Genomic DNA, 266,120 nt, shown 5'->3' on the forward strand with positions numbered 1-266,120 from the left:
ATCTTAGCGTACTGTATTGTACCATGGGTAAAGGGGACTACTGAACATGCTAGCTATTGGTTTTACTTTCCTCGATGCTGCAGTTCTTTGGGAGCTTGAGGTTTCACCTGCAAAATGGGGATAATAGCAGTTTATCTACCTAATAGGTGAGGATTAAAAGAGATAATGTAGGGAGATAATGTATATTCAGGGCAACTTGAATCTATGTTCCTGGGCAAAAACATTATTTTTAATAAGACAGATAATGTATGCAAAATGCCGTCTTAGTCCATTTTCTGCCGCTATAACAGAATACCACAGACTGGGTAATTTATAAGGAAAAGACATGTATTTCTCAGTTCTGGAGGCCGGAAGTCCAATAGCAAGGTGCCAGCATCTGGTGAGGGGCTTCTTGCTGTGTTATCCCATGGTGAAAGGAGGAAGCACAAGCTAACATGAGAGACAGACAGCAAGAGAAAAGGGGGGTCCACTACTGCGATAAGGGTATTAATCCATTCACGAGGGCAGAGTTCTCATGACCTGATCATCTCTTAAAGTTCTCACCTTGCAACACTGTTGCAATGGCAATTAAATTTTAGCATGAGCTTTGGAGGGGACATTCAAACCACAGCAAATGCTTATCTCAGGTGTGGTGCTTAGCAGGCACACAATATACTCGTAGTGATGATTATCTGTTCACGCAAGCTTGTGTTGGAATAATTAAGGTATTTGACTTCTCCGTCCTCCAGAGGAGGTTCATAGTGACATACATGGTAACAAATATGTATCATAGGTGCTGTAACTACATAAAACAAAGGCACATGGGTCTGGGCAGCTAGGATAGATAATTCCAGCCTCATCTACATCTACTCTTCACGCAGAGGAGACATCCTGGCACCTCCATGCCTTTGTGCTGGTAGGATTTTCCTCGCTGTATTCATTTCCTAGGGCTGTCATGACGGAATGTTACACACTAGGTACCTTAAAATAACAGATGTTTATCATTTCACTGTTCTGAAGGCCACAAGTCCAAAATCAAGGTGTTGGCAGAGTTGATTCCTTCTGGAGGCTCTAGTAGAGAATCAGTTCTCTGCTGTCTCTCTTTTCAATTTCTTTTCTCATTTCTCTTATTTCTATATGCATTAAGACTCAATCTGGCTTAATGCCAAAGGGTATTTATGAACTCAAGTAACTGCAAAGTCCAGGAGATCGTGGTGGCTTCAGGTGCAGCTGGACCCAGGGGCTCAAATGATATTTTCAGGCATCTGCTCTCCCACCATCTCTTGGCTCTGCTCTTCCCTTATTGGCTTTATTATCAGGCAGGCTCTTCTATCACGGATGCACATATTATCAGTAGCCCAGCAGAAAGAGAGTGCCCCTTTCAGAATAGTTCCAGGCAAAGCCCTGCATGTCACTCCCTTGGTCTGGCTTGAGTCACAGGTCCAGAGTTGAACCAATCACTGTGCATTTGGTTGTCCAGGCTTGAGACCTTCACTCATTTATAACTGGGGGAAGGAGGTAGTGCCTTCAAAGGGAAATGGTTTGAAGTTTCTATACAAAGGGGGAAGGTATGATGAGCTTGCCAAAATACTGACTATTCTCCCCACTCTCCTTCCTTTCCTCTGATTCCACCTCAAATGCTGAGCTGGACTCATGATGTGTGCAGAGACCCTGAGTCCTGGGTGTTCTCCAAGAGCACATGCTAAGTGGTGGGTGGGGTGAGAAGAGACAAGCGTTTGAAAGGTGAGATGTCAGGGCAGAAGAAGACCACTCAGCACCAAGAGTTTCTTTTCAGGGAATAAAAATGTTGAGACTTGAGGCCATCATGTCCACTGCCTTAGTAGTATAAATGGAGAAACTGAGACCGAGGAGGTGAAGGGACTTGCTTGGGGTACCCTGTGAGTCAGTGGCAGAGCAAGAAGCAAAACATTCATCTCAGATTCCTGGGCTGGTCTTCATTCCCCCACACACTTGCATGGTCAGATGGGTGGTTGTTTTGTGGGATGTAGCTACCTGCTTGCAGGAGACTCTGGAGATGGTGCCCAAGAAGAGATGCCATTTTGGATGGACACTGAAGGATGAGTAAGCTTTTGCCAGGGTAGAAGGAATGGAACCCATACATCCAAATCCATACATCCTTCCATTCTCCCTCCTTCTCTTCCTTCCTTTCTCTCCCTCTCTCTTTCATTTGATTCTCCCTCCAGCCCTCCCTCTGGTGTGACTTCGGAGGGAGTGATCCTGGCTAGCACCTGGGAAGAGAGGGAAGAATTTGTTACAGCATCCAGGACTGAACCCATGAGAGCCTGAAATGGAGGGGTAGTGGTGAGACCAGAAGTCATAGCGTTCAAAAGCTTCCCAAGAAATGCAGGTGTCCAAGCATGGAGGGTGCAGCTTCCCATGAACAAAAACAAAACAAAACAACAGCCTCAAAACCAGGAACTGTACCTCCCTTGCCCAGAGTGGCCACTAAAAAAATTAATTTTATTGTGGTAATCATTTTGCAGTGTATTCATATGTCGAATAATCACATTGGACATCTTGAATATATGCCATTTTAACTTTTCAATTATACCTCAATAAAACTGGAAAATAAGTAAATAAAATAATGAAAGACAAAAATTCCAATTCACCAGTGAGTTCAGGCGCAGTTCCCTGGGGATAGCAAAGCTTGTGTGTTACAAATGCTTAAGGAACAAAAGGGAAACCTCGGAGTTGGAGAAAACCATTTAAAGCTACATGCCAGCCTCTACTTTCCCTCTGTCCAACCCCACACAATTTATAACCCCAGTCTCCCTGGCAATTAGCCCAGATCTCCCTCCACGGGGAGGGGTAGTTAGAGCTGGTCATGTGACCACGGGGTCACATGGCCCAGAGCTGGGCAGAAGCAGTCCAGGTCGTCAAAGTGCTCCATGTGCTTTGCTCTGTGGGGCTGATTTGTTGCCCCTTCTGTCCCAGCTTGGCCTGCTTGGAGGAACACCTGCGTATTGGGGTCTGCCTCTGCACTTCCCAGCCTGGTTTGCCTTCTCCTGTGCTAGAGGGGAATGACTGGGAGAAGAAGCTGGGGTGGTAGGCTTTGTGTCCTTGGCAAGTCCTTTATCCTAAAAATGGAGGCTCCTAAGTGAGCCTTAGTCCTCTCCTAAGTGAGCCTAAGTGAATTATCTCCTAAGTAAGCCTTAGTCATTTTCTAAGTGAGCTTCACCATGGCTTTCCTCAGCTGCAAACTCCAGGAGCTGCCCCTCTCAGGGACAGTAACAGCTGAAGTCCTCATGGAAGGGGGAACCTCTCCACCCTCATCCCCTCACCCCCTGCACCTCTGGGAGGTTCCTTTCCCACACCAAGCTCATTCCCTCCCCACTTTAGGTTTCTGCATTTGCTGTTCCCACTGCCTGGCACACCATTCCCCCAGCTCCTCCAGTGGCTAATTTCTTCTCATCCTTGAGGTCTCATTTTAATTGTCGCTGTCTCTTGTCATCCAATTACTGCCTACCCTCACCCCAGTTCCCATCATTGCCTCATCACCCCATTTCTCCGTCTTCACAGCACTCACCCTATCTGAAACTATTTGTTCATCTGTCTATTGCCCATCTCCCTTCTAGAATGCAAACTCCATGACGTGTGTCCCATCTTACTTGTCTTATTCACAGCTGAATCCCCATTCCTGATAACTGTGCTCAACACAGTAAGGACTCAATAAAGTTCATGAATGACTGACTGACTCATTTTGCAGATGAGGAAACTGAGGCTCAGGGAAAGTAAGTGATTATCTTAAAGTCCACCACAAACTATCTGCAGACTCTGAAGTCCTTATTCCTTTCTTTAGGTTATACTTTTCCCCTCATCTGTAAAATGGGGACAATGATGGCTCCTGACTCTAATGAGAAAGTTACAGGACCTAGAAATACCCCTTCCTCTAGGTGGGAACTCGAATTAGAACAACACAAGCCCAGGTTTCTTCTCCCTCTTCAGGTGGGAAGCCTTTCAAACCCACTGCTAGCAGTGCCCAGAGAAGGAAACCATAAAACCCGTGACAGCATGGTTTATTGCACCCATGCAAACACACCCCCAGGCCAAATCAAGTTTCTCCCAAATCACAAAACCCTAGAATGTCAGCGCTGGCAGAGAACTGGGGGACTGTGTAGCCTGGAGGCTCCCAGACCTCACTCAGCAATGGCCTTACTTGGGGAACAATTTTGAAACTCAGATTTCTAGGCTCTACCCTGAGCATCTATGCTAGTTGGAAGTGCAGAGGGTTTGCTGGGCTCTAACACCTGGAAAAAACAAAGGGAGGAAGCAGGATGGGGCATGGGGTCGGGTCAGACCACAGATGTGCAGATATGACACATTTCTGCCAGCCCAGTGGGGAGCTGCAGATCAAAGGTGGTTAGAGGAGTCCTCAGTTGGGCAGAAATGACCATGGCCCTGGTGCCACTGCCATGCTCACTGGCCAGGTGCCGCCCTAAGGAGATCATGCCCTCAATCTCCCAGGGCCTCGCTCAGCCACTGGCCAGGGGCAGCCCAGAAAAAGCATGACCTTGAAGGAAGCAAACACGGATGAGCTGGAAGTTATCTACAGAACACACCCCCGCAGCGGGGCAAGGAGGCTTTTCTTGAAGGGAAGGCAGTGCATCTCCATGCTGCTGCACTGCTCAAATCCATAAATCATAAAATCCCAAATCATAAAACCCTAGAATGTCCCCTGGAGGGACCTGAGATTTGGTATTTTAGTAAGTTCTCTGAGTGCCTTAAGCTCCTAAATGACTCCTTTTCCAGTGCTCTTTCCTTTGCTCAGGCTTCTCCAGGCCAGCACAGTCAAGATGAGCATCCATCCCATATCTGGTAGCCACATTTCAGGAGAGATGGAAAGAGGCAGGTGGCCCAGGCTTCAGGATCTGAGAGAGATGGTTTAGGGCCTTGGTTCTTAATCAAGGGTAATTGTGTCCCCAGGAGACATCTGGCAATGTCTGGAGACAGTCTGGTCATAACAACTGGGGCAGGAGGTGCTAGTGGCCTTTAGTGGGTGGAGGTCAACGATGGTGCTAACATCCTACAATGGATAGGAGAGTCCCCACCCCAAATAATTATCTGGCCCAAAATGTCAATAGAGCTGTGGTTAGTAAATCCTGGTCCACGACCTTCCTGAAATCAGGGATGGTATTTGGTGAGTACTAGGTGCATTTTCCTGATTTTGGCTTCCCCAGTTTGGGCTGTGACCCAGACTAGGTTAGGACCTTCTGTCCTCTGGGCTCTGGCTTGCCAGAGCCATCTGGTGCCTAAACCTGCCATCCTTGTGTTCCCTCCAGGCCTTTGCACTTGCTATTCCCCCTGCCAGAACAATCTCTCCTACCCACCCCCAGCCTTCTTCATCACCTGATGCCTTTATTCATCACTTACTCTGTGCCAGGAACTGTGCTCAGTACTTGCCTGGTTTTTCTCATTTAGTCCTCACAAGCACCACCCTCTGAAGGTGGTGTGATTGTTGTCCCCTATTTAGAGATGAGGGAACAGAGACATAAAAGGGTTAAGTGGCTTGCCCAAGGCCACACAGTCAGGGAGTGACAAAGCTGGAATCCCAGCTCAGGCAGGCTCCAGAGCCCAGAATCCTAACCACTGCACCACCCTGCCTCCAACAGTTGCCTTCCCACACTGTCTGTCCGTGCACTGGTCCGCAGCCTCCTCCAGGCTCTGGGCTTGGTGTGGGCAGGGACCTTGTGCCTGGCATGGTTCCTTTTACAGAAGGGGCCCTCTGGAAACATTTGGTGAGTGGATGAATTCATAGCATTCTGGTCTCCTTTCTCAAAGCTCTATGGCTACACTCAGGTCAGCATCAGAAGGCAAAGAGCCTGTGATCCACCGTTGAGTTAGAATTGAGCATTCGAGTTCCTGGTTCTCATTGGAGAGTGATGGAAGAAATGACCACTTGAGGAAGGCTTCTCTAGGTTTGGTGGAAGCCATAGACACCTATGTTCATTACTGTGACTCCATGTCCCTTCTGTGAATGGTCACAGGATAGAGCTTGCTTTTGAGGACATTGTGTCTAGGGAAACACTGGGCCCCTTCCTCACCTTGGTGTTTCCAGTGCTGGGTGTGGTGCCTGCTGAACAGTGGTGCATTAGATTCCAAGGGCAGCTGTAATAAATTGCTACAAACTATGTGGCTTAACACAACAGAAATTTATTCTCTCATGGTTCTGGGGGCCAGAAATCCAAAATCAAGGTGTCAGCAGGGCCATGCTCCCTCTGAAGTCTCCAGGGGAGGATCCTTCGTTGCCTCTTTCAGCTCCTGGTGGCTCCAGCCATTCCTTGGCTTGTGGCTTCTTCACTCCAGTCTCTGCCTCCATCTTCTTGTGGGTATGCATGTGGTCTTCTTCTCCTTTTCTGTATCTTATAAGGACATTTGTCATTGGATGTAAGACCCACCCTAAATCTAGGACGAGCTTATCTTGAGATCTTTAACTACATCTGCAAAGACTCTATTTCCAAATAAGGTCACATTCACAGGCATCAGGGGTTAGGAACTGGACATATATTTTTGATGCCGCTATTCAACCCATGATAGTGAAGTAGTTACAATAAAACAACAGTATTGGTATCAATGATACTGATATCCACGGTTAATTATTCAGTTCCAATCCTGAGTCCTTTCCATATGCCTTGGCCTTATTAAAGACTTTTTTTTTTTTTTCTCAGAGTCTTGCTCTGTCGCCCAGGCTGGAGTGCAGTGGTGTGATCTCGGCTCACTGCAACCTCCGCTTCCTGGGCTCAAGCGATTCTCCTGTCTCAGCCTCCTGAGTAGCTGGGACTACAGGCACCTGGCACCATGCCTGGCTAATTTTTTTGTATTTTTAATAGAGACAGTGTTTCATCATATTGGCCAGGCTGAACTCCTGACCTCATGATCCACCCGCCTTGGCCTCCCAAAGTGCTGGGATTACAGGCATGAGCCACTACGCCTGGCTGGCCCTAAAGACTTTACCTGCAGCGTCTTCTTTGATACTCACACCAACTCTCACTCCTCCCCAATTCACAGACAAGGAAGCTGAGACTCAGAGAGAGGCAATGTGACTCTCTTCCAAGGTCTTAAATTTCCAAACCTGGCTGTGCATCTGAATCACCTGGGGTGGGAGAGCTTGTCTTAAAAAAAATGCAGATTCTTATACCTTATCCACAGATGATTCTGACTTATGAAGGTCTAGGATGAATAAAAAAATCAGCATTTTTATCAAGAGGAAATTTCCTCCTAGTTAGGTTTGGGAATGTGTCCTGGTTACTGTTGCTGTGTAACAAATTACCCTGCTCCTTAATGGCTTAAAACACTCATTTTAATTTGTTCTGGGTTTTGTGGGCCAGGAACTTGGGAAAGGCTCAGCTGGGCGGTTCTCACTTGAGGGTCTCTCATGCGGTTGCAGTTCACATGTTGGTTGGGGCAGCAGTCAGTTGAAGGCTCAGCTGGGCTGGATGTCTGAGATGGCTCCCTTCTGGTGACTGGCAGGTGATGCTGGCTCTCTGTCAACAGGGGCTTCTCCAGGTGGCTTCTTCAGCATGGTGGGCTCAGGGGCACTGGACTTCTCAGAGAGAGGCTCACAGGCTCCAGGCATGAGGAGATCACACAGCATCACTTCTTCCATATTCTTGGTTATAAGTGAGTCACAAGCTCATCCAGATTCAAGTAGGGAGAGGAGGGGGACAGAGACCTCACCTCTCAGCAAGAAGACAGTCAAGGAATTTGTGTTCATTTAAAAAAAAAAGACTGTGACAGAGTGGCTGCACATTACCTAGCAATACCTTCCTTTTGTCTTTTGGCCGAATGTTCATTGAAGTAGGTTATTTTAAGATGAACATTATCCTGGAAAAAGGACGTCAAGCCAGGCTGGAAGACCTCACTCCTACCTACCCCATCCACCCGATTCCCACCCCAACCAGACTGGAGAAATGTTGTTTAGTCACCAAGTAGGGGGACAAAAAAGAGAATGGAAACTTCTATGTTGGCTCTGACACTTTCTCTCCCTCAATCCCATCCATACCATCTGCTGTGGTCTAATGTTTGTGTCCCCCCAAAATTCCTTGCCCTTAATGTGATGGTATTAGGAGGTGGGGCCTTTAGGGGGTGGTTAGGTCATGAGGGTGGAGCCCTCATGAATGGCATTAGTGCCCTTAGAAAAGAGACCCCTGAAAAATCCCTTACCTCTCCCACCACGTGAGGACACAGCTAGAAGGTGCCATCTATGAACAAGGAAACAAGTCCTCACCAGACACCTAATCTGCTGCCATCTTGATCTTGGACTTTCCAGCCTCCAGAACTAAGAGCAATAAATTTCTCTTGTTTATAAGCCAACCAGCCTATGGTATTTTTGCTACAGCAGCCCACATGGACTAAGACACCATCCCTCACCATGGGAGAGAGGAGGAAAGAAGGAGGTCTCTGTGTTTCAGTATGAACCAGTTCTAAAGGCAGCCACAGCCTTCTGGTTCCCGAAAACAAAAGTGGATTGGGGGTTGTCTGTCCCTTGCCCTCCCTTGACAAACACTTCTCCCTCTATCTTTCTGGGTGACCAGCTCCTATTCTCTTTGCCTCAGTTTCCCCTCTATATCTGGGCTGAAACACAGATTGCAAACTTGTTAACAGATTTCGTGTGTCCCTTTTAATGCTTTTAATCTGAATGTGCCGTCATTTTTAAAAATAAGAAAATTTCACCTTTAAGCAAAATCTGGTTTAAGCAAAATCAGCACAGCTGGCCTTTCTGAGCCCCTCTTCCTGCATGACAAAGACCGAATAGTGGCCACCCCCATACAGGGGCTGGGGCTCACATGTTGCCCATCCCTCAATGCCTTTCAAGTGTCTTCCCACCTGCCCAGCCCCTGCAGGCACTGGAAGCTGCAAGCCACGGTGTACATTGTACATTGTGAGTTAGATAGCTTGATGCCCACTCTGCAGATGAGGAAACCGAAGCACAGAGAGTTTAAGCGACTCCCCTGAGGCCAAATGCACAGGCGATTGCAGGGCCCAGATTCAGGACTCCTTCTCCCTTTTCTCCACAGGCACTGCCGCCTCTGAGTGGTCAGCACTGCCCCTCAGAGAGAGGCCTACCTGGTTCATTTCCCAGTGAAGCACCTGAATGATGCTCCTCCCTGTTTGTCTCTTCGAGGGGCTGGGCTATTTCAGGGCCAACTTCCTCACCATCTTCACCTGCAAGGCATTTCTCCTACAAGCTGGGAGAAGCCTGTTTCAGAGAAGATTCAAGAGACAGAGCAGATCCTGCTTAATGAGCAGTGGGCAGCAATGGAAGAATGAATGTCCAAGGAGTGGGGGAGGGGATGCTGTAAGGAGAACCGGTGAGGGCACCCAATGACTTCACGGAGCTGGCCACCCTCTCTCCTGTTGGTGCCTCAATCCACGGGGACTCCAGGTAAGAACTACCTGTGCCATGAGGGCCCTCTCAGCTCTCAGCTCCCATCAGGCTCCTCCTGTGCCCAGTGCCCCCAGAGAGCAAGGGGTCCAGGGGTTCCTGCCATTCATTCACTCATTTGCTCATTCATTTAACAGCACAAAGTGTATTTACTGAGCAACTACTATGTGCCAACACCAGGCACTGCCTTAGGACTGGGAACACAGCAGAGAATAGGTAGAAAAAGAATTCCTGTCCTGGTGGAGGTGACAGTCTGTTGGAGGTGGCAGATGGTAAATAAATACATTGACACACAAAATCATATATAGGAGGACATGCTATGCAGGAAGAGCAAAACAGAATAAAAGGCCAGACAAGAACGATAAGGGTCACTATTTTACATGCAAAAAAAGGAGAGGAGGGGAGAGGAGGGGAGAGAAGGGGAGGGGAGGGGAGGGGAGGGGGAGGGAAAAACCCCACCTCCCTGCAAAGGGACATTTGTAGAGACAGGGGTCTTGCTATGTTGCCCAGGATGGTCTTGAATTCCCGGCCTCAAGGTAATCTTTCCATCTCAGCCTCCCAAAGTGCTGGAATTAAAGGTGTGAGCCACCATGCCTGGCTGGGGCAAACGGACATTTGAGAAGCCGTTGGCATGAACTAAAGGAGTGAGCCATAGAGGTGGAATGTTCCAGGCCAGGAACAGCAGGTTGGAGTCCCTGAGTGGGCGGGTACCTGGGGCACCCAGGCCGGGGTGGTAGGGATCAGGGGAGATCAGAGAGATCACAGGCAGGATCTGGTAGGTGCTTGGTTTCAGCCTGCATGAGATAGGAGCCGTGGAAGGAGTGATAGGATCTGACTTAGGTTGTCAGAGGCTCACCCTGGCCACCAAGTGGGAAATGGATGTGGGGGGCAGTAAGGCCAGGATGGAAGCAGAGAGACCAGGGAGGAGGCTCTGGTGTCATCCAGGTAGAAGCAATGGGGGCTTGGACCCACGTAGGTGTAGAAGCGATGGGACAAAAAGGTCAGACTCATGGGGAAAGTGACAGATTTGGGCACCTCCACCCCAGCCAGCTGTCCCTCCTCCCTTTCCTGCATAGGTGGAAAAGGAGCAATAAGTGATAGGCCCATTTCCAGATTCCTGGATGGGTGAGGGAAGGGCTCCCAGCTCCTCAAAAAAGATGCCCTGCTGGGAATCCACTCAGCCTCCCAGGAGATGGGGCCTGGGAAGCCACATTGGGGTTAGCAGCAGAGCTGGTGAGTTCAGTGCTTGGGCAACGGTATCAAGTGAGACCCACATTTCCCCTCTAGTCAGCCTCTCTAGTGCTGGTCAGCCATCTCAAAATGCATGTCTTTTGCAAGAAGGGTCTATTGTGGCTCATGACATAAGGGCTAAGTCCCCACTCTGCCACTCACTAGCTGTTCGACCTTAGGCAAGTGGCTGCACCTCTGTGAGCTTTAGCGTTTCCATCTGTAAGTTGGGGACCTTTAAATAGTGCTTATCATCTCAAAGGGTTACTGTGAGGATGGAATGAGATAGCGTAATGAAAGCACTTAGCACAGTGCCCGAAACTGGCCCTGTCAGAAATGGCCATGATATCTAGGAGCTCCTCCTATCAGGAGGTAGAGTCTGTTTCCCCAGTCCTTGAACCTGACCTGGCTCTGTGTCTTGCTTTGTCTCCTAGAATGCAGGGGAAGTAATGTTGTGCCCATTTCAAGCCTCAGCCTTAAGTGGCCTTGTAGCTTCGGCTCTTGGAACCTGATGCCTACAAGCAAGGAAGCCTGCGCCAGCCTGTTGGATGATGAGAGACCCCTATCCCTGTGGACAGCCAGCCAGCCGCCAGACACGGGAGTGAGGCCTAGATCATTCAACCAATGTTCAACCTACCAGCTGCCTGCAGACACATGAGCAAGACTGGCCAAGACCAGCAGAGCCAGCCCACACCAAAAGTGTCACCCAGCCAACTCACAGAGTCACAGACAAAATCAATTGTTATTCTGAGTCCTAAATTTGGGGGTGGGCTGCTGTGTCATAAACACCAACTGACCCAAAGCCAACTCAGCTTGTGTGCCTTCCTGTTGTCTAGGCTTAGCACAGGTGCCACACTAAATAATGCCCCACCCCAAATGTCCACATCCTAATCTCCAGAACCTTTGACTATGTGACCTTCCATGGCAAAAGGGATTTTGTGGGCGCGATTCAGTTAAAGATCTTGAGCTGGGGAAATGATCCTGGATTATCTGGGTGAGTCCAATGTTGCCACAGGGATCTTTATAAGAGGGAGGCAGAGTCAGAGAAGGAGATGTGATAATGGACGCAGAGAGAGAGAGACTGGAAGATGCTACACAGCTGACCTTGAAGAAGGAAGAAGGAGCTACAGGCCAAGGAATGCCGGTGGCCTCTACAAGCTGGAAAAGGCAGAGAAACAGGCTCCTAGAGCCTCCAGGAGGAATGTAGCCCTACCGATGCCTTGATTTGGGGACTTTTTTTTTTTTTTTAGAGATAGGGTCTTAAAAAAAAAACCCTATCAAAACTCAGAACAATGATTGATTTTGTTTGTGACTCTGTGAGTTGGCTGGGTGAGTCTTTTGGTGTGGATCTGACCCTTGGCTATATTGCCGAGGCTAGCCTCAAACTCCTGGATTCAAGCGATCCTCCTGCCTCAGCCTCCCAAGTAACTGGGACCACAGGCATGCACCACTATGCCCAGTCTCAGGACTTCTGACCCTCAAAACTGTAAGAGAATAAATGTTTGCTATTGTAAGCCACCAGGTTCGTGGTAATTTGTGACAGCAGTAACGGGAGGCGAACACAGCATACTAGGTCTCTGTGCCCACTGCACTTCCTGCCTTCTGATTAAAAGCAAGCTGGGAACCCGTTTTCCTTGAGACAGATGACCCTGACTATTGACAGGTATAAGGAATCAGAGTAAAAACAGCAATCATAATAACAGTTACTATTAATTCTTGAACCCTTATCACATGCCAAGCACATTAGGCTAATGGCTTTGTATATGTTATTTCATTTAATCTTCACCTAAGTCATTTGAGGAAGTACTATTTCCAGCCCCATTTTACAGATGGGAAAACCGAGGCTCAGAGAGTTTCTAAAACATACCCAAGGCCACACCACTAGAAAGTGGCAGGAGAGAGTCACATCCGGGTCTGTATGATCCCTGACGATCAGACACTCAAACCTTCCCTGGGCTCAGCTCATGCAGGAGGAACCCTCTTCTCCCTCCCATCTCTGTTTTGCCTCTTCCCCAGGTCGGGCAGGGGGGCTTCCGATACATTTCCCTTACTCTCAGCCCCTTTTTCTTTCTCCCTAAGCCTCAACAAAAGGCTCTTTCACTCTTCACATGCCATTTTATCCGGCACAGACAGCCTGGCATTTTTGAGAGGAACTTTATTTTCTTTTGGCTTTCTCTCTGCTTTGTAGCAAAGAAAATAGAAATTGCAAAATTATAGACAAGTTCTCAGACTGTAGATTTCTGATCCCAAGAATTCCCTGCAGCCAGGACCGGTTGGCACTGATGACTGGCACAACGCCTAGCTTCCCCTCCTCCCAGCTCCAGGCCTCCACCTGCTGGGCGGCATCTTGTCTCCCATCCTTGCGAGAGATTTACCTAAAATTAACAGTACACGATGATCTCACTTGTAGAGGACGTCTGTGACTCGTACTTGACTCCTTGTTATGTGAGAAGCACTCCAGTTCTTTTAGGGGAACCGCAGCTTGCTCCCTCTCAGGCCAGGTGGCCTTGATGTAGCTGACTCCACCCCCAACTTGTGGGAGAGGCAGGTGACCCAAGGCCAACGACAGTGCCACATCCCCTCTCCCATAGTGACTGGTCCAGGCACGGGCATGTGCCCCAAGATGAGCCAATCAGAACTGAGGAACAAGGATTCCTGTGTCTTTCCTGGCACTATCGGGTAAAAGTCACTCTCATTTTTGTTGTGGTCAATGGCTGAGCAGCTGGCGACCATCGTTGCCAATGTATGGGGAGAGGGTGCCTGAGGCTGAAGCCAACACAGAGGAAAGTACAAGTGAGATTTCAAAAAAGACAAACTCTTGAGGCCATTGTTTGAGGACCTGGATCCAGCTGTGCCTGAAGTCCTAGATATAACCATTAACTTTTCAGTCAATGAGAACATAAATTGCTTTTTGCTTAAGCCACTTTGTGCCAGGTGTCTATCACATCCAGCTTGACCAATGTAATAGCCAACGTTTATGAAGACCTGTTTATTTTATTTTATGTTTTTGAGACAGAGTTCCACTCCGTCACCCAGACTGGAGTGCAGTGGTGTGGTCTCGGCTCACTGCAACTTCTGCCTCCCAGGTTCAAGTGATTCTCCTGCCTCAGTCTCCTTAGCTGAGATTACAGGCGCCCACCACCATGCCCAGCTTTTTTGTCTTTTTAGTAGAGATGGGGTTTCACCATATTGGCCAGGCTGGTCTTGAACTCCTAACCTCAAGTGATCCACCCACCTTGGCTTCCCAAAGTGTTGGGACTACAGGTGTGAGCCACTGCACCTGGCCAGAACTGTTTTAGTTTGGGTTCTCCTGAAAGCAGAGCTTGAGACAAGGACTTGGGTGCAGATAACTTATTTGACCAGTGATCTCTGGAAGCAGGAGTGAGGGATGAGGGAGAGTAAGTCAGGGAAGGAGGAACGTCAATGTAAAAGTGCCATTACAGATAACAAAGACTCAATCTCTCTGGAACCTGTTGAGGGGTGTAGAGAATGCTTTCCAGAATTGTCTACTGAAGACCAGAAGACTGCAACAGCATCCACTGTCCTTCACTGTCACGAGGGGCTGACCCCAGGGGCGATGTGGTAGGCAGAATGATGACCTCTAAAGCTACCCATTTCCTAATCTCCAGAGCATGTGAAATGTTCGGTTACATGGCAAAGGGTATTAAGGGAGCAGATGAAATGAAGGTTGCTAACCAGCGGACCTTAAAACAGGAAGACCATGCTGGGCTATCTGGTGGGCCCCGTGTAACCACAAGAGCTCTGATAAGTGGAAGGGAGGGGATGACAGAGGGACAAGCAGAGATGGCAATGAGAGAAAGACTCAGCCCAAAACACTGCTTGCTTTGAAGATAAAGGAAGGGACCATGAGCCAAGGATTAAGGGCAGCTTCTAGAAGCTGGAAAAGGCAAGGAAACAATTCTCCCCTAAGCCTCTAAGGGTGCAGTTCTTGATTTTTAGCACAGCGAATCCCATGTCAGGCTTTTGACCTCCAGAACTGTAAGATAGTGAAGGGGTATTGCTTCAAGCCACCCAGTGTGTGGCAATTTGATACAGTCGCTATAGGAAAGTAATACAAGTCATAACCCTCCATGTCCAGGCTGCATTGTGTATGGTTGAGTGGACTCCCATCACATCCAACAGGGCCTAAGACCAAAAGAGGAAAGACACACAGCTCATGCTGGAGGCTGTGTGCTGTCACCATGGTGAATCTCAGTTTGCTTGCACAGAATGGCCCACTGCAGCTGCAACTTAATTAGAGTTGGGCCAAAGGAACACCATGACATGGGTAACCAGAGGCAGCTGCCACAAGCAGTTCCTTTGTGCCAAGCACTGTGCAACTGAGTAACTCCATCCCTGCCCATGGCAGACATCACTAATCAATTACAGCATTCTTGCTCCATAAGTCCAGACATGGCTGCAACATCATTCCTCACATAGTGCTCCAGGCAGGCATTACCGGTGTGATTGGAGTTGGAAGGGTCAAGAGGTTCCATGGCCATTATCGGTTGAAGATGAAGGAAGGGGCCATGAGCCAAGGATTAAGGGCAGCTTCTAGAAGCTGGAAAAGGCAAGGAAACAATTCTCCCCTAAGCCTCTAAGGGTGCAGTTCTTGATTTTTAGCACAGCGAGTCCCATGTCAGGCTTTTGACCTCCAGAACTGTAAGATAGTGACGGTGGAGGATGAATCCACCATCCTCCTCAATAGCAAAGCTTCAAAATCCTAAAATTGAGAAAGGAAAATACTCTTGGGAACACAGCTCTGCCTAAGAGAAATGTTACTAAAGGGATTCCAAATTCTTCCCTATCTCCACCCTATGTCCACATCACCCCAAGATTTGCCTCTTCCCTTGGGTCTTCTTATTACTTATATGACTACCACATGCTAGTAGATTACTAGTGTCTACAACCATGAAAATTGCTTCTACTTATTGAGCACCTGTTCCATGCCAGACACTGTTATAGACCTGTTGCCTAAATTTTAGAACATTCTCAGAATGAAGGTATTAGCCCTACTTTGAAGGTGAAGAAATTGAAGTTCAGAGACATTAAGTGCCTCTTACTAGCCTAGGGTCATATCATTGCCACTCCTAGTAAGGGAAGTGCTCCCTTAAATGAACAAAACATAAAAGCAAGCTGCTTGCATTTAATGATACAGCATGAGGGGCCGGGCGCAGTAGCTCACGTCTGTAATCCCGGCACTTTGGGGAGGCGGAGGCGAGAGGCTCCCTTGAGCTCAGGAGTTTGAGACCAGCCTGGGCAACATGATGAGACCCCACCTTTACAAAAAATAAAATAAAAAATTAGCCAGGCGTGGTGGTGCACGTCTGTAGTCCCAGCTACTCAGGAGGTTGAGGTGGAAGGATTGCTTGAGCCTGGGAGGCCGAGGCTGCAGTGAGCCATAATCACGCCACTGCACTGCAGCCTGGGCAACAAAGCGAGACCTTGTCTTAATAATAATAATAACAATAATAATAAAGTATGAGGACGGGGCTCGGATAGCTTTAAAATACTCAGAGCAAAAATGGGAGAAGTATGTGAAAAGGGGACTCATTCCCTCATTTATTCATCCAGAGTTTCCTAAGCAGCTACTATATGCTGGGTGCTGGGGCTACGGCACTGACTCTGCCAGATATAGTTTCTATCCTCATGGAGTTCACAGTCTCCTCGGGGAGGAGAGACCACACACAGGCCAATACACAAACAACAAACTTCCAGGTTGTGACAAGTGTCCTGGTGGGCATGAGGAAGGTGCCAAGATAGAGAACTTCAAGATGGCCTCTTTGAAAGCAGCTCTTTTCCTCCTTACAAACTCCCTCCCATCTGCTTTCTGGGCTTCTCCCAAGCAGGTCACTTTTATCCTCAGTGCCCAGTGGTACAAGTCCATTTTCTCAAAAAGCTACCCATTTCCCATCATGGTTCTCATTTCAGTCTCCCTAATCATTTTGGCTCATCTTCCTGTATTAATTAATTAATTAAACATTTATTGAGCTCTGACAGTGTGTATGAGGATGGCCATATAGTTCGCTCTGACTCTGTGATTACCCCCATGAACTCTATTATCCTGGGCACCCAAAACCATGGTGACTGAGGTATGAGGTCTACAATCCATATGTTAATAGATTGCTAGAGCCATAAGGATCCTGGAGTTTATTTGCAGAGTTTGAAAGTTCACCAGCACTTTGGAAGGCTGAGGCAGGAGGATCACTTAAGCCCAGGAGTTGGAGACTGGCTTGGGCAACATGCTGACACCCCATCTCTACAAAAAATACAAAAATTAGTCGGGTGTGATGGTACATTCCTATAGTTCCAGATACTCAGGAGGCTGAGGTGGGAGGATCACTTAAGCCCAGGAGGGAGGTCGAGGCTGCAGTGAGCTATGATTACGCCACCATACTCCAGCCTGTGTGACAAAGTGGGACTCTGTCTCCAAAAAACAAACAAACAAAAACCCACAAATTCCTACAGAGGGCAGGCAGTCACCATGAAGGTGTGAAAAGTAGCTGGGTGTAAGACAATAGGGAATGGTGGAAACTGTGGTAAACTGGAGCCCTCATACTCTGCTTAAACATGGGGACTACTCCTCCTTTCCAGCACATGGCTGCCATGTGGAAATACAGGCCCAGCATGCATAGATTTTCCTATTTTTTTGAGAACCCAGAAATTAAACATTTTTTGCAAACGCTCCCAACTTTTAAATGCTGGCAATTAATGCAACTAAAAATAAAAACTGAATGGGGAACGGGGGCTCATTGCCCATAGGCTGATCTGACTCTCCATCTATAACACTTTTTGTGTTACAGATGGGGAAACTGAGGCTCAGAACAGAGAGGTGGTTTGTCTAAGATTTTACATGGCAGCTCAGTAAAATTGGCCCATTTTCCTTAGGACCAGAAGCCCATGGTGCCTCTTTTCCAGGGTCACTAACCCTTCCCCAGGAACTCCAGGGCCAAGGAATCTCCCTGTGGATGGGGACCAAAGTGGGAGGTGGAGGCAGAGTTTTTCTAAGTTCAGGACTCAGCATGGGCACCCACATTCCTGATGCATTTTTCAGAGGCTGGAAAATGATTCCGGGTGTGTGGACACAAGAGTCCATGTTTTCACTCCAGGTCTCCCCCTTTGTGTCTCTCAGTCTCTCTCTGTCTCTGTACCGTCTATCTGTGTCTCTCAGTCCATTTCCTGGTCTCTCTTCTTTCCGTCTCTCTCATCGTTTCTGCCCGTCTGTGTCTGTCTCTCTTCCTCTCCTTTCCCTCTCCTTCTCTCTCTTCCTGCTTCTCTCTCCCGCTTGTGTCTCTCTGCTCTGTCCGTTCCTCTCTGTCTCTCCGCATCTCTCCCTTCAGCTCTGCTGCTCTCCCTTACTCCCTTCCCACACCCCCATCCCCCCCAGGTCTCTCCTCTCCTGCCCTCTGAGTCCCTCTGGCCACCATGGAAAGGTTACTGTAAACGGAAATGAAGCTGAGGGCAAAAGTAATCAACCCCCTGGCTGACCTCCGATCCCGCTCCCCACGCCCATGCTGGCTCCAGCGGTGCCCCCTCCCCCGCCACAACCCCGGCCCCCCTCCCTCCCCACCCCCAGGTCCCCTTGCTGACAAAAGGCCTATCTTCTCTCTGCCTAAATGATTTAAATTCTAATCAAACATCATTTATAGTACATCTCGGAGCCGTCTCCTGGGAGCTGCTCCCACATGAGACGTTGCCATGGCAACCGGGGGGTCTTGTTTCAGAAATGTCAGATTGCATTATTGTCTTCACACTTCTCTGATAACCTGGTGTCTCTCCCTCTCTCTCTCCCGCTCCCTCACTCACACCACCATCCCCAGGATTTTATTCCTCCTCTTTCTCTCCCCCTCTCGCTGCCTTTCTAACCTCCATTCAACCCCCTAGACTCTTCCCAGGACCCCCCAGCCTTCCTCCAGCCCCAGGACAAAATGGCCTGATCGATTTCATCCTCCAGCCTCTCGCCAGGCCCAAGGTCCCCTCCTGTGCCTCTGGCCCCGGGGCCTCCTCCCTTTGGGAAAGGTGTCTTCCCCGCCACCACCCCTCATCTTCGGCAGACACGCTCCCCCCTCTAGGGGTTTGCTGGAGTGCTCTGCTGTCATTTTATTTTGCTAGATATGAAAATGAGACATAGATTTTTTCCAGCGATGCGTATGTGAAGTTCTAATCTGGCTTTTCAGATTTTTTTTCTTTTTGGGGAGGAGGTAGTGGTGGGAGAAATCAGGCACCAGGCTCTTAACAGGATCCACATGGAGAAGCAGAGCATGGGGCAAAAGATGTGATGAGGTGTATGCCCTTGTGCATGTGTGCATGTGTGTGTGTCTTCACGTCCGTGTGTGTGCACGTGTGTGTGCATGTCCGTGTGTGTGCATGTCTGTGTGTGTGCATGTGCCTGAGTATATGCATGCAAGAGCATGTATGTGTGTATATGTGCTCATGTGAATGTGCACTCATGCCCGTGTATGCATGTGTGCCCATGCATGTGTATGCATGTATGTGTGTGCGCAGGCCAGTGCCCATGCATGCATTCATATGCATGCATGAGTGTGCCCATGCCCTATGTGCATTGTGTACATGCGTGTGTGTTCATGTGTGTCCATACCCATGTGTGCATGTGTGCATACATGCATGTGTTTTTTGTGTGCATGTGCCTATGACCATGTGTGTGCATGCATGTGTGTGATATAGGAGATGTCTTTCCCAACCTGGCTGTTGGCACCTAACAGACAGCTCTCAGGAGCCATGCGCTTGCCCTGGTTGTCGCACAGTCCTTCCTGTGCATAAATGGGCACATTTCAATGATATTTTCACATTTAGGTTAAATTCTTCACCCTGTCTGCTGCGGAGATGCATTATCCCTGCAATAGCCCAGAGAGATTTCTCTAAACCCAATGATCCCCTCATTCCACAGATGGGTAAGCTGAGGCCCCAGGAGGGGCAGTGGCATGTTCCAGGTCCAAGGTCACAGGAGGGCCAGAGGTGGCACTGGAGCAGAAGTTTCCCTCTGCCAGGCCACTCAGGAGACTGGCCGGGTCTCAGGGCTGGAACTGATGGAGCCCCACTGCCCCTCAGAGATGGCACCTTGGAGGCACAGGCTGGCAGCATTTGTGCAGCCCCTGCAGGCTTTTATAGGGCTGGCAATGATGCTCACTGCGTGCCACACACTGCTAAGCCATTACAAGAATTATGTCATTGAATCCTCAGAACAACTAGGAGGAGGGTCTATCATTATTCCCATTTTGCAGCTGGAGAAACTGAGGCTCTGAGTGGTGATGTGAGGCAGCCTAAGTTTGCAGAACCAGTAAATGGCAAAGGTGGGATTGTCTGTGGTTCTACAGTGCACCTTTTCCATTCACCACACTGCTTCCTGCAGTGAGGGACAGAGAAAGCCCTGCCCCCTTGAGTACTCAGAAGACTGGGAAGTGCATTTGGCTTTGTCCCTGACACCCCGAGAGTCACATCAGCGAGTTCAGGGATCAATTGCAGTGGTCAGGAGCAGCAGTGTGGGGTGGAGGGCCTGGGATGGAGCAACCATAAAACGTGATTCAAAATGTCCCCAAAAATCTTATTCCCCTATTTCACAGATGAGGAAACTGAGGCTCAGGTAGGGTCAGGAACTTGTAAACGGCAAGGATGGTGCCCAGCTGGGTCTGAGCAACTCTGGTGATTTCTACTGTGTGATGAGGAGCAGACAGCCTGGGTCTGCCCCTCCCTGGTTGAGTGACCCTAGGATCACTCCCTGCTTGTCTGGAACCTCAGTTTTCCCATCTGTAAAATGCGGATCAAAAGCGTACGACCTATGTAGGATGGAAGTGAGGATGACGTAAGTTAACACTGGCCAGCACTGGTGCCTGGTGCAGGGAAGCCCTGGATAAAGCTCTGCGTGTGATGCGTGTTTTGCAGCCGGGAGCGCCTCTGCTTGGATCTAGGCCTCTTCTGTGGCTGTTTTCTTTCTGCCCCTGTCCCTGCAGCTGAGTGAGGTCAAATCCTTAATACATGCCAGATTCCCCCCTTTCCCTGTTTTTCTTTTTGCCCATCTCTCCAGTGAATGGGGCCTGGAAGAGCAGCGCGTGGGCTCTTATGGGCCTTCCACCCCTCTAACCCCATGCCTGGTACCTCTGCAGCCCCACCCCAGCACACATAGTAAGAGAGAGAGGCTGCCAGGGCCCAGAGTGTGCCACCTGTGCAGCCACGCACAGGAAATTCTTATTAATTTTTTAACATTTTAATTTCTCGTTGGATTTTAAGAAGTATGGACCTGGTCTCAACCTAGACACAGCCAGACACGGAGAAACACGACCCGCTGTCTCTCACTGACTCTCTGGTTTCTCACTGTCTCTGTCTCCCTGGGAGTGTCTCTAGATCTCTCTGTGTCTCTCACTGTCTCTGTGTCTCTCTCTGGTGTCTTCCTGTCTCTGTCTCGCTGGGTCTCTCACTGTCTTTCTGGGTCTCTCAGTCTCTGTTTCTCTGTATCTCTCACTTTCTGTGTCTTTCTTTGTGTCTCTCACTGTCTCTGTGTCTCTCTCTGGGTGTCTCCCTGTCTCTGTCTCTCTGAGTCTCTGTCTCTGTGTCTCACTGGGAGTGTCTCTAGATCTCTCTGTGTCTCTCACTGTCTCTGTGTCTCTCTCTGGGTGTCTCTCTATCTCTGTCTCGCTGGGTCTCTCAGTGTCTCTTTGGATCTCTCAGTCTCTGTCTCTGTCTCTCACTGTCGATGTCTCTCTCTGTGTCTCTCACTGTCTCTGTGTCTCTCTCTGGGTGTCTCCCTGTCTCTGTCTCTCTGGGTCTCTCACTGTCTTTCTGTATCTCTTGGTGTCTCTCACTATCTCTCTAGGTCTCTTACTGTCTTTGGGTCTCTCTCTGGGTCTCTCACTATCTCTCTGTATCTACCTCTGGGCCTCTCTCAGGGTCTCATTGTCTCTCTGGATCTCTCACTGGCTCTCTGTATCTCTCTCTCTCTCTCTGGGTCTCACTGTCTCTCTGTCTCTTTCTGGGTCTCTCACTGTCTCTGGGTCTCTCGCTATCTCTCTCTGGGCCTCTCTATATCTCTCTCTGGGTCTCACTGTCTCTCTGTCTCTGACTCCAGGCCTACGACTCAGCCCCAGGGACAGCATGTGGAAGCGAGAGACAGGGAGAGAGACAAGGCGTCCCCGAGTCGCTGAGTCCCAGCCGGAGAGTGAGGAGGCGCCCTCGGGCCCCGCCGCCCCACCCGGCCCCCGCGGCCGCCCCCAGCATGTTTGTCCAGGGCAGGCCGCATTGATCCGCCGCGGCCGTGCCACCGTCTGGTAAATCCCGGCCGCGGTAATGAACCTCCCCGCACACCGCTCACAAAGCACACACTAGCCCTGGCCCCAGCGGTTAATATTTAACTGAATAAGGGCCATAAATATGGAAAATGGGACTTTTAATTAAATAAGCAGCTTTTAAAAGGGCCCTTGGGCGGGAGAGGCTTTTGTTTAAATATGATTGATTTGACATGTCCTTTAGCTCTCACACTCTCTCGAGCTCCCTTCCGACGTTAACTCTTGGCCCCCGGCCCCGGTAGCAAGTTGGCTAGGCCAGACCCTGTTCTGCTGGAGGGAGGGGGCTCCCTGCTGGAGGAAGCGGGGTACGGTGGGAAGGAGGTGCCCTGGGAACTGGGATTGAAAATCCGGCTGCCCGGGCCTCTCGCATTTGGCTTCACCCCCATTACAAGCTGCCTCCATTTCGCAGAATGCGTATTTCACCCTAAAAGAAGGGGCTAGTGGGCTAAGATGTCTCCAGATCCGGGGGCACAGGTTCCCTTTTAAAAGCCATGCCACCAGCTGCCTGTCCTTTGGCGGCTCAGCTGGTGGTCCCTCCCTCTGTGCCTCAGTTTCCCCATCTGTAATATGAGGATAACAATAGCACCTACTCCACAGGGCTGTGTTCGGATTAAGCACATCCCAGACCATGGGAGGGCCCACAGTGTTTGCCAGGATTCCAGCTGAAGGCTCTGTGACTGCTGCGAGGCGCGAGGCCACAGAAGCAGCTTGATGGGCACATTCTCGTATTTAGCGCCGACCTCTCATTTGCATTTTGCACTGAGCCCCACAAAGGAAGTATCTAATTCTACTCATACTCACCCAGAGGCTCACAATCTTGGTGGCTTATGACTCATCTGAGGAGCTTGGAATGCTCCAATTTCAGGCCGGCAGGAATTCAGCAGTCAGGGAGGTCTGTCTTCTGCCTCCAAGCTAATGGCCTTTACCTTTCAAAACTTTTCAAAAAAAGAAAGAAATCACATCCTATTCTAAATTTAATATTTATGAAGCACCTTCCATACACCAGATTCTGCACATGCCTGACCTCAGAGCCCTGTCATCTGCCCTACTTCCTGGGTGAGGAGGGATCTGATGCCCAGAGAAGCCAAGTAACCAGTTCAGAGTTGCCCAGCTAAGGAGCAGCTGGGATTTGAACCCAGGCTGCTTTGCCACCAGTGCCTTAAGCCCCCTGTGGGCCTAGCCTGGTGCAGGCCCATGCCCTGGGACTCATGTCTGATCTGGTCCTGGCTTCTCTGAGCTGACGTAGAAGTCACCTTCCTGGATAATTCTGACATTCTCCATTACCTAAGGAGGGGGATGATGGTGGTCACACAGCCTCCTAGTTTATCAAGACTCTACCCCTTATGCCCAACCACCATTTCTTGCTCTCCCCAAGTCAGATAACTTAGTTTTTGCTTATTCCCACTCATAGGCTGCCTCTTCCAGGAAGTCTTCCCAGATGCACTCTGCTTGTTATGGTGGATACCTTTTCTAACTCTTCCAGTATTGGTGAGTATAGTGAGCATAGTGAGTATTTAACTACATTCTACTGTATTGTCATTTCCTGCAACCACCCATTCACATAGTCGATTACCATTTATTAATGACCTATGATTTTATTTCTCCAGCTTTAAGATGAACTTTTTTTCTTTTTAACATTTTGAAACTGGGATCTAGTACATATATAATGCCCATTTTCATTTGCTCCGGCACTTTGGAAGGCTGAGGCAGGCAAATCACTTGAGGTCAGGAGTTCGAGACCAACCTGGCCAACATGGCAAAACCCTGTCTCTACTAATAATATAAAAATTAGCCAGGCATGGTGCTGCGTGCCTATAGTCTCAGCTACCCAAGAGGCCAAGGCACAAGAATCGCTTGAACTTGGGAGGTGGAAGTTGCAGTGAGCTGAAATCACACCACTGCACTCCAGCCTGGGTGGCAGAGCGAGACTCCATCTTAAAAAAGAAAAAGAAAGAGAAATACTCTAATTAAATGGATGCTGCCTCTTATAACGGATGGCATTTTCAGACTGTGGAAATAAAACTTTGTGCCTAGCCCTGTGTCAGGTGTTGGAAGGATTGGGGAAAATCAGACAGACTTTTACTTTGCTTTCTGCTCCCTGAAAACTTACTGTCTAGTGCAGAGTATATTAAGAAAGCACCCTTCAGCTGGGCATAGTGGCTCACGCCTGTAATCCCAGCACTTTGGGAGGCTGAGGCGGGCGGATGGTCTGAGGTCAGGAGTTTGAGACCAGCCTGGCCAACATGGTGGAACCCCGTCTTTACTAAAAATACAAAAAATTAGCCGGGCGTGGTGGCAGGCGCCTGTAATCTCAACTACTTGAGAGGCTGAGGCAGGAGAATCGCTTTAACCTGGGAGGCGGAGGTTGCAGTGAGCCAAGATGGCGCCATCGCACTCCAGCCTGGGCAACAAGAGCGAAACTCTGTCTCAAAAAAAAGAAAGAAAAAAAGAAAGCACCCTTCTTTCTAATTCCCAAAACTCTCAATTCTCACTTGTTCACTCTTTTACACTTTTACTTAACCCTGTGAATTCTCATGGCCAAAAATGTGTTCCTCTCTTCCTAGGAATGGGGTGATTTTAGTGAAGGGAAGAGGTTATGGACATTAAGTGTTTATATTCTGCCAGGCCCTGTCCTAAGATTTATCATGTATTATCTCATTTAATCCTCACCACAACCTAATAAGGTGAGTGCTACTGTAATCACTACCAGTTTGCAGATGATGAAAGGAGGCTCAGAGACATTAAGTAACTGGCCCAAGGCCACACAGCCAGTGAGTGACAGAGCCGGAGTCAAATTCAGGCAGGTCTGGCTCCAGAGGCCTCACCCCTAACCTCAGTTCTTTCGACCCTTCCTTCATCCTCCCCCACCGCACCTGTGAGCTCCACGCCCATCACAGAAAGGAGGCTTAGAAGCTCATCTTCCATCAACAGTGCAGGGGGGAGACAGCCCCGAGGAGAAAATGAAAGCAGACGGTCTTCCAGAGGGGCTGTAATCAAAGGTGTCATGTAGAGAAAGCTGGAAGAGCCAGAGAGCTCCAACAGGAGGTTGGCCTGGAGCTCTGTGTCTAGTGACTAGTCTGTAGGAGACCTCTCCTTTGGAGGGATGTCCAGTGCCAAGTCCCCAGGGCCAGCTGCAAGGACAGTTTATGGTTCATGCACCCCTCTATAGGGGTGGCCAGCGGGCTGGGGATGGTCAGCAAAACTCCCTGTCTGTGCCGGCACATCTGTTGCCATGGTAACTCCTCTCAGGCATCACCCGGTTCTGGGTCTGTTTCCCGGGCTCAGTGTTGGGGTAGGTAGGGCTGAGGCTGGTTTTGGGGTCGAGGCACAGGGCTGGTGCTGGTGTTGGGGAAGAGGCACAAGGGCCATTTCTCATGCAGACCACCCACGGCGGTGGCAGGGGGTCGGGGAGCACTGAGCGAGGCATCTGTATTCCTTCCTTGTAAGCCCAGAGCAACAGGGGACAAAACCCTGTGTTGAGTACATTTGAGAAGAGACCTCCTCCCTAGAGAATCTCCTCCCTACACCCCTCAGGCTAATGGTTGGGGCCCTGTACATTCCACTTTCCCGGTGACTTTCCTGCCGGCTCCGTTTCTCGCCAACACACTCAGATGCACTCACTACCATCTCCTTGTAGACTGTTGTCCTCCTAATGGGGCTCCCTGTCTGGCAATCTGTCCCCACGGATACATCCTCTACAGGTGAGCTTGATTTATCTGTTTATATAGAAACAAAGTCTCACTCTGCCGCCCAGGCTGGAGTGCAGTGGTGCCATCATAGCTCACTGTAACCTTGAATTCCTGGACTCAGTGATCCTCCCACCTCAGCCTCCCAAGTAGCTAGGACTATAGGTTTGTGCCACCACACTTGGCTAATTATTTTATTTTTGTAGAAATTGGGGTCTTGCTCGTTGCCCAGGCTGGTCTTGAACTCTTGGCCTCAAGCCATCCTCCTACCTTTCACTTTTGAGTAGCTGGAACTATAGTTGTGCACTGCCATGCCAAGCTAATTAATTTTTTTTGTTTTTTTTTTTTTTGAGAGACAGGATTTTGCTGCATTGCCCTGGCTAATCTTGAACTGGCCTCAAGGGAACCTCCCCCCAAGGCCTCCCAAAGTGCTGGGATTAAAGGCATGAGCCACTGCACCCGGTCGCAGGTGTGTTTTCTTGAGCCAAAGGCCTCCACTTGCCCTGTCCCTCCCTACTCCTTCCCCAAGCACTGGTCCATCCAGGCCTCCCTCCGCTCCCTCCAGGCCACATCCATGCTGTGGGCAATGTGACGCCCATCAGGCCCAGTAAACACCGGAAATCAGTGAAGCAGGGAGCAAAGGTCGGGGTGAGGCCAACTCTTTTTGGTGTCAAAGGAGATTACGAGTCCGGCTCTCAAAGTTGAGGGCTGGGGCCAAAATCAGCCTGTGATCCCAAGTGGGATGAGTTCAGAGGTCGCCAGCTGGTTCCTTTGTGTGTCAATATTAACATGAGAGTCACCTAATTGGGGTGGGTCAGCCAGTGGCCAGAGCCAGGACACACATCAGGAGAAGAGAAAGGGCCCGATCATGCCCCAGGCAGTGTTGGGTGCTTGGCATAAGCCAGCTCATTCATTATATTAATATTACTACTAATAATACTAATATAGGAGTAGTAGAAGAATATCAGTGGCCACATACATTGAGTATCTATTAAGTTCAGGCTTGGTGGCTGGCACTTAATTCATTAACTGGCCTCATCGTTCCAACCTCTCTAAGAATTAGATTCTGTTGCTCCCTCATCCTACAGTCAAGGAAACTGAGGCTCTAAATGGTAAACCAGTGAGCCGTGTTCACACAACGCGAATGGAGGAGCAGAGACTTGGACCCAGCCGTCTGTCTCCTCGCAACACAGGGATGACATCTCCGTTTTATTGACGAGGAAAGCAAGTCTTCCAGATGGATCAAGGCTGTCCAAAGCCACACAGCTAGTCAGTGACAGGGCTGAGTTACAAACCCAGGTAGGTCTTCTCCAGAGCCCACAATATCCTTATTTTATTTTATTCTTTTCCTGTCTCAAGAAAAGAATAAAAGGCTGGAGTGCCTTTCATATCTCAAATGCTCAGTAGCCTCATGAATAAAATGGGGATATTAATATTCCCCCTCAGTGCAGATGCAACATGAAAATATGTGTTAAACCTTTGCACATGCTGTTCCTTCTGCACAGAATGCTTTTCCTTGTTAAAATTAGCATCTTCTTTGTTAACCTAGTATATAACCTGGACTCTAGGCTGGAGTACAGTGGCATGATCATGGCTTACTGCAGTCTTGAACTCCTGGGCCTCAGCCTCCTGAGTAGCTATGACGACAGATGTAAGCTAATTAACCAGTCCTGGCTAGTTTTTAATTTTTTTTTTTTTATAGAGACAGGGGTCTCACTATGTTACCCAGGCTGGTCTCAAACTCCCGGCCTCAAACAATCCTCCTGTCTAGGCCTCCTGAGTCACTGGGATTACAAGTATGACCCACCACACCCAGCCTTCATCTCATTCCTTTTAAGCTCATCTCTTCTATGGGTTCTTTGAAGGCCAGTTGTCCTTCTGTGTGCCACTGTTCCTGCCTTCCTGGACCTAAGGGAACAGTGACTGTCCATTGGCTGATGGATGAAGACCTGCCATCTGCATGGCTCAGGCTAGTCATATAGAGACCAATGCTCATCTCCATTGGTTTTGGGTCGAATGAACCCACGTGGACACTTGCTGGAATCATAGCATCCTAGTAATTTCAGATGCTCACTTCTATGTAGGCTGAGTCCAAAGAAACACTACTTACCTAAAACTTTTTTTTTTCAATTTTTAGTTTTTATCTTTGGAGACAAGGTCTTGCTCTGTCACCCAGGCTGGAGTGCAGTGACAGGATCCTAGCTCACTGCAGCCTCTAACTCCTGGGCTCTAGCCATCTTCCTACCTCAGCTTCTCAAGTAGCTAGGACTACAGGGACGCACCACCACACCCAGCTAATTTTAAAAAATTTTTTTGTAGAGATGGGGGCCTCGCTATGTTGCCCAGGTTGGTCTCACCCTCCTGGGCCCAAGCAATCCTGCCATGGCCTCCCAAATCACTGGGATTACAGGCCTGAGCACCCAACCTCCTAAAACTTCTGATTAGAGTCTAGTGCAATAGCAGTTAATGCATTGACCATTTCTCAAAGGTCTGTTCTGTGCAGGGTACTGGAGACATAGTGGTGAGCAGAAACTGACACTTCCCTGTCCCCCTGGAACTTACATTCTAGTGGGGGAGGTGGACATTAATCACATAGTCATGCCTAGAATGACACATTGATTCTTTAATGAAAGCTCCAGAGGATGGGACAATTTCACAGAACAACGGGCCTTGGCCAACGAGGTTAGGGAGATAGCTCTGACAAAATGACTCTTGAGCTGAGACTCTGAAGATGAATAGATGCTAAGTCAGCAAAGAAGAGAAGGAAGAGCATTCTGTGCAGAAGGAACAGCATGTGAAAAGGTTTAACAAACATTTTCCTGTTTCATCTGCACTGTGAGGGGAGATATTAATATCCCCAATTTACAGATGAGGCTACTGAGACTTTGAGAGATGAAAGGCCTCGCCCAAGGGCGTCAGGTCTGGAGGGAGCAGCAGGAATTTGATCCAAATCTGCCTGCCTCGGCCCCAGCAGTCTGATGCCACATTTTGACACTCTATTCCACACTGGTGCTTAGAAATAGCATCACATGGCCGGGTGCAGTGGCTCACACCTGTAATCCCAGCACTTTGAGAGGCGGAGGCAGGTGGATCACTTGAACTCAGGAGTTCGAGACCAGCCTGGCCAACATGGTGAAACCTTGTCTCTACCAAAAATACAAAAATTAGCTGGGCGTGGTAGCGCATGCCTGAAGTCTCAGCTACTTGGGAGGCTGAGGCATGAGAATCGCTTGAACCCGGGAGGCAGAGGTTACAGTGAGCCCAGATTGTGCCACTGCACTCCAGCCTGGGCGACAAAGCTAGACCATGCCACAAAAAAAAAAAAAAAAAAAAATGGCATCACATGATGATGGGAGGAAAGCTGCTTTTGGGAAAAAAAAAATAATGCAAACAGGCCAGACATTTGTGTCTGACGGAGCTTTTTAAGTTGCTGTAGTAGAAACCCAACTCACACTGACTTAAGCAAAAAAAAGGAAATTTATTGTCCCATGTAACAAGAATCCAGGATGGAAGACTTTGGGCTCAGCTGGACCCAGAGGCTGAAACAAGATAATCAGGGCTTTGTGTGTGTGTTTCCCTTCCCCTGATCCTGCTTCCTGGGTGTTAGCTTCCTTCTCAAGTCCCACGAGATGGCCCCCGGAAGTCTCTTACTTACCCCCTCCTCGCTGTTAGCAGTTGCTGAATTTCGAGAGACTCCTCTTTCCCAGCCGCTCCAGGAAAATGTCCCTGGGTTGGCTCCGATTGGACCAACTTGGTCATGTGCCCATCCCAAAGCCAATCAGTGTAGTTAGAGAGCTGAAATGTTCTAATTGACCAAACCTTGGTCACCTGCCTATCCTGGAACCAATCAATGAGGCCAGGGGCTGGACTCCTTTGGTGGGTGCTGGGTCATGTGATCACCCTTGTATCGGAAGATGGTTCAGCCTCACCCAAGCTCTATGGACTGAGCATGTAGGAAAATGGGAACAAGGAACAGGGAATGCTGGAAAGGAAAAAAAAAATGGCTGGACCCCCAAAAAACTCAAAATAGAAAAGTCAGCCAGGCGTGGTGGCTCACGCCTGCAATCCCAGCACTTTGGGAGGCTGAGGCAGGTGGATCACTTGAGGTTAGGAGTTCGAGACCAGCCTGGCCAACATGGTGGAACCATGTCTCTACTAAAAATATAAAAACTAGCTGGGCGTGGTAGCACATGCCTGTAATCCCAGCTACTCGGGAGGCTGAGGCATGAGAATCGCTTGAACCCGGGAGACAGAGGTTGCAGTGAGCCAAGATCATGCCATTGCACTCCAGCCTGGGTGACAGGGAAAGACTCTGTCTTAAAAAAAAAAAAAAAGGAAAAGAAAAGAAAGCTTGGGTTTTATTGAACACAGGGATGCTTATGAAGATAATTTAACTTGCCCTGCCCTCATGAGGGCTCTGTCCAGCAAGCATCCCAGAGAGTCATAGCATCATTTAATTTCCCAAACTTTTATGGTTGAATCTCCCATTTTTATCTCATACCCCGGGTTTATCCCAGTTTCTGCTAGAAATTAAGATGCTCCCTACTTCTGAAACTGCCAGTTCTCTCTCTGGATGGTTTCTCTACCTCATCTGGAAAATGGAGATCATTCTAATACCAACCTCACACACTTCAGGGGTCGTGTAAATAAATAAATTTAGCCCAATACATAGGCACATAGCATTATGTCAGTGTTAGTGTTAGAGCTTTATCACGCCCATTTTGCAGACACATAGCCTGAGGCTGAGAAAGAAAACACAGCTTGCTTTGGGCTACGTAATGGTTGGTGGAATCAGACGCAGCCAGATGTGGGTCTTCAAAGCCTGAGCTTTGTCATCTCACCTCTGGAAGGGTAAATCTATGTTGTTTGTTGTCGTTTTTCCTTTAGCTGCTTGGGCCAATTCATAGAATGGATGCATTTATGCACACCTCATTTTAATCACAATTCTGATTAGAAGATCCCTTAGACATGGATTCATCCACACATGGGTAAGCCGAGGGAATGTATCCATCACTAGAAATTAATGCTGTGTTCTACTGTGCCCTACATGAGAATCAGAATCATCAGGTCTAGCAGGTAACTGGGATGGGAGCACAAGGCAGGGATGCGAAGGAGACATCCCATGTAAGGCACTTTCAGAAAACTGCTCTAAGTGCTTTTAAAGGCCATTACAGTGGCTACTCTTTCTTGAGTACCTACTATGTGCAAAGTACATTAACACAGTCTCATCAAATCTTCCAACAGCCATATGAGGGAAGTATTATCATGCACATTTTAGAGTGAGGAAACAGGTTCAGAGAAGTGAGGTGACTTGTGCAAAGTTGCAGTTACATGGTGGAGCCAAGATTGGAACTAAGGTCTGTCTCCAACTGCCCCAGGAATCAATGTCATAACTCTGACCTTCCTTCTTCTCTTAGGATGTCCTATGGTTTACATAGCTGGTTCTTGATTGATTGATGCTTAAACGGGTTCTGGTTTTTCAGCAGGGCTGGGCATTTGCGCGACTCCAAGAATGGACCCTTCCTTAAAGTTTGGGCCTTCGGCACCTCTCTTGCCTCACCTGGTTCCACTCTTGTTTTGTTTTTTGTTTTTTTTTGTTTGTTTGTTTTTGTTTGTTTTTTTGAATAACAGGCAACATGTTGATTCAACAAGCATTTACTGAACACCTGCAATCTTAAATTAGACTCCCTTTCTAGAAAGAGCCTTAGAGCTTTAGGATTCACATGAAGTCTTTTATGGAGGCTGTGTTTGCAGGAGAAACCCACGAGAGGTTAGGGAAGCAGGGCTGAGCAGGAGAAGAATCTGGGCAGACATGATTGTAACTAGAGTCCAGCCTCAGTCAGATCCCATAGGGAACTGTGGGGTGTTACTGGTCACACAGAGTTGCCCCCATCCCTGAGGCCAAGGGCTGGCTTTTTGTACCCCTGTATCAAACAGCATTGGCTGTGGGCCGCCTTAGGGGCTGCACGTGGCAAAACTTCCTACTCAATGGCAGCTCCCATTAGCAGAGCTCTGGTTCCTTCTCTGGGCAGCCTAGAGGAACAGTGAGGGACAGGTCCATGAGTAAAGAGATCTGAGTGGGATACCAGCAGCATCTACTATACCTACTATGTCTTGGGCACTGTTTGCCCTTGTGGTATTACCTACATCATCCAGAAGGGCTATCATTTGCCTAACATTTTAGACATGTGGTCAAACTGAATTCTCCCTACAATCCTATGAGGCAGATACAGCCCATTTAACAGATGAGAAAGATAAGACTCAAGGAGATGTTGGTACCAGAGCTGAGAAAAACACAAAGCCCATCTTCTGTCTCTGAGTCCGGTCCGCAGGTCTGGGCAGCTCCCTGCTGTGCTGTCTGTCCTCTGCCTTTGAGAAGGTCAGCAGGGAGGTGGAGACCCAGCCAGCAGCAGGCAATAGCTGTAGCCGGGGATGGCTTTAATGGCCCTGGCATTGGCTGACATTTGGGTTTCACTCTCTGTGGGAAGTGCACTAATTACTCCTGTTCACTCAGAAGTCCAACTTAACTACTGCTTGGGTTTTATGGAGTGCTTTGGGGTTGCCATTTCTTCAGACCACGATGGTGACAGGGAGACTTGCCTCTTCCCGAGTCTCCAGTGGTGGCTCGCATGTGGACCATTTACAAGCCAGATGCTGGGGGAGCCTCCTTGATCTGTTCTCTCTGTGCCAGGCACATCATACACAGCTCTGTCACCCTCCCAACCATCCTAGGAGGTAGGTTCAACAAATCCACCCCATTTGGCAGATGAAAAGACTGAGGTCCAGGGAGGGTAAATGGTTGCCCCAGCTCCCTGAGCTAGGAAGTCTGACGTCGGAGCCTGGATGGTCTCGACATCATGGTCTCAGCCTTTCTGACGGCCCTCAGCTCCCACAGGGAGAACTCTTCTCATTACCTGTGCTAGGTCTGCAAGGAAGATACTGAGAGCCCCACTTGGTAGGTGGGAAACTGAGTCAAGAAGCCATAGAGCAAAGAGGTGAAAAGCACAGGCCACGATGAAGTTAGACTATCTGGTTGGTAGCCTAGCCTCCTTACACACCAGCTGTGTAATGTTGTGCACCTCTCTGGACCTCTGTTTTTCATCTGTTGGGAGAATGAACTGTAAGGACAACAAACGGAGAATGGAAAGTTCTTGGCACATGCTGGCGATTGCTAGGGTAATGAGTCCAGGGTGAGTTTGGGGCACTACTTTATTTATTTATTTATTTATTTATTTATTTATTTTTTTGAGACGGAGTCTCGCTCTGTCGCCCAGGTCGGACTGCGGACTGCAGTGGCGCAATCTCGGCTCACTGCAAGCTCCGCTTCCCGGGTTCACGCCATTCTCCTGCCTCAGCCTCCCGAGTAGCTGGGACTACAGGCGCCCGCCACCGCGCCCGGCTAATTTTTTGTATTTTTAGTAGAGACGGGGTTTCACCTTGTTAGCCAGGATGGTCTCGATCTCCTGACCTCATGATCCACCCGCCTCGGCCTCCCAAAGTGCTGGGATTACAGGCGTGAGCCACCGCGCCCGGCCTGGGGCACTACTTTATGTCCCCACCTCTCCCGCTCTATGCTCTACCTGACCCCCACCTTAGTTCCTGGGTCTTTGCCCCAAAAAGCAACTGCTCTTAAGAAACTCTCTCACTTCAACAAGTGTCCTGAGTTCCTGTGACTGGGGACTGCCAAGATTTCTGCCTTTGGGGAAAAATATCATGCAGGGAACAGATACAGGAGTTGCTTCCAGGGAAAAGGGGGAGGGGTTTCTCAGTCTCGTGTTAGAGACATGCTAGTTTCTCATCACATGTTAGACAAGAAGGAATTGCTTTATCCAATGGTCCCCTCCCCATGCCCCATTTTATAGGTGGGGAAACTGAAATGGCATCAACAAATATTCACTGATGAATGAATGAATGAATGATTGAATGAATGAATGAATTAGTCACACATGAAAACAGGAGGCAACACCTGCCAAGCCCTAGGCCAAAGGCTGGGATCTGGCAGTGAGCAGAGCTGCCTGGTAAGGTGACTCAGCCTGTGTTCTGCAGACCTTTGTGGATGCTGGTCACTGGTCACAAGGTGGCAGGTGCCTCCAGAGTGGCCCTAGGTCTAGGACACAGTCTTTGCTCCCAAGGAGTCCATGAATGGCTAGTAGAGACAAAAGACGACCATTCCACGTGATAAATGAAATACAGTTGGCTCTCCATATATCCATGGTTTCACATCTGTGGATTCACCCAACCTTGGATAAAGAATATTTAAAAAAAATAACAAATGCCAATATACAATTTTAAAAATGCAAAAAATATGGTATAACAAGCATTTACAGAGTGTTTACATTGCATCAGGTATTATATGTAATCTAGAGACAATTTAAAGTATGAGGAGGATGTGTGTAAGTTACATGAAAATACTATTCCATATAGTATATGCCTTATATCAAGGACTTGAGCATTCATGGATTTTGATATCTCTGTGTGTGGTGGGAGAGGGGTGGGTGTCCTTGAATGAATTCCCCATGGATACTGAGGGACAATTACAATAACGGTAGGAGGAAGCACCCATTACATGCAGGGCACCACTCTAGGTATCAGTTGCATCTTCTCAGTAACTCTCAAAGACGGTGTTACCATTCCCATTGCATAGATGAGGAAATGGAGGCTCAGAGATGTTAGGTAATATGCCCGAAGTCACACAGGACACAGTTGATATGGAATCCAAACCCAATCTCTTTAGGTCCAGAACTGCGTGGCTGGGACTGGGGACTGCCCACCTCTTCCCTCTGCCCTTGAGGGGAAATAAGTCTCTGAAGAGGCAGGAATGTGAGCCAGCTGAGGTTTCAGCTCTGGAATGTGGTACCCGGATGGGCAGCAGTCAAAGCAAAGCCCATCCAAGCCAGAAGCTTCTTAGCAAACTCCCTCCTCCTCCCCATCTCCTCCTGGGACGGGATTCAAACTGAGCTTAGCCCCTTTGTGTTCCGTCTGGAAAGCAGATATCCTGCCCCCATGGGGGCTCCGGCTTCCATCCCACCCCCTACCTTTCCCCAGATTCCAGTGGCTTTCAGTGCCCCACCAGGCCTTCTAGACAACTGACAGTTTACACCGCCCCACGCTTTCCCCTGTGGTCAGCGCCAGGCAGCGGTAACAGGATTAACAACCCCATGGAGGCAGGTCACTTAATTAAACTTTGGGAGGAAGAAGGCCGTCTCCTCATCACAGCTCTAGGGGAAGGGGAGGGGGCTTCTAATGGGCCAAGTTGAGGGGTTGTGTCCCCCTGCAGTTAATACTGGCTCAACCAGTGGCCGAGAACATCCACCCATTATCTTCTACCTGTACATCTGTCCAACAGTCACTGAGAGCCTCACCTGTGCCCTGGCATGTGTTATCACTAGGGATAAATCAGTGGTGGACCCAACTGGCTTTCCTCTATCAACTCTTCCCACCTTTTGCCACCCCGTAGTTCATTCCTCACACAGCAGCCAGAGAGATCTGTATGAACCGTAGTGGGTGGTGTATCTGCCCTGCTTAAAACCTTCCATGCCTTCTGTGGCTCCAGCTCTCCCCCATCTCCATGTTCTCCCCTTGACATGTGACTTACACTCCACTTTTTGATGGGAGGAGGAGGTGGGGCAGTTTCCCCACCCCTTGAACCTGGGCTGGACTTGGTTTGACAAATAGAATTTTGCAGAAGTGACATTGTGACAATCCCAAGACCTTGTGGCTTCCATGCTCTCTTACTAGTAGCCCTGCTTCCACTTTGAGAATAAGCCTAGGCTGGAGGATGAGTGATCACATGGGTGAGAGCCAAGTCCACCCAGCAGTGCCATTCTAAACCCACTGCCAGGAAGCTGACCCTCAAACAAGTGGGAAAGGCCAGCCTAGATCAGCAGAGCCACCTATGTGACCCCTAGCTGACCACAGAAGCATGACAGGGCCCAGACAAAGCCAGAAGGACTATGACACCTAGACTCATGAACTAATACTTAATGCTTATTGTTTTAAGCCACGGAATGTTGGGGTAATTTGTTTTGCAGCATTATTGTAGCACTCACTGACTGAGACAGTCTCCCTTTACTTTTTGTATTAAAGCCAACCTCCCCCTTGATCTCAGCTCTTCCCACTCCTCCCCTCTCTCACTCTCGCCCCCTCACTCACTTTGCCCAGTCACAGTTTTTTTTGCATTCATTTTCTTATAAGAATCTCCCTTTTTCCTGCTTCCTGGTCTCCCTGACCATCCATTCTGGCACATGATAGGTCCTCAATAAATATTTGTTGAGTGAATGAATGAATGAATGAATGAGTTGATAAATGAACAGACACCATTACTCATTGTTCTCATGGGGTTTATCACCCAGTGGAGGAGATGATGTTACCAGATCACAAACAACCTGGCACGAAGGAGTGTGTCTAAGGAGGGAAAAGTCAGGCTATAGAGAAAGGCTTCCCCAGGAAAGGACATCAGAGCTGGGATCTGAAGGATGAGTAAACACCAATTAGGTAAAATGGGCAGGGAAGGGTATTTCAAGAAAAGAGAACAGCAGGTGCCAAGGCCCTAAGACAGGAGGGGGTGTAACAAAGTCAAAGAAATGAAGAGAAGCGGCCAGGTGTGGTGGCTCATGCCTGTAATCCCAGCACTTTGGGAGGCCCAGGTGGGCGCATCACGAGGTCAGGAATTCGAGACCAGCCTGGCCAGTATGGTGAAACTGCATCTCTACTAAAAATATAAAAATTAGCCGGGCGTGGTGGCGCGCACCTGTAGTCACAGCTACTGGGGAGGCTGAGGCAGGAGAATCACCGGAACCCAGGAGGCAGAGGTTGCAGTGAGCAGAGATCATGCCACTGCATTCCAGCCTGGGTGACAGAGTGAGACTCCTTCTCAAAAATAAAATAAAATAAAATAAAATAAAATAAAATAAAATAAAGAGAAAAGGAAAAGAAAAAAAGAATGAAGAGAAGCTGGAGAAGGGGATTTTGATTTTTTTTTTAAAGCAAAAGGAGCCTTTAAAGCCCCAAAGGATGGTCACCCCTTCCTTCCCCTGCATATGCACCCCCACCTTGGGAAGTTTGGGGCTATTTCATTAGTATTTTCCCACTCTTTCTCTTATGAGAAATAGGGGACCTGAATTACTAGAAAGCAGAAGATCCTAGGGTTTAGCTAACTACCCTCAAAACTTCTCCCAGGATTTGCTAGACCCAATTTCTTCCATTTGGGCTCAAATCTTCCAGACAAGGCCATCAGAAGCCCAAGTTGGAGCCAGTAACCTCGGAAGCTCCCATTTATGGGACTCATAGCAACTCCCATTTATGGGGCTCATAGTATTGTGGTAAGGATTTTACAAACACTTTTATCTCAGACTTCAGGACTTTCCTGGTCATAAAATAAACTAACACTAAAGCAGCTATTTTCTTTCTTCTTATGGGGCCTGAATGGCAATTAGCTTTTATCACAAAAGCAACTCTATTTGATTTAATGGCCACCTAAGGTGGGAAAGATTGTCTTGATTGATTAGTAATGTCTGCCTTGGTACCGGAAGGGAACTTGCATAACGTGTGCTCCGCATTTGCCATTTTGCTTTAGGTAGCGCCCTAGTAGTTCCTCAAAATCTCAGCTTGGTATGTGAGCCAACTCTTGAAGGTCAACTCTGCACTGACCAGCCAGGGAAAGAGTAAAGTCATTCCCACCAGGGAAAACTTCAAGGAACAAGTTTTCGGAGGGCCACAGGGCAGGACGGTGGGGCAGCAGGGAGTGACAGGAGGCATGCACTTGGAAGGGCAAGTCCAGGACAGGTCAGGGAGGGAGGACATCCAGGGCTGGCTTAAGGAAATGGCTGGGAAACTGATTCAGCTTTTGGAATTGCTTGTGTTTTCCTGCAATCCTGATGCTCATACACACAACTGAGGTAATTTCAGCTTGACAGAGTGCTGATCTGGGTGGGTTTCTCATGCTATGGTTTTGTTCCATTAGACCAGGGGTCAACAAACTGTGACCCATGGGCCAATCTGGCCTGTGGCTTGTTTTTGTAAATATGTGTTATGGGAACACAGTCACACCATTTGTTTACGTACCGTTTATGGCTGCTTTACTCAACTCTGCTACAATGACAGAGTTGAGTCATTGCAGCAAAGACCATCTGGCCTGCAAAACGGAAAATACTATCTAGCCCTTTATCGAAAGAGTTTGGAGAACCTCCAGTCATCACTATACTAGGCAGGTCACACACAGTATTGCTAATCCTCCCAGCAACCCTGTGAGATATTACAACCTGCTCTTTGCAGATGGGGAAACTGAGGCCCAACGAAGTAAAGTGACTTGCCAAGGGTCACACCATGGGTGATAGATCTAGGACTCTAACCAGATTTTTTGATGATAAATTCTGCTTCTTTTTTTTTTTTTTTCAACCTCTCACTTTAAAAGCTCTTAAGAGCTTTTTATACACATGAGAAATGGCAACTCCAAGGCATTACCCACTGTCAATTTGGGGCAGCGAGAATATGGGTGGCGGTTGGTAGTTCCTTTGTCATTTTCTGTTATTTCTCTTATTACTACTATTGAGTGATTACAAGGTGCCAGACACTTTATCTATCATTCTCAGTTTGTCCTCACAATAGTGCTATGAGATATGGTGCATTATTGTCCCCAGATTACAAATGGGGAAACTGAGGCACAGACAGGGGTTGCAATTTTCCCAGGTCCTCTTAGGACGGCACTGGGATTTGAACCCTGGCTTGTTCTGGTCTTTGCCTGCAGGCTTCGTCTGTCTTTGGAGAACATCGATCCTGTTCCTCCCATACTTTTGTTTTCATGGTCCAGATTCTCCGAAATGTTCCCATATGTTATCTCCTATGTGTGTTGTGCGGGAAGGGGTGCAGGTGGTGAGTGCAGGAGGGCTTTATTATCCCTGTTTTCTTAATGGGGAAACTGAGGCCCAGAGGGGGGAAGTGGGCCTGAGTAGCTGGGACAGGAGGGCAGGGCTCCATGTGTGGCTCGGTCCTTCCTCCCGCCCTTCGATCAGAGCTAAGCGCCATCCTCTCCCCTCCCTCCCGCGGCCCCCCTCCTCCAGACTCATCCCCCACAGGGAGAGCCGAGGAGGACAGTGATGGATTTGGGCCAGCCTTCATTTTCATTCTCGATCCCTGCATCTCGCGCTCGCTCTCCCTCCCTCTCCACTTCTCCTCCTGCAGACGGATGACAAGTGAGAATGTCTGTGACCCAGAGAAATTATCTTCCCTTCTCTTTCACCGCATAATTTTCTGCCCTCTCGTCTGGACAAGCCTGGGTGATTTTTAGCTACAAAAAAGGGGGAAAATTATCATTCAGGAAAAAAAAAATAGAAGGAGGCTCCTAGCCATCCAACAGACAGGCTGTCTTCTGGGTGAAAATGAGAATCTCCTGTCTTGTGAACTCGGTGGGGGACTTTGCAGGGGGTGTTCACACCGCAGGATGACTGTGAGCACCCCGGAGGGCCAGGCCCATGCCCCAGCACATTCTAGAGGCTTGAGGCCCCTGCAGATTTTTCTGGGAGTACCCCAATGTCTACCACATGTGGGTGTACACCTGGAGGATTTCATGGGGGAGGCAGCACAGTCATGAGGCCCCTGTGATTCCCTTGCATCACCTCACTCTCCAGCCCTGTGCCTAGGACCTGGCAACTTTTCCCCAGCCTGTGGCTTTCTGGAAGTTTCTTTCTCCCTCCCCACCAATCACATACACCTGCATGCCCAGACACTACGCTACATGCTCGGGGCCTGCTCCACAGGTCAACATACTAAGTCTTATTATTTCTAAAAAAAAAATCTCTATTTTATTTTTCTGATTTAAAATTTCAAACATTACAAGAAAAGGTTTAGCAAGTAAAGGTCCATCTTTTTTCTCAACCCTTTTAGGATAACCACTGCTAATGGGTTGGTATCTGTTTTGCCAGACTTTCCCATGCAAACATCATGATTATAAAAAGGTACACACACATGCATATGCACACGCACGTGCACACACACACACACACACACGATTCACTGAGTTCCTCACTCAGCACTGCCATTTTCTGTGTGACCTTACGCAGGTTGCTGAACCTCTCTGAATCTGCTTCCTCATCTGTAAAACAGAAACAGTTATAGATTGTAGGTTGTAGGGAAAACTGAATAAATTAACACGTGTAATGTGCTTAGAACAGTGCTGAGTACATAGAAAGGATAGAGGAAGAGCACTGGAATACACTCTTCCCAGACCCAGCACTTTAATCAGCCTAGCCTCTCTTTGTTTTACATATTGTGAATTGTTTAGGAAAATAGGTTTTCCTGCTTAACACAGCACACACACACACACATACACACACATTAGTTGTAAAGCTGCTAGCACTGGGGCTGAGCAAGGCTGTGGTTAGCAGACTAAGCTGGTGTACTCCCACTGTGTGACCTTGGATGAGTGACTTTACCTATCTGGGTCCCAGTTTTGCCATCTATAAAATGGGAATAATAATAGCATGGAGGGCTCTTGTGAGGAGTAACTTAGGTAAAGTGTGTAAAATAGACAGCAGTGCCTGACATACCATAAAGATTGCCCCCAAATAGTAGCTGTTGTTGTTATGAATTAGCTATGAACATGACTTTGCATTGAATGGATTAGAGGGGGTGTGTACTTATTCAGGGCCTAGAAGCAACTATGACCTCCCTCTTTCCCAACCCCTACTGTCACTTTGGGGTCAGAGATGGGCCTCATAGGGTTAGTGAAACCTCTGGAATTATGCGCATGCACACCGCTTTTGCATCCACTAAAAACCGTTTTCTTCTCAGGCAAAGATCTTTCTCTTTCATCAGATACTCAAAGTGGTCATTAACCCAAGAGAGTTAAGAACCCCTGAGGCTTAACACAGGCTCTCTGCTTCCTGCAAAGATCTGCTTTTCTGCTAAGGAGAAGCCAGAGTTTGAATCTCTAAGCAGTGTTCTGAGGACTCTTGATGGTCCCAGAAATCCTTCCAGGGAACCTGGGGGCCTCTCCCTTTCCCACCTCATATTTTTGTACAACTAGATTTTCTTCATATGCCTCAAGCAAAACAACAGGTCGCAAAAGTGGGTTTAAGAATCCAGGTGTTTCTGGGAGCGGTGGCTCATGCCTGTAACCTGAACACTTCGGGAGGCCGAGACAGGTGGATCACTTCAGCTCAGGAGTTCAAGACCAGCCTGGGCAACACGGTAAGAACTTGTCTCTACTAAAAATACAAAAAATTAGCCAGGTGTGGTGGCGTGTGCCTGTGGTCCCAGCTACTCAGAAGGCTGTAGTGGGAGGATCACTTGAGCCTGGGGGCGGAGGTTGCAGTGAGTAAGCTGAGATCATGCCACTGCACTCCAACCTGGGTGACAGAGTGAGATCCTGTCTCCAAAAAAAAAAAAAAGAAAGAAAAAGAAAAAGAAGAAAAAGAACCCAGGTGTTTTCTATTAAGTCAGACATTTGCAAAAATGTAGAACAATGCCACTCTGCAACCTCCGCCTCCTGGGTTCAAGCAATTCTCCTGCCTCAGCCTCCTGAGTAGCTGAGATTATAGGTGCGCACCACCACGTCTGGCTAATTTTTTGTATTTTTAGTAGAGATGGGGTTTCACCACGTTGGCCAGGATGGTCTCAAACTCCTAACCTCAGGTAATCTGCCCACCTCGGCCTCCCAAAGTGCTGGGATTACAGGTGTGAGCCACCGTGCCTGGCCCTCCTCATTAAATTTTTATTTTTAGAAAATTATTTGCTTTCTATAAATATGTTATATGTTAGTATATAATGACTTTATAATTATTATTTTAAAAATTAAGCCTTTTAAATGTCTCAGTTTTAATTTCTAAAACAGTAAATATGGATACACATAGCTTACATAAATAAAAGCTCTTTGAGATCCTCAATATTTTATGAGTGTAAAAGTGTCCTGAAACCCCAAAAGTTTGAGAACTGCTGTTCTTTGGAAACCTACCTGGTTGTGATAGAAGGAGCTGTGACACATCCAGCTCTAACCCAGGGCTTTGGCTATGGGGCATTCTGGGAGATGTGGTAGGCAAGGCAGGCTAGTGGCAGAAAAAGGGGTGGATTAAGGATCAGGCCAGCTGAACAGTAGCCAGAAACAGCCACCCGTAAGGGTCATAAAATCAGCAATGGATGTGTAATAATATGGAGAAAATAGTGTTTTGTCCAATTCCTCTCAGGAGAGTCTTGTATGAGGCTGTTACAGGGATAAGTAGTGAGATCCCCAAGAGGCTTTCTCAAGTAACAGTGATGATTGCTAAACTGCCCTGTAAGGACTGTGTACCTAGTAACTAACTGCAAGGCCATTCTTTGCTGAAGAGGTTATGCAAGTTTGGGTCCAGAACGGAATTGCTGCAGTTCCTGGAGGAGAGGCTGAACTTTGCCACCAGAGGACACTCTTTCTCGCCATCTCCCCTAGAAGCTCTCTGCTACCCCTTAAAACAGTGCAGAGCAAATACCTTTACTGGCTTTTACTTGAAGGGGCAGCAAGTTATTGGTTATACTGGGCAGAAAATGTGGGCTGATTGTAAAGAAGGAGCAAATGGAGAAGCAGGTGAAATCAGCAAAGAGGCAAATCAGGACTCCTGGGCAGGAAAGGGCTCCCTTATTCATCAAGAGTGAGTTTGTGGATCACTCTGTAAGACTCAAGACCCAAGGTGAAAACATGAACTCTCCCGTTAGGAAATGATGCTTGCTGAGAAATATCCTCAGGGGCCACAAGTAAGGTGAAAATCCCAAATCTGCTCGGAAAGGAGGCTGGAGATAGGAAAGGAGTTTCCTTGACCAACTAGCATGGATCATTTAATATGGAATGCTTTATCTTTAAGAAATAGATTCAAAAAATTCAAACCCAAGGCTGACTCACACAGAACCTGGCTGTCTTTGCAGGTTGGAGGTGAATAATCAAGATACCTGTCTGCCTTGTTAAAGAGGCTAAAATTCTTCTCCTTCCCTTCTGTCCCTAGTTTTCCCTGAACAAGCAGTGCAGTTACTGCCCACCTGAGGAAGTTCTGAATGCTCTTAAAAATGTTCTGGAATGCAGCTGTGAAGCCAGAGGTATTTCTTTCACAGATAAGCTCCGGGGCAGTTAGCCACAAGAGGGGCAAGTCATGCCAGGCTCTGCCAATGGGAAGGGCACAGGTTTTGGGATTGGGGGAGCTGTGGATGACTCCCAACTCTCAAATCTTACTTCTAGAACATCCCAGAACATTCCTGTGGTATGTTCTTGGTTCTGTCACTGAATCTCCATCAGCCAGGGTTCTGGGAGGGATGAAATGCTAATTGAGGGGGAGTTAAAGGAACAAATGTGTGGATGAGGTTAAGAGACATCAGAAAGGGGAGTGAAGCTACTTGGGACTGGCAGCAGTGAGGAGCCATTACACCTTGTTCCTATAAGGCAAGGTGAAGCAGAAGCTACTAGTGGTCCCCAGGGAGCTCATGATTTATTAATAGGGTCAATTTCACCCCGAAAAGGGGCAAAAATTGATTATTGGGAGGTGAAACAAATCTTACTCTGTATGTAGAAAGCAGAAATATACATACAGCACATAAACAGCAACACAGTATATCTGCAGTATTGTAATTTCATGGGGAGGATGAGTGATTAGAAAAAAGTCTAGAAAGTCTTCTTAGAGGGATGATCATTTTTAAAAAGCTTGGCTGAGTGTAGTGGCTCACACTTGTAATCCCAGCACTTTGGGAGACTGAGGCAGGCAGATTGCTTGAGCCCAGGAGTTTGAGACCAGCTGGGAAACAGGGAAACCCCCATCTCTGCAAAAAATAGAAAAATTAGCTGGGTGTGATGTCGCATGCCTGTGGTCTCAGCTACTCAGGAGGCTGAGGTGGGAGGATCACCGGAGCCCAGGAGGTCAAGGCTGCAGTGAGCTGTGATTGTGCCACTGTACTCCAGCCTGGGCAACAGAGTGAGACCCTGTGAAAGAAAGAAAGAAAGAAAGGAAAAGAAAGAAAGAAAGAGAAGGAAAGAAAGAAAGGAAGAGAGAGAAAGAGAAAGAAAGGAGAGAGAAAGAAGGAGAGAAAGAAATACAGAAAGAGAAAGAAAGAAGAAAGAAAGAAAGAGAGAGAAAGGAAGGAAGGAATGGGAAAGAAAGGAAGGAAGGAGGGAGAAAGAAGGAAAGAAAGAGAAAGAAAAAAGAGAAAAAAGAGAAAGAGGAGAAAGAAGGAAAGAAATACAGAAAGAGAAAGAAAGAAGAGAGAAAGGAGAAAGAAAGAAGAAAGAAAGAAAGAGAAAGAAAGGAAGGAAGGGGAAAGAAAGAAAGAGAGAAAGAAAGAAGAAAGAGAGAAATAAGGAAAGAAAGAAATACAGAAAGAGAAAGAAAGAAACAAAAAGAAAAAGAAAAGGAAAGAAAGGAAGGAAGGAAAGGAAAGGAAGGAAGGAAAGAAGGCCAGCCTCAGCCTCCCAAAGTGCTGGGATTACACGTGTGAGTCACCACGCCAGGCAAGGCATGGATGTTTTCCAAAAACTCCCTAGGGGATCTTGATATTTATCTAGGTCCGGTCTGAATCATATGATATGCTTTATAACTATTATCTACCCATACATGTGTACATTTCTATCCTTCCTATGTTTTTTAAACTGAGGTATAAATTAGATAATGTACACATGTTGATGAATTTTGATCTAGGTATACACTGTGTACCTATCACCCAGATTAAAATATAGAACGTTTCTCTTCCCCAAAGGTCATTGCTATCCTGTTACCACCTTCAGTTTTGCACGTTCTTGAACTTCAGGCCAGTGCTGCTGTGGATGCCAGTGGTTTCTTTTTCACTGCTGAGCTGTATTCTGTTGTGTGGATATACCACAATTTTATTATCCATCCTCTGTTGACAGGGTTGTTTCCAGTCTTTCACTACTGCAAATAATGCTGCTATGGACATTTGTATATAGATCCTTTGTCTATATTCTTATTTTAATGACATTTTATTCCTTTCTCCTTTCATGTTATACTCCATGTCCAATTTTCTTTTTTTTTTCACATCTGCAACATATTTATTTTTCAAAGGAATGGATTTTGAGAGAAAATAACATGGGGCAGAGATATGGAACAGAAAATAAATACAAGGCCCGGTGTGGTGCTCATGCCTGTAATCCCAGCACTCTGGGAGCCCAAGGCAGGCAGATCACTTGAGGCCAGGAGTTCGAGACCAGCCTGGGCAACATGGGGAAACCCCGTCTCCACTAAAAATACAAAAATTAGGTGGATGTGGTGGTGCACGCCTGTAATCCCAGCTACTCGAGAGGCTGAGGTAGGAGAATCACTTGAACCCAGGAGGCAGAGATTGTAGTGAGCCGAGATCATGCCACTGCACACTCCAGCCTGGGTAACAGAGTGGAACTCTGTCTAAAAAAAAAAAAAGAAAGAAAAGGAAAGAAATACAAATGTAGGCGGTTTTGCTAACTGTTTTATAACCATAACAAACTAGTTCAGTGACTGTCCTGTATAAAACACAATGAAGCTTCCAAGATCAAGGCTAAAAATTTCAGTCTCTGGTTTTTGGGACTCAGGGTGCAGTCCTTGATTTCGGATGGATCACTGGGTGCGTGGTACAGTCCATGCTTTTAACCAGATTTGAACAGAAGAGTGGCCACTTGGCCCAGGTAGAAACAGATGAAGCATTTGGTTTCATGTGTCACATAACTCCTGAAGTTCCTCCCCATGATGCAAGCCGCATGGGACTGGACTTCTTGTCAAATTCCTTCTTGATATGAGCTGGAATGTCCTTCTCTATATTCTATTTCTCTAGCGCCTGAGTAGTGCACTCCACCAAGTCCTGTTGCATCTCTTCCAAGATGTCAGCATTTTTTATTATGGCCTTTAGGTTGCACATGGTTACCTAGGGAGCAAGCAACCCTCCCACCTTGGCCTCCCAAAGTGCTGTGATTACAGGCATGAGCCACCATGCTCAGCTATGTCTGGAGTTTTCTAGCTGCAGAACGACCATGTCCTGGTTAAAATGCAGCTGGAAGCACATTCCCTAGAGGCAAATGTGGCATGTAGAATATCCTATATTATTTCTGGGACAGCTACCTTGACATCCATCTTTTATGATAATCCTTTGGTCTTAGATGATTCCAGCACATGAGGCAGTATGTGCACAGTAGGTAGATATTTCTTCAACAAATGTTTGTTGGTGTATTAGTCCATTCTCACACTGCTAATAAAGACATACCTGAGACTGGGTAATTTACAAAGGAAAGGGGTTTAATTGATTCACAGTTCAGTATGGCTGGGGAGGCCTCAGCAAACTCACAATCATGGAGGAAGGAGAAGCAAACATGTCCTTCTTCACATGGCAGTGGAGAGAAGAAGAATGAGTGCCTAGTGAAGAGGGAAACCCCTTATAAAACCATCAGATCTTGTGAGAACTAACTCAATATCATGAGAACAGATGGGGGAAATGGCCCCCATGATTTAAGTATCTCCACCTGGTCCCTCCCACAACACATGGGGGAACTAAAATTCAAGATGAAATTTGGGTGGGGACAAAGCCAAACTATATCAGTTGATTACAAGTCAATATGCCACACACTTAGGCAGAGAGCTGCGTATTTAGCATTTACACTATAGGGTGGATGCCTTCTCCTTGGGCATGATGGTTTCTCTTGGCCCAATTGGACCTTAACACTTGCTGGCATTAGATTAAGTGGACAGGATGGGGACTGCCCTGATGCCGGATTCTTGGAACCAAGGCTCACAGTTTCATCTCATCCCATGTCATTTGTTCTCTCAGCCTTCCATGATTTTGAGACCTTAACTCTGCTATCTAGAACCTGTGGCCATCCGTATGATTTACATTTCATTGCAGACTTTTACTTTACAAGAATTTACATGGGACTTGAGGGAACACAAAAAGCAAATAAACGTTCTTTTTTGTGTGTTTGTTTGTTTTCTAACACTGTATAATGAATCTGCACATCCCATAACTTTTCTTTCATATTCCACAAAAAGTTTATTGTCACAATATGCCTCAAATCCTGGAAGCCCAGGGGATAGCAGAGCTCATGTGGAAAGATGTTCTACTTTCCACTGTTGTTCACTTTCCATCATCTCCAGCCCTTCCCCATCCAGGCTCAATGGATACACAAATTAAACCCCAGCAAGCAGTCTTTCTGCAATGGTGCTGTCTGTCCACCAAACTTGCTTTTGGGTGAAATAAGGATCACATATAAAATGAGGATTCTTGGAACCAAGGTTCACAGTTTCATCTCATCCCATGTCATTTGTGCTCTTAGCCTTCCATGATTTTGAGACCTTAACTCTGTGCTATCTAGAACCTGTGGCCATCCGTATGATTTATATTTCATTGCAGACTTTTACTTTTCATGCCTATCTTGATTCATTTCATCTTAGCCCTTCCCCCAAAATATGGAACTTGAAGTGGAGATATTTAAGTAAGCAATAGATTCATTTTACCATCAGAGATGGCTCTTTCAAGCATGGTATCCATCTTAGAGTCTTAAGGCTGCTGCTTTTGAATTCAGACTCACCCATATTGTTATTCCCCCATCCACAGCCCCAAACCCTTACTCCACAGATCAACTCAAGAATGCATTTGAGAGCAAGCAACAGAAAAGCCAACTATGGCTTAAACAGATGGGAGCCGTTCTTCTTATATAATGAAGAGTCTGGAGGGAGGTGACTGGTGTGGATTAAATAGCTTGTTTGTCTTTGTGATTCTTTTTTTTGTTTGTTTTTTGAGACAGAGTCTCGCTCTGTTGCCCAGGCTGGAGTGTAGTGGTGCCATCTTGGCTCACTGCAACCTCTGCCTCCCAGGTTCAAGCGATTCTCATGCCTCAGCCTCCCGAGTAGCTGGGATTACAGATGTGTACCACCACGCCCTGCTAATTTTTGTATTTTTAGTAGAGATGAGGCTTCACCATGGTGGACAGGCTGGTCTCAAACTCCTGACCTTAAGTGATCCACCCATCTTGGCCTCCGAAAGTGCTGGGATTGCAGGCATGAGCCACCGAGCCCAGCTTCTGTCTTTATGATTCTATTGGCCTTTGCCTCAAGGTTGGGAAATAGCTGTCATGGCTCCAGACATCACATCTGCCTCTGTTAAAGAAAGACAGAAAGAAGGCAGGAAGGGAGAGGGCCTACAGTTTCACTATCATTTTAATTAGGAAAACAAAAACTTTTCTGGAAAGCTCCTAGCAGATTTCTGTTTTTGTTTTTTTTTTTTTTTTTTTTTTTTTTTTTTTTTTGATGGAGTCTTGCTCTGCTACCTACGCTGGAGTGCAGGAGTGCAGTGGCACGATCTCAGCTCACTGCAACCTCTGCCTTCCGGGTTCAAACGATTCTCCTGCCTCAGCCTGCCAAGTAGCTGAGATTACAGGCACCTGCCACTACTCCCAGGTAACTTTTTGTATTTTGAGTAGAGATGAGGTTTCACCATGTTGGCAGGCTGGTCTTGAACTCCTGACCAGCGATCCACCTACCTTGGCCTCCCAAAGTGCTGGGATTACAGGCGTGAGCAACGGCACCCAGCCAAATTTCTGTTTATGTCTGATTGGCTAGAACTCTGTCTTGGACACCCCCTAGCTGCCATCAGGGCTGAGAAATCAAGTGGAAGGCAGCACTGGTGAAGGGGATTAGAAATAACTGGTTATCCCACAGTGTCTGCCGTGTCCTGTTTTCACCCCATCTCCTGCAACTCTCTGTTGCGTCATTGAACCTTCCAGTTTCAATGAATGGCAAGCTCTCAACAGTTGCTTCTACGAGGCTAAATATCTCTCCAGTTCATTCCGCACATGGATTGTGTTCCAGAAACCTGGGCCAACTTTACATCCTCAAACACAAAGTCTCCCCGCTTCTGGACCTTTGAACTTTCTTTTCCCTCCACCCAACATACTGCTGGCCCCAGCTCCATTCTCAGCAAACATGGGTGGTATCTTCTTAACCTTCAAGTCTTGGCTGAAATGTCACCTCCTCAGGGTGACCTTCCTGGGCCACTGCAACCTAAAATCAGCCCTTTCTTTACCCCTCATCCCTATCTGAAATAAATGTTTTTGTTCCTGGCTTATTATCTGTTTTTGCAGGAGACCTCAGAAGAACTTTCTCTCCTACTATAGTATGCCCACGTGCAAAAAACAGTGTAAAGATATTGATAAATGTTTGTTGAATGAATGTGTGAATACGTGAAAGGGAGGAGGGAAAAATCCCAATAGTCTCCGAACTGTTGGTATATATTGTCAAGTGCGGACCATGGTCCAAATAAGTACAGAACTTTAAATGGTTACCACAGCACTTGTTAGGAGTAAAATGCATGTACATGCAAACACGCACACACACACACACACGCCAAAATAAGATAATAAGAAAAAAGCAGAGGAATATTGAAGTAAGGGAAAGAAGTAGAGGCAAATTTTGTTGCCAGCATTTTTGCTTCATTATTCCATCTTAAGGAGTACGAGGCTGAAGGCAGGCGGCCTCACAGAACAGATAACAGAATTTGTCATTTGCAGTGGCCGTGTTATTTTTAGATCCAAATGCATTTCTTTCAACGTGGACTCCATATTGCTGGCTGCCAGCTCATGCAAATCGGGCCTCCATATGGAGGGACCAGGCTCTATTTTACACGTAATGCACACGTGCATCTTTGTTTGAAATAGGTTAGCTTGAAAACAGCCCTGCTCCACCCAGCTACAGGGGTCTCAGTGCATGTGTGAAGTTGGTGTTTCATCACTGTGGCAACTTCCCACCTGGATGCCCCCTTTCTAAGGGTCATCTGCATGCAAAGGTCATTCCCAGTACACTTCAGCCCTCCAAGACCAGGGACTGTGTCTCTTATGTTTGCCACTCTTGTGCTGAGCAACTAGTGGTGTTTATTAAATGCTCATAGCATTAATATCTGAACCCCACCTTGTTTTGCTCTTTCAGAAGCCTCTGCACCTCTCACATGGAGTTCATTCAATTCGTTCTTGTCTTCTGAACCCCACATGCCATTTTAAGCTCTTTCACCACAGGGTCTGCAGCTCTGCCCCTCAGCGCCAAGCCCCGTGCCTGGTCAATCACAGATCTCTGCAAACAGCGATTCCAGAGTTGATGCCCAGCTTTCAAAATGCTCACAGCAATTTCCCTGCCTCTGTGAACTCTGAACAAAGAGAGGTGTTGCTTTTTGGCAAAGGAGGTTGTCAAGAAGCTTGGGGAAAGAAGCCTCCCTCTGGCCCCTAACCTCCCTGAACCTTCCTTTGCCCCATCTTCTGCTTCTGGAATATTCTGGATTTGGAGAACATCAGTTACACATGAAGGGAGACATGAGGGAACCAAGTGGGTGGAGAGACAAGCAGAAATCTGTCTCTGCAAAGGCACCGTCTAGAGTCTCCTCGAACCCTTGGGGCAAACCCCATAGACCTTCCTTTATCTTCATCCTTCCTGGACAATCTCAGCAGCCGAGACCTCCTCCTCTCCATGCACAGTGCCCAGCCCCTCCTTCTCCCATTGCTGGACTCCATCCAGCTAGCCATGTTTGCTTCTGTGGAAATTTCCCCCACCCAAATTCTTCTCTGGCCCCAACTATCCTGGCCACGAAGGGAGAGTGAACTCTGTGTAGAACCAACTGAGCCTGCTGTGCAGAAGACAGACCTTGCCTACTTAGCAGGAGGGCAGAACCAACCTCCTCGCAGGCCCGGGTAGCCTCAGGTGCCCATTGCCAGGGAGCAAATGGTCAGGACCTCGGTGGCATTCTCCCTCTCTCTCAAGGACAGGAGGGTGACCATCTGGGCCTTGGCCAGAGTTCCATGGAGGAAGCCCCAGCCTTTTCTCTCCAGCAATGATGCCGTTATCAAAACCAGGAGTGGGAATTTGAATAAAAAGGAGAGGGGAGAGTCACCACCCCCCCCCTCCCCACTGTGGTTTCCAGGCGACACGTCGTCTGTTGCGGTCGCTGTCATACAATCCCTTTCCCCGTAAGACGGCGGGTCCCACAGGGAGAAGGGGTGAAGAGGAATATTTTATCAGCCGTGTACATATGTAACCAGAAACGGGGCTGAAAAGCAAAACCTCGTTTCCCTGAATAGGGGGAAGGAGGGAGGGGGTGGGGATGCTGGTGGAGGTGGCAGAAGGGACTTATCTCTAGGAGGTCAACAGTGGGAACATGCGGTGACTGATTTCCACCCTCCGTCTTGTCAACGCGGGGAGCGTCTGCACAAACGGCTGTTTGGGGCACAAAGTTTAAAAGGCATCTTGTTTTTGTATTTAGATATAAGAACCCAATATACATATCATAGGTGAAAGAAAAAAGAATAATAAATATTCTAAAACCATGCCAGAATGGGGTGGTTGAGTCTTTAGAGAATGGGACGCGAATTTCTCATTCATGGGCTACTTCTCACTCATGGTTTGAAGATTACTTTGCTCCTTTGGGGAAGAAACCCTAAGCACTGGGAAGCCTGCCTTCCTCTGTATTGAAGTCTCATGTTCATTCTACAACACGGGGCAGTGCGGCACTGGGCTGGAGAAAGTCCAGCTTCCCCGTCCAGGTCTGAGAAGCCTGGAGGCCTGGTCAGCATTAAATGTCCAAGCATGCAGGGCAGAAGAGATGATTTCATCTCTGCTCCAGAAAAGGCAGCCATCTCGCCCCTTCCCCACTGAGCACCATTCTCAGAGGACCTTAGCAATGAGTTAAAAGAAAACAATTGTGATGACACGCTAGCTTTGCCCAAGAGTTTAGTGCGAATGCAACTAACCTTGCAGACAGTCACCAGCCCGCTTGCCTGGGGGAAGTGACCACTCACAAGGTACTTCGCGAAGGAGGCTGGTTTATTTATGCCGCTTTGTTTATTGTGCTGGTTGGGGAAGTCTAGCGGGAGAAGGTGAACCCGTGCATTCTCTGGGAGGCATTTTTCTGGTGACTGGTCTGTAAGCCCATTTCCAAAGAACACTGCATGAAAATGATCAGATGTGAAGACAGCCATCCTGCAACCACTCTACCCAAATGCTCGGGTGGGGCTCCTGTTACTACTGGCTCATTCAAAAGTTTGGGACGTTAGGAAATAAAAAAGTTAAGCAAAGAGGAATGGAGACAGAATGAGAGGGAGAGAAGAGGAGAAAGAGAGAGAGAGAGAGGTGAGAAACGCAAGAACCCATCTGGACCATGCATCACATTGAAATTGCCCCGCATTAAAAATTCACCAGCCAGTGAATTTTCAAGGGATTTGTAGTAATTAGATGACAAAATGCTGGCAAATCTCAGGCTTGCCAAAGATGTTACTCAGGGGTCAAAGACTCGACACTTTCGGCTGGGTAATTTGTAAGTGTCAATCACTCGCAGCCATCAGAGAGGATGCAGCGATCTAACGGCTGCATTCTAACTAAGTCAGGCGAGCCCGCAGCCGGCCGGCTGCCAGCAAGCCCCCAGACCCCGCGGCCTGCTGCTGTCTGCCCCGCTCCCGGCTCGGGCACAGACAGCGGCTGCGGCCTCGCCAGGGACTTGGAGCCAGGAGGGCCGACCCGAGTTTCCAACTTCTAGTTTGATTTGATCCCCCTTTATTCTTTTTTGAAAGCTGCGGAGGCTTGCCAGGAGTTGAACTTCCCACCTTCGTGGAGGACAAAGTTCCCTGTTGTGCTGGTGCCATCAAAGGGTGACATGGGGCTCTCTGCATTTGTGCAGGGTGGCCATTTCAGTGTCAAGGAGACTAGGTTATCCTGCTTCGAGCTTCGTGATACTCAGCCCCTGGGACCTCAGTCTTCTGATCTGTGAAGTGGGGATAAGATGACTTACCTTGAAGGGTGGTGATGACTAAGGAGGGAGCCCGCGGCGCTCTCTGCCTACAAACTCTCGTTCACTCCATATCCATGTGCCTTTGTCCAGGAGTCATTCTGGGCACTGGGGACTCAACAGAGACCAAGATAACACACCCCGCCCTCATGGAACATTCTAGTTGGGGAGGGAGGAGAAGCAATAAACAAATAAATATAAAGTATGTCAGAGGATGTTAAGTGCTAGGAAGAAAATCAAAGGAGCTGGGGACAGAGCGTGTTGGGGGTGGTATTTTACACAGGATGGAAGGGAAGGCCTCTCTGATGAGGCCACATCTGAGCAGAGACCTGGAGAAAAGAAGGGGACAGAGAGCATAAGGGACTGCAAGGTGGCCCTAGTGGCTGAAGTGGAGCAGACAATTCTAATCACAATGAGAATTGTTACCATGAGGCTGGAGACCACTGGGCAAAGGCAGCAGGGATACGGTGGGGGCTCGGCTCCAGAAGCCTTTGACACTTTGAAGCTTCAAGAAGCTGGACTCGTGTTGCCCAGCCTGATGACCCTGATAACCCCGATTCCAGAGCCCTATGAGGGCAGAGAAAGCACCCCGAGATGCCCACGTGTGGTGCCTGACCCTGTCTATGGGCCAGGGCTGACACTGGCGGGAGGGTCTCATTCCAGTTGCTGGCACTGATTGAAAGCGAGCTGCAAAAGGGACCAGTGAGCCTGAGGGGAAATTGATGCTGTCACAGCTGCAGCCGGCTGGGACTTCCTGGACCCCAGACCGGAAGCTGTTTGTAAGATGATGGCCCCGTTTTCTCCCTCCCTGCTCCGGCCCATCCGGGTATCTTTTGGAACTAACACTGACTTCAGAGTCAGATGGACAGGGGTGGGGAGTGGGGGTGGATGGGCCTGAAGCCTGAGGCCTGAGTCTGTGGTTTCTGAGCTGTATGACCCTGGGCAAGTCACCACACCTCTCTGAGCCTCAATTGCTGCACCTGAAAAATGGGCATAAGAGCCTCCCTCACATGGTTATGGGCCAGTATTGTTAATGAGCATCTGGGGGAGGGCAGATTCTCAAAAGTAGCACTTCCAACCCCCCTATAACTAAAGATGATCACACCCCTGGCTATCACAATCAAAGCAAGAATTCTGCAGCTGAACCACACATTAGGGAAATGGACCAGGGGGCAAATTGCTGCTCTAAAAGATAAGGAGCTGCAATAGGATGTCTTTGTGCGGTTTGCTGTTCAGTTTGCAAAATAAATGTCCCAAAGTGGGATCTCTGTGCGGTGTCTTTTTTCGTATTTGGGGAATGCTTGTCTTGGAGCCAGGGCCAGTGTTTGTAAATCACTTTCTCCTTTGAGTTCTTCCTGGCCATTTCATATTTTTGTGTGTGTGGTGGGGGCAGGGCACAGTGTGGGGTATATTTGCTTCCCCTCACCCGCCTCCTTCCTGGGCCGGGGTCTCCATCCCAGCCAGCCTTTGCTGCAGGTTTAACTGGGCTGTGAAACTACTCAAGGGGAAAATGAGAAACTACCCAGTGTTTCACGGGAGGCAACGGGCTGGGCCTTCCGAGCTCTGATGGCAAACCCTCTCCAGCCGCCAGCCATGGATGCAGAGAGCCCCTGGATTCCCTCCGACCAGGGGGCACGTGTTCCCTGCCCCCACTGAATCCTCGTGGTGCTTCCCCACATCAGGAAGGCGACAAGGCCCACTTGAGATGCAAATAAAAATTAGCAGCGGTGGCAAGCTGGCCCATCTATTCCCCATGGCCCCTCATGAATATCGCTCGTCTTTGCAGTTTAGATGGGGAAATTTCGAGCTGACCTAGCATCTGCTTAAGAATCGATGGGACCAAGAATAGGAATGTAAATAATAAGAACAGGCACCACGCCAGTGGTGGCTGTTTATTGAGCACTTACTATGTGTAGGCCCTGTGTTGAGGGGCCCCGGACAAGCTTCCTCCCGGTCATCCTCAGGGCAGCTGTAGCATGACTGTCACCTCATCAGCGAGGCCGTGCCTGGGTCCCGAGTGAGGGCGCTCCCTGACTGATGCGGTGCCTGCCCCTTGCTCTGACGACATTGCAGCACCCTCTGCCTGACATTACGTTCTGACTTGCGGAATGTCTGTCTCTGGGAGTGAGATGTGAGCTTCAGGGGGGCGGGGCTTTCTGTCTGTTCTCTTCACCGCGGTATCCCCAGTGCCTAGAACAGGGCTTGGCACTTAGGTGCCTTTCAATACACACTTACCAAATAAGTGGATCCCCACTTTATAGAGACGGAACGAGGGCCACGAGGATCCCAGGGGTAGGTGGGCAGGGCTGGATCTCGGCCACAGTGCAGGGCCATGGGCCACCTTCTGCCCACCCACTCCTGGACATGTCCTTTAGCATTTAACATTTGATCAGGAGAGGGGGCACTCACCCAACCTACACCCTGTTTCCTCACAATTCAAACCTTTCCCTTCTGGCTGACTCACACCTTCCAGCAAAGGGCCGGGTGACCGCACAAGCTGGGAGAAGATGCTCAGAGTATGCTTTTGAAGCTCATCTCTCACTCTCTTTTTTTTTTTTTTTTTTTTGAGATAGAGTCTTGCTCTGTCACCCAGGCTGGAGTGCAGTGGCAGGATCTCGGCTCACTGCAAACTCCACCTCCCGGGTTCAGGCCATTCTCCTGCCTCAGTAGCTACTGAGTAGCTACTGAGCGCCAAGTAGCTGGGACTACAGGCACCCGCCACCACGCCCAGCTAATTTTTTGTATTTTTAGTAGAGACGGCATTTCACCATGTTAGTCTGGATGGTCTCACTCTCCTGACCTCGTGATCCACCCGCCTCGGCCTCCCAAAATGCTGGGATTACAGGTGTGAGCCACTGCGCCCGGCTGAAGCTCATCTCTTGATGGGCTCTGACTTCCATAGGCTGAGTGGTGCAGACAGAGGCCCCGCCCGCCGGGAGCCCCCTGCCAGGAGCACATGCAGGCGTGGAAGGGACCATCCCAAAGTTATGGTGTGCTGTGGTCAAGGGTGTAGGCCCTGGAGCCAGATTCCCTGACTTCTAAGCCTAGTCCTGCCACTTAGAAGCTGTGTGGTCTTGGGCACTCCACGACACCTCTCTGTGCCTTGTTTCCTTGTCTGGAAAAAGAGGAGAACGCTAGTATCTGTTTCAAAGGCTGAAAGAGTTCATTCACCTAGAAGACTTAGAACAGGGTCAGTGCTCATGGAATTCATGATCCAGAAGAACTGGATCCTCACACATGCCAGAGTGAAATGGAACATGGTGTGCCTGGGGTGTTTTTTTCTTTTTCTTTTTTTTTTGAGATGGAGTTTCACTCTTGTTGCCCAGGCTGGAGTGCAATGGCGCGATCTCGGCTCACCACAACCTCCGCCTCCCGGGTTCAAGAGATTCTCCTGCCTCAGCCTCCCAAGTAGCCAGGCGCCCGCCACCACGCCCGGCTAATTTTTGTATTCTTAGCAGATTCTCCATGTTGGTCAGGATGGTCTCGAACTCCCGACCTCAGGTGATCCGCCCTCCCCGGCCTTCCAAAGTGCTGGGATTACAGGCGCTGGGGTGTTTTTTTCAGGTGGGAGAAATGCCGCTTGTGTATTAGGGAAGGGAAACTGAGACTGATCAGTCCTGAGCTGCCCCCAGCCTGACCGTGTGCCGAAAACACTGCTCCGTCAGAGTCCCAGTGGTGCTGTCTCATTTTCCTGGGGCCACTCCAGGTCTAACACCCAGCCCGCTGTCAGCAGTGGCCTTGGGAAAGCCCTGATGCCTTGTCTCCCTGGGCCCCTCTGCACAAGACTTGACGTCATGTTCAAGATGTCCTGGCTGGAGGCGTCGACACCAACGCAGCTTGTCTATGATGAAGGCAGACAACCTGCTCACCTGCCTCCCTGGGTTACAAAGCCTGCTGGTTTTGGCTGGGCACGGTGGCTCACGCCTGTAATCCCAGCACTTTGGGAGGCCAAGGCAGGCGGATCACTTGAGGTTAGGAGTTCAAGACCAGCCTGACCAACGTGGTGAGACGCCGTCTCTACTAAAAATACAACAACAAAAAAATTAGCCGGGCATGGTGGTGCACTCCCAGCTGCTTTGGAGGCTGAGGCACAACAATTGCTTGAACCCGGGAGGTGGAGGTTGCAGTGAGCTGAGATCAAAACACTGCACTCCGGCCTAGGCAACAGAGTGAGACTCTGTCTCAGAAACAAAAAACAAAACAAACCCCCAATCTGCTGGTTTTAAAACTACCTTTTATGTCATCCCACATCAGAAAAACAGGCAGTGTGGCTGGGGAGGGGGCCTAGAGGGCACTGAATCCATGTCCTGGCTACTGTTTGGATGAGTAAAGGCAGTGCCTGGTGCTTTCTGAAGGCCAAGGCTAAGCTCGGGATGACCACGGAACAGTATGTCTGTGGCTTGCTGTCCCCTTCCACATGCGGGTGCACACACAAACACACACGTCCAACAGGGCCCCAGGTATGCCCCGACCTTGGCATTCTCAATCCTCCATAATCTTTGGAACCGTCTGCTCCCCCCACTAGCCTGTGGCTCCCCCTGTGACCAGGGGCTGTGTCCACCCTCTTCCCCATGGAAGCTAAGGCCAGGCCCAGCAGGGAAATGTGCTAGTCAATGTCTGTTCTGACGAATGAACAAATGCACTAGGCTCTCTGTCACCGGCCTTCAGCTGGGGGTCCAGTCTTGGGGCTGGAAGCCAGAGACACCCGGCAGGAATGCCACGCCAGCTTATTCCAAGCCGTTTGGCACTGAGAAGCCCCCGGAGCAGCCTTGCGCCTCAGTTTCCTCAACTGTAAAATGAGGGAGACAGCAGTACCCATGGGGCTGTGGGGAGGATTCCATAAAGGAGTGATGGATTCAATTTATCATTGAATCCCCAGGACCTCGAATTTAGCTCTCAAAGAAGGCTGGTTACCATCTTTAAGATGCAATCCCCAGCCCGAGAACCTGTCCAAGATGTGCCTGGATGGATGCAGCGTCTTCTGATTTGAGCCCCACGTTTCTCCCGTCCCTACTCTGGGTTGACCATTGTCCCCAATGGAAGGGAATCTTTTGAAGGCGGAGAAGCTGTCCTCTCCTGGAGCTGGGCTGCAGCAGACACCATGAGTGGGAGCATGCAGCTGCTTCTGGGAACCGATCGCGTCTTAACAGCTAGGGACACCAAGACGGCACCAGGAAAATAAAGGATTCGGTATGATTGATTCTCTGCAAATCCCCCCATCAGCTCCTGCTAAAAACCCAACGCTCCTTCCGGTGCGGGAGGGAGGGGAAGTTCTCTCAGCCACCAGCAGCCTGCAGCTGGGGGCTGGAGGGAGAGGTCCAGTTTCCAGAGCCTTCCATTGCTTTCTCCAATGGGCAGGAGCACATGTCTGTATTTAAGACATCAGGTAAAGACTGACCCAGCCGGCTGAGGGGTACAGCGCCAGGTGGAGAGCACAGACCCCAGAATCAGGCCGCCTGGTTGTAACCCTGGCTCAACCATGAGCTGTGTGGTCTTGAGCAAGTGATGGGCCCTCTCTGGGCTCCTGCTTCCTCATGGGAGATAAGGATGGCAATAATGGTACCCATCTTGTGCGATGGCGTGAGGGTTGAATGAGTTAACCCATGGCTAGCACAATGATGACAATCACATGTCAGAGTAGTGGATGAACCAAGACTTCAATGGGGGAGGTGGAGGGAAGGAGGAAAGCGACCCTCATCCAATGCCCACGGTGTGCAGGGGCCTTTCTACCTCCCATTTCAGTCTCCTGGCCTCACCCTACAGATGGGGACGTGGCTCAGGGAGGTACAGTGCTTGCCTGAGTCACACAGCCGGGAGGCGACACGCCCGGGTGCGCTCAGTTAATCCTCGGAGATGAGTGTTCCTCTCATGCCCGTTTTACAGAGGAGGAAACTGAGGCACAGAACAACCCTGAGGTAACCGCCCTGAGGTCACAGAGCTTGTAAGCAGTAGAGGCAGATTTTCACCCAGCACTCTGGCTGGTTCCCATGAAACCGTACACAATTCAGACTTGCAGCTGGTTCTGCTGAGATTGAGCCTATTGCTCACAGGAAGTGCTCAGAACAGGGCTGGGTGCCACCCTCGACTCTCAGGGCCCCGAGCTCTCAGGGTGCTTTCTCTCCTGGACCATGGCCCCAGGAGTCTCACCCCTCCTGGAGCACTCTGCCCAGAGAACTCATCTCTCCTGGGATCCCCAGTCGGACCCCACAACTGCAGAGAGAGGCACTGGCTCTCAGCCGGGATGGAGAAGAGACCCGCAGGGCTCTCACGTTCCTGATGCCAACCAAAACACTAGGGTGGGCATCAGACATCCCTGAAAGCCTGCAGCCCTTTCCTCAGCCCTGCCTGGGACCGACAGCTGCCTCCTTCTACCCTGAGCAAGCCCATCAGCCCCTGGCCCCTCGTCACACTGCAGGGGTTTTTGAACCATTCCCTTGGGCTACACATGCTCTGTGCCAGGGCTTAGAGCCTGCTGCCGGTGAGGGGACCCCCGCTCCCCAGGCTGTTTGGCAGCCCCTCCAGTGAGTGAGCAGGCGACCACGGCCACCTTGTTGCCTGTGGCTCTGCTGTCGGGTTTTCTAATTCTGGTCACATCATGCCCACACCTGCCCGCCGCCCGCCGCTGCCACTCTCCTTCCCCAGACCCAGTTTGGGGTGAAAGCCTTGCTTATTAGTCAATCTGGATCTCACTTACTGTGAATTACCAGGCCTCATTGATATTCATGAGTCGTCACATCTGAAACCTCAGTCAGCTGCCACGTGACTCCCTGCCTCGGGGAGGAGGCCGGTCTGAGGACAGGGGCACCTGTGCAGCCCTGACCCAAGACGTCGGCCCCCAGATGGGGACAGTTCAGTGTCCTGGGAGCAGCCCCCGGCTGATAGTGTTCCATCCTGGGACTGGAGGCGCCAGCAGGGCTTTCCAGCAGGGCAGGTAATGGAGAAGAGGGGCTGGGGGCTGGGGTTGGAGGGCAGCTGGCAGCCACGCACTCAGTTCTCACTGCTGCACCTTTGCACAGGCCGCTCCTCCCTCCTGAACCTCCTCTTCCCTTTGCTCAGCTGCCTCCTACTCTCCCTTGACTGGAAAATCACTTCTTAGAGAAACCTGCTCATTGTCCCTCTGAAGGAGGCCCCCCAGCATCCTTCTCTCATGGCACCCTGCACTGTCCCTGCACACACATTACACAGGCGCCACTGGCTGTCATTTTAAGTCTGGATGTGTGGGGATGACTCCCATGGGGACCTGGATGTGGATCCTTGGCTTACCAACCAGTGCCTGGCACTGGGCAGCATTAAGCAAAACTTGGTGGAATGAATGGTTTATGTGTTTCCTGCAAACAAGGCACTCTGCGGTGGCTCAACACTCATCTCTTGGGTCTTCCTAACACCTCTGTGAAGGAATGGACACGTTATCCCTGTTTTCTGATGAGGAAGCAGATGCAGAGATGTGGGAATTGGGAAGGAGAATCCTGGCTGGGGTGATTTTCTAGCCTGTGCTTCCAGATTAAAGGGAGAAGTTTGACCTGTCACTCCTAAGGGACTGGGTTTTTCTTTTTTCTTTTCCTTTTTTTTTTTTGAGACAAGAGTCTCACTGTGTTGCCCAGGCTGGAGTGCAGTGGTACGATCTCAGTCACTGCAACCTCTGCCTCCTGGATTCAAGTGATTCTCCTGCCTCAGCCTCCCAAGTAGCTGAGACTATAGGCACCCACCACCATGGCCGGCTAATTTTTGTATTTTTAGTAGAGACAGGGTTTCACCATGTTAACCAGGCTGGTCTTGAACTCCCGACCTCAGGTGATCCACCCGCCTCAGCCTCTCAAAGTGCTAGGGTTACAGGCGTGAGCCACCATGCCTGGCCAGGGCCTGGGTTTCTTGGAAGCACTGGAATCTCATCTTGAGGGGCCAACGGCTTCTGCTCCAGAAGCCAGGACTCTCAGGCAAGATGCAATCAAAGTAAAAACAGCAATCAACTCAGAAAATACAAACGTTGACTGCACCCCTTCCCAGCCACCATCCCGCCTCGTTTTGAAAACTGCTTTACTGAGTTGGTTGGGTGGGCGAGGGGAGAGTTATGAATACACTATTCTTCTAAGTAGATCACCTACCTAACCAGAGAGAAGAGAGACTGAAGAATGGGGACTGCTTTTAAGACACCAGGAAGTTAAAAATCTGGGCTTCTCTGGGCAGGAACAAGGACGAGTTGGTTTTTCATCTCCCCCCAGAAATGAGGCCGCCCCAGCTGGGTGGCAAGGCAGGGTGGGGCAGCTTGCCCCTGATTCAGGGCTCCACAGCGAGGGCAGGGAGGCCTAGGGAATTGGAGAGGAAGCAGAATGCAGAGAAATGAGGCTAAATCCAAAACTCAGATTTCTAAATTCAAAGGTTTCCCAGGGAAAATGGGGTTTGAAATGACTGAGTCTTGGGAACCAGAATGAACTAGATCCGGCTGTTGAAGAGCCCTGGGGGCACATTTTAAACCGGGGATGGGCACCATTTCCAATCCACACGGCGGCCAATCTGAGCAGGCCGGCAGAGCGAATGAACGTGTGGGCACGTGCAGGGTCTGCTACGGAGGAGGTGGGTGGGGGGAAGGAGGGGGGCCCGGTTTGCCATCTGCCCTGGCAGGGAAGGAGGGATTGGCCTTGAGCTGGCTGGGCTGGCTTCCCTTCCTTAAAGATGATTGGGACTGGAGGCTGCCTGGTCCGAGGGAACCTGTCAGTGACCTCTGGGTGGTCCTGGGATCCACCTGGCTGTGATGATCAAGCTGGTTGGACCACAGTGAGGGAGAAAGACAAAGAGCACAGACCCTTTTGGCAGGAGGGAATTAATTCACTGGCCCACTCACACCCGGGGCGTGGGGAGCGCCATCTGGGTCCCTTGGCAGCACAAATACCCCTGAAGTCGGAAGACAACCATGGGTGAGGCTGAGCTCACCTGCTGGCCAGAACTTTCCTGGTTTTGGCAATGACAAGTCTCTGAATGCTCCGTTTCTCAAGGGGACAGTCTAGGGACTACCTGCACGCTAGCAAACACTTAGTGGGTGCCTCTCGCTTGTGGACGCTACTGTGAATAAGGCATGGTTTCTGTCTTCAAATTGCTGGCAGCAGGGTGACAGAGCACACAGACTCTACAGTGCAGTGAGGGAAGTACCCTACGGCAGTGACAAGCCCTACAGAGGACCAGAGGGAGAGCACCTGTCTTGGGTGGTCAGTGGACTGCTCAGAGGGAGTGATGTCTAGACCTCAAGGATGAGCAGGTGGTAACTAGGGAAGTGGGGTGAGGGAAAGGGGAGAGGGAGGCTGTCCCACTAATCTAGGCAGCACATGGGGGCTGGCACAAAGATGGTGCCCAAGGAAAATGATGGATACAAGATATATTTAAGAGGTATGTGCGAGAGAGACTGTATTCATGGTCCCAGTTTTTTGTCCCTTTCCAGCCCAAAACCATGCCTTCTGATAGACCCCTCCCTTGCTGACTTGAAGCTCCACCATGAGACTTGCTTTGACCAATGGGGCAAGTAGCAAACTTGGCACAAGAGGCTTTGAATAAACTCTTCCTCTCTGGCTCCTCTGCCTCACCCATGAAAAGATGCCTAGCCTGGCCATTTGGAGGATGAGAGAGCACTGAGTCAGTTCAGCCTGAAGCCAGGCCAGACAAGGAGACAGCTCTGAGATACAGAAGAGTCCAGCCAAGATCTGCAAAGCCACCTCATTAACCTGCAGCTGAGGGCAGAGGCGTGAATGAGCAACCTGGACAAAGACTGCCCACCTCACCTACAGACTCCTGAGCTAAATAAGCATGTAATGTTTTAAGCCACTGAGTCTTGTGATTGTTCATTAAGCAGCAACAGATAACTAATACAAGATGGAACTGGCAGAGCTTGTGTATGTAACAGGTATTTAAGTCTACGACTTTTCCTCTAGGCATAGCTTTAGCTGTCATCAGAACCATGAATGTTTCTATTACTGCTGTTTTTAGTAGATATTATGCAATTTCAGTGTATTTTTTGACTCAAGTTCTTTGAGAGTTTTAATTTATAAGAGCTTTTCTTTCCCCTGTTTTGATACAAATTTCTACTTTTATTGCATGTAGTCAAAGGATGTAATCAATATTATTTCCTCTTTCTGGAATGTATTGAGGTTTTCTTTGGTAGCCTTATAGATGGTGCTCTTTTATACATGTTCCCATGATTGTTTGAAAGGAGGTACATTACATTCTATGTTTACAGCAAAGAATCTGATTCCTGAAGGCAGAAAATATACATGTACACTTCACAATGGTGGATCCCAAACTGGGATACAGACAAATGGCAGGGGTGGGTTATATTTGCATTCTCACACTGATATAAAGAAATACCTGAGACTGGGTAATTCATAAAGAAAAGAGGTTTTAATTGGTTCATGGTTCCATGGGCTATACAGGAAGCATAGCAGCTTCTGCTCCTGGGGAGGCCTCAAGAAACTTACAATCATGGCAGAAGGTGAAGGGGAGGCAGGCACATCTTACGTGGCCAGAGCAGGAGGAAGAGAGAGAGGGGGAAGGTGTTACATGCTTTTTTCTCTTTCTTTTTTTTTTTTTCTGAGATGGAGTCTCACTCGGTCGCCCAGGTCAGAGGGCAGTGGTGTGATCTTGGCTCACTGCAACCTCCTCCTCCCGGGTTCAAGCAATTCTCCTGCCTCAGCCTCCCGAGAAGCTGGGACTACAGGCATGAGCCACCACGCCCAGTTAATTTTTGTATTTTTAGTAGAGACGGGGTTTCACCTTGTTGGCCAGGATGGTCTTGATCTCTTGACCTCGTGATCTGCCCACCTCGGCCTCCAAAAGTGCTGGGATTACAGGCAAGAGCCACCACGCACTTTTAAACAACCAGATCTCATGAGAACTCACTCAGTATCATGAGAACGGCACCCAGGGAGACGGTGTTAAAGCATTCATGAGAAACCGCTCCCATGATTCAATCACCTCCTACCAGGCCCCACACTGGGGATTATTATTTGACATGAGACTTGGGGGACACAAATCCAAACCATATCATGGGGGTAGGGGAGAAGGTGCCTGGTTCAATACAGAGTCTTAAGACTCCACCTCATTAGTATTAATTCATTTGGTACAAGGAGGGCCTGGTAATTGGGATTTTACCCCCTTCCATCCCAACCATAGCCAGGTTCCTATGAACCAAAGAAAGTCACTGACTGTTCTTTGAATAACATTATGCTTTATCTTTGATTGTTTATTGCTTTCGTAGACAGAGAAAGGGCCCTTAAAGTCTCTTGACTCCTCCCACTAATAGCCTTGTGAATTTGGGCAAGGCATGCCATCTCTCTGCACCGGTTTCACTTGTCAAATGGGGACAACAACCCCATCAATTCTGGCTGTCGTGAGAACTCCCTGGCTTATAGTGCCTGGCCCAGAGTAAGGCTCAGTAATTGTGACCACTGCTGCTATGATGGCCTTGGATTCCCGTGTTTGTTCGTTAGGTTCCGATGCCGGAACTGGCTTTCAGGCCTCTGCTTAAAAGACAATGACCTTCTGTCTCTTGCAATGAGTTAGCATTTACAGTTGAAATGGGGCTCAGCACCCACCCACGTAGTCAGTCTTCAGCAAACCAGACATGTTTCTAGATTTTATATACATATGATGTAAGCTCACTCATTAAGCAAATATTCTTTAGCTCAGACTATGTGTCCTGTGCTGTGCGGCTGCAAGTCATGGTCCCGCCTGAAGGTAGCCTTGCCCTCAGCTGAACCCTGTCCCCGAGATGCCTTCTCTACCTATTCCCATTCCCTGCAACTCACTCCAGGCCCCCTGGAGTGGTACCTGCCCCACTCTCAGGAACATGCTTTGAAGTTATGCTTTCATAGTTCCAGAGTCCACAAGTCTGAAATCCAGGTGTGAGCACGGCTATGCTCCCCTGGAGGCTCTAGAGGATACTTCCTCGGCCCTTCCAGCTTCTGGTGGCTCCTGGCGTTCCTGGCCTTGGCTGCCTCGCTCTGGCCTCTGCCTTCTCTACCCATCATCAGAACCTACCCACTCTGCTACAACCACGGCTTCAAAGTCAGCCAGGGAGAGAACAGGTCGGGCTTCGTGGGGTGAGGGTGTTGTTTCTGCAGAGGTGGTGGAGGGCCGGCCACAAGGTTATCTATAAAAGTAACCAGAAGGTCCGCTAGAGGAATGCTTTTCCTGGGAGTGTGGGCTGCGGGGGCGTGTCCCTGAGTGTCAGGGTGTGGAGGGAGAGGAGGTGGCAGCTTCACAGGCAGCTGGGCATGGCTGCTCTCCTGCTCTTGGACCTTCAGGGGCTCTCTGCTGCCCTCAGGGTAAGTCCACCTCTCAGGGTAACCCCTACTCACCTCCTGGGACACAGTTTAGAAGCCACGTCTTTTGGGAAGCCCTCCCCACCCTTCCTTTGGACACCTGCCCCACTTCTCCTTTGGCACCATGACCACCTGTTACTTAGCCATCTCCCAACAGACTGTGAACTTTCACAGCAGCAGTGAGCCTACTGTGTTGTATGTTTGTTTGTTTTTGAGGCAGAGTCTCGCTCTGTCGCCCAGGCTGGAGTGCAGTGGTGCCATCTCAGCTCATTGCAACCTCCACCTCCCGGGCTCAAGTGATTCTCGTGCCTCCTGAGTAGCTGGGACTACAGGCGCCCGCCTCATACAAAAAATGCCCAGCTCATTTTTTGTATTTTTAGTAGAGACGGGGTTTTGCCATGTTGGCTAGACTGGTCTTGAACTCCTGACCTCAAGTGATCCACCCGCCTCAACCTCCCAAACTGCTGGGATTACAGGCGTGAGCCACAGCACCCAGCTAAGTTATGTATTTTAGTAGAGATGGGGTTTCACCATGTTGGCCAAGCTGGTCTCAAACTCCTGACCTCAAGTGATCTGCCCGCCTCAGCCTCTCAAAGTGCTGGGATTATAGGCATGAGTCACCGGGCCTGGCTGATCCTGTTGTGTTGATTGCTGGATCCCTGGCCGCCAGTTCAGGGCTGGCCAATAGGAGGTGCTCATTAAATGCTTGTAGAGCAAGGAAAGGGGACTCAGATGGTCTGCAGAGGGTTGAATGGTGACCTCCCCCAAAATATACGTCCACCTGGAACCTGTAAATATGACCTTATTTGGGAAAAAAGGGTCTTTGTACATATAACTAACGATCTTGAGATGAGATTATAGGTGCCAACTGTCCTCAGAAAAGAAAGGCAGGCTGGGCGTGGTGGCTCAGGCCTGTAATCCCAACACTTTGGGAAGCTGAGGCGGGTGGATCACCTGAGGCCAGGAGTTCAAGATCAGCCTGGCCAATGGTGAAACCTTGTCTCTACTAAAAATACAAAAATTAGTTGGGCGTGGTGGCGGGCACCTGTAATCTCAGCTACTCGGGAGGCAGAGGTTTCAGCGAGCCGAGATCGTGCCATTGCACTCCAGCGTGGGTGAGGGAGCAAGACTGTCTCAAAAATAAGTTGAGCAAGGATCCTCCCCTAGAGCCTTCGGAGGGAGCACGGCCCTGCCCACACCTGGATTTCAGACCTGTGGACTCCGGAACTGTGAGAGCACAACTTTCTGTTGCTTTAAGCCCCCCAGTTTGAGGTATTTTGTTACAGCAATCACAGGAATTAACATACTGCCCTATCAGAGAAAGCCTTTCTGAAGATCTGCGGAAAAGAAGGACGTTAGGGAAAAGCCAGCCTCTGTGTAGGTAACACTCCGAGGGTGCACTTGGTCAGACACGAGTGAATCTACACATGGGGCAAACTTGATGCCTTATTCCCCCAGCCCCCAAAATTGGCATTTTGTCTTAATGTGTAAGCAACAAGATCCACATGTTACTTTGGAGTTTTTCACTGACAACCAGCACTAGTGTCTAACACAGTGGGTTAAGAAAAGTGGGTTAACTTTTCTTGGTTTAAGAATGTGATGAGGCCAGGCATAGTGGCTCACACCTGTAATGCCAGAACTTTGGGAAGCCACGGCAGGAGGACTGCTTGAGCCCAGGAGTTTGAGGCCAGCCTGGGCAACATAGGGAGACCCCTTCCCTAAAAAAAATTAAAAAATTAGCCGAGCATGGTGGTGCATGCCTGTAGTCCCAGCTACTCAGAAGGCTGAGGCAAGAGGATGACTTGAGCCTGGGAGGTTGAGGCTGCAGTAAGCCATGATCACACTACTGCACTCCGGCCTGGGTGACACAGCAAGACCCTGTCTCAAAAAAAAAAAAAAAAGAAAAAAGAAAAAAAAAAACCCCAAAAATCTGATGAACACATTAGATTCATGAGTCTTTTTCTTTTTTCTTTAAAATACTTTAAGTTCTGGGATACATATGCAGAAAGTGCAGGTTTGTCACATAGGCATACATGTGCCATGGTGGTTTGCTGCACCCATCAACCCACCATCTACATTAGGTATTTCTCCTAATGCTATCCCTCCCTTAGCCCTCCACCCCCAACAGGTCCCGGTGTGTGATGTTCCCTTCCCTGTGTCCATGTGTCCTCATTGGTCAACTCCCACTTATGAGTGAGAACATGTGGTGTTTGGTTTTCTGTTCCTGTGTTATTTGGCTGAGAATGCTGGTTTCCAGCTTCATCCATGTCCCTGCAAAGGACATGAACTCATTCTTTTTTACGGCTGTGATACATGAGTCTTTAAACAATGCTTATGTGGGGTTAGGTTCTAACGTCAGCTCAAAAGGTGGAAATCAAGGACAGTCAAATTGACCTTGAAAATGCCCTGGGAAGACCCCAGGCAGCACCCAACGATCAGTGGCTGAGGCTGCTGGCTGCCCCCAGCATTTGTTTTCCCGCTTCCTGTAGAAGGAGGGGCTGTATGTTTTGGGGAGCATATGGCTGCCCAAGAGAAAGACCATTTCCCAGCATCTCTTGCAGCTAGGCTCAACCAGGTGACCATATTCTGGTCAAAGTGACATGAGAATGCACAGGCTGTGTCCTTGAAGGGCAGGGCAAGCCCTCTTTTTCCTCCCCACTCCCAGTGACTGGGTGATGGCAGCACAGCGGGGTGCTGTCTGGGCCATGGAGGCGTGTCAGAGTGACAGTTCAGAGGGGCTGGGCCCCTGCTGCTGTCAGACCAGGCCTGTTCACCTTCCAACTGTCATGTGACAGAAATCCACCTCCATCTCATTTAAGCCCACTAATGTCTGGGTCTGTCACAGGAACCAACACATTCCCTGACCTATATACACTGTTGCTCTGGGAGGCGAACACAGCAGGCTGTCCCCCAGCACTGGGGCAGCTGCTGTTCTTTGGTTGAGCATTGGGTGAAGTTGTTGACTTGTGTTCAGGGTTCACAAAATACCTCGCAGCTCACAAAGACTGCAGTGAGATGCTTACACTATGAGGGTTGGGCAATTGAGCCTAGGAATATAAAATCCTGGGAGGTGGAGGGGTTAAGGGTGCCGGACTCCTCAGCCCCACATCTCAGCATCTCTGGGGAATGCAGTCTGAGAATCGTTCATGGGACGCAGTGTTTCCTGCTATCCCTTGCACGGACTGCCACATATCCAGCTTCCTGTCCTCTTCCACAAAGCCAGAGGGGAAGGAGAGGAGGGTCTTTGACTGTGGAGCCACAGCCTGGGAAAAGGGACTGCCTTCTTTCTGGAACATCGGCCACGGGCTGCTCCCCTCCTTTCCTGGAGCCTCAGTTTCCTCATCTGTGCCATGGCAGTGACAGCCCCTGCCTAGTGACTCAGCTCCCACCTGCGAAAGTGCTTTGTAAACTGCAGGTGTACAAGGTGGCAGCGATGTTATCGCCTGGAATCTTTTTGGGGACCAGGAGAAGGGAGGGCTCCTGACAGTTTCCAGGAAAGGCAGGAGCAGCTGCTATCCAGAAATCTGCACAACAAAATGTCTGCTATTGGCCTAAGCCCAAGGATGGGACATGGTGGCCCCAGTGGACCGCTTCCATGAAATCTGCAATTATGGGGAAGTGGGGCTTATTAAGGAAGCTGGAGGGGAATGCGGCCCTGGCTTCTAGCAATGCTATAATTAGATTGCAGGGCCCCTTTTACTTTGCTGACGATCCAGAAGGCCTTGGCCCGGGGCTTGTGCTGAAATACCCTGGCCTCCTGGGCAGCGGGTGATGGCCCAAGCCTGTCGGGGTGCAGAAGGACACTGCCTTTATGTTGGGGGGATGGGGTAACAACAGCTGAGGCTTGTGTAGTGCTCATGTGGGGCCGGCGCCATTCTCAGCCTTCACTTCATCCTGGCATCTGCAGGAGTCTGTCCTGTTCTCGGTTCACAGGTGAGAACACAGGCACAGAGAGGTCAAGGAGGTTGCTCAAGGTCACATTGTGGCTAAGTGGCAAAGTAGTAAAGAAGGGGTATGAATGATTGAAATCAGGGGTCGCCAAACCACAGCTCGTTTTTCTTTTTCCTGCTACTGTTGCCTGGTCTTGTCAATAAAGTTTTACTCAGCACATGTGCCGAGGCAGCATAGCAGAGGTGAAAGAGCCGGAACGGGGAATTCTGCCACAGTGTGACCTTGTAGAAGACACTCTGGGCTTTCTAATCTGTAAAATGATGGGGGTTTGCTTTAGATCGGGGTCACTGCACTTGATGCAAAGGGCCAGATGGTAAATATTTTAGGCTTTGCAGGTCATAAGGTCTCTGTTGCTACTCAACTCTGTTACATGCAGCAACTATTGACAATATGTAAACTAATGGGCATGGCTGTATTCCAATAAAACTTTATTCACAAAACCAGGCAACAGCAGCACAAAAAAAAAAAAAAAAAAAGAGGGCCATGGTTTGCCAACCCCTGATTTTGATCATTCACGTCGCTTCTTTACTACTTTGCCTCACGAAATTCATGTTTTTAATACTTTTCTTTATACGAATTCACCGGTATTCCTTAGAGCTTAGCAACACCATAGGTTTGATGACCTAAACAAATACAGGTTTGTATTTGTGGCATACATGTGAAAATAAACTTGTGAGTTAAAAATTAAAAAGAAAAGTGTGTGGGCCACCTAAACCATCTCCTGAAGCACAGAGGTCCGTGCTCTGTGCTTTGGGAGACATTTTTTAGTTCAATATATTTTTTTTCGAGATGGAGTCTCACTCTGTTGTCCAGGCTGGAGAGCAGTGGCACGATCTCGGCTCACTGCAACCTCTACCTCCCGGGTTCAAGTGATTCTCCTGCCTCAGCCTCCCGAGTAGCTGGGACTACAGGCACGTGCCACCATGCCCGGCTAATTTTTTATATTTTTAGTAGAGATGGGGTTTCACCATGTTAGCCAGGATGGTCTCCATCTCCTGACTTTGCGATGACCCACCTTGGCCTCCCAAAGTGCTGGGATTACAGGCGTAAGCCACCGCGCCAGGCCTAGGTCAGTGTTTTTCAAATCACTGAGGTGTTGAGGGGGAAGAGGAGTCTGGGTGGGGGAGGTCAGGCCTGTACCCTGACTTGGAACAAAGCAGTTTTGCTTAATCTGTTTAAGACATTTGTTTGGGAAACGGGTTCTGGGGCCAAAGGAGTTTGGAACCATCTAGAAGTGGCTTCAAAATGAACTTGAGGCCTGTGCAGTGGCTCATGCCTGTAATCCCAGCACTTTGGGAGGACGAGGCAGGAGGATTATCTGAGGTCAGGAGTTCATGACCAGTCTGGCCAACATGGCAAAACCTCACCTCTACTAAAGATACAAAACTTAGCCAGGCATAGTGGTGCATGCCTGTAATCTCAGCTACTTGGGAGGATGAAGTGGGAGGACTGCTTGAACCCAGAGAGGCAGGGGCTGCAGTGAGCCAAGATCGCGCCACTGCACTCCAGGCTGGGCGACAGAGTGAGACTCCATCTCAAAAAAAAAAAAAATAAAATAAAAAAATTAACTTGAAGCATTGAAGCTATGAGATTTCCCAGGTCTGTCTACACGGGGCTGTTAGTTCCCATGCTGACTCTTAGATTTCTTTTTTTTTCCCTTTTTTTTTGGGAGACAGCATCTCACTCCATTGCCCAGGCTGGAGTGCGATGGTGTGATCATGGCTCACTGCAGCCTCGACCTCCTGGGCTCAAGTGATCCTCCCACCTCAGCCTCCTGAGTAGCTGGGACCACAGGCCCACACTACCACAGCCGGCTAATGTTAAAAATTATTTGTAGAGATGGGGTCTCCCTATGTTGCCCAGGCTGGTCTCGAACTCCTGGCCTCAAAGCGATCCTCCCACCTCAGCCTCCCAAAGTGCCGGGATTACAGGAGTGAAGCACCGAGGCTGGCCCCTTTTAGATTTCTTAACCAAAGAAGGATAATTTCCTGTTATACCTCGGTCCAACCCTCTCTCCTCAACCTGAGACACGTATCCTCCGGTGTGTTCTCCACCTCTTAGCAGTCAACAGCTTACCGAGTTTAAAGCCAGTTCCTGCTTCCCTCCAAGCCAGCTCTTCCTGCAATGGTCTCAGCGCACACTAGCTTCCTTCTTCCCACTGCTTGGGCTGGAGCCAGGGCGCTAGCCTTGGTTGTGCACACCCCACAGCCAAACCTTTAGGCCACTGGCTGCATTTTCAGTCTGTCTACAGGCTTGGGCCACCTCACCCCTCCACTGCCACCTCCCTGCTCTGAGTCACCACCTCCCTGCTCTCCTGGCCACTGCAATGGCTTCTGAACACCTGTCCCTGCTTCAGTCCTTGACCTTCTGCTATTGATCCTTAACATGGTGGCAGACTGGGCCGGCTCTGCTCCCCTCCACAGGCCCAGACTTGACACCCAAGCCTGAGCCGGGTTGGCAGGCCCCTGCCCACTCTCCCTGGCTTTTTCTGGGGCCCGGGCTGTCCCCCTCACTCTCCCTTGAGCACACAGAGCTGTCCCCTTCCTCCCAGCTCTGCTCACATGCCACCTCCTCAGGGAGCCCTTCCTTGACCCTGCCAGACATCCCCAGAGAGAATGGAGCCTCAGCAGTGCCAGGGAAGCAATCCTCCACCCACTCATGTCTGGGTCTCCCCACATTTGACTACCAGCTCCTCGAGGCCAGGGAGTCTTATCTGCTGTGTCAACTCCTGCATTCCCAGCATCATGGCCATGCCTGGTGCACATAAGCTCAACACACATTTGCTGGGTGTTTCAGGTTTGAACCTCTCCCTTGCGCTCCTGGTCTGTATGAGCCCTGGAGGATGAAGCCAAGGACTCAGTCCTTGGAAGCCAACTGTCCTGAAGGTGGTCTCAGGGCTGCCCCCATCATCCCACTCTACCCTGAAAACCTATGATGCCTGGTCAATGCCTGGCACTGTCTGTCCACAGCCATAATGAGCTGCCACGCATGCCCACTGGTCCGGCACTGATGGCATTTGATATTTAAAAACAAAACAAAAAACACACTAGGGGTTCCATGGCAAGCAGGAGCTGAATAGGAGAATCTCACTGGGGGTGAGGAGAGAGAGCCCTTCACCCACACCGCCTTGAGGACAGGGCTCGAGTCGGCACACATTGGGCCTGCTCTTGCTGCCTTGAGGATAAGGCTCGAGCTGGCACACATTGGGCCTGCCCTCGCTGTAAAGAGGAGACAGCAGTTCAGGCCCTGCAGCAGGAGCGAGAGCACAGGGTGTGCCTCTGAAACCCAGCATAGGGCCGGGCCCCCTGCATGTGGGAACTGCCCTCACTGCTCTGGGGAGGTAGGGGCTTGGGCTTGTGCCAGAGCGAGCTGAGTGTGAGCCTGGTGGCAGCCCTCTGTGCAGCGCCATCTTGGGAATGTCACCCACCTCTCCATTTCTACATCTCCCATCAACTTACCTCTCACAGTTGCTAAAAGGACAAAGTGGGGCCACTGATTCCTTCCTCGAGTATTTACTAAGCATCTACTCCACGATGCAGCACGCACAAAATGGGCACAGACCTTGCTCTCCTGGGACTTCCGGTCCAGAGAGAGAGGTCAGACATGAAATAAAAACACAGAAACTGTTCACAGCTGTAAGGAGCTAGGGAGGTGTTCGGTGTGACGAGTGAATCTAACGAGGGGCCGGGGCTTGTCTAGGATGGGGCTTGGGAAAGTCATCTAGGCAAGGTGACTATTTCAATGGCCTAGGCGGCATGGGTGAATAAATTATTATTATGCAAGCATTCTATTAATCTTTTATTATTAAGACGGCTGAAAAAAATGATTACATATTATTAGTGAAGCTCAGTGGAAGAGAAGTGGGTGGAAAAGCTCTAACCCGAGAGGCCGCTTTCACAGGATGGGAGGATGGGTTACATTTTGCAAGGTGTACCAAAGGGTTAAAGTCATTTTCATTAAAATTTAAATTTCAGCATGCGCTCACTCTCCCTTCCCCGTCCTTTGAACGTTTGACTGGCAACCATTTCATATTTCAATCTCGGCAGAACAAATTGAATTAGATGTTGAAACCAAGCTCGGCTCTGTTCACCAAAGCCTGCGTGCTCTGCTCACACTAATCCTTTCCTAGACGCTGCGGAGCACAGACGGGCGCTGCGAGAGACGGCCCTGCACAAAAGACAAAAAAGACCAAGGCGGCAGGAAAAGGAGAGGAGGAAAAACAAGCGGGCAGAGGCTGCTGGAAATTGTCTTCCACCTGATGCATGGGGCTTAAAGCCTAGGAGACAGAGCCTGCGTCCACGCAGCAGGGAAGGCCAGTGTGGAGGCACACAGAGCGACCCGAGTTTCTGTCTTGTGTCTGGGGCACCCAGCACAGTGTCTCGCACACAGCAGATGCCCAGCAGGTGTCTGATGGATGAATGAATGAATGAATGAATGAATGAGGGAGAGGACTCACTCTATCAGCCCGTGCCTCTAGCCTGTGCCTGTTCCTCCCCTCTGCAGAGTGGGCCCGGCTATTCTCCTCACCCTCACAACTTCCTGAGAAGTGATAGCATGCTGCGCTCAGTGGCCTGGTGGCTCTCCAGTCCCCGTGCCCAGTGCAAACCAGCGGAGGATGCCAGCTCAAGTTTCTGGGGACGAAACAGGCAGACCTCCGGGCCTGGCTTGGGATCCCAGTGGCACCCCAGGATCACCCCATGTTCGCTGGCTCTTTCTTTAAACTGTGTAAGTCTGTGGAATGACCTAGAGGTGCTGACCCAGGGGCCCCGGAGTCTGGTTTTCAGAAGAGACAGTTCTGCTGCCGTGGCCATGGAGTCCTCACCCACTTGAGACCCCCCAGTTGAAAGGGTTAGGAACAGGCTGGGCATGGTGGCTCACACCTGTAATCTCAGCACTTTGGGAGAACAAGGTGGGTGGATCACTTGAGGTTGGGAGTTCAAGACCAGCCTGGCCCACATGGTGAAACCCTGTCTACTAAAAATACAAAAAATTAGCCGGGCGTGGTGGCTCACACCCGTAATCCCCACACTTTGGGAGGCCGAGGTAGGTGGATCACTTGAGGTCAGGAATTCGAGACCAGCCTGGTCTACATGGTGAAACCCAGTCTCTATGAAAAATACAAAATTAGCCGGGCGTGGTGGTGCATACCTGTAATCCCAGCCTTGGGAGGCTGAGGCGGGACAATCGCTTGAACCAGGGAGGTGAGCCCAGATCACGCCACTGCACTCCAGCCTGGGGAACAGAGCGAGACTTTGTCTCAAAAAAAAAAAAAAAAAAAAAAAAGAAAGGGTTAGGAACAGACACACAGACACAGCAATAGACAGGCAGCTGCTCCTGTGGGGGTGCTCACCTGTTTCCCCACAACCATTGGCCCATTTGGGCTTGAACTTTGGTTCTGTGCAGGAAGAGCCAGGTGCTGGTTTGCCTACTGGGGCCAGTGGGCAGGGGGGCACCTCCTACAGGCTCCTTCCTGGATCATAGGCTCCTCCCCAACATGGCGCAGCGCCCTGTGAGTCCCTATCCCGCCCCAGCCTCTGGACGTGGGCCCAGCTGGCCTGACATCTGCTGGGTGCAGCCCCACAAGCTTGCCTTGTTTTGAAGTTATGTTCACAATAATGATGGCAACTACCATTACTAAGTACTCACTAGGCATGACACAGTCTGCTAACTACTTTCCATTCATGACCTTCTGTTTCTGTCTTAACCAATCCAATGAGGCAGGAATTCCTGCACCCATTTGAAAGACATGGAACGCAAGGCCTGGAGACACTGAGAGCCTAGAGATTCTAACGCAGGCCTTTGGAGTCAGGGCCTGTGCATTCCGCTCTCCTCCTCCCGTCCCCACTGTCTCTCACTCCTGTCCCTCCTCCAGGCCCCACTGTCCCTCACCCCTGTCTGTTCTCCAGGACCTGTCTGACCACCCATCTCCCTCCTGCAGTCTGACTGTGTGTATCCTATAGTAGAGATGCCAGGGCCCTCCTCACCCATCCAGGGGTGGACCCTTGGTGGAGACGCCACGTGGGACAGAGGGAGAGGGCGGGATGCCTGGAGTTTCTCTTCTACCAGCCTTCCAGGCGCCCGCTAGTGCCCACTGCTGGCCAAACTGAACACAAGCCTCTTGATAAGGGAGTTTCAGAGACACAGCTCAAGGGGCCAGGCCCCTGAGACCCACAGCGGGTGGGAGACGGACGTGAGGACAGCAGATGCGGTTCCAGCCAGCCCTCCACTCTGGAAACAGCCTGTCCCCGTTCCTCCCAGCTAACTGAGCCACACTCTGAACACCGGGTCACAGGCCTCATCCAGATGTGTGCCTCTGGCTTTTCTGAGGCACGTGTCCTACTGACCTCCCACCTCCCTGTGTCCCTTTGGCCCCTCTGGCCTCTTGGTGTCACCTCTCCTTTCCTACGCAAGTGCTCTGGTCCAGCCTGTTATGGTTCTCTTTCCCGGCTCTCTGGTGACCATATCGGCAGGGAAGGGTCACAGCCCCCTGAGATGTGGCTGAGGCAGTTTCCTGCCCCCTGCAGCAGTCAGTCCTGAGCCGGGTCAGGAGGCTCACCGCCCTGGAGGAGTGCTCCCTCCTCAGTGCCACCTCTGTGGGTTATTTCTGGAGTTTCTCTCCCAGATCTTCTGGGTGTCTGTGTCTACCAACGTCCCATCATTGCTTCAAAAACAACCGAAGCCGCCTTTCAGAAAGCTCCCGTGTCCCCCTCCCAGTGACAGCGGTGACTCAGTCCCTTGCTGCCTTGGCTCAAAGGCTTAGAGTCTCCCAGTTCAACCCCCACATGCTGGATGGAGGAATTTCTCGTAAGACGCTTTCACCAGTCCCTCTTCTCCAAAGGAAGAAGAGATGAAGCCCCTCCTCTGGGCCAGGCAAATGACTTTTCCCGAGCTCCGCTTTATGGCTACCTGGCTGTACTTTACTGCATTCTAGAACAATGATGATGATTGTAACAAAAATCTTAATTGCTTTCCTAGTTCCCGTTTAAAACAGTTATTTTTGACAGGGTAAAAGGCTCTGGGTCACTGAGATCTTGCTCACACTCCAGGTTGTCCCCTGTACTGAGTGCTGTGACTGAGAGGGACAGGGGATGGGGGATAGGGGGTTGGGGCTGGGTGTAAAGAGGAGCTGGGTGTGGTTACTGCAGACGAACTGATCAGGAGTCTGTCTCCCTCAGTGAGGAAGCAGAAGTTAAACCGGGGCATCCAAACTTTTGGCTTCCCTGGGTCACCCTGGAAGAACTGTCTTGGACCACACATAAAATACAATAACACTAGTGATAACTGATGAACTAAAAAAAAAAAAAAAAATTGCAAATTTAAGGAAGTTTACAAATTTGTGTTGGGCTGCATTCAAAGCCCAAGCTTGGGTTGGACAAGCGTGATTTAAGATCTCAAAGGAAAATAAAAAGGCGCCACGCAGGAAGAATGTGAGGGAAGGGCATCCCAGGCAGAGGGAAGAGGCAGCTCGAGGGCCCTGGGGTGGGAGCCTGCAGGGAGGAAGGCCGGGACAGCGAGTGCAGGGTCAGGTGAGGTGGGGCCTCGGTGCTGGGGTGAGCAGCGGGACTCGACTTTCCATGCGTCAGGGAGGCCCTAGAGGGTTTGAAGCTGCAGACTGACATGATCCAGCTCACGGATCAGTCAGGCCACACTGGCTGCACGAGGACAGCTGAGCCGGAAGAGAGGAGATGAGGGTGCAGTCTGGTGGGCGCGGCATGAAGGGGCACCCTGAGATCTCTGTGGGAGTGGACTCCACTACTCCTGTGTGCTCACAGATCTGCCCCTTCCAAACAGTGCGTGCCTGGGGCAGGGGTGCAGGGGCCAGGCTCAGTATATGGCCTCTAGGCTGCCTCACTCCCCACTGCCAATTCCAGGCCAGGCCTGGCGAGTGGCTGGAAGCTCTCCCTCCTCTTGCTACCTTTCACTCTCCTGCAGTTCCTGAACCTTCCCCAGCTCACCAGCTTTCTTTTGGCCACAGGGAAGGCAGTGACGCAGGAAGGGTTGGACAGCCCTGATTCCCATCATTTCACTGTGTGAGCCCTGGCAGGGGCCTGCAGCTGCCTGGGCCTGATAACGCTTTTGTGACGGAGATGCTACTTGCATCACTCCATTTTAAAGATGAGGAGACTGAGGACTCAGCAGGTTAAGTCACTTGCCGAGGCTCACGAGGCTGGAGAGTGGTGGACTGTTACGGAGCCCAGGCAGATCCGAATACAGAGCCCATGTCTGCTCACCCCGCACCAAGCCCTGGATGATGCTGAATCCTGCTCTGGGGGGAGGTTCTAGAAGCATCCTCTGGGCCAGTTAAGTCAGTGCCAAAAGATGCCTGCCTCTGCACCAGGCCCGTGGGTCTACACCTGAGTTTTGGTGATCAGCCAGCCATCCCTGCTGGCTCTGGTGGTGTGGAAATGTGAGTACAAATTGTATAGACCAGAAGGTTCAGCCAGAAGGAGCCATGTGCCGCCGAACAGGACACGATCCAGCTCACAGATCTGAGCAGTGGGAAGGCATGGGGTAGGTCTCCAGCCCTGTCATTCCGCATGACCTACGGCAACTTGGGACCCTGGTCACCTGAGGGTCGGCCTGGGTGTGGTTTAACAGAGACACTGTTCAGCCCCCACATCCAGAAGGCTGTGGTTGATGTGACTCTGTGAGCCACCCCACTATAAAAGCTGGAGAATGTGGCTGGGCGTGATGGCTCACACCTGTAATTCCAGAGCTTTGGGAGGCTAAGGTGGGAGGACCACTTGAGGCTGCAGTGAGCTATGATCATGCCACTGCACCCTGTCTCTAAAAAAATTAAAAATAAACGGCTGGGGAACGAGCCATTCTGTGTCTTTTGTTTCCACGAATTCTCAGGGATGAGCTTGGATGGCTAAGGGGGTGCCTGCCCTAGAGGACACGAGGCGCATGCTTGGTCGTGCAGGCTGCCAGCTCTGTGTTGCCTTGCCTGGGCTCTGGGCCACTCCGAAAACTGGATGAAGACTGGAACCTCATCCCCACCAAAATGCACAGACCATGTTTTATGCACAGAGTCTGAAGATTCCCAAACTCTCACTTGGAGGCCCACCCAGTGACTCTAAATGAAGAAGAAAACAAAAGTGCTGATGAGAATCTTCTCTGGGCTTTACTTGGCTTGACTCACTTAATTCTGGCACTGTCTATCTGAGGTAGGCACAATTATCACCCCCATTTCCTAGAGAGAAAAACAGAGGCTCAGCCAGGATGTCATTAGTCTGAGGTCGCACCTCGGGGAATGGCGATGTCTAGATTCAGACTGCAGTGAGATGCAGTGCAGTTCTTGCTCTGCCCTCTCCGTCTTGCCCTCTGCCTGGTGCTGGCACAGGCCCTTCCAGGCGGGAGGCTGCGTCTCAGGCTGGAGAAAATGTGAACACGGGCGCCTGAGAGAAGCCTGGGGATGCTGCTGGCCAGCGGAGAGGACCTTGATGCATTTCACAGGGCTCTGGGCCCGTGAGCAGAACGCGTCCACCATGAGTGACATCATTCAGCTCAGCCAGGGAGCTTGGCATCTGGGCTTGGAGCTCGATGCTTCATGAGCCGCTGGGAGGCTTCCCTGGGTGACTGAACCAGGGCTCGTGGTCCCAAGTGACGAGGATGGGGCAGGACAGAGACCAAGTCCCAAGCCGTGAACAGTCCCTTGGAAAGACATAGGTGGGAATTCTAGCTCAGCAGCCCTGGAGGGAGAGCAGGAACAGGGCTCAGCACCATGCCCGGCACTCTTCATGCATTACTGCGTTTATTTCTCTCTAAAACCTTATGAAGTAAGAACTAGCTAGCAAGGGGAAGGCTGGGCCCAAGGAGATAAGGAAACTGGGCCAGGGTCTCCCAGCTTGAGCTTGGAGACGGGGTTTCATGTCCAAGCAGCCTGATGCCAGAGAGCTGGCCCTCGTCCCCTTACTCTCCTGGGGTGGGGACAGGGGGAGCAGGGGTTCTAGCTCCCTGTGTAGCTGTTCCCAAGTCTCTCTTCCTAACGTGGCTGCTCCCTTGGACTCTTCCGTGTCTGCTACAGAGCAGGTGCGCAGTCAGTGTCTGCTAGAACGCGTCACTGGTGAAACCCAGGATGCCTGGGCCGCTGGGCAGTGGCCTGAGGCCTTCCTCATCCCCTGTCTCCTCCGACCTTGGACCAGTGCAGGGTGGGGCCGCCTGCCGCTCCCCGCCCCGCCCCCCAGCCCACATGGTGGTGAGTGCAGAAGCTGGAGCGGCTGTCCCGGTCCCCAGGGCCCCGGAGCCACACACCCTCTCGGTGCCAGCTCACAGCTGAAGGGTCTGCTCCTCGCTGTCGCTGTCACTGCCTTCCAGCTGCTCCAGGATCTCGTCCAACACCACAGACCGCTTTTTCTTCGGGGGCTCTGTGGGAGCCCAGATGGCAAGAGAGGAGAAAAGAACAGCCGAGAGGGTTGGGAGGCAGGAAGAGAGAAATGACAGAGGAAGGAGGGAGAGGGGAGAGATGAGCAGAACAAGGGTGCGGGGAGACAGAACAGAAGCGAGAGAATGCAAGAGAGGGAAGTTGGGGAGAGCGGAGGGAGAGAAGATACAGAGGGAGGTGGAGAGAGGATGGGGCAATGAAGAAAGATAAGGAGTAGGGGAGAGAATCAAAGGGGAAATGAGGAGGAGAGAGAAACACTAGAGTTAGTCTCAGCATCACCATGGCGGGGCTGCCTCCCTCGCACCCCCAGAAACTCTCCTGCTTCCCTGGCCATCCCCTCCCCATCTTCTACCCGCAGGGGAAAGGATTCCCTTGAGAAAAAAGAGAGAAAGGGTCTCCTGTGCTGCTTCCTCACAGCAGGTCAGAGCTTGGCTTGGAGGAAGCTGAAACCCTTCAGAGAGGCTGGACCAAGCAGTGGACAACGGCTGGGGAGACAAGTAGAAGTTGTTTCTGTTTTCTTGGAGGCCAGGCTAATGGTGCAGTACATGGCTGGCATACAACAGGTGCTCGATAAGTGGTGGGTGAATAGAACAGATGCAAAGCTCAAGGATTCCAGAGGAGGCGTGGAGGGAATGACAATTAGAGGTGGCTTTGAAGAGGAGGACTATTTGACTTGGGCTTTGAAGAATGCAGAGGAGTTTTCTGTGAGGAGAGGGGATTCAGGGTCATGAAGAAAAGCACGGAGGTAGGAAAGGGCATGGTGGGCTTAGCCCCACAAGCACCTCCTGATTAGGTACCATCATGAACCATGGCTCCACTCCTGTCAGCAACCCCACAGGCAGGTGGTATGCTGCCTCTTGTAGGAGACGGAACTGAGGCACGGACAGGCAGGTCTGAAGTCACTCAGCTAAGAAGCGGTGGAGCCAGGATTCGAACCCCAGTCACACCTAAGCCCACAGTCTTTCTGCTTTTTATGAAAGTCTCGGGTTCTAGGCAGAGAACTCCAAGGGGATCAATGGTGGCAGGAGAGGACGTGTGGGGCCCCTTGGCCCTCCAGGAAAAGAGCGAGGTTGGAATCCAGGCTGGCTTCCTCTGTCAGTCCCTCTGCTAGTCTAACCACTTGTCGATGAGCAGCCTTGCTCACAGATAAGGCTTGATTTGTACAGAGGCAGTGTAAAGAGGCTGTCCAAATCCCCTCCCTTTCCATGGCTCAAACACCTCCCCAAATAAACCACCCTGAGGCCCTTTACCTCCATTTATCCGCAGGCTGTGAGCTCCCTGGAGCTCACAGCAGCGGCCTAGCCTTTTCTACTGAGACCTCCCCAGGGCTAGCACAGTGCCTGGCCCAGAGATGAAGACTTGGTTTCCCTCTGCGTGTTCCTGGGTGAGCGATTTCACCTCTCTGAGCCTGTTTCTTCAATCTCGTCCCTCCCAAATCAATTCAAACATTGAACCCGTTTCTCATCATCTCCACGGCTGCACCCCAATCCAAGTACCTCTCAGCCCCTCACTAGAGACCCCCCTCCCACCAAGGGATCCCTCTAAAACATGTGCGTCAGATCCACCACTCCCTAAGAAAGCCCCAAGTTCCTCTGGAGGCATCACTGGAGCTGGCCCACCTCCCCCTGCTCAAGACCTTTGCACCGGCAGCACCCAGATCTCCCTCTCCCTCTACCTCTGAGCTCCAATGCCACCCCACCCCCTGGCACTTTTTATTACCCACACTGCCGCAGGCCTTTCTTTGTGTGGGATGTTGTCTCACTCACTGCTGTGTCCCTGGCCTTAGCACACTGCCTGGTGCCTAGCAAGTGCTTGTGAAATATCCCAGAAAGGGGAATGAGCGGACGGAGCAAGGGTGAGAGAGAGACGGCAGAGCCTGCCCCATGGTGAGCGTGCAGAAGGTGCGGGAGGTGCCCACCTGCCTGCCACCTGAGAGCCTCAAGGCCTTGCAGCTCTACCCATCATTGTTAATCATGAAAAGGGAGAGGGGGACAGGGTGGGCTGGGGTGGTGGGGGCTGGCGGCCCGGGGCTCGGACTCCGGCTTCCTCTCCTTCCTTGTGACCTCCTAGACACTCTTGGTTTCCTTATAATCGCCAGCCCTGGAGGTGCACAATGGCCTCTGGAAATTGAATTTGTGGGCAGGTAATAGGAACTGGAAAATAGAACGCAACAAAACAGGGCCCACAGGCGATCACTGACGCCCCTCCCATCTGCTAATATGAGTTGGGGATGGCAGCTCACTCCTGGGGCAGGGTCCCTGCCTTCCTGGGCCAGGCCTGGCCTGGGGTCTAAGGGATGGCCAGCGGTGGCGGCATGGGACTTTTTCTTCTCTCCCACATCCTGACAACTTGGAGGGACTGGCGAGGGGCGAGTTCTAGCCCCATCCATTGTGTCGGCTCAACCTGTAAGATAGAGCTGGACTTGGGGTGCTTCTTCCCCATGCTCCTGCACCCCTGGGCCGTGCCACCATTGCCTCTGGCTTCCTCTGCCCTCCTCCCAGGAGTCTGGTCTCAAACGGCAGCCAGAGGGAGCTTGTTAAATCCTCCATCACGGCATGCTGTTCCTTTGCTCAAGCCTCCAGGGGCACCATCTCACCTGGGGAAAAGCTAAAGCTGTCACGTCGGCTGCCAGGGCTACTGAGCAGGCCCTGCCACCTCTCTGCTTCCCTCCCACTCTGCTCAGGCACTCGGGCCCCTTGCTGGCTCCTGGCTTCCAGCACTCCCACCTCAGGGCCTTGCACCTGCTGTTCCTTTGGTCTGGAATGCTCTTCCTCCACGGAGCCACTCAGGGGCCTTACCTTTTCAGTGAAGCTTCCCTCCTTATTTAAAATTCCAAGTCCTCCAGAGTGCCCTGATGTACACTTCCTAATCCCTTTCCTGTCCACTTCCCCCACAGCATGTCTCCCGGTCTCACTGTGTGTCATGTTTCCACTTTATTATCTGTCTTCCTGGCTGGAACATCTGCTCTAGGAGGGCAGGGGTTTCTGCCTGTTTTGTCCACTGTTCCATTCCCAATGCCCAGAACTGTGCCTGGCACATAGTAGATGCTCAATAAATGTGTGCTGAGCGACTGAGGGAGTGAATGACAGGGAAAATTGAGGGTCAAGTAGTGTAGGTTGCTGAAGGACAAACAGCAGCTGAGACGAGGCCAAGAGCAGTTGTTCAGAGCCTTCATCCATGCTCTCATCCCCTCACATGACGGAGACACCTGCAGCACCTGCTCTGGGTCGGGCATGGTGGGGAACAAGCCTGGCTTGGCCCCACCTAAGGCTTTCTGGTCTGGCAGGGGGAGATGGAGAAAGAACCAGATAGTTGTGCCTCAATTTCTAACCTGTAAAATGGAAATACTAGGGGTTGTGGTGAGGCTGAAATGAGTAAAAAGGGCAATGCCCAGCCCCTGGCTCAGTCGATGGTGCTGAGACCAACACCTGTGTTACTATTATTGATAGGAAAGGTGTTGACTTCGTGTCTCTCTTGGTCTTTGGGGCAGTGAGCACTCATGGGGCGGGGGCTCTTACGCGGAGCCTGGCTTTGTGGCCTTGATGAACCAAAACATCTCATTCCTTTACCTGCCAACTATGTACTCATGTATCATAAGCCAGCCTCCGTGCTCCTGGGCCTGGCATATCTGCCAGGGTTCAGGCTGGGCCCCCAACTGCCCCCTGGAGGACATGTCAGGCCCCGAGTTCCCACCGAATGACACCCCGCACCTCCCGCTGGCCCTGCTTCCTTGAGGAGCACCCTGTTTGCAGCGAACAGCTGCTGAAATCCCACTTCCCCGACATCAAAAGCCTCAGTGGGTTTTCACCAAACAAACATAATGCAGAACCGGAGAAAGGTGTAAAATAAATAAACGAAACAAGCTGTGCATTTTCTTTCAGTATTACAGCTGCACCCGAAGATAAACAACAAGTGAATGTCACCAAACATCAATACCCGAGAAATTAACTTGACAAAAAGCTCAGCCATCCCCCGACAACCCCCCAGTCCTGCCCCCCTCCCCACCAACCTCCAACCACCATTTTTGCATTTCTGGAGTTCCCACCTAATGATTTTATTTTTCAATTAATTCCTTGACAGAATGCCAGCCTGTGTCTCTCCCTTCCCTGGCTGGCGCTGTCGGCCCTGCATGGGAGGCGCAGGCAGGCAGGGAGAAAGGCGCAGGCAGGGAGAAAGGGCGGGGGGGCGGGGGGGTGCGTCGGGAGGACAAGAGAAAGCGCTTCTTGGGGTTTTGTTCTGGAAGCAGACGTTGAGGAAAGGCAAGCCGGGGGAGAAGAGCGTGGCTGATAAGGGGAGAAGGGAGTTCTGAAAGGAACCCTGGGATGAGGCAGGCGTGAACAGTCCGGGGAGGGGAAAAGCACTGGGCCAGGAAGCCCAGGGCTGGATTCTGAGTGGAGAGGCCTGAGGTACAGGGTGGAGGGTGCTAGATGCAGGGTGCTGGGTGGGTGAGCTGCCAGGATCAAACCCTGCTGCTCCTGGCTGGGCAACCTTGGGTAAGTTGCTTCACCTCTCTGGGCTCCTCTCAGTTTCTGCAGTTACTGAATGGTGATGAAATCTACACGCCTAGGGTGTGTGAGGGTATTAAAAGAATGAATATATGTATGTAAGGCCCTCACAATAGTGCCTAGCACACGGCAAGCTGTCAATATAGGTTGGTCATTCTTACTGCTGTTGATGGAATCTGTTACTGAGAGCACGAGGGTGGGCTGCTCCCCTCCTCTATAACACGATGATAGCAACAGCAGCTCTCGACTCTGTCTCAAAAAAAAAAAAAAAAAAAAAAGTGACCAATGGGATGGAGCAGGGCCTCCCACTGTGGGCCCACAGAAGAGTGTCTGGATTTGCTGACATGATTTGCCATGAATACAGAAATCAGTGACTAATGTTCAAAAACAGGGAGATGCTACATAAGAATCTGCACCTCTCGTTTCTCTTGAACCTGGAATGGCTAACCTGTGAGTGTGGCAGACCTGTCCCCTCCCTGCCTACAGGTAACTGATGAGGCTGTGCACTAGCTGCCCCTGGAGACACGCAGCCTCACTTATGGGGGCTTTTCTTCCTGTTCCTGGAGGCTCCTGAGTTGCTACTTCCCGAGACACAGGATAGGCAAGGCTTCCACAAACTCCGCTAAGTCGGAGACAGAACTGATTCCAAGAGGCCGGGGTGAAGGGCAGGGGGCGGGGGCACAGGTGGGCGAGGGGAGGAAGGAGGTTGGGGCAGAGTGTGGAGGCCAGAATGAGGCTCCACAATCTTCAGACTCAGTGGTGTGCAGTCCTAGGCTGCTGGGGGACACCAGCCACCTGTAGCTCCCACCCTTGGGGAGTATGAGGGTGCCATGATGTGGGTACCGCAGGGGGGCTGGGCACCCGGGGGCTGGCCTGGCTTGGGAGGCTGCCTGCTCTGGAAGGCTGGCTGAACCAGACCCCCACCCTCAGCTGCTGGTGCCTCTGCATGGGTCTCTCCCTGTCCTCCCTGGCTTCATATCTTGCAGCCCCCACGGGCAGAGCTCTCCTACCCAGATAGGTCTGCATCTCAGGGCTCTGTGTACAGCAGGCACACATCAGGTACGCACAGAATAAAGGGTACTCTTCAGGAGACTGGCCTGGCTCCTAAGACCAAGCCAATGTCCCTTTATTGATACAGGAGGCTGTTTTAGGGCTGTGCCTTTTTTTTTTTTTAAATAGACAGAATCACACTGTCACCCAGGTGAGTGCAGTGGAGCGATCTCGGCTCACTGCAACCTCTGCTTTCCGGGTTTGAGTGATTCTTGTGCCTCAGCCTCCCAAGTAGCTGGGATTACAGGCGTACACCACCAGGCCCAACTAATTTTTGTATTTTTAGTAGAAATGAGATTTCACCATGTTGGACATGAGCTCAAGTGATCCACCCGCCTTGGCCTCCTAACGTGCTGGGATTATAGGCATGAGCCACTACGTCCAGCCAGTTGTGCCTTTTTAAAACACAGCGAGTCCTTCTAAGAACTAGGTATGATCTGAGAGGGTCCTTGTGCAGAGCGGGTGGGCAGGAGCCTGGGCCGCAGACTGGCCTCTGCCACTGTGGGACTCCCAGGAGCTGCTAAGCTCCTTACCTCAGTGTTCCCACCTGTTAAACGGGGACGGTGCCTGCTCTGCTTATCTCATGGGGACCGTAAGGATTCCTGCCTTCAGTCACTCTTAGCAAGCATGACCCAGCATATTCTATGTGCCAGGAATGATGCTGGGGATATGGCAGTGAACAAAACTCCACAGGATAAACTAAACCACCAGCCATGGGGGCCACACTGGGGCTCAGGGTGGACAGGACGAGGTGGGACCTGAGTGCTGCCACTTGGTGGTCCCAGCCTTCTCTGAGTTACCAAAGTTACTCTTCTGCAGACAGGACACAGTAGTAGCACCCACCACAGGGGATTTGATGAGATAAAGCATGAGAGCACTTAGCCCAGGGCCCGGCCCGTTGAGGTGCCAGGCAAACATGAAAGCTAACAATCAAAGGGTCCTGTGAGGCCACCCCAGAGGACAGGCAGTGCCCAGCAAAGGGGAAATCCAGCTGCCCAAGATAAGGCCAAGGGGCGAGCTGCAGGGACCACTCCTCAGGCGCCTGCTGGCTCTAAGCAGCAGGCTGGCTCTGGACTTTCCTACAGAAATTCCACCAGCTAGGCAACATCATTGTCCCACTTTTCAGATGAGGAAGCAGCCGCACTAGGACTCTGAAGAGTCAAGTGGTCACACTTTCCAAGCAGGACCTTGAGCTCAGATAGGGTTGGCTCCAGCCTTACTGGCACAGCATAGCAAAGCCTGCCCCGCAGAGGGGGACACTAGCCCAGCCTCCCTAGGATGGGGGTCTCAACAGGAAAAGCATGAACAGACCCAGGCTATGTAGCAGCAATTTCCTTTTCAAAGGCCATTGGTTCTCAATCCAGCTGTCTGGTAGCATCAGCTAGGAACCCACTGATGCCTGGATCCTACCTCCAGAGGTTCTGATGCAAATGGCCTGGGGTGAGCACGGGATATGATGACTGCTATGATGACTGATGTTATTAATCTTGGTGCTGAGGACCTGGGCTCCCTGAGTGGCTGGAGAGTGGGTCGGTGGGTGGAGTAACTTCCCTCTGTGCTCTGGGTGTCTTGTGTGTGTGCAGAATTCTATGACTGGCCACGCACAACCCCATACACAGGGGCTGGTGAAGGTGCTGCAGCCCTGATACCCATGGAGTTACCCTGAGCTAGGGCTGCGGGGCGGGGGGGGGGGGGGTGGGCTATGCCTGGGGGCTTCTAGACTTGGTCCCACATGTTTGTATTAGTTACAGATACTGGCAGACCTGTGCGGCTGGGAAGCAAGGGGAGTGTCCCGGTGAGGGTGACTCACTGCAGAGGGAAAAGGGAAAAAGAACCAGGAAAGGTGGGAAGGCATCCCCTACTCCTCTGCCTCAGGTCTGGAGGAATCCCCCAAGTCTTAGGGTTTGGTCCACATTAGTTACTGATCTCTTTTCTTTTGGCATAGGCCCTGGGTTGGAAAGCAGAGGCTGAAAGGGAGCAGCTGGTAACATCTCATAGGGCCAAGGTATAGTGGTGTCTGTACCAGGCTGTGTAAGTGCAAAGGCTCGAGGGTCCAGATAGGAATATGATGGCATCAAACAGTCCAGGGGGTCGGGGGAGACTACAGGGAGGGCTATGCATTGTGCGTAAGGGGAAGCCCAGCCTTCGTATAAACGTGCAGCCATTCCTTGGGCCTGGTGCCCTGTGGGAATGTGGAACCAGGCTGGCCAAATCTGATTTTTCAGAAGAGGTCAGAATCTTGATTTTCAGGTCAAATCTTCCAGTAGGAAAATAGTGATGATTCATTCAAAACCATTGTTTTCATAACTGGTAGGCAAAATAAAGATCTAATTTCAGCCGACAACTTGCCAGTGTGGTCTCTGCTCTTTTCTCTCTCTCCTCTCTGTCTACAAAACCCCACTACTTTCATTTGTGGTCATGAAGCAGTAATAAAAACCTTGTCTGTGTGTTTTCCTTGGGTTTCTCCAGGCTGGGCCAGCCTACAGTTCAGAAATAAAACTGGCCACCCCCTACCACCAGCTACAACCCTGGAGGGAAACCCACCCTTCCTCCTGTCCCTGTTTCTAGCACTGTGGTCCCCAAGTCCCCAAACCCTCGTCCAATCCCGGCCCAGCCCCTGCCCCTCCCAAGTCGCTCTGAAATTCTCCTTCTGTCAGTTTAATTCCGTGATCGATGAGGAAGAGCACGAGAAATGGCCCGGCACAGCTGGCTTCCCCGTTAGCCCTAGCAGGGATTCCTGGCCTTGCTGGCGACGGCTGAGTGAAATGTTTGCGGAACACAGAGAACACAAGTCAATAACAATTTAGCTGGATTGGGAGCAAGTACCTTCCCCACACGGACAGCCGCTCCCGGGGGAAGGGGAAGAGAGTGTGCGGGATATTGCCGAAGCACTTGGAATTATTTCCAAAACACCGCCCAGCGAGGCTCAGGCGTGGGGAGTGGAAGGAAGTAGGAGGGGGTGACTGGGCGATACCTGCTCCAGCTGGCCTCCAGGACCCCCAGCCTCCCTGCACTGCTGCAGGGAGAAGGATCTTGCTCTCTGATCATGGCTCCCTGCATGGCCAGCCATGTGCACCACTTGGGCGCACACTTGGGAACTGCCTTGACCGAAAGAATTCCCTCTCCTTGATTTTTCTCCTCTGGATTCAGCCTCCAGCAGCTGAGATAGCCAGGGGTGTGAGAAAGAGTGGGTTTCCCAGGCAACCTCAACCTCTCCTGGAACCACTTCCCAACATGACCAGGAGCTGGAGATAGGTTAAAACACACTACCCTGAACACAAAAAGTTATCATTTCTTTTTTCTTTTTTTTTTTTTAGACTAAGTCTCACTCTGTTGCCCAGGCTGGAGTGCAGTGGTGTGATCTCGGCTCACTGCAACTTCTGTCTCCCTGGTTCAAGTGATTCTCCTGCCTCAGCCTCCTGAGTAGCTAGGATTACGGGCGCACGCCACCACACCTGGCTAATTTTTGTATTTTTAGAAGAGACAGGGCTTCGCTGTGTTGGCCAGGCTGCTCTCGAACTCCTGGGCTCAAGTGATCCACCCACCTTGGCCTCCCAAAGTGCTGGGATTACAGGCATGAGCCGCCACTTTTGGCTGTAAAGTGATCATTTCAAAGAGGTCAGGGATAAATCACCCACATATTCCCACACCCCACCCAGTCTCGGCCTTTCCTGTCAGGACCCGCTATGGCAATCCGGGACAGTTTCCCTCTTTGCCCGCCTCCTGCTGAGGCCTTCAACACCTCTGGAGGAAGGGCTGCTACAGTCAAGTCTTCAGGAGAAAGCAAGAAGGACCCAGGTGAAGGAATGAAAATGGGAAGCTTACAGAAAACCTCTGTCTCCAGGTGGATGGAAGGAACCACGACCAAAGGATATTTTGAATAACAAATTCTGTGGCTTCACATCTTTGCTTGAACTTTCCTGACTGTGAGTTTTAAAGCCCGATGATTATGTTTTCATGGGCAAGATCAAGGTGGCCTATTCGCAAAGGCTGACGTGGGGATAACGGGCTCTCTTGGTCTCCAGTCTTTTGAAAATGTACTGTCCTGTGAATGATTAAGTTATGGAAGTGGGGAGGGGGGGTTAACTCTTGCAGGCTTTAAATATCATCTGTCTGCTGATGACTTCCAAATTTATATCTCAGCCCAGACTTCGCCCCTGAGCTCCCAACTCATAGATCTATCTGCCTGACATCGAGGGGAGTCCTAATAGGTGTCTCAACTTCAACACGTTCAGAACACCCCCGCCCAGCCACCTGTCCTTCCCAGCTTCCTGGGCCTCTGCTCACCATGCAGCACCACCATCCCGTGAGTGGCTTGGAGCAAAAACCTATGCACCAGTTTTGATTTTTCTCCTGCCTTCCAGAAGCAAGTCTGGCTGGCTCTACCTTTACCCAAAATGCTCAATCCACCTGCTTCCCCACCTCCACAGCCTCTGCTCCATGGCCCTTATTGGCCTGGATGGGACCTCTGCCCTCCATTCTTGCCCCTCTACAATGCAGGGGATGAGGTCTGACAGTGTGAATTGGGTCTTGAGACTCTTCTCTTCAAATCTTCTGGGAGCTTCCCACTGCACCTTGAATACAAGCTGGGCTTCCTGCCAGGCCAGACAAGGCCCCAGGAGGAAACCCTGCTGGCTTCTCTGCCTGCTTTGAACACACTCTGACCCCAGGACCTTGGCACCCATGGCTTCTGCTACCTGGGATGGTTCTCCCCAGATCCTTGGCTAGTTGGTCCCTTTGAATCACACAGAAATGCTGACTTGGCAGAAAGACTTTCCAACCATCATATTTGGAATCGCTCCTTCCCCTCTCTGGTGGTCCTGAAGAGCTCATTAGGCTATCCTTTCTTTTCTTTTCGTTTTTAAAAAGAGATAGGGTCTTGCTCTGTTGCCCAGGCTGGAGTGCAGTGGCGTAATCATGGCTTGCTGCAGCCTCGAACTCCTGGGCTCAAGTGATCCTCCCACCTCAGCCTCCCGAGTAGCTGGGACTACAGGTGTGTGCCACCATGCCTGGCTAATTTTTAAAGTTTTTTTTTAGAGACGGGGTCTCGCTATGTGGCTCAGGCTGGTCTCAAACTCCTAGGCTCAAGTGATCCTCCTGCCTCGGCGTCTCAAAGCACTGGGATTACAGGTGTGAGCCACTGTATCAACCATATTTTACCCTTTCTAATTTCCACCGCAGGACTTGGTATCATTAGAACTTTGTTGCTATTTATTTATTTTTTTGGTAGGGCAGGGGAGGGGGGCAATCATCTGTCTCCCTCACTCAAATCAGCTCCATGAGGGAGGACTTTCTCTTTTGTACACTGCTTTGCCCTCAGTGCCTAGAGCACGGCTTGCTAATAAGGTCATCAGTGAAGAACTGTTGAATGAATGAATGAATGAATGAATGGGGCCTCCTATCCAGGGAAGCTGGAGATCTAAGCACAGGACTCCAGGTGCAGGGCACTGGGGGTGCAGTTATGAGGCCTCTAGAGTTATATGCTCTGAGAAAGTGGGGAGTCACCATGGGAGGAACTAGCCACCCCTGGCTTTTGGATAAAATAAGGGCAGCCACTTCAGAAGCCCTAGGGGCTGCAAGGCCTTTCTTTGAAGAGCCAGAAAGTAAATACTTTAGGCTTGGTGGGCCATAGGGTCTCTGTCACAACCGCTCAGCTTTGTCCTTGCAGGGGAAGAAAGTAGCCCTAGACGATATATGAACAAATGGGCATGCCTGTGTTCCAATACAACTTTATTTATAAAAACAGATTGTAGGCTGTGGTTTGCAACTGCTGCTGTAGCTGGATCAGGAGCCCAGATCCAATAAAGAGAGGGCAATTTGGGATTTAGGAGGTGCTGAGGATACAGGGTACGATGGAACACCCAGGTATAGACATTAACTACAGTTCTGCAGTGTCCAGACCGGTATGCCTTCAGACCGGGAACTAACTGCTCTGGGTCTTGGTTTGTGCTTCAGTAAAATGGAAGCAACACTGTTCTTAAGGGAGCTGTGAGCCTGAAATGAGACTGAGTTACGTAAAACCACCTGATATCACTCTCTGCACATGGTAGGTCCATGACAAAGCTTTCTTGCCCTCTTTCTTTCCTTTCCCTCTGATTTGATCTTTATAAGAACTTACATGATTGCCTTTTCAGACCAGCGGTGCTTCGAAGCACCCAGTCAGGAATATCTGGCTTCGACCACACAGGGCTCCAGTGCCGACCGCACACCTGGCTAAGTGTGGGGCTTGGAGCACATTAGCCAGCTTTTCTGAGCCCGGCTTCCTTCCTTGTGGGGTGACTGTGAAGATGAACTGAGTTAACGCTCACACAGTGTCCAGCACCTGTTAGATGCTCAATTAAATTCTAATCATCATTCTGATGATTAGGTTCTTATGTATGTTCATTTTTTCACCCCACAAATGGTCACTGAGTGCCTCCTCTCTGTTAGATGTGGGGCCCAGGCAGGTTGGTCAAAGGGCCTTGTACCCCCGCAAAGGATAAAGTGTCACACGGAGAAGGATCTTAATTGCACACGTGAGCACCTGACGGCAGGCTGTGGTACTCGAGGAGGACCAGGGGAGGGGCATGACAAGGGAATCACGAAAAGGAGAGGTGTGGGGGAAAAGCTGCATCTTTGACACTCTGGCTGGGAGGCAGTGGGGGCCGGGGTCAGTGGGGGCTGCCGGGACCAGGGCTCTAGCAAGCAGGCTCCTTCCCTGCTCCTCGCGAGGCTGGGAGGGTGACTGTTTGCTGGAGGCCGGCGACCCATGGGGACAGCCACCCGTCTGTGCCGGAAGAGCACTTCTCCGGGCACTCTGCTCATAGATCTCCCGCCCCAGCCCAACCTGGCTTGGGCAGGCGGGGGAAGGCCCCACTGCCAGCCACTCGCCATGCTGGTCATGTCTGCGCTCCCAGCTCTGGAGGTGAAAGGTAGAGACGCTAACCACAGCCCATCAGTCCTCCCCAGCTGGAATAAGACAACATGGGAAGCAGAGCCACGCTCCCAGCCAAATAAAAGCCTGTTTGCCCAGCCTCCCTGGCTGTGAGTGCTGTAAAACACAGGGTTCTGCGCACGGATTTCTTCCATACCATTATATTCTCTCGGCTGCGCTCGCAGGTACTGTGGCCTGCCGCGGCCCTGAAAGCTTCTCGATGCCGTGACCCTGCTGGTTTGTAACACGCTCAGGAAGAAAAGGACACAGCCAGCGGCGGACTTTCCTCTTTCTTCCCTCCTTGCTCTCTCTTTTCAAACTCCCACATGCAAGGCAGTGAAGAATAGCACTTCACCTACCACGGGGCTGCTGCGCTGGAGATGAGAAACCTGATTCTTGGCCAGCAAGGAAGGGAGGGAGGTGCGGGGCAGTGGGCAGGGGCAGGAAGAGGACAGGGGAGATGGGGAGGGCAGTTTGGTGGAAAACGTCTGTCTTGCTATTCCCTTTTGAAAGCATCTCTGTCTGGTGTCAAGGTCTTTGCCTACTCAGGCCAACTTTTACAATGACTTTCAAAGCCCTGTCCTTCGCTGTTCAATTTGACAGGTGTTTTGCAAGCATCAACTTGCAAGGAAAAATATAATGCCCTGCCATTATACAGGGACAATGGATAAAATGAAGGCTTCCGCTTGGTGGGGAGGGGCTGGGGGGTTTACAACAAGTTTCTTTTGTCTGCCAGTAAGGAACCTGGATAAGCAGAGAGCTCGAGTCTGGGCGTGGAGCATAATGAGTTACTGTAACTGACTTGGAAGGCAGGACATTACGGTTGCTGCTTGAGCAGTGAGTCCTCCTCCTTCTCCTCATGGCACCTGGGCACTAATAAGCTCCTATTAGGTGCCAGGCTCTGTGCTATGCCATGGAGACAAGGGAGAACAGGTGGCATCTGTGGCCAGATATAAACATCCTATCCCAAGCAATGCTTATGTGTCAGGCATACCTGTCCTCCTACTTACTACATACATACACACACACACACACACGTGTCCCAAGCAATGCTTATGTGTCAGGCATACCTGTCCTCCTACTTACTACATACACACCCCCCCCCCCCCCACATACACACACACACACACACACGTGTCCCAAGCAATGCTTATGTGTCAGGCATACCTGTCCTCCTACTTACTACATACACACACACACACACACACACACACACACACACACACGTCCCAAGCAATGCTTATGTGTCAGGCATACCTATCCCCCTACTTACTACATACATACATACATACATACATACATACACACACACGTCCCAAGCAATGCTTCTGTGTCAGGTATACCCATCCTCCTACTTAATATACACACACAGACACACACACAGACACACACACACACTCTCACGTGCTACTGCCCAGGCTTATAACCCATCCTCCTAATACACACACACACACACACACACACACACACACGTGTGCTACTGCCCAGGCTTATAAACACCAGGGCTCATCTCTGTGTCTTGGTCCTTTGCCCAGAGAGCATCCTCCCTTAGCCTGGCCTGACTGGAATGCAAAGAAAGTGGGAGTATTTTTGGCAACTCAGAAAAGGAAGAGTGAGTGCCCCGAAGGACCATGAGGCCCCTCAACAATCCTATTTGTTGACTGCACGTGATGTGCCAGGAGCTGTGCGCCATCTCCTTTACAGGCATCCTTCCCTTGGAGCCCCACCGTTTCCCTAACGAGGTGGGCGCTGTGGCCCCATCGTACCAATGACGGAGCTGAGGCAGAGCGACTTGCCTGAGGTCACAGAACGGGTATGAGGACACATTCAGGTAAAATGCAAGGGGCAGCCGCTCAGATCAGCTGATACAAATACTCGGTACAGCAGGATGGTGGAAAACACAGGTTTGAATCCTGGCTCTGTGGTCAGTAGCTGGGTGCCCTTGGGCAAGTTACTTGCCCTCTCTGTGCCTTAGTTTTCTCATATTTAAAACAGAGGATTGCGACAGTACAGTAAATTGACAGGTTCATAGATTCTTGGAAATCTCACAACTTTTAGTGAAAAGATGTATAACAAACTCAATGTTACCACAGGCATTAGCCTTGGATGTAAACAAGAGCTAAACTCCTACACACTAATGTATTTCTAGTAACAAAAACATCACCAAACTTCTGAATAAAGACACCAAAACGTCTAAATATTAAACACTGAAATAAATGTGAGCTATATATACATTTAAGACAGATCAGTAAAAACAAGGAAGATAATGATTTACCCAACGATTCCAGTTCAGGGCTGCAGGGGGCCAGAGCCTCTCCTGGCAGCTCAGGACACTGGGAGGGAACCCACCCCGGGTAGGGCACCGATCACACACATAACTGCACTCACCCACTCTGGGACCACTGAGACTTGCCAATTCACCCAGCGTGCATGGCTTTGGGATGTGGGAGGAAACCAGAGGACCTGGAGAAAACCCACATGGGGTGAACACACAAACCCCACAGGGTGAGCATGCAAACTCCACGGGGAGAATACGTAAACTCCATGGGGAGAGCATGCAAACTCCACAGGATGAGCATGCAAACTCCATGGGGAGAACACACAAACTCCACGGGGAGAACATGCAAACTCCACGGGGAGAACATGCAAACAACATGGGGAGAGCATGCATACTCCACAGGGTGAGCACACAAACACCACAGGGAGAGCACACAAACTGCACACAGACAGTGGCCCTGGATGGGAAGCTATTTTTTTCTTATCAATTATGATAAAATGATGTTATCTGAGGACCTGTATTTACCTCCCAGGATTCTGCAGGACTCGTTCCCATGAAAGCTTGCAGATAGTACCTGGCCGCCAAGTAAGGCTTGACCCATGAAGATTGCTAGTTACAGTAACGATAATAATAATTGGTATTATTTAGCTTGAACTACAAATTGAATGTTCTACTATGACCTAGGTGCTCAGGGACCCAGGGAAGATGAGGCCAGTCCTGGGAGCTGGGAAGCTGAGCCCAGGGGCAGGGGCACTCAAGGGTAATTCACGCTGGTGGGGCACGGACCACATCAAGGGCTTCGGCTGGTGCCAAAGCTCCACTCTATCTGCTCTGGCCACTTCCCACTGTCCCTGAGTGCGGCTCACAGGCTACGGTGTCACCGGCATCTTCCTGCCAGGCCCTGCCGAATGGTTAAGATGCCTGCCTGCCTTTCATTCTGTGGCCCACATTCTGCAGAGAGCTCTTTGTTGTGGCCTCAGAGCTCGGCAGTCTCCACCTGAGATCTGAGTGCCTTCCTGGCAGAGTTCAGGGCCGAGGCCAGAGCCAGGGGAGGGAACTGGGCATGGACACCACCTGCTCTTAGGGTCTGCCAGGGCCCCAGGAGCTCTGAACAATGCGGATTTTCACACAAATGAACTGAGTTATTTTTCTCCATGGGAAAAGGGCACAGGGTGGGGAGAAGGGTCTGGCCAGGAGGGCAGGAGGCCAGCAGGCCTATTCTGAACATTTGAGGCTGCTGTGGGCACCTCCTGTGTCCCAGAGACATCAATCGGACAATAGGTGTTTCAGTGGGTGAGAGAGACTGACATCTCTAGCACGCCTGCTCTGTGCTGGACACACTCCAGGCATCACCTCACTTTCCCAATCCAGTGTCACACTCCCAGGGGAGGACGGATAGAGAGGTAAACCTGACTATCGTTTCAAGTTCAACCATTCACTACCTGTGTGACCTTGGGCAAGGTGCTTCATCTCTGCGTGCCTCAGTTCCCCTATCTGCAGAATGGGGAGATGAACAGCACCTCACTCACAGCGGTGGTGTGTGAATGACATGAGACCCCTCACTGCAAGGGATTTAGAAGAGTTCCTGGTCCCCAGTAAGGAAAGCTGCTACTATGGCTTTTGTTACTTCCCTGATCACTGTCAAATCAATGCCAGAAGGGGTACCCCTGTTAACATCTTTCAAATGAGAAAACAGAAGCTCACAGGGAGGAACGACTTGCCCCAGGACAACAGCCAGAATGCGGAATCCAGGTCTTGCCCTGGAACACACAGCCAGAATGCAGAATCTGGGTCTTGCTGACTCCAAAGTTGATGCTCTTTTTCCTAAGCTGGTGGTTCCTAAACCTTTTGGGGCCCATGACCTCCTAGAAATCTGATGAAAACAAAAGATCCTCTTGCCACACACGCAGACACAAACGCAATTACCAGGCATTCCCAGTCCCTCTGAGGCCAGCCATACGGGGACCCAGGTAATGCAATTACCAGGCGTTCCCAGTTCCTCTGAGGCCAGCCATACTGGAAGACAAAGTTTCATGGATTCTTAGTTAAAAAACAATCCCCATCTTACATCTTGCTGTATTCTACAGAGGGTGTTCTTTTGTTTTCAAGGGATTATCATGTTTCTTTGGAAAAGAGTGCTGAAAAATGCAATGAGGAATTCAGACTCTTTGGCTCCAAACTCTCAGGCCACCTTCTTGCCCCCTCTTCCTGGTCCACACAGGTGAGGCCAGCAGGGAGGTCTGACACTCTGCTGTGCTTGGCCCTGATGCCTGTGGATGGGTCACATCCAGGGCCATATCAGCATCCTCTCCAACCTGGGCATCGTTTCTCAGGGCTGCTCCTGCCCCCGGGAAAACATAACCCCTACCTCTGGCAACATGCCCTGACATGTACGTAGGTTACCATACACACTGGACATTCTCTGTCTGGTCCCTCCACATCCATCCTCTGTCCTGCTCCATCCCCGGAAGGCTGAACCCTACTGAACGTGTCACAGGGACAATTTGGGCCTGTGGCCGACAGGTGGGATGGCCTGATGGGAGGCCGTGGCCGGAGAGCAGACGGCTGCAGGAGAGAGAGCTGCAGCTGTTCTGTCCCCAGCCCCTTCTTCCTGCTTTGCTGCTGCCCTCTGGCAGGGGCTGTGTCCCTCCACACTGCAGTGCCCACTGGTAGCTGCTCCTAGGCTCCTGTCCTCACTGGACCCCAGGAATATCACTTCCTCCCCCTGCCCTTTCAGCCCCTGGGGTGGTTAAGAGCTCTGACACTACTCCGCTCTGGGAGCCCCAGCAACCTGTTGCTCCATGGGCACTGCCTATACCCCCGTAAGCTGCCATTGCATGACAGGGTCTTTCTATGAGGCTCCTGTGCGAATTCTGCTCCCCCCTGGGGCCTTGGCCCATCTCCCGTGGCACTGGGGAAGGGTTCGTTAGTGCTCATCTTTGACATACTCGGGGAGCCCAGAGCTGATGTCCCCTTCCAGAACCTGGGAGGGCAGTGCTCTTTCAGAGGGACTCAGAGGGGTGGAAACACATGGCTCTGACACTCAAGCCCGCCCTGAGGGGCCTTATCTCACCTATGCATGTCAGCTTCCTCATCTGTACAATGGGGACAATGAAACATGCACATAACAGGGCCTTCTATGAGCACATGCTGTGCCAATTCTGAAGGGCCAGCAGTGTTTGTCATTATGATTTGTTATTCATTCTCTCAGTTTCTGAAGGAACCCTGCAGATCTTGGGTTCATGGTCCCGATGAGTTAGAAGGGCCAAAGCCATGAAGTCAGTGAACACTCACATACCCCAGGTTTAGTGACGGCCTGGGACTTTCTTTTTCTTTTCTTTTTTTTTTTTTTTTTTTGAGATGGAGTCTCGCTCTGTCACCCAGGCTGGAGTGCAGTGGTGTGATCCTGGCTCACTGCAACCTCCGCGTCCCGGGTTCAAGTGCTTCTCCTGCCTCAGCCTCCCAAGTAGCTGGGACTATAGGCATGCGCCACCAAGCCTGGCTATTTTTTTGTATTTTTAGTAGAGACGGGGTTTCACCATGTTGGCCAGGCTGGTCTCAAATTCCTGACCTCAAGTGATCCACCCACCTCGGCCTCACAAAGTGCTGGGATTACAGGCCTGAGCCACTGCGCCTGGCCAGGAGTTTTTTCTTGAGTGACGTTTGCTAGTATAACATAGTTGGGGCCAGTGGGTGGGGTGGGAGGCTCTACAGCCGGTCTGGAGATCAAGTCTGAGCTCTGCCACTTCCTTGCTGAGTAGACATAGCACTGCCTACAGCTGCTACAGTTGCTGTGAGCACTGAGATGATGCCGGTGTGAGGATGGCCCCCTGATGCACAGTAAGTGCTTAATAAACAGTAGTCGTCATAAATTACTGCAGTGCTTGGCAGGCCTCAGTTCTCTCATCTGTGAAATGGGGCTAATAGTGTCCATCTCATAGAGCTGCTAGGGAGTGAATGGGAAGATGTAGGCAAATGAAGAACTGTCTTTGTTACTGTTATCATTCTATCTGCCCCTGTCTGGGCCTTGGCCTGGCTGGTAAGTGGCTGTGGAGACAGTCAATCCCACAGAAATGCTGCCAGCTAAGTCTTTCCACTGTGGCGAGGCAATAGTGCTGTCTTTGGAACTCAATTTATTGAAGGGGGCTTCTCTCTAAGGCAGGGCAGAACCGCTGAGCCTGCACTCCTCGGCTGGCCCCGGGGTTGGGGGATGGGGGTGGCGGGGCAGATGGGCCCCCGTCTCCACTCCAGGGAGAGTCCCTTACACAAACATTTGCCGACGGGCGCATTTGGGCTTGTCAATGGTTGTCGATAAGGACAGGCTCTCTTTCTGCACATCAGGATTTGGGGTCTTATTGAGTTGTGAGCTTGCAACTGTGTATTTAGCCTTCATTTCTCTGGTTCCACATTTGCCTCAGCTCGAATATTCCCCAGTCTGAGACTGGGAGCCTGGCATGTGCCAGGTACTATGCTGGGCACGGGGGACCCAGGGAAGAACTGATCACTAAGAGAGATGAGCACGACACAGCCCCCATGTGGGGAAGGCACGGGTCCAGAGAGGATAACAAATCGTAAAGAAATAAGTTACAACGTGGCAAGAAGGCACGGTGACAGAAGAGGAGAGTAGAGGATGGAGAAATTACTGATACCTGTGGAGGGGGAGGGAAAGCGAAGGCTTCCTGGAGGAGGTGTCATTCTATCTGGGTTTTGAAGGCATTTATCAGGTTAAAAAAAAAAAGTGAGGGGCAAGGCATTCTAAGCAGAGGGAACAGCATGTGCAAAGGCACAGAATCCTGTCTGGAGTCTGGGGAACAATGAACTCTGTGGGAGGTGTGGTGGGAGGAAGGAGGAGTCTGGGAAGACCACAGTGTGGGCAGGAGGCAGTGTTCTGAAGCGTGTGGCAGCTGGGCTAGAATCAAGGGGCTTCCCTGCTATCTCTGGAGTTCCAAGTCCACTTGTGGGGGATGCAGTCCTGCTGCATTGCTGAGACGCTGCTTCTCAGAAGCCCAGTCGTTTCGCCCTAAGCAAGACCAGTGGCCCCACTGGAAGGCTCCTATCTCCATAAGAGAAACTGTTCCCAAGGTGCTGCCTGGTTTGGCAACAGAGCTGCACCGGTCAGGCGAGGGAATAATCACTCCTGGCTCCAGGTTCCATGTCTACGCAGAGAAGTGGGGTTGGGGGATGCTGGCAGCAAACACCCCTAGTCTGTACCCAGGTGACACCCGAGGCCCTGAGCTGCCCCACAGAGAAGGGATGGATGAGGGCACAATGGTGGCTCCATCCAGGAAAGGTCCTGAGACCTGGGACCCAGGCGACAATGAGGTGGGGAGGAATGCGGTGGCGTGCCAGGAAGACCTCAGAGCACCATGGGTGGCACCACAGACAGGACTGTTCCCCATCACGGAGCCTGGCTTTTCTGGGCATGCAAAAGGCAGAGAAGCTCCCCAGCTGGGTGAACCATCGCCAAGTAAGCGGGATCCAAAGTGGGTGGAAAGCCAGCAGCTGCCCTTTTGCTGCCGGGCCCAGGCCACAGTGGAAGCACTTCTGTGATGGGAGGCGGAGGTGTGGAGATGGGGATCAAGGTCAAGTACCCCTTGATATCCCAAGTTTGGAGGGTGTGTACCTGACAGCAAGGGGCACCTGCCATACTTTCCATGTGTCCAGGGTGGAGCGATTCTTGGGGCTGTCTCACCCTCTCCTCACCTGACTGAACACAACCTCTTGGAGAAGACGAGGCCCTGCTGACCTCATCTGCTCCCTCTCTCCTCCCCTCACCTCCAGCCATGCTGTCCTCCCTGTTTCTCACACATACCGAGCTTGCTCCAACCTGGGGGTCTCCCCTGCCCCTGGCCTCCTGCTTAGGCAGCCCTTTGTTGGGTACAGATGTCACCTCTGCAGTGAAGCCTCTCTAGCCCACCTGATGAGGAATGTGTCCCAGCCTCTTCCACCTGAGCCTAGGGCCCTGCTTGGTTACTGTCATGTGGGTGCATGAGGTCACAGCGGGCGCTCAGTATTTTCTGGCCACCACCTGAATAGTCACTGAGGCCACATGACACCACCAAGGTGGGTAAGAGGTGAGTGAGACCTGTGGGCATCAGCCCTCCGGCAGGAAGTGGACCGGGTCATGGAGGAAAGTGATCAGCAAGAGTGTGGTCCCCAGGGCTGGCCACCAGGAAGGCCGTGAGCATCCCTGCCCTGCGGACACCGGAATCTGAACACAGAGCACTGTGAGGACAGAGCCAACGGCCACGAGCTGTGACCTGGCAACCTGGCAGGCAGGGAGGGATAAACACTCTGACCTCTGTCTCTTCCTGCCAAGGCCCCCAGTGACCTAACCCGACTGCAACCCAAAGGGGCACAGAACCCAGATGCTTCCATGTAGGCCAGCCTCCCGGCAGGGAGTGCCCAAGGAAGGTGGACAGCAGGTCTGGAGGGGCTGTGGGAGGATGCCCAGCAGGAGGTGCTTGGCAGCCCTTGTGCCCATAGCCTGCTGGGTCGAGGGCAGTTCTCTCAGATGTCCCACCCACCTCTTGTGTTCCCCAGGGGGCCCATGAGTCAGCCCAAAAGACCGTCCCGCTCCTACCGTGAAAGTGAGCGGCCGTCTTCCGCCGCAGGGCCTGCAGGGTCACCTCGGAGTCGGCCCACTCCAGCACCAGCCTCCGCCCGTACAAGTGGGTGCTGTGACACAGGGCGTTGAAGGCTCTCTGCAGAGGGACAAGAAACGAAACTGCACATCAGCTGGATCAGTGCGGCAGACACTCCACTCTGCCTGCCAGCTGCCTGCCTGCGTCTCAGATGCCAAAGCCCAGGTTCTGGCCCCGTGACATCTGATCTCCAGCGAGGGTTTGGGGAGCGGTTGGGCACATCTATTTAATTAGTGGGTTGCATTCCCAGGGAGAAAGCTGCAAGTGACTGAGCAGTCAATATATCTGCCGTCTGGGCTGTAATTGGTGCCTGGGCTGAGGCAGCCGTCTATTTGCCGTGTGTCATCCGATCTGTGGAGGGCGACCCCATTAGTGGGCTCGCCTCCCACCCGGCTGTCTGCATGGCGGCCACTTGAGAAAGCCGAGCCCTGGCCGGCTGCTGGATGACAAGCGTGCAGGCCTCTGGGTGTCACTGGGTGTCGCTCTCCTTCACTGCCCTGGTGACTCTGTCCCCCACGCTGCTCTTGAAGGGGCCCCTTCTGTCTCTGCTGCCAGTGCCCTTCGCTTCCTCGCTGGTTCCCCCAGCCCTGCGCTCCCAACTCCCGCTCCCAGCTCCCACCCCCAGCTCAGCAGCCTGGGTCCTGGCACAGGCTGTTCCCGCTTACTCTTTGCTGTTCCCGACTCCCACATGCTGCCTGGTTCCCTCTTTCTGCTTTTTAACAGCTATACTGAGACAGAATTCACATACTATATACACTGCTTGTCTGAAGACAATTCAATGCGTTTTAGTATAATCGCAGAGCTGTGCAAAATGTCATCAAATCAATTTTAGAACATTTTCATCACCCCCAAAGGAAACCCCACACCCCTTAGCTAGCAGTCCCCCAGCCCCTGGCAACCACCAGTCTGCTTTCTGTCTCTATGGATTTGCATATTCTGGACATTTCATAGGAACGGAATCATACGGTAGTGATCAGTACCGTCTTAAACATCGCTAGGTCTCAAGTTCAATGGCACTGCACAGGGACGCCCTAACTTGATGGGCTCATCCCCAAACACTCCCACGGCACAGAGAGGCCGTGAGCTTAGTGGCCAAAAGCTTGGAGTCTGAGGTCACCCTGACCAGGAAGGACAGACCCCGCAGGTCCTAACTTGAAGATCTTGGGCAAGTTAAAGAAATCTTCCTGGACTCTGTTTCCTTATCCATAAAACGGGTATGTTCATATATGCCAATCTCAAGGGTTCTAGGGACAAAAATGAGTTAACAGCGTCTAGAACAGTATGGGCACACCATAATTACTCAATAGATGCTACTTCTCGTTGCTGTTGTTTTGTTACCGTAGACATCACATTTGCAGCTGCTTTCTCTCAGCAGACAGCTTTCGGGCAGGCATTAGTTTAAAGAGCAGTAGGCTCCAGGTGCTTGAGCATTGGCAGTGGAGAGCAACGGTGGCTAAGAAGGCCCTTTGCTTTGCTTCTGGGTTGCAGAGAGCACCAGTGGGTACAAGAAGAGGAGGGGTTTGCTGCTCTTGTTTCTTTTATGCTGTGAAGAATCATATAACTGGAAGGGTCTGGATGGGAACCCATCCAACTGTGCTCCTTATCTACACTGTAGCTCCTATGGTCAGACCCTGTCCCGCAAGAGGGGCCATGTTGAGTCCTAACCCCCTGTGCTTCAGTATGTGACCTTATTTGGAAATAGGTAGCTGCAGATGTAATCAGTCAAGACGAGGTCATACTGGAGAACAGCAGGCCCTGAGCCAATGACTAGTGTCATTGGATGGCCATGTGAAGACAGAGACACATGGCAAATGCCGTGGGGAGATGGAGGCAGAGACTGGGTGATGAGTCTACAAACCAAGGATGCCAACTGTCCCCAGCAGCCAGGGGAGAGGCACCAAACAGGATTTCCCTCGGAAGGAACCAATCCTGCCAGCACCTTGATTTTGGACTTCTGGCCTCCAGAACTGTGAGACACATTTCTGGATTTTTAAAATGTGTTTTGAGGCAAGGTCTCGCTGTCACCCAGGCTAGAGTGCAGTGGTGTGATCATGGCTCACTGCATCCTCGAACCCCTGGGCTCAAGCAATCCTCCCACCTTGGCCTACCGAGTAACTGGGACCACAGGCACATGCTGCAATGCCTCGCTAAGTTTTTAATTTTTTGTAGAGACGGGGTCTCCCTACATTGCCCAGGCTGGTCTTGAACTCCTGAACTCTAGTGATCCTCCTGCCTCAGCTTCCCAAAGTGCTGGGATTACAGGCCTGAGCCACTGTACCCAGCCCATTTCTGTGGTTTGAAGCCATCCGGTCTGTGGCGTTTTGTTATAGTAGCCCTAGGGAAAGGACGCAATGCCCTTGGGTAATCAACTGCCACATCTTGAGCCTCCGTTTCCTCATCCCTATTGGGGCTGGCTGTGAGATTTACACAAAACGAGCACAGAGGGCAGCACATAATACACATTCAATAAACAAATGAATCCGAAGAGACAAAAGGGAGGTGACTAGAACATGCATCTTTTTAAAACTAGACATGCAGCCAAATTAAAGAAACGCTTTGTTCTCTTCTGTGCTGTTCTGTGAAGGACCAGGTGCAGAAAATTTTTTCTTTCCTTTTTTTTTTAACTTTAATTTAAAAAACTCTTTCTGACTGCCAGCAGAGCCTCTGCATTTTTTTCCATGTGGATATAAAAATGCATCTGGACTCTGAGCCGAAATGGCCCATTCAGAGCTTTAAAACACACGCGTTCTCAGCTGGCGAGGCAGAGAAATGGCTTGACTGGGGGAGCTGGGGTTTTAAGATGGGGGAGAGGAATTGGTGGGGAGTCTGGTGTGGCGGATGTTCCATCCTCGTGCCAGGGTCCCTGAGGAGCTGTGGTCCCGGGGACACGGTGGGGTGGGGGTGGCCAAGGGGATGCATCTGGTGAATGCTAGGCTGGAACTCTCAAGAACGGAATAAGATCCCAGGAGGTAGGTCCGGGTGAGAGGCCCCAACCCCAGCCTCTCTGTTTCCCACTGTCAGATTTCAATGTTTCTTTCTCTCCCTTGGAAGCCAGTTCTCTATTCCCGTACCACAGAAAGCCCAGGAGATCTCTATTCATTGCAGGAGTCACTAAAAATTCCCTCTTTTGGCTTCTTTGCGACATCACCTCTCACAAATCTTTCTCTCTTCCCTCTGCACTCCTCTGACACGTTATTGGCCTCTCTCTGGAAGAGCTCTTCATGGTAAGAGGGGTGGTGGCATGGCAGTTTAGAGGGTGGGCTCTGCTGCTGGCCTGCCTTGGTTCAAATCCCTGCTCCAGTGCTTATGAGCTGTGTGATCTCAGGCAAGCTGCTGAACCTCTCTGAGCCCGAGCTTCCTCATATGTAAAAGGAGGGCAGCAGCAAAGAGTAGTGAGAATTCAGAGAACTGTTAAGTCTGACACTTAGAACACTGGCACATAACATGTGTCACTTAAGATTGGCTGTTATTATGATGATGTATGCCTCCACTTTTCATTATCAGGCTAAAGAGTGGGGAGAAGGGAAGGTAAGACACAAAAGCTCTTTTGTATTTGAAGTTAGAGCACAATACGTGGTTCTCCAAAAATAGCAGAATTACCCTGCTGAGTTCTAGTCCCTGCAGGTTAATATGAAATCAGGTTGCATTCCCAAGTGCCCACTGCCTGGGTGGCTGGAATGTGGTGGCCTCAAACTGTCGCAGGCAGTGTGAGGACAGTGATTTGAGGCTAAAATAGGCCTTGGATAATCCAGAGTAATTGTGTTTCATTAAAAGAGCATAACGAGAGCTTGTTATATTTGACACATTCTAGGGGCAAGGCAGGTGGGGAGGAGGAGGAAGATGCAGGCCCGGGTCTCAAGGGGCTTTTGGGTTGGCACAGAAAAGACTGTGAGGAGCTTGGAAGGTTCCAGCCATCACAGAGGGAAAAGCACAAGCCAGAGAGGTCCACTAGCAGCTCCCTCCCTGGTGTCTACCTACACTTGACCCCACTGAAACTTGACCTCCACCTTCTCCCAAGCGTTTTTCTAAACCTCAGCTGCGGGCAAGATGCTCCTCTGCCAAAACAGCCCCTGGGCTTGTTCATCTCAGGAGACTGAGGAGTTACTGCACCTTTGTTCCTCTCCAAGTCTGGCTCCTGCTGTCTGATTTTCCTTTTGTGGCATCGAAGGCCTTCTTAGCATGGATGATCCTATCTCCTAGCTCCACGGCACTCCAAGCATATGACCTCAGCCTACTCCTGAGAACAGACATTATTCTCCTATTTCAATGAATGGGAAACTGAGGCACTGGCCAAGGTTTGTATGCAGGTCAACTTCCTTCTCCTTCTTCCTTTTGGCCTCTACACGTTGTCTCTGGCCCCTTACACAGACGGCCCAGGGAGGGTTCTGCTCCTCCTGCACAGGCAACAGCCAGGCACCCTCCCTGTGCCCTGGACACCTGGCCTCCGTTTCCAGAACCTGCTCCCTGCCCCATAATGCCTTCTGTGTGCCAGTCTTCCTGACTCAATCTTGAACCCTGGAGGGAAGGCGCTCCATGCTTAAGATCCTCAGCCTGGTGCTGGGGCAGAGGCCACTCAGTCAATGTTCACAAAGCACACTGTGGCGTCTCCTTCACTGGGTGTCTTGAGAACACGTCTCCAGACTGGGGTAGATGGTTAGGCTGGTCCTAGCTGGGGACGCAGGGCTGGCTTAGACGTCCTGCCACAGTTCCCTTCAAACCCCTGCACTTTATAGACTACAAACGCAACGGGGATAGGAGTATGTCCCGTTCTGAGAGAGCAGGCAGTGCCTGACCATCCAGACGAGTGGGACATTTGGCCTTTTGAAACGATACACAAATAATCTTGGGTCTGGCTCTGCTCCCAACATGCCTGGCTTGGGGCTTTGCAGGATGGGAACAGTAACCTGCACCACTATGGCTCGAGAGATCGCATGTCAGACCCCCAGATGGTCTGCTGGAGAGGCCTGAAGATCCAGCACAGAACCCCGAGGATGCAGGAGTCCAGCAAAACGAACGTCACAGAAGAGAAGCCACCTCTGCTCTTGGGAGCACTTCCTGCCATCATTGATGGCCAGGGCTGATTATTCCTGGTCCCTCCTCCCCCATCCTCTACGCTTTAGGAGCCAACTCTGCACAGTGTGACCAGGGCTCCCTTGGCCTCTGGTTTCTACTGAGGTGAAGCAAATGGGTGGCACTTCTGGGAGACTGGAGGAAAGAGGGGAAGAGGGAGGAGAGAGGTTGGTGCTGCGTACCTCCCCCTCCCTGCAGGGCTATAGCTCCTGCTCAAGGCCTCTCCTCAGCAGCTCCAGCCCTGGCTTTCCTTCCAACCCTCCTCTTGGCCTAAGGGAGATGACAGTTCTGGGGGCTTCGCCATCCCTGGGGAATCCCTTAGCCCTACCTATGCCTCCATAAATACCTCTTCATTCACACCACCTGGGGGTGGGGATAGATTCTGTTTCTTGCCAGATCCCTGGCAGGATCTGGAGTCCCTTTGCCTTGACCGGGGGACAGGTGGATTTCCTACTTCAGATGGGGTGTCTCGCATGCCTTGGCCCTACTCAGAATTTGAGGCCTACCCAGGAAAGCTCTGAGCAGGTCTAGCCAGACTCCAGGGCTGCCCTCATGATCCAGCTCTCTGGCTCTGCTGTCCTGAAATCACAGCTCTTTGAGCTCCTCTGACTCAAGCCATGGACTCCAGGCATCAAGAGGCCTGGCCTCCTGCCGCCTTTTCTGAATTCCCTTAGAAGGCAATCTGCTAAGGTGGTGTGGGGTTGACAGCTGCAGGCTAGACTGTGGCCCAGCCTGGTGGCCTCTTTCAAGAACTGGGAAGGCATTGGAAGGCTGCCATTGCAGCACTGGGCCTGACCTTTCTGCAGCTTCCCTGGAGACAGACCTCCTCTCAGCAACAAAAGGCATTGCATGCCCTTGGCAGGACTTCCATCCCAAGGGGCTGCGAAGAACTGCCCAGGGCCACGGCTTCTGGGCAGAGCTGAGGACAGTATTCCTGTCTTTAGAACTCTAAGGCATTCTCCTGGCCCCTTCTGCTCCTCAGGGAGCTGTCCCTGGCAAAGCCAGAGGGCTGCATCTCTCAGCAGACGATAAATCTGTCCTAACAAGGACGACATCAACCCCTCCGAAACCTGCTGTGCCCCCAACACCTAGAGTAAGTGGCTGGCACTGTTGGGGGCTCTCTGCAGAGGTGGTCAAAAAATTGAGGCCAAGGACTTCTGGGAGGAGGGTCTGCCTCCCTGGGGTGTTTTAACGCCATCACCCTGAGAGAGAGATAGATCCTTTCCTTCGGTCCCAAGGCTCCCACTGTCCTGTGAGTAAGCTCTCAGCAAACCTCACTAGCTGCTTCCATCCTCACAGGGTAGCTGTCTGCTAGGCAGGAGTTTGCCCAGAATAAGTTAAGCTCCCTGCACAATCTTGGGTGACTCCCATCCCGGTCCCTTCCCAGAAATGACACCATGGAGCTGAGGGTGAACTTCTAGGAGAGACATCCAGGGTCAGCTTCTGGGTGATGCTGTCTGAACTCTTCAGACAAAGAGGCACCTCTCCCTCTCATTCATTCATTCCCTAGCTCGCTCAGCTCAGTGCGATTCGGCTCAAAGTCTCTGGGGAGCTGATTGTGAGGCAAACATGAGACGAGGAGACAAAAGTGGGACACACTTTGGACCTCTGCAAGTTTATAGCACCCCTGGGAGAGGAAAGAGAGCCACTAGGGAGAGAGGGCCAATGCCAGGGACCCAAGGGCACCAAGCCACAAGGCCACGGGCAGCACGGACAGCTGAGGCTCTGGGCTCCCCTCAGGCACAGGCCTGGGCCTGCTGCTTTCAATAAACTTCTCTGAGTTTTCAATTTTTCAACTGCAAAATGGGGGTGCTTCAGCCTCTCAGAGCTGCTGGGAAGCATAAATAAGACAGCAACTCTTCCTTTAGCCCAACGCCTGGCATAATGGGAAGGGCCTAATTCCTGGTACCTGTTGCTGGTGCCATTTGTGGTAAAGTTTTTTTTTTTTTTTTTAATTTAAATTATTTTAGGCTGGGTGCGGTGGCTCACGCCTGTAATCCCAGCACTTTGGGAAGCCGAGGCGGTGGGAATCACTTGAGGCCAGGAGTTCGAGACTAGCCTGACCAACATGGAGAAACCCCGTCTCTACTAAAAATACAAAAATTAGCCGGGTGTGGAGGCGCACGTCTGTGATCCTAGCTACTTGGGAGGCTGAGGCAGGAGAATCGCTTGAACCGAGGAGGTGGAGGTTGCAGGGAGCAGAGAACATGCCACTGCACTCCAGCCTGAGCGACAGAACGAGATTGTCTCAAAAAAAAAAAAATTATTTTAATGCTGTTAAAAGGGAGGAAGGCTGTCAAACTTGGCTGGGAGTTTTACCTTTCCTTGATGACTAGTACGGCCTGCCTGATAAATCTGAAATGAGGACGTCTGAACCTGAGTCCTTCTCACTCTGATCTCTGTAGGACTGTGCAGTCCTCAGTCCGCACAGAAGCTCCAGGGACACAATTAGCAGGGGGGTCCGTCCTGGCACTGAGTCTTGGCCACAAGGGCTGCTCACCTGCCCATCTGAGGAGGGCAGCCTGTCCTGATCCCAGGTCTCAGCCCATATACATGTGTGCTGGCTGAGCCTGCCTTGAAATGCAAGCTCGGGATTCAAACACATTTTCAATTCCTCCAGGGCTCTGCTGAAGAAAACTTGGCAAAAAGCCCACAATTACAAAACAGTCATGAGCGCACACACGTCACATGCACACCTGAACAGAAAAGTGGGGACAAAACTCCAATTCCTGAATTTGCTTTCGGTTAACATTTTGGGACACACAGGACAATGGACACCTAGGTTTCAGGCTGCAGCACCTCTGATCCCTGGGGGCCCAGAGGAACACTCAGCCACCCTCACTTCTTTGGTGTCACGTGCCACAGCCTGTGTTAAATGCTTTGCATGCAACATTCTGCTTCATCTTCACAAACGCCTCAAGGGCAGCCTTATTATTGCCTGTGTGGGGACAAGTCACTTGGGCTAAAGGGATCTGAAGTCCCTTGTCCATGTTCGCACAGCTGCAAAGAGGCCGCTTGATGTCACAGGCCACACTAACCAGCGTGCAGCACGTTCCTCCTCTGCACTCAGTTTAAACAAACGTGTTGAACGCACGCCACTGACAATCTAATAGCGATGGTTTACTGTGCACACAACACGGCTCAGCACTGTGCTGGGTGCGCTGGGCACCCGGCGAGGAGGAAGGCTGTCCCGGCCTTAATGAGCTTTGTCCGGCTCGCTCATCATTGGTCCCTTCCACTACAGGTCCTGTTTGGCTAGAATCTGCCAGGTGAAGACAGTAGGCTCACAGAACACTCCTCGAGAGGCCCAGTGCGAGCTTCTGCCAAAACACTGGCATCCCCCAGGCTGGGGAGGGCCTGGGCCACATGTCCACATCCCTTCCTCTGCCCCAACCCTTGGCAGAGTGGAAAAGTGAGAAATGAGGAAGGAGACATTAACTGGTGCGACCCTACAATGAAAGCTGTGGTTGTTTACCACAGTGAGAACAGCTCTGCCTGCCAACGCCAACCACCATCGCGTCTCCCTACTGCTGGCTCCCCCCAAGTGTTTATTTAAGCCAACACATTGCTCTGCTAATTGGATAGCATTCCATGTGAAAATAGACCTTTTAAAACAACAGCAGCGGTGGCAAATAAAAACAGCTGCAACTGCAAAAGTACAAAGGCACGGCAGGCCTGGGGAAGGGAAAAATTAAAGGCACATTGCATGGGAAAAAATTAATATTCTGGCTTCTGGGCTGCAAGTCTATTCTTTGTGGTCTTCCCCTTCCGTGTTGCCCTTCCTTTCTTCCTTCAGGACCAGCCCGGTCTGGGTAAAGAGAGAGGAGGTGGCAGCTTCTAACTGGAATCCCAATGGCTATTGGTGGCCACTCAGCCAATGGGGATGAGTGTACCTGGTAGGGAGTCCCCATTATAGCTGCCCAGGTGAAAGGCTGCTGCCTCCTCAGTGAGGCTACTCCTGGGGATTGGCAGGGTTGGAAGGCAGCACGGTAGAGTGTGCTAGTGGGGGCAGCTGACTGAATGCCCACTCCTCCTCTGGGGGCTGGGGGGAGTTGATTTCATTCTGGACTTGTTCCCAAGAGACGTTTTAAGGGACAACCTCTTGGCCTTCCTCCAAAGTGTCCCTCTAATTGGAGAGTCCTTCTCCTTGGTGAGGTGTCAGGGCTGGGTGAGAGGTGGTGGGCATGGTAGGGAGAAGGGGAGCTACCCAGAGCCTGGCGTGGAGATACACAGAATTTAAGTGAATCAGTGAATGAAGGGAGGAGGAATCCCTGAATGCAAGCTTTGGAATTAGATTTTTCCCAGCTCTGCCAAGTGCCACTATAAGATCTTCAGCAAGCAACTTTGTCCCTTTGAGCCTTGGTTTCCCAGCTGTCAAATGGCCTCCTACCACCTATCTCCTAGAGTCCCATGAGGATTAAAACTTATATATGCAAATATCCTACACCATCCCTGCCAAAGACGGGCTTCCAGAAGTTGACAGTTTTTATCAACTCAAAGATATTGCCCTTTTAGAAACTTCCAGGTCGTGTGGTCCCCTGGTTGCATGGCGTTGATGACACAACTGACAGCCGTGCACACGGTGTAGACCCAGGCCACCCAGGAGACCGCTGCATTCAGGATGCAGTCCTGCTTGAGTCCTTGACTTCCTACACCACCCCCATTCTCCTTCCCCCATCAACCTCTGTCCCCTGCTTCCCTCCACATGTGGGGAAGGCTCTTTAAGAAATGCCGGATCATCACACCTGGAGGTTTAGATAACACCAGCATTTTCAGAGGGACTGACATTTACTGCCCGGGACATCAGGGGCTGATAGAATGTCCTAGAGTGGGAGAATATGCCAGCTCATCGATCCTGCTTCCTCTGAGCAGGCCTCTGGTCACCAGGGCCCGTGATGAGGGCAGATGGTCAGGACCCACCCCCGGTTCACTGGAGCAGCTCAGTAACAGACCGGGGTCTGGGCTTCCCATCAATTCATAGGGCTCCACGGTGGCTTCAGTGCTGGAGTTTAGCAAATGCTCAGCGAGACTGGGGAGGGAGACTGGATGCAAATCTCCCACCCGATGCTGGAGCTGCCACAGGTTGGGGTGGGGCAGTGCGAGTGTGGTGAATGTCACATACAAAGCCAGCGCGCTCGCGGGAGCCTCTTGCTATTATCATCAGTTGCCTGGTTACTCTGAGCTCTGCCACAACAGCCTTTGAGGAGCCTCTGGCTAGGATTCTCTTTCCAGTTTGGGGGTATGTGTGCTGAATCCAAAAAGGGCTTGATAGATATCACAGAGCCCTCGAGGATATGCACAGTGGGACGTGGGTCTCATGGAGAAGGGTCAGACAACTCAGAACCCCTCAGTTCGGGGACGGTGGAGACGGCATGTGCTCAGGGCCACAGCAGGGACTGTGGTGTTGAGGGGATGCCTTAACTCTTCTATCCTCTGTCAGCAGGCAAACGGACTGGTGGATGATGGGGAAAGAACACTGTTCTGGGAGTTGAGATACCGGGGAGCAAGCCGCGGCACTGGCCCCTCCCAGAAACCATTCATTTCTCCATTCCTGTTCCAGCCTCAACTTCTACAATGAGCTTAGCTGCCCCCTCCTTTCAGCCTATCCTGGTCCCTTCTTTCCTCCCATCTGACGATTGCTGGGGCAGACCTCCTGGCTTAAGAGGTGGCCGATGCCAACACAGGGGGCGACTATTTATCTTCATCGAGGGTGCCATGACAGGAAATGGGATCAATGCCCTTGGCGGGGGATCTGAGTGGGTCAGGGTTGAACTGAGCCCTGGGAAGGGTTTTTGAAGGAAATCTCCTTCCCTAAGAGCTTCAACAGGGGGAGGATGCACAGGAGCCGGCCCTGAGAGGCTGGGATCATGGAGGATCCTCTACCAGCCCTGGGTTCTCACTAATTCCTTCTGCTGAGATAAAAAAGATCACCAGTGCTTTTGACTCCATGTCTCTGGCAGTATTGCTCTCCCTCTTCAAACTCACGCCCACCCTCAAGAGCTAACTAGATATTTACAATATTCAGAATCCTATTCACTAATATGCAGTGTGGACGATTCTACGGGTCAGTGGAGAGTGCTAAATGTTCCACTCAGAAGACAATAAAGTTCTCCAGACAGACCTGGAGCTGGGGAGGGAGAAAGCAATGGCAGCTTCCCTAGGAAACAAAAAGAGCAAAGGGATCCTTGCAGGAAAGATGTGCTTGTGATGGGCTCCTCCTTCCTGGAAGACGAGTGCGTTCCATGGCACAAGCCCCAGTGTGGGAGAGGGAAGTCACTACAGGGATGGAGGGGCCAGAAATAGCCACCTGATGGGGAGAAGGGCCAGTCCCGGAGAGGCTGTGAGTTGAGCCTGTACTGTCCTCGGCTGCCCTTTCTCCTCCCAGAGCCCGGAGTAAAGGCAGGGAAGGGATGGAGGGGGAGGAGCTGCCACCTCCATAAATCACTAGAGGGCTGTGCTGGGCTTCAGAAGGAACATCCACAGCCGGGCCTGGGTGTGCCAAGTGCGAGCCACCTGGGCACTTGGTGAACTTCCTCAATGGCACTCACTGCCTTGATTACCTGGGAGTCCACCTTCTGTCCTAATAAAGCTGAAGAGCAAAACTTAGCCAACGGTGACATGTCAAAGGGCTCATGGCTGGGGCCCAGCCCTGGTTGGACCCTCCATGTCCCAAGGGCTGTGTCAACTCGGCATCAACCTCTTGGTGCTGAAAGAGGGCTTCCAGTGAAGGGGCTCCAACGCCTTTGCTCTCTGCTCTCATCAATGGCTGGGATCCCCTCCACCTCTGACAAGCCATTCAGAACAGCAGTGAGCGTTTCCTGGAGGTGCACCCATTGGGCTTTAAATTTAAGGTTGACATCACAAGAGGCCCAGTGGGTGGGTGAGAAAAGAGGCCCAGTGGGTGGCCAAATAAGAAGGGGAACACCCTTTCTTATTTCAGACCATCACCACTGTCACCACCAATGCCTTCCGCCTCCTCATCACAGCCAATAGCCCGTATGTAGGGGCCAGGCCCTGTTCTAAATTATCACCCCATCCAAACCTCACAATGACTCTATGAAAATATGGAAAACCCTGTGACCATTTTACGAGGGGAGGAAACTGAGGCACACAGAAAGGATGTCACTTGCCCAAGGTCACACGGGAGATTTGTGGCAGCTCTGGGGTTCAAACTCAGGCAGTCTGGCTTTGAAGTTTGTATTGTAACAACAAGCTCTTGCATTGTTCTTTGTAAGAGACATTTCTTAGGAGCAGAGAGTGAATCCCTCATTTCTCCCCCAAGCACAGCCTCCTATAGGAACTCTGATATAAGACAGATGACAACACTTCTACACCATCACTGCCCAATCCCCTTGGATACCCAGAGCTCAGTGGAATGCAGTGGAGAAAAGACGCTGCCCTGTACTCTCTTCTATCCACAGAGCATCACATGTGTGCACGAATCCATAGACCAAGGGTGGCTCTGAAGGGAACCAGGCTGGTGGCAATGAGAAGGAAACGGTGTACTGGTATCGAGTACCCACCACATGCCAGGACCGAGTCAGTGTCTCCCATGCATCACCTGCCCTAACCCTGGGAGGGGGGCGCAGCCATCATTCCCGTTTCACAGATCAGAAAACTGTGGCACAGGGAAGGCCAGTGTGGGTTGAACTGCCGTGGGTGGGAGCTCTGAAAGGCAGCCCTCCGCTGCTGCCCTGAGCCAACACAGGGCACCACGTGCCTGCCCCGCTGTGAGGGTGAGGGCCGTGACCTGCTGCATGCAAGGTGTGTCCCCTGCTGTCTCTGATGAGAGGCGAGGGAAAGGCTGCCAGCCAGGAGGAGAGAGGAGCAGATGTCCAGACAAATATGGCCATGTGTCAACAAAACAGGCACTTGAGCTCAAGACTCGGAGACAAAGGTGGCTGGCGAGGCTCTCCGAGGGTCCCCATGCGCCTTCTCTGCCTGTGCATGTTCCCAGGGCCCACAAAGGCCACAGCTGTGTCCTGGAGCTGCCACCTTTGGCTCTGCACAGCTGACCCACCCCCTGGGCCTCTTGTGATGCCAGCCTGCTAAAGCCCAATGGCTGTGACTCCAGGAAATGTTCACTGTTCTTCTGAGGAGCAGCTCGTCAGAGGTGAAGGGGATCCCAGCCATTAATGAGACCTCCCTGTCACTTTATTTTAGCCTTGAGGAATAGTGAGGCTGAGAGAGGGGACAGGCCACCTGTGGGCAGAGCTCACGGAAGGCAGCCCACTGTGACAGCTCTGCAGCCACATTCCTTCTGGATTCTGACCTGGAGCTCAATGCCACGAGGGCAGTGGCTTTGGGTACAGCCAGGCTCTTGTTCACACAGCCTCTGCCCCACATTGGAGGCTGGGCCCAGCACCCACTGCAGGAGCAAAGCCTGGCTGTGCTGTACTGAACCAATTTGGAGATGCCGCCTTGCTTCAAAAATAAAAGGTTCTCAAGGAGCCTGGAGGGATTTCGGTATGCACGCTTGCATGCAGCTGCACCTGCAGGGGCTGCCCTCACAGATAACCAGCACAAAACAGAAGCCCTGGCCATGAGCGGAAAAAAGGAAGGGGAAGACGCATTCCCGTGGCTGCTTCTTGGGTGTCTCCTACTCTCCAAGCGCCCTGCCCTCTCTGCACTGTTCTGCGTGGCATTTCCCATACTGCCTACCCCAGGGGGCCACCTGAACTGAGGAATTTTCTTGATGACGTGGAGAGGCCTGGGAAACCCATTTGCTTCCCATCCCCAGTTTATGTCCCAGGTTCCTGCATATGTGAAACTAGGGGAGGGAAGGGGACACAGAAACTGCCCCTTCCTCCAAATACAAACCCCCCAGGATCTTCTCCAAGGATGTTGTACACATTAAGCAGAAACAAAGGCAAAAAAAGAACACCTGCATGGGGAGGTGACTCTGTGTGTGTTAGAGGCCTGGCTGTCTCTCCTACAATGGGTACTGGAAAGGGGAGGCCTGGACAGGTGGGGAAGGGATTCACGGTCTCACCTTCGCATCCTGCTTGGTGAGGAAGTCCACAAAGCCGAAGCCTCTGTGTGTGCCTGTCCCAGTCATCTTCTTTGGCAGGCGGACCGTCTTCAACTCCCCAAAGGTGCTAGAAACAAAAGGCAAGACATAGGGGTTTAAGAATAGAGGCCCGCAAGGGAGGTCGGGAAGGCAGGACTGATTCTCACATGTAAATCCCTTTGGGTTATAAAAGACAAGTGCATGCAGGCACACACACGCTCACACATGTCAGCTCAGGGGCATGAGCAGCCTTCTCCTCCCAGGCCCGGGCCATCAGGCAGGGCAGGGAGGGAACAATCAGGCTGGAGATGTGAATGGAGAATTTTTAGTTCCTCTGCAACCAGCTAGAGACTCCCTGCCCCCATGGGGCCCCACTTCCCTGTGGGGTAACTATGCACTGGGGAGGACCCTGCCTAGTACACAAGCAGCCAGGCTCCGGTTGAGGGGCCTGGCCAGGGCAAGGGGCTGCCCATGTGTGCTAGTAGGGGCTCTGGACATGTGATCAGCAGGGTTGCCTGACCTTTCCAAACTGCCTGTATGTCTGAGCTGAGCACATGGCGACCCCAGGCTGAGCAAATGGGATGGGGCCCTTTCTCCTGGACCTGGGACCTGGGACATGTATTTCTTCAGCGCTCAAATGATACGCAGCTACTCCCTTTAAACCCTGCTTCCCCTCCCTGTGAGCTTTCATTTCGATATCTTCTAAGCCAAAGTCAGGCAAAGCTCTGGAGAAGAAAATGGCTTGGCTCCTCCTGATAGGGATCAAACTGGTAACCACGGCCTTGGACCATCCCCCCCGGTTCCCTTCTCTCCTCTCCTCCAGGTTAAACCTTTGAGAAATTGTAGGACAAAGGGATAGGGCTTTCTCAGGCCTCCCTTGCCTCCCTGTCTCACTTCCCACCTCCCAATCCCTTTCTAATGTCCATTTATCAAATATATATGCACAAATTGCTACCGATAAATATTTAATGTGCACGGCATCTGAAGAGAGGTATTATTTTATTTGAAAATCTACACACACTTGCGGCTGCCTGGGCACACACACATATGCACGATGGTCTAGGATGCTTCGGGGCCAAAGACTGATTGGGTAAAAAACACAGTAAAGGCCGTAAGCTCTCGTGAAATGATATAAGCTAAATCCGAAGTGTTAACCCACAGCCCTGCCAGCATGACCAGGCATCTGCCAGCCCAATTTCTGAAGGCAGGACAGTGTGTAAATGCGGCATTATGAATCCTCAAAATGAATCTGCACGTCTCCTCGGAGCTCTCCCCAGCAGCTCTGCTCCCCCCTCCTGGTGCCTCCTCTGTGCAGGCAACGAGAAACGGCAGAGAGGCACTGGTGACAAGGCCAGCCTCCCGGGGAGGGGAAGGAGCCAGGAACGTGGGGAGTGGAGCCCGGTCAGGTTTCCCTGCTGGAGGGGGGCCAGGGCTGGGGACCAGAGGCTGGGCAGGTGGGGACAAGGTGAGGTTGGAGAGCTGAGGAGTCAAGCCCACAAACCCTACTTCATTCTGCCACCTAAAGGCGGATGCATCCCATGACAGACACAGTCTCTCTTCCCTCCACCAAAGCCCCTCTGCCATGCTGGCTTTGAACAGGGAGGGAAGGGCGTGGACAAATTTTCTTGTAAGCTCGTTCAGATGAATGGTTCTTTGGGTCCAAGTCTTCAGAAGCCCACTGGGACTACAGGGATGGCACATCCGGCAGCTAAGGGGCTGGAGCCTGAGAGCGTTCAGAGCTGGTATGAGGCAACTGAGAGGCACATGGAAGACCAGGCTGGGTGCTTTCTCAACACGGCCATAGACAGCCACTGGGTGAGCTGGTTCCTCTGTCCGTGCCTTGGCCTCACCTAACTGCACTAGCCCCGAGATGTCTTTCCTGACCCCTGGAGGCTGGGGTGACTGCCCCCATCCACAGTGTCACCGCTCACTGTGCCCCCTGACCAGGGCTCTGTGGGGTGCATGCCTTCCCTGGCCAGGGCTAGGGCTCAGCTCCGCAAGAGTCCAGGCCCCATCTATCTTGCTCATCACTGGACCTGTGTCAGTGAGCCCAGGAGTCGGGCTCAGGGTAGAAGCCTGAAGGTGTTTTGGAACGAATAAACAAGCAAATGGTAGCCCTGGAAGGTAGACATTACCACGGGTAAATTACACCTACCCTCAGAGGGCGGTGATGAGGGTGAAATGAAATACACATAGCACAAATGTGAACTATTGTTAGCCTTATCATTCCCATGTTACAGATGAAGAAACCAAGGCTCTGGGAGCCAGGGATCCTTCCTCACAGGCAACAGGGTTAGAATGTGAATCCAGGCATGTCTGACGTTAAGCCCAAGCTCTCTTTCTGCTGCACAATGACTCAACCCGCTTGCATCATCTGGACGGGGACTGGCCACTTGCAAGAGCTGGGGCCTCTTTCTTCCCGAGTCTCGGCCAGGTCTGAGGTGAAGCAGGAAGGCCCCATACGGGGTGGCTAGGAATGCCCTGTGTGGACTCCCAGGGGTCCAGTGACTTCCCTAAGACCACCAGGCAAGGTGGGGGTAGACCGAGTCCCAGTTCCTTCTGCCCACACTGTGTGCAAACCCTCTACTTCTGCCCACAAGGGCTATAATCTCCTATCCCTTGATGGTCTCAATGACCTCTGCCCAGATTTCTGGTAAGCCAGACTCTGTGTGTGTGTGTGTGTGTGTGTGTGTGTGTGTGTGTGTGAAGGAGAGAAGGGGTCGGGGGGTGGTGGTGTGAGAGAGAAAGAGAGAAGGAGAGAAAGAGAGAGAGAGAGAAAGAGACTGTTGGGGTTAATTCCTCCCTCTCTGCAGCACACTGCAAGCTGTGGATGCTCTGTGCATGGTAAGCAGCTAAGGGTCCGGAGAAAGGCGAGAAAAATAATTAAAAGGTAGAGAAAAACGCTGTTGAGGAGAGGCTACAGAAGACATGCTTTTGTGGCCTGCAAAAGTGGCATTTGAGAGTTCAGCAGGGAAAGCTGGGACAGAAGGGCACCCTGGATCTACCAGGGATCGTAGGCAGGGATCAGGGAGCTGGGGATCCCATCCCAGGCAGCTGAAGGGCCTTGGGGGAGGTCACAGCTGTGGTTGGGGGTTTCCAGGCAGACATCAGCATGACAAATGAAACGCCACCCACAAAGACTCTAGAAGCTTCAGAAATCCTATTATTCTTCAGAGTCAGAGAAATGGCTACAGTGAGCAGGTTTCTTTCCTCCTTCTAAGAACAGGACATGAGAGAACTGAAGCTTAAGGAGGAGCTGAAAGATCAGGGTTAGATCTTAGAAGGAACTTCCCGATGTCTGTGGACACTTCCTGAAATGCATGGATGAGGCTTCAAGACACCATCATTGCTGCCATCATTTCCGCTACCAATGAGTGCCTGCAATATGCAGTCTTTTAAATACATCATATCCATGCCTCTGTTTTACAGATGGGAAAACCAAGGGACGGAGAAGAAAAGCGACTTGCCCATGTCTCATGGCCCCAGGAACTCAAAATCGAGGCGAGATCTTTCTCATCCGGGCTGCTTCTCCCAGCCCAAGAACAAAGCTGGACAGTGAGTGGCTTGGTTGCTTGTATAACGGTGTGGGATCATATAAGGCCAATACTAATGATCTCAGAGAGCTATCGAAAGAGAATTAAAAAGAAAAAAAAAGGTTGGGGGAGAAGAAATCGATGAAGTACCTTTAGCTCCTTGGAGATAAGCGATATATAAATACCAGCCATTATTAAGGTTCTTATCTGACAGCAAGGTCTACGAAGCTGTTTTTAAGAGCAGCTTTTGAAGGAAGTTGTGCATGAACCTTTGTCTCCTGGGAGCTGAGGCCAGTGTTGGGGCGAAGCTGCGCAGGGCCACCAGGGACTGGGGAGGAAGAAAATCACAGGGCACCCAGGAACTCCTCCCTGAGCCCAACTCTGCCGCTCGGGGGGAAGGAGATGCACACCACACTCCCCACTGTGCAGATAATAGAAACCACAAAGTAGCAATTACTGTATCAGAAGCTGTGAATAAAGAGGACATACCGGGCTTTTAAACACAGCCCTCCTTCCCTCCCCCACCAGGCTCACACTTCGGTAACAAACTCACACCTCACTTTTCCAATTATTTCATTCACCCTGGGTTCACCAATTACTCCCCCACCCTGCAGCCCCACCCCCTCTGCCATGCCAGGAACATGATTGGTGGTGGGTTTGTGGGTTTTCCACAACTAGAGTTTGTTGTCACGTTTCTAATTTCTTTTGAGGTGTGTGGTGGGGGGAGAGAAGGGAGGAGGGGGGAGGAGGTGGGATGGGGCTCCGAGGTGTTGCATGAGGCAAGCCAATTATGCCCAGCACTCATAAACAAGTCGGGGGATGGAAATCGTGTTTGCACACAGGCCTGAAGGCAGACACAATACGTGTGTCTGTGTGTGTGTGTGTGTGTGTGTGTGGGGCCAGCGTATGGGTGGGTGGGGATTTCCTCTCTCCGTGCAAATTGCGTGCCCCCTGACTGGTCTTGCCCCAGCCCTGGCCAGCAGCTGCTACCGAAAAGGGATGAATCATCTTGGGTCTCTCTCTCCCTCCCTGACTGAAGCGACAGGCTCAGGGGGAAAGAAGTGAGAGGAAGGCTGGAGCAGAGGAAGCGAGAACCCTCCAGAGATGCGGAGCTGGACAGTTTTGCAGCTGTGCTGGTACCTGGAGCCTGGGCAGGCTGGGAGTCCTGCTTAACCCCACAGCCTGCATGCTGGCACCAAGTGGGGGTCAAACCTAGGGCCTTCTGCTCCCAGGACATAAGTCCCCCTCACTATTCGGATCTGCTGGAAGAACCAGAATCCCAGCAGAAGTGCTGAGTCATGTGGGGGAGTTTGCTGGCATAACTTCTCCCCACCTGCACCCAAGGCATTGTTGAGAAAAGAAAGTCTGCTGCCACCTAAGAGACCCAGAATCAGAACAACGGTGTGATCTGAACAAGATGAAGGGGTGGTTTCATGATAAGAATAAACTACAAGCTTCTTCTGCTCCTTCTAGAGGTAAGAAAAAATAGCTCAATCTCTTGGCATTAAAAAGCCTTTCAAATATGCCACCCCTACCAATTTTCTAACACACATGATGCACATACACGCACATCTGTCCATTCACTGGGTACTTCCTCAGCGCTTACGTGCCCTGCAGCATGTTAGCACCTGCTGGACATGAACTCACAAGGCCCATGTGAGCTGAGCAATGTCAATCCCATTTCCTAGATGGAGAAAACTGAGGCTCAAAGAAGGAACATGATTTCTCCAAGGTCTCGGTGAGCCCTTACCTACCACAACAGGCGAAGTGACTTGCCCAAGGTTCCATGGGCAGCATCAGGCTTAGCTAGGCTCAAAGTAGGCGGTGTGCCCCACAGGTCTATGCTTTGCTAAGAGCTCACACGATTGGTCCACCTATCTACAAGCAGCCAAAGATGATGCAGAGTGCAGGGAGGGAGTCACCAGCAGGTCAAGTATTAACCTTGCCCTCACCTTGATTGGGGGCAGCTGCATGGGAAGCCTCTTAGCTGGGAAGCAGCCAGTGAGCTCCCTCCCCTCTTCCTCAGATGCTCAAGAAGACTATGGGATAAAGCCACTTATCTCAACTGATAAAGGTATAGAGCTGAGGATGCCTGATCTTTGCTTACTGCTCCCCTGGCCCCATCCTAAAGAAGGGCCCCACCAGTGAACTTATGGACCCATGGAACCATTCCCACTGAGCAAGAAATATGGTAAGATGGCAGCTGCCTTGCATGGTGTCCTGTCTCACATTCCTCTTCCCTTACAGAGTTCCCATGTGGCCAAGGGCCCCAGTTGTGGCAAGTTGGAGAGATAGACCAACTGCACAGCTAGGAACAAACCTATCCCTTCATCTATAATGGGCAATTTCTGTAGTGGAGGGAGGCTTGGGAACAGAACTATCATCTAAAATTCTCACTTTTCCTGAGATACATACAAACTAAAGCCTTTGGTGAGGGCTTGTCTCAAGCCTGTCTCATCCAACTCTCTAACAGAGGCTAATCCAATCAGTCTGGTGGGTTTCAATGGGTACTAGTGCCCCAAGTTTCACAAATATGTGCTAGTCATCGCCACTCCCACAGTGGGTTTCAATGGCTACTACTGTCCCCAGTTTCATGAATATCTGTCAGTCATCACCATTCCCACAGTGGGTTTCAATGGCCACTACTGCCTGGAGTTCTGTGTGTATGTGCCAGTCATCATCTCTTCCAAATTGCTTAACTCTCTAATGGTTTTTGCATCCTTAGAATAATTTCTGAGCTCCTTACTTGGGAATCAAGGCTGTGCCTGATCAGACATACTTTTCTTGCTCTCCAATCTTATCTCATGCCCTGCACCCCCTCATTTACTATGAAGAATCCACACTGGCTTTCCCCATTCCCTGAACCCACCAAACGTATGCTTACCTCAGGGCCTTTGCACTTGCTTTTTGTATCACCTGGAACCCTGCTTGCCTAGATGTTTTCACAATTGACTCTTTCTTGCCATTCAATTCTCAGCTGAAATGCCACCTCCTCAAAGAGGCCTTCTGTGACCATCCTATCTAACGTTGCCTCCTTTGCACACCCACCCCTGCCTGTCACATCTGAGCACTGTCTGAAATGGCTTGTTTACTTATTTATCTTTCCTCTCATTTTGCTAGAGACTGAAAGTGGACTCCAAGATGTCATGGCTCTTATACTCTGTTGTGTCTACAGAACCTGAGACTGTGTCTAGCACTCAGAAAACACTGTATCCATTCATTTAATCATGAATTCATCATCTATTGACATCTCCCCGAGTGCCAGGTCCCTATACTTCTCATGCATTATCTCATATAACTGTATGTTCTTGTGGAAGCATAGTCACACTTGGGGGCAACATATTCAGTCTTTCTGTCCCATAGGATGATGCTCTTTTATGCAGTGCAACCATATGCTATTACAAGGAGCATTTGGTCCTCAAGAATCAACACTCTTTCCAAAGTATCCATGTTTATTCCTTCCAGGCAATGAATCATCACAGCAAGAAAAAAAAAAAGGGGGCAGGGGGGCCAGCTAGATCATTTACCAAGGGAATACTGTCTGGATAATGATGTTCAAATCATGTGCTGCTTGGTGGGAACGAGAAGACACTGGCTCCTTCACAGGCAACCCTGGCCAAGATGCAGACACAAATAAGGAGTTTCAGCATGGTTTGCCCTGCACTGAGATGTTTTCTCTCCCGCAGAAGGTTATGTTGATGAGTGTGTACAAAGTGCAGGGTCAAGCCTGCTCTGACAAGAGGCAATGGCTTTGGAAGCCATTTAATGGAGGCATATTTAGGAGTGGAGTTTCTTCCTCTTCTGTTCTTGCTCTCCCTTCTTAGAGTGCCTTTTAGACTGAACTTCTCCAGCTACTGCTCATCATGGTGAGAGCCAGGTGTAGAAAGGTTACCTTATCACCATCAACGCAATATTCCCTTTCATTTTTGCCTCCTGGAGGCTGAAAAATGGCCTAGATTCCAAGAAAGTGAAAAAAAGAGGTGTGGAGGAGGGCCTTTAGCTTTTCTCAATAGCGTTTCCTTGGGGTCCTTTCCAGGCAAGCATGACCCTCTCTCATTTTCTAGATGAGAAATCCCAGGGATGAGCACTTAAATGGTATTTCTAAATCAGAGTCAGGGCCTGCGTTTCAGATGGAACCCACAGACTCTCCTGAGAGGCTCTGGATGGGGCGGATTTGGCATGCAAAAAGTAGGCTCCTGGCCTGGCTCTGCCCTCACCAACTGGGTGAACCTGGGCAAATCATTTCCAGCCTGGACTGATACCTGGACTGGTAGCATCAGCATCACCAGGGAGCTTGTCAAAAATGCAATGTTCTGCCCTCCTCTTGTCTTTCTGGATCAGCTCAGGGGCTGCACCAAGCCCTCTAGGTGAGTGTGGGCCTGCTCAGGGTTGAGGTCCACTGCCCCACTGGAAGGGACAGGGGCCACTCAGCCCCAAGCTAGATAGCCAGGTGGACATCTGGGCCCAGGACTAGCAGATCTTCCCCTTCTTCCAAAGAAGCTAGTGGTCCAGATTATTTTAAGAAATGAGATTTTAAAATATTGGTAACAAAGTCAAGACACCGTGTTGCCAAAAACAACAGAAGGAGTCTGTGGGCTGCCTTGGGTACCACGTCCTACATTTGGGCTCCATTCTGATTTTGGTTTCAAGAGATCATAAGAGCTGGTCTATATCCCTAAATAAGGAATCCTCTTACCTCCTTATGACCTGGGGTTAGGTCTTGGGACAAGCAACAGGGTCTTTCTGACCTCTCCTTTGGCCCCTGCAGCCTACCAGCCCTCTCAGTTGTGTTCACATCATGTAGCCTCTGCAGGATTCTAAGCTCCTTGGGGACAGAGAGGGTCTTGCCATGGCAATTTGCTGCACAGCATCTACCTCAGATGTGAACACATTTGTGGCTACACTTAATGAATGAATTGAATCATCCCTCGCCAATCTCCAGCACCGAAATCACAATTTGAAGCTTGGTAGGAATTTTCATGGGACTCATCATTCAGATACTATGGATCCTGCAATCATCACCAGGCAAATATTTCCCAAGCATATCCTCTGTGCAGGCACCAAGCTCTGGGCTGGGAAAGAAATGTGGACCTGATGTGCTCCGGCCTCCAGGGGGCGTGGATTTTAAGCCGGTGGTTTTCAATCCCCTCCAACCCAGGGTTGGTGCACACTCTCAGCAAAATAGTTTTCAGCATGCATCTCCAATATATGTACAGTTTAAAACTGATAAATAATATGCATATGTACTGCTATTTCATTCTCTTTGTAAATCTTTAAATAAAAATTAGGAAATTTAAGGCCAGCTACGGTGGCTCACACCTGTAATCCTAGCACTCTGGGAGCCCAAGGTGGGTGAATAACTTGGGGTTAGGAGTACTAGACTGCCCTGGCCAACATGGTGAAGCCCCATTTCTACTAAAAACACAAAACAAAAATTAGCCAGGCATGGTGGCGTACACCTGTAAACAGCCCAGCTAGTGGGGAGGCTGAGGCAGGAGAACTGCTTGAACCCGGAAGGTGGAGATTACAGAGAGCCGAGATTGCACCACTGCACTCTAGCCTGGTTGAGAGTGAGACTCTTGTCTGAATAAATAAATAAATAAATAAATAGGAAATGTAGAAGGATGAAATAAAACCTAAGTAGAAATGGACATTCTAGTATTTTTTCTCCTGTTCCATCGCAGGCACCTTCGGTAGTCACACCCTTTATTTAAGAGCACACAGCAGGCCAGGCATTGTGCTAAATATAGTCCATGTATTACTCTTATGCGTCCTCAGTAACTCTGTGGGGCAGCTGTGTGGCCATTTTACATACAGGAAAAATGAGTCTCTGGCTGCTTAAGGTATTTACCAAAATGTACAAAGCTATTAAATGGTGAGACAGGTCTCACACCAAAGCCTGATGAAACCCCAAAGCCTATGCTCTCCTTACCTGTTGCCTCACAGTAGACGGGGTAGATCTGTGCGTACAGTTTAGAAGCAACTGAAGGGGGAACCCTGTCTGCTGAACCTGAATAGAGTCCTCGGGCAGAGAATTTCATAAAAATAGAGTTTTAAAAATCAGAGATAACTTTTTTAAAACAGTGTTTCTTGAACTTGTCCTGAAAGATATTGATAGATATTCTATGTTTAAAGTCTTCTGGGATTTGGTAAGTTTGGGAGACATCTATTTAAACAGAGTTCAGCAAGCTTTTCTGCTGCAGACCTTGACAGTGCCTTTAAGATGTTAGGTGCATGGAGGATTTCTCTGGGAAAGGAAAAGACATAGTGTTTCTCAAACTCCCAAACAAGGAAAGCTATTAGCATCTCTCAGGACACTGGTATTCCATGGAATACAGCTGGGAGGTACGATATGGGAGAGGAGAAGAAGGCAGTCACTTCAGAAGGGCCGAACATACACATTAAGGCACAAGGCCTTGGTCTTTAACTAACATTCAGGTAACACTTCTAACTCACCAGGGACTGTATACAGCAGGGAGCTTCTGCAGAGGAAGTCTAGCTCTGACAGTGAGGGGCTGAATCACAGCATCACCAAAAGAACCTAAGTGCGGAGCCAGACTTTGGTTCAGATCCCAGCCCGGCACCTGCCACCACCTTTCTGAGGCTCAGTTTTGTCACCTATAAAATGGGCTCCAACCAACGTCCCCCAGCCCACACAATGTCGTTGAATCCAGGTTCCTGGCATGTATCAGGAACTGAAGAAATGGGAACTGTTGTGAGTAATGTGCTTATCTGTGAAAAGGATCTATATTGGTGCCAAGCAGGTGACCCCTCCTAAGCCCTTATGGTATTTTGGGTCAAAGCGAGGAACTGGCTGAGAGTCCGACCCCTCCTAGTGAACATCAGGAGTTCCCAGAAAAGACCTGAGATGGCAAAGGGGCCTAAGCAAAAGAGGCCAGATGTGATTCTGTGATTCGTGGAACTCTGAAGAAGCAGTGGATCTCCCTCTTATCCACATGGATAATTGGAAGAAATTGTCCCCAAGGAGGCATCTCTCAGCCAGACCCAGGCACCTCTGCCATCCCTTGGGCAGGGCAAGCCCTTGGGATAGCTGTGCATGCTCCTCCTCTCAGGAGAGGATGGAGGCACGATTTCTGGCCTGGGGTACTGCATTCTGGTCAGTTCCACCCCTCTGCCTGAGTGAGTTAATGAAACACACAGTGGATGCTCTCCCCCACTTTCTCCCCCTCTAGTCTTCAGCTGCCTCAAGTACAGCTAATCCCATTACAAGAAAATAAAGTGGATAATTCAGGCTAATGAAATCGTTACTAAAATGTGGCCAGCCAGAGGTGGACATTCAGAACCAATTTAACACCCTTTGGTGTCGTTATCCTCAGTACACGAAATGTGAAAAGAGGAAGGACAAAAATTAAAGAGGAAAAAAAAAACCCAGCCGTTTGCTTGTTATCTTAAAAATGGTTCAAGAATTAATCAGCCGCATATCTTGCTTTTTGCTATTATCTCCATCAGGCCTGATATCTCCAAGGTAACTCCAGAAACTCCAAGAGGAGATGAAGAGAATCCAGGAAGTCACCAGCTGTGGTGAACATTGTGCCTAACTTGACACCCTTTGTTTTGCCCATTTCTGCTGCCACTCTAAGAAAAGCCACTATGGGGTGAACTCCTGGGCTCCCAGGGCTGCTCCACGTCAACACCAAATCTAGAAACCTCTGGTACTGGATTTAACTACCCCTGGGGTTGCCATGAAGATGAAGTTCCAGGATCCTGGAAGGCTGAGGGTGGAAACCAAGTTAGTGATGAGGCAGGAGGAGAAGATGGGGTGAGCTCTCTTGTAAAACAGAGCAGGGAGCTGGATCTACTGTTTCAGAGTGAGCAGGCGATGGCAAGCAGGAAGACACACTGTGTCGCCGGCTCACACCCACTCCTGCTGCCTGCTGCCTGCTGATGGCCACGCCTCCTGAAAAGGCTGGATTCAGGGTGGCCGCTCAACTTCGCAGCACCTGCTATCTCCACTCTGTGCCCACTCCTTCGCCTGCCACGTCTCCTACAGACACTGAAAGGGCCCTATCAATTTATTTGGTTAAGATCCATTTCAATGCTCAGAACCCTAATGTGGTCTGCAGAGCATGAATCCAGATGGCCTCGGGTTGCCTTGCACCAGTCCTGTACTGTGCTGCTCTCCCAGTCTGTTTTGACTCCTCAACCTAAGGCAGGAATCTTCCAAAGACCTGGATCCTCCTACTTAGAGAACAAGGAGGGCAGGTGATGAGAATAAGGGGGCTATCAATGGAAAAGCAGAGCAACAAGATCTTACAAATACAGGGAGAATGTCCACTGAGGTTGCAGGGTTTTGCAGGGTTTTGCAGGGATCAAGGGAGGGGCACAGGTGGGTAGGTAGAAAGTTCCAGTCCCTAGGAAATTAGAAAACTCTCCATGTATCGTCTCCGCACTAACAGCACCAAGCAGCAGCCCATAGCCACCAACACCGGCTTCTGCTTACTGGTCAAGAGGAAGACATCCCAGGGAGATTTGAGATTCGTGACATAGCAGTTTGTGACTATCAGGGTGCTGACCTCTCTGAGAAGCACAAGGTGACACACCTCAACATCCAGACACATCTACATGGTTTCCAGAGGGCATCTCTATGACAGGGGCCCTCCAATGGCAGCAGGAGGCCCCTGCATATGGTTCAGTGAACCAGATTCCTCTTGCAGGGCACAAATGGAATGTGAGGCAATGCCACCATTTAGGGGCCAGCACAGAGACTCAGGGAACAAGAAGCTTAGAGCAAAGCAAGTCACATGATGTTAAGGCTATGTGACTACTACAGCCTGCACAAGGAGATGTTGTCACGCACTCCTCAAGACTCCAGAGAAGCCAAAATAAAGAAAAGAGCCCCTGGCAAACAAAATGATGCCTGAAACCCACATACTAAGCTTCTGCCTGTCACCTATGGGAAAGCCCTTGGCCCTGCCCCGTGGCCCAGCCACTGAAAGCCTATTTACTTTTATTTTAGAAACAAACTCGTTTATTTAATTTCTCATCCCAGAGGAGTTGAAAAGGGCACTGGGATTAATAGTGGCAGGTTCCTAAAAGACTTCCAGAAGTGACAACTAGCAGCCACGAATTAGACCAGGGATGCACACATTTTTTCTATAAAGGGTCAGACAGTCAATAATTTTAGCTTTGCGACTACTCTACTCTGCTCTGTAGCGTGAAAGCGGCCCCTGATGATATGTAAATGAGTGGGTATGGCTAGGTGCCAGTGAAACTTTATTTACCAAAACGGACGACGGGGACGTAGGCTTTAGTTTTTTGATCCCTTGATTACACAAAAAGTATCAAAACATGATATTAAAACCACTGGAAAAGCACAGCAGTCTGGGGCTATTTAGGACAGGGGCAAACAGCAGACACACCTCAACAGATCTGACCAGTGTCCCCAGACTGTGGCCTGGGCTCAGGATTCCTTGCACTGGTTAGAAAAGGCACTGTGTCTCAGTCTTTGCCGCCGCGCCGGCGAGCGCCGCCCGGGAGGCAGCGGCTGGAGGAGCGGACGGGCCCCGCGGGGCCGGAGGGCAAGGAGCAGCCGCCTGCCTTGGCCTCCCAAAGTGCCGAGATTGCAGCCTCTGCCCGGCTGCCACCCCGTCTGGGAAGTGAGGAGTGTCTCTGCCTGGCCGCCCATCGTCTGGGATGTGAGGAGCCCCTCTGCCTGGCTGCCCAGTCTGGAAAGTGAGGAGCGTCTCCGCCCAGCCGCCATCCCATCTAGGAAGTGAGGAGCGCCTCTTCCCAGCCGCCATCACATCTAGGAAGTGAGGAGCGTCTCTGCCCGGCCGCCCATCGTCTGAGATGTGGGGAGCGCCTCTGCCCTGCCGCCCCATCTGGGATGTGAGGAGCGCCTCTGCCCGGCCGAGACCCTGTCTGGGAGGTGAGGAGCGTCTCTGCCTGGCCGCCCCGTCTGAGAAGTGAGGAGACCCTCTGCCTGGCAACCACCCCGTCTGAGAAGTGAGGAGCCCCTCCGCCCGGCAGCCGCCCCGTCTGAGAAGTGAGGAGCCTCTCTGCCCGGCAGCCACCCCGTCCGGGAGGGAGGTGGGGGGGTCAGCCCTCCGCCCGGCCAGCCGCCCCGTCTGGGAGGTGAGGGGCGCCTCTGCTCGGCCGCCCCTACTGGGAGGTGGGGAGCCCCTCTGCCCGGCCAGCCGCCCCATCCGGGAGGGAGGTGGGGGTGTCGGCCCCCCGCCCGGCCAGCCGCCCCGTCCGGGAGGGAGGTGGGGGGGGGTCAGCCCCCCTGCCCGGCCAGCCGCCCCGTCCGGGAGGTGAAGGGCGCCTCTGCCCGGCCGCCCCTACTGGGAAGTGAGGAGCCCCTCTGCCCGGCCAGCCGCCCCGTCCGGGAGGGAGGTGGGGGGTCAGCCCCCCGCCCGGCCAGCCGCCCCGTCCGGGAGGGAGGTGGGGGGGGGTCAGCCCCCCCGCCCGGCCAGCCGCCCCGTCCGGGAGGTGAGGGGCGCCTCTGCCCGGCCGCCCCTACTGGGAAGTGAGGAGCCCCTCTGCCCGGCCAGCCGCCCCGTCCGGGAGGGAGGTGGGGGGGTCAGCCCCCCGCCCGGCCAGCCGCCCCGTCCGGGAGGGAGGTGGGGGGGGTCAGCCCCCCCGCCCGGCCAGCCGCCCCGTCCGGGAGGTGAGGGGCGCCTCTGCCCGGCCGCCCCTACTGGGAAGTGAGGAGCCCCTCTGCCCGGCCAGCCGCCCCGTCCGGGAGGGAGGTTGGGGGGTCAGCCCCCCGCCCGGCCAGCCGCCCCGTCCGGGAGGTGAGGGGCGCCTCTGCCCGGCCGCCCCTACTGGGAAGTGAGGAGCCCCTCTGCCCGGCCACCACCCCGTCTGGGAGGTGTACCCAACAGCTCATTGAGAACGGGCCAGGATGACAATGGCGGCTTTGTGGAATAGAAAGGCGGGAAAGGTGGGGAAAAGATTGAGAAATCGGATGGTTGCCGTGTCTGTGTAGAAAGAAGTAGACATGGGAGACTTTTCATTTTGTTCTGCACTAAGAAAAATTCCTCTGCCTTGGGATCCTGTTGATCTGTGACCTTACCCCCAACCCTGTGCTCTCTGAAACATGTGCTGTGTCCACTCAGGGTTAAATGGATTAAGGGCGGTGCAAGATGTGCTTTGTTAAACAGATGCTTGAAGGCAGCATGCTCGTTAAGAGTCATCACCAATCCCTAATCTCAAGTAATCAGGGACACAAACACTGCGGAAGGCCGCAGGGTCCTCTGCCTAGGAAAACCAGAGACCTTTGTTCACTTGTTTATCTGCTGACCTTCCCTCCACTATTGTCCCATGACCCTGCCAAATCCCCCTCTGTGAGAAACACCCAAGAATTATCAATAAAAAAATAAATTAAAAAAAAAAAAAAAAAAGAAAAGGCACTGTGTATTTTAGGAAGATTTCCACTGAATGGTCAACATTTTCAGAGGGCTGATACTTAAAGGTATAAGGTGGCAAAGTCACTTACTGGGGAAACCCCTCATTGTTCAGTGATGGGAGAAATGAGACGCATGGTGCGGGTGATGAGCTGAGTTACACGTGTCTGGACCAAGTGGGGAGTGCTGTGCCCCAGAGGGCCAAGAGCCAGATATCTCGCCATCACCCTGGAGACCTGCTTAGCACAGAGACAAACAGATGAACCTAGAAACCCAGTCACCGCCCTGCTAAATGGAAACAGAGAACAGCAGCAAGGTGGAGGGTGCCACCTCAAAGGTGCTCCGACCCAGGCTGCTTGTCTGCACACGACTAGCATTTGCTGTCACCCTGCTTCATTTGTCACCTCGATGTTATGGGACTTTGCATTCTATTGCACATTTTTTCCCCTCTATTTGTTTATGGTTGGTCTTCCTTGCTAACTACTGAATGGCCGGCACCCAGAACAGTTCCAACAGCACCTGGCACACAGTAGGTGCCCACTAAAAAGTGTCTGTGGAGTGCTGATGAATGGAGTTATTAATGGATGCTTGTCTTTTCCTGGATTTTCTGATTTCTGGCCCCTCTCATGATCGGGCTCTCAATACCTGAAATAAGAAACGGGGAGTGGGAGGAAGCGGCACTTGCTGAGCACCTGCCCTGGCCATGCCAAATGCTCTACACGCGCTGCCTCCCTTTAGGCCCAGAGCAGACCCACTGGGCGGCAGGCCTCCCAGGACGCATGTGAGACCTCGAGGGGAGGTCTTATCTGAGGTCACAGGACTTGCGTGTGGGTCTGTCTGACTGTGGATTTTGCTTTGGCACACTGTGCCCCACCCTGGGGACAGTAACCAGCTTCAGCCCTTGAACTCAGTCCTTATGTTCTAGCTGGAGCCCGCCAGCCACTGGGAAATGATGGCAGAAGTGGAAAAAGAGGCTGAGGAGATGATGATGGATAGGGAAGGCGGCTTCTGAAGAGCTAGCATTCTAGAGGTTTCTGACACCTGCCATGAGGAGGAACACTCCAGAACCCCCATGATGTTGGAAAGCCCAGTTCAGATGCTCCCCATCCTCTTGGCAAAAGGCCAAAGCATCCAAATGGCCCTACACAACGGCTGAAAAGAGGGAGCGGGCATGGTCACTGAGTCTCCCTGGGAAGTCCCAGACCAAGAGGTCACAGCCATGAGGGGACCACTTTTCCAGACCAGTGGGGTACAGATTGGGGTGTACTTCAGGTAATTGAGTAGCTTCAACATCTGAGCTTCTCAAGAAAGCCAGGCCTACTGTCAACCAGGAGATGACAGCCAAGACACCTCTGCAGAAGATGCAAGCGGCGAAGCCACGGTGCGGACCGTTCGACAGAAAGCGTTGGAGGCCTCCCAGGGACATGTCAGGGGACAGGGAGCACGGGAGCGAGTGATTCATGCCGCAGAGCCTGCCAGTGCTCATGGGGAGGAGAACGAATCACCCTGCTGGGACAAATATTATTTTTAAAAGTCTGGGAAAGAAAACAACAATAAAACAAGCCGAGCTCAGGATGACTGGTGAGTTTTAAGATGCAGGGAAGGGTTGAAATGAATCTGCGAGTTGGACCATTTGTTTGAGGCCAAATAAACCAACAAAGAACTCGATTCAATTACAAAAGTTTAGAATTGGATGGTGAGTCAGAAGCTGAGAGCCCAAGAGGTCTAATCGGGTCTGTGCGTGGCCTGGAGTCCAGGACCGAGAGGAATGGACTCTGGAAGGCTGGTTCCTGGTGGTGATAGGAAAAGGCAGAACATGTGAGTCAGAGCACGCAAATGTGACAGCCCAAGTCGGGACAGCCCTTGGACATCTTGGTGTATGTAGGTGGGAGTCTCTTTTCTTAATAAGAAACCCAGTTAGGACCAGATAGGATTTGGGGTGTAGCAAAACCAAGGAGCCTGAGGCAGAAGTGAAGAGAAAGACGAGAAAAATCAATGGTCAGGAGGCCCCTTGCAACAGCCACTGTTTATCTCACAAGTGCGTTAAAGAGCGTCATTTGCAAAGTTCACGCAGAGGGAAAAGTCAATGATCGTGTCTCTGGCGACGCACAAAGCCCAGGATGTGCTTCATCTCCCAGCTGCCTCTCTGTGCACACACAGGAGAGGGGCCGTTTGTGTGAATCTCGGCCACACCTCCCCTGTCCTCACTTCCTCCTCCTCCATTCCATTTGGAAGATGGGGAAGTGTGGTCACAGCTTTTTCTGAGGCACAGTGACTATTCCAGCAGGCCTGTGGTGACGTGTGCCTTGGGGTGGGTGTGGGGTGGGGAATTTATTGTTAGAGGAAAAATAATCAAAGGTTTTCACACCCTCATGGGGCAAGGTGGGAAATAATTAAAACCAGACTAGGATTCTCTGACTGGATTCAAGTCCCGCATTAAACAGAAATTCTGTCTGGATCAGATGTTGTGTTTCCTATATCTGGGTGGGGGGCTGCTCCCGCAACTGCAGGGCAGAATCTGCAACCTATGCTGGGAGTGGCTGCCACCCACACTGGGAAGAAGGTAAGTCTAGAGGCATAGCTGGGAGGTGGGGGTCATGAGTGTGAACCTGGGAGTCCAGCTGCCTCCAGTGCTTATAAGCCTCTCTCCTCCACTTGGCCTCGGCTTGCCCATCTGTGAAATGGGGACAATGGTCTCCATGCTCAACAGTTGTGTTAAGGCTTAAAACAGATAATAAATCTATGGCAATGAACACAGAGCTGGGCCCATAGTGAGTATTCAAGAAGAAGTAAAATGGGGTTGAGCATGGTGGCTTATGCTTGTAATCCCAGCACTTTGGGAGGCTGAGGTGGGAGGATCATTTGAGCTCAGGAGTTTGTGACCAGCCTGGGCAACATGGTGAAACCCCGTCTGTACCAAAAATACAAAAATAAGCTGGGTGTGGTGGTGTGTGCCTGTGTTCCCAGATACCGTAGGGGCTGAGGTAGGAGGAATGCTTGAGCCCAGGAGGTTAGAGCTACAGTGAGCTGAGATCGTGCCACTGCACTACAGCCTAGGTGACAGTGAGACCCTGTCTCCAAAAAAAAATAGTAATAATACAATAAAAAATGTAAGAAAAAAGAAGTAAAATGGACAAATTAAATGAGTGAATGACAGGATGAACTTTGGGATTACATGTGGGGCAGTTTAAGAATAACCCTCCCTCCAGAGTGTTCTGACACCTGTGTCCTCGGAGCCAGTGAAGGGCCAGGACTGAAATCCCACTTTACACATGAGGAAAGGGAAGGTGCTTGCCCCTGCCTAGGTGCAAAATATCAAGCCACAGAGATGGCACTTGGAGCCCACCAAGGTCCCATGCCCCCACTGGGCTGCCCCTGCAGCCACAAGGATGCGTGGCTTGTCTCACTCTCTGCAAATCAAGACAGGGAAGCTTCTCTAGGGTGTGGAGGTGATTTTACTTGAAACAAGGTTTCCGTCAGGGAGAGGACCTCCTCTGATACACCAGTGACCACTGATGACCGTGAACCACAAAGACCCACAGGTTGGAACTGTGCTGTCCCAGGAACTTTTACTGACAGTACATTGCGGGGGGGTCCCGTTACCACAGAAGAAGCATTACCTGCTTGCCAAGTATCTATGGCCCCCACTACCCCTCCCAGACCCTACAGGGAGGTGGAGTTAGGGGGAGCCCTGTGGCCAGATCTGGCCCATGAGGTGTGAGCAGAGGCCTGAGTGTGGGGCTGCAGCTGTCTTCTCCCCGGCCATGGTGAAACCTGGGGGCCTGAGTGACTATGTGGAGCAGAGCCTCCTGGATGCGTCCATACACTGTAGCTAAGGTAAGCTACTGAAGTTTGAGGCTAAGTTGTTACTGCAATGCATCTAGTCCCTCCTGACTAAAACAGGCCTCAAAAAGGAAGTGCTGAAGGGAAGATCAGGATGGGTATGAGCAGGCAGCAACGAAAGCAAGAGAAATGCAAAAGGACAGTAGCTGCAAGAACAGCAGCCCCAGGATGAGAGCTCATGTAGACTGGTCTTCAGAATCCAAGTTGGGTTTGGTTCTCTACTCAGTTACAAATCACCTACTATGTGCAGGCACCTACTATGTTCAGAACGGATGGGCGAGTGAGGCCCAGCTCCTGCTCTCTAATGTCCACTGGGACAGCAATTACCATTTTAAATGATACAGAGGAAAAAAGGAAAAAAATGACTGGTTCTTTTCGACAAGGGCTCAATAAACCATGGCCTACCGGCAGAATCTGGCCTACTAAATATTTGGGGTAAATACAATTTTACTAGAACACGGCTACTCTTATTCTCTTATGTCTCGTCTACGGCTGCTTTCAAGTTACAGCAGAGCTGAAGATCTGAGACAGAAATCACATGGCCCATGAAGCTAGGGTATTTACTCTCTGGCCCTTTACAGAAACATCGACGACCCTTGTTCTCAACTCATCTCCTCCCCATCCAAACCCCACTCCATCCTTAGGCATCACATCACCACTGTATCCCCAGCCCAGGGCCCCTCTCTGCCACTGTGTCCTCATCATGTCACCCTAAACACCCGGTGTCTTGACCTCCTCACTCCCTATTTGTTTTCCTTAATCAGGTACTTACAGGGGGCACTTATTAGAAGCCGTGAGAAGATCAAGTCAATTGGTAATTAGGGAGGTTAGCACAAAGCCTCATTAGGCCTCTCCACCTCTGCCTCCCAATGTGTCATTTACCTGAGGGGGCCTTAATGATGGATAAGTTTCCAGGGATCCTGCCACTGCAGACAGCTGAACCTGGCATCGGCCATCGCAGGCCCCAAGCGGGTTCTTTTCTGCAAGTGACCAGGAGAAGGGACAAGCCACCTTACCACCCTGCCCTGAGAGTGGCAAGACATGGGGCCCAGAAGAAAGAGGTACATCCATTCTCCCTGACACACACACACACACACACACACACACACACACACACACCCTCACTCAGCAAACGTCCCATAGCACGGGGATGGCAGGAAAGCCGCCCAAGGTCACCTATGCGGAGGCCCATTAGAAAACTGTTCCCTAAACTGGACCATAGCCAAGGCATGCAACTGAGTGAAAAGAAAAAAAGCCAGGTGCCAAAGAATTGAAAAAAAAAAAAAAAAAGGGGGGGGTGGTGAGAGGGTGAGATTGGGGGAGGAGATGTACGTATGTGTCTATGTATGTGTATCTGTTGTGTGTCACACACGCGAGTGAGTGGCACACAGAGAATTAGTTCTGGAGTGACAGCAGGGGCTGCCTGTAGGAGGCAGAACTAAGAACTAGACCGTGTGTCCCATCCCCGCCGTCTTGCAGTGTGGCTGCAGCTGTGGTGGATGGTCCTGTGAGCACTTGGCTTCCCCGTCCCCGCCAGCGTTCTGCCCCTCCTGGCCACCCATCCTGCCCTGGGAGCTTGCTCAATCCATGGGGAAGGAAAGTGAAAGCCTGGGGCAGTCCTCTGTGGGGTCCACCAGGGCACAGGACACCAGTGGGCAATTCTGGACCACATTCTGTACATTTCTTGCATGTTATGTTCATTGCAGTGGCTGCAATGACACACCTATATATGGACCTGTCCCTTCCCTGTCTGTCCTGCTGTCCCAGCTCCCTGGGGTCATCTGTACCTAAGGTCTTCTGGTTTGGAGAGAACAAATTAAGATAGACATTTAGCATTTTTCCATACTCTTTTCTGTAAAAATGATCATACATACATTTTATATATATATATATATATGGACTTTTCTTTTTTTAAGGGGAAAAAGAAAACCCACTGACACTTCAAACACTAGCCCCTCCCACCAGGGCTGGATGACTTGCCCATTCCTTCCTCCTAGGCCCCATGGCTGGATGGCTTGTCCATTCCTTCCTCCTACGCCCCGCTTCCACCATGGCTGGATGGCTCACCCATTCCTTCCTCCTAAGAGCTTAGTGCATACAAAACACTGTTCTGCCTTGATCCCTGTATCCATAATGCCCAGGAGAATCACTTGCTTCCCTTCCTCCCTAGGCTGCTGGGGAGCTCGGGCTACATCCAGCATTCCATTGCAGGAACCCTCCTTAGCCTAAGTCTCCTGGCACAAATAGCACCCTCCTCCACCCCAGCTTGTACATGGCTCCATTTGTCCTTTTCCCAGATGCCCAATGGAGGGCAGTACTGTGACTCCTGGTGGGCAGGCAGAGGGTGAGCAGAGAGGGGCTGAGGCATTTCTTCCTGGTGCCTTCTTGCTTAGAAGCCCCTTCTCTGGCAGCAGCTCTGCCCTACAAAATGACAGCTCCCCGGGCAGCCCCTCCTCTGTGCTCAGTGGTGGTTCTGACTGTCTCCCCAAAGCCCGTCACTCTGGTCCCGGGGGTGGTGATGAAGGCCACTAGATAAAATGAAGAAGGCCCACTTAAGTATAAATTCCAGAAAAAGAACAAATAGGTATTGCATGTACATCCAAGTACTGTATGGGACATACTTATGCCCAAAAAAACAAAACAAAACAAAACAAAAAAACCACTTAAAAAATTTTATCTAAAATTCAAATTAAATGGGGAATCCTGTCGTTTTATTTGCTCTGATACCCCCTGAAGTGACAGATTCTGTTTGCTGTGGTTGGTCTCTGGGCATGCTGAGTACCTCCCCTACCCTCACTGGTTCCTCGTGGGTTCCATGATCCTGCCTACATCTGTAAAGATCCATTCGGTAAGTAATGAACACAGCGACATGAATTCTGTTTCTAGCTGAGATCCTGACAGGTACGACAGCTCTTGTTCTGTGAGCCTTGTCGTAAACATTTTTCTGCATGAGGGTCATATTTCAAGTGGCTTCGGTCTCAGGGGAAGCAGAGTGATGTCACAGCTGCGAACGGCGAGACTCTGGGCTACAGCCCTACTTACTCAGGGCTGGGGCACCTGACACTCCCCCTGCCTTGGTCTCTGCTAGCCTCCCGTCAGAGACACCTTTCCAGGGAAACCTTCCCTGCCCACTGAGCTACACTCCCAGGCTCCCTCAACCCCATCGCCCCATAACAAGCCTGCGTCACGTGACCACTCTCTGATGCCCCCTAATTTACTGTTCCGTTTTCCCACCTGTACCTTAGCTCTGTGACTGCAGGGGCCTTACTGGTCTTGGCCAAAAACACATCCCCCATGACCCTCTCATGTGCTCAATAACTCAAGAAATGAATAAATGAGGGCAAACATCAGGAACGTAGACAGAAAGAGGCTCTCTCTGCCTTGCCCCCTTCCTAAAAACACTGCTGTCATCAAATGTCCCTTAGTCTGCAAACGCGGGTGAGTTTTGGGCTGTGAACATCAGTACCCACATCACATCCTGAACACCATCATCCCCTCAATTTGCTTCCTTACACACGCAAGGCTTGCCTGAACTGGGGCGCTGCTCTAATGGGTCTGAGGAGGCAGGAGGGAGTTCTGGAACACGCACTGTCTTGGATTCCCCACCCAGCCCCGATAATGGCTTTTCTCGAGCGAGTTTCTCGGTAGCTGCAGCTGCAGAAGCACAGACAGGTACAGTTGCCATGATACGGCCGTTGTGGTAATTTAGCCTCAGAGCTCTGGCTCCCCTGGAATAATTTAACGATCTGTCGTGGGAAGGGAGGAAGGAGGACAAGTGTGGTGTGGCTTGGTGTCTCCACCTCCAAAAAATAATCTAAGTTTCCGTAGCCAGAGGAGGCCCACGGCTGGGGAGATGGAAGAGTGAGAACAGTTTTTCCAGGACCCAGGTGGGAATGCCTGACTTCTCTACTTTTGGGGGAGGAAACAAGTGAATTAAAAAAATGGCAGGGACATCTACACCAAACGTTGTCTTCCTCTGGCCACTAGTTACCTCCCTTTTGCATCCAGAGCCTGGAGTGTCTTTCTTTAAAGTGACAGCTTATATTAATAAAAACCCTGACGTGGCAGCCTCTCTCTTTCCCTCAAGGGCCCATTTCATGGAAGACGAAACTACGGCCAGACAGGAAGGCAAAACGCTGCCATCTCTGCTAACAAACACTTTGGAGGATGGGTGTGAACAACTGTCCTGGCTCCCTGACTTAAGAGGAGGTCTCTTTCACAGGCTGGACAAAATCCTTCCTTGTGAAAACCACATGTTGCTTCCTTGCAACACCAACTCTTGGAAAGAACTGAGGCCTGGTAGTGTCTCTTCCGGAGGCCCAGTTATTCTGTGGGGTAGAAGCAAAGCCTTCCTGCAGAGACGACCCACATGCCCTCCACCCATGGGGGTGCACACGCACCCTGACCGTCACTAATTGTGCTGCTGGCCACTCGGTACAGCTGGGTCCTCTTATAACGGAGCTTCTGTCCTCAAATCCTCCAGGCCCCCATGGGCAAGTCACAGAGTCCTGGTGGCCCCTGTTCTCTGGGAGTTCTGTCAGCTCATGTGCTCTCCCCTCTAAGGGGAGAAGGGCTCTGGCAGCTGGGCTGAGGACACAGTGAAGGGCAGGTGTGTAGGAGAGATAGGTGCTGGGACCTCATGGCTTGGGGTGAAAAGAAAGAGAACCCCATTCCTCTTGCATAGGACAGGCACCAGGTGTCTTAAGGAGGACATGGTTCTCTCTGTCTCAACTGGCCATTGAGAGTTGTCCCAAACCTGGCCTGTGGGGCTCAGTGACCTTGAGCAAATCACTCACACCCTGTGTGAAGTGGAGGAATGGCCTAGCCACCTCCATGGGAGTTCAAGGCTCTGTAAACCTTAAAGCATGATCCTAAATCACCAGAATTCTGTGTTCTAGAAAACTCTTCCTCCTCCAAGGTAAAGAATCAGCATATTTTATTTGAAAGGAGCTCTAGGCTCATAGTAAAAGGAATCTCAAGATGAACGACTGGCACAGCCTGCTCAGTACTGAAAAGAGCCAGAGAAGGCCCTGGAGCTGAGTGGATTCTAAATGAGAGCTGGAGGCACGGGGGGAGGGAGAAGACTGAGAATTATGGGAAGCGGGGCCCATGCCGAGCCCAGGGGTGGCTCCAAGGAGCGGCTTGGGGTATCTTAACCCTCTGGACTCCCATTAGCCCCTCCCCAGCCACCCAAAATCTACATAAAAGCATGTGCTTACTGGGCAAATGGAGCTCCCTGGCAGGTACCCTCAGATGACCCACAGCATTGGAGAAATTCTGGAGCCACTAAGAGTCCAGAGATACAAGAGTTCAAGCCCCAGCTTTTATGCTGAGTCTGCAAGCCCTGTGTGGTCACGTTGTCAATAATAAAGCAGCCCTCTTTTTCCCAGGAGAGGCAGTTGCTGGCAACATGAAGCCCTTGGGATGCCTTGAAAAAATTGCCAAGCCTAAACATTTTTGGGAAAAGGCAAAAGGAGAGAAAGAGAGACAGAGAGAGAGAGAGAGGGAAGGAGAGAGAGACAGACAGAGAGAGGTTGTAGGGAACGAGGGAGAAAAAACAGAGAGATAACTTTGAGGAACAGGACATGCAAAAGGCAGGTCATCGCCTCTAAAGAAAACTCCTGCCCAGAAATTTCAAGAAGTCACCTGTGGCTACCAGAGTGACAGTGACAGTAGGAAATGGTGAACAGACTGATTGCAGGTGGTGTTCTGGACAACGCAGCCTGGGCTGGGGGTGGCCAGTTCTGGCAAGAAAGCAAGAAAGCAAGAGAGGCTGCTGTCTAGTGCAGACAGAACCCTCTTTGATGCCACATGTGGGTCAGGGTGTCTGCTGGAATTAACTGGCTGAGCTATCAGTCAAGGAAGAGGGAAAAGAAGGGGCTTATCAAATACTGAGAAAGACCCTCTTGTAGTCCATCTTCTCTTTTCTTCTGGAAGGTAGTAGCAGAACACTGCACACTAATAGGGCAGACTGACTGACTCCAAATTCTCAATCACAAAGACAGCTATTATCTTCTATAACCAGTGATTCCACAATAGTGCCTACAGATATTTTTCCCATTTTACAGATGAGGAAATCAGGCAGGTTAGGTAACCTGGCCAAGGCCATGAGACTGATCAGCGTTGAGCTGGGATTTGGACCCAGGTCTGTCTGGTTTCTGAGTCTCTGCTCTTTCCCATGATGCCATCCTGCTGTAGATGGGGCCACTGTGGGAACTCAATTGCCTGTCCACCAGCCCTGGATAACAGGAGGAGGTTTCTCACTGCCTGAGAAGACAGCTATAAACATGAATAGGGGGAAGTAGAGAATGAACCCTGTAATATAACCCTGGATAGGAACTGGAGGTATCAGTGTGAACTCATGATTTTAATACAGATACAGAAATAGAAATAGAGATAGAAGCATATGCATCTGTGTGTGTATTTAAAAATATATACATGTTGGGCACAGTGGCTTACGCCTGTAATCTCAGCACTTTGGGAGGCTGAAGTGAGAGGACAGCTTGAACCCAGGAGTTCAAGACCAGCCCAGGCAACATAGGGATACTCCATCTCTACCAAAAAAAAAAAAAAACAAAAAACTCGCCAGGCATGGTGATGCAAGATTGTGGACCCAGCTACTCAGGAGGCTGAGGTGGGAGGATCGCTTGAGCTAGGAGTTTGTAGCTGCAGTAGTCCATTATAGCACCACTGCACTCCAGCCTAGGTGACAGACCAAGACAATATCTCAAAAAAAAAAAAGTATACACACACACACACACACACACACACACACACACACGTACTTTTTGCTAAGACAGGTTGGTTCTCAATCAGGCAATTTTGCCCCTGTCCCCACCTCTATTCCTGCAGGACATCTGGCAATGTCTGGAGGCATTTTTAGTTGTCATTTTTTGGGTGCTACTGGCCTCTCTAGTGGGTAGAGGCCAGGGATGCTGCTGACCATCCCATAATGCACAGAACGGCCTCCCACCACAAATAATTATTCAGCCCAAGATGTGCCAAGGTTGGGAAACTCCGTACTGGAGGCAAGGAGACCCTGTAGCCATGAGCACACCTGGCACCCAGATCTTGGCTTCTAAGTACCATCACCCACTGCAGAGAACTAGGGCTCCCTGGAGAAATGGCTGATTCCAGGTTGGCACTGAGAAAGTACAAGATGAATCTGAAATATCTCCATAGAAAACACTTAAGAAAGAATAACTTAAGGGTCGAAAAAAAAAGATGGGGACACATTGAAAGGACACAATCTACCTTGAAGGGGTTCCCACTGGTCAAATTGGGGACAATTTGCAAAACAAAATAAATAATGATAATAATGGTTTGTAACTCATTAAATAAAATAACCACTGACCCCACACTGATAAAAAAATAAGAAAATAAATAACTATGAGGAAACGGAATGTGGAGAAAAGCCCTTCCCGGGGGAGAATACCCACTAATAAATGTCATGTGGGAGGAATGATGGAATTACACAATCATCAGTTGGCCACCAGCACAGTGATGCATAATTCAGGTAAGGATCTTCAGTGGAAGCTAAAACTAGTAAAGTGAGTCCACACACAGGATATTTTCAGGGTCCTGAACTATCTTCCAACATATTTCTTAATTACAAAGGGACAAATAGTAAGTTAGTGGAGAAAACCTGGCTGAAACTACTTTAACCAAATGATCAAAGATAACATCACCAGCAATGGGACAAATCTTCGGTATTTCTATGTGAGAATCCTAACCAATCCAATCAGGACGAATCATCCCACAAACCCAATCGGGGAACTTCTACAAGGCAACTGGCTTGTACTTTTCAAAACTGTCAGGGTCGTGAAAAAGAAAGCAATACAGGGTAACATTTCCAAAATTAAAGAAAACTAAAGAGACATGAAAATGGAATGTAACGTGTGGTTCTGGATGGGGTTCTGAATCAGTTGTTTCCGGTTCTATGGAGGACATTATTAGAATAAGTGGTAGCATTTGGAATAAGATCTATAGATAAGATAACATTGTCTCTAGGTTAATTTCCTGGTTTTGATAACTGTACTATAACGTATAAAAAGGATCTTGTTTTTTTTAAACAATATACTTTTAGATATTTACTGGTGAAGTAGGGTCATCTATGAAACTTACTTTCAAATGGTTCAGAAAAACCAGTATGGGAATATAGAGAGAATGATAAACATTAACTTTGGGGAATATGAGTGAAGGGTATCTGGAACTCTTTATAATATTCTTGCAACTTTTCTATATGTTTGAATTTTTTTTAAGTTAAAATAAGTTTAACATCATATGCTTTTATATTGCTCCTCTCAGCTTTGCCTTTTTTTTTTTTTTTTTTTGAGATGGGGTCTCTCTCTGTCGCCCAGGCTGGAGTGCAGTGGTGCAATCTTGGCTCACTGCAAGCTCTGCCTCCCGGGTTCATGCAATTCTCCTGCCTCAGCCTCCCAAGTAGCTGGGACTACAGGCTCCCCGCCACCATGCCCAGCTAATTTTTTTTGTATTTTTAATAGAGACAGGGTTTCACCATGTTAGCCAGGATGGTCTCTATCTCTTGACCTTGTGGTCCGCCTGCCTCAGCCTCCCAAAGTGCTGGGATTACAGGCGTGAGCCACCGCCATTCTGTTGCCCAGGCTAGAATGCAGTGGCGTAACCACAGCTCACTGCAACCTCTGCCTCATAGGCTCAAGTGATTCTCCCACCTCAGCCTCCAGAGTAGTTGGGACTACAGGCATGCACCACCATGCCCGGCTAATTTTTAAATTTTTTATAGAGATGGAGTTTCACTATGTTGTCCATGCTAGTCTCAAACTCTTGGGCTCAAGTGATGCACCCGCCTCTGCCTCCCGAAGTGCTGAGATTAGAGGTGTAAGCCACCGCGACTGGCCAGCTTTGCCATTTTAACCAGTGACAGACCCAGGCCCGTTAAGATAGATGCAGACTCCTCTAAAGCTTTTTTGAATAAGTAATCACATAAAGTAATGCATGAACAGCTGCAATGGAGTCTTACTCCTGTGCTAGATAAAGGCTCAGCTCTGCATAGTCCACCATGGACCTTGCAACTGTGGTGTGGCCTTTCTCAGTAGTTTGGACCTAACAGGCACTTTTCACAATGCGGTTTTGTTTTGTTTTTGCTTTTGTTTTTGTTTTTGTTTTTGTTTTAACCCAAAGATTTGCTCTTGTCTTGCATGAGGAAAAAACACTCATTTTCTTTGGATGGAGATCCTATGGGTCCACCTCCAAGAGAATCCATTAGTTCCAACTTTAACACGAGTTTCTCAAACAGTAAACATCACACAGGCCACGCAGCCCAAGGACAGACGGGTCTGGGTGTGCAAGCGCAGAGGACTTTAGAGATGAACACCTGTTTCTCAGAGGAATGCAGAAAGCCTGCGCTGAGAGGGAATTCCGTGTTCATCTACACCAGGGTTTGGCAAACTGTACCGCCTGTTTTGTACAGCCATCGAAGCAAGGGTGGTTTTTACATTTTTAAAATATTTTGGGGGAAAAAAATCACAAGAATAACATTTTGTGACACAAGAAAATCATATGAAATTCCAATTTCATCGTCTATGATACAGATTTACTGGAAGAGCCACACCTACTTGTTGACTTCTTGTCTTTGCTTTTTGAGCTGTAGGCAGAGTTGGGTAATCCTGATGGAGAGCTGGGGGCCCACAAAGCTAAAACTCTTCACTGTCTGGCCCTTTATGGATAAATTTGACAATCTCTGATCTAGAGGAGCCTTTCTCACCCATGGCTGCCTATCTGAATCACCTGACAGGGAGTGTTTTAAAAAATGCCAACACTGGCTGGGCGCAGTGGCTCATGCCTGTAAATCCCAGCACTTTGGGAGGCCGAGGTGGGCACATCACGAGGTCAGGAGATCGAGACCATCCTGGCTAACACAGTGAAACCCCGTCTCTGCTAAAAATACAAAAAATTAGCCAGGCGTGGTGGCATGCACTTGTGGTCGCAGCTACTCGGGAGGCTGAGGCAGGAGAATCGCTTAAACCCGGGAGTGAGGTTGCAGTGAGCCGAGATCGCACCACTGCACTCCAGCCTGAGCAACAGAGCAAGACTCCATCTCAAAAAAAAAAAAAAAAAGAAAAAAGAAAAAAGAAAAAGCCAACATCTAGTAGATCTGATTTCACTGATCTTGGGTGGGCCTCAGGCACCCAACCTTTTTGTGTGTGACAGGGTCTTGCTCTGTCACCCAGGCTGGAGTGCAAATGGTGCGATCTCAGCTCACTGCAACCTCTACCTCCTGGGTTCGGGTGATCCTCTTACCTCAGCCCCCTGAGTACCTGGGACTACAAGAGTGCACCAACATGCTCAGCTAGTTTTTAAAATTTTCTGTAGAGGTGAGGTCTCACTACATTGCCCAGGCTGTTGTTGAACTCGTGGGCTCAACTGATCCTCCTGGCTTGGGCTCCCAAAGTGTTGAGATTACAGGTGTGAGCCACTGTGCCTGGCTCATCCCAACTTTTTACAAGTCCCTGAGGCCACCTGGATGCATAGCCAGACCTGTGGTTAGCTCCCTGGACTTGCTCCTCCCACTCCCTGGCCAACCATCAGAAAGCTGGAGAAAGACAGCGAGAGAACAGAATGCTGCTCTATTAAGAATCTGAGTCAGGGGCCTCTGCCAGCATGTGCACTGCTTTTAGTGAAAAAAAACTCAATGCTTTACAAACATTCCCTTTGAAATGACATTATATAACCAATCTGTTTAATGACATAACAAATAACAGAATCCCGTGGAAGCTGACATCACATCCGTCAAAGACTATTTGGTTCTGCTTTGCAACCACTTTGTAGATTTCAGCCCAAATCTCGACTGGCTTTAAACCTTGACCTTCTAAGTCCACATTCCAGTGGCCACTGTCTCATCTGTCAATGTGGGGCCCATAAAGAACACTCTTCACTGTCCACATGATTTTAGGTTCTTCCCAGGAACAGTATGACAATTTCCGTATATTGTATATGATTTTTTTCAAAGCCCCTTTATGTACATTCTCTTAAGATTCTTAAGAGAAACATGTGAGAGGACAGGCATCAGTTCCCCCATTCAACAGATGAGGAAACTGAGGTTCCCAGAAGAGCAGTGCTCAGCAGAGCAGTTACAAGCAGAGACTGGCCTCTGCCAGGGCTGGACTTTCAACCTGTCTTCCCTGCATTTTAGCTGTAGGCAGGGACACTGCCTCTGTAAGCTGTAATTCCCGTCTTCATCTCTCAAATGGAGGTAAAAACTTCAACCTCATGGGACTATTGTGAGGACCAAAGGGATATTAGAGAACTTAGCTTGGCGTTTGGCATGTGGTCAGCACTAGAAAAATAAAATATAGATAGAAATAAAGGCAGTGGTTCTTAACGGGTGGTACTGCCCCCCTGAAAGCCTTTGGGGGGCTCTTCTGGACGTCGCAATGACTGTGATCATGGCTGGTATTTAGTGGGTGGTGGCCATGCATGTGAAATGCCCACAGGCAGAGGACAGCCCTCTCCCCGCATGCCAACAGAAACACTGGGATGCTCCCGGCTCCTCTGCTGTTTCCTCCACACATTTCCCTCTGGTCCTTTCCCTACAGGCCACAGTCTCTCGGCCCCATCTGTCCTGTGCACTGTAGGGTGTTGAGAAGCACCCCTGGCTTCCATCCACTAGATGCCAGCAGCACCCTTCAGGTTGCAACAACCAAAAGTGACTCTAGACATTTCCAAATGTCCCCTGGCAGGCAAAGTGCCCTGGTGGATCAGCACTGCTATGGGGAAAGGCACATCCCGAGCTGCAGTTCCCTTCAGCTCTCAGGAACCCACAGGCAAGGAGAACCCACAGGAATGTGGGAGCTGCACTCTGTAAAACCCAACTCAGCTCAGCCCCAAACCTGGGCAAAGCAGCTGAAGCCTGAGTCAATCTGGGGAAATTTTGGGGGTAGCAAACAAAAATGACACATGGTCTCCCTCATCTGGAACACAAAGATGGCATTCTCCTGCAGTCACTCTGCCTTTAAGACCAGCCCCACGGGTCCTCAGTTGAAAGCAAAAGTGTGCCTGCTTCCTGATCACCACACATCTGCTTTCTAGTGTCGCTGACATTTGTTTTTCATACTAAAAAAACAAAAACAAACAAACAACAAAAAAAAAAACAAAAAGACCCCAAAACCCAAACAAACAACGAATTTTAAACTGCTTAGGTGAAAGGAAGAGAATATAAAGCATTATTTATTCCTTTGCCTGGATGCACGGCTCTTGGAAAGAAACACATGTGGAACGATTTATTTTATGGCTAGAGGAGTCTTCGAGGAAGAAGGGAAAATACATGCATTCCATTGCATTTCAATCAAGCTGAGGGGGAAAAAAAAAAACAAAGAAAAGGCGTAATCGATCAGAGAGCCTCAGCGCTCAGATCCGCACCCTCCTTCTCCAGCTCCCCAGCTCCCTGCTCCAAGGCTGCAGCTACCTCCGGCTTTCCGGGCTGGAGCCCAGGCAGCTGGGAGCCTGGGAGTGGTAACCTCGCTAATTCAATAAATGAACTCTGACAAGCCTAAATGGTTGTTTGGATGGATCCTCTCTCATTCCCCCCTCCCTCGCTGCCCAAAACCTCAAATAAAATAAATTAAATAAAACACTAGACACAATCTGAGTCTTTTACGGCCGCCTTCTCTAGTGGGAGTCAGAAAAATGCTAATGATTCTGGGGCTGCCGGAGCTGAGCCAGGCTGGCTCTGGGCCGTGAGTGGCCGGGGTGTTTTCCCTTCCTCTGCTCTGCTGTTTTCTTTTCCTCCCCTGGCACCCCCTTTCCTCCCTGCCTTGCTCTCTGGTGGGGGCAGGGGTGGGCTGGAATATTATTCAGCATCCTGCCATAGGTGTCTGCAGCCAATCGGAGGCGATGGCAGCCGCTTGCACCTTGCTGACAGTTGCTGTCAAAATACTCTCACAACCGGCAGCTCGATAATAACTCGAAAATGAGATACAAATGAGTGACTCTTCATGAGTGGAACACGCTGCCGATCACCCCCACCCCACTGGCTTCCGAGTGTATCGGGGAATGTTCAGGGATGGCAGAGAGAAGCTCTGGCCACGGTGGAGAGACTGGTTGAAAAACAAAAACCAACCAGCTAGAAGTGCTGGCTTCTCCCCATTCCATGTCCCTAGGGCAAGGCAGGGGTGTCCCACAGAACTTCAGAACAGTTCCGAGATCCTTCTCCCAAGGGATGCTGTGTGCTCCCCAATGCAAATGGATGTGCCTGTGGAATATATATAATTTTTGAGACAGGGTGTTGCAGTGTTGCCTGGCTGGAGAGCAGTGGCGCGATCACAGCTCACTGTAGCCTCAAACTCTCAGGCTCAAGCCATGCTCCCACCTCAGCCTTCCGAGTAGCTGGGACTATAGACTACAGGTGCATACCACTATGCCTGGCTAATATTTCAATTTTTTTTTTTTTTGTAGAGACAGGGTCTTGCTATGTTGGCCAGGCTGGTCTCAAACTCCTGGCCTTAAGGGATCCTCCTGCCTCAGCCTACCAAGGTGTTGGGATTACAGGCATGAGCCACCAGGCCTGGCCTTGATGGAATATTTAGGTGGAAACAACCCATGGGGCTATTTCCTAGCCACCAATTTAGGAAGGGCTGCATCAGGATCCCCAGCAAGAGAAAAGAACCTTCTTCCCAGGAAACATCCCGCCATCTCCTGCCCTGTCCTGTTGTCCACAGGTGGGACGCTGGTTGCTTTTATTCATCCAGCCAACTCTCTCTTGCTCAAACTTGGGCTGTTCCTCCCATGGGGAAGTCAACATTAGCACAACTTGTTTAGAAAAGCACCAATAAGCCCCAGGGAGTACAAAGAGTGTGGTCAGCACTTTTCCACATTTCTCCAGCAGGGAGGGGGCTGACAGCAGGAGAGGGCAGAGACTCAGGCAGATCTTAAACTTCTTTCCCATTTGCCAGGGTTGGTTTGGACCTGGCATCACTCTCTGCTTCTCAAGGCAGAGCTGGAATCGTCCAGGTGGACAGGGAGGAAGGGGCTGTCATGTTCACTTACTTGAGGATATAGTAAGTCTCTGAAAATTGCAGAGCGCACACCACATCCATCCAGGAGGCTTAGAGGCCCTTAAAAAAAATTCACTGACTTTTTCTTTTTAATAATAGACCATTTTGGGTTGCAGCTACTGCTCTGCTATATTAACAGAAGCCAAGGTGATGGTTCAGGCTGGGATGAAAAAAGATAAAACTTTTGCGAACACGCCTCTGTTAAAGGGACTTGATTTAAATTTCAGGTAGGCAGAGTATAATTGCCCCACGAAGTGTAATCACACTGCCTGGATTCAAACCTCTCCAATGTGATTCCCTCTGTCTTCCCGCTCATTTCCCTGTAGAAAGCCTTTGTTCCTCCGTCGTGTGTCGGGTAAACACTGAGATCATTCTGCTTGTATGTGACAACGCACATCCTGAATAACCCTGTCTGTGTCACCCGTGTCTACTTTAAATAGTAAACTCCTGTAAAGAAAGGATCAGCCCGGTGTAACTTACTCTGTGAGCTGAGCCATTATAGAAGGCTTTTAAGCACTGCACTTGGAAGGATAAGAGGCTCTCAGCATCCTATGAATAGGTGAGATGCCTATTTGGGGGTTACATCAAGCCTCACCTACAAAGCCAGGCAAAGAACACAGACTAGAACTCAGGCTCGGGCCTCGGTTCTGCCACTTAACCAGCCACGAGACCTCAGGTGAGTCACTTAACCTCTCTGACCTGCTATCTCCTCATCTGTGCGGTGGTGATATTAATACCAGCCCTGCCTCCAGAGGCATAGGAAAAAATGATGGGGCAAGGCAGACAGAAACAGGATTGCTATTGTTGCCCAGTGGGGACTGGGGTGGTTTTCTTTGGCATTTGCTCAATTTCCCAAACTCTCAGGAATGAGATTCGTTTTATAATCAGGAGAAAGAATTTTGAAAGAGTAAAACTTTGACTTGCTAATAGGGTAAGATTCAAAAGAGTTTTGTGTATGAAAGAGTTTTGAAATGATATAAAGTGCTGGGCAAAAAGACAGCAGAGCAGTATTGTCCTGGCTTCGTTTAATGCGATTAGGTTTTTAAAAGGGTCAGCTTTGGAGTTAAAGAGGAATGCTGAACAGAGACGGGGAAGAGAGAATGCAGACAGCCACTCAAAAGGTTTATTAAAAGTGAAATGGGTCTTGAGTTTGAACCTGAGTATCTCATGAAACACCCTCCTCGCCCTCCCCTGACAACTGTGATAGAGCAATGAACAGCTGTCTTATTTTGAAGAAATATTTTTTCTTCTGATTCTAAAGTGGTATCCGTGTTCGGTGCAGGTAATTTGCCAAATGCACAGTAATATGGGGGAGGAAATAAAAAGTGCCTAAAAACTCACCAATAATGATCTTTATTTTGGGTGCATTTCCTTCCAGTCTTTTTTTCTATGCATATATGTCTATGCGGGTCTACTCAATGACCACACTGTAACTATTGATTTTTTTTTTTTTTTTAATAAGAGAGATGGGGTCTTGCTCTGTCACACAGGCTGGAGTGCAGTGGTGCAATCATGGCTCACAGCAGCCTCCAACTCCTGGGCTCAAGCCATCCTCCCACCTCAGTCTCCTGAGTAACTGGCACTACAGACACATGCCACCATACCTGTCTAATTTTTAATTTTTTGTAGAGACACACTGGTCTTGAATTTCTGGGTTCAAGCAATCCGCCTGCCTCAGCCTCCCAAAGTTCTGGGATTACAGGTGTGAGCCACCACACCTGGCCACCTAATTTTTAACTTTTTTGTAGTGACATGCTGTTCTTGAACTTCTGGGCTCAAGCAATCCGCCCGCCTTGCCCTCCCAAAAGTGCTGGGATTACAGGTGTGAGCCACCGCGGCTGGCCTACTGTTTTGATTCTTGCTTTCTTCCCTTGATTGCTGGATGGAAAAGCATTTCTCCTCGCAGTAACATTCTTGATAAACACTGCGGATGTCTTTTCCTTCCATCATTTAGCCCGCCCTGTCTCACTGCTGAACACTGGTAGTGTTTCTAATTTTTTGCTATCATAAGCAACCCACCATTGAAGATCCTCCCATTTAAAAACTTTGTCCACATTTCCAATTATTTCTTTAGAATAGAGCTCTAGGAGAAGAATCATTAGATCAAAAGGTATCAGCGTTTTAAAGAATCTAGATCCGTGCTGCCCAATATGGCAGCCTCTGCCATATGTGACTAAAATGAGAAAAATACAGGTTTTTGGCTCTTTCAATTGACATTGAGTAAAGTGAAAATTCAATTCCTCAGTCACACTTGCCAGATTTCAAGTGCTCAGGAGCGACACAGGGCCAGCAGCTACTGTACTGGACAGCGTAGATGGAGAGTATCTTTATTGCGGCAGAAAGTTCTAATGGATGGTGTTGTCTCGGCACACACAACAGTCAGAGCGCAGGCGAGCAAGGTGGGACAAGCTTGGCACTGAAGATCAGCACTGAGCACTCCACCTTTTCCTGGTCTGCACCACCTTCTCTCTTTCATAGCTCCCTTTTCTACCTCTTTCTCTCCACTTATGAGTTAGGCCAAGATGTCTCAAGACTTTCCGGCAACACATCTTTCCCCTTCCCCTGAATGGTAGGTGAGAGGAGCACACACTTCAGAGGCTCAGGGGGTGTGAGTCAAAGTCATCTTGTGCTTATTTTAACCCTGCATGCCAACTTTGCATCCTGTTCCACAACAGGGCAGTATGTGTGCAGTAACATTCAAAAAATAAGTTTGTGCTATATTACTGAGTAAAACTGATGCTGCAAGAGGCTAAGCCTTGTTAATCTTGAAGTTTTAGGTACCAAAATACAAACAGAACATGCCCTCTCCAGCCTGAGAAATAACAGGCTTAATCTAGGCTGTCAGAACCCCTGGCACCCTCTGAGGGAGGGGCATCTCTTTAGAGGGCTGGGTGGCAGAGTAAGAGTTAGCAGGCACAGTGCCTCTCCCCTTTCTTGCTTTGGTTGCTAGGGAGCTCTGATTGAAGTTTTGTGCCCCTTTATAAACATACTCCTCAGACTGGGGGTTGCAATGTAATTTTCTTTCAACTGACATTTTTCTCAAATTCTGCAGGGATGAATTAAGGTCTTAATTATTCTGGAAGTAGATGAGGAATCTACCTGCTTACAGAGCTGCATTTTCCTGAAAAGGGAATAATAAGCTACAAATCTACTTCTCCAAATGAAGGTCTGGGCTAGGACTCAAAGCCTGTGCTATCTGAGAGCAGAGTCCAAGCACTGGCTGAAGTGCTTTGCAGACAGTCAAGTGGGACACACCCTTGTGCGACGACACTAAGGCCACGACTGGGACAGCCACATGCCTGACCATTTTGATATTGGACAGGGGCTGTCCTTCACCTGAGCAAAGCACTTCCCCAAGCCTGCTCTTCTGGCCAGAGGACAAGGCCCATCGCAGGGGACGTGGCACACAATGAGAACCACTTAGGCCAGCAGCCAGGGAACTTCACTCATCAAGGCTTCTGTGCAGCATGCACAGTGATAGTTGATATTTGCAAGGATGAAACAGGGCCCAGCAGGTCCTGAATCACCTTCTGGATCATCAAAGATTTCAATTACACTCCATCGAGTTCCCATGTTAAGTATATTTTATTATATTTGAATTCCCTGGAAAGTGGCCATCTATGGTATTGATGGTAACTCTCCATTAACCTGCAAGGTGGCCTGCCAGGAAGACCAATGCCTCATCTTGGTTGGGCGGGAGAGAGTGTGTGTCAGTCCACGAGGGATGATGGGGCAGGGAAGGTGAGCTGCTGGGAGGGAAACAGTCAGGACCACCTCTCAACCATACAACATGCCCGGCTCCAAACCCACTTTCCTTATCTGTGAAATGGGCTGCCTGGCCTCCTGAGAGTGAAGGATACGTACGGCATTATGAAAGATGAGGAGAGTTACATGGGTGAAATAGGCAAGATTGCCAGACACATGTCAGAGAGGGGAAGACGCCTAACAATACAGAAAACACGACATCATTTTCTCTAAATGGACACAACACTATCACATCCGTCGCCTACAGGTTCACATATGTACAAAATGCAAAGACAAAGATCTAGAAGGAGATTCGCAAATGAGTGGCATGAATTTCTCCAGGGAGGAGGGTGGCACAAGACTTGGGTGGCAGTGGATGAAAGGATATCTTGGCCTTAAATTTTACTTTCAGCAAGGAAAACATATTCATGTTTTAATTGTGCAACTACATTTTTTAAAAAAGAAAAAATCTTATATATAGGATATATACTATATATCTATTGGATTATATATAGAATATATACTATAGCTATATATAGGATTACATATAGGATATATTTTATATATGTGTATATATAAAAATCCAATATATACATTTCGTTCTCTCTCAAATATACATGTACATATCTATGTATCTCTCTATACACATATCTATAGATATATATGTAGAGAGGAGAAAGGGAGAGAGAGCTCATGTGTGCTGGGTGCATGGTAGGGGTACAATAAAGGATGAACGATTATAATTAGGCTGTTTTTGAATGTCAAAGATGACCACATATTAGCATTTTTCTGTAATTTAACCTGTCAACTGTCAGCTAAAGGGCACCCCAATCCATGAGGTCGCTGGAGGTAGCTAGAATGAGGATGGAAGTGAAAACAAAACAAAGCAAACCAAAGAGAAACATCCTGGGCCCTGGGTCCACCTATCTTCCCTGTAATGTGCTTTGTTCGCTTGCCCCAGAGCAGGGAAAACCAGGCAAATTCTCCGGAATGCAGCGGCCCCATCACGTGAGGTGCTTAGAGCTCCAGGGAATTTCTGGGCTCGGGGGCATGTCCGCCTTAAAGGTTCAGGCCCAGGCTGTCCCCACAGGCTCCGCCCCCCATGGGAGGGGAGCCACACCCTGGCTCCAACCTGGAGGACCAGCTCTTGCCAGGAACACTGGGAGGCACAGACATTACAGTGAAGAAAATTAATTTTCTTCTGAGACTTTTATGTTTTGGATGCTCTTGTGACACCCCATTGAGATGGCTGCAGGCAGGCTGGGTTTTTTCCCGAAATCTGGGCTGAGAAATCCATGTTCTGAAATGCATTTTACAAGAGAACAGAGGTGAGGAGAGGGAAGGCGGGAGGAATGGTGAATAACCCTGGATACCAATCCCAGCGCCTCCAAGACGATGGTGAAATGTACGAAGAGTCGAAACAAAATGGAATCTTGAGGCCAGCACAGCCTTTCTGGCTCTATTACAACAAAAGAACCTCTCCTATTTATTGAGTGCTGATTTTGCACCAAACACTAGGCTGCAGGATCTTTTCATGGCACTCCTAGGCCGAAAGAAATACCTAACAGTTTGTTTATTAAGTAGTTAGGGCTAAACAACTTGACAGTAGCAGTTTACACCATCTCTGACAGATGTGGCTGTTTTTCCTCAGAAATCTGAAATAGCCCACAGGAAAGGTGTCAGTTCACTGTGGCACCCTGAGGTGCCTTGGTACACAGTTTGGGAACCATGGCTTTGGGCCAATGGCTTTACTTGTTACTTTACTGAGCCCTCCCAATAGACCCGGCAAGTATTTATTATGATCTCCATTTTATAGATGCAGATACTGACAGTCAGTGTTTATTTTTTTATTTTTTGAGATAGAGTCTCGCTCTGTCGCCCAGGCTGGAGTGCACTGGTGTGATCTCAGCTCACTGCAACCTTTGCTTCCTGGGTTCAAGCGATTCTCCTGCCTCAGCCTCCCAAGCTGGGATTACAGGCGCCCACCACCATACCCAGCTAAGTTTTGTATTTTTAGTAGAGATGGGGTTTTACCCCGTTGGCCAGGCTGGTCTCAAGCTCCTAACCTCAAGTAATCCATCTACTTTGGCCTCCCAAAGCACTGGGATTACAGGTGTGAGTCATGGCACCCGGCCCAGAGTGTTTAAATGACTTGTCCAAGTGTGACAGCTGAAGGAGGTAAGATTCAAACACCAATCTAGCCAGGTGTGGTGGCTCGCACCTACAATCCCGGCTACTCGGGAGGCTGAGGTGGGAGGATCACTTGAGGCCAGGAGTTCAAGACTGGCCTGGGCAATATAGCAACACTCTGTCTCTTAAAAGCAAACAGAAACACCAATCTGATAGACTCTCAGGGCGGCCATGTTTGGTCGTGCAGGTTGAATACTGCACAATCCTAGAGGCCACCACTCCTGCAGATTACAGTACTGACCATCTGAATCACTACGCTACCAGCTGAGGCTTGACTGTGCACAAAGCCTCCAGCTGTAGTAGCCCTTCCCTCTTCACTGAGCAACCTCTTGCTTTGACTTCTATGATTACCTGAGCAGAGCCTCTGGCCACATCCCATTCCCAGGTAAACAGACTCACAGGACATGCCAAGGAGCACCAGAAGCTTCATTTAACCTTGGTGGCCAAGTAGCAAAATGACTAACTCCAATAGGTAAATTGCATCAAAACCAGCAGCATTTCAACCACAGGTGGGCTTGGCTGGGAAAAAGATCTACAGGTCTAAGTGAACCTGACAGGTATCCTGGAACCTGAAATTTGGACTAAAGTAAGAGTCCATTTAATGGAACAGTTTCTCTAATTAGGGTCTGCTGCCTCTCGGATACATTTGGGCATATATACCTGTGCATGTGTGTTGAGGGTGGGGTGGGGGTGGAGAGGATTTGCTCTTTTTGTAGGACAATTTCAGGTTTTTCTGTTTTTATTTAGACAGTCTAATTTTTAATACGTGTACATACATGTGTATCATGATAGAACCGTGAAGAGATTTCAGTGCCTGTACTGGACTTCAGGGACAGGCAAGTGACATCCTACAGACACAGACATGATGCCTTTGGACACTAGAGTGTTCAGATCATGTCTCTGCACCTAACCAACTGGCAACAAGAGATCAATTCACTGGGATGAACAATGAAACATTTTTCTGTTCCCAATTCCAAGAGTAATTGGTTATCCATTCATTCATAATTTCAATAACACTACAATGCTAACTTTTATTTTTAAGTGATCAGGATAGAACCAATAAGCACCGCTGCATGAAAACGGGTGTTTGATGACCGGCAAGACTCAGAGAAGCAAGAGGTCTAATCGTGCTGAACCAGCAAATGAAGCCTTCAATTTGGTATTCTCATCCTGCACAAGCACTTACTTATGCAAACAGGCATTCTCTGCATTAGTATTACTGACGTAAAAGAACCGAAACAGATTATAGATCTGGACCTGAGGCTACATCTTTCTAATATTAAAAACCCACATTCTGAATTTAGTTTCTGCAAAACGACATCATCCATCACGCTAAAATAATGTTGTTAATTTGAATTTTATTGAGTTTAAATTTTGTTTGTATTTAACGTGAAATTGTGTTTTGGTTTTATAGTCCTAAAAGAACCATAAGCATGAGTTGTCAGTTTATTCTGAGTTTTATATTTGTACATAGTTAAATAACATAATAATAAAAATATTTACATTATCACCATGGGAAAGGACTGTGAAATTGTATTTTACTTTAAAAGGGCTCTTTATACCTTGCTCAAGTTTGAGAAACACTGTGATGGCCCAAGATTGCATGCAATGTTACTTTAGGAATGAAACTCAGAGACCATCACGTCGTTGGGAATTCCCTTACTTCAGTTTCCTCAGGGAGGATCAGAAAGGTTAGGTGACTTTCCTAAGAGCACACAGCTAGTTAGCAGCAGGGCTGGGAGTCACAGCCTAGTCTCCTGGCTCCTTACGCAGCCCGAGTGTATTACTGAAGTCCGAGGCAGGAGCCACAATAGAGATGACAGCAACCCTAAGCCAGGAGTGATACCAGGTGCTTTACCAGCCTCACTGACCTTGTATCTTACAGCAAACCAGACACAGCTGTTAATCCTGCCATTTTACAGAGACAGACACTGAGTCCCAGAGAACTCATCAGACCAAGTTACTAAGTCAAGACAAAACAGCATGCACAATCCGGGCTTCTACCCTGAGGGTTTTAATGGGGTAAGCCTTGTATCCACCTCCCTCTAAGCCAAAACGGTTCCTTCCCTTTCTGGAGTTCATGGTTGTTTCTGTAACCTAGCACCTGGCGCAGTCCCTGCTTCATTAGTGATGCTTAGTAAATATTTGCTAAACCGACAAGTTATTTCTTAACTAAAAAGCAGTGTTTGAGACCTCCCTTTTCCGTGGAAAACTCTGCGATGCGTGAGGGGAGAGAAGCTGTTCCTAAAGAGGAATCCCCCAAGCTGTCTGGGGCTCCCTGCTGCCTTTCACCACCCAGAATGCTGGAAGACATGGCGCGCAATTATCAGCTCCAACAATGAGCCAACGGCGGCCCTCCGAGCAAGCCCAGACAAAGCACAGAGACCTTGCAGCTGAAAAGGCTCTGAATGCAGACAGGGGAGGTGTGAAAGCAAGGTTAGAGTGAGCTGCCGCGGCTGCTTGGGGCAGGAGGGGAGGAATGAGGGCGCACAATGCCACCCTTCCCCCGGTACAGGCACGCTCTCCCTGGGGCACCCTGTTCCACTGTCTGAGCTTTTGTCGCCCACTCTGGAACCAGTCTAGGCGTGCAGTGAGGGAAAACGCCAGCTGCAGCGGAAGCCCGAGCCTGCGAAATCTCAAAGGAAGGACGAAAACAACGGCAAGAAAACCCTTCTCAGTGCTCAGGGTTAATTATTTATTTTTTTAAGGAGGCAAACTAAGGAGGCTTCCACGTGGCCGTGGTTTGGGATTGCTCGACCAGTTAGTCTGGCAGATGGAAACAGCCTCATGGCAGATAAATGACATACTCTTAGTCAAGTACGTGCAGCTGTTGACTTATCAAAGACGCTGGCCCCACATCTGTGGCAGACATCACTAATCAATTTCGGTGCCATTTTCCACGGAGCCCAAACAGTCTCAATCCTCCCGCACAGGGTTCCAGGCAGCCATGACCAATGGGTTTGTGTTGGCTTGGAAATGGCAGGCCTATCCCAAACCCTTCATGGAATCATTCAACAAATGAGGCCCCGAGAGGTCATGTAATCGCCGGAGGTCAAGCAGCAGGGCCCAGGCCAGAATTCAGGTCTCCTGACTCCCTGGCTAGTGTTTTTTTTCCACGTGGAAAATCACACTGGCGCCTTTCCAAGCTGACAGCCAACTCCTGATGAAGGAGGAGGAAGGACAGCATGAAGACAAGAACTCAGCTAACCCGAGTATGTCCTCTGAGCAAGTGGCACTTCTCTTGGCTTGAGCAGCAGTAACTTTTACAGCCTCTGATCATCCTCTGGACATATTGGTAGGATGATCAAAAAGGAGAAGAGTCTGCAAAGCCAGCTTCTCCAGTGAAGAAGGTATCACTCAGTAAACATCCCTCCCAAACTCCTTGGGGCTGCATTCCCAGAGATCTTAAATAGGGCAGGGCATGTTCTGAGAAACATGGCTTTGTGCCCATCCTGCAATATGGAGAATCTGGAGAGACACAGATAGACAGAAGCCTAAGAAAGTTCCGCACTGGTTTCTTTGCTTTCTGAAAAGGGTCTAGAAAGATCCCCAAACAGTGTTTCCTCACACTGCAAACTGAAGGTTAATATTTTCTACATTCTTTATAGTACAAGGTTCATGTATGAACCTACTAAATAAAAATAGATCCTAGATAAAATGTACTTACTAGGTCAGCCTTTTGATTTCCCTAGGTACAGTTAGCCTAGATTTAAGTAATAAACTGTATAAATTGTCTATATGGAGTATAAAAGTTGGGATAATTTCTCTTCCCCCACTTATCCCCCCATCTGTTGACTCTGTGGCAGCTGAATATTAGTTTCCTTCTGACCAAGGAACCACCACCTGCAGGTGACCCTAAAGCCTAGAGGATTCTACCTTCTTTGACCCCATAAAAGGCTACTGCTGGCATACTTTGGGGAGGAAGTTTCACATAGAGAGTAAGCCTGGCCTCTCACTCCATCAGGAATTCCTTCTTTTATTCATTCATTCATTCATTCATTCATTCGAGACAGAGTCTTGCTCTGTCACCCAGGCTGGAGTGCAGTGGTGTAATCTTGGCTTACTGCAACCTCCACCTCCTGGGTTCAAGTGATTCTCCCACCTTAGCCTCCCGAGTAGCTGGGACGACAGGCGCCTGCCACCACGCCTGGCTAATTTTTTTTTTTCTATTTTTGGTAGAGACGGGGTTTCACCATGTTGGCTAGGCTGGTCTTGAACTCCTGACCTCAGGTGATCCACCTGCCTCAGCTTCCCAAAGTGCTGGGATTACAGGCGTGAGCCACCATGCCCAGCCCCAGGAATTCCTTCTTAAGCATCCTTAACAAACAGTTAACCTTGACATCACTTGCTTACCGCTGATGATAGGCAACTCATTACTGCAGGAAATGGCCTTTTTCTAATGCTTTATAGTTTGGGATATTCACTTTTAAAAAACCTTTGAATTTTGAGATAATTATAGATCTATATGCAGTTGTAAGAAAGAATCAGAGAGATCTTATACACCCTTCACCCAGTTTCCCTCAATGGTGACATCTGGCAAAACTACAGTACAATATCATCATCAGAAAATCAACATTAATAATTGACCTTATTCAGATTTCACTAGTTTTATATGCGGTCATTTGCATGTATGTATTGAGTTCCATGAAATCTTATGAGTAGTTATGAGTGTCCACCACAATGAAAACACAGAATGGTTTTATCACAAGGACCCCCTAAGCTACCTTTTGATAGACACAGGCACCTCCCTCCCTCCTGCCTCCCACTCATCTAATTTTGTCATTTCAAGAACATTATAGAGCTGTGTGTGGTGGCTCACACCTGTAATCCCAGCACTTTGGGAGGCTGACACAGGAGGATTACTTGGGCTCAGTTCAAGACCAGCCTGGGCAACATAGCAAGCCCTGTCTCTACAAAAAAACTGAAAAATTAGCTGGGCGTGGAAGTGCATGCCTGTAATCTCAGCTACTCAGGAGGCTGGGGAAGGAGGATCCCTTGAGCCCAGGAGTTTGAGGCTTCAGTGAGCAATGATTACACTACTGTACTCTAGCCTGGACAACAGAATGAGACCCAGTCTCAAAAAAAAAAAAAAAAAAGACAACGTTATATAAATGGAATCACACAGTATGTCATCTTTTCAGGATTATTTTTTTCTATTTAGTATAAATCTCTGGAGATTTAGCCACGTTGTTTTGTGAATCAATAGTTTGTCCCTTTTTACTGCTGAGCAGCATCCCATGTCTTGAACATACCAGTTTGTGTAGCTATTTTCCTACTGAAAGACATTTGGGTTGTTTCCAAGTTTTGGCTATTTATGCATAAAGGTATTATGAACATTCAATTATAGATTCCTTTTATGGGGGGGTTAGCAGCTTTATTGAGATATAATTCACATCTTATATAGTTCACCCATTTAAAGTGCACAACTTGATGGTTTTTGCTACATTTACAGAGCTGTGCAACCCTTGCCACAGCCAATTTTAGAAGATTTTCATTACCTCACACAGAAGTCCTGTACCCTCTATCCAGTAACTCCCAACCTACCTTCCCCTTCCCTAAGCAACTGTGAATCTACTTTCAGTCTCTACGGATGTGCCTAGTCATCCCTCGGTATCCACAGGGGATGGGTTCCAGGACCCTCATGGGTACCAAAATCCAAGGATGCTCAAGTCCCTTCTGCATTATTTTCGATCTGTGGTTGGTGGAATCTGTGGGTGCAGAATCTGTGGATGTGGAACCCACAGATACAGAATCATAGGATACGTGGCCTTTCGTGTCTGGCTTCTTTCACTCAGCATCATGTTTTCAAATCCACGTTATCAGTAGTCCATTCCTATTTATGGCCGAATAACATTCCATTGTATGAATACACCCCATTTTGTTTATCCACTCATCAGCTGACAGACATCTGTTTTTGTGTGAACGTGAGTTGTCATTTCTCTGTTGTTGATGCCCAAGAGTGCAATCACTGGGTCATAGAGAAAGTGCACGTTTTACTTTGTAAGAAACTGCCCACACTTGGAATTTCCCAGAGCAGCTGTACCATTTTTGGCTCCCATGAGCAATGCATAAACAATCCAGTTTCTCTGCATCATTGTCAGCATTTTGTGTCACCACTATTTTTTATTTTAGCCATCCTGACCGTTACATGTATATTCATTTGTTTGTACCCTCAGCAGAAATCTGATTTTCGGTAACATTTGCTGTGAGTCAGAGCCCTGAATATTCCTCTTGGGCATTCCTTTTGTAGGCTGGCCAACCCTATATCAGATCTTCTATCTTGATATAATCTGGGTAGTTCCTGTCTCTCCCTCCTAAAATAAGAGGACATACTTACTCACTTTACCCGTTAAAAGACAGATTTAAGATGTGGTCATGCCATAGAGGAGTTGAGACCTCTGGGATCCGGACCATGGGATTCTGTTGAGCTACATCCCACAGCTGGTTAATGTGAACCCTGGAGTCCACTAAGAACTCAAGATCTTTTTTTTGAAATAAAAAGATATGAGGCAAGGACTCCTACATTCTGTCTTGGGGCCATTCCCTTAGTGGAACTGATTCCCTGGCATTTTGTAGTCACTGCCTGGTACCTGTGCTCATCTTCCAGGTGGCTCATCACTTCCTTAGACTGTGGTTATTCTGAGGGTAGGAGGTAGAGCACTGAGCTCCCAATAAGCACGTGGTTATTTGTGGACTGCCCTTGATAAGCACAGTGGACAGTAAAACCTCAGGGGTGATGCTTGCTGAAGATAGGCATGTTGTAAGGGCTCAGCAGATATGTTGCTGAATGGGCACATGAAAGAGTTAAAAAAAACTCTTTCCCTTGAATTCATAATAGGAAAGACAGCACAGGAAGAGTATCTGTGAGTGCAAATACGGCTTTGCCACTTGTGCAGGGTTTTATAGCTGGGAAGCCATCTGACTTGTGCGCTTCAGTTCCCCAGGCTTCTTGGCGGGGGAATGAATGAAATCCTGAGCACAAAAGCACTTCAGGCCCCGGCAGGCCCTTGGGTAAGGTGCTGTGCAGACATCGGGAGGTATCGTTAATGGTGCCTTGCTCACATAGGCAGAGAATGCAGCAGCGAGGACCATCAATACTCAAATGCTGGTGCTGAGGCTGACATGCATGGATCCCAACAGGAATGCTCACAGAAGCCCCCAAACACACATAGACACACGGCCAGATGGGTTGAGGCACACAACCTTGGCATCACGACTGTGGCCAGTGGTTATTTGTGCTGTATGACAGGTGAGGAGAGGATGTGTGTGTGTGGAGCGGGGCTGTGAGGGATGCACATTCCACCAAGATGGCAGCTCTCTCAGACTTTCCCGTCCCCGAATGTGGCCAATCATCCAGCTAGCTGCTTAGGACCTAAATATAGGTGTCATCTGCAATCCCTCTCTCTGCCATAGTCCTCACCAAAGCCACCATCAAACATATTCCCAAACTGACCTGGCATCCCACTTCCGTGGCTGACGCCTGGTCCAAGCCGCAGTCAGCTATGGCCCAGGTGAAGCAAAAACCCCCTCTTGGGTCTCCTCACACCTGCTAGTCCCCCTGAGAGACTTTTCTCCTTACAAGATCTTTTACAAATGTAAGTCAAGAAAGCCCAAAGACCTGAAGTGCTAATGGCCAACCCCAGCCAGGCAATCACGAGAAAGAACAAAGCCACTGGATATCAAGTCTATTACAAAGCCTTGGTAATTAACACAGGTTGGTATTGGCATGGGGGCAGACAAATAGACCCGGGGAGCAGATTAGAGTCAGAAGCAGACCCTCACACACAGTCACCTGATCTATGACAAAATCAATGCTGCAGAGGGAGGGGAAAGAATGGTCTTTGCAATAAATGATATTGGGCCAATTGAATATCCAAGTGGAAAAAAAATGCTCCTTGGTCTGCACCTCACGCCATATACAAAAATCAATGCCAGATGGATTGCATACCTTGATGTGAAGGGTCAAAGAGAAGCCTTTCCTTTTAGAGAAAAATATAGGTGGCCACCTTCATGAGCTCAGAGGAGGCAAGGATCTCTTAGCAGACACAAAAAGTTATAACCAGGAAGGAGAAAGAATGACAGTGACAATATCTAAGTGAAGAGCCTCTGTTCATCAAAGGATACCACCAAGAAGGTGAAAGCAACCCACAGAATGGGAGACACTGCAATCACACAGTCCAGAATACAGAAAGTTAAATAAAAAGTAATTAGAAAATTGAAAAGAAAAATAAATTTAAAAATCATACAAGCCAGTTTTTAAAAAGTGGGCAAAAGACTTGAACAGACATCCCACAAGAGACAATAGATATCCAAATGGCTCATAAACATAGGAGAAAATATTTGACTTCCTGAACTATCAGGGAAGCACAGATTAGAACCATAATACAGTAATACCACTGTAGCCATTATCCACCTACCAGAATGGCTAAGGAAAAGACAGACAACACCAAGTGTGGACGAGGATGAGGCGCACCAGAACACCATAAACTGACCGTGGAAGGAAGCGCAAACTGATACAACCACTTTGGAAACCTGCCTGGAAATAAATATCTACTAAAGCTGAGATATGCATACCCTGTGGCCCTGCAATTCCATACCTACACATACACTCTACAGGGACACATGCATGTGGATGCCAAAGAAATGCTCACAGGAGCAGTATTTGAAATAGCCCAAACCCTGCCAACTACCCAAATGCTCATTGGTAAAATGGGTAAGTATATTGCAACATATTCACACAATGGAATTCTAGATGGTCACAACAATGAATGGATTACAACTGCAACATAGCAAGTGCGGATCCCAGAAATAGAATGATGATCAAAGAAGCCAGACACAAATGAGAATATATGTTCCAGTTCCATTTACAGAAAGTACAAAAACAGGCAACACTAATATATGTTTTTCGAAGTTAAGAGAGTGGCTGCTCTTGGTGGGGGGCAGGTAGTGACTGGCAGGAGGCGCTGGGCAGGGGCTAGCTGGAAATGCTCTGCCTCTTGAGCCAGGTGCTGGTTACACAGTGGTGCTGAATTTGTGACCACCTGCCATACTGTCCGCTTAGGATCTGTGCACTTTTCTGCACGCATGCTAGCTGGCAATCACACGGGGCAAGGCTGGTCCTGCCTCGTCGGGGCTCGGCATTTACTGTCTCTGGATCTGCACGTGCTCACTCCTTCACAACCCAGGTCTCCACGCAAATGTCCCCTGCTTGGAGGAGCCTTACCTAACTGCCCAGTCTAAGATTCCCTGTACTGGATGTCTCCCAAATGATGTGTACTTGAAACCTGTAATGTGACCTTACTTAGAAATAGGACCTCTACAGATGTGATCAAGATCAGATGGGGTCATATGGATTAGTGTGGGTCCTCGATGCAATGCCCGGTGTCCTTATCGGGAGAAGGCACAGAAGGAAGAACGCCAGAGACGACAGAGGCAGAGACGGGACTGACACAGCCCCATGCCAAGCAATAGCAGGGATTGGCAGCAGCTTCCAGGAGCGGGAGGAAGCGAGGAAGGATCCCCCCTGCAGCCTTCGGAGGCAGCATGGCCCTGCCCACACCTTGAACTGGGACTTCTGGCTTCTGGAACTGTGAGAATACATGTCTGCTGTTTAAGACCCCCATTGTGGCATGTTGTCATGGCAGCCACAGAAACTGGTACTGGTCTTATTCTCATCCCTCCTAACTCTTGCTTTAACTGTCTTCAGAACGCTCATGCCACCATGTCACGGAATTTATTTGTTCATTTGTTTACTGCCCCTACTGCCAACCACCATTAGAACATAAGAGCCACGAGGGCAGGAACTTTGCCTTGTTCACAGCCACCTTCCCAGTGCCGAGCAATGCACCTGGTACAGAGAGAGGCTCCATCAACGCCAGAGGAATGCCAGGGGAATAAATCTGCATCTCCCGTGGTGCAGAGGAGACAGGAGGCACCCCATGCACACTGAAGGAATGAAAGCACGCATTCATTCCGTCCTTTCAAACCACAGCAAAGTAGGAAGAGTGGGAATATCCTGATAGGAAAACAGGGCAGAGTGGGGAAATGACCCGGTCCTCGCGGCCAGCCCTCCGAGGGGGTCAACAGGACTTAGCTTTATTTGTAACCCCTGTATGTTTTATAAGGGGAGGAAAAAAATACCTTATCTGTGTAACTGAAACTAGAAGGCCACAAACCCCGTTTTCTGACTTCAGGTTCCCAGTGCTCTGTGAGGACGTGCCAAATCCCCACTTAGGCCTTGTGTTTAACTGAGTCCAGGGGTTGGCAAACTTTTCCCAGCCAGGGCCAGAGCATCGATATTTGGAAATACCTCATCAAGGTAGGATGAGGTCATATGGATGAGGTTGCAAGCTCTTAACTCTGCTGCGGAAGCCCCAAAGCACCAGGCAATAATGAGCAAGCATAGCTGGAGTTGGTCAGTGGTCAGTGGCTGTGATGCCCCCTGACCTAGGGCCTCTCTGGGGAAGTGGATTTGGGAGGAGACGACCTGTGCAGAGGAGAGACACCTGGGGTCAGCCTCATCCTCCTCACCCATCCCTTTGAGAACTTGGCTAAGGGTTTTCTCCCACCCCACACACCTCACTCAACCCATCCTGCCTGGCTGGCTCTCAGGAGCTGCCTGAGCCTGATTTTTGCAGAGTTTCTTCAGGGAAAGCCTGGAGAATGGGAAGTCTTCCCCCATCCTGCTCTGTGTCTCTGCCCTAGCAGATGAAAGGGCTCAAAGGGCTGGAAGCTTTTGGAAAAGTACTGCTGACAACCAGGAGTCAATCGGGCAGTGACCCCATGCCTGTGTGGGGGAGACAAGGGAGGTGTGTGTGGGGAGCATGAGTGAGCAAGCTGTCCTCGGCCCTCCTTCCACTGTCACGGCCACTGCAAGAGGAAATGAGAAGGCCAGGAGGCCAGGGATGGACAGACGTTGCCCACAAAGCAGGCACAACAGGTGTGGGGTGGACAGGAGATGCAAGCCTTGTAATTAAGATCTCCAGACACCTGTTGTGAACTCTCGCCCATTCACACCCTAGCAGGTGGTTCACACCTCAAGGAAGAAAATAGCAAAAAAAAAAAAAAAAAAAAAAAAAAAAAAGATGCTGAGATAAAAGGAGAAAAGTAGCTCTCCATCTGCCAGCCTGCAATTGCTGCCTGCTCTCACCAGACATCCCTGACCCATGGCAGGAGTTCCAGGGCGATAAGTGAAGCTCTGGAGGGAGAGCTGGTTGTGCTGGTCTGTGTGACCAGCCTCAGAGCTGTGTGACCTGGGGCAGACTGCTGAACCTCTCTGTGCCTTACACTTCGCGTTTCTACCAGGATTGTATTGAGACAGGCTTCACATAGTGGGTATGCACTCCACAAACATTATCACAGCACCAGCTATGTAGCAGGCACCTGTGGACATGACAGTGAGCCAGTCAGAGTGTCCCAGCTTATATTCGGGGGTTGGGGGTCAGTACACTAAGCAACCACATGGAGCAGTTCCAAGGGGAGCTGAGGCAGCTGGGGTGCAATGGTAACGGGACTGCAGGACCGCAGGACAGGCTGAGCTACCCTGGACAGGGGTCAGGAGTTAGTCAGTGGAAGAGTGTGCTGGCGTGTGCTGAAGGCCTCATTTTATTCTATTTTTTTAGAGAGAAGGTCTCACTCTGTTGCACAGGCTGGGGTGCAGTGGCCTGATTATAGCTCACTGCAAACTCAGACTCCCAGACTCAAACAATTTTCCTGCCTCAGCCTCCTGAGTAACTGGGACTATAGGAGTGCCACACAGTTCAGCTAATTTTTGTATTTGTTGTAGAGATGGGGTCTTGCTATGTTGTCCAGCATAGTCTCGAACTCCTAGCTTCAAAGGATCCTCCTGCTTTGGCCTCCCAAAGTGCGGGAACAGACTTTTAGCATTTGCTACCCTGGTGATGGCCATGCGGGCGATTTTCTCTCAGGGGCCAAGCTCAAGGAAAAGCTAATTGCCCAAAGCCCCAACCAAGAAGGTAACTCTCTCACAAATGTCCACCTGACTCCAATGGCTGGAAGGCAACGTGAACCACCTGTCGGTAAAAAGGAAGGGAGGGAGCGGTGAAGGAAGAAAGCGAAATCGGGTCTTGACTGTGAACCTGTGGATGTCAGCTTCCCACAGAGAAGACAGCGGAAGCTCACAGGTGGAAAGTGAGCCGGGGGACTCTGGAGTACTGTGTATATGGACAGGCTAAGCGTGAGCCACCCAAGCCTTCCTTCTCACCTCCAGACCCACTTGACTGTCTTCCTAAACCTAACCCCAAACAGTGTTCCTGACGTGGCAGACCACCAGAAGGAAACACAGTAATAACAGCTACGCTGGCTGGGAGCTTTTCATGAGCCCGGCACTACGCTAGGCGTCTCACATACTTGACTCATCTTTTATCACCCAGCTGTCAGGCAGGGCTTTTCATCCCCATTTTACAGATGAGGAAAACTGAGGCCCGGAGAGCTAACATGACATAGCATAGGAAGGGAGAGAAGTGCATTGAATCCACAGATTTATCACCAGAACTGACTCTTCACCATGACTTGACCTGGCCTGGACTTCAGAGCTGCCTAGACATTCCCACGCCATCCTCAGAGAGGCAGGTCTGAAACGCGCTCCTTAGCAGTTTCCACAGAGGGCCTTAGTGATGATCATGACAGTGACAGACATGCTCCCATAAACACCTCCCTCCTTTAGTCAGCCTGTCCACCCACCCTCTCCCTGAGCCTTTCACCGCCTGGGCAGGGAGGCAGGGGAGGCAGACACACTCTTCATTCCCACCCTGCAGGCGAGCAAACTAAGCCTGGCCAATGGCCACTACACCCAGGCTCCAAACTTCCCGATTCTTCTACTGGTTCACAGGCAGAACTGGCTATATAGTTGGCAGGGCCTGGCGCAAAAGAAAAATCCAGGACCCCTTGTTCACACATTACTAAGAATTTCAAGATGGTGACAGCAGTGCATTTAACCAAGTGTGAGGCCAATCCTGTTTGCAGAACCTCCTTCCTGGAAGATGGGGGGTACTGCCTGCCAGAACCCAGGTGGCTCAAACAAGGCTGCCCCATGGACTATGACAGAAATGGGCAAGCCGAGGGTCCATCTAGGAATAGCACCGTTACTGTCTGTACCCTAGTTTCTTCATATAGAAGGCAGGTTTAACAACAGTCTTACCATGTTGGGCTGCTGTGTGGACGAACTGATACAAAGACTGCGTGGCACGTGGTTCACCCCATGTCCCATGCCTCCCCGATGCCTGTATTAGCCAGCTCTGTTTTTAACACCACTTCCAGCTTTTGAAATGGGGGTGGAAATAAGACCCTCTCCACCAAACGCTTGAGCTCTGCATACAGCTGCTGTGTATCAGCAGGAGAGCCCCAAGTGTAAGCTTCATTTGCATGTATACACTCAGGCCCGATCCAGGCCCTGAACTGCCTCTCTGCCCTGGGCACTTCCTGGTGGAGACAGGGAAAGAGGAAAATAAACAACATGGCAAAACACACATGTGCAACATACCTACTCCAGAGCAAACCCAGATGGGGTGGCGGTGGGGGGGGTGGGAAGCCCAGTCTCCACTTCCTTCCTTCCTTCTTTTAGATCCATACTAACCTAAGACTCTGGGCACCTGCCGGGTGAGCTGACCACTGGCCATTTCCGTCCTTGTTTGAGTGGTGGGGTGAGAAGTTTGTGTGTACATGCATACTTGCACAGTCTGGGACACCCCTATTTGTGTGTCTTCCACATTTCCTTTTGGGGGATAAAGGGGAGCTGGCTCAGCCTGTCCCTCAAGGTCCTTCCTGACTCTCTACCCCAGAACACAGACGAATGGGGCAGAAATAGAGGATTACAGGATTACAGCCTTCCTTTACAGAAGAAAAAACAAAAACAAAACAAACAAACAAAAAAACCAGGAAAACGCTGCCCAGGACCTTCAAGGCTTCAGCACTGCCGTTGTGGACCTGGGTTCTGTCTATAAACTCAGATTCAAACCCTGGGTTCAAATCCTGGCTCCACTGGTTTGGTGCTGTTGAACACCACAGTCAACATTTATTAACTACCTGTTACTCTGCCAGGGGCTGGATTAAGTGCCTCATTTGTACAATCTCATTTAATCCTTATAGTCCTTGAGGCCGATGAGCAGCGTGGTGGCCTGAGGCATCTGATGACCCAGTGGGTGGAATTTGGGCTCTGGAGCTGGTTTCTTCACTGAGAAACAGAGACATGAAACTACTTTACCGGGCCACGGTGATGAATGGGCCCCCAGAAACATGAGGCACTGCAGCGCACGGGGCCGGGGACATGAGAAAGAAATCAACACTCACACGTATTACCACAGCATCATCACAAATTAGTGTATGTTATCACTAGTGTTACTACCACTAGTTTATGCCAGGGGAAACTGAAGTCCGAAAAGAGAGCCACAGAGAAGACGAGAATCGCTGTCTGCAAATCCACTGCTGTGCCTCTCTCTGAGTTTCCAAAAGCATAATCCTTGAGTCACCCTAGACAGTGATCCCACAGAAACATGGAAATGCAGTGCCTCCTGATGCCTGTCTGGTTTAACCCAAGGCTGGTTAGTTAAGGGGCTGGAGTGTGGTGCACTGAGGCCCGAGTGGAAGGCTGGTGGCCTCCGGGAAGGGCCCCAGGCACTGCTGCCTCGGGCTAGGAGGCTGCCTTCTCTCCCCTCCAGCAGGCGGGGTAGCTTGAGGCCCTGCCCAGAGAATGCTCTCCGGAGCCCTGCACTCTCACCTGCACACCTGTCCCACTGGCTGTCCCTGTCAGTTTCCTCTCTGGTCCCCCACAGAGAGACCTGAGTCTCTCCTGAAATGGCTACATGCCTCGTGCCTAGCACAGTGCCTGGTATAAATGACACACTCGCTGTCATTTGGTCCCACTGGAATGATCTGGAGGAAGACAGTTCCTTCTAGACCCAAGAAAACAGGCAGCAGAGAGGAGTGGCTCCAAGCCGGGGCTCTGGGTTAGGCTGACTTAGATCCAAATCCCCATTCAGCGGCATGGTCCCAGGCAGGACACTCCATCTCCCTAGTTTCCATCTCCAGTTTCTGTCTGGGTGCAAAAGGAATGACAGCATCCATCCCTCGCAGGGCTGCTGTGCGGCTTAAAAGAGGTGATTCTGCACGGGAAGGCATTCAAGCTCAGAGCCCCGCACACAGCAAGCGTGTAATAAAAGGGAGTTGTGATTTTTACTACACCTGGTAGGAGAAACCCATAGAACCTGCCTGCCCAAATGGACCAGCTTGGTTCCCCGAAACCCTGAAACCTCCCCCTGGCTAATGACCTTTACCGGCCAGTGGCTTTGTCTGAAATCCTGTCTGGGGCTTCCCTGGACAATCTTGAAGTCCCTGAGAAGGCTCACAGCGACCCCTGCTGTCTGCAACGAGGAACTGCCTTACATCCCCAGCCGGAGTGAACAACAATAGCAGGTACGGCCCTCCAAGAAGGTCTTACGTTTCCAGGGTTTTAAGAAAACTCTCATCAGAACAATGGCAAGGAGAAGAGTCACCACATGTAATTATGTTCAGTGGACACTAATTCCCTGTCTTCTAAAAATAAATATAATACATGAGATCACACAAAGTGCTCTCTCTTCCCTTGTGGTCTTTTGTTTCCCCGGATAAGTGTCATCCTAAATATACTGCAGAACCAAGTGAAACTGTCATTTCAGCGGGATATTATTTCCCGATCAACATGCGCTCTTCTTAGCAAGCCCGTTTTAATCTGGCAGTTCTTAAGTTGGACTCCTTTTAAAAAGCAGAGCATGTTTAAACAAGCAGACATACCGAGAGGCTAAGGATATGTACCTTCCTGGAGGGACGACTGATCAGTCGAGGTTTAGGGAAATGGGAAACCTCCCCCCAGGTCATGACCCCATCTCGCCAGGCTATTCCTGCTGTGCAGGATACCCGGAGATCATAGCTAAGATCCTGCTTCCCAGATACTGGCAGGATTGGTCTCTGCCTCAGATCCCAGCTCACCACACACCACATCTGTTTATGAACTGAATACTAGTGTATGATTTAGAACAAACAGAGGGGAAAAGGAGGACAAAGATATCTGAAGTTCCCCACATGACTTCTTATTCTTCAAACTACAGAGTGAGAGCAAAGAAGGTAGATGCCACACAAAGATAATTGTTTCTCATCTCCAAAACACAAGGCTGATTTTGTAACCACAGATTACCTTGCAAGATGCTAACTGGCAACTCTAACAGAGGCTTCACTCTTGGACCCTTGTGCAAGTGTAGAATGAACGAACGAGACCTAGTGTCTAGAATCCTAAATGTTCACCCACGCGCAGGCCATGGTGCTGCAGGTCCCCCGAGCAGTCCTGGATCCCACCGAAGCCTCAACAATGTGTTTAGGTGAAGCTGACTTCATCTGCCTTTGCATTCTGAGAGCTAGATGGTCTCTCTATTACCCTGCCCATGCCTTGGGTGGGGGGGCCTTGGCTTCAAGCATTCCCCTTAGGCCCTGATATGAGGACGTTTCTTTCATTCATGGCTTGGTGCTGGGTGGTGCCTACCTAATCTGAAAAGCCAAACACTGTAACATGGCAGCGTAGGGATCACCAACTAGGGGCCCTGGGGCAGGCCAGACTTGTTTTGTTTTTAAAAAGTGAATTAGTTGCTGATGAATTCTCCTTAAGAATCCACATGGCTGGTTTCTCTTTCAAAACATGGGAACTGGTCTTACGAAGCCTGAGTTCCTGCATGGCATCCCAGCTGGATGACCAGAGAGAGGCCCGCCTGCTGCTCAGTCCCCACCCAGCCTGCTGCCGTTACCGGCTGGGTCCCTGCGACAGCTGCATTTTCCACCCCTGTGCAAGCAGGTGCTGACGGACTGCTTTATGTGTGCAGGTAATTCGCCTTCATTTCCATAGAGTCATTTAGGCCACTGGTCCCCAACCCCGGCTGGACATTAGGATCCCCTGGGGAGCTTTTAGCAAAACACCGATGTCTAGACCCCACTGTTGAAAAATGGAATCCAACTCTCTGGGGGTGCAGCCTCGGGAAAGGTGTATTTTAGCCATTGCCAGGTGGCTGGAATGTGTGGCTAAGGTGGAAAACCAGCACCTTAAACCAAAGGGGTAGCCTGGATGGAGGAAATTTCAAGCAGATCATGGGTAGGGCTGGGTTTTAGCCACTGGGGCCCCTGCCCCTCTTGCACGTTGTGGATGGGGACAGGGAAGCCTGCCTGCCCTTTCTCCATCTGCCTCGGAGAGGGGGAAGCCTGGCTGTTTTGACTTTTTTCCTGCACAGTGCTCTGGGGAGCCACATCTGAGATTAAGGGAGATAAATCAAAAGCAGCCAAAAGATGACCTTTGAAAGACCACTGTGCCGGCCTGCAACGGAACCATCCAGGACCCAAAGGCCATCTTCCCTGAGACTCGGGCAGGCTCCCCGCCCACACGCCAGTCCCCTGGACTAAACCTGAAGTTCTCACCTGAAGAGCTCTCGGATCTCCCGGCTGTGGGCCTGGAAGGGGATGTTCCGCACCAGGATCTTGGAGGTGGTCTGCTTTCTGGGAACTTGTTTCTTCCGAGCCAATGTCACGGCTGGCCTGGAGTGGTGGGGGGAGAGGGTCCAAGTTATTCGGAGCTTCAGCAGCTCCTGCCCAACATTGACTCCACTACGCCTCCATCAGAATATTCAGGTGATGGATTCAAGGAGTGTGCGTGGGGTGCGGGACCAACGTGAAAGGAGAGGAAGGCCGTCTCCCACCAGGTGATAGGACCCAAAACAGCTGCAGACGTCAGGGGGACACATCCGTGCTTGGGTGGCTGCTGACCTTCATTTGAGAGACTCCGGGGCCACCAGGGACTTAAGGAGCCCCGCTAAGGGTGGGGCTGGTTTCTCACCAAACCCAATCTCCATTGTGTCTTTCTCTCCAGTTGCAAAGAAAGACCCCAGTTGGTTTCCAAAGGTCTTGTGACACTTCATCAATAACCCGAGGAGGAACATGCGGGGGCCTAACCATGCAGATGGACCAGGTGGCGAGCAAGGACACTCTCAGCCCAGGTTCAAGGCCATCCCCAATGCAGTGCTACCTGGCCTGTCTCCCTGCTCTCCCAGGGAAACCTCCCACTCCACCAAAACAGGGTAGGGAAGTGAGCAAGGCTGGGAGTTAACAAGCTGGGTGTGAATGCCAAATCCGACACTTAGGATCTCTGCGATCTTGGGCAAGTAACATGGCCGCTCTGGGCCTCCATTTCTTCCACTGTAGAATGGGTGTAATGATAGGCCCACCTAATTTGATTGTTTGAAGATTTAATAAGCAGACTCAGCACTGGACCCAGAATGTGGTAAACATTCAATAAACAGCAGCTGTTATGATAATGACCATGTTAGGACTTACCTCCTTCAGGCCTGCTCCACGTCACCTCCTCACAGGCCTTCCCTGTCTCCATTAAAATGGCAGCCCCCTCACCCACAGCCCCCAGCTTCATTTCTCTTCCTGGCACTGATCCCTGTGCTAGTACATTATACATTTAATCATGTTTCTTTTCTTTTTTTTGTCTTGTCATTCTGGGGCTATGCTGTCTCATATGGCAGCCACCAGCCACATGTGGCTAGTTGAATCTAAATTAAAATGAAGCAAAACTAGGCTGGGCATGGTGGCTCACACCTGTAATCCCAACACTTTGGGAGGCTTAGGTGGATCACCTGAGGTCAGGAGTTCAAGACCAGCCTGGCCAACATAGTGAAACCCTGTCTCTACTGAAAATACAAAAATTAGCCAGGTGTGGTGGCAGGCGCCTGTAATCCCAGTTACTTGGGAGGCTGAGGCACGAGAATTGCTTGAACCCAGGAGGCGGAGGTTGCAGTGAGCTAAGATCACACCACTGCAGTCCAGCCTGGGTGACAGGGTGAGACTCCGTCTCAAAAAAATAGAAGCAGCAAAACTACAAATTCACTTCCTCGGTTGCTGGGGTATCAGGCTCCAAGATGGTGCCCAGTGATTCCTGGCTCTTGGTGTTCATGCCCTGGGTAATCCCTTCCCATGCTGTATCAGGGCAGGTCTGGGTGACAAGCAGCATACAGCAGAGGGATGGTGTGTGAATTCTAAGACTAGGTTGTAGAAGACATTGTGGCCTCCTTCTTCCCCATTCTTGGATCACTCACTCTGGAGAGACCCGCTGCCATGCCATGGGGACACTCAAGCGGTCCCAGAAAGAGATCCCCAAGGTGAGGAACTGAGGACCCCTGCCAGCAGCCATGTGAGTGTATCATCTTAATGACAGATCTACCAGCCCCAGCTGAGCCTTCAGATGACTGCTGCCCTAGCCGACATCCTGACTGTAACCTCATGAGAGACCCTGAGCCAGAATTCCCAGCTAAGCTGCTCCTGAATTCCTGACCCATGAAACTATGAGATAATGTTTTCTTTTCAGCCTTTAAGTTCTGGGATACTTTGTGATGCAGCAATAGATAGCTAAAACAGTTGCACTTGCCATATCTCAAGAGCTAAATAGCCATGTGTGGCAATTGACTACCATATTGGACAGAAGAGATGTGGAACATTTCCATTGCTGCAGAAGCTTCTATGGAACAGCACTGCCCTAGGGTGTAAACTCCCAAGGAAACACTATCCCCCATGCCTAGAAGGAGGATGTGGTACACAGTGGGCTTGCTGTAATTTTTTCTTGAGTAAAACAATGGTTCCATGAACACTGGCTAGGAAGTGAGACCTTGCAAGGCTGAATTCAGGCTGGCTCTCTGGAGATAGGGTACTGGAAAGAAACTGCTGGCTCAGTGCTCATGGGCACTGCAAGTGCTGGATGCTTAACACACAACCTCTACTTAGCACGTTTCACTTCAGAGGCAAAGTCACCCATGCAAGGTCACAGAGCTCCTGAATTAGAAACTACAGGTGTGGGGCTCAAAGCCTGAGCTCCTTCTGTTATACTGGCAGCTCAGGAACCCCCACTAGACTTCTGAGGGCCTCTGTACCAAGCCATCTTCCCTCCAAGGATGCTTAACATAGCACAGACCACAATGGGTGAAAAACACCAGAGCTGGCCCAAGCTGGACTCACAGGAAGCATTAACAACAAAGAAAGAAGGAAAAAGAAAGGTCAATTCGCTGGAAGCTAATTTGCCGGATGACCACAACAAATTACCAACTTGTTGAAAACTACCAAATAAATATCTGAAACCAGCTCTAGGGCTGTTAGAGGCATTCATTTTATCACCCGATGCAAGTAGATGATAATGACAATAATGGCTTACGCTGGGCACCTGTTATGTGCCGGACACTGTTGGAGGCACGTCGGGTGTAATAGTTCATTTAGATATACAAGCAGGTAGAAATGGAGGTGCAAAGATAAATCTCCAAACAATCCCCCTACTTCAGTATACTGGTCATTGGGCAAATTGGTCTGCCTCCATCTCTAACACCTACGGAATCTCTTTCCCATTAACTGGAGGCCATCGTAGGCACTGCCATTCAGCTCTAAGAAAGCACGTCCCATAAAGCTGAATGTCTAGGTTTTACAGCTTCTTCTGGTTCATCCACAGCACCAGCAACCTCCAGCTCTTCCTTGGTTTATTTATCCCAAGATGAGTGTTGTTTGCCTGTTTCTCCTGCACTTGTTCCTTTTCTTATTAAAAAAAAAAAGAAAAAAAAAAGCCCCTGTGCATTAAACATTCACCCAAAGGACTAACACTGTTGTAGTTCACTGGGAAAATCAGGGTCGGACTTGGTAAATGCCAACATAATTAGGCATCTTAATTAGGAAGAGTCCTAAATGGTAAAGGGATAGGTGGAAAGGACATTGAAGGGTTGTGAGACAGCCTCCAGGGTGGCCGGCACCAAGCACAGGAAGCCCCAGCTCGTAGGAAAGGAAATGAGGACACTGAAGACTCACTTAGTGGCTCGTTCCGAGATCCTCACTTCCAGCTTGTGGCCGTCCACGACGTGACCCTAAGAGAGAAGACAACATGGCTCATCTCTCTGTCCCGAGAAATACTCACCCGAATCCTTGCCCTTCACCAGAGCAGAGCCCTGGCTCGCAGATGGGAGCCTGATTGTTCCCCGGGGAGTGGGGCTAGCTGGTCTAGAGGACAGAGGATGGTTTTTCCCTGAAATGGCTCACACCGTGCCCAGGCAGCAGCTGGTGGTCAGAGACTCAGCCCTTGGACGCTCTCTTAAGCCACAGGTAGGCCTTGACCTAGATGTCATTCAAGGGACACGGAATTTTCCATTGTTTATAAGCATGTTCAGGCAAAGTAAGGCCCTTAGGTCTGGCTTGCAGAGAGAGTTGGGTTTAGTTTGTATGTTCCTGAAAAATATTCTAAATCCTAGTGGAGTTGCATCTAAAGCTAGGTTCTAACATTGGTCCCTCAAGGCAGAACTGGTGTATTAGCAAAATTACCCTTGAAAATCCCTTAAATCTCCCATAAAATACAGCACACAGAGCTTCGTAGGAACAATTCTTGGAGGCAATATTCACATATGCATGCACACAATGATGTCCAGAACATAATACAGTACACGTGCAAAGTGAAATTTCATAGAATCTTATATCGCGTGAAAGAGAAACACGGACCACTGAACCTGCAGAGCCAATTTTAAGTTAAATGAGTACACAGCCCCTGACCAGGAAGGGCCTAGGATGTGGGGCATTATGAAGGGAACAGAGGATACCTTCTCAAGCTACTAACACCTACTGCATCTGCTTCACTTTAGCTGAAGGCCATCCTAGGCACCATGCATCAGGATGCATCATCTAATGCAAAGCCACAGAGCTTCTGGATTAGAACTTAGGCTGAGCATGGTGGCTCACGCCTGTAATCCCAGCACTTTGGGAGGCTAAGGCGGGCGGATCACGGGGTCAGGAGATCGAGACCATCCTGGCTAACACGGTGAAACCCCGTCTCTACTAAAAATACGAAAAATTAGCCGGGCTTGGTGGCGGGCGCCTGTAGTCCCAGCTACTCTGGAAGCTGAGGCAGGAGAATGGCGTGAACCTGGGAGGCGGAGCTTGCAGTGAGCCGAGATCGCGCCACTGCACTCCAGCCTGGGCGACAGAGTGAGACTCCGTCTCAAGAAAAAAGAAGAACTTATAGCTGGTGCAAAATTTGCCCTTTGGGATGGTGCCAATCCCAGGCTGTTTTGCTCTCCACAGCCCTAACTCCCCTCCTGCTAGAGAGTATCAATCTGTCCTTGTACTTAGGATCCAGCAGGAAGGCATATCTCCCTTCTCTGTCTGAATAGGATGTTGAGTCTCTGTCCAAACAGCTTTCGGTTCAGCCCTGTTCTCCCCACCTTCTCCCCAACTGGCCAAGCCTGGATGACTCAAGGGTCTCCTACCTGCCCCCTGCCCCCAGCCATCGTCCCCTCTCCACACCAGCAGCTGCAGAGGCTGGAGTAGAAGCCAGTGTGCTCACAGCCCCCTAATGGTCTCCCACTGCCTTTAGGCTGAGCAGTAAAATGGCCTAGAAGATCCTGCCCTGCACACCTCTCTCCTCATCCTGCACCCTGAACCGCCACCCCACGCCGCCCCTGCCACAGTGGCCTCTTAGCTTTTCAAACGTACTAAGCTCATTCCCACCTTATGGCCCCTGCCTCAGACCCTCTGCACATGGTCCCTCCTCCCCAACTACCTCCCTCCCAGATCTCTGTGCAGCTGACTTCTGGCCAAGCAGGTGTGGCCTCAACTGTCACCTCCTTAGAGAGGCCTTCCCTGACCACACAGCCTAAGTGCCCCACCTCCACCCCCAACTCGCAGCTTTGTCTTCATGACCTGGTCCTGCATGTTTATTCAGAGGTCCATGGCCTGTCTACCCCACCAGAAAGAGGGGCCCACGTGAGCAACCTCTCCCAGGCCTACCACCACCCCTGGCTCACGTCAGGCCCTTGATAATAGTGCTGTGGATCAAATGAATGAACTATGGTGACCGTGGAGTGTTGGGAAAGGTTCTTAATTTTTTCTTGGGCCACAGTCCCGTAGAGATCTGGGAAAAGCAATGGGCCCGGTCAAGTGTAGACTTCATACATATTCTCACTCAATTTCAGAGGGCTGACGGGACCTCCCACTACCTGCCAAGTGCCTCCGTGGCCCTCAGCTGAGAATCTTCACTTTACCTGGAGCTGCTTGAGAGCTTTCTGGGCTTGCTCCGGCTTCCTGTATTCCACAAATCCAAACCCCATGGAAAGGAGCACTCCTGAGAGAGAGAGGTGGAAATCACACCAGTCGGTGAAGCGGAAGCACAAGGCCAAGTGCAAGGGCTGTGACGGGCCCCCAGACCTGCGCTGTATTTCCTCTTCTTTTCATACCCCCTTCATTCCCCCCAAAAATCTCAGCACCTGGCTTGCTGTTTATCATTAGTCATCTTGACGAATCAGCCAACGCAGTTAACATGGCTGCCACCTGAGGCCCATTTGACTATTAATTAACAGATGACTGACATGATAATTAACTTCATAATAGGATTCTGCTTTGGGAGGGAGACTGACCTAAGAGAGATGACCATCATGAAGGCAAGTGGCAAAACCTCTACCTGGGCAGTCCTCTGCCTCCACACGTAATGCCTAAAATGAATATGTGCGTGAGAGTCAAACGCACCAAAGGCTTGCTCTTCACAAATATTTCTCACCAGCCAATCACATTCAGTTTCCTGGGTTTCAGATATAAAGTTTGGATCATGTGGGCGACTGCATTATTCAAACTTCTCTGGTTCCTTACTTCTAGGTTGCAAGTAGCAAGAGTTCAGATAGCAAAGAATACTGCAAAAATTTCATCAGAAACTTCCGCTTCCTCACTATGTGTAACTGGGGAGGGAGGAGTGTTTTTATAGGGCACTAAAAAACATTAAGATCCCTAATTACATCTTGCCCTCTTGACATTAGATTTGATGTCCCCCCACCTTCCACCCACACCCCAGCATCTCATACATATTTGTTAGGTTTCTTCTTTATTGTGAATTCAAAGAAGATTCCCTTCAGTCTGATGGGTTCAAATGAGGCTCAAGGCTCTCTACCTTTGGCTCACTTTGCAGGTCCTATCTTTACCTTTACTGTGCTGTTTGTGAGACCTATGCTCCTGCCTTTCCATTGACAGCAGGTGTTACAAAATAAGAGCCAACTGCATTAAGGAATTCCATTAATTGCCCATACATGGCTCAGACAGAACTGACAGCCAGTGCCACCCCATGGCGACTTTAAATGTTCGTTCTGCAAGCAGATACTGCTCCAAAGCTCTCTTTTGGAGGCTCGAGGCTGCAGGTGGTGGGCTGGCATGTCTGTGCACCTGTGAGATTTTAAAAGTGCAGTGACTGTGTGAAAGGCAACTGTGAGAAGGTCAAGTTCAACTCTGAGTTACTGACACTATGCAGATCCACTCTCCGCCACCATCCTCTATGGGAAACTGACCTCTATAGACAGCTCTACCTGGGCTCCCCAGATTCCTTGCTTCCTGTTGGGATCAGCCAGCAAGAGGCTCTGATCTGGCATTGCGGGGTGGGGGGATGGAGGAGAGAGAGGCTGGAGTACTGGATCCTTCCACATGTCCCCACCCGCCTCCTTGCTTTGGGTGGCTCTGCAGTGGCCACGTCCAATCCACGGCCACCACTCCTGCAGGTTATCTCGTGGCTCCAACTCTCAGCTGAGCTCTGGTCACACGTTTTCCTTTAATGCCCCTCCAGGCACGGCAGGCGGAAAGGCATTCTTCCTGTAGAGCCCACTTCCTGGACATCCCTGTGGGCTCCCTTAGCCCAGCCACACGTCGGCCCCTTCCTTACAGACATCTCTGCTCCAACCCCAGCTGAGAGTGCTTTCTGTTTCCTGCTGCAACCCTGACTGATATACTTTGTTTAGATTTTCACCAAACTGTGACGGATGGGCCCCAGAGAACAGGGGTCTCAAATACAGGCCCTTGAAAAAGACAGTGTATGTTTTAAGAGCTGCTTATGACATGGAAAGATCAGATAACCACTTCTAAAACATGCTGAAGAGTGCTCCCCAGGAGTACAAGGCTGGCCCCACAGAGCATCTGACTGGGCGCAGTGAGAGGCAGGGACAGCCACCTCCACCTGCTGGCCTGGGTGCACCTCTGTCAATCTGACCCCCATCCTGGACTTCAGCAATAACTTTTTTTTTTTTTTTTCCTGAAATCCTCAAAACTGGTCCTTCTCATAATTAACTTGGTACTTAGCTGCCTTTCCTTGCACCCAAAACTATATCTGAAGACCCTGGAGAACAGGGATGTTAAGGGGTGAACAGTGTCTTCCCAGACTCACATGTAGAATCCTGACCCCCAGTATCTCAGATGTGACCTTATCTGAGACAAGCTCTTTACAGAGGTAACCAAGTTAAAATGAGGTCACAGGCCAGGCGCGGAAGCTCACGCTTGTAATACCAGCACTTTGGGAGGCCAAGGCAGGCAGATCACTTGAGGTCAGGAGTTCGAGACCAGCCTGACCAACATGGTGAAACCCCATCTCTACCAAGAATACAAAAATTAGCCGGGTGTGGTGACACATGCCTGTAATCCCAGCTACTGGGGAGGCTGAGGCACAAGAATCGTTTGAACCCAGGAGACAGAGGTTGCAGTGAGCTGAGATCACACCATTGCACTCCAGCCTGGGTGACAGAGTGAGACTCTGTCTCGAAAAATAAAAATAAATTAAATGCAGTCATTAGGGTGGGCCCTAAATCCAATATGATTGGATGACTGCTGTTCTTTTAAAAAAAGTGTGGGTGGATTTGAACATGGGATGGGCATATAGAAGGAGGATGCCCTGTGAACATGGAGGAGGCCATCTATAAGCCCAGAGACAGGCCTAGAACAGACCTTCCCTCGCAGCCCCCAGAAAGAACCAAATCAACTGGCACCTTGATCTTAGACTTCTAGACTCCAAGGCTGTGAGACAACACATTTCTGTCATTTAAGCCACCCAGTCTGTGGCACTTTCTTATGGCAGCCCGGCAAACGAATACAAGGGATGTTCTGACTTCTGTGCTGTATGTCTGCTTAGAACCCTCCATGGCTCCCCAGTACTTCTGGGGAAAAGTCAAAACTCTTCTGTGTGTGTGGCATAAAAGCCACTTCATGGTTTGGAACTTGCCTACCTTTCTAGGTGTAGGCGTATCTCCTGACTCTTCCTCAACGAATTCCCCAGGCTTGGCCACTGCAGTGTGAGTGGCCTCTGAACACCTTGTTCCCGCCGCCTGGCTGCTCTGCCCCCCACCCCTCCCAGCCTCGGGCTGATGTGGTGTCCCCTGTGCTGGACGCCTGTCCCTGCCATCCAACCCCTTGCTGCACTCTGCTGTAACCACCAGCACATTGGTCTCTCTAGCTAGACTGTGTGCATGCTGCGGGCAGGGCTGCGTCTCCCTCAGTCTTATATAACTAACACCGTGCCTGCTGCCTGGTGGGGCCTGGGGACTGTCTGAGGAGTAACTCAACAGCAGACATTCTGGCCACCCAGTACTTTGCATGCAGTAGGTGCTCAGGACACAGTTTGGGCTGACACATGTAGCATTCCTACAAATCCTGCCAAACCAAAGGGACTCAGGATAGGGCTGGCATGGCTGTGCGAAAGCAAGGACGTATCCCCTGCAGGAAGCCAGGGCTGGAGCCCAGCAGAGGCCAGGAGACTCAGAATAGCACCCAGGGCCGAATGGAGAGATGAGGGTGCTCTCTGCCTGTCCATGTACCCACTGGCCTGGGAGGTGCATGGTTATTGACTCAGGAAAATCTGTGTGGTTAATGACTCGGTAGAACGTTCCAGAAGTTCTACAACTGGGTTATCTCCCTCAGAAGGGAAGAGGGAGAGTGCAAGACTGGTTGTTTCTTGCTATTTCCTAGGAAACTTCCAGAGCACAAAAGTGCTGGGAGGAGGCAGAGGTTCCTGATACCATCCAGGGTCCTCACTATCTGCCCACAAATGTTACTGCTCTGAAACCACCCCTGACAGTTTGAGGTGGTGGAGGCTCTAGGTTCAGAAGGATCTGACCCAAGAGGCTGCTTCGACTGGAAAGGAGACTCCAGGGGAACAGAAAGAGGGGCTATTTCAAAGAGTCTGAGGCTGACCATGCTTCAGAAAAAAGAGAACCTTCAAAATGTGCAAGGGAGAACTACCCCAACCCCTTGTCTGAAGCTGGAGCTTCTTTTGGAATCCACTCTTTCCGGCTGAATACTGAACACTTTCCGAATTTCATGCGGAATACCTGCTTTGTTCTTCTTCTTGGAGATGGAGCAGCTCTTCACTGTCCCCACTTTTGAAAACACCTGGATAAGAAAGTAACAAGTATCATCAGCAGCTCTAAACCACTATGCAGGCAAGGGCACCTGTCAAACACTATACCCCCAAATTTGCCATATGGACACCTTGGGGTCCCAAAAACATTTTGAGGTGATGAGTGATGACCTCCTTTAAGTAACCTGGGCAGTCCCTTAGAGTTCCCCATAAGAGCAGCTGGGCTTGTTTCTCATTCCAGTTTTAGAAGAAGGAAGTAGGACACAGAACAGCGAGAGACTGACTGCAGATCATGCAATCGGGAAGCTGGGCCTAAGTTCCGAAGCATGGGGTCTACTGCCCCAGTCTGGACCTCTCTCACTGCCCCCTGCACCAAATGCCAGAATAATTTTTACAGAAATTTTAAGTCATAGTCTATTCTATTTTCCCCTTTACTTTTTCTGTCTCCTTTGCTAGAATTTGAAACCCACCCAGAGCAAAATCCATGTTTACCTGGTTCCCGGCTACGTCTTCAGCACTACACACAGAGCCCAGGGAAAGGCAGATACCCAATAAACATTCACTAAATGAGCAATGGGGAAGCCCAGGGGCCGGGGAGAAACTTGAGAAACAAACACTACGAGCAGCAGCTGCTTACTGACTCTTGTGTTTAAAGTGTCAGATGCTTTATTTGGAGTATCTCCTTCATCCAAATCATCAAAACAACTCCATGAGAAGAGTCTATTAACATCCCCATGTTACAGATGAAGAAACTGAGGCACAGAAAGGCTGAAGGACTCACTCAGGGTCACATCATTAGCAAGGGGCAAAGCTGGGATCCAAGCCCAGGTAGACTGATCGCTACGCATGGCTCTCCACTCAAGGTGCTGAGACAGGAGCCCTGGGAACTACGGGCTCTTCCCCGCAGGGCCTCAAGTGGACTGTGTGACCTAAGGACAGTGAACTGGCCTCTCTGAAGCTCAGTCTCCAGCCATGTTGCATGAAGAGACTGAACTAGGTCGTCTTGGCTATGACTTCCAGCTCCAGAATCCTTGAATTCAGAGGATGCTCTTGGGCTGCTGTTTGAGTGCATCTCCCAGGAAACAATGATCCCGGATAATGATGTTCCCATACCAGACCCGCACCAGAAAAAAAATAAAACTAACATTCAAATCTATCTGACATATTCAAATCTATCTACCTTTTGGATGCTACAAGTACATGCCGCCATTTAAAAGCAAAGCAAAACAAAAATGGAACCAGGAAATAGCCAAAGACAAGTCTAAGGGTGGGTTTCCAATTGCTGAAGAAGGTGAATCTTGGCTCCTTAAACGCTGCTGCTTTAGTCAGGGTATCTCTGCTGTTGGGGCTGCTCTTCTACTAGGTAAGGGGACAGTCACATCACAGAGGCTGAGCCAGAGGGTGTCAGAGGGGCTCTGACCCTCTGCCTCTCTACCACATCCCAATGTTTGCCTCCATATCTTCTGCCCACCATATTCCTACCCCTGAGGTTCAGTGGACACTGTCTTCTCTCTTGACCCCATGATCGAATTTTAGGGTTCAGAGGGATTTTTAGAAATCAATCAGGTCAATTCTTATGGCCAGCTTCCTTACCAGAACAAGTTGATGGCGATCAGCCTGCTGTTATTCATTAAAACAGAACAAAAAACTGAAAAACCCACTGAGTGTTTATTCTGTGCCAAGCCCAGACTCTAGAAATAAACAGTCTCCTGAGGGAGGTGCCACAAATTGGGGACCTTGCAGACCCCACTCCTTTGGAACTGGAGGCCCCGTTGTTTCCTGATCGCTGGTCCACTTCCTTCTAGAAGCCCCCGGCCCTCACTCAGGGCAGCCCTCATTTGGCTTTTACTAACCTTCTATGTGGAGCTCCCTGTCCTTTCATCCCCTTCCCTTTTCCCATAAATGCAAAAATCTCACCCCATCCAGGGATTCCAGGGTCAAGCCCAGACCCTCACTCACTGATGTGGCTTCTCCATTATTCCCAGCGGGCGAGAGGATTGTGCTGACATTTACTTTTGGGTATTTACATCATAGAAACAACTACTGCCTTCATATTACACGGTCTCCCGAAAGATTCCGGTATGCCTCCAAAGCGTATGTGGTAGCCCCTATCAGGGCCCCCGGCCAGCCTTGCTACTGCTCTAGTCTTCCGTTGAGTCATCTACTGGACACCCCAGGGGAAAGGGTCAAGTAGGTGGTGCTGGTTATTGCTCCCAAGTGCATATTAACACGCATCATGTTTCAGGGCAGAATAAATGCAGTGGCCGTATCAGTAGACTGGGGTTTCCCATCCCACGCCCCTCCCTCCTGGGCTGAGAAACCACTCACTTCCTTCAGCTTCTCTTCTGTTGTGTCAAAATTGAGATTCTTAATAAACAGAGTACATCCTGGGAGGCTCTCTTCTTCTTCTTCCTCTTCCTCCTCCTCCTCTTCCATCTTTGCTGAAGAGTTGTCTGCTCCTTCCTCTGTTGGATTTTCATCTTCTGGGGTTTCGCCATCAGGCACTGAACCCCCATCAAAACAAAAACAAAAACAAAAACATCAAATCCATGAAATAATGTCAAACCCACCAGAGCCCTGGGGCCAACTGCAAAAAGCCCACTAGGTAAAGGGGTTCTGCCTCTGCGGGCAGTGGCAGGAAGGGGCACCGTGATCCCCAACTTGTGCTGAGCTTCAGCAACTCTTGAGACAGAGAGAAAGTCCTGCCCCTGCTGTGTTGTAAAGAGAAAGGAATACAAAACACAGCCCTCAAATGGAGCCTTAAACAGGACCAGCTCACACTAATTTGAACTTGGAAATAAATTACCATGTGAACTGTTTTACTGAACCGTGAGCCTAAGCAAAACGTTATTTTTCCTCAAAAAACAAAAAAAAAAAAACAAAAAAAAAAAAACCAGCACTTAGTGAACTTTCAAACTAAAATGCAACTTAAAACTTTTAAAAAATTACAGAATGGGAACAAAACTTAGGAAGAGTCTAAATACCCCCTTGAACCTAAAGAATGTTACATACCATCGAAATCCCTCATATGCATTACTTCAGGAAGCATATACACAAAAGGTGTGGTTTTGTCTATACATATTAAATTCAGAGTTATGCATCACAGGGAAAAACGGAAAATACTCTATGTTCACAAACAAGAGACTAGGTAAGGTAGAGTACCACCAAAAGCTGGAAAAATATGTAGTCATTAAAAATGTCGTTTCCGAAGAACGTTTAATGACACACAACAAAGCTCATCATATAAAAGTTAGAGAAAAATTAAGATATTAAAAAAGTATATAACTGTAATTTTAGAAAATGTTCAATGTAATCCAAACCATGATCTAAGCTAGGTGCGGTGGCTCATGCCTGTAATCCCAGCACTCTGGGAGGCGGAGGCAGGTGGATTACTTGAGGTCAGGAGTTCAAGACTAGCCTGGCCAATGTGGTGAAACCTTGTCTCCACTAAAAACACAAAAATTAGCCGGGCATGGTGGTGGGCACCTATGATCCCAGCTACTTGGGAGGCTGAGGCACAAGAATTGCTCGAACCTGGGAGGCAGAGGTTGCAGTGAGCTGAGATCATGCCACTGCACTCCAGCCTGGGTGACAGAGTGAGACTCCATCTCAAAAATAAAACAAAACAAACAACAACAACAACAACAACAAAACCATGATCTGCACATTTATGAGAAAACATACATGTGCATACACACACACACACACACACACACACACACACACAGTGATCACAGGAAGGAGATGCACAAAGTGCTCCTGGTTTATTTCTGGAGGATGGCACTAGGGATGGTCGTCATTTCAACCTGTCACTGCTAGCACTTTGTACCGCTTCCACTCTGAAGGAACAGCATTTTAGGGAGAGGAAGAGCAGATGTGAAGTTGTGAGTTAGCAAGGGATGTGTGTGTGTGTGTGTGTGTGTGTGTGTGTGTGTGTCTGCAGCTCAGGGAGTTGGGAACAGGGAGACTAGACCTGCTAGCCTGCAGTGGCGCTAAGCATGTAGATTTCATTCTCAGCTGCCAGAAGCCTCAGGAAGTTGGAAGAGGGCAGTGTCATGATCTTTTCAGAAATCTTAGGAGGAAATGTGTTCAATTCGTTTCAAGCTCCCCAATTTCCCTAAGTCACATGATTAGGACCTGGAGACAAATTCCTCCTCCAAAGACAAGGCTTCTGAAGCTATTCCCATATCCCCCAGGAAATCAAACTGTCTTAGCAACTCTTCAAAGCAGTTCTCAGGCTGTGCCTTCACACCCCTCACCCTCAATGTTTCTAAGCAGATGACCAGTGACCTCCCCTAAGAGTTAAACCCTGCACCCCAGCCTGGCAGAAGCACCTGGAGGTCCCACGGGCGGGTACGCTGGAGCTGATGGAGACAGCCTGCTTCTTCTACTCACACCTTCACTTGCATAGTTCAAACTTCTTTGTGATGTAAGGGGGCTTCTTGGGGTTCAGCTGCATCCCACATACTCTCACCGCCAAGCACAAAAGATGCCTCTGTCTGTCCTGCCCTTTCTGATGCAAGCCTAATGCTTTCAAGTCCTAATTAAGCTTCGACCACTTTGTCATAAAACAACCCTTTTAAGCCCTTACAGAAACAGCTACCGTGATAATGCTGTCTCTTTAACATCAGTTGAACACACTGCCTTCCTCCCTCGGATAAGCCCAGAATCGAGACTCAGATACCAGCACAAAAAGAAGAAATCTACACAAAGGCTCCTCCCCCAACCAAGAAACTAACACAATTTACCCAACAAGAGAGACTCCATGGTGTGGCCCTTTGTACTTAAAACCCAACTTTCAAACAAAGCTGGAGGAAAAAGTACCACTAATGGTGAGAACGAAAGCTATGCAAGGCAGCTAAGACTTCAGGTCCTGGACCAGAACTTCAATGGAGATGAAAACCATGACCTTCAGCAGTGAATGATATTTCCACCCAGCTGGCCCTCCTTGGCATTTGACATCTTGGAGATTAAAGGAGAAAGGAAAGAACACTGATGAGATCCCCTGCCATGACCAGGCATGTGGTTGAATACCCTGAGTACAGTCTCACTCATGACCACAGCAGCCACATCACAGAAAACAGGGGGCCCAAGGAGAGTTCTGTAGGCTGCTGCATCTGTACCCGAAATCTCAGGCACCTTCTGGTTGGTGAGACAGGTTCATGGAAGACTGGAAAAAAATTTTATAGAGAAAAGCATAGTGGGGATGATGGTGACCAGGAGGGCTCATGGCCAGTTTAAAGGACAGCCCCTTCTTGGCACTGGCCAATTGACGGAAAGGTCAACCTAGCATGGCCAGAATTCAGATCTATTAAGAGAAGTAGGAAATCCAGCTTTACAGAGGAAATCCCATGGTTTTTAAATCTTGGCAACTTAATGGCAAGTGACTTTTGAATTAGGCAGTAGTCAGCAAGTACACCAGCTCATTGAAACCTCAGTGCTCTGCTCCCTGCATCTGGCCTGCCCCAGAGCACTGGCAAAGATGCCCTTCCCTCTTTCTGTCTCAAGGTCCCAGAACCCAGCCAGTGCCCGGCGTGGCATTCCAGGAGTTCCCAGTCTCACAAGGGTAATAACCCGGGGAGCCCAGAACCCCTCAGCATGGCTGGAGTTGACTCCACCCTGCCTCCCTGGTCTATGAGCAGTGGCTGGTGTGCTGCAAAGGGCATCTTTAAATGCCCAGGCACCTGCCCAAGGGGGTGTGATGTTTGGGTTTAGTAACACAGCTGAGACCAGTAATGGGCAGATCCCTTCCCTGGCAGATCAGCTGCCCTTAGCCCCAGCCCAGGAAGAACAAGAGGGAACTGTGAGGAAGGTGAAGACCTATTATCTGGGTGTGCAGTTGGCCTGGCATGGGGCTCACCTGGCATCTCCAACCTCCCATAAGTCAGCCTCTTACCCTCCCCTTCGGGAGGAACACCCAGCTTAAATGAAAGATGTGCTCAAAGGGGTCTGCCTTTCCTCCAGCAGCGCAGGCTCTGGCTGACCCCGGAGACGTCCGTTCTTTCCCTGAACCTTGAGTTCATAGCAACAACCGCCCTACACCTGAAACTTCACCCTGGATCCTAGAAGAACTAACAGTTCAAGGGCATCATGGTCTTTAGAGATCTGCCGGAGAAGGGGGCCTGGAAAAGACGAGGAGGGCAGGCCCAGTCCCAGCCCTGCCACAACCTAGCTGCATGGCCCTGGGTGAGTGACTTCACTGCTGTCTCTGCACCCTTACCTATAAAATAGAGCTTATTAAAACCACCTCTCCCCTAATACCAAAAATACATACACAAACAAAAACCCCAAAGTCATGCTCATTTGTAGGAAAATTGGTAAACAGAACAGTGAGTGACTGTAAACTCAATTACCAAATTTTAAAAGGACGATAATGTAATAATTATGACGAAGAATGCAAAATCTACATTTGAAGTTTAAATGAATTGTAAATTAATGTGAGTATATTGTATAGGATGTATTGTATAGGTTGTTTCAAAACCCAGCAAAGTGCAGGTGTATACAGACCACTGGCAAAGATAATGGCCCTTCCCCCTCTCTCCCACAAGGCCCCAGAACCCAGCTAGTCCCCAGCATGGCATTCCAGGAGTTCCCAAGTCTTATAAGGGCAACAACCTGGAGGGCCCAGCAGCCCTCAGCATGGCCTCCCAGGTCCATGAGCTGTGGCTGGTGTGCTTCGAAGGGGGAAGAGTTGTTATCTTTGCCAGCAGTCCTCATACACCTGCGCTTTGCTGGGCTGTTTAGAAATGCAAGTATCCACTATTTCCTCCACATGCCAGGCCATGGCTCTGTTACCCCTCACCTCACCTGGACAACTGAAGAGACTCCCTGCTGCTGTGCCCTCTGCCCCTCTCCCTGGCTCGCCACCTTCCCTGACTTCATCCCTCACCCTTTTCCCTTCTCTCCCGTCACCTCCGTTCCAAACGCACTGGTCTCTTTTCTGATGGCCGAGCCTGCCAAGCCCCCTTCCTACCACAGGGCCTTTGCACCTGCTGGCCTCTGCCTGTTCTGCTGGTCTGCTGCTTTCCCAGGCCTGGCTCCTTCTCACACAGCCTCCCCACAGGGAGCTCATCCTGTCCACTCTAGTTAAAGCAGTCTCCAGCCTGGGCCCAACCACTCGCTGTTCCATTCTTCTGCTTTCTTCTTTTCAGAGCCCTGTCCTATTCCATCATCACTGTATTGAGCAGTTTGCTCCTCTATCTGTGCTCCCCAACTACACAGGGAGCTCGAGACAGGACCCAGTCTGACTCAGTTGGCACTGAATCTCCAGCACTGGGCTCAGAACAGATCTACTTGTGGGCGATGAGTCTGTTGGGCACTCAGCATGTGCCTAGAACACAGCGATCATGAAATAGCCCTTATTGTGATCGAGAAGAGCTGTGAGGTCTTAGGTAAGAGCACAGGCCTCAGAGTTGATGGCTTCAGGTCATATCCCGGCTCTCTCCACATGTGTGACCTTGCTCAAGTCATGCAAACTCTCTGTGCTTCCTTCTTTCCATCTAAAAAGGGGCTGGCCATCATGGTGCCTACTTGCAGGACGATGATGAGAATGAATGCAGAGCAGGCTGCAAGACCTGAGCCTGGGCCTGCAGCGAGCACTGGGAGAGAACAGTTTCGTTCTTAATATTACCCTTGCTACCCACACTGCCCAGCAGGCCTTGCTGAGAGAGAAATCCAGGGGAAAATGTTGGAAATCCCTAACCCTGGGAGAGATAAGACAACCCAGTGTGGGGAGCCCTCGGCCCTCCCTCTCCTTCTCCCTGCAGGGTAAGCTGCTGGCTTCAGGCTCCCAGGAAGGCCAGCCAGTGCCAGGCGTCCGAGTCCACAGCTGGGCACCCTTGCCAGCCAGCTACTGCTCCCCGAGTCACCAGGCCAGGCTGTGTCCAGAGAGGCGTGGAGACAGCCAGGAGCCAAGGCCATGAAGCCAAAGGTCATTTTAAAAAGCACTTCTGCTGCTGGCCCCAAGTTGGGAGACAAAAGAAAGATGGGAAAGAAAAAAATAAGGTATTGTGAAACTCAAACAGATGTTTGCCAACAAAAACACCAGGAACCAGAAAAAGAGGGAAGAAGTGAGAAAGGAATCAGGGCTAGGCCTGGGGGCGGGGGAGTTGGGGGAAGGATCTAAAAGCAAGGTGGGCTGGAGGGGGTTGGGAGAGGCAGGGGAACTGTGCTTCCATCTGTAGTTAGCACAATCAAATCCAGTCACGCATCGCCACATGGGGCTTTATTATAATCAGGCCACAGAATTTACTGCGGCCTCCTCCCCTTTCCCGGCTCTCGGCGCTGGAGCTGACAGCAAAGACTGTTATCAGTTGCAAGCAGCTTTTCAGGACCTCCCCCCACTCTGAGCCCTTTATCTGGAGGTGAGGGTCTTGGTTGTGGGGAGATAAAACACGCTGTCCCCCTCCCTCGAGACTGGTACAGAGAACAGGAGAGCTTTGCAGAAAGGAAGGGGGTAAAATAAAAAAAAAAAGGTATGTCCACTCCCCTCCTACTCTTCTTCCTTGGGAGCCTGAGAAAATCCAGGGCTTTGTGGGCTGGCTGAGTCCCCCCAGCCCTCGTTGTCCTCGTACAACGGGGGAGTCGGGGATTTGGTGAAGCTTCAGGAACAATGCAAAGAGGGTGGGGGTGGGGGAGGAGCAGGTGAAAAGAACAGCACCCGCCAGGAGGGGCTGTGCATGTGCTGCGTGCAGTGAGGGCAGGAGGAGGCCCTGGAGATCAGCTCTGTGGGAATTCACCGATGACGCGGGACACAGCGGGGCTTGGAATTAGCACAGACACGCACAACTTCCCGGGCCAAAGGAGGCCCAGCGGCCGGGCTCTAAGGCCTTCTTTGTGTGAGTCATGGTCAGGCCCTGGAAAGCAGCCCCTCTGGGAGGTAGGGGCTGTTGGACACATGCTCAAACCTACAATGTAGACCCAGGAAGCAGGGGGACCCGCGGGCAGGGGGTGGGAAAACACTCTGACCGTAAACCACAGCATGCTATCTCCGTGATGCACCCTGTGCTGTGATGCAGACATTTCTGTACTCAGGGCCCACTTCTATTACTACTTGTGACATCTCACTTGTCCCCCAACAGCTCTATTGTCCTCCACAGCTCAAAAGTTCCTGGGGAAGGGGGTCTGTGCATCTGTGTGGTGTCCATCTTGATCACCCAGCTCGGCTGCTGGCTTGGGGCTGGTGCCCATGGTGAGTTAAAGACTATCCACTGTGCCATATTTTTCTAAATTTTAATTTAATTTTTGAGATAGGGTCTTGCTCTGTCACCCAGGCTGAGTGTAGTGGTGCAATCTCGGCTCACTGCAGCCTCCATCTTCCAGGCTCAAGTGATCCTCCAACCTCAGCCTCCTGAGTAGCTGGGACTACAAGGCATGCACCACTACGCCCAGCTAATTTTTGTATTTTTTGTAGAAATAGGGTTTTGCCATGCTGTCCAGGCTTGTCTTGAACTTCTGGACTCGAGTGATCCTCCTGCCTCAGCCTCCCAAGATGCACTGTGATTTATATTGCTCAGTCACCAACAGCAGCGGAAGACTGGTGATGTGCATGTGACATCCCACCACGCCCTCAGAGGGCGGGGCGGATATCATGCCCGTTTTACAGATATGGAAACTGAGCCTCAGAGAGGCAGGTGGCTTGGCCAGTCACAGAATGGCTGCTTACTGGAAATCTCAGGGCCATTTCCCCAGGGGCTCTAGGCCTCACATGATGAGGATGCCAAGGACTTAGAACCATGCCTAGCATGGCATAACTGCTGCTTTTGCTCTTGGGTTCACTCACACACACTTCCTGATCACTATCAGCCACTGGGGCACGTTCATGGGTGCTAGGATACTGCCGTGAGCAAGGTGAATGGGGTCTCGGCATGTGGAGTGGCCATTCCAGGGGCAGAGTCCGACAGAGCAACACCGGGGAAAGGAACCATTCATGACACAATTCCAGGAAGTGATAAGCATTTGAAATAAAATAAAGGGCCATTTGTGAGAGTGGGGACAAATGGGAGCCCCCTCTATTATTTTGATTGATGGTGTTATTGTCACCACTGTGTTCTGAGGCTGGGCTAACAACGAAAACCAAACGTTCAAACCTAACTAAGCTTCTACTGTGTGCCAGAGCCTTGGGACACAAAGACAAATATGACCCGGCCTCATCTTTCGAAGGAACAGAGAGGCAGATTCTCATGCATTCCCTCACTCCCTTGACACCTGTGAACCGAGCTTCCCTATGCCTGGGCCCCCCGGGGTGCTGGGTACCGGGCAGTGAAGGAGACAGCCCCATTCCCTGCCTTCACGGCTCAAAGTCTGGCTGAGATAGGAAACAAATACAAGTAACAAATAAACAGAATAAATAGAAATTGTGACAAGTGTTAGAGAAAAAAGAAGACAGCAGAGAGGGATAATCCCCAGGACACAAGGAAATGAAGAGCCTGGTGGAAGCGGTCACTTTGGGAGCCACCACGTGTCCCCAGCCTGCCTCCTGTTGCCACCCAAGGCTGCGGGAAGAGGCCTCCACCAATTTGTTTTCAGTGCCGCTCAGCCCTGGCTGATCTCTGCGTTTCAAAGGAGAACTCGCTTTGGGCCAAAAAAAAAAAACATTACTTAGGTTCAAGGGTGGTAACTGAAGTAAAAATCAAGGCAGCTGTGATTTGGGGGAGACAGTTAAGAACAAGCCAGGATGACATGAAGAGAATTTTGTTTTGATGGGAACAGGCACAGGTTTTGAAGGAGACCCTGATCCAAACTGAGTGGAGAGAGCTTAACTCATAAACGAGCAGGAGTCGGGCTTTCACAAGGTTTACACCAATCATCATTAACCCCAACGATGTGGGATGCTTCTGGGTCCTCAGATCGCAAAGGGACTGAAGGATTTTGTTTCCTGATTGAAACAGGCCTCCAGACAGGCACTTCCTGAATGCCTTGCGCTGGCTGAGCCAGTCCTGAAGATACACAGTGAAACAAGGAAATGAGAAATGTGGACAAGGCAGGGGAGGTTAGGTACAGCAAAGTCTATTCCACTAAAATCTTAGACTGGGCGTGGTGGCTTATGCCTGTAATCCCAGCACTTTGGGAGGCTGAGGCAGGCAGATCACTTGAGGCCAGGAATTCCAGACCAGCCTGGCCAATATGGTGAAACCCCGTCTCTACCAAAAATACAAAAAAATTAGCCAGGCGTGGTGGTGGGCGCCTGTAGTCCCAGCTACTCGGGAGGCTGAGGCAGGAGAATTGCTTCAACCCAGGAGGCAGAGGTTGCAGTGAGCCAAGATCGCGCACTCCAGCCTGGGCAACAGAGCAAGGCTCTGTCTCAAAAAAACAAAACAAAACAAAACAAAAAAAACAACTCTTAAATCTGACAGTGTTCCTCCCCATTTTTTTTTAACTATGAAATGTCCTTTAAAAAAAAATGAGAACAAAGGAGAGAGTAGCTGAGGACTTATTATTATTTTTTTTAACATCCTTATTTTAATAAGTTAAACAACTGGTTGCTGTATTGTGGGTGTGTATAGGTGAGTGGTTATTACTGACAAGGAAAATCGTAACATCTGGATAGAATGACCATGGTCCTGTTGGTCTTGGCTTCTAAGATGTGGTCATGGTCCTTAGACTATGAGGTCCTCGATGCGGGGGATACACTGCCCGCTGTGGGCATCTAGGAATGCGTGGGGGTGTTCCAGGTTGTCACAAGGACTGGGGGCACTCGTGACACTCAGAGGCACAGGCCAGGGATGTGAAATGTCTTGTGATTTGCAAAGCAGTCCTGACAAGAAAGTACTGTCCAGTCCCAAAGCCCAATGATACCCCTTTTCCCAGCTAGGAAGCATTAGCCAGGGGGTGGGGGTTGCCCTATCTGGCCCCCAGGGGCCACGGCTTCCCCTTCCTTTCCTGTCTTTGCAGTCACTGGACATCAGAGGGCACTGCCACTCCAAGGACATGAGAATAAGTATCTCCCATACCAGCCACCCTCCTCCATGAGCCATTCTGGTCCATCTCTGAAACAGGAAGGTTGTTTATACTTGCTCTGCTTTGAATCCTTGTTAATAGATAGTAATTTTTTTCCCCTAAAAGCTTTAATTGACAAACTAAAAGCATATTGCATCCATAATTTTGACACTGTTTTTTACAGGACATGCCCATAAAATCTGAGAGTCTGAGCCCTGCTGGTCTCTAGCATGAACAAAGAGCTTTAAACCAGAGGCTTGATAAGAAACTTCACGCTGCCCCCAACCCTCCTCCTTTCCCTCACCAGGATCCCAAGCCATCCTGGTCTCAGACTCAGCTCTTACCTGTTTCTGGCTCTGCTGGGTCCTTTTCCATGGGTTCTGAAGGTGTGTCTTGGAGCTTTTTCTTCTGTGGGGCTGTGCTGGAGAAGACGCCAACTGGAGCCCACTCCAGATAGAGGGGGACATGATGGAACTGCAGAGACAAGAGTGATGGCCCTGTGGGTCTTCATTACAACACACTGCTGGGGAGGGACTCAGTCCCATGCAGATCACAGCCCAAGGGTCACAGAGGATGGGCAACTCACCCAAGAATGGAGCCGGAAGGAGCCCAGCCCAGAGCCCTGACTGCTGTCTACTCCCTGAGGACAACATTCGGCCCCCATGCTGCATCTCAGGGTGCAGGAGAGAGGCTTTAGTCTCTGTTGCCACCAGACATATGGCAGCTCCCAGGCCCCCTTTGTGTTTTTTCCAATCAGAGTATGAAACTCTAAAGTTTCATACTTTAGATGGGAGTGGGACGAGGAGCGACCACATCACTGGTAAAGTGCAGCTCTCCAGGAGGAAGTGTAAAATACCCGTTAAGAGAACACACTTTCTCTCTATGTGCATATATCCACGGGCAACACCTGTATACGTGTGCATATGTGTGCATGCAGATGTTATTTTTTTAAAAGGATAGCTGGGCATGGTGGCACACACCTGTAGTCCTAGCTACTCAGGAAGCTGAGGTGGGAGGATCCCTTGAGCTCAGGAGTTTGAGGCTGCAGTGAGCTAGGATTCTGCCACTGCACTCCAGGGAAATCCTGCCTCTTAAAAAAAAAAAAAAAAAAAAAAAGAGGGGCCCTGGGCAGGCGGGTGATAAACAAGACACTGATGACACCTGCCTCATTAGGCGGTTACTGGGGAGCTGCAGGACAGGGGTGGGAGTGAGACTTGTCAACAAATGCCCTTTTTGAATCTTTTCAAATTTCCTACTCCATGAAAGCCTTGCAAATCAGTTATTTTCAGAGAAATACACATGCTTCAGAGTGAAACAGATTGGTGTGCAGACAGCAGGCTGCATCACTACTTAGCTGTGTGATCGTGGGTCAGGGCACCTCTCTGGGCATCAGTTTCCATATGTGCAAAATGAAGACAGCAGTCTTCTTGTCGGTGAAACAGACACTGCCCAAAACAGGAGGCCTCACCTAGTCAGTGTTCTCCAACTGTGGCTCACACAGAGAGAGCTTTTGGTGACTGGCATGTCCTCCCAAAGCAGAAGGAAGAAAGGATGGTGTCACATTCCAAAGGATGCTCACATCTCAGTCATGGGGCCCCACCTAGATAATTTTTCTTATGGGTCAGGCGCAGACTGACTTCCTGAGAGCTTAGTGGCCACAGAGTCCCAAGCTAAAGACTATTACGGGGTTAAAGTGGCAGAGAATGAGAAATCATTTCCTCACCAGCAAAATGGGGACATGAATATCTATCTCTAAGAATTGCTGGGGGGCATATGAATACCTATCTCTAAGAATTGCTGGGGGGGACATGAATATCTATCTCTAAGAATTGCTGAGGGAGACCAAGGTCTGCGAAGTGCTAAAGTGTCTTATAAACAGAAAATACTTGTAGTGGCACCGCAAGGGTATGTCTATATCTTGAACCCCTAGAAACCTGTGAACGCGCCCTTATTTGGAAAAAGGATCTTTGCAAATTTCATTAAGTGAAAGATTTTGAGATGAGATCATCTTGCATTATCCCGGCAGAGCCTAAATCCAATGACAAGTGTCCTTATAAGAGAAACAGGGAGGAAGACTGAGAGAAGAGGAAAAGCCAAGTGAGGATGAAGGGAGAAACTGGAGTGATGCAGCCATGGGCCAGGGATGCCTGGAGCCACCAGAAGCTGGAAGAGACACAGATCAGACTCCCTAGAGCCTTCAGAGGAAGCACAACCCTGCTGACACCTTGATTTCAGACTGTGGCCTTCGGAACCGTGGGATGATCTATTTCTGTTGTTTCAAGCCAACTAGCTTGTAATAATTTGTTATGACAGCCACAGCCAGCAAACTAATACACAACTGTTGGCTTTTTTCTAAACCAAGAACCAGGAGACAGCCCCACCTACAGAACTGACTTTCATTCATCTCATTGTAGCTACAGGATTACAAAAGCATCAAGAATGCTCATTCTTGGGCAAAATAGGGAGACCTTTGTCTCTACAAAAAATCAAAAAATTAGCCAGGCGTGGTGGTGCATGCCTGTAGTCTCAGCTACATGGGAGGCTGAGGTGGGAGGATTGCTTGAGCCCCAGAGTTCAAGGCTGCAGCGAACCAAGATGGCGCCACTGCACTGTAGCCTGGGTGGCAGAGCGAGACCCTGTCTTTCAAAATAAATAAATACTTTTTCAAAAAAATAATGAACACATTTAATTAAAATTAAAATGCTAATCCAAATTAACATGGGTAAAGAAAGCCAAAGAAAAGCTAGAGTCAGGCAAGGAACCAAGGCATGCTTTCTGGAGGATGGTTCAGAACTCCCTTCTCCCGGCCCGGCGCAGTGGCTCACGCCTGTAATCCCAGCACTTTGGGAGGCTGAGGCGGGCGGATCACGAGGTCAGGAGATCGAGACCATCCTGGTGAACACGGTGAAACCCCGTCTCTACCAAAAATATAAAAAAATTAGCCAGGCGGGGTGGCGGGTGCCTGTAGTCCCAGCTACTTGGGAGGCTGAGGCAGGAGAATGGCGTGAACCCGGGAGGCGGAGCTTGCAGTGAGCAGAGATCGCGCCACTGCACTCCAGCCTGGGTGACAGAGCAAGACTCTGTCTCAAAAAAAAAAAAGAACTTCCGTCTCCCATTCTTCCCATCCAGACAGGTTTTCAGGCGGCAGGGATGATATTCAGCCATGATCGTGACGGGCGGTTTAGGGTGAGCTCCCATGTGCCACATCTGTGAATCCATAGCCCACTGCACCCTCTCCCTTGAAGCAGCCCTCACTGGTCCTTCTCCAGATCAATTCTGGGTCTCCAGCAGCCCTACCTTGGAATAGGCCAGATGCCTGAAGGCCTTGCGGGCCTCCAGGGGCTCCAGGAACTCCACGATGGCAGTGATTCCGCCCTCTGGCAGCAGCACGCGGCCCAGGCTGCCAAAATGGCCGAAGGTCTCCTGCAGCTGGGCCGCCAGGGTGCCTGCCGGGAGGTTCTTGACCAGAATCACAGTCTTGCTTCGCTCTGCTGCAGCCTGCAAAGAGGAAATGCACACACATGGGACCACAGGAGGGAGGAGGGTCCCCAGCTGACACCAGCAGGGATCGTGGGGCTCTCCAGACAAGGCTCTCCATTTGGAACCTCAGCAACCAGGCACTTAGGAGGAAGACCCAGGAGGAACGACCCTCTCTGGCATGATGCTCCCTGCAAGGCTGCAAGGCAGCTCTGCAGAGGGGGTAAGGCCTGGGACTCTGAAGCTGGAGCTTCTGGATCAAATCCCAGCCCCTCCTCCACTCCTGAGCAGGGCCGCACTTTCCAAGGCTTCCAGTGGCTGGGGTCTGCATCTCAGTACCAAGGCTTTTTTTCCTGAACTACAGACCGCCCACCTGCTACCACGTGCAGCCAGCAGGACGTGCTGCAGAGCTAACGCCCCCTGGGAGCAGCCCACAGCTCTCAGGAGTTGCTGCACTCCTTGTCCTTGGGTGGGATGAGACTGAGGTATGAGTGCTGCAGGCTTTCCCCTAGGCAGAGCTCCAGGCAGCCACAGGGCAGCGTACTGCAGCAGCACACTCTGCACCCTGGGCTCCTTCCCTTCCCTGCATCCCTTTCTCACCAGAGTTTTCTGCACTGCCCCCAAAACTGTTTGCCCTTGAATCCTTGTCTCAGAATCTGCTTCTGGGAGAACCAAAACTAAAAGACTAAGCTATTCAGCCTTGAGAAATGTACTTAACTGTGCCTCAGCTCCCGCAGCGACAGCAAGGACAGAGCATTTATTTCACAGGATCGCTCCAGGAAAAGTTTTCATTAAATGGGTTAGTAAAAGTACATGTAATATGAGCACTCTGAAAACGTTAGCAATAATTTTATTAAAAAATAATGTTGGAGGAGGATAAAAGAGCCAATAAAATATAATGGAAAAATCTAGGCATATGGCCTATCTGGGAATAAGTCTTAGCTCAGCCGCTAATGTAACCTGAGACCTTGGGTCAATTACCTTGTTTCTGTGGGCCTCAATTTTTCTCATCTGCAAAATGGGCTAACAGTCACACCCATCTTATAGAGGCCACACAAGGTTACTATGAGGATTGAGTGAGGTGAGGGGAGTGAAAACCATCTGCAGGTGGGAAAGGCTGGGCACCTGTGGGCCTTTTAGGTGCAACTCAGGCCGCAGTGTTACAGTTAGAGAGACAGACTCTGGGGCCAGAAGGCCTGTGTTCAAACTCAGCTCCACCATGACTAGCTGTGAAGTGACTTCACCCCTCTGTGACTGTGGTTCCTTCTGTAGGGTGGAAGCACAGTAGAGCTGCTTTCACAGAGTGGCCATGTGAATGAAATGAGCTAATTAAACATGTAAACTTAGAAGAGTGCTTTGGTAAGTCTTAATAAATGTTAGCTATTAGTATATTTATTTTATCCATCTATCTACCCATCCATCCATGCATCATCTGTATTCATCCACCATCCATCCATCCATCCATCCATCCAACCATCAAGCCATCCATTCATCCACCATCCATATTCATCCTCCATCCATCCATCCATCCATCCATCCACCCATCCCCCATACATCTTCATTCATCCATCCTCCTCATCCATCTTGAGGTAAAAATGTGAGGCCTGGGAAGGCTGTTGAAAGGGCTGTTTTGGGAGTCAGAAGCCCTGAGTTTTAGTCCAGGCTCCTCTCACATATAGACTGTTTGACCTTGTAAGTCACCTCCCCACTCTGAGCGTTGGTATCCCAGATTGTAAAATGAAGGGGTCTCATGATGTCTTAGGGGCCCTCTAAGCTGCAGTCATCCATAAATCTAAGACCTGCTACTTGCTGGAGAACAGGCACATGGAGGTGCTGGACTCTTCCCTGCTAGGTTCAAGAAGGGTCAAAGTCCCCGAACAGATAACAGATGCTCTGGGAAGCCACTGGGTAGGGGAGTGAGATGTTGGGGGTGCCGATCTGTGTGGGGGAACTGTGGGGTTGTAGGCAGACCTCTTGTACATGGCTCTGGACAGACAGAATCAGGGTCAGATAGGCCACTTGTCTCAGCCCATGTAACATTTCTTCTTTTCTTTAGAGACAATTTAGAAATCAGTAATAGTCCTTAGAAGGCCAGATCCTTAAATCCATCTGCATCTCCCCTGGAAAGGCCATTCTCGACTCTCCAGTGGCTGCTGGCTGGCTGGCGCCACCGAGAACACCCACCTGGCTGAAGGAATCCAGGCTGACCCCGTTGTCTATGAGAAAACGCCGCACTTCCTGGACGAGCTGGGTTTCCCCCAGAGCCACGCGCACGGCCACGCTGCCCTTGGTCTCCTGTGGAAGAGGAAAGGAAGAGTTCTGGTTGGCTGTCGGCCAGGTGACTTGCTGGCCCTCCCATCTCCCAACAGCCTGAAGAGGAGGCTGGGATGGAAATGGATTCCACGGATGCCGCTCACCTTCCTACATTGATCAGATGCCCCCAACGGCTCTGTGCTTTTTTTTTTTTTTTTTTTTAAGAAGGACAGGGTCTCACTCTGTCATATCTGTCCCCCAGGCTGGAGTGCAGTGGTGTGATCATGGCTCACTGCAGCCTCAATCTCCCAGACTCATGCAATCTTCACACTTCAGCCTCCCTGAGTAGCTGGGACCACAGACGCACCCCACCACTTCCAGCTCATTTTTATATTTTTTGTAGAGATGGGAGTTTGCCATACTGCCCAGGCTGATCTTGAACTGCTAGGCTTAAGCAATCCACCTGCCTCAGCTTCCCAAAGTGCCAGGATTACAGGCGTGAGCCACTGTGCTTGGCCCCCCAGTGGCTCTGGCTTCCCAGGTCTCTCACAGTAGATCTGGGACCCCAGGGTCCCCTCTCCTGCACTCCCTCCCCTCATCATATGGGTCTTTGCTGCCACCCCATGCTGAGCTCATCTCACCGCAGGGCTCCTGCAGTTGTTGACCTTGGCCTCCATGGCTTTTACCCCACATTTCCTTGCTCCATTCAGTTTCTGCTTAAGTGTCACGTTGCTGACCAGCCCACCCTTGCGGTGACACCCTATCCCTCCCTTGGCTTTTCTGTTCTCTGCCCTCACCAGGCCTGCCGCACTGCACCTCTGCTAATGTGTCAGTGTCTTTTCCCTCATCGGAAAGCACCAGAGGAACCTCACTGCTCCTGTTTTGGGGGTTGCTGCATTCCGAGAACTCAGAGTACTCGGGGGATCTGAAGCGGCTGCAGGCCCCCAGCTGGCCTGGGTCTAGAATTGTGCCATCCAACACAGTGCCACAAGCCCCTCAGAGCCCCTCAGTATGTGAAATGCAACGCGACACATCCAAAGTGCTCTCCGTGGAAAACACACACAGAATTCCGTGAGGAAAAAAAGACTACAATAGCTTGCAATTTTTTTTTTTAACATTGTGCATATGTTGAAATGATAATATTTTGGACAGCCCAGTGGCTCACGCCCATAATCCCAGCACTTTGGGAGGCTGAGGCAGGGGGATCACCTGAGGTCAGGAGTTCGAGACCAGCCTGACTGACCAACATGGAGAAACCTCATCTCTACTAAAAATACAAAATTAGCCAGGCATGGTGGTGCGTGCCTGTAATCCCAGCTACTTGGGAGGCTGAGGCTGGAGAATTGCTTGAACCCGAGAGGCAGAGGTTTTGGTTAGCCGAGATCACAGCATTGCACTCCAGCCTGGGCAACAAGAGGAAAACTCTGTCTCAGGAGGGAGGGAAAATGTCTTGGATATACTGAGTTACATGAAATATATTATTAATATTAATTTTGTCTGTTTCATTTAGCCTTTTAAACATGTGGCCACTAGACCATTTCCAACTACACATGTGGCTCACATTCCCTAATGGACAGCACTGACCTTCAGTGCCTGGTGGACAGCAATGGGCAAGGAGCTTACGAGCCAAATCCACCCATGTCAAAAACATTCCCAGGTTTGCCTGGGAAGAACTCAGCTGCCTCTAACTCCAGATGCATGTTTTTTTTTTTTTTTTTTTTTTTTGGGGCAGACTCTCGCTCTGTCACCTGGGCTGGAGTACAGTGGCATGATCTCGGCTCATTGCAACCTGCCTCCTGGGTTCAAGCGATTCTCCTGCCTCAGCCTCCCAAATAGCTGGGATTACAGGCATGCACCACCACACAAGGCTAATTTTTGTATTTTTAGTAGAGATGGGGTTTCTCCATGTTGGCCAGGCTGGTCTCGAACTCCTGACCTCTAGTGATCCACCTGCCTCAGCCTTCCAAAGAGCTCGGTTTATAGGTGTGAGCCACCGTTCCCAACCCAGATGCATGCATTTTAAAAGAAGGTATGAGGATACAAAATATACAAAGAAGGGGGCATTTTCAGGCTTTCTGCAAAGTACCTTAGACAAAGTATACTTTGTACTTCATATATATAAAATATACTTTATATGACTCCTGCCTGTAATCCCAACACTTTGGGAGGCCAAGGTGGCATGATCACTTGAGCCTAGAAGTTTGAGACCAGACTGGGCCACATAGTGAGACCCCATCTCTGCAAAACTAAAAATAAATTAGGCATGATGGCATGCATCTGTAGTCCTAGCCACTCGGGAGGTGAGGTGGGAGGACTGCTTTAGCCAAGAATTTGGGAGGCTGCAGTGAGCTATGAGCTATGGTCATGTCACTGCACTCCAGCCTGGGTGACAGAGCAACTCTGTCTCAAAAAAAAATTATATATACATGTGTATATATGTATATGAATGTGTATATATATGTATATATAAAAATGTATATATATATACACATTTATATACATATACACACACACACACCCCTACTTGAATATACCTTTTAAAAAGTATCCTTTTATAGAAGGTACAAAGCACATATAGGATCCAAAGTAGAAAGAATACAAAAGAGCAGATATGTCAGCTGTGTAAGTCTAGAGATCTAATATAAATGTACAACATGAAGACTAGAGTTAACATTGGAGATTTCTGCTTCTAGCAAAATCTCTTGTAGTGGATTTTAGTTGTTTTTGCCACACACACAAAAAGGGCAAGTGTGAGATGATGGAAATGTTAATTGGCTGGCCTATGGTAAGCATTTCACTATCTATATGTCTATCAAAACATCATGTTGATTTTTAAAGCTATGTGATATGGAGGAGCTGGATGGATGGGGAAGTCAGAAGGAATAAAGCTAGACTTGGGAGAGAAGGAGGAACGGAACCCAGCGACCCCCTCCTCTGGCTTCAGAGACTGGGGCTGCCTGGGCTGCGGAAATCATGAGACATGGTTCAGAGCCAAGGCACCGGAGTTGGCCAGACCTGGTGTCCTCCCACCTCCACCTCTTTGCAAGTCTGTGACCTTGGACAAGTTATTGTGTCCCTGGATCTCGGTTTCTTCATCTGGACAATGGGATACAACAAACCCTACTTCACAGGGCCATTGTGAGGAGTACCACACACTAATTCTCAGGAATGTCACCTGTCAACACCACTGTCAATCACATTCTCCGGGGTGGCTCCACATAAGGGCATGAGAAGCCAGGGCTGGAGCCTGGCTGGGGATGTTTCCAAAGGGAGGGCTGGGAGAGCACCTTCCATTCCAGAGGCCTCTGGGAAGGCCCAAGAGGAAAGCCCTGGCGGCCCCAGCCTCACAGCCAACAGCAGTACAACGAGCCTCCTGCTCTTTCTCCCCTTCAGTTTGGCCCAGATCCCAGAGAGGACTGGTCGGCCCTTACTCACGTGGTCAAACACTTGACTCTTGGTGGCGTTGTACTTCTGTGCGATGGCATCGGCCACGGCATTCGGCCCCATGAATAGTGTGTTCCAGTTGTGAGAGCTAAGAGGCAGAGGCAGAACAGGGAGATCAGACCGCAGCTGGATGAGGGGAACTCGTTCTCAGACACGAATCCTGTAAGAAATGGGCTCCTAGGCCTGCCTATCTACATGCCCCCAATTTCCCTATCATGGGCTACGTATACAGGGCCTGAAGACAACAAGACGGATGATGACAGGAACCATCCCTAACAGTGCTTCATCTGTGTCAGGGACTAAGAACTTCACATACATTCACTCATTTAAACCTTACAGCACCATAAAAGTAAGGCACTACTATTATTCTCCCATTTTACAGATGAGAAAACTGAAGCTCGGTAAGGTATGAACTAAACCCATCAGGAGTCAGAAGACCCAGGTGGCTTAGAAAGGGCAGGGTGAGGGTGGCAGAGGGTTGGGGTTGGAGCTCAGTGGTTTCAGGGGCACTGAGGACCTGGCACTGTTGGCTTTGTCCTGGGCCTCCTTCTTCTTCTTGTAGGACGACGATCCCAGGGCACTGGCATCCTCGCTGGCTTCCTTCTTGATGGTAGATGGTAACACGTGGAGCATCCTGCCCTGGATGGGAATGACGGGAAGGGAGTAAACAGAAGCCTTGCCTGTAAGCCCTGCTTCCTGCCGAAGGATGTTGGCTTCTGCCACGAGTAAGCTGGACCCAGCACTGAAACCCTGACCAGAGGGTGGGAGGGAGGTCAGGTAGAACGTGGCCACTCTCTTCCCACCTGACACAGGATCCTGATGTCGTGAGGGGGCCACCTGACACAGCTACACACACAAAACTTCGATCAGTGTATAACCCCGCACCCGCAGCCCTCTCCCCGCCTCTCAAGCCTGCATCGCATCCTGTCCCTGCACCAGTGAGTAAGAATGTGAGGTCCATGCCGGTGGGGCCAGGTCTGGCCTGATGGCAACAAGGGGATCAAGAAATCATGAATAAATCAATGAATGAATGAGAAAAGGAAAAAGGGTGATGATGAGGCAGCCTGGGGCTTGAGGATGTATGCTAAGTATATTACTTGGTAACACTGGGAAAAGAGAAGTTTCTTTTATTCCACTGTGGCCATTTTAATAGGTCCCTGTCAAAATTCTTTTCTTCTTACTCCTCTTCTAAGGTGGTATCTATAGAGATGGAGAGCAAATTCATCCATTCAAGGAGTATTTTTTCAGTGCCTGCTAAGTGCCAGACAGAGGTGTAGGTGCCACAGATCAGTGACCAGAACAGATCAGACCGTGCCCTCACACGACTTCTTACTCTCCAGTGGCTTGAGTGAGGCAGTGACTTAGCATGCCATTGCACATTTTCTTAGGCCCACAAAGTGGACGCCCGTGTCCACACACATACACACACACACACACCAGCCTTTCCCGACCATGTGAGCCCCACAGCCTCCTGGCCAGCCCAGGACGGGGCCTCACCTGGAATACCTGCCCGTCCACCTCCGAGTAGGCCTTCACAGCGTGCTCAGGGAACATGAAGGTGATGAATGCAAAACCCTTGGGTTTCTTGGTCAGGCTGTCGATGGGGTAGTGGAGCTCAGACAGGGGACCTGAGGACAGGAGAAGTGTCGGTCTCTGGTAGGCCGCAGCCACTTGGCCCCAGGGAAGAATGTGGTGAGCACCAGCTGTGAGCCAACCTCACAGGTCATGGGTGTCATTTCCCAGTCCCCTACGTGTGTCTATCCTAACAGCAACAATACCTGGGCTGGAGCCCAGCACCACCACCTATTACACATGAAGCTTGCCTTGAGCAAATCACTAAGCCTCCCCATGCCTCAGTCTTTTCATCTGTAAAACAGCACAACAGTACCTAGCTCATGGGCTAAATGCGTTCATGCGTGCATAGTGCACTAAACAGTGCCTGCTAGAGTTAGTGCCAAAGAAGTGTCTTCCATGATGATATTAGCATCATGCTCAAATTAAAGCACACCCTTTCTGCATTGGTTTCAACTCTGAATGCCAGGGTGTGACCGCGTCCCCTCTCTGGGTCTTTCCTTCCCAAATGGACATTTGCAATATATCGACAAATGCTTCTCCCCCTCAGCCCACCCATGAGGTGTAAGCCGGGATGCCAGCCTGTGTGAAGGATATGGTGAGCAGACTGGTGAATGGAACACACAGTTCCACTGGGGCAGGCCCCAGGCTTGGAGGTCAGGTCAATTTTCCTGATGGCATGCTCCACTCAGGGCATCCTTACCCTGACAACGGGGCCCACATCAGGTGTTCAACCTACATCTCCAATCCTCCACAACCTACAGCTGGCCTCTGAATAGACATGGGGAGACACTGCGGGGATCTCAAAGGTATCAAGACCTCCCCTCATCCTGAACCCTCCCTTCCTGCCCTTCAACAATGGTAACTCCACAAACAAACACAGCCTGTTGTGACCAAGCTGGACTACAGGCCCTCAAGCCCATGGCCTGAGAAATAACAGCAACAACAACACTAACCTTGACACTATCAAATCTATTTGGTGCTCAGCTTGGATAAGAAGACTTTACATAATTAAGAGTTCAGATACGGAGGAACGCCGTGTAGGTATATTCATCAGGTGAAACCTGTACAGTTACTCAATTCCAATACCGAGTGGCATGACTTTGGACAGCAAGGGAGTATCTCAAAAAAGTCATCCGAATTGCTTCAATTCTGAATTTGGAGAAGTTAGAGAGTTCAGACAGCAAAGGATGCCAGTGATGCTATTAATACCTTTTACTTCCTGCCCTGCGAATCCCTGCATTCATCATGTCACTGAATCCTCACAGCAGCTCAGGGGTACTTGGTCCCATTTTACAGATGAGAAAACTGAGGCAAGAGATGTGGAGTCGTGTGCACACTGGGACTTGAACCCAGGACGTCAGAGTGAGAGCCCGGCTCCCATAGCCGCTGGGCTATCCACGGCCCGGAGGCCACACCCCTACCATATTTGGAGAAGAGCTTCTCCAGATCCTCCTCGGTGCTGGTGTAGGGCAGGTTCCGTACAAAGAGCCTTCCGGATTCGGCCAGGTCCTCCTCCTCTTCGTTCTCCCCGAGTATCCGGCCTTGCCAGGATTTGGTGGTATTCTTTGGTGCACCCTTGGTGGTGGGGACGTTCTTTTCCCTGAACACCTCGATGTAGCGCCCACCTGCAATGAAGAGGAGTCAGGGCTCCAGGGGGAGGCCTAGAACTTGCCAGCAACTCCTTGCTGGTGACTCCAAACTCTTCTCTGCTGCCTTCCAAAAAACACAATCAAGGTGGCAGATGACAGCACCCAACACCTGCCCTGTCACCTGAGGCGGCAGCATAAGCCAAGCCAACACCAGGCCTGAACCCAAATCTCACTCACCCTGCCAGTTCAGCTTCAGCCCTGGAGGGAGCCTGCCTGAGTTATCCCAGACCACGGTGATGCATTCTCTAAACTCCGGGCTGTATTCTCTGGCACTGCTTGCTGTTCTGCCTTGGGAAGGGTCTTAGGTGACAGCCCAGCCCTGGGTACTTACCTGCTGATGATTTATTTGCACGCATAGCCCCTGTGCCTGATTAGGGTGCTATTATCACTGTATCCTGCACAGGCACTACTAGGTGCTCAATAAATACCCACCTCCTGACTTGCTAACAAGATTCCCAAGGCTCTCCATCCTTCTCTAACACAACTCATGTCTTCACTGGGGTTGATGGCTGGATTCAAATCACTTGTCTTGGCCAGGGATTGGTCAAAGAATACATCCCTGGGTATTGTTCAGAAGACCTCCCAACTCCAGGGAATTTGCACGTGCTGTTCCCTCTACTGAACATCCTGTCCGTAGAGCCAGAGCCTACACAACTGTAGGTTTGTGTCCCAATGTCACCCCTCGGTGAGGCCAAAGCAGACAGGACCCTGTTTAAAGCCAAGCCTCCTCCAATCCCTGCCCTCCCCAGGACCCGTGCCTGCTGTGTGTTTCCCTGTAGCATGGATCACACATTTAACCACCTGTCTCTCCCTCCTAAGTCAGTTTACTCTCTGTCAGCCCCGAAAGGGCAGGGATTTGGGTCTGTTTGCTCCCTGCCATGTCCCCAGTGCCTAGAACAGTGTCTGCAGAGACACTGCATTCTTGGTGGTGGTGATGGTGCTGGTACAAGAACGTGTAAAGGAAATGAAGGAACGAAGGAACGCTGTAACACAGAGAGAGCACATGGCCAGGGCTTCCTTACCCATGTACTCCCGGTTGCATTTCAGAGCTTGCTTCACTTCCTCTTCATTGCTGAAATCCACAAAGATGTATCCTGACAGAGGACAATGACAGAGGTAAAATCTGCAGGCCTTGCAGACACTTGTGGTGGTCCCCAGAGGAACACCCATACTGTGCTAGGAGCAGAAAGTGAGGGAGAAACCTCTACCTTGGTCAGATCTCCAAAATACAAAGGGTCTCCCTCTCTCTGTCTCCCACCCACAGCCAAATTTCCCTCTGCAGGGAGTGTACAGACCCCAGCCCGGTGTCATGGATGAAGATGCTGAATGCCAGGAGTTGGAAGCCCAGGAGGCCTTTCTGTCTCCCTCCAAGCCTCACCCCCATCCCCCGACTGGCACCTGCTCTAAGCCATTCTCTGGAGAAGGGCCTGTGGCTACAGCATGAGGACCCACCTAGGCGCTGGAAGCACCTTCTCCACACCCACTCTGCTCCTGGGCACCTGAGGCCTTGACTTGCACAAAAAAACAAGCAAATGGGGGAGTCTTTCCTCTAGCATGAGAGGCTCTGCTTCCTGACCTCTTTGGGCCTCAAACCTGTGAGGCAACAAGGTGAGGGGTGAGGACCATTCCCCTGCTTTTCTGGAGCATTAAAGAAATACTCCGAGGGGCACTCGGCTAATAGCTGGCAATGTCTAATACTTGGTCCAAAGCCCTTGGGTTTTCTGCCTTTAATCACAAGGCTGTTTAGATTCTTTCTGTGACTCCTCCATGCCCTCCTTTCCTATATCCAGGCACCTCATCCATCCCCATAAACATCTTCCGTCCTTTTCCCTCCCCCTCTCCATGGCCACACCCTAGGCCCCATCACCACTGATCCTCCCTTAGACGATGGCAAACGCCTGGCTCCAGGACCCATTCTTCACCTGCCAGGGACCATCCTAAATGTGATCACTGCCCTCCCCTGCTCTAAGCTCCCAGGGGCCCCTGCATCCAGACTGAAGCCCACAATCTTTTTCTTTTTGAGATTGGGTCTTGCTATGTTGTCCAGGCTGGATTTGAACTCCTAGGCTCAAGTAATCCTCCTACTTCAGCCTCCTGAGTAGCTGAGACACACAATCTTTAATGAGGCCCCTAAAGCTTAAGGGGCCCAGCCTGCCTCCTCCCCAGCTCTCCTGCAGGGGACATTCAGCTGCTTTTCAACATTTCATGCTTGGATGCCGGCTCTCTCCAACTCTGGGGCCTCCAATATGGTTTTCTCTTGGGTCTGACAACTCAGATATGTTTCTTCCTGCTCCCTCCCTGGTCTGTGAAGTGCCATAAAACCAAGGGTACCAGCACCATCACCACCACCATCATGAATATTAACAGCAGCTTTCATGGAGTGTGCAACAGGGGCTCAGCACTGCTCTAAATGCTGTACACAGAGCCATTCATGCAACTTGGTGAGACAGGTTTACCTGACTGCACACACACACACAAACACACACACACTCACACACACAAACAAACTGAGGCTAAGTCCCTTGTCCAAGGTCATAGGGCTCCTACCTGAGATCTGCACTTAGGCAGAGCCCTTTACCCTGACCTCATCCTGCCCTGTAATCAGTCTGCAAGGAGAAGGATGGGTGGCTGAATGGATCAGCTGGGTAAGTGGGACTTCCGTGATAAGAGGAGAGTTGGGGAAGAAATGCAGAAACATGACAGTGAGGAGACCATCCCTCAAGCACACTTTCTTCCCCAGATGTCAGCCTAGGTAGATCTCAACTGCTCTACCCAGGCCAGTGTCTTCTTGCCAAAGACAGAGTACACATCCAGCGGCTTCCAGCCTCCAGCCTCCCCGCAGCTACAGGGCCTCAGTGTGGTTCTCTTGAGAAGTAGCAAGTCAGCTGCTGAATCTCCCAGTGTCCTGGCCAGCAAGAAGTAGGCACGGACAGGTGCCCACCTCCCCGAGCTCAGACACTCTGCCTTCCAGCCACACTGCTCATCTCAGGATGACCAGAACCCAGGGCTCTGAAGCCAAGGGAGGTGCCTGGTTGGTTGCCCAGAGTATAAACCTGCAGGGAGGGTGGCACGGGGCAACACCACACATGCTCAGCAACTCAGAGCCCTGCCCACCAGCAGAGCTGCCTGTGGACTTGGCCTAGCAAACCCCAGGACCTGTTGGCATTTGTTTCAGCGTAATAGGTGAGCCCACTGAGATAGGCAAAGGCTAAGATGAGGAAGGGAAGGATGAAAAGCACAGGTGAGAACTCCATCCCTATACACTAGGCCACCAAAGGCTGGGGCAAGAGATGCAGCCTTAACCTGCCCAGGCTGACCACATCCACACAACTGAGGACCACAAACAGGAAGAAAAACGGGTGCCCTTAAAACTTCTTCCTTATTCAAGTACCCCAACCTTCAATCTTCACTGTCTACCCGCCTTCCCACCTGGAAACATCCTGGATCTTACCTGTTTTATTCCCATGAGCGTTTCTCACAATTCGAATGGCCACTGGTTTCAGGGGTGCCAGGAATTCCATAACATTTTTCTGTGAGAAGAAGTTTTTTTCCCCTTACCAACCACATAATAAAAGTACAACCCAACGAAAAGACATGGGGCAAATTTCTAAATCAGAAAGGATTACAAAGTGTTTCATTCTTTAGTTTTTCTCTTTCCTTATACGTATCGCTTCTCCAATTACCTTGGAGAAAATGTGAAAAAGAAAATTGGAGGAGAAATGAGTAATATAAATATAAAATAGCAGTGTCACTATCAGCGTTAAAATAGCGATGTCACGATCCGCATTTCAAGGCACTGTTTCCCCCCTAGATAATTGTATATACTTGGGATTAAACCTGGCTTTTTTCACTTCTCATTAAGCTTGAGTATTTGGTTTTTGTGTATTAGTTTTGCAAGTAGCCACCTAGTGGTTTTGGTTTTGTTAATTAAAGCATGTGATTTTCTGAATGGTTGATACTGAAAGAATTCTGACAAAATTACAAGCAACTCAGTGAGTTTAATAAAACCTACATGCTTGCTACTCTGAAGTTTGATAAGTTGTAATTCAGATATTTATAAACATAGAGTACCAGAACAGATAAAGACTTCAAGAGAAAAAAGGGCAAAAGACATGATCGGGCACTTTCCAAAAGAGAAGATATATTGGCCAGGTGCGGTGGCTCACGCCTGTAATCCCAGCACTTTGGGAGTCCAAGGCGGGTGATCACCCGAGGTCAGGAGTTCGAGACCAGCCTGGCCAACATGGTGAAACGCTGTCTCTACTAAAAATACAAAAATTAGCTGGACATGGTGACAGGTGCCTGTAATCCCAGCTACCCGAGAGGCTGAGGCAGGAGAATCACTTGAACCCGGGAGGCGGAGGTTGCAGTGAGCTGAGATTGCACCATTGTACTCCAGCCTGGGAGATAAGAGCGAAACTCTGTCTCAAAACAACAATGACAACAAGATATACACGATCTACAAATGTGAGAGAGTATGATCCATCTTACAAGTAATTTAAAATATAAATTAACATGAGATGCCAATTTTACCTATCACATTGATGAAACATTAATAATACCCAGGGTTCAGGAAAATGGGCACTTGTAGACTCTGCTACAGCGAGCATAAACTAGCAATGCTCCCAGAGGGCAACTGATATTATGTGCCAAAGCCTTAGAATTGTACACACATTTGCCTACACAGAATATTTATCTGGAGCAAAGATCAGCAAACTATGGCCCACGGGCCAAATATCACCATGGTCTGCTTTTGAATGGCTTGCAAGCTAAAAATGGTTTTTACATTTTAAAGGATTACCAAAAAAAGAGAAAACAACGAATATGTGACAGAGATTAAATGGCTTACAAAGCCTGACATATTTACCATCTGGCCTTTACAGACGAAGTCTGCTCACCCCTAATCCCAAGGAACTGAATTATTATTTATAACAGCAAAAAATTGGATATAACTCCCACGTCCCAATTTAGGGGACTGAGTAAACCTACAGAAGTTTACCCTGAGTAAGGAAGAGCATGAGCATAAAAAATGCTGCTGTAGCAGAGTATATTCAATATTCAAAGAGGTCTATAACATACCATGATGAGGAGGAAAAAGGGGTTTCCAAAGAGTTCCCAGTAAATGATTGCTTCTTAGACATACAAAGACAAAAACGTCCAAGAAGAGGCTTCAGTGAGCTATGATGGCAGCACTGTACTACAGCCTGGGCAACACAGTGAGACCCTGTCTCACACACACACACAAAAATAATAATAATAAAAACTAAAAACAAAGGAAAACAAAACAAAAACCATCTAAGAAGACACACCCAAAATGTATCAGTGGACGTCACTGGGTAGATACAAGTGTGTTGGCCAGGGCAGCCCTAGTTTGCCTGGGATGAGTTGTCACTGTATTTGGAGTCGTTAGACCTGCGGTAATTACATCCACAGCCTGGCACCCCATTGGGGTAGCACCCCTCTCACTCTCAATTTAGTGTAGATGATAATTTAGTAGTCATCCTACTTACAGGCAATTTTTAAATATTTTTTATTTAGCTACATGGTTTTGAGTTTTCTATATTGAACTACTACTTTCACGAAGAACGAAAATTAAGTGTTCTTCTGCTGTTACAGACCCAAAGGCAGCAAACTACAGTCCACAGGCCAAATCTGGCTCACTGCCTGTTTTTGTAACTAAAGTTTTATTTATTTTTACCTACTTTCTGAGACTGCTTCCTTGCTATAAGAGCAGGGTGAGTAGTCACAACAGAGACCGTGTTGATCACGAAGTCTTAAATATTAACTGGCTGACTGCCCCCACAACCTTTTCTTTAACAGAGTGTGTGCCCACCCTGGTGTGGGTACTGGTGAGTGAAACCAGAACCTCCTTTGTCTTGGTGTAGCCATGCCTGTTTCCTGACCCTGACGATGCCGGAGATGTTATTTCTCAGCCTTTTTGGCCCCCAATTCCTTCCAGCTCATGTCCTCAACCGACTCTAATGCCCCCATGCACCAAAGGCTCCTGGCCTCCCCACCCTCGTCTCCTGCTCCCGCAGGCTGCCGACCCTTGTCCTCAGTTAGCACATACCTCTGTGACATTGAACGGGGCTCCCCGCAGCTTCACGGTGTGGCAGGTGGTGGGTTCCTTCTGGTTTGCTGGTTTCTCTGTCTGAGTGATCACAAAAACAAACAGAAGTGGCCACACTAACCCTTCGTACAGCTGCAGGAGGTGGCACACTGGGACATTTCAGTGCCAGAGAAGGTGCCTGCCGCCAGGGGGAGCTGGGGAATGCTGGGAAGAATCAATGTCCACCGTGTATGGAGTCTGGCCAGAGGTGGGGCTAGGTGATGCCAAGTCTCCATGTGCCCCTGAGACGAGGGCTGGAACCAGAGCCTGGCAAGCTATGGGCACCTGGACAGGGACCCTGGGGCTACAAGGAGGGGCAGGGTGGGAATGTGAAGGAGCCCTGAAGAACGGGGTGTCAGTACCACTATGTAGGGCTTATCAGTGCCAGACACTAAGCCAAGCACTTTACAGATGCCAGTGATCTACTACATCTTCACAACAATCCCATGGGGATTATGGGTTCAGGATCCTTTTTCCCACAACTCCGGAATCCAGACACCTCTGAAAAAACCTAAGTTTCTGGTAACCTTTATGGCAACAAAACCTGCCCCGACTTGAATGCACTTCCCAGCAAAGCCTGCCCTGAGTGGATGTGAGCCCATATATAGCTTATGCTGATTCACGCAGCGCAAGCAGTCTTGTCCATGCGTTGCAGAAATGTGACTGCGCTTGACCGTGGGGTGCTGCCTTTTATCCTGTATTTAGTAACAAGGTAGGCAGAGGGGAGTGAGCCCTGCTGGGGGTGCTGCATTCCAGAGGGTTCTCTTCCTGAAACCTGAAGATTCCAGAATTCCAGCATATACTTAGGCACGGGGTCAGAAACCGGAGGCAGGGAGCAGTGCTACCATGAGTGCCTTTTTGTAAACGAAAATTCAGAGGCTGAAGGAAGTAAAGTATCTCACCCAAGGACCAACAGCCACTAAATGATGGAACTAGGATTTGAACTCATAATTCTGACTTCCCCACACTCTACTACCTCACTGAAATATACAATTTTGGGGGGGAAGAAAAGGACAGAGTGCATAATTAGAAGAGGCAGAAAATAAAAGGAGGGAGGAAGAAGAAAGGGAAAAGAGGAAAGAAAAGAGGATGAAGCTTGCTTTCATCTCATTTGAAAATACAGGGCTGGGGCCAGGTGCAGTGGCTCAGGCCTGTAATCCCAGCAATTTGGGAGGCTGAGGTGGGTTGATCACTTGAGGCCAGGAGCTCAAGATCAGCCTGGACAATATGGTGAAACTCCATCTCTACTAAAAATACAAAAATTAGCTGGGTGTGGTGGTGTGTGCCTGTAATCCCAGCTACTCGGGAGGCTGAGGCATGAGAATCACTTGAACCCGGGAGGCAGAGGCTGCAGTGAGCTGAGATCACACCACTGCACTCCAGCCTGGGCGACAGCAAGACTGTCTCAAAAAAAAAAAAAAAAAAAAAAAATACAGGGCTAGGCAGGGAGAGAAGTGATGCTTCACAGAGAAAGGAGGGAACAGGGACCTGGACAACATGTCAAACTGCTCTGTCTCTGATGCAGAGAGGACTCCCAGGTCAGAGACGAGTTGGCCGACCTCTGGGGAAGCGCCCACGTTTATGATCTCGACTTCAGACCCCACAGACCTGGGGCTAAGTCCTGAACCCACCATTTCCCAGCCATGACCCTGGCTGAGGCACCTTCCTTCTCCAGGCCTGTTTCCTCATCTGTAAAATGGAACAAGACCAATACTGCCCTCCAGATAGTGATGAGATGCAACGGCACGGCAGGCATGGTGCCTAGTGTGTAGCGCAGGCTCAGTTGATCCTCCCTATGATTGCTGATGACTGGTCTGCACCCCTCTGCCTGTGTTGTTACTAAATACAAAGGATAAAGGCTCAAAGCCATCACTCAGCTCACTTCTGCCCCATTGGTGGGATATGGGTGTGTTGACCGGGGCTGCTCCAGTTTGCCCGGGATAGTTGTTCACTCTATCTGTAGTCATTAGACCTGCAGTAACTACATCCACAGCCTGGCACCCCACTGGACTAGCATCTCACTTTTAACTTAGTGTTGACAATAATTTAGTTGTCACCCTACTTATAGGCAATTTCTGGAAGGCAGGTGACCTCTCCAGGTTAGCAACAGAAAATAAATGCAGAGGCTGGGTGCAGTGGCTCATGCCTATAATCCCAGCACTTTGGGAGGCTGAGATGAGTGGATCACTTGAGGTCAGGAGTTTGAGACCAGCCTGGCTAACATGACAAAACCCCATTTCGACTAAAAATACAAAAAATTAGCTGGGTGTGACTATAATCCCAGCTACTCAGGAGGCTGAGGCAGAAGAATCACTTGAACCCAGGAGGCGGAGGTTGCAGTGAGCTGAGATTGCACCACCGCACTCCAGCCTGGGTGACAGAGTGAGACTCTGTCTCAAAAAATAAAATAAAATAAAATAAAAATAAAAACAGAAAAGAAACGCAGAAAGAACACACGGCGAGCAAGCGGCAGGGCCAAGATCGGGAAGGCTTTGGACTGCAGAGCTGCGTCTTTCCCCAACATTCCGCTCTCCTAACAGAGGAGCTGTGGGGACCACGGGCAAGCAGGAGAGCGCACCTCCTCCCTCATCACCTGCGGGATACACACGCACCTCGGCTCTGGCCTCCGGTGGTCTCTTTTTCCCAGCTGGCATCCCTTGCTCTTGGCCTGCACCCTTGCTGTCTCTTTCCTGCAGGACTGGGGTGGCGGAGGAATCCTCTTCCTCGGCCTCACTCCCTTCATCACAGTGCACGGCTTCATCTTCACTTTCCTCTTCCTCCGAGGAAGAGGACGACCCAGCCTTCACCATCTTGGATTTCAGGTAATCCATGTCCGACAGCTCCTTCTGCACAGCTGCCTTTGGTTCGAGGCTTGCCTCTTCTGGAAAAACAGGGAAGCTGGGATCAGCGACAGCTATGAGCAAACCAGAGGTCAGAGGTAGCAAATGGTAGATGGTCCTCCTAGTGAGAGGCCTGAGGCACCATGCCCACCGTGTCCATGGCCCCTGTGCCCAGCATCCCCCATAAGTCCTCTGATTAGCAATACCAAAACGGGGCAGGGCTACTGCAGCTTTGATATTCTCTGTGCCACACATTGAGCTCCTGGCTCCCTGCCACCAGCCATGTCTTCCTAGTCCTCTACACGGCAGCCTCTGTGACACTTTACAGAGTAGGTACAGGACGGTCAGTCTCTGCTTAATACCCTCCAGGGGTTTCTGAATGCTCAGGGTGAAATCCAGGCTCCTCATCAGGGCTGGCTGCGTGGGCTTCTTCCACTGTCTCCTCCTGCTCAAGCCATCCCAACCCACATTGAGCCCCTCAAGCCCATGCACTTTCCTTTCCTCTGTGTCTCTGCGATGCTGTTCCCTTGACTGGAACCCCTTTCCTCTCCCCTCCCCTACCGTGTCCCACTAAGTCCCCTGAGTTCCTCGGATGTGAACTTAGTGCAGAAACGTTACCAGGCATAACTGCACTAAATGTACATCTTCTCACCTTTAGACCCAAATAGATGCCCAGTTCTCCACCAAGCACGTACCCTCCTGTGTTGCAACTGTTTTCTTGCCCACCAGGCCTCCCCCACACCACAAACCCCTTCTGAGGACAAAGGCTCACTCCCTCACCTCCTCAGGGAGGCCTTCCCTCATAATTCTCCTGTCGCCTTTCCTGCTTTCTCTCTGTAGCATTCATCATCCTATGATATACCCAACAGTGGACTTATTTGCTTATTGTTTCTCTCCACAACCATAATCACAGCTCCATAGGGGAATAAACCCTTCTGTCTTTTGCTTATCAACATGGTCCCAATGCCTGAAGTATGCCTGGCAGATAATAGGTGCTCAAGAAATATTTGTTGACTGACTGACTGAATACACAACTAGGATCAGTGAAGACAGATGCACCTGCAGAGGGATCATCACCCCCAATGGAGAGCTCAAGGGCTCACCTGACTCCTAGAGTCTGCACAGAGGGGCCCCCAGTGCCGGTTAGCCCAATGGCAAGCACAGGTCCGTGCGCATGGAGCACACAGTCCCCATGCCCTCACCTTCCAGGTCCTCCCCGGCTCCCTCCTCCTCACTCTCCTGCCCAGAATCGGAGTCGAAGTTCAGGTAGTCACTGGCCGGCTTGCTCTTCCCTTTCGAGGGCTCAGCATCCAGGCCATCATTCGCCCAAGTGGCTGCCTGCGCCCGCCTCTGATGAACTGACAGAAACTCCTGGAACTCTGTATCCTCCTTCAGCTGGTGGCACCAGAACCCGGGCGGCAGGGACACGGGAAAAAGAGAGAGGAAGAGGCAGAGAAGGCTCAGGTGGGGCTTGATCTTTCTAACTCTTAAGAGGGTGAGAAGATCCCTCAAGCTAATTTCCCCCATTCTCTGGAGGACCCCGAGGTTCAGCTGGGTCAGTTCTGAGGAAGGCAGAGTTGACTCCTCACTAGACAAAACTAAGAGGACAAGAAGACAAGGCCAGGGGAGACCAGAGGCACAGCTCTGCTTGCCAGGGCCAGCCTCCATCCTCTCCAGCCTCTTCCCTCTCCCAGTGTCCACCCTCTCCAGCCTCTTCCCTTTCCTAGCCTCCACCCTCTCCAGCCTCTACGGTCTCCTAGCCTCCACCCTCTCCCAGCCTCTACCCTCTCCAGTCTCCACCCTCTTCCACCTGCTGCCCACCCTCTCTCCTCCTTGGGCAACAGGACAGACTCACCTTCTCCAGTTGACCTGCCACCTTTTTCTTCTTCTCATCCTGAAAACAGAAGGCACAGAGAGTGAGGGTCACACAGATGAAGAGAGCTGGGAAACAGAACTGCACTGACCTGGGAGGGCCCATCTTTGGGAACCAAAAGTGAGTGACTACCCTGCTGGCAGTGGGGACAGAGGCTAGAGTGACCCTTTACATACTTTCTTAATTTCTGGAGTAGTAGAGTCTTTTGGAGGCTGCTTGGGCTGGCTTGGTTTCTGGGCATGTTTGCTCCAGGCTCTGGGTTTGGCCGGGTCCCCGAATGACTTGCAGAACTCCACCTGTGTGGGAAAGAGAGTGATTTTCACACCTGCCATGGCACCCAGGCGTTGGGTGCTGCCCTTCGGCACCTGGGAGCTCGGGCATTTCAGACAACTGTCACTGCCTAGCTGAGTTTGCTGAAGTAGATTACACGTCACCCCTTAGCCTGGGCTTTCTTTCCCTTCAAGTCTAGAATACAATACTCTAACAGTCTATCATTATGAGTCTGTAATACTGTAATGGTAATAGCTGCCACTTACTGAGGAACTCCACATGCCAGGTACTGTCTGAAGTGCTCTGCAAGTACTGATACACCGAGCCTCTCATGTCAGTGACAGCTATGACTTTCTACAATTCAGATCAAGAAATTGGAGCATCAAGAAGTCAATTTCCCTGGCTTACCCAGGTAATAAGTGACAGAGTGAAGACTGGAACTCAGGGGGTCTCTGGGCTCTGGAACCTGAGTTCTTAACCATCCACTCTACCGGGCGGCTGTGAGGATGGCATGAGATGACCTGGGCCAAGCACTCAACCAGGCTCTGGGCAGGGTAATGTGGGGCAGTGGCTACCACAGTTACCCCACACTGCCCTGGGTTAATTATCATAAAGTAAGCTCATCTGGCTCCAGAGAACAATTCTAGGGTGATAGGGGCACTGGGGTGACCACTGGAGGGACGGAAGAGTACTGGAGACCCAGCCTGAGCTGACGCACTATTCAGGCCCTAAAACCTCCAATACACTCCTCTGAGAGGACTTTGAGAGCGCTGGTTACTGGGGCATCCACCACCGCAAGCCACTCCCAGCCACAGTTAAGGCTGACGCTGGTCAACCAACCACTGCCCCTGGGGGAAGGAGCTGCCATCTGGTTGCAATCCTTTTTAAGACACAGGGTCTCACTCCGTTGCCCAGGCTGGACTGCAGTGGCATGATCATAGCTCACTGCAGCCTCAAACTCTTGGGCTCAAGTGATCCTCTTGTCTCAGCCTTCTGAATACCTAGGACTCCAGGCACATGTCACCATGCCCGGCTAATTTTTTTTTTTATTTTTGTAAAGACGCAGTCTTGCTATGTTGCACAGGCTGGTCTTGAACTCCTGGCTTCAAGTGATCCTCCCACCTCAGCCTCCCAAAGTGCTTGTATTATAGGCAGGAGCCACCACACCTGGCCAGTTACAATCCCTTTTGTGCACACTTCCAAAATAGGCTTGTTATCTCTATAATAATGACATGCTCACGGTACAAAATTCAAATAATATACAAAAGTACAATGGAAGTTAAAAAAGATGTACTCCAATTCCTATCACTCATGGAGAGGAATGATTAGTATTTTGGTACAAATCCTATCCTATGGCCTTCTATGCATTTATCATATATGTATGGATAGAGGAATACGATTGTGTCTATATAGGATCACGAGACATATATATATTTATCCATCATCTGTTTTTTCCTTCTCAACAAAGCATTAGAGATGTTTTTACGAAGTCACTAAATACACGAGTGACCTGAGTGGAGCCCACTCCTCCAGGAAGCTTTCCTGACTCCTCCCTGGTCCGGCTATAGATCTTTGTTCTCCCACAGTCCCTGGGGCTCACCCTATCATAGCACTGATGTCACTGAGCCAAAGCAGCCTGCTGACCTGTCAGCCCCCTGCCTGCCCAGAGACAGCAGGCTCCATGAGGACAGGGGCTGAGGCATCACCTTTTTCTCTAAACTCCCAGCATCATTGAGTGCTTGCTAAATGCATGAGTGAATGGATGAGGTAGAGCTGTGGTTCTCAAGGTGTGGGCCTCAGACCAGCAGCATGGTCGTCACCTGAGGGCTTGTTGGATGTGTGAATTCTTGGGTCCTGACTCCATGCACTGAATCAGATGCTCTGGGGACGGGCCCAGGAAGCTGTTATAATAAGCTCTCAGGTGATTTGTATGCACATGAAAGTGTGTGAATCGGTGAGGAAGAAAACCAAAGACATCACAAAGTGAAGAGGGACGGTCTTTGAACTCAAGTGCTGAGTGAAAGATCAAACAACGTCACACTTGACAGGAAGGTAAGGGTGAGACTCCTGCCCACTCACTGTGATCCGGGATGTGTCGATGAAGCTCTTGTTGAAATGCTTCTGTGCCTTCTGGGCCTCTTCCTCGGACTTGAAGCCAATAAAACCAAACTTGCGGAACTTGCCATCTTTGGTGAACTTCAGGCTGCAGTCTGTCAGCGTGCCGAAGGCGGCAAACAGCTGCCTGAAACGCTCCTCCTTCATCTAGGACAGAGGGAAAGGAATGAGAGACGAACTGGAAAGTCCCCAGAGCAAGGGGACAAAATGGGCTGGAAACCTGAGGCCACGAGATTCTCCAAGGGTGGCCTTAGATGAAGAGGGGCAGAGTGTACTTTTCTAGTTACAACAGGTTCCAGCTCTGACTCTAGCACGAGTTGTGTGGCCTTGAGAAAGTCCCTTAACCACTCACTGATGTGGAAATCATGACTCATAATGGCTGCAAATGACATCTTCCTACCCTATGGGGCTCCTATGAGGATAAGACCAATTACAGAAGCAGTATTACGTCTGCTACATAGTAGATACCTAATAAATACTTGTAGGAATAAATGAAAGAATGAACAGGCATGGTAAGCTATATATATCTTTGTTAATAAAGCCCCCCCAAAAGATGCCCACATCCTAATCCCTGGAAACTGTGGATATGTTACCTTACAAGGCAAAAGGGACTTGTCAGGTGTGACTGATATGGAGATGGGGAGATGATCTGGATTATGCAGCCAGGTCCAATGTCACCTCAAGGGTCCTTATGAGAGGGAGGCGGGAAGATCAGAGAAGATGGAAACAGAAAGATTGGAAGATGCTATGCTATTGGCTCCAAATATGGAGTATATAGCTATGAACCAAGGAAGGCAGGTGCTTCTAGAAGCTGAAAAAAGGCAAAGGGACAGATATTCCCACAGAGCTTCCAGAAGGACTGCAGCCCTGCCAAAGCCTTGATTTTAGGATTTCTGACCTGCAAAACTGTAAGATAAGGATTGTCTGGATTGTTTAAGCCACTAAGTTTGTGCTAATTTGCTATAGCTGCACTAAAAAACTAACACACTATTATTATAATTTGGTCAAGAAGCCCCACACTATGGAAAACAGGCTCCTGGCTTCTCACCATCTTCACTGCAGCCAGGCTACCCTCACAACTCAGTTTTCTAAGCAGATACTGGGATATTTGTGTGTGTGGTAGTGGAGTTGAGGGGACATTCAGGGCCCCACGAACAGCCAAAATAAGTTTGAAAATGCAAGAAGCTAGAGGCCTTGGCAGTCCAGCCAGAAGATGACATTTTCTGAGGTAGCTTCTTACTAACTGATCTAATCAAAATCTCAATCACACTGTGAGTTAGGAATTTTTGTCCACATTTTATAGAGAAAATGAAACTCATAAGGGATAAATGATCTGCCCAAGGCCTACAGAATCAAGGTTTGTGACTCAATTCAGAAATATAAGACAGTGAATTCAATTCCTCAGTGCCTGGGAGAGACCTGGCTCAAGTCTGAATCCATCATTCCTTTGCCAAAAACCTTTCGGTGACTTTCTGGCACCAAAGTCTCAAGGACGAGCACCTAAAGGAAAACATGCAATTCTTCAAGATCTGCCCTGACCAACCTCTTCAGCACCACGCTTTGACAAATTTCTCACAGCCTTCTCACTTCCGAGGTTTTACTTTGGTTGTCCCCTCTGGGTGATATTTCCCAAGACAGGCCCTGGCTAACTCCTCATTCTCAGTTCAATCATCTCCTATTCCAGGAGGCCTTTCTTAGATGCCTTAGATGGACGAGATAACCAACCCTCACTGTGCTCCCACAGCACTCGGTTCACATGTCAGTGATGCACCTTGCATCGTAATGATCTGGTGCCTCTCTTTTCTGCTAGCCTGCAAGTCCCATTAAAAATAAGGACACAGGCTTATCCACCTCTATCTACAGTGTCAGCAATATCACAAGTACTCACTACTAATTATTTCCTCAATTCAATCCCTAAACTAAAGATTGCTCAATTCAATCCCTGCTCTATAAATTACACCAGTGTGTGACCTCAGGCAAATCCCTGTACCTCGCTGTATCTTGGTTTCTTTACCTTTAAAATGGGCGTAAAAATAAAACTTACCTCACAGGGATATGGTGAGGATTAAATGTTACTTTACCTAAAGCACCTGGAACAGTGCCTGGCACACAGTAAACTCTCCAAGTGTCAGCTGCAACTGCCCTTGTTTTTATTATTCTTTCATTCATGAGATAAGACAAACAATGATAAGAGAGTCAACTACACTGTGAAGTGCAACAAAGCTGAATTTGGGAAGAAAAGGAAGTGCAGCCACGCTAAAAATCCTCATCGCACAAAGCAAGGCATCAAGAGACATGTCTAACCTGATGGATGGATGAGTAATAGATATTTTTAAGTATACTACTCAGAGATTATAACAGGATAATTAAAAACAAGAATATTACAGACACTGGAGAGGAGGAACAGATGATCTAAATTCCTTATTTTTCACAGTTGAGGCCTAGCAGATAGTCACTGGGGCAGGCAGGTCAAAAGGAGGAAAGTACACTCCTCAAATATACAGAGATACATGTGAGGAGTCCCAAAAACAAATCAATGAAGATGGTTACTCCTGGACAGAGAGGGAAGGTAGGACAGAGCAAAGACTTTGCTACTCATGTTATACACTACTATACTGTTTGAATTTTGAAAACTGTGTGTTACAAAGTTCCTTTGTCCCACCTGACAAATGAAAAAAAAAAAAGGAAAGGAAAAAACTCACAACATTAGAACAGAAATGGGGGCCAGGTGCAGTGGCTCACGCCTGTAATCCCAGCACTTTGGGAGGCCGAGGCGGTGGATCACCTGAGGTCAGGAGTTCGAGACCAACTTGTCCAACATGGCGAAACCCCATGTCTCTACTAAAAATAAAAAAATTAGTCGGGCTTGGTGGCGCGTGTCTGTAGTCCCAGCTACTTGGGAGGCTGAGGCAGGAGCATCGCTAGAACCCGGGAGGCAAAAGTTGCAGTGAGCCGAGACTGCCGAGATTGCTCCACCGCAGTCCAGCCTGGGAGACAGAGCCAGACTCCGTTTAAAAAAAAAAAACAAAAAAAGAAAAAAACAAAAAACAAAACCAAAAAAAGCCATGAAAGAGAGAGAAAAAAAAGAGATAAGACAAACAATGATAAGAGAATCAACTACACTTGAAACACAACAAAGCTGAATTTGGGAGGGAAAGGAAGTGCAGCTACGCTAAAAATCCTCATCCCACAAAGCGAGGCATCAAGAGACACTGTCTAACCTGATGGAAGGAGCAGTAATCCATTTAAAAACAAAAAAACAAAACAGAACAAAAAACAGCGAGAGAGAGAAAAAAGGATGATCCATTCGAGCCCACCGCATCTAATCATCTAATATTACGTACATTCACCTATTTTGCCTACCACGTGTCGGGTTCTGCGCTGGGCTCCAGGGAAACAAAAAAGTATGGCTGGGTCACCACTCCCCACTTACTGGATAAATGCTGTAAAGCCCTTTACCCACTCCGTATTCCTACTTGCCCTAAGGATGGGAGTGGGAATTGGAACGCAGGTCCGCAGATTAATATTCCCCATGTCTTCCCCAACAGTTTCCAGACTGGGAGAGGAATATAAATACAGTGTCGGACCATGTCCCGGGTCAACAACTAAAAAACAGTGATCGAATGAAAGAGGTTGTGGGAGCAGGGTATTCGCCACAAGGTGGGAGTTGTCATCTCCCCGAGAAGAGGTGTGTTAGGAGTCAGGTACCAAACAACCGGCCGTGAAACCGTAAGCAGTCACTATTCCTCTTTCCTCGGGATCAAATGGGGATAAGCCCAGGATCCCGCCCCCTTTGAGTTCAGAATTGGCCCGGAGTCCTGCCCCAGAGCAAAAATTCTTCGATCACCTCCAGGCATCTCTTCCCTACCTCACAGCTCCCGGCTGGTCTCATTTCAGATTCCCAAGTCCTGCCTCTGCACTCACCCCATTCGGGAGATTCTTCACGATCAGTCGCGACATGGCGCAGGGTCCCCGCTGTTTTGATTCCAACACGACTGGTCAGCGTCTTCCACCAAGTTTCACGCTACCGCCCTGGGCGCCGCCATCTTTACCGAGCCGGAACACAGTCACGTGGCTGAGACCTTGGCCTGACCTGTCCGGAAGTAGGCGTGGCTAATCCAAAACTACTCAGGGAGGTCACACCCCACAAGGGGTGGGCCTGGGCGCTTGCATTTTGCGCAGGCGCAGGGCCTTGGGCGGATTCTGTGAGACGCCAATGCAGCGGAGAAGGCGGCAGGGGGCGCCGGTCCCTAACATGCGCCGGTTTAGCTCGGTGTTAAGGGTCGCGCCAACCGGGCAATCGCGTTCTCTCCTTTTTCTTATTTTATTTTTATTATTGAGCCTTAGGACTCCCCTGAGAACGGGGGCAAGATTAGGGACCCTTGCCTTCCTCGTAGAAATGGGGAAAGTGAAGTTTAGAGAGATTGCCAGCCAACACAAATCAAGTATTGAGCCTTTTGTGTAAATACTTGGAATGAACATGTTGGAAATAAACGCTCTCATTTTGCAGGCAGATAAACTGGGAATCGTGCGTGTAAAGCAGCTTGCTCAAAGTCTTATAACTATGAATTGGAAAGTCAGATTCGAGCTAGGGACTGCCTAGGGCCCTACAATGAGTCTCTACGCCTTCAACCCCAGCCCCACAAGCATTTTGCCTCCCTTCCTAATGTTTGGAACTCTCAGCTGGCCAATCTTCTAGCTGAGAGATCTTGGCCAAAATGGCCTCTGAGCCTTTGTGTCTACTTCTATAAAATGGGAATAATTCTTTATTATGCTAGGGGTTAAGGAGGTGAGAACGTGAAAGGGATGTTATTTTCCTATTGCTTCTCTGAGCATTCTCGGTACCTACTCTTGGATGGAGACATCCTATGAAAACCCCTATTTTCACTCTTAAATGACGGTATTTCCTTTCTGTTTCCCCACAGTGCCTCAGCTGCACTGGACGTTGCTGCCAAGCTTCTGCAATTTCCTTCACCTAAAAGACATTCCGTCCCCCCTTCTTATTGTTAACAGCTTTATCACAAACCATGCAATTCACCCACTTAAAGTGCACAATTCAATGGTGCTGACTATATTTACAGAGGTGTGCAGCCATCACCACAATCAATGCTAGGACATTTTCATTACCCCCAAAGAAACACCACACCCTTTAGCTATAACCTTCCAATTCCTCCCTCTCCCTTCCCTCTGATAACCACTAATCTACTTTCCGTCTCTATGGATTTGTCTGTTATGGACATTTCATGTAAATGGAATAATACAATATGTAGTCTTTTGTAATTGACTTCTTTCACTTAGCATAATGTTTTCAAAGTTCTTCCATGTTGCAGCATGAATCAGCACTTTATTTATCTGTTTATTTATTTGAGACAGGGTCGGGCTCTGTCACCCCGACTGGAGTGCAGTGGCACAATCTCAGCTCACTGCAACCTCCGCCTCCCAGGCTCAAGCCATCCTCCCACCTCAGCCTCCTGAGCAGCTGGGACTACAGGCACATGCCACCATGCCTGGCTAATTTTTTTTTTTTGGTAATTTTTTGGTAGAGGCGAGGTTTCAACATGTTGCCCAGGCTGGTCTTGAACTCCTGGGCTCAAGCAATCCACCTGCCTTGAACTTTCAAAGTGCTGGGATTACAGACGTGAGCCACCACACTTTTTTTGCTGAATAGTATTACATATATGGATGTATTACATTTTATTTATTCATCAGTTGATGATGGACATTTGGGTTGTTTCCGCTTTGTGGCTACTGTGAATAATCTTGCCGTGAACATTTACCTGTAAGTTCCTGTGTGGGCATATGTTCTTATTTCTCTTGGATATATTCCTAGGAGTAGGATTGCCTGATCATATGGTAACTCTATGCTTAACCTTTTTAGAACCTGCTAACCTGTTATCCAAAGTGGCTTCCCCATTTTATATTCCTACCAGCGGTATATGAAGGTTCAAATATCTCCACATCTCCTCCAGTGTTTGTTATTGGGTCTTTATAATCATAGCCACTCTAGTGGGTGTACAGTGGTGACTCAATGTTTTGATTTGCATTTCCCCGATAACTAATGAAACAGCATCTTTCATGTGCTTTTGGCCACTGGAATATCTTTCTGAACCCATTCCCATCCCCTCTCTAAGACCAGCTCAAACATGGCATCCTCGAATATGCCTCTTTCCTACTGAGCCCCAAATGCAGGGAGCTCATGCATCTGCCACAGCATAAACCTACAGAACTCGCTGGTGAGGAGCGCACAGTGTAGGTTCAGAGTTATAGATGAGGCCACTTGTTCTTTCTACATTATGTTGCCATAGGGGCATCCTTAGATCCATCTTTGCAAAGCATCACACTGGGCACCAGGAGGAGACAGGTAATAGGAGTTCATTAAATGCTAATTGTAAATTAAGGTCTGTCCATTCAACAGAATTCTATGCAGTTGTTAAAAAACGGTAGGTATGTAGCTATAAATGTTTTTGAAGGAAATGCATCAGTCAGCAGGACACAGAGGTATACTCAAAAGGATTTAACAAAAGCAAATCTGGACAAAAAGCTATTTACAGAAGGGTGGGCAGTGTAGTGGGATGAATGATCCCCTGTCCCCTCACCACCACACACACTGGGGGCATCCTGACCCCTGGAAGCTGTAAATGTGACTTTATTTGCAAAAAAGTGTTGTATTAGTTTGTTCTCACGCTGCTAATGAAGACATACCTGAGACTGGGTAATTTATAAAGGAAAGAGATTTAATGGACTCACAGTTCCACATGGCTGGGGAGGCCTCACAATCATGGTGGAAGAGCAAGGGATGTCTTACCTGGTGGCAGGCAAAGAGAGAATGAGAACCAAGTGAAAGGCTTTCCCCTTATAAAACCATCAGATCTCGTGAGACTTATTCACTACCACGAAAACAGTATGGGGAAACCACCCCCATAATTCAATTATCTCCCACTGGGTCCCTCCCAGGACACGTGGGGATTATGGGAGCTACAATTCAAGATGAGATTTGGTGGGGACACAGCCAAACCATATCAAGGGTCTTTGCAAATGTACTTAAGGGTCTCAAAATGAGATCATCCTGAATTATCCTGGTAGACCCTAAATCCAATGACACATGTCCTTTTAAAGGACACACAGAGAACGTCATGTGTAGGTGGAGGTAGAGTCTGGAGTGATGCAGTCACAAGTCAACGAAGACCTGGAGCCACCAGAAGCTGAAAGAAGCAAGGAAGCGTTCTCCCTTGGAGGTTTTGGAGGGAGCATGGCCCTGCTGGTGCTTTGGGGGATTCTGGCCTCCAGAAATGTGAGAGAATAACTTTGCATTGTTATGCCATCTAATTTGTGGTAATTTGAGACAGCACCTGCAGCAAATGAATACAGGAAGGGTTAAGGGAACCAACAAAGGATGGCCAAACCCCAGGGCCTGGCAACAGTGGGGAGCTATCACCACCCCTGGGGCTGAAGGGCAGAGTAGGACATGTCATTCCTGAGCTTCAGTGATGCCAGGAGCCATGGAAGAGGGACGTACTTTAAGGACTAGAGCTATAGAGAGATACAGCCACTGTGGAACCACAGGTGTGTGTGTGTCGGGGATAAATACACTGTCCCCTCTTTCTCTTCCCAACTGCAGTTTCCTACTGGAGCCTCCCCTTGGCCGAACCAATGGGAAGCTGGAGGCATGATCACAGATGTTGCAGTGCACACAGATTGCATCTGGGGCACAGAGCAAAGTGGAGGAGCAGGCTCAGGGAATGGGAGATGGGCTGTTAGAGAAGAACTAGCACATGGGACATGGGACAATCTCCAAAATATATTGTTAAGTGAAAACCAGCAATATACTAAATAATGTATTATGTATGCTTTCACTTAGGTAAAAACAAAACACACACACAAAAAAAGGAGGGAGATGGGTGAGGATACATAGATACTTGTCATGTTTGTAGGCCAGGGTAGTCGTAAATTTCCAAATGTATTGTCTTGCAGTTCTGAAGGCTAGAAGTTCGAGATGAAGGTGTTGGCAGCGCCGGTTCCTTCTGAGAGCCGTGAGGTTGAATCTGTTCCTCCCTGTCTCACTTCTGGTGGTGTGCTGGCAATCTTTGACACTCTTTGGCCTGTAGACATGTCACCCCGATCTCAGCCTTCATCTCCACATGACAGTCTCCCTGTGTCCATGAGTTCATGTTCAAACTTCCCCATTTTAAAAGACATTGGATTAAAGCTAATTCTAATGACCTCATTTTAATATAGTTACCTCTGTAAACACTCTATTTCCAAATAACATCACTTTGTGAGGTATGAAAAGTTAAGACTCCAACATAGGAATTTGGAGGGGACACTATATATGATTTATGTAAGCAAAGGCGATCTCAAAAGATACATGAGGAAGTGGTAACAGCAGTTGCTTCTGGGGAGGGGACCGAGGAAGTGAGTATACGGATGGATGGAAATGTCCTTTACCTTGAGTAACCTTTTATAATTTTGATATTTCATTATGAAAAAATTACCTATTATTTTTAATACATTAAAATGTTAATCATGTATAAACTACATCTGCATATATTTATACTTAACCATAGGGTAAAGTCAACAAGCATGTATATTAATTGTGGGCATTTCTGCAGGATGGCTTTGGAGGGGTGAAATTGTAGGGAGCCCAGTAAATCTTTATGTATTTATTTTGGGTTTTGTCTTTTTTTTTTTTTGAGACGGTAACTGGGATTATAGGTGCACACCACCGTGCCTGGCTAATTGTTTGTATTTTTATTACAGATGGGTTTCACTGTGTTGGCCAGGCTGGTCTCAAATTCCAGACCTCAAGTGATCCACCTGCCTTGGCCTCCCAAAGTGCTTGGATTACAGGCATGAGTGACTGTGTCTGGCCTTTTTTTTTTTTTTTTTTTTTTTTTTGAGACAAGGTCTTGCTCTGTTGCCCAGACTGGAGTGCTGTGGTGTGATCAGGCCTTACTGCTGCCTTGATCTCCTGAGCACAAGTGATCCTCCTTCCTCAGCCTCCGAAGTGGGTGGGACTACATGCATGCATTACCACACCCAGCTAATTTTTAAATTTTTTGTAGAGACAGGGTCTGGCTTTGTTGCCCAGGCTGGTCTCAAATTTCTGGGCTCAAGTGATCCTCTCGCTTTGGCCTCCCAAAGTGCTGGGATCACAGGTGCACGCCACCATGCCCGGTCTGTATATGTTTTAAATCAGAGATTGGCAAACTTTTTCTTAAAAAGTCAGAGAGTATTTCACTATGTGGTCTCTAATGCAACTTCTGCATCCTGCTACTGTATTTTGAACACATCCAGAGCTAACATCTGTGGCCGTGTTCCAATAAAACTTTATTTACAAAACCAGGAAGCCACCCCATGAGCTATAGTTTTAAGTTACAGGATTATGGGGTGTATTGATTTTCTAGGGCTTCTATATCAAATTACCAGAAACTGGATGGCTTCAAACAACAGAAGTGTATTCTCTTGCAGTTCTGGAGGCCAGGAATTTAAAATCAAGGTGTCAGCAGCGCAGTGGTCTCTCCAAAGGCTCAAAGTGGAAGGATCCTTTTTTGTCTCCTCCAGTTTCTGGTGGCGGTAGGTATTCCTTGGCTTGTGGCTGCATAGCGTCCGTCTCTGCCTCTGTTTTCACATGACCTTCTCCACTCTGGTGTCTGAGTCAAATCCACCTCCCTATGCTTCCTCTTAGCAGGACACCTGCCATTAAGCTTAGGACCCACTGTAACTCCAGGTCAATCTCATCTTGAGATCCATAGGTGATTATATCTGCATAGACCCTTTTTCCAAAAAGAGTCACATTCACAGGTTTTGAGGATTAGGATGTAGGCATATCTTTTGGGGGCTGCTGTTCGACCCATGAGATCTGCTTGCTTTGTAGTAGTCTACTCTGAAGATCAGATTTCACCCTCTCTCTGTCTTGTGTAGACTGTCTATTCAATTAAAACACATATGCATGTAAAAATGTACCCTCAAGCCTGGAGTCGATGACTTACGGGTCACTGTGTTTCAAAGTCAACAGATATTTATTGTTATGTCTTTAATTAAATAATAACTGGAGGGTTGTTTCCTGCACACTGTGATATTTAACAGATATTTATTGATATGTGATATGAATTAAATGACAACTGGGGGGTTGTTTGCTCTAAACCGTGACCCTCGTTAGGGTGGGCTGGGGCAGGCTTTATGAGGCAGCTCTGAGATATTAGTTTTACAAGAGGGCCAATGTTGCCCAGCCAGTCCTAGTTTCACATACTTTTATTATTTTCATGAACTGCCTTTATTAAAACATACAATTCAATGTAGCCTGCCCTAAAAAAATTCACAAATCAGAAGGTCTTTCAAAGGTATTAAAAGAAAATGGAATGCCAGTTACGAATCCCCACATCCCAATTCTGGGTCCAGAAAATATGGTTGCCACATGTGGGGAGGAGAGACCATTCTCAGGCCATATATTCCCGTGCATTTAATAAGCAGCCACATTATAACATTATTATTAGTCTTCCTGCTCTCCAGCCTTCCTGTTTTGTCTCCTGCCTCCTTTTTTCTCCCATCAGAACTAATCCAGGGGCACCTAGATGCCACCAGGTTGGGCTCTCCAATTATACCTAGATGTTTAAAAAATTCAGTCCCGTCTAAGCCAGCTCCATCCCTGGGCTTCATCAGCGTACTTCTTTGGGAGGCTGAGATAGGAGGATCCCTTGAGCCCAGGAATTCAAGACCAGCCTGGGCAACATAGTGAGATCCTGTCTACAAAAAAGTACAAAAATTAGTAAAGTGTGGTGGCGCACGCCTGTAGACCCAGCTACTTGGGAAGCTGAAGTGGGAGGATCACCTGAGCCCAGGAAGTTGAGGCAGCAGTGAGCTATAATTGTGCCACCACACTCCAGCCTGGGCAACAGAGGGAGATCCTACCTCAAAAACAAAACAAAACAAAAAGCATAAGTGTACGTACTTGAGGACGTGAGAGAAGTAGTGCCTGGTCCCTGAGGGAATTAACTTCTCAGCTGGAGAAAGGCCAGTTATTGGGGAGGGATTCTAGAAGGTTCTAGAAGAGAATGGAGACAGGAGAGGAAAGCAAACTTGATTTCCTTCCTATGTCAGTTGGTCCCCATGAGTGGGACCAATGGGCACCCAGATGCTGTGGCTAGAAACCTAGGGGTCATCCTCAGCCCACCCCTCACTCATCAGCCTATGTCTAACCCATCATCAAGTTCTGCCAACCCCATTTTTTAAAGATTTGCCAAACACATCATCTTTTCCGTCTCCACCGCTATCAGGCTAGTCCAAGCCCATATTGTATTCATTTCCTGTAGCTGCTGTAACAACCCCAAATTTAGTGGCTTAAAACCACACACATTTATGATCTGCAGTCTGGACAGCAGAAACGCTAAAGCCGAGGGTGGCGGGGTAGGGGGGCGGTGGCAGGGCTGCTTCCCTCTGGAGGCTGCAGGGGAGAACCTGTTTCCCTTAGCTCGCGGCTCCTCCCTCCATCCTCAAAGTTCTCTCTTTGACCCTCTGGGCTGTGGTCACATCTCCTCTTCACTCTGACCCTCCTGCTGCACCTTTGTCACTACACTGGGCTCACCTGGATAATCCAGGGTCATCTCCTCACCTCAAAATCCTTAATTTATCAACTGAAAAAGTCCCTTTGCTGTAGAAGGCGATGTACTTACAGGTTCCCGGGATTAGGACGTAGACACCACTGGTGGACGTTATTCAGCCCACCAAACCTATCATCTTGCCCATGTTATTCCAGCAGCCCCCTCATTGGTCCCCTTGTTCTGTCTTTTACTTCTACGGTCTTGTTAAAACAAAAGCCAGACTGACCAGTGCCTTCTCTGCCTAAGCCTCCCAGTGCCCCCAGGGCCTGACCCAAAGAAGAAGGCGTCACCTCAGCCTCTGACTTTGCTTCATCCCTTCTAGCCTCCCTGCTCATCCTCAACCCCCTCCTGCAGGATTCTGCCCCGAGACCTTTGCAATCTGCCATGTTCTCTGCCTAGAGCACCTTTCCCCCTCCATGGGTCCCCTCTGTCACTTCCCCCAGGTGTCTGATCAAAGTTCATCTTCCCAGAAAAGCCTTCCCTGGCCACCATCTCTGAAAGGGCACCAACCATTCCATTCTACCCCATCCCTCTCATCCCCCATAGTCCATTTTTTTCTGTTTTCTTTTTCTTTCTTTCTTTCTTTCTTTCTTTCTTTCTTTCTTTCTTTCTTTCTTTCTTTCTTTCTTTCTTCTTTCTCTTTCTTTCTTTCTTTCTTTCTTTCTTTCTTTCTTTCTTTCTTTCTTTCTTTCTTTCTTTCTTTCTTTTCTTTCTTTTTTTTTTGAGACAGAGTGTCTAGCTCTGTTGCCAGGCTGGAGTTCAGTGGCACGATCTTGGCTCACTGCAACCTCCGCCTCCAGGGTTCGAGCGATTCTCCTGTCCTGGCCTCCTGAGTAGCTGAGACTACAGGCGCATGCCACCACACCGGCTAATTTTTATATTTTTAGCAGAGATGGGGTTTCACCATTTTGGCCAGGGTGGTCTCGATCTCTTGACCTCGTGATCCACCCGCCTCGGCCTCCCAAAGTGGTGGGATTACAGGTGTGAGCCTGGCCTAGTCCATTTTTTCATCGTGTTATTATGACCTGGCATTTCTTACTTTTTATGTGCCTGTTTGTTGGTCTCCCCCAGTAGCAGCATTATCCATGAAAGCAGAGATTGCTCTGATTTATGCACTGGGTGTCCCTGGCACCCAACCCTGTGCCCAACCAGACCCTCTGAGGCAAGACCTTTGGTTTGAATTGTTTTCTGACCCTTTATTGACCAAACCTTGAGGAATTGAGTCGATGGGTAACCATAGCTGCAATGCAAGAGAGATTTTGGGTGAGGGTTGGGGGTTGGGAGAGAAAGGAGAAGGAAACTTTCCCTGCTTGGCATGAGATGGGCAGGGTGAGGACAACAGTTTCAAGAGGTGAAAATGTGCACAGGAACTGAGAATTCAGCTTTGTTCAGGGTGAGGGGTAATAGGGAGAAAGCTGTTGCTCTCTTGCCCCAATCCTTCTGTCCCTTCTGGGCATGGTTCAGAGGCACTGGGGAGGACTTGTAGAAATGTATCATATAGCTATGCGGACACATTAATATTTATTGCACATTGTTTGCAATCACCAAGGATGGGCAACAGCCGAAATACCCATCAACAGAGAACCGATGAGACAATGGATAAAATATCATGTAGATGTTAAGAAAAGAATGAAGCAATGCTCAAGCCTCGATTTCAAATCCATTCTTTAATAAAAAGGACCAGGGCTATTTGGAGTAATGGCTATTTCTAGGGCTGGGGCAGGGAATACACAAGGTGAACCTGGAGTATCTTGTAATGCCAAAAAGTAAGAACGAGCTCAAAACAAAATTTTTTCCCTAATGGGACACAAGAGCCAACTGAAAGGGCTTCCAGTGTCCAAGGCTGGAATATTTTGAGTAACAAAATAAATAATATGGCCGGGCACTGTGGCTCAAGCCTGTAATCCCAGCCCTTTGGGAGGCCGAGACGGGCCAATCACCTGAAGTCGGGAGTTTGAGAGCAGCCTGGCCAACATGGTGAAACACCGTCTCTACTAAAAATATAAAAATTAGCCAGGCATGGTAGCGGGCGCCTGTAATCCCAGCTACTCGGGAGGCTAAGGCAGGAGAATTGCTTGAACCTGGGAGGTGGAGGTTGCAGTGAGCCGAGATCGCACCACTGTACTCTAGCCTGAGCGAAAGAGCGAAACTCCGTCTCAAAATAAATAAATAAATAAATAAAGTAGTATTGGATTATAACCCAAAGTATAAAATAAATATTCATAAGTCCAGTGACATAAATAAGTAATAGAAAATAAAATGGAGGATAGATAAATTGAGAATTTCAAATCATTTATGATAATACTTGTCCCTCAAGGCTGGGCATGGTGGCTCACAGCTTGTAATCCTAGCTCTCTGGGATGCCAAGGCGGGAGGATTGCTTGGGCCCAGGAGACCAGCCGGGGCAACATGGCAAGATCCCATCTCTACAAAAAATGGAAAATTAGCCAAGTGTGGCGGTGTGCACCTGTAGTCCCAGCTACTTGTGGGGCTGAGGTGGGAGGATTGCTTGAGCCCAGGAGGTTGAGGCTGCAGTGAGCGATGGTCTCACCCCTATACTCCAGCCTGGGCAATAGAGTGAGACCCTCTCTCAAAAAAAAAAAAAAAAAAAGAAGAAGAAGGAACATCACTTCCCAGCCTTATGTGTGGGCTGTGCATCATGACTTCCAGAGACTACACTACAGAAAAGGAGGGAGAAGAGTAGCTTTATGGTGGAGAAATCTGAGAAACATGACCTTAGCCAGGTGGTCAAGGTCAAGATCAACAGTGATAAGTCATGTTGATGTATGTATGCTTGATAGGAAATGACCATTCACCTCTGTGGTCATCCCCCCGGGGAACCATAACCAAAGTCTAATTATGAGAAAACATCAGACCAACCCCTGCTGAAGGACATCCTTCAAAATCCCTGGGCAGTGCCCCTCAAAACTGTCAAGGCCATTGAAAACAAGAGAAGTCTGAGAAACTGTCACAGCCAAGTAGAGCCTAAGGAATAAACCGAATATGGGATGCTGGGACAGAAAGAGGACATTAGATACAAACAAACAAATATCTGAATAGAGCATAGACCTGAATGAATAGTCATGTATCAGTATTGGTTCATTAATTGGGACAAACATTCCAGAGCAATGCTGACAATAAGGAAATCTGGGTACAGGGAATTCGGGAACTCTGTAAGGTTTTCACAACTCTTCTGTGAACTTAAACTGTTCCAAAATAGTTTATTAAATATTTCTTTTGTTGTTGTTGCCCAGGCTGGAGTGCAGTGATGTGACCTCAGCTCACTGCAGCCTCCACCTCCTGGGTTCAAGCGATTCTCCTGCCCCAGCTTCCCGAGTAGCTGGGATTACAGGTGCGCGCCACCACACACAGGTAATTTTTGCATTTTTAGTAGAGGTGGGGTTTCACCATATTGGCCAGGCTGGTCTTGAACTCCTGACCTCAAGTGATCTGCCCACCTTGGTCTCCCAAATGGTGGGATTACAAATGTAAGCCACCACACCTGGTCTATTAGATATCTCTAAAAAGACATTGTGAAAATGAAAAAAGAAGGGTTCAGTAATTCTGTATTTATAGATGTGTATTAATAGCCAAAGTATATTCCAAGTCATCAAGAAAGCACACGGCTGCACCTTGCTTTTTTGGCAACAATTCTGCAGGCTCACATGGTGCTGTATCCTTTACAGTGCACCAGATTGAGAGGCTTGTGACATCAATTTGCCTCAAAACTGATGATGGTGACTTTATTTTTTATTTTATTTTTCTGAGACATAGTCTCGCTCTGTCGCCAGGCTGGAGTACAGTGGCGCAATCTCACTGCAACCTCCACCTCCCAGGTTCAAGCGATTCTCCTGCCTCAGCCTCCTGAGTAGCTGGGACTACAGGCATGCGCCACCACGCCCAGCTAATTTTTGTATTTTTAGTAGAGATGAGGTTTCACCATATTGGCCACGATGGTCTCGATCTCTCGACCTCATGATCCATCCACCTTGGCCTCCCAAAGTGCTAGGATTACAGGCGTGAGCAACCGCGCCCGGCCTGATGATGGTAACTTTGATGGCTTGGTTAAGGGGGTGCCTGCCAGGTTCCTCTTTTGTAAAATTTTTCTTTTTGTCATTAACAAGTAATCTATGGGTTTTTAAAAATGTTGTTAGTATGTAGAAAGGCTCAGAGTTGGTACATTTTAGTTAATTTTTTTTTTTTGGCATACGTAGGTCCTGGGGCAACCTTCTTCTCATCTGCTGACATACAGGGAAACTGAGGCCCAGAAAGGAGGAAGCACTTGCCCAAGATCACATTGTAGAGACCAAGGCCAGGTTCAAGTTTGGCTCCCTTTGCTCCTCCCTGCGTGTGACCACCCCTAGGGGGCAGGAAGTGGACCCAGTGGAGGGGGGTGCTAGAGATGGTTGCCCTGGGGTGTCACCATCTGCTATGTTGAGTGTCACCAATGTAGCCCAGCATTTCACAACCCACCCCAAAAGCCCCTCTGAAGGGCAGCCTCCTATTCCCAGGCAACTGCAGAGGAGCCTCAAGGGAGAATCCAAGTGGCCAGGATGATTGGAAACAGGAGACCAGGTGTGCACTAGCTTCAGCCACATCTGCATGGAGACCAGGCAGTTCACCTGTGGCAGGTGGCAGCTGAGCCTTGGCCCTGGTGGGCCCTGCTGGGGGCCCAACATTAGAGATGTGGGGGCCCCTCCTTCTCTTGGCAGTGAAACAGAAATATTCACCTGGAAGGAGCAGAAACAACAAATCATTCACCAAACAGACTACGGCTGGGAAAAAGCTAAATTCACTCTGAGAAGACAAGCCAACGAGGGTCCTATCCCAGGCTCTGGAGGCTGCAAATTCCAGTGCCGCTTTAATTGGGGCTGGCTATGATGCTCAGTGGGGACCCAGGCAGTGTGCTGGGGATGGGATGGAATTAAAATCAGAATCATTGTCTTTCCTTTTTAAATTTTGCAGTGGTGCTGTGGGCTGATACCTCCTTCACACATACAGAGAATCATCAAGGTCTGGCTTAAAAAGAGAGTTCAGTTGAAGGAATGGTTTGCCAGAAAAAAAATAAATGAAAGAGAGCTCTTTTTTTTTTTTTTTTGAGTCAGGGTCTAATTCTCTCACCCAGGCTGGAGTGCAGTGGCACAATCACGGCTCACTGTAGCCTCGACTTCCTGGGCTCAGGTGATTCTCCCACCTCAGCATCCCAAGTAGCGGGGACCACAGGTGCACTCCACCACACTCAGCTGATTTTTAAAACAAGTTTTGTAGAGATGGGGTTTCTACAGGTTGCCCTGGCTGGTCTCAAACTCCTGGGCTCAAATGATCCACCCAACTCGGCTTCCCAAAGTTCTGGCATTAGAGATGTCAGCCACGACACCAGCCCCATCACTAAATTTGATTATGGTTCAACTAGACAGGGAGCTCTCTTCAGGGAGGCAGACATGATCATTCATTCACTCACTTATTATTCACATAGTTCCTGAGCACCTGCTCCGTGCCAGACCCTGTTCCAGGAACTGAGAATATAGCAGTGGTCAGGACAGACATGTTCCTTGTCCTTAGGAGGCTTATAGTCTAGTCAGAAAGACTGACATTAAAAGGCACACTCAAGCTGGGCATGGTGGCTCACTCCTGTAATCCCAGCACTTTGGGAGGCTGAGGCAGGCAGATCACCTGAGGCCAGGAGTTTGAGACCAACCTGGCCAACACGGCGAAATCCTGTCTCTACTAAAAATACAAAAATTAGCCAGATGTGTTGGCACATGGCTGTAGATACCTGGGAGGCTGAGGCATGAGAATGGCTTGAACCTGGGAGGTGGAGGTTGATGTGAGCCGAGATCGCATCACTGCACTCCAGCCTGGGTGACAAGAATAAAACTCGGTCTCAAAAAAAAAAAAAAAGGCATACTCCTATAATTCATCATTATCATCATTGTTGCCATCACAATGACTGATATACTCATTATGGGACAAGTTCTTCACCTTCATAGGCACCATCTTGGAGGAGAAGGGGCTATGCTTCTCCAAGGTCGTGTCCAAGTCTAGTTTCTGCTTTGAAATGAGTGGAAAGTCCTCCTCTTCAACCACGGGCTGTGCCTGCCTGCTACCCCTCTTGGCTTTTTTCTTGAAGTAAGCAGCGTCACCATCTCTCCAGTTGTCCTCTTCCATTCTACTGCTGAGGGGAGCCCTGGAAAGTCACAGCCATGAAGTAACTCATCCTTGATGATGACATGGAGCCCTGGAGAGAGCAGAAACATAGGAGGTAGAGAGACCCGAGTCCAAATCCCATCTCTGACACTTCATGCTGTGTGACCCTGGGTAAGTCAGTCACCCTCTCTGAACCTCATTCCTCATTTGCAAAGCAGGACCAGTAATGCCTTCTTCCAGGGTCGTGGTGAGGATTAGAGAGAATATATTTATGCTGCTTAGCACAATGCCAATGGCAGTAATAACAAAATTGTATTTTGTTGTGCCAGGTACTGGTTAAAACAGACTAGCTCATTTCAACCTCACAGCAACCCAGTAATGTAGGTAGAATTATGACAGATGAAGAAATTCAAGCACAGAGAGGTGAAGTGACTTACCTGGGCTCACTCAGCCAGGAAGCAGTGAACAGAGATTCAGAATCTGCATTGTATCCACTATGCCATGCATTGAATAGCTGGAGTCTATGCCTCTTCTGGCGTTACATTTTTGCCTCCTAGTATTCTTTGTAATTGCCAGTCCACACTTCTCATCTCCTTTCCTCTTTTTCTTATTAGGCGAGAGGCATCTTAACTCAGCTATCTTTGTGAGGGTATTAGAAAAACTGCCTACAATTCTATATAGCTACCAGCAGGGGACGCCAAAGGATCGTGGATAAGCCCGTGCGGAGCCTTAGAAGCAAGGCGAAAAATCCTTAGGAGGCTGAATTAGGAGAGCTGGGACTTTGACAACAGCGAGAGACATGTGCCCAAGCTGGCCTGGTACACAATGGATGGAGCTTATTCCTGATTTTGCCCCTGTGGGGAAACAGAATTCGGCCTTTTTACTGGAAGAACCCTGCTCAACAGAGCGCCCAGCTGTAGTTGGTCAATAAATATTTCTGCATAAATAAATATATAGATTTGAACCAGGAGGAAGTTAAGGCAGAGGCGCCTCAATACAGACAGCAAGAAGGAGCTGTCTGGCTGGGCAGGGAAACTGAGCTCATGAGGGTCCCATGCAAGGAAGAGGCCACTGAGGTTTTGCAGCTACTTCTATGAAGGTGGGGCCAGGATAAGGAAATGCCAAGAGGTCATAGGGCACCAGGAACCTGCAACAGTGGGAGTCACGGTAGGCTGAGAAATGGCCCCTTGCAAAATATGCACTCCCTCAAAAAAAGGGGGAAGGTCTTTGCAGATGTGATGAAGTTAAGGCTCTTGGGATGAGAGATTATCCCTAAATGCCATCACATGTACCCTTACAGGGGGAGGCAGAGGGAGATTTGACACACGAAGGAGATGGAGCCAGGTGTGGTTGCTCATGCTTGTAATCCCAGCACTTTGGGAGGCCAAGGTGGGCAGATAGCTTGAGGTCAGGAGTTCGAGGCCAGCCTGGCCAACATGGTAAAACCCAGTCTCTACAAACAATACAAAAATTAGCCAGGTGTGGTGAAACACACCTGTAGTCCCAGCTACTTGGGAGGCTGAGGTGGGAGGATTACTAGAACCTGGGATGTGGAGGATGCAGTGAGCTGAGATTGTACCATTGCACTCCAGCCTGGGCAACAGAGTGACACCCTGTCTCAAAAAAAAAAAAAAAAAAAAAAGAAAAAAAGAGGAAAGCACTGTGGAGATGGAATGCAGAGAAACTTAAGGGTGTCAGCCTTGAAGACTGGTGTAATGCGGCCACAAGCCAAGGAAAGTTGGCAGCCCCCTGAAATTGGAAGGGAGAATGGGGTGGGTTCTCCCCTAGAGCCGTCAAAGGGGCCCTGCTGATAACCTCAACTTTAACGCAGCCATACTGATTTCAGGCTTCTAGCCTCCATGGCTGTGAGAAAATAAATTTGCATTGTTTTCAATATGTGTGGTCATTTGTTACAGCAGCCACAGGAAAGGAACCCAGATGCAGGGAGAGGGAGTGAGGTTACTGGGCTACTTAGAGAGGACCTGCAGACAGAGAGACGCAGCCACCAGCAGAGCCCTGGCTGGGCCTGGGGGGACTCTAACTGCCTCTTCTTACCCCTCCTGCTGCAATCACCTGTTGGCGCCTCCCATGGGCTGACCCCAGCCAGAAGGTGAAGGACAGGTAAGGGAGCCATGGGTGATGCAGTCCATCGGGCCAGCCTCCAGGGCACAGAACTGGTGGTTGAGGGGGACACATGGCTCATAACCAGTGCACCTGCTCTGTGCCCAGCATGCATGTGTGTACCCAGCCAAGATCTCCATTCCCCAGGACAGCTCCAGATTTGGGTGGATTTTCCTGTCTTCAACAACAGCAACTTATGTACATTGCAATGTGCCTTAGCTTTGGTGCTTTGGAAACACTTTCTTGAAAACACCTTGACTGATTAGGAAAAAAAGAGTTATCCGTTTGATTGCAAATGGCTTAATTTTGAGCTTGGGAAAATGGGGTGACTGGATAAATGTGAGTCAGGAGTCCTACCCTCAAAGAACCTCAAACCTAACTGTATTTCATATATTCCCAAGAAGGGGACACCCAACAGTAACAGGCAGTACTTGAACTGGTGGGATTCAGGCTGAGTGGATGTAATCCGGAAGAGCCCCCAAATCCCAGGTTCATGGAGTGGATGAAAGCATGCATTTTGGAGTCATCTGCCTGGGTTTGTAATCCCAGCTCTGCCTCTTAAGAGCTGTGTCACCTTGGGCAAGACACTTAACCTCTCTGTGCCTCATTTTTCTTACCTGCAAAATGGGGATAGCGATGATAGTGGTTCCCACATAGGTGTGCTGTGATGATTAAACGTGTTAATAAGCAGACAGCGCATCACACAGTGCCTGGCTGTGGTGAGCACTCCTAAGCACTTGTTCTTATCCTCACTTAAATAAATAAGCAACTTTGGGAGGCTAAGGTAGTGGGGATCGCCTGAGCCCAGAAGTTCGAGATCAGCCTGGGCAACATGGCAAAACCCTGTCTCTACTAAAAATACAAAAAAATTAGCTGGCATTGTGGTGTGTGTCTGTAGCCCCAGCTACCTTGGAGGCTGAGGCAAGAGGACCCCTTGAGCCCAGGAGGTTGAGGCTGCAGTGAGCTGTGATCACACCACTGCCCTCCAGCCTGAGTCATGAGAGTGAGACCCTATCTCAAAAAAAAAAAAAAAAAAAAAAAAAATCAGCAACAGCTGCTAATTGCTTAGGGCTTGCTATGCACTATGAATTATTGTAATGAAATCCCTACCACCAGCCTCCAAGGTGGGTTCTACTCTTCCTCCTATTTTCCATGCTGAGGAGGCTGAGGTCAGGGACTTGTCCTATGTCACACAGTGAGAGGCAGAGCTGGACTCAAGTCTCTCTGGCTGCAAAATTTGTCTTCTTAACTATTACTCCTCGTTGCCTCTAACATGGTGCAGAGATATTTCAGGAAACAGATGACTTAAGGAAGAGTGTCACAGAGACTTCCCAGCACAGGGCTGTGCCTGAGGTCTTGCAGCTTCCCGGTCTAGAAAGATCCCTTCTTGCAAATCCTAGTACACTTTGAACTCAGTGGCACAAAGTGGCTTGGGTCATTGGAGGAACTGAGTGACCTGAATCCATCCTGGTTCCTGAACCACTGGAGGAACCACTGAAGCACCAACTGCCTGGCCATGCCCAGTAGAGCCCGAAAGAAATAGCACGTCCTGAGCTTATAAGATGGGGATGCTTAGTGCAGCATCTGAAAAATTAAAAGTCAGTGTAGTCAGAAAATGGTTCGCGAGGGCAATGCCCCTTGTATCAGCCTGGCTCTGGCCTCAATTCAAATTGAGGAAATTGAGGAGAGTTTGATGAAGGGGAAAGTTTACCAATATGTGTGCAGGGTGTGGGAGAGCACGGTGCTCAGGGCTACTCACAGCAAGGAGCAGGACGTGTCTAGTACTGAAGAGGGAGGGGAGGGCATGGCCTCTGGACCCATCAAAAGGGATGCAGGCTGTGTCTGATGGGAGCTGGGGCCTGTCAGGCATGTGATCAGCCCAAGGCAACCCTGCAGGGACGCACTGGTGGAATAAATGTTCCAGCCCAACATGCTTCCCTCCCTGCAATCTCATTTTGGGGATCCCCTTTGGCCAAACCAAACTGGAAGCCAGAGGGCACAGTGGAACCTGCAGGATCCATTCCAGGCCATCTCCCACAGCACTGAGCAGCATGGAGAAGGTGGGCGTAGAGAAGGGCAGACAGCAAACAAGCCTGCTGGAAGTTTCTCATCACCTCCCCTTCTCCCTGGGGGGATGTGCAGGTGGGACTCAGGATCCCTGGGCTCCCTCTTGAGGGTTAAGTCCTTGACCCTTGGGACAAGGAGGAGAAAACCAACAACCTGTTGCAATGTCAAGCCTGAGGATTAAGTTTCTGAGCATCTTGGAGAGATGATTTAGTGAAGTGAGGTTGGGGAAGTTGCTTGACTTCTCAGCAACGTCAGAACCCAGGACCCTTGCATAAGTGTCTCCTGAAATCCTCCAGAAAAGCCTGCCTTCTTCACTCCCTCAGGGAACTTGCCCTCCTGACCCAGTGGAATCAGCGAGGCTTAGGAGAGGACCGTTTCGCTTTGTCACTTAATATCTGGGTTCAAAATTCAGCAGCTAAACTTGGAAGCTGTGTGGCCTTAGGGTAATTACTTAACCTCTCTGAGCTGGTGTCATGAAGACAAACCTCTAGACTAAAACCTGGGTTCCAAGCTCATCTCAGCCATTAGAAGTAGAGGTAGAGTGACTTCCCCAGCTGTGTGACCTTGGGAAGTCACTCTACCTCTCTGAGCCTCGGTTTTCTCATCTACAAAATAGAGTACCTATCTTGACTATTTGTTATGAATTGAATTATGTTTCTCCAAAAGAGATGTTGAAGTCCTAATTCCCGTGTGTGACCTTAGTTGGAAATAGGGTCTTTATAGATGTAATCAAATTAAGATGAGGTCTACTGGAGTAGGGTGGGCCCTACTCCAACATGACCAATGTCCTTATAAGAAGAGAACAGAGACAGACACACTGGGAGGACACCAAGTGACAATGGAAGCCCAGCCTGGAGTGATGCATCTATAAGACAGAGAATGCCAAGACTTGCCAACAACACCAGAAACTAAAGAAAAGGCACGGACTCCCCCCAGAGCCCGCAGAGGGAGCAGAGCCCTGCCAACACCTTGACTCTGAACTTCTGGCCTCCAGAACTCTGCATGAATGAATTCTGTTGTTTTAAGGAAAGCAGACTGTGATAATTTGTTACAGCAGCTCTAGAAAGTGAACACATTATTTTTCTAGGTACTAAGGTTGCATAACAAATTATCCCAGACCTGATGGTATAGTACATCCATTCATTATGCTCATGGATTCACATGGGTTAGAATTCAGATGGGACACAGGTGGGCTGGCTTGTCTGGGGCCTCAGAGGCCTCTTCTTGTAAGTTCTTAGCCTAGGCTTGTTTCAGCTTCCTCACAGCATGGTGGCTGGCCTCCAAGGTGGCTTTCCGTGGGAGCAAGAGAGACAAGCAGAAACTGTATATAGTTTTAAAATATAGCCTCTAAAGTCATGGAGCATCACTTCTGCTATACCCTGTTGGGCAGAGCAGTCATGGCCCCAAATGGATTTAAGGGTGGGGACACAGACCCGGCCACTTGCTGGGGTGGGATTTGGGGAGTGTCAGCTGCATTGTGAGAAAAAACATGTAGGATGGGAGCTGTGTATGGGATCCTGCATCCTAGGTGTGGGTGTGAGAATTAAACAAGCTCCTGTTCAGCAGAGCATTTTGGAAGCTGGGAAACACTAGATTCCCCTGCTTGTCAATGGAGGTTGTGCTTATCTGTTAGTTACAGTGGAGAGGAGGTGAATGCTAGGCGAGGGATGGATGGTCATCTCAAAGTTGATGCACAGCTCAGTAAGATTTTCCTGTCGGCTTAATAGTTATAAAAAGTGCCATTTTTCTTTGGGGGAAAGGTGCATATTCATGACCATTTTCCACCCTTGGTTAGGCAGAAGGGTTTATTTTGTGCTTCTATGAACTTGAAGGCAAATTCAATTCAACCCAAATGGGAGGGGGTCCAGGCCTGGTGGCTCATGCCTGCAATCCCAGCACTTTGGTAGGCTGAGGCAGGAGGATCACTTGAGTCCAAAAGTTCAAACCAGCCTGGGCAACATAGCAAGACCCCCTTTCCACAAAAAATACAAAAAATTAGCCGGGCATGGTTGTGCGTGCTTGTCGTCCTAGCTACTCAGGAGGCTGAGGTGGGAGTTTGAAACTGCAGTGAGCTGTGATCGCGTCACCGCACTCCTGGGTAACAGAGTGAGACCTTGTCCCAAAAAAAAAAAAAAAAAACAAAACAAAACAAATGGAAGGGGGACTCAAATGCTTCCCAAAAAGGGAAGAGCAGGCTTGTATGGACTGAATTGTGTCCTCCCATCCCAATTCATATGTTGAAGTTGTAACCTCTTATGAAACTGTATTTGAGATAGATAGGGCCTTTAAGGAGGTAATGAAGGTTAAATGAGGTCATAAGGTGACAAAATAAGACCTTGGGGCAACCCCAAAAGGGGATTTTGAATGATATCTTGGGATCAGAGGGCAAGGCTGGGCCAAGGTGCTGAGATTAATGTAAGGATGGGGTGAGGGCTGGGGTGGGAGCTCTAAGACCTGTCTTTCTCAAAGGGGATGTGGCCTCCTCTTTGGTAATTATGGCATAAAACTCTCTTCACCAATACCCACCACCAGTGCTGGGCAGATGCCTCCTAAGCTAAGATCTGCATTGCCTGGGTTCCCCTTCTGCTCCACGTGGCCGTGTGACTTAAAATGATGAAGAAGGTAATATTGAGTTTGTACAATGTGCTGAGTACTGCTGTAAGCACTTAAAAGTGACTGCCTTAGTTAATTTTCATACTAATCTCCCTATTAGGGAGATACTGTTATGATTTCTATTTTATAAATGAGAAGACCAAGGCTCAGAAAGGGGAAGTAACTTACCTAAGGTCATAAAGCCAGACAGTAGGGGTATAATCTGTCACATTTTAATTCCAGTGTTACATTGTAATTTGTACAGGTTACACTGTAACATTATGATTACAATGTTAGGCTGCCTTTCTCACAAGCAGAGCCAAAGTATTTGTTCATTCAAATGTTTAAGTTCCTACCTTATCCCGAGGCATTTTATTAATACACGCGTGATCCATCTACTCCTATGCAAACTACTGGCTTCAAAAACTATCATTATTGTTGAGACGGGCTCATACTCTGTTTCCCAGACTGGAGTGCAGTGGCATGATCTCAACTCACTGCAGCCTCAACCTCCCAGGCTTAGATGATACTCCCACCTCAGCCTCCCGAGTAGCCAGGATTACAGGCACACACCACCATGCCTGGCTAATATTTGTATATATATTTTTTGTAGACACAGGGTCTCACTATGTTGCCCAGGCTGGTGTCAAACTCCTGGGCTCAAGGAATCCTCCCATCTCAGCCCCTCAACGTGCTGGGATTACAGGCGTGAACCACCACACCTGGCTAAGGACTATTATGATGCCTATTTTGTAGATGAAGAAGGTGATGCCATGGAGGTTGAGTGACTTGCCCAAGGTCACACATCTGAAAAGTGGCAGACCTAGGATTTGAATCCAGGGCTCTCTGGTTTGGCTTTTCTGTCCGTTCTGCCACCAAGTGCAGACTTGCTGGGGAGGGGGCTGGGTGATGAAGTGCCAAGCCCAGAGGGCATGAGAGCCACAAGACCAGCCTGCCTTTCCAGGCTCTCTCTGCCCCTGGGACTCTGCCTCACTCACACATACACAGCTGCCAGGGATCAAAGTCCTCTCCAAGATGTATTTGCTGTGAGTTCTAAACAAATGAGTGTTACCATGTAGTTAAAAGAAACATTGGGAGGACACAGTGTATGAAAGCTGACTGGCCTTTAAAGTCCTATTGATTGATCAGCTTCCTCTTTGGTCTCATGCTCTTAGGGGGCCAGGGTGGAAGGGTGGGGAGACTCCGGCTCTGAGAGCATCGAGGCAGAGCTTTTCAGTACTTAGGTGGCACCTCCAGACTGCCCAATTCATCTCTGCTTCCCTCCTGGAGAGAACTCCCTTTTCAGTCTATAAATCCGTAAGACTGACACACACAAAATAATAATAAACAACTACCATTTATTGAATGAGCATGTTAATTACACTAAGCACTTTGGATACATTATCCCTTTTGAGGCAAACCACAAGGCAGATGTCTTTATTGGCCCATTTTACAGATAAGGCTAAGAGCACAGAGCTAGTAAGCAGTGAGATTGGATGCCAGTTGGCACTGAGAAAATATTGATTGATCTGGCCAGGCGCAGTAGCTCACATCTGTAATCCCAGCACTTTGGGAGGCTGAGGTGTGCAGATCACTGGAGGTGAGGAGTTAGAGACCAGCCTGGCCAACATAGCGAAACCTCGTCTCTACTAAAAATACAAAAATTAGCTGAGCATGGTGGTGGGCACCTGTAATCCCAGGTACTCGTGAGGCTGAGGCAGGAGAATCGCTTGAACTTAGAAGGCAGAGGTTGCAGTGAGCCGAGATCCCACCACTGTTCTCCAGCCTGGGCGACAGAGCAAGACTCTTTCTCAAAAAAAAAAAGAAAGAAAAAAAAAAACAAAAACCAAACCAAACCAAACCAAAACAACAACAACAACAACAAACAAAAAAATAAAGAAAAAGAGAAAATATTGATTGATCAAGATGGTGGGAAACAGATCCTGTTCTTCAGTTGTTGACGTTCTTCAGATGGAGACAGGTGGGAAATAGAATTTTGTGATTCAGTGTGATGAGGGCTAAGGCTAAGCAGGGCTGATGTTCAGCTGCTGCACAGCAAGGTGGGTCAGACCAGTTTTTTTATTGCAAATGTCTCGTCTGATTGGGTCAGAGTTGATGGTGATGGGTTATTACTGCAGCTTACCAGGTGTTAGATATTTTGATTGTCACTTTTGGCAGTTTATGTGAGAGCCTGAAGGCCACAGAGGAGGCTCTCACCTGCCCAGTTTGGGCGGTGAAGACAAACCAAGAGAAAGTGGAAAGAGGGGACCCTAGTTGAGGCTGGAAGGAGAATGAGAGCGGCGATAAAGGAAGAGAGAAGGTTCCAGGGAGGAAGAACAACCTGTGAGCACAGAGCAGGGATGAGGGAAGACTTGGCATTTGAGATCCTGGAATGTCTGCATGGTGGGATCATGCAGGACAAAGGAGGAACCATGAGAAACCAAACAGGAGACATTCACGTTGCTCTAATCCTCTTGGATCTTGGCCTTGCTAAGGAGTTGGGACATTCACCAAAGAGCTTTGGATTGCCACATCAAGATTTTGGGCAGGGGAATGAAATGGTAGATCTAACTTCAACCCCCTTGGCTGTACACAGTTCCCAGGACTGCTAGACGTCACTGCTTGGGGACTGAAGGCAGATGCTGCATCTAGTGAGAGAAGAACAATTAGGGCATCTGTTTGTTCTGGCCTTTCTGCGTCTCAGTTTGCACACCTGTTAAAACCAATATATAATACCACTTGATAATATAACGGTGGTTGTGCAGGTTGGAAATAATGTATGCAAAGTGCCTGGCACAGATCACTCTTGAAAAAGGCAGGTGGCTTTGTCTCAGGTCCGGTAAGAGTTTGTGGCTTTGGAGTTTCTGATGGTGGGAATTCAAGCCCATCCAGAACACCATAAATTTTTATTTTGCCTATGGGAATTGGAAACTGGAGTGAGAGAGGGTAGATGGTGTTTGCTACTTGCCAATCAGGTTGCAGGTGCTGGGGGTTCCTTGTATATTCCAGCATTTTTTTCAGCCTTATATCATGCCTGCCTATCTATCTATCTATCTATCTATCTATCTATCTATCTATCTATCTATCTCTGTCTGTCTATCTATCATGTATCTATCAATCATCAATCTATCAATCATCTATGTATGTATCATCTATCAATGTATCTCATCTCTCTCATCATGCCTTTTAGAAAATTGTTATCAAAGCATATATACCATTTTATATTTTGCTTAAATTTTATAATTTTTTAAATAAAAATAACATATATTAATTCTGCAAAACAGAGATGAGCCTGTTTCTGGAATCCAGTGAACATTTAATACATCTTAGGTGTTATTATTTCAAAACATGCTCATAAATTTTGTTGAATTGATGAATGAAGAAAAAAAAGCAAAGGGAAGTGCCTTCTCCCTACCCATATGTGGCCAGCCACTGAATATTCTGGCGTATGCACTTCCAGTGTTTTTTTTTTTCCTTTTTCTCGGTTCTTATAACTGTATTTTAAAAAGTAAAATGTCACAAGGCTATCTCCTACATGCTGTTTCATGCTTTTTTTATTTAATTAACTGTAAACAGAAAATTCAGCTCTTGAGAAACCTGGTAGAAAAGATGGCTGGAGCCAGTGCTTTGAGTCAGATGGGTATTATTGTCATGGGTAGAGCTACTGGCAGCCTCTTCCTTCATCTCTGAGATTTTGTTTCTTAACTCATTTTGAGGCTAGGGCCCTGAATCTAGCTCCAGCCTTTTCAAAGTTAAGCATCAGTTTCTCTGCTCAGCATTGGTGGACCCTGGTCCTTCTGAGACCTTGCAGTGACAAGAGTAGGTCCCCAAGCCCAGCTGGCTCCCCCCTGACCCAGCCTATCCCTGCACAGTGGCCCAGCGTGTCTCCATTGTCACGTGGCTGTTCCTCCACCCTCCCGCCCTCCCACCTCTCTCTTATGTGCATCCATAATCATGTGCTTTGGGGAGGGACTGGGTAACAGCTGCCTTTGATCAGCCCAACATCTGGGCTGACGGGTGATCAAAGATGGGAACGCTGTGACAGCCGAGACTTGGCTGGGACCCAGCCTGGCTAAATACACATATGGGGGAGGGAAAGGATAGGCCTGGGAGTAGAGAGGAAGAGGGATGGGGGCGGGGGAAGGTCGCAGAAGCAACCCACCAAACCCAAGGGACCTGGTGGAAGGGCAGTGGGTAGAAGCATGAGCTTTGCCTCTGTGACCTTAACTCTCTGAGCCTCAGTTTTCTTTCCTGTAAAATGGGACAATAATGTGAGGACAAAATGAGGTAAGGAATAGAACAGTGCCTGGTTCCAGGAGCAAGAGCTCATATACACCACCTGTTATTGCTGTGCTGGGATTATTGCTGTTCTTATTCCTGGGACCAGTCAGGGAGGGAATGAGAGAGTCTGGTCTTTCCGAAAGCTTTAGTGCCTGCAAGTTTGTAATGAACCATTTCGAGCCTCAATTTTCCCATGTGTAAAACGGAGAGCCATGACAGGACTTTGGAATTTGACAGGGACAATTTCTTTCCATTTTACCAGTGGAGAAACTGAGGTCTTGAGATGAGAGGTCATGCAATGAGGAACCAGCCCACTGTATTCCCACCTGGGAGTTGTCCCAAATTGGCTGGTTGGGCTCCTGCTCAGGAGTGCTACCAATAAAAAGGAGCCCAAAGCAATGTCACTGGGCATTTTATATAAGTCAAAAATGTATCCACTTTCTCCTACAGCTTGGAGTTTAATAACATCACCACCACCGGCAGCAGCAGGTTATTTTATTTTTTGCTTTAGACTTCTCATTAAAATATATGATATATACACAAGAGTGCACTTATCAGCACATTTGACTTATCAATAACTGTACCCACCCACTGGAACCAGCAGCTGAGTAGAGAAGCAGAGCATTCCCGGCCCCCATGGAAACCCCTCTTGTACACCCTTCTAGTCACTGTCCCCTCCACTAAGAACCAGCTGAGATAGGCACTGACCTTCATAAATCTTGCCACCACACTATGAGGCTAGTGCTATTATCAGGCCCATTTTACAGATGAGAAAATGGAGGCATAAAGAGTCTAAGTAACTTGTCCACACATTGGTAGGCAGGGCTTCAAAGCTCCAAGTCCTGGCTGCAGGGCTGTAAGCACTTGCTGCTTTAGGGATACTGCTCTTCCGGGGATGATCGCTTGCAGGGATGGCACTCTTGGGAGTGGGTCAGGAGGGAGAATGTGTTTTGTATTTTGGGAGGAGGGTATATTAGGAAAGCAAGCTTACAAATAATAGCTGTGTAATGCCTCAGGGCTTCTTTTTGTATATGCAAGTTGTATATGCAAAGTTGCCCCCAAATGCCAGGGAAGCCAGGAAACCAAGAAGGAAACAGACACATCCAATTTGTTGGTATAGGGGGTTTAATTAGGGGAAATTACAGGCAGAAGCATGGTCTTGGGTGGCCGCAAGACCGTGGTCTTAGGTTTCTGCACTATTACTCCCTAGACCCAGGGCTTACCTACCATAGGGAGAGGGGTACATGCTCCAGCAAGACAACTAAAGGCCATGACGTGATGTATGTCATGTCCTGCCATATATATGATAACATTAGGGTTGATGTGTTCTTATGCTAGGGACATATAGCAGAAACTGGAGGGAGTTCATGGGACTGGGGCTGATCAGAAGTCAGCCTGGAGGACTAGCACTCAACCCAGAGTCTATTCTGTCTTTGCAAGTGGCCAGCAGCTTACTCTCAGGAGCAGGAAAGATGTGGCCGCTCCTGCCCCTGCCTGCCTCTGTCTCCTCCCACCCCCTCAATTCTCTCCTCCAAAAGCTTTGTCTGTCCACATAGGGGATGTGCTGTTGACACCAGGGAGAAGCCCACTTCTCCTTCCTCTGTGATCTGGCATGCAGAATGTCTCAGCCTGGGCCTGAAAGCAGAGCTTGAGGCAAAGGTTCATGTGCAGGCAGTTTTCTTGGGAAGTGACCTGATATGGTTTGGCTCTGTATCCCCACCCAAATCCCATCTTGAATTGTAATAATCCCCAAGTGTCAAGGGCAGGGCCACGTGGAGATAACTGAGTCATGGGAGTTTTATCCCCATACTGTTCTCATAGTAATGAATAAGTCCCATGAGATCTAATGGTTTTATACAGGGGAGTTCCCCTGCACACGGTCTCTTGCCTGTCACCATGTAAGACGTGACTTTGCTCCTCCTTCGCTTCCCACCATGATTGTGAAGCCTCCCCAGCCATGTGGAACTGTGAGTCCATTAAACCTCTTTCCTTTATAAATTACCCAGTCTCAGGTATGTCTTTATTTTTATTTTTTGAGAAGGAGTCTCACTCTGTTGCCCAGGCTGGAGTGCAGTGGTGCAGTCTCGGCTCACTGCCACCTCTGCCTCCCAGGTTCAAGCGATTCTCATGCCTCAGCTTCTCAAGTAGTTGGGATTACAGGCATGCACCAGCACACCCAGCTAATCTGTGTATTTTTTTCCTAGTAGAGATGGGTTTTTACCATGTTGGCCAGGCTAGTCTCGAACTCCTGACCTCCAATGATCTGCCCCCGTCAGCCTCCCAAAGTGCTGGAATTACAGGCATGAGCCACCCCACCCAGCCTCCAGTATGTCTTTATTAACAGCATTAGAACAGACTAATACATGATACCAGGGAGAAGGAAAAAGGGACAACGTAGGAAGGAGAGGACTTGGCCACCACTACAGGCAACTGGTGCATATTTTGCAGGATCTATGAAGCCTTCTGAGAGGCATCTCAGAAGTGTCTGCCCAGGGCAGGAGGGAGAGAAGAAGTTATCCATGGGCTCCCTTCCCCCCTTGGTCAAGGCAGTCCTGTGGCTTTTAACTCATCCAGCTTTTAGGTTGTGTGATAATGTGGTCTTTGCTTTACTGAGGGTATCCACAAGCTCCTGCACCAAGCCGGTGGCAGCTGACCTGCAGCTGCTTGCCCCATCAGCGGTAGGGGTAAGGGATGGGCCTGAGTAAACAGAAAGAGGTGCATGAAAGGAGGTGGAGACACTGGATGCCACTAGGGAGGCTTCTCAGAGCCCATGGGCTGAGGCTGGCTCATTCTCCCCATAGTCAACCAGTCCCCTCCACTCTCAGGGGTCCTTCCTCCCTCCCACCCCCTACTCAGATGAACACTCTTCTTCCGTCCTTTGCCCCAGCACCATCCCTGACAACTCAAGATATTGGCCTATCCGACTTTAAGACGCTCTGTTATGGGCCAAACTGTGTTTCCCAAATATTCACATGTTGATGTCCTGACCCCCAGTATCTCAAAATGTCACCTTATTTAGAAATAGGTAGGTTGAGTGCAGTGGCTCACACCTGTAATCCCAGCACTTAGGGAGGCTGAGTTGGATTACTTGAGGAGTTCGAGACCAGCCTGGGCAACATAGAGAGACCGCCCCCCATCTCTACAAAAAAATAAAGAAGTTACTCAGGCATGGTGACATGGTGGTGCACACCTGTGGTCCCAGCTACTCAGGAGGCTGGAGTAGGAGGATCCTGTGAGCCCAGGAGGTTGAGGCTGCAGTGAACTGTGATCACACCACTGCACTCCAGCCTGGGTAGCAGAGAAAAGCCCTGTCTCAAGAAAAAAAATATTTAAAAAGGTAGTCACAAATGTAATTTGTTGAGATGAGGTCATACCGGATAGGGTGGCTCTAAATCTTATAGAATTTGTATCTTTATAAAGAGGGGAAATGTGGACACAGACAAACACACACACACACACACACACACATGCACACGGAGAACACCATGTCAAGGTGAAGGCAGAGATCTGGGTGAAAGCTCTACAAGCCAAGGAATGCCAAAGATGCCAGCAATTATCAGAAGCCAGAGAGAGGCATGGGCCAGGTTCACCCACAGAGCCCTCAGAAGAGACTGATTGTGCCAACCTGGGTCTTGGACTTCTGTTCTTCCTGAACTGTAAGACAGTAAATTTATTGTTTATCTGGCATGAGCCACCCAATCTGTGGTTTTGTTTGTTTTGTTTGAGATCGGGTCTCGCTCTTTTGCTCAGGATGGAGTGCAGTGGCGCGATCACTGCTCACTGCAGCTTCGAACTCCTGGGCTCAAGTGATCCTTCTACCTCTGCTTTCCAAGTAGGTGGGACTACATTGCACAGCTTCTGCCTGCCTAATTTTTAAGATTTTTTTTTTTTTCCCTTTTGTAGAGACAGGGTATTGCTATGTTGCCCAGGCTGGTCTTGAACTTCTGGGCTCAAGTGATCCTCCCACCTTGGCCTCCCAAAGTGTGGGATTACAGGCTTGAACCACCATACTCAGCTCTTCAATCTGTGTGTGTGTGTTTGTTTGTGTTTTTTTTTTGTTTTTGTTTTTGTTTTTTTTGACAGAGTCTCATTCTGTCACCCAGGCTGGAGCGCAGTGGCACGATCTTGGCTCACTGCAACCTCCATCTCCCAGGTTCCAGTGATTCTTGTGCCTCAGCCTCACAAGTAGTTGAGATTACAGGTGCCTACCACTACATCTGACTAATTTTTGTGTTTATGGTAGAGACAAGGTTTTGCCATGTTGGCCAAGCTGGTCTTGAACTCCTGAGCTCAAGTGATCTGCCCACCTTGGCCTCCCAAAGTGCTGGGATTACAGTTATGAGCCACCGTGCCCAGCCTGTAGTATTTTGTTTAAACAGCTCTAGCAAACTAATAAACATCCTGATATAGAAAATTCAATTCTACCAAAGAGAGGAACTTTTATCTTGGATTTATTTTGGGTCATGAGCCACCTGGATAATCAAATGAAACAATGGATCCTCTCTACAAAGAACTCATACGCACATCGAATTTTGAAGACAACTTTCAGAAGCTCTCCAATATCCTCAAGGCTATTGGTGGCTTCATGGGGGAGTGAAGAAACATCTCTGGGCTGACCAAGTCAAGTAGGTTTGATATACAGATGTTCTTTTGTTATGAGCTACCTTTGTAGAAGCATAAATTGTGAGCAGGGAGAGAAATCTATAACTTTCACAATAAGAAGAGCAGGGTGGCAGAAACTGTTAGCAGGGATTTAGTATAAATAAATGCCCAGTGAGGTCATATCACAGATGCTGACTTATAATAGGGAGCTTTCTGCGGGCTCTTGAGAAGGAGAGACATACCCAGGAAGAGGAGCCACTACTTTGTACACCAACGGAAGTCCCACAAGTTTAATTCATTTTAATCTGATCGCCCAGCTGTCTAGCAGATTTGCATTGTTGATGTCCCACTCAGATTCTCTTTCTTTTACTGCTTCTGTGCAAATATTCTCTGGCTTCTAGGAGCTCTGGCTTCTTGTGGTTGCGACTGTGGCTCTCTCTGGAGGCCTGCTTTTAGGCTACCAACTGCTCTGCCTGCAAGCCCAGAGGGCTGATGGCATCAGGAGGGAGTGCAGCTCTGGGGTGACCCCTAGCTGAAGACTGACCGGTGTAGGAGCATGAAAACCCAACTTCTCTGCCTTGAGTGAGTGGGGACGCACTCAGAGCGTAATTTATGCTGAGAGCTCCCCAGCAGGCTCAGCTAGTGCTGAGGCTTTGCTGAAATCTCACGCTGGCTTGGCTTCTTCCCTTCCCCACTTTTGCTCCCCCCATCGCCTGTTGGTTTCTCTTGGAGCACGTCCTTAATAAATCACTTGTGCAAGACTCCTCGGGTCTGTTCCTGCCTCTGCAAACCTGACATAAGACACAAGACAGGGAGGTTTAGACCCTTCTAAGCCCCCCACCTCCTGAATATCTTCTCAAATATGTTAGGCTGTCTACTGTGGCCCAGGTCCAAATTGTGCGTAAGTGGTTCAAGGAGAGACTTGAGTATCGTGAGAGAGAATAACAGGGGAAACCTCCATCAGTTAATGAGGTGATCAGGGAAGGTGATCTCACATTAAACCATGGTTTCTCCATCTTGCTACTATTGACATTTTGAGCTGGATAATTCTTTGATGGGAAAGGCTGTCCCGGGCATTTTAGGATATTGAGCAGAATCTCTGGCCTCTATCCATGAGAGGCCAGTAGGATTCCTCCAGCTGTGATAATAAAAAATGTCTCCAGGCCAGGTGTGGTGGATCATGCCTGTAATCCCAGCACTTTGGGAGGCTGAGGATGGAGGATCGCTTGAGTCCAGGAGTTTGAGACCAGCCTGGGCAACATAGTGAGACCCTGTCCTGGAAAAAAAAAAAAAAAAGAGTTAAAACAACTTGGCTGTGGTGTCACGTGCCTGTGGTCCCAGCTTCGCAGGAGGCTGAGGCAGGAGGATCGATTGAGCCTGGGAAGTCCAGGCTGCAGTGAGCTATGATCATGACATTAGACTTCAGCCTGGGTGACAGAGCAAGACCTTGTCTCTTTCTTTTTTAAAAAAAGGCTCCAGACATTTCCAAATGTCCCCTGGTTGAGAACAACCACAATAAACCAAGGCCTGAGAGAAGAGTAAGGCTTAGCCAAGAGAAGTCAGTATTCCAGGTAGCAGGAATAGCATGTGCAAAAGCCCAGCGGTGGGAAGAACTTAGATCACTGGGGGAGACAAAGGAGGACAGTGCAGCTGAGTACACAGAGAAGGGGAGAAGCAGTGTGAGATGAAGCTGGAAGGGTGGGCAGAAGCCAGATCATGCAGGGACATGCAGGCCACTACAAAGACTTTAGATCTTAAGAGAAATAGAAAGCCACAGATGGGATTTTCCCCATTCAATTTATTTGTCAAATACCTGCTCTGTTCCAGATAGTATGTGAGTGAGGGTGAGAGAAGGGGTTTCAGAGGAAGGATTGTAATGAGTGGTGAGGTCACCTCTGTGTATATAGTCATAGTTGAGAGGACCAAATCTGTGCATTTCTTCTCAGTTCTACATTCAGTGACGTCCTATCAGTAGCTTGACCTTGCATGTGTGGGCATATTTATACCTCTGAAGTCGGCTAGTGCTACAAATCAGGACCTCACCCTCCACGTGCCTTACAAGATCACAGTATCCACAAATAGAGTTTTACTCCATCCTTCCTTTCTAATCTGATTGCTTTTTCTATTTCTTGCCTAATTCCCTGGCTTGACTCTTCAGCAAAATAGTGACTAGAAGTGGTAAGAATGGCCATCCTTATCATGTTCCTGATCTTAAAGGAAATGCTTTCAATTTTTTGTCATTAAGTATGATGTTTGCTGTTGGCTTTTTTTCTCCTTTTTTGAGACTTGTTCTGGCTCTGTCACCCAGGTTGGAGTGTGGTGGCATGATCATAGCTCACTGCAGCCTCCACCTCCTGGGCTCAAGCAACCCTCCTGCCTCTGCCTCCCAAGTAGCTATGACTACAGGCATGCACCACCATGCCTGGTTAATTTTTGTATTTTTTGTAGAGGTGGGGGTCTCACCATGTTGCCGATACTGGTCTTGAACTCCTGGGCTCAAGTGATCTGCCCACCTTGGCCTCCCAAAGTGCTGAGATTACAGGTGTGAGCCACCATGCCTGGCCCTGGTTTCTTACAGATGCTCTTTATCAGGTTGAGGAAGTTCCCTTTGATTCCTAAGTTGTCGAGTATTATTTTTTCTTCATAAAAGGGTGTTAGAAGCCGGGCGTGGTGGCTCACACCTGTAGTCCTAGCACTTTAGGAGGCTGAGGCAGGTGGATCACGAGGTCAGGAGTTCGAGACCAGCCTGGCAGAGTCAGGTGAAACCCTGTCTCTACTAGAAAAAAATACAAAAATTAGCTGGGCGTGGTGGTGTGCACCTGTAGTCTCAGCTACTCGGGGGGCTGAGGCAGAAGAATCGCTTGAACCTGGGAGGTGGAGGTTGCAGTGAGCCGAGGTTGCACCACTGCACTCCAGCCTGGGCAACAGAGAAGACTCTGTCTCAAAAAAAAAAAAAAAAAAAGTGTTAGATTTGCAGAAGGATTTGCAGAGGAGTATGCTCTGGTCTGAATGTTTGTGTCCTGTGAAATCCTAACACCTAAGGCACCGGTCTTAGCAGGAGGGGCCTTTGGGAGGTGATTAAGTCATGGGATAGAGCCCTCAGGAAAGGGATTAGTGCCTTATAAAAGATCCACAGAGAGCTCGCTAGTCCCTTTCACCATGTGAAGATGTGGCAAGAAGGCACCATCTCTAAGCCAGAAAATGGACTCTCACTGGGCACTTTGATCTTGAACTTCCCGGCCTCTGGAACAGTGAGAAATTTCTGTTGTTTCTAAGCTACCTAGTGTATGATATTTTGTTATACCTAGCCTATGATATTTTGTTATAGCAGCCTGAATGGTTGATTTTTACTTTTAAAAGCTCCGTCTGGTCATTTTGAAGAAAATGGGGAGGATTGAAGGTAGGAGTGGAGGCAGGGAGACAGGGTGGACACTGTGTGGTCACCCATGAGAGATGATGGTGGCTTCAACTCTGGTAGCAGCAATAAAAAGAAGGGTGTTGCCTCAGGAGGTACTGTGGAGGGGAAGAGGATAGCACATATTGCCCTAGGTTGGGATTCGTAGAAGCAGAGTCCAGAAGTTGGGGAGGGCTTGAGCCAGGATGTGCTCTCAGGTGCAGTCTAGCCTTGGCCTGACCCTCAGGGGGATACTGGAGCATAAACTGCATTACAGAATTGTCCCTATATCAGTCAATCTCACCAGCTGCCCCCGGTGAGAAGTGGTATGGCCTCCAGAGGTCTGCATTTCTGGGTGAAGTGGCTTGACTCAGCCAAAGTTAATTCTCCAGGCAAGGTGGTTGGTGGTTGTAAGCTGCCTGTAGTACTTGCAGCATTTAAAGAATGGGTACATTAGTGTCAAAGGAGATGAGGGGGGTGAGGGGGATGTCAGCTGCATCTACAGCATTCATGGACCATGTACATGGGACTCAGCATTGTGCCTGGGGGGGTGAAGAGGAGTATGGAACTAATGTTTGCACTTGAATAACCAATATCCTTGAAAAGATCAGGGTTGGCTAGGGGTGTGTTTATGTGTGTGTGTGTGTGTGTGTGTGTGTGTGTGTGTAGTTAGCAAGACTAATGAACCACATGGTTTTTCTCAGGACAGAGGGGTTTCCCAGGATGCAAGAGTTTTCTATGTTAAAATCAGGAGAGTCCCAGGCAAACCAGGATGGTAAATCATCCTATTAGCGGAAGGTGGGCTGAGCCACCTAATCCATAGGATTCTCATATATCAGCTTTACCTGCAGACCAGAGGTGACATACCTCTAAGTCTATTCCTAATAGTATGTCACAATAAACTGATAAGCTGAAGCATCTTCCAGACATTTCCTTATTTTCCTCCTGGGGTAGCAGAAGATGGCAATTTGGTGGCTGTTGACCTGAGCCCTAGTTTTGAAGATGGGGAGATTTTGACTCAAGATTATTTCTGTGCTGATGGGTCACGAGGCTGAGTCAGAGGATCCACCCTCCTGTTTCTGCTTCCCAACTGCTACCAGGAATTGGGACTCTGATTTCTGGTCTTCCCACATTTGCATCTTTCTACTCGACAATCTCTCTAAAAAGAGAGAGTGACCAGTTTAGATCACTGCATTAGTTTGTTTTCACACTGCTGATAAAGACATACCCAAGCTGGGCAATTTACAAAAGAAAGAGGTTTAATTGGACTCACAGTTCCACGTGTCTGGGAGGCCTCACAATCATGGCAGAAGGCAAGGAGGAGCAAGTCACATCTTACGTGGATGGTGGCAGGCAAAGAGAGAGCGTGTGCAGGGCAACGCCGGTTTTTAAAACCATCAGATCTCATGAGACCCATTCACTATCATCAGAACAACACAAGAAGGCCCGCCCACATAATTCAATCATCTCCCACCGGGTCTCTCCCACAACACATGGGAGTTATGGGAGCTACAAGATGAGATTTGGGTGGAGACACAGAGCCAAACCATGCCAATCATGAAGGCTTCTTTATATCTCCAGGCCACCAAAAAAGGCTTCAGCTGTCTCTGAGCACACCCTGGCTCTCTCTTTTTTTTTTTTTTTTTTTTTTTTTGAGATGGAGTTTCACTCTTGTTGCCCAGGCTGGAGTGCAATGGCACGATCTTGGCTCACTGCAACCTCTGCCTACCGGGTTCAAGCAATTCTCCTGCCTCAGCCTCCCGAGTAGCTGGGATTACAGGCATGCACCACCATGTCCGGCTAATTTTGTATTTTTAGTAGAGATGGGGTTTTTCCGTGTTGGTCAGGCTGATCTTGAACTCCCCAAACCTCAGGTGATCCACCTGCTTCAGCCTCCCAAAGTGCCGTGATTACGGGCGTGAGCCACCTCACATGGCCACCCTGGCTTTCTTCTCTACAAGGATGGGAGACGCAAATAACCTTCTTATAAAATGACTATCTCCCGGACCCTCCTCCCAGGCTCTGCCAAGATACAGACAGTCTCTGCCTTTTCTCCTGAGCCCAGCACCCAGCTGTCTTGGAGAAAATGAGCCACTTGTGAGCCCTGCAGGGCTGCCCTGCCCAGGGTGGTCCACTGGCATCTCTGTGAGCCTGACCTCTTCTGCCCTGGGCTCGGCTGGCCCTGTCTAGGGAACTGGCTGGACTCCCCAGGGCTCCTGGACAGCTTATGACCAGGGAATGGAAAACCGCCTCCCATGCTGGTTAGAATTTTGAGTTTTCTTGGAAGCATTTGATGATTTTTCAAAAACCTTATTCTACTTCTTTTCCAAAAGCAGCCCATAAAACAATCTTACAGCCAAAGGAAATGCATCTTGGGCACCACCCAGGCATGGGCAAGCTGATGAAGAGAGATTTCTTTTTACTCCTTTCTGTCTAGTGCTTTAAGAATGTGATAACTTGGTCTTGTGTTCTCAACATTTAGAGAAGGTTGTGTGTGTGTGTGTGTTTCAAATGTGCCACTTAGTGATCTCCAGGTCTCTGGATCCTGAGAATATCCTAGTTTAGCCATTCCACCTCCTGCCCGCATAAGACTCTCTACAGGCTAATAGTCACCCCCTTTTGAATGGAATTTGAAAAAAAAAATCTGTTGCATAAATTGTAGCATGTTGAGGGTGGAGAGATGAGAGGGTGTCCAGGCTGAGAGCCTGCATGGGGCTCTGACCTGGGTTCTGTGATATCTAGAACTGCAGGCACTTTGCCTATTTGAGGTGGGATAGGAGCAAGGGAGGCTGCTGTGTGCTCCAGAGGGAGGTTGCAATGCTGGGCAGCTCAGGAAGCACCCTGGGAAGCCCTCTTCTCCTAATATCCTAATATTACCTGCATTGGTGGATAGAAGCCTAGCCAAGCATATCAGACACATGAAAACAACCTCAGCCCACATCAGCAGAAGGATCAAAGATTCAAACCCCTAGTTTGGGAGGTATCTTGGGCTGGACTCCCCTAGAAGCCAACCTAGAAACAATGAATCCAGTGAAAGTAGTTTGTTTGGGAGGTGAGCCCAGGAAGCACTCAGAAAGGGGCAGGGAAATGAGATGGGGAAGAGAGAGAACCGAGCCCGTGGCTCCAGAACCCTGTCTCTTATTCTTCATTCATAACAGAAAAGCTTTGACTTGGTGGCTGGCTTTAACTGTGTTAAAACAAGTTGTCTGAAATGCAGCGCTTTAAAAACCCGTGTATAATATTTTATGTGTCTGTGCCAGCTTCTATAACAAAGTGCTACAGACTGGGTAGCTTAAACAGAAGTGTCTTCTCTCACCATTCTGGGGGCTAGAAGTCCAAGATCAAGGTGTGGGCAGGGCTGGTTGCTTCTGGGGCCTCTCTCTTGGCTTGTTGATGGCCTCCTCCCTGTATCTTCACATGGTCATCCCTCCGTGTGTGTGTGTGTGTGTCCTAATCTCTCCTTAGGAAACAAATCATATTGGATTAGGGCCCACCCTAACAGCCTCCTTCAGCTAAATTACCTCTTTAAAGATCCTATCTCTTGCTGGGTGTGGTGGCTCATGCTTGTGATCCCAGCTCTTTGGGAGGCCGAGGCAGGTAGATCACCTGAGGTCAGGAGTTCGAGACCAGCTTGGCCAATATGGTGAAACTCCCTCTGTACTAAAAATACAAAAATTAGCCAGGCATGGTGGCAGTCACCGGTAATTCCAGCTACTTGGGAGGCTGAGGCCAGGAGAGTCACTTGAACCTGGGAGGCGGAGGTTGCAGTGAGCCGAGAACGTGCCATTGCACTTCAGCCTGGGTGACAAGAGTGAAACTCTGTCTCAAAACACACACACACACACACACACACACACACACACACACACACACACACCCCAACCCCCTCCCCCATCTCCAAATACAATTCCATTCTGAGGTACTAGGGTTAGGAATTTAATTAATTAATTTTTAGATACGGGGTCTTATTGTGTTGCCCAGGCTGGAGTGCCGTGGTGCAGTGATAGCTCGTTGCAACCTTAGACGAGATCAGGCACATTAGGGTGGTATGGCCACACTCGCTGCAGCCTCCAACTCCCAGGCTCAACAATTCTCCCACCCCGGCTTCCCTGGTAGCTGGGACTACAGGCACGCACCACCATGCTCGGCTTAGGAATTTAACCTATGAATTTTGGGGGCTACAGTTTAGCAGATAAGAGATAGTGACACTGGAAGGTGTATTGCAAGCCACAGGATCCTTTTTGCTTACTATCAGGATGGTTGAGTTTTTGGTTTGTCTTGGAGGTATCTTTATTCTCTACAATACAGTCCCTTAGTGTATTTCATTAAGTGATCATCTTTAAGAGGCTTCTCGACTGTGGCATCCAGCATACGCTATGGTGAACTCATCCCGCTAGGAATAATTATGCCCTGTCTGAATTAGGGATTTAGGCTAACGAGGAGTTATAAGTGCCAGGTGGTTTCCACGAGCATTGCACACTTGCAGGGATTGAGGTTGTTCTAGGTGGGGGTTCTCAGGCTTGACTTCATCAGTGAGTGCTGAAAACTCCTTATGGCAAGCCCAGCTCAGACCAATTACAGTCTGGTTTTCTGGGGGTGGGGCCTGGCATCAGGGCTTTTAAAACATCCCAGGTGACTCCACTGTGCAGCCAGACTGTAGGAAACACCTTTTTAGGCTAATGTATCTTCCCTAAGTAATACTTTGTCATTCAAAGTAAAATAATGGAGAAGGCTCCTGTAATACGGAAACTTTGTAAGAATTCAAAGATAAGGCAAATTCTTCTTCTCTAAGGACTGTATATTATAGATATGTGATAATATATATGTATTATAGTATATAACTGCAATGTATGGTTGATACACACACACACACACACACACACACACACACACATATATATATATATATTTTTTTTTTTTTTTTTGAGACAGAGTCTCATTCTGTCACCCAGGCTGGAGTGCAATGGCATGATCTTAGCTCACTGCAACCTCCGCCTCCCAGGTTCAAGCAATTGTCTTCCCTCAGCCTCCCGAGTAGCTGGGATTATAGGTGCCAGCCACCATGCCTGGCTAATTTTTTGTGTTTTTAGTAAAGACGGGGTTTTGTCATGTTGGCCAGGCTTGTCTCAAACTCCTGACCTCAGGAGATCCACCCGCCTCTGCCTCCCAAAGTGCTGGGATTATAGGCAGAGCCACCCCACCCAGCTGATATGTTATATATTAATGTATATTATATAATATATGTTTTGGAGGTGGAAGGATTCTCTGTCTTCTGTTCAGGCATGGGAAGTAATTTGGTTTCTGTCTGTCTGTCTGCTTCTGTATAGGATCTTGTCTATTTCCACCCCATTCTCTACCCCTCTAGATTTACTCTCCACCCTGTTCTGTATCCTGCAAGGCTGACCTGTAAGCACCATCCATGTACCCCCTTAGCCTTGACTTCTGGTTGGTTCTGGCCAGCCTGAAGCGGGAGCCTAGACAAAGGAGAGTTAGGTCAGGTTGTTGGTTTGTGTGGCTCCCTCTCTAGGAGGTGGTCTTGGGCTGACCACGCAGATCCCTGTTTCTCTCAAGTTGGCCCGCTCTGCACATCTCCCTTTGCTTACAGGTTGTGATAGTTCCTCCCCTTGGTCCCTTCTGGTCTAAGATTGGCAATAATTTTCCTCTGCTACCCAGAATCCTGTGTCCTCCCTCCTGGTCCCCTTCCACCCTGCCATACTCCTGCAATGAGTGCTTTGTAGATCATCCTAACTGCACTGTGTAATCCTGTTGGGACCCTAACTAGTAGGTTGTAAATGGAAAATCAGCTCTATTTGCTGTCACTTGCAGGGAACCATCATCATAAATGTAATAAAAATGATGTTTATTTTTGACCAAATGAAATAAAGTCTTTGGGTGTCTATTTAAATGGACATGTTAAAATCATAATAGCACTAAGCTGAGACTTTCTTCTCCAGGTAACCTAAAAGGTTGAATAGGAATAAACAATGAGTTAGTTAATGAGTGTGGAATTGGCTTTCCCAAGATCATTTAATGCTATGTGCACACATTCTATCCCATTCTGAACCACCAATGCAAGATGGTCCACCCCAGTCTTTAAAATGTACCCAGGATTTATTTTAATCATAGATGGTAAGATACACAGACATGGAAATGACTGTTATGAAGAAAGAAGGTTTCCTCACATGACCCTAAAAACAGGAGACATATCACCTACGGAAGGCCGCACAGGGCAGCACCAGAGTTGGCCAGGAGGTAGTGGGAGAGGGAGGCAAAACGTCGGCAAGAACCTTTATTGTGGCTTTTGCAGGAAGACAAGACAAGGCAGGGTAGGTTTGCTTAGGATTGGCAAATTGGGGTAATTCTAGCAGGTTCTGGAGCATAGACACAGAGGGGCTGTCCCTAGTTTTCTACTCCCCAGCCCCGGGGTGATTAAGGCAGGGGAATAGTGGCCTGACTGTGAGAGCCCACTAGAAAAGGTGGCTGGGCTGTGGGCTTCAGATCGGTTGGTTTACACATGACAGGTGCACTTGCAGATGAATTCCTGACTATCTCTAGAAATTAGCTACCCCTGGGAAGGACATTCTCTCCAGGATCAGTGAAGCCCCAGGTGTCAACACATCAGAAAACACAATTTATGCACCTACCTCGCAACAACCAAAGAGGAAGGGGAAGGAGAAGGGAGGATGAGCTTCCCTAGGCCACATGAAAGATCTGTTAAATTTCACTGCTCATAAAAGTGGTTATGAGGTTGCTAATGTCCCTGCTGGTCCCTTGGTGATATTTGTTACCCAGAATTCAGAACCAGCCAAGGGTGGGGAAAGGGTAAGAAAGGAAACTCAGGGGGAGGAGACACAGAGCCGGCTGCAGGGCAGTGGCAGACAGAGCCTTGGCAGAAAGGACTGAAGAGCACTGTGTCCAATGGGACAGGCATGTGGTCAAGTCTAGTTAGCCAGGTGACAACCACTGGACAAGCAAACTCTGCCAGGACACAGTAGCCCTGAGGCTCCCGATACACAGGATCACCTAGGATCACATGAGCATCCAGGGAAGGAGAGATGGACGGATGGAGGGTGAGAGAGAGAACCCTGGGCTGTTCTGCAGCCTACAGTCTGTCTGCTCAGCTGGGACCCAGCGAGAAGTGGAGACTCACTCAAGGTCTCACAACAAGGGTGGGGCAGAGCAGGTTCTGAGATTCAGGTCTTTTTTTTTTTTCTTAGATGGAATCTTGCTCTGTTGCCCAGGCTGGAGTGCAGTGGCATGACATCAGCTCACTGCAACCTCTGCCTCCCAGGTTCAAGCAATTCTCCTACCTCAGCATCCCAAGTACCTGGGATTACAGGCATGCACCACCATACCCAACTAATTTTTGGTATTTTTAGTAGAGATGGGGTTTCACCATGCTGGCCAGGCTGGTCTCGAACCCCTGACCTCAGGTGACTCGCCTGCCTCGGCCTCCCAAAGTGCTGGGATTACATATGTCAGCCACCGCGCCTGGCCCCTGGAATTCAGGTCTTCTAATGACACAGGCATCGCAATGAGTCCCCCACATCTCCTTTGACACAGCTGGACCCCTGTGGTAGGTCGCTCTTGGGTTTCTAGCTTCTCCTAGAGGCGTGAGATAGAACAACACTCTGGGCTCCATGCTGGCTTCCCTAGGACCCATCCCCGTTACCTCAGAGTCTAGCAAGGAGCCCTGTCTGACCTCGGCTCATTCTGAGCCCACACACACAACTCAGGCTCAGTCTGTTTACTCTCTGAAGCTGCTTTCTAATGCAACTCACACAGAGAGTGAGTTATAACAGTGCCAAGCCTGGGCACCTCTATGCTAGATGCCCTTTGAACACTTAACGTGCTTTGTCTCACTTACTCCTCACTCTAACCCTCTGAGGCAGGTTTTATTATTTTTCTATCTTACAGATAAGGACACTGAGGTCCATTTTTCAGCATTTCACAAAGGGAGAGCAAGTGGGATAGAGGCCCTTCCCCAGGCAGTGGGGTCTGATATTCTTATTTACACTGTTCCCATATTATGAACTTCCTTTAATTAAACACTTACTGTTAAGCACTTTTTAATTTTGCAGTGAGCTCTGTTGCCCAGGCTGGGCCAGTGATGTGGTCATAGCTCACTGTAGCTGTGAACACCTGGCCTCTAGTAGTCTTCCTGCTTCAGCCTCCTGAGTGGCTAGGACTATGGGTGCATGCCAACATGCCTGGCTACTTTTTGTGTTTATTTTGGAGATACAGGGTCATGCTCTGTTGCTCAGCCTGGTCTCAGACTCCTGGGTGCAAGCAATCCCTCCCACCTTGGCTTCTCAAAGTGTGGGATAACAGGGATGAGCCACTGTGCCCAGCCTGCTAAGCACTTTATATATGTGATTTCATCTCTTCTTTGCAGCCACCTTATGAAATTGGTGCCATCAACATTCCCATTGATGAGGAGGTTGAAGCAGAAAGAGGTGATATGACTTCAGGTGACATGACTGGCCAGTGGTGAAGCTGGGATTTGAATGGAGGCCATCACATAGTGTAGGTTAATCATGAAATCTCCATGCCTCTGTCCCTTGTCTTGGGTGGAAACATTTGGGGCAGGTGCTACACGGTTTCCCTGAGGGTGCCCAGGTGAGACTGAGACCACGTGTCCCTAGTGGAACCCAGCTGAATAATGCACCTGCAAATTGGCTTTCTCTCCTTCCCTAGCTCACCTCACCCCAGCCCCCTGCTTCTACTCCTGGGGATCACTTCCCCAAATAACCTTTGTGTTGGGCTCTAATTTGGGGAAAACCCAAGGCTAGGCAGCTAGTATTAATACTATGTCTCTATTCAAGACAATTTTTCTCAGGATCTAATAATTAAGCTTCTCCGTTCCCCAGGCACTAAGAGCCATTTTCACACATTTCCTCCTTTAATATTTTCTATAACTCTAGAAGTACATGGTTTTTATTTTCCTCTTGGTACAGATGAGGAAATGGAGTCTCAGACAAAGTCATTTGGTACCATTTGGTCATTTGGTGTAATTCACTTCACCTCCAGACTCCCTGCAATTCCTTTAATTTTTTTTTTTTTTTTGAGACAGATCTCACTCTGTAGCCCAGGCTAGAGTGCAATGGTGTGGTTTTGGCTCACTGCAGCCTTGACCTACTAGACTCAAGCAACTGTCCCTCCGCAGCCTCCTGAGTAGCTGGGACTATGGGTGCATGACACCCTGCCTGGATTTTTCTTTTTTGATAGAGATGGGGGTTTCACTATGTTGCCCAGGCTGGTCTTGAATGCTGGTCTCAAGTGATCCTCCTGCCTCACCCTTCCAAAATGCTAGGATTATAGATGTGAGCCACCCTGCCCAGCCACAATTCTTATTAAGTCACTAGAACGCGCAAATATCAGAAGCAAGGCCTTACAATGCTTAGGAATTCTCTAAATCAATGGTTCTCCAGTAAGGCAGATTTTGCCCTCTCCCCAGGGGACATTTGACAATGTCTGGAGATATACCTCGTTGTCATGACTTGGGATGGGAGTGCAGGTGCTACTGGTATGGTTTGCAGAATAAGGCCTCTTAAGGATGTCTATGTCCTAATCCTTGCAAACCGGTGCATGCGTTATGTAACATGGTAAAGGGAATTAAAGCTGCAGATGAATTAAGGCTGCCACTTGTTTCACCTTAGAATGGATAGATTATCCTGGATTATCTGTGTGGGCAAATGTAATCACAAGGGCCCTTAACCGAGGAAGAGAGAGGCAGAGGACTGGGTGCTGGGAGCTTCTAACGGAACAATCCCAGTGACTCCCCTCAGCACCAGCCCCCTCTGTGACAAGATTCCAGCAGCCAGGGCAAGCAGACCCCATATGTGTGCCAATGAATTAAGAAAAAAAAGCCAATCTTTTCCTCTAAAACCCTATGGTGGGCTGCACACTCACATAAACAGGGAATGTTTATTCACCTGTGAACAAGAGCAACAAGGATTCCATCCTTTATGTAGGTAGTGTCAGCCGAATGAATTAGTGCACAAACAATAGATTCTGAGATGAATTAGACACACTTCCTGGCATGAAGGACCACACCGCCTGGATCCAGGTACTGAGTGTCACATTGCATGTGTGACATCACAGTGCATGACAAGGAACTGCATGTAAAAAGGAAATTGAGGTAATATGGAGGCTCGGAGTGATTCTCAGATGTTTGGAAAGGGGAACCTGGGAAGGCTTCACAGAGGCGGTGATGTTGGAGATAAATCTTGGAGGACAAATTCAAAATACTCAGGGAACAAGAAAAGAAGGAACAACGTAAGCAAAGGGGATGGCACATGCAAAATCACGATTTTCAAATCCCCCAGATGGCAGGATGGAGAGGCTGAGAGTCTGTGAAAAATGGGCACAATGATATTACTTCCCTCATAGATTTATCAATGAGAAGTGTAAGAGAACCCAAGCAAAGAGTCTAGCATACACGAAGGGCTCAGGAAACATTATTGCAGAATAGTACTAGATTTACCTCTCTAATAGATCATGCAGCATAGCATGCTTACCTTAAGTTTTACGATTGTATGTCTGTGTTGGCAGGGAGTACTCCAGGCAAAGAAATGAATTAGGAATGGTCTTAGTCTATGAGACTGTAGAGTCTACATAAACAAAATAGCATGAACTGGGTAGCTTATAAAGTACAGAAATGTATGCCTTACAGTCCTGGAGGCTGGGACATTCAAGATCAATGTGCCAACAGATTCAGTGTCTGATGAGGGTCTGTTTCCTGGTTCATTGATGGCAACTTTTGACTCTGTCCTCGCATGGTGGAAGGGACAAGAGATTTCTCTGGGGCCTCTTTTTTATAAGGCCACTAATACCATTCATGAGGGCTCTATGACCTAATCACCTTCCAAAAGGCTCCATCTCCTAATGCCACAGACTGAAGGCGATACTGTTGGCTTCCTTACTTTTGACGTTTTGGGACTCACACTGGCTTCCTTGCTCCTCAGCTTGCAGACAGCCTATTGTGGGACTTCACCTGGTGATCACATGAGTCAATGCTCCTTAATAAACTCCCTTTCATGTATACATCTATCCTATTAGTCCTGTCCCTCTAGAGAACCCTAATACAATTGACATAATATTAAAGATCTTCCTCCTCTTTCAATTTTGCATGAAATTTTATTTCTTTGCATTAAGAGGTTTTCCACTCTATTTGATGCTAGAAATTCCCCATGAATTGCAGAGATAGTTAGGGCCAAGAGGTGTTTCTTAGAACCTCCTAAGCCAGTTTGGGTTGATGGCTTGGGAGTTAGGAAGCTTTGACTCTCATTTCAACTCTGCCAATCAACATGTCCTGTGACCTTGACATGCCACTGCCTCTCTTGGGCCTCTATCCTAATCTAAAACCCTCATTTAGTAGATGAGAATATATAGTTTTTCTGAAAGTGTGGTATGCTTA

General features: G+C 49.4%; 1 protein-coding gene, 2 long non-coding RNA genes and 2 pseudogenes across 10 annotated transcripts, besides 27 other annotated features; 1 reads left to right on the forward strand and 4 right to left on the reverse strand.

Moving 5' to 3' along the window:
* Positions 1–209: 209 nt before the first annotated feature.
* LINC01234 (long intergenic non-protein coding RNA 1234) lies at positions 210–29,316 on the reverse strand. 2 transcript variants are annotated; one of them, NR_110026.1, is made up of 3 exons: positions 29,248–29,316; positions 22,708–22,841; positions 210–2,228 (listed from the first exon to the last, which is right to left on the reverse strand). It is a non-coding gene; the product is annotated as a long intergenic non-protein coding RNA 1234 (long non-coding RNA). The 2 variants fall into 2 exon arrangements; NR_110025.1 differs by lacking the exon at positions 22,708–22,841.
* Positions 24,631–25,142: an enhancer, noted in NCBI's record as "H3K4me1 hESC enhancer chr12:114206803-114207314 (GRCh37/hg19 assembly coordinates)". NCBI's record gives its function as "activates a minimal SCP1, AML or CMV promoter by ChIP-STARR-seq in naive H9 embryonic stem cells {active_cell/tissue: H9 hESC(naive)}" and the evidence as "EXISTENCE:reporter gene assay evidence [ECO:0000049][PMID:30033119]".
* Positions 27,997–28,166: an enhancer, noted in NCBI's record as "experimental_24661 CRE fragment used in MPRA reporter constructs". NCBI's record gives its function as "activates a minimal promoter by MPRAs in K562 erythroleukemia cells, with activity observed for both the introgressed and non-introgressed 12:114210254 variant alleles {active_cell/tissue: K562}" and the evidence as "EXISTENCE:reporter gene assay evidence [ECO:0000049][PMID:34662402]".
* Positions 33,011–33,510: an enhancer, noted in NCBI's record as "H3K4me1 hESC enhancer chr12:114215183-114215682 (GRCh37/hg19 assembly coordinates)". NCBI's record gives its function as "activates a minimal SCP1, AML or CMV promoter by ChIP-STARR-seq in primed H9 embryonic stem cells {active_cell/tissue: H9 hESC(primed)}" and the evidence as "EXISTENCE:reporter gene assay evidence [ECO:0000049][PMID:30033119]".
* Positions 40,154–40,690: an enhancer, noted in NCBI's record as "NANOG hESC enhancer chr12:114222326-114222862 (GRCh37/hg19 assembly coordinates)". NCBI's record gives its function as "activates a minimal SCP1, AML or CMV promoter by ChIP-STARR-seq in naive H9 embryonic stem cells {active_cell/tissue: H9 hESC(naive)}" and the evidence as "EXISTENCE:reporter gene assay evidence [ECO:0000049][PMID:30033119]".
* On the reverse strand, positions 44,973–45,458 carry DYNLL1P4 (dynein light chain LC8-type 1 pseudogene 4; annotated as a pseudogene).
* Positions 60,993–61,493: an enhancer, noted in NCBI's record as "H3K4me1 hESC enhancer chr12:114243165-114243665 (GRCh37/hg19 assembly coordinates)". NCBI's record gives its function as "activates a minimal SCP1, AML or CMV promoter by ChIP-STARR-seq in primed H9 embryonic stem cells {active_cell/tissue: H9 hESC(primed)}" and the evidence as "EXISTENCE:reporter gene assay evidence [ECO:0000049][PMID:30033119]".
* RBM19 (RNA binding motif protein 19) lies at positions 72,373–221,958 on the reverse strand. Of its 7 annotated transcripts, XR_944848.3 has the most exons (26): positions 221,825–221,958; positions 217,865–218,047; positions 215,692–215,811; positions 215,498–215,536; positions 214,845–215,037; positions 213,415–213,683; positions 210,764–210,844; positions 208,145–208,223; positions 205,716–205,787; positions 204,466–204,669; positions 202,967–203,097; positions 201,987–202,108; positions 201,461–201,557; positions 197,957–198,067; positions 195,593–195,793; positions 192,640–192,769; positions 182,687–182,862; positions 180,330–180,390; positions 176,244–176,323; positions 174,025–174,080; positions 170,602–170,718; positions 114,424–114,529; positions 100,301–100,421; positions 78,842–78,954; positions 73,736–73,819; positions 72,373–72,994 (listed from the first exon to the last, which is right to left on the reverse strand). XR_944848.3 is itself a non-coding variant. In NM_001146699.2 (25 exons), exons 1-24 carry the CDS (start codon positions 221,858–221,860, stop codon positions 78,857–78,859), a joined length of 2,883 nt encoding a protein of 960 aa, NP_001140171.1. In that variant the 5' UTR covers positions 221,861–221,958; the 3' UTR covers positions 72,373–73,819; positions 78,842–78,856. The 7 variants fall into 7 exon arrangements, 5 of the variants coding, with proteins under 5 accessions (NP_001140171.1, NP_001140170.1, XP_016875770.1 ...); XR_001748932.2 differs by lacking the exon at positions 205,716–205,787; NM_001146699.2 differs by having other exon boundaries at positions 72,373–73,819.
* Positions 73,581–74,508: an enhancer, noted in NCBI's record as "H3K4me1 hESC enhancer chr12:114255753-114256680 (GRCh37/hg19 assembly coordinates)". NCBI's record gives its function as "activates a minimal SCP1, AML or CMV promoter by ChIP-STARR-seq in naive H9 embryonic stem cells {active_cell/tissue: H9 hESC(naive)}" and the evidence as "EXISTENCE:reporter gene assay evidence [ECO:0000049][PMID:30033119]".
* Positions 74,509–75,434: an enhancer, noted in NCBI's record as "H3K4me1 hESC enhancer chr12:114256681-114257606 (GRCh37/hg19 assembly coordinates)". NCBI's record gives its function as "activates a minimal SCP1, AML or CMV promoter by ChIP-STARR-seq in naive H9 embryonic stem cells {active_cell/tissue: H9 hESC(naive)}" and the evidence as "EXISTENCE:reporter gene assay evidence [ECO:0000049][PMID:30033119]".
* Positions 112,695–113,196: an enhancer, noted in NCBI's record as "H3K4me1 hESC enhancer chr12:114294867-114295368 (GRCh37/hg19 assembly coordinates)". NCBI's record gives its function as "activates a minimal SCP1, AML or CMV promoter by ChIP-STARR-seq in naive H9 embryonic stem cells {active_cell/tissue: H9 hESC(naive)}" and the evidence as "EXISTENCE:reporter gene assay evidence [ECO:0000049][PMID:30033119]".
* Positions 113,197–113,696: an enhancer, noted in NCBI's record as "H3K4me1 hESC enhancer chr12:114295369-114295868 (GRCh37/hg19 assembly coordinates)". NCBI's record gives its function as "activates a minimal SCP1, AML or CMV promoter by ChIP-STARR-seq in naive H9 embryonic stem cells {active_cell/tissue: H9 hESC(naive)}" and the evidence as "EXISTENCE:reporter gene assay evidence [ECO:0000049][PMID:30033119]".
* Positions 117,604–123,276, forward strand: LOC124903025 (uncharacterized). Its single transcript, XR_007063468.1, has 2 exons — positions 117,604–119,449; positions 120,001–123,276. It is a non-coding gene; the product is annotated as an uncharacterized LOC124903025 (long non-coding RNA).
* Positions 118,620–119,819: an enhancer, noted in NCBI's record as "MED14-independent group 3 enhancer chr12:114300792-114301991 (GRCh37/hg19 assembly coordinates)". NCBI's record gives its function as "activates an origin of replication core promoter dependent on BRD2, BRD4, P300/CBP and CDK7 cofactors, and independent of MED14, by STARR-seq in HCT116 cells {active_cell/tissue: HCT116}" and the evidence as "EXISTENCE:reporter gene assay evidence [ECO:0000049][PMID:35650434]".
* Positions 118,829–118,938: a silencer, noted in NCBI's record as "silent region_4896". NCBI's record gives its function as "represses an Ori minimal core promoter by ATAC-STARR-seq in GM12878 lymphoblastoid cells {active_cell/tissue: GM12878}" and the evidence as "EXISTENCE:reporter gene assay evidence [ECO:0000049][PMID:35858748]".
* Positions 119,070–119,668: an enhancer, noted in NCBI's record as "H3K27ac-H3K4me1 hESC enhancer chr12:114301242-114301840 (GRCh37/hg19 assembly coordinates)". NCBI's record gives its function as "activates a minimal SCP1, AML or CMV promoter by ChIP-STARR-seq in primed H9 embryonic stem cells {active_cell/tissue: H9 hESC(primed)}" and the evidence as "EXISTENCE:reporter gene assay evidence [ECO:0000049][PMID:30033119]".
* Positions 166,037–166,537: an enhancer, noted in NCBI's record as "H3K27ac hESC enhancer chr12:114348209-114348709 (GRCh37/hg19 assembly coordinates)". NCBI's record gives its function as "activates a minimal SCP1, AML or CMV promoter by ChIP-STARR-seq in primed H9 embryonic stem cells {active_cell/tissue: H9 hESC(primed)}" and the evidence as "EXISTENCE:reporter gene assay evidence [ECO:0000049][PMID:30033119]".
* Positions 186,983–187,666: an enhancer, noted in NCBI's record as "H3K27ac-H3K4me1 hESC enhancer chr12:114369155-114369838 (GRCh37/hg19 assembly coordinates)". NCBI's record gives its function as "activates a minimal SCP1, AML or CMV promoter by ChIP-STARR-seq in naive H9 embryonic stem cells {active_cell/tissue: H9 hESC(naive)}" and the evidence as "EXISTENCE:reporter gene assay evidence [ECO:0000049][PMID:30033119]".
* Positions 187,667–188,350: an enhancer, noted in NCBI's record as "H3K27ac-H3K4me1 hESC enhancer chr12:114369839-114370522 (GRCh37/hg19 assembly coordinates)". NCBI's record gives its function as "activates a minimal SCP1, AML or CMV promoter by ChIP-STARR-seq in naive H9 embryonic stem cells {active_cell/tissue: H9 hESC(naive)}" and the evidence as "EXISTENCE:reporter gene assay evidence [ECO:0000049][PMID:30033119]".
* Positions 187,667–189,884: a biological region, named in NCBI's record as "VISTA enhancer hs1673".
* Positions 187,954–189,884: an enhancer, noted in NCBI's record as "VISTA enhancer hs1673". NCBI's record gives its function as "enhancer in: neural tube[6/9] | midbrain (mesencephalon)[7/9]" and the evidence as "EXISTENCE:transgenic organism evidence [ECO:0001131][PMID:17130149]".
* Positions 188,600–188,744: an enhancer, noted in NCBI's record as "145 bp enhancer 197 fragment used in the MPRA reporter construct; PK_construct_4239". NCBI's record gives its function as "activates an SV40 promoter by MPRA in K562 cells {active_cell/tissue: K562}" and the evidence as "EXISTENCE:reporter gene assay evidence [ECO:0000049][PMID:23512712]".
* Positions 188,607–188,785: a silencer, noted in NCBI's record as "fragment chr12:114370779-114370957 (GRCh37/hg19 assembly coordinates)". NCBI's record gives its function as "represses an EF-1alpha promoter that drives an FKBP-Casp9 reporter gene in an ReSE screen in K562 erythroleukemia cells {active_cell/tissue: K562}" and the evidence as "EXISTENCE:reporter gene assay evidence [ECO:0000049][PMID:32094911]".
* Positions 188,663–188,680: a transcriptional cis regulatory region, noted in NCBI's record as "GATA motif; MPRA enhancer 197 activity is reduced when this motif is scrambled". NCBI's record gives its function as "necessary for full MPRA enhancer 197 activity {active_cell/tissue: K562}" and the evidence as "EXISTENCE:site-directed mutagenesis evidence [ECO:0005528][PMID:23512712]".
* On the reverse strand, positions 204,373–204,445 carry TRE-CTC16-1 (tRNA-Glu (anticodon CTC) 16-1; annotated as a pseudogene).
* Positions 218,170–218,219: an enhancer, noted in NCBI's record as "active region_7075". NCBI's record gives its function as "activates an Ori minimal core promoter by ATAC-STARR-seq in GM12878 lymphoblastoid cells {active_cell/tissue: GM12878}" and the evidence as "EXISTENCE:reporter gene assay evidence [ECO:0000049][PMID:35858748]".
* Positions 218,360–218,409: an enhancer, noted in NCBI's record as "active region_7076". NCBI's record gives its function as "activates an Ori minimal core promoter by ATAC-STARR-seq in GM12878 lymphoblastoid cells {active_cell/tissue: GM12878}" and the evidence as "EXISTENCE:reporter gene assay evidence [ECO:0000049][PMID:35858748]".
* Positions 220,380–221,308: an enhancer, noted in NCBI's record as "H3K27ac-H3K4me1 hESC enhancer chr12:114402552-114403480 (GRCh37/hg19 assembly coordinates)". NCBI's record gives its function as "activates a minimal SCP1, AML or CMV promoter by ChIP-STARR-seq in primed H9 embryonic stem cells {active_cell/tissue: H9 hESC(primed)}" and the evidence as "EXISTENCE:reporter gene assay evidence [ECO:0000049][PMID:30033119]".
* Positions 221,309–222,236: an enhancer, noted in NCBI's record as "H3K27ac-H3K4me1 hESC enhancer chr12:114403481-114404408 (GRCh37/hg19 assembly coordinates)". NCBI's record gives its function as "activates a minimal SCP1, AML or CMV promoter by ChIP-STARR-seq in primed H9 embryonic stem cells {active_cell/tissue: H9 hESC(primed)}" and the evidence as "EXISTENCE:reporter gene assay evidence [ECO:0000049][PMID:30033119]".
* Positions 221,309–222,264: a biological region, named in NCBI's record as "H3K27ac-H3K4me1 hESC enhancer GRCh37_chr12:114403481-114404408".
* Positions 222,195–222,264: an enhancer, noted in NCBI's record as "active region_7077". NCBI's record gives its function as "activates an Ori minimal core promoter by ATAC-STARR-seq in GM12878 lymphoblastoid cells {active_cell/tissue: GM12878}" and the evidence as "EXISTENCE:reporter gene assay evidence [ECO:0000049][PMID:35858748]".
* Positions 256,522–256,691: an enhancer, noted in NCBI's record as "experimental_24787 CRE fragment used in MPRA reporter constructs". NCBI's record gives its function as "activates a minimal promoter by MPRAs in K562 erythroleukemia cells, with activity observed for both the introgressed and non-introgressed 12:114438779 variant alleles {active_cell/tissue: K562}" and the evidence as "EXISTENCE:reporter gene assay evidence [ECO:0000049][PMID:34662402]".

This window comes from Homo sapiens, chromosome 12, assembly GCF_000001405.40.
Source record: "Homo sapiens chromosome 12, GRCh38.p14 Primary Assembly".
NCBI lineage: Eukaryota > Metazoa > Chordata > Mammalia > Primates > Hominidae > Homo > Homo sapiens.

What these genes read in the sequence shown, in the direction of transcription:
- RBM19 (NM_001146699.2), bottom strand. Translation starts at nt 221,860, where the DNA reads ATGTCGCGACTGATCGTGAAGAATCTCCCGAATGGG. An exon ending in CCCCGTTCAATGTCACAGAG is followed by an intron (nt 208,224 to 210,763) that starts GTATGTGCTAAC and finishes TTCTTCTCACAG; the next exon opens with AAAAATGTTATGGAATTCCT. An exon ending in ATCTCGGAACGAGCCACTAA is followed by an intron (nt 170,719 to 174,024) that starts GTGAGTCTTCAG and finishes CCACCACTCCAG; the next exon opens with GCCAGCCGTGACATTGGCTC.